Genomic DNA, 288,358 nt, shown 5'->3' on the forward strand with positions numbered 1-288,358 from the left:
GCTCCTCCTCACAGTTGTGTAGGAGCCTCACCTGCTTCCCTTTAGCCGACTGGTGCCAATTCAGGAGACTACTAGTCCCACAGTGCAACATGTCGGTGGTCCGGTGCTCAGGGAAGTCGCACGTTGTTTTTAGCCCTTCTGTGTCCCTATCTTCCTGCCACGAGCTCTACCCAATGCACTGATCATGTTCAAAAGTGTTTCAAACCGTTGTCTGGGTCCGCAGTGCAAGTGCAGCTTGAAGGCATTAGGTAAACGAGCGTGGCGGGTCACGGAAATAGTCCAATACCTTGGTTACTCTGAAATGATGCCTATGTATCCGTGGCCATCTTTTAGCGGAAGGGTCCTCTGTGCGCTCACAGGCAATGCGCTTTGAATGCATTCACTTCTCCTTCCCAGACGGTGAAAGAAAAACAAAGGACGCTGCGGGATTCAGAAAGGTAATTTTATGGATTTTGCATGACCGGTTTCAGCGTGTGCTTTCATCAGATGCGACTGTCCACAATGCGTGCTCCCCATCTCACGTTGTTAAAATAGGCTCCTCCTCACAGTTGTGTAGGAGCCTCACCTGCTTCCCTTTAGCCGACTGGTGCCAATTCAGGAGACTACTAGTCCCACAGTGCAACATGTCGGTGGTCCGGTGCTCAGGGAAGTCGCACGTTGTTTTTAGCCCTTCTGTGTCCCTATCTTCCTGCCACGAGCTCTACCCAATGCACTGATCATGTTCAAAAGTGTTTCAAACCGTTGTCTGGGTCCGCAGTGCAAGTGCAGCTTGAAGGCATTAGGTAAACGAGCGTGGCGGGTCACGGAAATAGTCCAATACCTTGGTTACTCTGAAATGATGCCTATGTATCCGTGGCCATCTTTTAGCGGAAGGGTCCTCTGTGCGCTCACAGGCAATGCGCTTTGAATGCATTCACTTCTCCTTCCCAGACGGTGAAAGAAAAACAAAGGACGCTGCGGGATTCAGAAAGGTAATTTTATGGATTTTGCATGACCGGTTTCAGCGTGTGCTTTCATCAGATGCGACTGTCCACAATGCGTGCTCCCCATCTCACGTTGTTAAAATAGGCTCCTCCTCACAGTTGTGTAGGAGCCTCACCTGCTTCCCTTTAGCCGACTGGTGCCAATTCAGGAGACTACTAGTCCCACAGTGCAACATGTCGGTGGTCCGGTGCTCAGGGAAGTCGCACGTTGTTTTTAGCCCTTCTGTGTCCCTATCTTCCTGCCACGAGCTCTACCCAATGCACTGATCATGTTCAAAAGTGTTTCAAACCGTTGTCTGGGTCCACAGTGCAAGTGCAGCTTGAAGGCATTAGGTAAACGAGCGTGGCGGGTCACGGAAATAGTCCAATACCTTGGTTACTCTGAAATGATGCCTATGTATCCGTGGCCATCTTTTAGCGGAAGGGTCCTCTGTGCGCTCACAGGCAATGCGCTTTGAATGCATTCACTTCTCCTTCCCAGACGGTGAAAGAAAAACAAAGGACGCTGCGGGATTCAGAAAGGTAATTTTATGGATTTTGCATGACCGGTTTCAGCATGTGCTTTCATCAGATGCGACTGTCCACAATGCGTGCTCCCCATCTCACGTTGTTAAAATAGGCTCCTCCTCACAGTTGTGTAGGAGCCTCATATATATAAGCTTCTATTATTAATATTATTATTTGATCGAAAACAAAGACAGTGCATCCCTAAATGACGTCTATGAGGACGAGCTGCCATTGAGTTCCTGGCACTGTTTTTGCCAGGGGTCACAAAGGCAGTGTTGGTGGTTGCAAGGAGCAAGCCAGGGGTCACAGCTGCGATCCCTGGCGACCTCCAAATGACCTCCATGGGGGCTTTAACTAGACTTCATCCTTTAGTCTATGGTTCGTGTGATTAACACTTTTTTCTACACTTCAGCATGTATTAAGGGACAATATATCTGCCACTTGAGCCACTGGCTGACTTAAATACGAGTTACAGCATACTGTCATTTCACAGAGAGCACATCCACACACACAGTAGTTCCCCTCAGTGCTAGGGAGTACTATGGTAATGTGTGTATTTTTTAAATGAAAACCCTTTTTTGCGTGAAGCAAATGATTTTTTTTAGATTGATGAGGGCCTGGCATATTTCTAAACAATAAAGTTATGCAAACACCATCACAAAACAAAACAAGATTTGCCAAATGGCTGGCGGACAACATTAAACCTGTTGGTTTTGCCAATGCTTGTTATTATTCCAGCCAAAGAGTTCCATCAACTCATGTGTTCAATTATCATTTGCAACACTTGATATTAAATATTTTAGTGTGAACATCTTCAATATACGTCCACTTAAAATATTCCTTGTGATTACTGTGATAATGATGGTGATAAGGGATTGACTAATTAATTTGACCGTCAATAAAATCTCATTTGTCCATATCAATTGTAGCAATGAGTGGTTTTCTCAGTGAATTGCAGGTAGCATGTTTTTGGTATTCGGTTTTGATGCTCAAGAACTCAAACCATTCCTCCGAATCAGTGCGTTTGACAAAAAAATATGAAATAAGCAGACAGGGCGATCAGTAACATAAAAACGTGTGCCCTTTGCAGCTGCAGGCGAGTCAGCAAAGAAAGGGCAGCTGTTTGGAAAGTTCCATAGCACTGTCTCACAGATAAACACAAAGTGCGTTCTGTGCCACCCCTTGGTTATGAAAGTACACTCTGTTCTTGGCTGTTTTCTCTCAAGAGCCACAGTGTGCAATGGCACATGAAGTTGAAACATAAGTTGGATACAAGCATGGCCAATGTTGCCTTTGTGTCCCCTCTGTTTATGAAGATCATTGGTACGGCCCAATACTGGTCCTGCAGAAAGAGCATAGCACAACTGTGACATCTCCTGCAAGAAAACAACGGCATTATTTATTCACCCTCACACAAGCTTCTGTCCGCTCAGGGGCAGACTGACCATGAAAGCAGAAAAAGATGAACCGAGCACTGCTGTCTTCAGTGTCAAAGGAAACCTATGAGAAATACAAAGAAAGTAAGGGACGTCCATAACGCTGACATCCCTGAATCCTCTCCGTTTTTCAAGAACGCCATCCCATTTTCCTCAAAGCAACAAGTTGTACAGTCGTATGACCCACGACCTTTGTTCACGGACGGCTTTAGCGCTGGTGGCGCCCTGTGCGACTATGTTTGTTGGCGCTCCCCAATACCACCTCTGCCACGGATTCCTGCACTACCATCATTTAATAGTGCCCTTCAAGTCTCCATAACCACTCTCTCTCAGATTAATGTATAGTTTTATAGCGCCACTCATACCAGTGTATGGTGGCAGGGCACTTTACATCACACACATTGCACAGCCGTGGCATAATAGACTTTGTGCCACCTGTGGCGGTCCCTGAGTTTTCAGTCCCCATGTAAGAGCAGTGGGGTGGGGGGTCAGTGCATATGGCCATGTCTGAACTGGGGTGGTGGAGTGAGCTAAAGAATGATGATGAATTAAACCCAGATCAGTTGATTGGGGGTGAGTGTTTGATTTGCTCAAACGCTCCGTCCATCATCCCCTTTGGTATCGCTTTGTTCGCCCTAATTTGGCAGGGTATGCCCAGACGTGGGTCCCTTGCTCACTTTGCCACTGGATTCAAGATAGCCTGGCTGATGAGGGTTATGAACCCGAAACCGGTCCCAGGATGCTTGTTTCCGGTCCAGGGAAGACATGGCTTGGCAGTTCGGGCTGCACTGCTTCCATGAGGCACAGGTTCCGACTGATTTGCATATGGTCCGTCTTTGAAAAACGGCGCCGGGCAACTCAAGAGGGAGACGTAGAAAAATTAGGTGCACTCCACAACGTGGATGATTCGGCATATCCGCCCAGCCACGACCATTTTCTCCGCCCGGTTTATATTCTGACCGAGTAATACCAAGATTTTGGGTATACGAATTCTGAATTAACTTGACGACTACGATTTTCACATAACACCCAGACCGGGTGATTTTCATTACGTTCGTGCTTTCTCTCGGAAGCCCTGAAGATTCGCAGTTTGTTCCCTGCGATGAAACACGTGTTGGCTTGTGCTATGGAACAATAAACAGAAGTGTCTACACCAACGAAATTTGATATCCATCTATATATCTCTAACCAAGATTTATTGACTCTCGAAGAGCTATTTGTGTTTGCAAATTGATGCTAATATCTTCAATTCTTTTCTAAAGCACTAAACGCACAGCGTGATTAAGGACTTTTGAATGTGTACATGTGCAGGGGCATAGTTGTTTCGTTTTCCGTTTGTGAAGATCAGCTTGCTGATCGTCCTGTTGGAGCGGTTCTGGGGGTAATACCGCTCGCCTCATTGCCTACACTCAGTAACAATTGAATCCATCATCTTGTGGTAACCCGGGAGATGCGCCTATGTAATCTGGAATATATAAATACCTCTTAGTTGCTTGTGTTGCATATGGTCATGTCTGAACTTGGGTGGTGGAGTGATCTAAAGAATGATGATGGATTAAACCCAGATCAGTTGACTGGGGGTGAGTATTTGATTTGCTCAAACGCTCCGTCCATCATCCCCTTTGGTATCGCTTTGTTCGCCCTAAGTTGGCAGGGTATGCCCAGACGTGGGTCCCTTGCTCACTTTGCCACTGGATTCAAGATGGCCTGGCTGATGAGGGTTATGAACCCGAAACTGGTCCCAGGATGCTTGTTTCCGGTCCAGGGAAGACATGGCTTGGCAGTTTGCGCTGGACTGTTCCAATGAGGCACAGGGTCAGACTGATTTGCATATGGCCATGTCTGAATTGGGGTGGTGGAGTGAGCTAAAGAATGATGATGGATTAAACCCAGATCAGTCGACTGGGGGTGAGTGTTTGATTGCTCAAATGCTCCGTCCATCATCCCCTTTGGTATCGCTTTGTTCGTCCTAAGTTGACAGGGTATGCCCAGACGTGAGTCCCTTGCTCACTTTGCCACTGGATTCAAGATAGCCTGGCTGATGATGGTTATGAACCCGAAACCTGTCCCAGGATGCTTGGTTCTGGTCCAGGGAAGACATGGCTTGGCAGTTCGGGCTGAACTGTTCCCAAGAGGCACAGGGTCAGACTGATTTGCATATGGCCAGGTCTGAACTGGGGTGGTGGAGTGAGCTAAAGAATGATGATTGATTAAACCCAGATCAGTTGAATGGGGGTGAGTGTTTGATTTGCTCAAACGCTCCGTCCATCATCCCCTTTGGTATCGCTTTGTTCGCCCTAAGTTGGCAGGGTATGCCCAGACGTGAGTCCCTTGCTCACTTTGCCACTGGATTCAAGATGGCCTGGCTGATGAGGGTTATGAACCCGAAACCGGTCCCAGGATGCTTGTTTCCGGTCCAGGGAAGACATGGCTTGGCAGTTCGGGCTGGACTGTTCCCATGAGGCACAGGGTCAGACTGATTTGCATATGGCCATGTCTGAACTGGGGTGGAGAAGTGAGCTAAAGAATGATGATGGATTAAACCCAGATCAGTTGACTGGGGTTGAGTGTTTGATTTGCTCTAACGCTCCGTCCATAATTTTCTTTGATATCGCTTTGGAGGCCAGCAACATGGCAGCAGTTGCTTTTAAAACCATAATATACTTATAAATATGGAACCCCCACCCCAAGTCAGTGCACGGTGCGCACTGGTCATACTGCCCTAGAGCCTGCCCTGCCTTTGTTTGTAACTTTGTTAAGCTGGCTATAATTTACAATGTAATGTTCAGCTTCTGATCCCACCGCAGCTTTAATTGACGTCCTTATGCATGAATTTTAGGATGCATGCGCTAATATATCATATTTTACTCCACAGATGCCAGCTGGTGCTGGGAGTGCTAACATTAGATGAAAGATGATTTTATGCAATTCGTACCAATAGTAAAAGCATGTATCCCTCAAAATGGCTACACCACGCCATTCACCCAGGGCACTGTTGAAGTTCCCTGGAGCTCGGTTTTATCTTCAATTACATTGAGTTTGTTTCTCAGCCCACCACAGTACATTATGATCTAGTACTCTGTGGGCTCTTGTTCCTAGTTAGATGACATCCAGTTTTATTTGCCTGACCAAGCACTACGAATCGGAAGAATGATGTAGGTCACACACACTCGATGCAGGCTTCGCATGAAAGACTATGTTCTGATAATATGATTAAAAAAGAGGCTTATCGCTCACACACAGTAGGTGGCCTGCTTCATCATAGAGGTCACTCCTTGCCACTAAAATGGTTGCTATGTGGGCTTATCCTGTGGTATTTTTGGTGAGTGTTTGTTGATTTATGGGTACTGTCTTTCTGATATCTTTTCTAATATTTAGAATGCAGAACTTTGTAGCAATAGACATGAGCAATGTACTTTCTCATAAAAGCTTAGAGATACCTTTCAATGATGAGTTTAAGGCTTGGAAATTCACAGATGGATTCAAAAAGGTACTGAGCGTGATCTTGTTCAGGGACTAATTGCAGCTATGAAGGAGCTGAAAATCATCAAAGCGAAAAATGAAGACTTGGAAAGCAGGTCCAGCCACATTAATATTAGGATACTCAGAGTACCTGAATCATCCATGGGCAACGATATGGAGGGCTTTATCGACAGACTTCTAGGCACTTTGTTTGGTCTGGAAATCTTTTCCGATGTTCTCATTGTTGAGTGGCCGCATCGTACCCTGGTAGCCAAGCCTAACCCTGGCCAAGAATGAGACCTATTATAGCATTATAGAGACAGGGACTGCGTACTGCTACTTAACAGGGAGTCCCTGGATTTACAATATGAAGGGACTAAACTATCCTTCTATGCTGACTGCACCTCAGCAGACCAGAAGACCCGACAATCATTCCTGGAGGTCAAGAGGATACTTAGATACAAAGCGATTAAATATTCCAGTAAGCCCCCTGTGACAGAGTTTAGGTTTCTGTCATCAGGACTCACTGTATAGCATTTTGTTTTCCTTTAAATGCCTGGCCTTTAGTTTTGGTACACCAAGTTGTCCCGATAGAGTGACATAACACACACTGTGTTTTTTCTGCAAAGCTGCTTCTAACTACTGATGCTATTTTATATACGCAGTGAGGATTAATAATTACATGTCTAATGTTAACTGTGGGCACGTCACCTCCTTATACGATATGTAGCGTATGGTATAATACTCATAGCTGTGATGATCGTTTAGCAGACACCTAAGCATGGAGCACTATTATTTCCCTCAATGTTTAGATATGCTTTGCTGCAGTTTTCTTTGTTCATTACTCATTGGGATGTTCGCTGACAATTGGGGATGGCATGGGTTTGGGTATGGGCGGTTTGTCCTATTTCTGCATTGTTCTTGTTATTTGTAGTTGACACCGCCACATTCACAAGTCTAAATGCACTTCTGCATTACTCCACTCCACTTGTGTCATATTAGGATATATCTTGTGAATGTATGACATTACAACGCATACATGTACATCGTGGTACATTACATCGCGGTTTTTACAACGCAAGTTGTTACAACGACTTGCGTTGGAGGGCGCTGGACTTAGGAGTAGTATAATTTACTATTCCAACACCAGTCTACAAACAGTAGGGAAGGTGTTGGATAGTAAATTATACTATTCCTTGTCCTAGAGTGCCATCCAGCGCAATTCGTTGTAACGACTTGCGTTGTGAAAACCGCAATGTAATAGCATCGCGAAGTAACCCCGCGTTATTAACGATGTTTCCCATATCTTGTACACCAGTTGTCCCTCCCACTAGCCTTACTGCCTATCATGGTTACTTTATAAACTTGGAATGTTCGAGTTTTATATAGCCAACGAAAAGCGTGTTAGGTGCTAGTGTATCTCGACACACAAAATTAGATGTTGCTCAAATTCAGGAAACCCATTGTTCTCCAATGACACGCTCAACATTTGCAAACACAAGGTTGGTGATGTTCTCACATTATGGGAAGCTTTTAAGGCCTACATTCGGGGTACATTTATCTCGAAGACCTCTGGGGGTCCTCAAATCAATTCATAATTTCTTCTCTCCCATCATGTCTTAACTTTGACAGCTAGAGAACACATAATCTGTCACTAAGCACACAGAGATATTAGCTCCGCTCCAGGTTACACTACAGAAATTCAGAGAAGATGCAAATTGTGAGGTCCTATACTTGGGATGTGGGGCTCAAGTGCAAGCCTTTGGGGAACATTAAAGACCGGGAAAACCCTGACCTGGATTACTGAGAGCAATAAAGGCCCAGATCAGATCACTAACATTACCTGTGAGAAAACTGAAACCTCGTCAAATCAGTCAATTTTATTAAACACTTTTTTGCACTTCTATTGGAATCTATAAAAGTGCAAAAAAAAAAGAAAAGTTAGAGGACAGACCGTCATCTGCAACTATTTAGACCAAGTACTGCTGGCCTGGCTAGATGGCGAGGACAGGGTGTTATTAAATTCCTCCTTAACCGTGAAGAAATCAAAAGGCTGTCATAAGTCTTACCAGTGGCTAGATCCCGAGCAGCAATGACCTCCCCATTGATTTCTATAAAGCATATCTAGATATCCTGGTTGCAAGGCTTTTAGACATGTAGGCTCCAGCTATTGAAGAGGGTAATCTACCACCTTCTGCCATGGACGCAACCATCACGATCCTCTTGAAAGCCAAACAAAGCTTTCACCCTTCGTTTTTTGTATAGACTTTTGTCGTTACTCAACATCGACAATAACATTTTCGCCAACATTCTTGTACAACGCTTACAACCCTTAATGCAATTTTAAGTGCTTCCAGATCAATTGAGGTTCATAAAACAACATTCCATTGTGTTTAATCTCTGCACCTTAATGGCTGAATTGCACAGAGGATACCTTCAGCTGCCATAAGTAGCGATGCTCCTCGACAATGAGAAAGCCTTTGAATGACTCGATTGGACTTTCATGTTTGAAACACTTTGTAGATTGGGTCTGGGAAATCTTATTCTATCCCTTACCAAACTATTATACACAGGGCCCAAAGCAAGAGTACCTGTTCATAAATTATACTCAATACCACTTGACTTTGGTAGAGGCACACATCAGGGCTGTCCCGTCTCTACCTTGATCTTTCCCCTCACCATTGAACCATTAGCCTGTTATATCAAGCAGTTGAACTTTCACTGTGATCTCTGCCTAGGAACCAGATCGTCAAGCATTTCCTCATATGCGGATGACATGATAATGTATGTTTAACGCCCTAAAGTTAATCTTTCCCTGATTATCTGAGATATAATCTGCTATGGAGGCTACTCAGGATTGAAGATAAACTGGCTAAATCTGAGGTGTTTCCATTCATGATTTTTCTTCCTCTCCCACTTTAGAATACCCTCTACAATAGAGCCCACATGGTATATGGTACTCAGGCATTTGGATCTCTCTGGGTTGCAATGATCTGATCTACAGTAACTTCTGAACAGCACCCATTACTTGAAATATTGGGCAACTTCCTAGACTACGTGAAAGCATGTAGGAGTGGAACAGGCAAATGCACATCTCTATCTTAGGATGGGTCTGTGCACAATCGCATATAGCCCGTCAGAATGTCAATGCCCTCGCTACAACAAGTCTGCTTGCAACTGGAACGTCCATACTAAATCGATCTGTTCTGACAATGGCTGGGGATCTTTTCGACAATGGTACTTTGATCTCACGGCACAAATTGTGCACCCATCTTGATGCGCCACTGCTTACTCCCTTTTGCTACCTGCGACTGTCGTCAGCTGCCAAGGCTGGAGTCTTTTCATTCCCTGATGAGCCCCAAGAGATGTCTCTTCTTAAAATATATATTAGCCCAGTGGATATGGGCCATCTCAGTGCCTACTTGTACTCTAGTTATCTCCCCCGTACATCAGGCACACTCTGAAATGGCAAAAGCAAATGAAAAGTCTCCTTGGGCTTCCTTATATTTGATAAGACATGGGCATGCATACTGCTGCGGACAGGTGCAAAATACCCCAAACAATTACAAACACAAAGTGCATCAATATTACTACACCTCCAAACGTATGGCGAAGTTTACTGGATCTAACGATTATAATATATAAGCTTGATTGCAGCTGATTTTCTGCATATGCCCTGGTCATGCCATGCCCTTACCCTTTCCTGACAGGAAGTCTTTCCAATCACAGCCGAGATCCTTGAGAACACTCTTGCCTGCATCACCCCAGACGACTTCGATGGGTAAAACCTCAGGATTACATGTAGGACGCTGTCCACTTGCCTCCACCCTCTTTGTACTTGTAAAAAGAAGAGGATGCAAAAATGAATTCCTACAGCTAAAAAATGGTTACAAGACACTGCATATTGTCAAGACATGGCTGAACACAATGCAGAGTTATCGCAACCCTCTGCCCGTCCAAGAGAATTCTGGGGCCCATATAGGTCTTACCTTCTCCGCAATTCAGTATCTGTACTACCCTCCCGCTGATTTACCGGCATCGCCTCATTAAGTTCTCCAAATGATATATTACAGGGTCTGTACTGCTAACAATCCAAACAGAAGGTAGTTGACATAGTTCTGGTCTCTCTGCTGTACTGTAACAGTTACGTTTGGGAAGGCAGTATATGGGCTATTGCAAAGAAAAACACCCTTTACCACGCAGTGCAATTACCACGCAGTCTTTGCCACGCATATGCCTTTACACCGCATGAACTTACCACAAATATTTGTTTACCATGAAATCCTTTACCATGCATGCCTTTACCACACACATTTGGTAAGTCTATTGGTAATTCTGTGATTCTGTGTAAGTATGGATAAGTGGTTTTAAATTGTTTTAATTAACACATTTTTAATGTGTGTATATCTACATATATATTATATGTGTGTGTATATATATATATATATATATATATATATATATATATATATATATATAATATTTAATGCAAATTAATTTAAACATGTCATAATGTAGATTTAGGAGTGGTAAGTGCGGGATAAGGGTTAATGGTTGAGGGAAGTGTATTAACACTCAGGTATTAACTGTGATACCTGTACATTACATTAGTAATTATTTAATTTATATTTTAATATTTTTAAAGTAATTATTGCAAATGAATAAAATAAAAAAATATAAAAGTAAAGTTTTAGAAGCAGGATGCAAGGGATATTGCGCTAAAGGTTGGGGAAGTATATTAATACTCAGGTATCAACTATTATATCTGAGTATTACATTTGTATTCCATTTAATAACTATTTCAATATTTATAAAAGAATATTTGCAAAGTAATTAAAAAATATCTTAATAACGTTTTAGGAGTGGGATCCAATTGATATAGAGGTAATGGGTGGGGAACTGTGTTAATACACAGGTATCAATTGTGATACCTGAGTATAAATTAGTAATTAATTTAATAAATATTTTATTCTTTTTAAAATAATGATGGCAAATTAATGTAAAAATATAAAAATTACGTTTTAGGTGCAGAATGTGAGGGCTATATATATTAATGCTCAGGTACTAACTGTGATACATGAGTATTACATTTAAAAATTATTGTAACATATTTACATATTTATATATATGTAATAAAAAGTTTAAATACAAATACAAGGTGATAAATCATTTTTAAAAGTAGTACAACAGAAAAATCTTTTTGTAAGAAAAAAAAAATTTTGTAATAATGTAATTACATATTTTTAACACACCAAGTTTATTTGTAATAAATGTATTATCATTTTTTATTATTTATTAAAATATTTTTAAAATATAATAAAATATAATTACAAAGTATATAAAACATGCTGTTTCTGGCTCTTACCATCGCCGAGAGGGACATAGCACAACTATGGAAGGCAACATCTCCCACGGACTTGGGTAAATGGAAGACCGAGTTCGACAGATGTATAGGGGCCGAGATAGCTGTTTCCCTTGCCATGGGTTGCCCTGCAAAACACTGGAAGATCTGGAACCGATGGGCGATATATCGAGGAATCGAACTTCCCCCTCTGCCAGGTATGGGCCTTTGAGTGGCGCCCCTTGATCTTTGTTACTCACTAATCTCTCCTTCACCTTGACCGGGAAGTGCAGCCCCGTTTGTATGTGAATATTGATGCCGCTATGCCCTATGTACTACTATGAAGATCGAGAACTGTCTGCATATTGTTTTTATTGTTTCACCTGCATGTTTGGCAGGTGTTGATTAATGGTAGAAATGTGATTATTTGTGCAAACATCGTCCTTTTTCTCCTACAGGTCATTGTGGGGCTTGCCCCTCCTCTCGAAGAATAACCCAATAAAATTTGTTGGTAAATAAATATATATATATATATAAAACCTAGCGTTAACCTCTTGAGCGCTCATGACGAGGTCAGCTCGTCATGAGCCACGGCGCTCCGGTGCTCATGACGAGCTGAGCTCGTCATGACCGCGCCCGTTAGATGGAACGCTCGCACGCTGGGCAGATTCCCCTGCTGTGCTGAGCGTTCCATTTAAACTGGCGCGGTCATGACGAGCTCAGCTAGCGCCGTGGCTCATGACGAGCATGTACGCGCCCCCCGTCCCCCCAGCACAGCGGGGGAATCCCGCCAGCGGCGAAGGGGTTATATAATGTATGTATATATATATATATATATATATAGTTAATTAAAGTGATCAGAGCATCAGAGCTTTCTGCCAGACATTCAATGCTGCCTATGAGGAAGAGATTCAGAAAAGGGGGTGGTGATGAACAGAGTGCCTGAATTAAGCAGACCACTCTTACCCAGTCCAAAGATTAGGGCTTGATCCATCACCGTTTTTTAGCTCACTGCACCATCCCAGCTCAGAACTTGGCTATATGCAAATTAGTCTGTTCCTGTCCCAGTGCATGATGGGAACAGGGCAAACCAAACTACCAAGCCAATTCTTGTACTGGGAAGGAAACAAGCTTCTGGGGACCGGTTTCTGCCATTTCAGGCGTCGTCGGCCCGGCTTGCTTGAATCCTGATGGTGCAATGAGCAAGGGACTCACATCTGAGTATACCCTTCCACGCTTATGGTGGACAAAATGATTCAGAAAAGGGGGTGGTGATGAACAGAGTGCCTGAATTAAGCAGACCACTCTTACCCAGTCCAAAGATTAGGGCTTGATCCATCACCGTTTTTTAGCTCACTGCACCATCCCAGCTCAGAACTTGGCTATATGCAAATTAGTCTGTTCCTGTCCCAGTGCATGATGGGAACAGGGCAAACCAAACTACCAAGCCAATTCTTGTACTGGGAAGGAAACAAGCTTCTGGGGACCGGTTTCTGCCATTTCAGGCGTCGTCGGCCCGGCTTGCTTGAATCCTGATGGTGCAATGAGCAAGGGACTCACATCTGAGTATACCCTTCCACGCTTATGGTGGACAAAATGATTCAGAAAAGGGGGTGGTGATGAACAGAGTGCCTGAATTAAGCAGACCACTCTTACCCAGTCCAAAGATTAGGGCTTGATCCATCACCGTTTTTTAGCTCACTGCACCATCCCAGCTCAGAACTTGGCTATATGCAAATTAGTCTGTTCCTGTCCCAGTGCATGATGGGAACAGGGCAAACCAAACTACCAAGCCAATTCTTGTACTGGGAAGGAAACAAGCTTCTGGGGACCGGTTTCTGCCATTTCAGGCGTCGTCGGCCCGGCTTGCTTGAATCCTGATGGTGCAATGAGCAAGGGACTCACATCTGAGTATACCCTTCCACGCTTATGGTGGACAAAATGATTCAGAAAAGGGGGTGGTGATGAACAGAGTGCCTGAATTAAGCAGACCACTCTTACCCAGTCCAAAGATTAGGGCTTGATCCATCACCGTTTTTTAGCTCACTGCACCATCCCAGCTCAGAACTTGGCTATATGCAAATTAGTCTGTTCCTGTCCCAGTGCATGATGGGAACAGGGCAAACCAAACTACCAAGCCAATTCTTGTACTGGGAAGGAAACAAGCTTCTGGGGACCGGTTTCTGCCATTTCAGACACTCTGTTCATCACCACCCCCTTTTCTGAATCGTTTTTGGCCACTATAGGTGTGGCAGGGTATACTCAGACATGAGTCCCTTTCTCACTGCTCCATCAGGATTCAAGCAAGCCGGGCCGAAGAGGCTGAAATGCCAGAAACCGGTCCCCGGTAGCTTGTCTCCTTTCTGGTGAAGAATTGGCTTGGTAGTTTGGTCTGCCCTGTTCCCATGATGCACTGGGCCAGGGACAGACTAATTTGCATATAGCCAGGTTCTGAGCTGGGATGGGGCAGTGAGATAAATAACGGTGATGGATCAAGCCCTGATCTTTGGACTGGGTAAGAGTGGTCTGCTTAATTCAGACACTCTGTTCATCACCACCCCCTTTTCTGAATCGTTTTTGGCCACTATAGGTGTGGCAGGGTATACTCAGACATGAGTCCCTTTCTCACTGCTCCATCAGGATTCAAGCAAGCCGGGCCGAAGAGGCTGAAATGCCAGAAACCGGTCCCCGGTAGCTTGTCTCCTTTCTGGTGAAGAATTGGCTTGGTAGTTTGGTCTGCCCTGTTCCCATGATGCACTGGGCCAGGGACAGACTAATTTGCATATAGCCAGGTTCTGAGCTGGGATGGGGCAGTGAGATAAATAACGGTGATGGATCAAGCCCTGATCTTTGGACTGGGTAAGAGTGGTCTGCTTAATTCAGACACTCTGTTCATCACCACCCCCTTTTCTGAATCGTTTTTGGCCACTATAGGTGTGGCAGGGTATACTCAGACATGAGTCCCTTTCTCACTGCTCCATCAGGATTCAAGCAAGCCGGGCCGAAGAGGCTGAAATGCCAGAAACCGGTCCCCGGTAGCTTGTCTCCTTTCTGGTGAAGAATTGGCTTGGTAGTTTGGTCTGCCCTGTTCCCATGATGCACTGGGCCAGGGACAGACTAATTTGCATATAGCCAGGTTCTGAGCTGGGATGGGGCAGTGAGATAAATAACGGTGATGGATCAAGCCCTGATCTTTGGACTGGGTAAGAGTGGTCTGCTTAATTCAGACACTCTGTTCATCACCACCCCCTTTTCTGAATCGTTTTTGGCCACTATAGGTGTGGCAGGGTATACTCAGACATGAGTCCCTTTCTCACTGCTCCATCAGGATTCAAGCAAGCCGGGCCGAAGAGGCTGAAATGCCAGACACCGGTCCCCGGTAGCTTGTCTCCTTTCTGGTGAAGAATTGGCTTGGTAGTTTGGTCTGCCCTGTTCCCATGATGCACTGGGCCAGGGACAGACTAATTTGCATATAGCCAGGTTCTGAGCTGGGATGGGGCAGTGAGATAAATAACGGTGATGGATCAAGCCCTGATCTTTGGACTGGGTAAGAGTGGTCTGCTTAATTCAGACACTCTGTTCATCACCACCCCCTTTTCTGAATCGTTTTTGGCCACTATAGGTGTGGCAGAGTATACTCAGACATGAGTCCCTTTCTCACTGCTCCATCAGGATTCAAGCAAGCCGGGCCGAAGAGGCTGAAATGCCAGAAACCGGTCCCCGGTAGCTTGTCTCCTTTCTGGTGAAGAATTGGCTTGGTAGTTTGGTCTGCCCTGTTCCCATGATGCACTGGGCCAGGGACAGACTAATTTGCATATAGCCAGGTTCTGAGCTGGGATGGGGCAGTGAGATAAATAACGGTGATGGATCAAGCCCTGATCTTTGGACTGGGTAAGAGTGGTCTGCTTAATTCAGACACTCTGTTCATCACCACCCCCTTTTCTGAATCGTTTTTGGCCACTATAGGTGTGGCAGGGTATACTCAGACATGAGTCCCTTTCTCACTGCTCCATCAGGATTCAAGCAAGCCGGGCCGAAGAGGCTGAAATGCCAGAAACCGGTCCCCGGTAGCTTGTCTCCTTTCTGGTGAAGAATTGGCTTGGTAGTTTGGTGTGCCCTGTTCCCATGATGCACTGGGCCAGGGACAGACTAATTTGCATATAGCCAGGTTCTGAGCTGGGATGGGGCAGTGAGATAAATAACGGTGATGGATCAAGCCCTGATCTTTGGACTGGGTAAGAGTGGTCTGCTTAATTCAGACACTCTGTTCATCACCACCCCCTTTTCTGAATCGTTTTTGGCCACTATAGGTGTGGCAGGGTATACTCAGACATGAGTCCCTTTCTCACTGCTCCATCAGGATTCAAGCAAGCCGGGCCGAAGACGCTGAAATGCCAGAAACCGGTCCCCGGTAGCTTGTCTCCTTTCTGGTGAAGAATTGGCTTGGTAGTTTGGTCTGCCCTGTTCCCATGATGCACTGGGCCAGGGACAGACTAATTTGCATATAGCCAGGTTCTGAGCTGGGATGGGGCAGTGAGATAAATAACGGTGATGGATCAAGCCCTGATCTTTGGACTGGGTAAGAGTGGTCTGCTTAATTCAGACACTCTGTTCATCACCACCCCCTTTTCTGAATCGTTTTTGGCCACTATAGGTGTGGCAGGGTATACTCAGACATGAGTCCCTTTCTCACTGCTCCATCAGGATTCAAGCAAGCCGGGCCGAAGAGGCTGAAATGCCAGAAACCGGTCCCCGGTAGCTTGTCTCCTTTCTGGTGAAGAATTGGCTTGGTAGTTTGGTCTGCCCTGTTCCCATGATGCACTGGGCCAGGGACAGACTAATTTGCATATAGCCAGGTTCTGAGCTGGGATGGGGCAGTGAGATAAATAACGGTGATGGATCAAGCCCTGATCTTTGGACTGGGTAAGAGTGGTCTGCTTAATTCAGACACTCTGTTCATCACCACCCCCTTTTCTGAATCGCCTATGAGGAAGAGGCGCAAGCCTCGAAACACGTCAGGCTAATGGATTTGTCACGTCGGAATGAAAATGCAAGTTTCCGTGAGAGAATAAGCCATCTGGTTCACAATTGCTGTTGTGTGCATCCCTAAGCTTTCGGGCATTTGTTGGAACACTATTTGATACGGCTGCCCTGCCGTGGAGGACAGCACCATCTCGGTGATTCAAAGAGAGGCTGCATGGTTGGAACTGCTCTTACCTGTTTTGTAGCACAACAATTGTGGTAAATTAAAACTTGCTTTTTATTCTAGGGCCTACTGGAGGGAAATTAATATGCTTTAAATATTGAATGTGGAAATAGAACTTACAAAAAGGACGATATTTGCTCTGACAGAGACTTCAAAGTCAAGAATGCAAGAAATGGACAAGCACATTCAGCGTGACCCACTGGGGGTCAAGCATGCAGTTAATTAAAGTGATCAGAGCTTTCTGCAAGACATTCAATGCTGCCTATGAGGAAGAGGCACAAGCCTCGAAACGCGTCAGGCTAATGGATTTGTCACGTCGGAATGAAAATGCAAGTTTCCGTGAGAGAATAAACCATCTGGTTTACAATTGTTGTTGTGTGCGTCCTTAAGCTTTCGGGCATTTGTTGGAACATATATATATATATATATATATATATATATATATAAATATAAGAGTGATCCCATTATTGGCCCTACTCTTCCCCGCAGGGCAACCCTCACGTATAGTCGAGCACCCTCCATGAGGGATCGCCTAATCAGTACAAACCCCGGAGTGATGGAAAAACCACTTGGTTACAAACCAACAGTGGATTTTTCAAGTGCAAGGTGTGTAAATCGTGTACACATGGTGTGAATACCAAAACTTACAGAGATGGGTTCAGTGACAGAGAACACAGAATAGATACTTTTTTAACCTGTAAAACAGAGTACGCCATCTATGTGCTCCAATGACCCTGTGCCCTTAGGTATGTAGGAAGTACAAAGTTGGCGGTGCATAAGCGCATCCTGCAGCACCTAAGTGCAATTACGAACCATGATAACACCTACCCGGTGGCCCGTCATTTTAAGGATGTACACCAAAGTAACAACAACGAGTTAACATTTTCTGTAATTGATGCGGTTACAGCGAGTAGACGTGGAGGGGACAGAGAAGCTATGCTTCGAAGACTAGAAACAAAGTATATCCTCCGTCTAGACTCTAAGTACCCGGGCGGGTTGAATGTCACTGAAGATTTGCACACTAGCCTTGGTTAGTCACTAATATTTACTAAAACTCGAGGTCAGATGGACACTGTAATTACCTGTACATATTTGAGAATGGTTTTCTAATGATTTTTTAATGATTTTTTTAATCATTTTTAGTCATTGTTTAAAAAATCTATGTACTATTTATTATCGTATAGTGTTTTAACACATTTTTTCATCATACCCCAAGGCATCTCAAACTTAACTCTGTGATTTTATGAGGGAAGTGGATTCTCATACATTGTATGACTTATATGAAATGTAGGCACTGACGCACTTTATCCTTCTATTTCCGATGTGGCACTTTTTTGAAAATACTGTTTTGTATGAAAATATTTGTCAATAGGCTAACAGTAGGTTGTTTTAAGAAGATCATGAGTGAGATTGGGCTCAGTCCACTCATCAAGCAAACCACGGATATGATCACTGCTGCTTACTCGTTATTATTTTAATTTCACTCAGTGGTGTTACACTTTATAAAACACATAGCACTTTTCTGCACCATTTTTGCACAGCTGCAAGAATTTGCAGCCCAAATTGGTACTGTATGACAGGACATGACACTGAGGGATTTATCCCGCAATTTTGAAACGGTCCAAACTGGTAAACATAATGATTCGATGTGACTGGAAAATGTATCCAACAATGTGTTCATTATAAAAGATCACAGTGAATGCCCAAGCTGATTATTGACAAACAGATTTGCGAAGTTTGCACATAGGCGATGAATTTGAATCTGCCAAATCATAAATATACTGGGATTATCCCAATATTTTGGTATTAGTTTTAAAGTGATATGACTTCGAGCAGGAGGTATTTGAATATCACTGATGCACTGTCTGGCGGTATCGCATTAAGTGATCCGGTTTATTTATAAACGGATTAAGTGTAAACTGCAAATGCGTGCATTACAAAAAAGTGTAAATGAGCATTAATGAAATGTATTATCATGCTATGGCAATGTGAATAGATTGCACAAATGAATATGGATAGTCACCTTACATTGGATATGTTTGTGAAGTTAGGCATGTATATTACTGTTGAATTCCGAATCTGTTTTCTATGTCTATGCAGACCTATCAGTATCACCTGCAAGGGAAGGGTCACTTCAAAATGGTGTGTTTTCGCTCTTCACGTTGTCATGTGAACAAGGCTCGTTTAGAGCCGAAACGTTATGGCGACTAGCACGCATTTGAATAAATAAAACTGCACTGGAGTTCAGGTCCGTGTCTGTGTTGTTTGGGGCAGGCGTTACCAGTGGGCTGCCTTGACGATATCACGGAATTCGAGAATATACATATATATATATATATATATATATATATATATATGCCAGCAATCTTCACCACTTCCACAGCACCTGCGGCGAAATGAAGAGACGGACCCAGGACTCAAGGCAAGGTAAGATTTATTTTCTATTTTCTATTTTCGACAGGCGACGCGTTTGGAGCATCCAGTGCTCTTGTTCACACACACACATATATATATATATATATATATAACTGCTCCGAACTTGCACCAATTCCGTGCACTCGCGTGCAGGTGCTTACAAGCAGGTGGCGCCCCCGCAATCATAACTGCTCCCAGCTTCGTGATCTTTTGGCACAAAGAAAAAGCACTCATGGTGGCGAGTCCTAAAGATTTGATTTAGGGGCTCATGGTGTCCAGACGCGTTTCGGCTAACGCCTTTCTCGATGGTAACATGGCGCCACCGAAACGGGCATTTTTTATGTTCATTGTAATTCATAAACATCGAGGAGAGACATAGTTGCCGTATACACGCCCGCCATCTTACAATGTGCAAATACATCGACATTTCAGCCTAGTTCACAAGTGTTTTAAATGAACTTGAACCAATTCCGGTTTAAAGGATAACATTGGCAAACTGGTAAACATATCGTAAGATGCACTGCTTGGTCCAATTTCCCATAAAGCCCATGTATGGGCAAAGGTTATTTTACACAAACGAGCCCGTACATGTATTGTATTATACTTTCATCCATAAAGTTATACAAATCCTTGCAAATAAAATGGGCAGCGCATGCCCAGAGGGGTCATCCTCCTAGGCTTATAAACAGCATCCCGTACGGCGAATTACTTCGCATAAAAAGGAATAACACAAGGGAAGTGGATTATTCCAAATATGCGGAGGAAAGCATCAAGAGGTTTCGTAGGAGAGGCTATGGTGAACAGACTTTGGAAGGAGCTTTGAAAAGAGTAAATTCTCTAGAGAGAAATAAGCTCTTTGAAACAGATATCAAAGAGACAAGTGATAAAGGTGGTTTTCGGATGATCACCACCTTTTCGAAGGATGCCAATAAACTTAGATCCATGTTCAGGAAACATTGGAGTCTTCTTCAAATGGACCCGGTTATCGGAATGGATATTCCGAAGAAACCCTTGTTAACCTTCAGAAAAGCTAGGTCCCTTAGGGACACACTTACCAGTAGTTTCTCTAAGAAAAATGTTCAAAGAGGTTTAGAGAAGGATCTGAAGGGATTCCATCCCTGTGGCAAGTGCAAGGCCTGTGTGGGGAGCAAGAAAGTTCTGAACTATCAAGTTCCAAGTATAAAAAGACCGAAAGAGATAAAGAAATTTGTCACTTGTACCACCCCATACACTGTGTATTGCCTAATGTGCCCATGTGGGCTGAAATACATTGGCAGTACGATACACCAAACTAAGATATGGGAATTGGAACATGCCAGGGCCATAAAGAATGAGGATCTAACTTATCCAGTGGCACGCCACTTCAAAGCACTACATTGGGGAGATAGAAATCTTTTTACCTTTTTCATTTTGAATCATGTACCAGTAAACCCCAGAGGGGCGGATAGATTATTGAGCCATAGGAGGTTAGAATCAAGGTATATTATTGACCTCCACACCAAGGCACCAGGAGGCCTGAATTTGCATGAAGAACTGGCTGTACATTTGGGGGATTGACTTAGTGCTGCGTTCGATGATTTTGGTTTACACTGGTGTTCCAGAAATGTGAATTAATTTTGAATCTGATAATGATTGCGTGAACTGTATATAGGGGAGATTTGGGTGAATATGAAAATATCATTTGGGGGTTTGATTATCTTGATATTATTTATGTAGAATCGAGTGGAGTTTTGACACGTAATTTGAGCATGTGCAGATGCATCTATAAGAGTGTTGTTAGCCCATCTGTGGGCTAAACAATGGTTATAAATAACTGGGTACGGAGACAGTGGAGAAATCGGGCGCTGCCCATTTTATGTGCAAGGATTTGTATAACTTTATGGATGAAAGTATAATACAATACATGTACGGGCTCGTTTGTGTAAAATAACCTTTGCCCATACATGGGCTTTATGGAAAATTGGAACAAGCAGTGCGCCTTACGATATGTGTACCAGTTTGCCAATGTTATCCTTTAAACCGGAATTGGTTCAAGTTCATTTACAACACTTGTGAACTAGGCTGAAATGTCGATGTATTTGCACATTGTAAGATGGCGGCCGTGTATACGGCAACTATGTCTCTCCTCGATGTTTATGAATTACAATGAACATAAAAAACGGCCGTTTCGGTGGCGCCATGTTACCATCGAGAAAGGCGTTAGCCGAAACGCGTCTGGACACCGTGAGCCCCTAAATAAAATCTTTGGGACTCGCCACCACGAGTGCTTTTTCTTTGTGCCAAAAGATCACGAAGCTGGGAGCAGTGATATATATATATATATATATATACATATATATATATTCACTGGAAAACCATAGGTTTCAGGGGCATTATAGTTAGTTGGACATTTCACTCGTACAAAACCATAGAGATTCCCCCGTTATAGTTAGTTCACCTAACTATAACTCGCGCGCCCGCAATGCACTGCTGATGACCTCACATATTACATGACTCATGACATGGTCAGTGACATCACTCATGACATCACTGACGACATCTCAAATGACATCACTGATGACATCACTGATGACATCACCCAGTGAATGTGTGTTTTTCTGAAAGTTAAATATGTTTTATATATGTATATCTCAAGGTCGATGGAAGAAAAAATGGGTATATAAGTGTCTAAATGGATGATTTTGTTTTTGTAAAATGGATTGCATAACTGAGTATCCCTAGATATATCCCTAGATTCCCACATCCTCCGGGTATAAACCTACTCACCTGGGTTTCCGTCCTCATCTACAGTACTCAATGCTCCATTCCTGCGCTTGGGAGCATGAGAATTCTCGTCAAAAGTGGCGCTTCTAGCTTTCTCTCGTGGAGTTCCAGGACCAGCATGGCCGATGTCCAGTGGAGCCGCTCTGTTCAGCTATAGGGGAGTCTGGCCCAGGTATCTCGCCACGGCCGACACCTACCCAGCCGGGCATCGGGCACAGCTCCCCTCTCAACTCCGCTGCTCAGCTTCCTCCTCGCCCGCCTTCTCTCTGATGTCCCTGGTGTCCAAGGTTTCGGCGGAATCCTTTCAAAGCTGCCGATGCCTCTCTGATCGCTCTGGATTGCTACAGAGGAGACGGACGGAGGTTCTCCCTTCCTGACTCTCCCCCTGCCTCTGGTCTCATTACTGCTGCCTTCCCCTACCGTACCTCACCTCCAGCTTGTCAACTGGGCCGATTTTGAGACTTACAGGAGGTAAGAACTATGGGCGCTGCACTACGTGGCGTTTTGAGTTACTCTCCCGTCCTTGCCGGAGAAGCACCCATGCTGGTTTCCAACTTTGCTGCCTCCTGTCATCTTGATCTGCAGCCCTGGCACCCATAACAGTTCCTCTCGAGACATATCGACAACGGTTTGGACACCGCTGCCGAGAACACTTGCTCATGGAATGCATGGCTGTGACTCGTAAATAGACTGCTGCACCCCTGACTTTCGGATCTTTTTCCCCTTCTAGTGCCTCTCCATGAAATCAGCGCTTATTTTTCTTTTTTCCTGGAATTAGCCTTTTTGGTTCTTGGACCCTTATGCTCCCTGCCATTTTGGGACTATTTTCCACTGCCTCTCCTACCCTCGACCTGCCATTTTAGTAATCCCTGTTTCCTGCTGGATGACTTTGAAATTGTCTCTTGTTCGCCACGGACCTACTCCTCGTTCTTTTGATTTTGTTAACATCTCTGGTGCCTTTTCCGTTTTCTTTTCCTCGCACTTCCCTGTCCTTATCTGTTTTTCCATCCCCTTTTCTTTCTGTGCTCCCCCTTTTTTCCTCGTCGGCCCCTTAGGCTGTTTCTTGCCTCCGTTTTTACCGTTATATCTCCTGCTGTTTTCTGCCTCATCACGCGTCCACTCATTGCCATCCTCAAGTTTTCTCATATTCCTAACTCGTGTTTTCTTTTGCTACTGTGTAACATTATGTAATTGTTCTGTGACCTGTGTAACTTGCTTCGTACTGATACTCTGTAAAGCACTCTGATACCTACGGGTCTGGCCAGCGCTATATAAAACTCAAGTAAATAAATAAATAAATACGTCTCTCACTTTGTTTATAAGTGGCTGCATGGTTTGGTGAGTAGCTACATGAGTGTCTATATGGGTTATTAGTTGGTTTTTTGAGTATCAGTATGAGTGTCTGAGTGTTTGTATGGTTCGGTGGGGGGTATTACTTAGTGCATAGTTGCATGAATGAGTGACTCACTGTTTGTATGTGTTGAAGACAGCATGAGTGCAGGACTGTAAGGGTGGATGAGTGTGTGTATGGGTGTGTTAGTGAGTGAATGACTGTCTCAATAGTTTATTTATGAGTAAGTACATATGTTTTAAACTAGTATATGTGAGTATTGGTGTATATGTTACAGTCAAGTGTGAAATCCCGGTATTGTATAGAATGCCTAGGTAATGTATAGAATGCCTGATGGTGTACGTTTTTTGTGAAAATGTTACATAGCTTTCCTAAGCATTCTATACAATTCCTAGGCATTATACAGAATGACCAGTACCATTTACGCAAAGTGTTAAAAGGGCACAAGATGAGAAGCCTTTATTAATTAATACGCATTTGAAACTGAAAGAACAAAACTACGAAATAAAGCACAGGATATTCTTACCGGAAAACAATGAAAGCAGAACTGAGATTGAAGTACTTGTTATACTAAGAAAGGCCGGAGTAACACGTGGAATTGTACTCACTTTTATTCTTCACACAAAAACACCTTATATTTTTGCACTTTGATCTTGTACATACATTTCACGACTTAAAGAAGAATGCGAACAGAATATTGTTACCGGTAAAACACAAAGCAGAACTGGCATGACCTACAGAATGCGAACAGAATATTCTTACCGGTAAAACACAAAGCAGAACTGGCATGACCTACTTGTTGCAGCACAAAAACACCTTCTATTTTGGCACTTTGATCTTGTACATACATTTCAAGACTTAAAGAAGAATTACGAACAGAATATTCTTACCGGTAAAACACAAAGCAGAACTGGCATGACCTACAGAATGCAAACAGAATATTCTTACCGGTAAAACACAAAGCAGAACTCACATGACCTACATGTTGCAGCACAAAAACACCTTCTATTTTGGCACTTTGATCTTGTACATACATTTCACGACTTAAAGAAGAATGCAAACAGAATATTGTTACTGGTAAAACACAAAGCAGAACTGGCATGACCTACTTGTTGCAGCACAAAAAAACCTTCTATTTTGTCACTTTGATCTTGTACATACATTTCACGACTGAAAGAAGAATGCGAACAGAATATTGTTACCGATGAAACACAAAGCAGAACTGGCATGACCTACTTGTTGCAGCAGGGAAGGCTAGAGTGACATTTTGAATTGCACTTAATTTTCTTTTTCACACAAAGGCACCTCATTTTTTGGCATTTCGTCTTGCACATACACCTGACGAATCCTTGGCCGCTTCCTGTGGACTGAGAAGTAGCTGCAGATCGGAGAGGTATTTCGTGGTCAGGAACGTCTTCAATTCTCATTAAGTTCTTTGGACATACGGTGAATTGTGATCTGGCGTAGAGTTGCTTCAAGATTCATTGAGCAGTTCCAAGTCGGTAAAAGCCATCTTCCGTCACGTTCATAACAACTGCCAAGAGATTGCGTGAGTCACCCCGCCCTTTGTCGACGTCGGGAATCGGAACTCGCACAGTGGCACCCAAAGGCACAGGAGGAATTTTTTTTTCAGAATCCCTTTTCATTTTTTTGGCCTGAATCACAAGGTTCGATTTCGATTCCATTTTACTTTGGATAGCTTTCTCAATATTGAAGCAAACATTGCACAAAATGCTAACCCCATAACATTCTACTTCGTCGCCGTCATTGTCTTTAGGAGAATGTCCACAGATGGCATGAACGTTTCAGCCACACTTTCAACATGTATGAGCACCGATGGTTTCTTTTAAGCAGACGCAACAGATAGCGGAAGAAGAAGGATTTTCAGTAACCACGAAAATGGAAGGCTCTTCGATAACCATGGCTTCATCACTGTTTTGGTTTCCTCCATCATGGATTGCATTCTCAGCTATGTCTTCTGCAGGGAGCTGTGCCTCTTTCTTCCTGCTGTTGTGTTGTTTGTACGCTCTCTATTATTTTTTCGAGCTCTTCCTCAGTTTCTATGTCTTGTAAAACGTCGTCAGGCAGGGACGACGTCGAGAGACCTACTCTAGCTTTGCAGCCGAACAGAGCTTCGTACGGTGACCTCTTAATCCCAGAATGAAAAGCTGTGTGTAATTTTTTTTTTAAAACAGATTTTATTTGTTAGAGGTCACATATAATGCATGGCTCCGGACCCCGGAGCTTCTGCACACAGCAATATATCAGCAGTATAATCCTAGACATTTTACATCTAAACAATCAACACCCCCTCCTCCCCCACCCTCCGTTTGCGCCGATGCTGTCACCTAGTTATATAGAATCTGTACATTGCATGCTAAATCCAACGAAACACTCCCTCCGTTCCACCATGAGCCACCTGTCAAATTGCCGGTGGGTCGGTCCGCTCAGGCGGCGGGTCCAGGTCCAAACCACGATAATCCGCCCATCTCTTCCATATCTTAAAGTGCTTACGGGGGCATCCCCTGGCTATGAATATAGGCTGCTCGAGACCCATACAGAAGTCCATCCCAGTTTTCCAAGCAAGCAGCGGCGGGGCCTGGGGCGCCTTCCACGTCTAAGCAATGTCTCTCTTTGCCAGCGTTAGACCGAGCACCAGCAGGTGGCGCTTATATCTATTGCCCCCTATCCCCTCCATCACGTGCAGCAGGGCTAATTTCGGCGTAAGCGGGAGCTCCCAGGCCAGAACCTCAGACAAACAGGTAAACACCCCACTCCAGAACCTTTGCAAAGCCGAACACCCCCATACTGTATGTAAAAGTGTACCCTCCTCAACTCTACAGCAGAGACAGTCGGGGGAACTAATCATGCCCACCCTCCAGAGGCGCTCTCGGGTGTAATATGTGCGGTGTAAGTATTTGAACTGGATCAGTCGCAAGCGCGTGGATATTACCGCTCCCCTCGGACTAGCCAAGGCTCGGCCCAATCCTCCTCCTCAATCAATCAATCAATCAATCAGAGCATTTGTATAGCGCACTACTCACCCGGAGGGTCTCAAGGCGCTGGGGGGTGGGGGGGGTCCGCTACTGCTCGAATAGCCAGGTCTTGAGCTGCTTCCTGAAGGCGAGGTGGTCCTGGGTCAGGCGGAGGAGGGTCAGAAGGGAGTTCCAAGTCTTGGCGGCCAGGTAGGAGAAGGACCTTCCTCCTGTGGTGGCTCTTCGGATGCGGGGGACGGCGGCGAGTCCCCCACGTCCCCACCCCATGCTGCCCTAAATCTGTGTAGGTCTGTGGAGCAGTGGTGCACCAGTGTCTGATAAATACGTGAGATTTTCTTGTCTGGGAGTTCACCCATGAACACTTTGGCCTCTATCGGACTAAATTCAGGGAGAGACCCCATGTCAGTTAGGTGTGGCATCAGCGCGTGCCTGAACTGCAGGTATTTAAAGAATTGGGAACGTGGCATCCCGTACTCATCTTGTAGGTTCTGAAAGGACTTCAGGGTACAGCCCATCATGACATCGCCCAACGAGGAAATCCCTATCGCGTCCCAACCTCCAAAACCCCGCAGGGCATTCAGACCGGGGAACCGACCATTTTACCACAGAGGAGTCTCCCGAGTCAGCACATTCCACCAACCCCGTCCTATTCAAAGCTCGCCTCCAGATATAAAAAACCACCTGTGTGGCGGACGAGAGGCATCTCCGACGCGGTGCAGAATACAGCAGGGCGTGAACGGACGCGGTACCCGTTAGATGGTGCTCTACCGCGTAGGCCGGGTCGCCCCGGTCCTCATACCACCAGTTGTTGAGTACCAACAAATGCGCAGCCTGATAATATGAAAGAATATCAGACGTAGCAAGCACTTCCGTGTAGGTAGATGGAAAACACGTACGCAAAGCCACCCGGAAAAGCTCTGTTCTTCATAAGTTGGACGAACCGCAATACCTCATTCCAGCAGCTAGTTTTTTCATCTTGCATCCAAGCACACAGCATATTTTCAATGTCCTGATTAGCTCTTTCGACGCTCCCCTGACTTTGTGAGTGGCGCGGCTTACCATGGACGATCTTCAAGGTGGGCCAATACTCCTTTAGGCTGCTTACCACATTGTTTTCAAATTCCCTGCAGTTATAAGACTGTAGAATCGTTGGAGCACCAAGCAACGTAAATATGTCGACGAGCTTGTAGGCTACTTCTTCCGCTCTCTTTGATTTCAGAGCCCTGAGAACTACAAACTTAGTGAGATGATCTTGGTACACCATTATAAACTTGTACTCTCTGTCAGGATGGGACTGAAAATTGATGAGATTGACCTGACAACAGGAGTTGAATTCAGAAAAAACCATTGGCTTGACCACAACACCTTTTTTAACACCTTTTTGCTTCTTCTGGCAAGGCTCACAAAGGTGAATGTACAACGCAATATCATGACGGGTAATGTTCTTATACTTGGGTAAAAGTTATTTCAACATCCTGTCCCGTACTCCATGACCAATAGCCAAATGGGCCTTATGGAGTACGTCAAATAACTCGGAGTCCGCGACGTAAAACTGAATAGCACTCGTACCTTCTGTAACAGGATAGATCAACTTAGTCGTATTCTCGACCTTCATTACGTCATAGTGTTTCAACAGCCAATAGTCCCATGGTTCCTTCTTATTGGTCGTCTTAGCCTTTTTCACATCGTCACTAACTTTTGGTACCTGGTTTCGGTTAGGAAAACATCGTTTTTAGCAGCATTGGCTCTTACTTGAAATAATTAATTGCAGAACCGTCGTTGCATGTCAGCATGTCAGCATGTCATGATTCCTGTCTTGGCACTACACTTCCTTCTGACATGGTGATACAAGAACCACGGGAAAGGATGACGGCAGAGCGTCTGTGGAACCTCAGCCGGATGCTGTACACAACCTCTGACCCTGCTTGCAGGCAGGTCGCTCCCCACACCACCGCACAGCTGCCACCTGCTCTTTGCCTGGTTACTTGTGCTGTCTCTGCCCCTCGCTTGCTGGCAACTTGTGCTGTCTCTGCCCCTCGCTTGCTGATAACCTGTGCTGTCTCTGCCCCTCGCTTGCTGATAACTTGTGCTGTCTCTGGGATTAGGTGTATTATATACTTTGCTGATAGACAATCCTGCAAAGTATACAATGCCTAGGCAATGTATAAAATATCAATCATTTCATACTTTGACGTTCGATTTTCAGACATTCTATACATTACCTAGCCATTCTATAGAATGCCGGATTTCACACATTGCCGGGCGGGAATAAAATGGCGGGATTAGGCGCATTATATACTTTGCCGGCAAAGTATACAATGCCTAGGCAATGTATAAAATATCAATCATTTCATACTTTGACGTTCGATTTTCAGGCATTTTCAGGCATTCTATACATTACCTAGGCCTTCTATAGAATGCGGGATTTCACACTTTGACTGTAACATATATATCACAAAGTTCAGCAGAATACGTGTGGGGTTATCGGCCATATGTTTATTATATGCAGACGCATTTTGGCCAAAAAAATCGCCTTCTCAATGCTTGAAATTCACATTAAGACACAAAGTTCTGGAGTTTAAATGTACGGGACTTTGTCCCCATAGGTGGATTCAAACCATCATCATAGTTGAAGAACTGCAATAGCTACATACTCATTTTGGCCACCATCTTGGTGTTGGTCTGTAGAAAGGGGCCGGCCCTTACCTCGGCAGGGCGGCGTGGCGTTCCCACATCCGTAGGTCACGAACCAAGCCATGGCGCTTCCCGGTCATCCCGGACTCCTACTCTCTCTCTCCCTCTGCAGGAACCCGTGACGGAGTGCCCAGGACCGGAAGCAGATCCCCGTGAACCCGGAAGTCCACCACAGGAAGACAGAAAAGACGGCGAACAGGAAGAGAAGACGTTCCGAGCAGCAGACCCGTGGCAGGAGGACGCAAGCGAAGAACCCGAGACCGAGAGCGGAGGAAAGGAGAAGACCCGTGGAGAGGACGAGGAGGACGACGTCTGGTACGAAGACTGGTGGAGTCCTCAGGAGGTGGCTGGAGAGCGGCCGTAACTCACCGGAGAGTTACGGCGGGCCACGTGAGTACAGAGTCTCCGTGTCCCCTCTGTTTTTAGTGTAAATAGCGATATAGTTAATGCACTTGAAAGTACACCGCCTCACTGTATATATATATATAGAAGCACCCCGTTAGTTGTAAAAAGACCCCCTTTTCGCCCGTCCTCACAGGATCACCCTTTATTCTCCTCCCCTTCTCTGATTCTCTCCCTCACAACCTTCCCCTCCGTCCTACCCTCACTGTATGTCTTCTGGTCACACACATCCCCGGTGTCGGTGGCAGAGCTCTGACCGTCCATAGCTCCGGGACTAACAGCCCTGTCCTCTCTCTCTTTTACATACCTACGAGGGACACCTGGACAACACCGGACCTGAGCACCCGCATCCTACCGGAAACTCCTACCGACGACACCCCTCCCTGAAGACTGCAACCCAACCGGCCGACCTTTCCTCCTGGCATCTCCTACCCTGTGTGTCCCAAACAATAAAACCTTGAAAACTTTGCACATTTCATCCGGCCTCCTCGCCTGTTATTCCGGTCCGCCCGAACCCCTTCCCCACATGGTCATAATGATCGTATATGTTGTACTATTCCTACTGACTCCAATCGTCACACATTTGTCTCTCCTCAATACTTAAGTCTCAAATAGAGTCTTCACGTCCATGGCTTGCCAAGCTTCTAGTCCCATTTGTAATGTTCTTACTCATTCAAAGTCCATTGACAGCGCTCATCTCTTTACCCCTCACCTGACAATGGATCGTGTTCCAAGATATATTCCGCAGGAGTCAGTCCATCTCTGTAATCCATGAACTTGTAGTTCATTGCCCAATGGTCGACTGAGCCATCCTCCAAGGACGGTTCTGACAGATTTTAAATAAATAAATAAGCACCATTTCTGTTGAACTCACGGCGGGTGCTACCAGAACTGTGATGGTAGGAATCACGAAATTATATTCAAGCTCCCTAAATTCAGCAGAGCACTCGCTGGGCTATCGTCCAGACCTTACAGTGGCTGGTATAGATGCCATTCCTATCATTAATATGACTTTTGCGCATGATGGCTTTAAGACACGGAAACTGACATCCACTTTTAAATAATGCTGCTAAAATAACACCTCTTTTTTCAAATATTTTATATAATCCTAATATGATCCTCGGATAGAATTTTATTCATGTCTCCTTTTTACAGATGTGAGAAATATTACAAATGGTTTTAAGAATATGTGCAATAAAAAAAATGTCATTTATTTTCATTCATTATTGCAGTCCTGCATCTTTTATTTATTTATTTATGTATTTATTTATTTAATCCATCCGATTATATATAGCGCAAACATTACCCGAAGGTGTCAGAGCGCTTTACAAAAGAACCAGTTGCATTACAAAAGGACTTTGGATTACATGCGTTTCATAAGAGTACAAACAGAAATAATTGCAAATGTACAAGTTGTAAAGTCACTCAAGGAAGAGATATAAACAGATAAACTCTACAATCACATAGGAATGGTAGTAAGTACAAAGGTCTACTACATATACTAGTGGTTGGAGTTATATATATACAAATTGAAAATTCAATCAGGATTACATTTTAACAGCGATTAGGCTTGGACAATTATATATTACATATTTACAGAGCAGGAATTTCTTGCCATCGTTCAGCCAGTTGTTCAGGTAGTGTGGCACTCAAGGGTGGTGGTCTTGGGTCTGGAGGGATCCCCGAGTTGGAGATGTCTATGATCTATGATGATGGTTTGAATCCACTTATGGGGATAAGGTCCCGTACCTTTGAACTCCAGAACACTGCGTATTAATGTGAAATGCAAGCATTGAGGAAGGTGAATTTTCGCTGAAACAAGTCTGCCTATAATAAACAAATGGCCAATAACCCTTTGAATGCTCTGTTGAACTTTGTGAGCTTGAATATAATTTTGTGATTTTTACCATAACTCTTGTGTTCGACAGCAATGGTGGAGTTGGAGCTGAACATATATGAGCAAATATATATATATGAAAGGACCAGCATCTGATGAAAGCGAAAGCTGAAACGCGTCATGCAAAAACCTTTCCATAAAGAATACTTGCTTTTAATCCGCTGTGCCCCCTGGTCTACTTTTGAAAGAAGGAAGCCTGTTTCTCGTATTTAGCGCGGAGCCATAACGCGCAAGGGTGGCCCCTCCTCAAGTGTCTCGGGTACAATGGCACTTACCCAGACTGCCCTGCTTCCCAGTGGTAACAGAGACTCTGCTTTCACGGAAAGTCCATGACCACATGGAGAGACATTGTTACTTTAGTGATGTCCCGGACCTGCAACCCACGATGACGGCAAGGCTGGAGGTGCGGATCCAAAAGCCTCGCTCTTGCCGAGAAATACACCGCAATCCTTAAACCTGACTACGCTTCAGGCCAGCCTCAACTAGAGAATTGCAAAGAATCTGGCTATGAGGATCGCTGACCGCAACACGGTGACACGAACCAACTGCATACTGGGAGTTGTAGTCTCCACATGTTGAACTACTCAAGCGACTCCTCCCTAATGAAGCTCAGGTGTGCCAATTTCTACTTTAGATGGGCCAATATACAAATACACTCAGGACTGCAGTGTCAGTGGCGACATGAAAGGACCAGCATCTGATGAAAGCGAAAGCTGAAACGCGTCATGCAAAAACCTTTCCATAAAGAATACTTGCTTTTAATCCGCCATGCCCCCTGGTCTACTTTTGAAAGAAGGAAGCCTGTTTCATATATATATATATATATATATATATATATATATATATATATATATATATATATATATATATATATATATATATATATATATATATATATATATATATATATATATGTAAATATTCAATCCAGTTGTGGTTCAGTTTTAAAACGCAGGCGCTCCCAGTGATGCACGGTGCTCCTTACTTAAAACGATAGAACCAGTCGTTGTAGAATGCAAACAGGTCCGGCTCTCAACCGGAAGGCAGGAAGGACACTCACTCAGGCAATGGTTTTGCTCATACCAACAGCTTTATTTTGCTTGTCTCGTCCTTAACCCAACACGTTTCGCCTTCAGCCGAAGGCTTGATCACGGGTATTGAGCTCTAACATGAGCCTTCTTTTATGTTTAGTGCAAAATTTGAAAAACACAATCATAAATGAATGCAGCTGCATTCTGGGTGATGTAGTTTTTCGTGTCTTTCGACATTACAACTAAGTAAGGTGATGTTAAAAACAGCGCTTTGCTTACATAGTGTGCAGAAAGGGAAATCTTTACAAAAATACGGATAAGTCATGTAATGGTTTACTGTCTCATGTTTTTAGATTTATAAATGTCTCTCTGGTGAGTTTTAGTTATATCACAGTCTTTTTTCTATCCCATTTGTGTGCATGAAAGCAGATGAGTCATATGTCAATTAGTCTGTTCTCTCTTATGTCAATCTTTTAATTTTTCCTTCTGACTGGTGCAAGGTATTTTTGAGGCTCTCCAGTGAGCTTGATATGTTCATTTATTGACTCTTGACACCCTATGTCATTGAAGGGTCTTTTCAATATTGGTCTCTATCTCTCGTGAATGAGTGTAAATGTTGGTCAGACGATTTAGAGATGAACATGTAATTCTTCTGTTTGATTCAGACCTCTTGGCTCGAGAGTTCTGAAGGCAATGATGTGCTTAGACTCTCTCTGTCTTAAAAATTTTCTGCGGTCGCCTCCTCTTTCGGATTCCGCTTGCTGGTCAATTGCACAGTATCTCAGGGTTTGCCAATTATTATCATGAAATCGATCCATATGTTTGGCAATGGCATTGGTCTGATCTCGATGAGTGGTGGCTCTTGTGTGTCTTAAGATTCTTTTCTTGGCCTCAAATATCGTGCTGCCGATGTATTTTTTGTTGCATGGGCATGTTATTATATAGACCACAAATGTGCTCTTGCAGGTCAGGTGTTGTTTTATCCGCCATGTTCTGTTTTCATTCATTGCAATTGTTTGTTTAGCAGTCACAATTTGGCACACTTTGCATTGTTTGCAAGGCCAAAATCCTTCTCGATGCAGCCATGTAATTTTGGTTTTCTCTCTATAATGACTGTGGACTAATTGGTCGCGCAGGTTTCTGGCTCGCCGATAAGTGATTGAAGGGTGGTCTCCAATGATTTTGACTAGTGTTTGATCCGCCTGAAGTATTCCCCAGTGCTTCCTGATCAATTTCGATAATTGTCCTTTTTCTGCACTGTGTGTTGTTATAAGTCGGATTGTTTGATCATTTTTGTTGTCCTTTTGTTTGTGTAGGATTTCTCTTCTGTCTGTTTCTTTTACTTTCTTCAAACAACTTTCCACTATCTTTCGTGGATATTTTCTTTTTTGGAATCTCTCTAGTGCCTTCATGCTGTGTTCTTGGAATTCAGGTTCAGTTGAACAATTTCTTTTTAATCTGAGAAATTCCCCATACGGGATGCTCCACCGTAATTTTTCATTAAGGAAACTCTGACTGTGTAATATTGAGTTGGTAGCTGTGTGTTTACGATGTAATTGGTTTCCAGATGGTTTTTCTCGATATAGATTTCAGTATCCAAGAACACAATTCCTTCCGTACTTATTTCATAAGTAAATTTGAGATTGGTGGAAGTGTTGTTCAATTTGGTAAAGTACTTTTCAAATTTATTTTGTGTGCCATCCCAGATTATAAACAGGTCATCGATGAACCTTAGCCATAACACTGTTTTTTCCTTCCACTCATAATGTTCCGTTTTCCAAGCTTCATTTTGTTCGTACCATCCCATTGTCAAGTTTGCGTAATTTCGGAAAAAGAAAAGCCCATGGCGCAGCCGCGTATTTGCTTGTAGATTTTTTTTTTGAATAAAAAAACATTGTTGTAAAGGCACAGATGGATCATTTGGTTCAACATTTTATTTTGCTCTCTGTACTTTATGTTCCTTTTGCCAAGATAGTATTTACACGCATTAATGCCAACCTGATGCTCAATGTTGGTATACAGGGATATGGCATCCATTGAGATGAGTTTGTAGGATGGTTTCCAGATGATGTTTTCTAGTTTTTTTAGGAGATCAGTCGTGTCTTTTATATAGGATGCAAGATCCTTTACTAGAGGTGCCAAGAATTGGTCTATGTAGTTCGAAATCCCCTCTAGTAGTGAGTTGTTGGCAGAAACAATTGGCCTTCCCGGGGGGTTTTCCTTGTTCTTATGTACCTTTGGGAGGCAGTAAAAGGTTGGGAACGTCGGAAATTTATTACTCATATACTTGTGTTCCTCCTTACTTATTAAACCAGCTTCCAGCCATTCTTGAAGGGCTATGGTGATTTCAGTTTGCAATTCTTGCGTTGGATCTTTGTTTAAAAGTTCATAACAGCTGATGTCACTTAATTGCCGTTCGGCCTCTTCTACAAAGTCACTTTTGTTGATAATGACTATGTTCCCGCCCTTATCTGCTGGCTTAATTTCTATATTCTTGTCTTCTGCCAAGTTTTTTATGATCTGTCTTTCTTTTTGAGTTAAATTGTTATTTGTTTTGGTCAGGTTCAGTTTATATAGGTCTTCAACTACTAGATCTTGGAATATGTCAATTTTATTCCCTGGTGGAAATATGGGATTGAATTTTGATTTTAATTTCAGGCCACTTTCATTGGCTCCCTCCGTTACACATGTTTCTTCCATTGCCAGTAGTTCTAGTTCTTCTTGTGATGATGTCATGGTGCCCATAGTCATAAGGGTGGTGAGTGCTCCTAAGTCCTCTGCATTGAGATCTATGTGGGCGGTTTTAGGTGATACTTGTTTCTGGGTGTTTTTCTCCGCATAGATTTTGGCAAATTTTAATTTTCGTGTGTATTTATACACATCTAACCAAAACTCACCAGAGAGACATTTATAAATCTAAAAACATGAGACAGTAAACCATTACATGACTTATCCGTATTTTTGTAAAGATTTCCCTTTCTGCACACTACGTAAGCAAAGAGCTGTTTTTAACATCACCTTACTTAGTTGTAATGTCGAAAGACACGAAAAACTACATCACCCAGAATGCAGCTGCATTCATTTATGATTGTTCATTTTAGAGCTCAATACCCGTGATCAAGCCTTCGGCTGAAGACGAATGGCGTTGGGTTAAGGACGAGACAAGCAAAATAAAGCTGTTGGTATGAGCAAAACCATTGCCTGAGTGAGTGTCCTTCCTGCCTTCCGGTTGAGAGCCGGACCTGTTTGCATATATATATATATATATATAAATAAATAAATATATATATATATATATATATATATATATATATATATATATATATATATATCCAACAACCAATTTCAATGAAAGTGCGCTCTCAGGAAGAAAAGTAGGCAAAACACAACAATCCTAGTCCAGGTTTATTCCACACAACGAGTTTCGGCGAGAACCTTGGTCACGTGTAGAAGTGCATAGAAAAACAGACACTGATAAAATTTTCACAACCCAGTAATGTATGGACATCAACATAGGACTGTGTTACACTTGGTCTACCTGACTGTGGCAGCCATCATGGAGTGGTAACAATATCAGCATGCAATGAATATAATGCGCCAAATGCTTCAGCCTAAATCACAAACAACATTGCAGTACTCAGGTTATGCGTATGTAAGTTAACACACTGTAGACACAGGGAAATACATTTAGCAGAACAAATAAAAACCCTAGTATCGTGCGTCACAGGCGTATGTGCAGAATTGTCCCGGTGAGTAATTCTGAGAAAAACAGGCAATACATATTAAGGGGCTCATTAGGATGGTGGACGGAAGTGCGACCGCCGTCCTGGAGTATGCGGAAAATGCCTTTTCCGTGTCCGCCTGCCGTGGACAGTCCGACCGCCATATTAGGATGGGAAACACTGTCAAAACTCCGTACGCGGCGGAAGAGAACGCACCGCCGCGGAAGTACACCCGACCCCGCGGGGAACGTAACCAATCCAGAGACACCGCCGTACGGAATGACGTCTCCGACCGTGTCCCAAATCACGATGGCGGCAAACACACATAAAACCGCTGCGGAAAAACAACCTGCCTGAACACGGCGGAATCCCCACAGCGAACAAACCACACATTGCTAAGATACCCACCACAAGCAGCTCGCCCACATGGACCCAGCGCTACAAGCTTTTCCGATACTCTTCGCGATCCTCCACCAGCAAGTCATGGACCATCATCGACGACGACGCAGGTACGCCAACTCACTTATTGCTGCCGGAAGGGGAGTACTTGCCAGGGCTGTGACGTTGGAAGGGGGAGTGGCATGTGATAGGAAATACATTGATGATCTCACAACAATATACACAATTGAAGTACACAACCAGGAATGACAACGACATACCACAAAACATGATTTATTAGCTTCATACTACATATTAGGCGCATAATATCAGTATATCCAAGAGCATGGGCATTGGGTACAACAGATCATGTACATCATTGGCATCACATGAGAGGGGATAAGTGCATCGACAGTCCATGGCAAGGCACAGGTCCATCAGAGGCATCACATGAGAGGGGCTAAGTGCATCAACAGTCCATTGCACAGAACAGGTCCATCAGAGGCAGCACATGAGAGGGGATAAGTGCATCAACAGTCCATGGCAAGGCACAGGTCCATCAGAGGCAGCACATGAGAGGAGCTAAGTGCATCAACAGTCCATTGCACAGAACAGGTCCATCAGAGGCAGCACATGAGAGGGGCTAAGTGCATCAACAGTCCATGGCAAGGCACAGGTCCATCAGAGGCAGCACATGAGAGGGGCTAAGTGCATCAACAGTCCATTGCACAGAACAGGTCCATCAGAGGCAGCACATGAGAGGGGCTAAGTGCATCAACAGTCCATGGCAAGGCACAGGTCCATCAGAGGCAGCACATGAGAGGGGCTAAGTGCATCAACAGTCCATTGCACAGAACAGGTCCATCAGAGGCAGCACATGAGAGGGCAGAATGCAGTATCAGAACAGCAACAGGGCATTGTGGACAAAACAGCAGGTACATCATTGGCAGAACGTGAGAGGGCAGAATGCAGTATCAGAACAGCAACAGGGCATTGTGGACAACACAGCAGGTACATCATTGGCAGCACGTGGGAGGGCAGAATGCAGTATCAGAACAGCAACAGGGCATTGTGGACAACACAGCAGGTACATCATTGGCAGCACGTGCGAGGGCAGAATGCAGTATCAGAACAGCAACAGGGCATTGTGGACAACACAGCAGGTACATCATTGGCAGCACGTGAGAGGGCAGAATGCAGTATCAGAACAGCAACAGGGCATTGTGGACAACACAGCAGGTACATCATTGGCAGCATGTGAGAGGGCAGAATGCAATATCAGAACAGCAACAGGGCATTGTGGACAACACAGCAGGTACATCACTAGCAACACCAGTACGTGGTCAAGCTACCCGTCCCAACGACAACAACAGTGCAAGGCTGGTTACAATGGACAATGTACACACCAAGTCAAATCACATGGGAGTGAAGTGAACAGCACCTCACATCACAGAATCAGGTGGACTGCTTGAACTACCTGCCTCGGACACACTGGCAGCACCAGAAACAGGAATGTGAGACACAGCCACAGATCTACTGACTGACACATGAGCCACAGACCCCGACACACTGCCAGCACCAGAAACTGGAGTGTGAGACACAGCCACAGCTCGAGTGACTGACACGTGAGCCACAGACCCTGACACACTGCCAGCACCAGAAACAGGAGTGTGAGACACAGCCACAGCTCGAGTGACTGACACGTGAGCCACAGACCCTGACACACTGCCAGCACCAGAAACAGGAATGTGAGACACAGCCACAGCTCGAGTGACTGACACGTGAGCCACAGACCCTGACACACTGCCAGCACCAGAAACAGGAATGTGAGACACAGCCACAGCTCAAGTGACTGACATGTGAGCCACAGACCCTGACACACTGCCAGCACCAGAAACAGGAATGTGAGACACAGCCACAGCTCAAGTGACTGACATGTGAGCCACAGACCCTGACACACTGCCAGCACCAGAAACAGGAATGTGAGACACAGCCACAGCTCGAGTGACTAACACGTGAGCCACAGACCCTGACACACTGCCAGCACCAGAAACAGGAGTGTGAGACACAGCCACAGATCTACTGACTGACACATGAGCCACAGACCCAGACACACTGCCAGCACCAGAAATAGGAGAGGGCACAACAGAGACAGTGCTACTACATGAAGCATGACAGCAAACAACAGACACAGTGCCACCATCTGACACATGAGAGTCAACTGCAGCTGCGCCACTGGGACAAGTGAAATGATGAGCCACAGGGCTGTATGGGCCAGGAGGCAGGGTGGCCCTGGGAGTTGGGGATAGCTGTACTTGAGCGACATTGGGGTGTTCAGGTGTCAATGGTGTATGTCTACGTTTCTTAGGGATATGTGAGTGCACCCTGGACATGACTGGACTGGTAAGTAGTGTGGCCTCATCTGTCAGCTTCTCGCCGGCAGTGCAAGGTGGCTGAGAGGGCGTGGCGCTCACATTATGATCCGGCGGCCAGGCTGGCTTATAGGACAGCGATTAAAACATACCATCGCGATATCCTCCTTGAGAAAAAGGGTTATTTTGCCAGGAGGATTGAGGCTGCCTCCAATTCCTGCAAGGAGATTTTTACCAGTGTGAGGGAGTTTACGACTCCTCGGTCTAATTCAACCCAGGCCGCGCCCACCGAGTCGTGGGTTTCTGCTCTTGCCAATTTCTTTACGGCTAAGATAAAGTTGATTCAGGACTCCTTCCCCTCAAGGATGGTTGAAGCGTGCCCCAGCTTCGTGGATAGGCTAGTTCCATTGGCTCCCTTGGAGTCCATCTTGGCCGATTTTCCGCCTATTTCAGCTGCGTCGTCATTGGCACTTATGGCTAATCTTAAATCTGGGTCGCCTCTTGACCCATGCCCTGCCAAATTCCTGGCGAACATGGCGGCGGTTGTAAATCCTTTGGTAAATCCACTCTTGAATCTCTCTTTGTGTGAGGGGGTGGTCCCGCAGGCTTGGAAGCAGGCGATGGTGATCCCCCTCCTCAAGAAGCCTGGCCTAGACCCTGAGGCGTTGGCCAACTATAGGCCTATTTCTCTCCTTCCTGCGCTGGCCAAAATTGTGGAGAAGCACATGCATACCGTGCTCTCTGGCTTTTTAGAAACCAACGATTTGCTCCATCCCACTCAATCTGGCTTCTGCCCCAATTTAAGCACCGAGACGGCGCTTTTGGAGGTGTCTGAAGCCATTAAGGAGGTACTGGATTCAGGAGGCAAAGCTATGCTTGTCATGCTTGATTTGTCGGCGGCCTTTGACATCGTCCCCCACGAGGGTCTCCTCGTCAGACTTCATGAGATCGGTCTGAGGGGGACGGTGTTCAGCTGGTTTAGATCATTCTTAGCGGGCCGTCGACAAACGGTCTGGGCCTCCCCAAGCTCTGCCGTGATGCCACCTTTGGGAGTCGGAGTCCCGCAGGGCTCTGTGCTGAGCCCGACTCTCTTTAACATCTTTATGACTCCATTGGCGGCACTGGCGGAGTCCCTGGGGGCCCATATCGTATCCTATGCCGACGATACCCAGCTCCTCTTTACGTGCGGGAAAGGAGAGGATTTTGACGGAGAGAGTATTCGTGAGTGCCTTGGGGCTGTTTTCAAATGGTTCCAGCTGAACAGCCTCAAATGCAACTCAGACAAGTCTGAGGTACTCTTCTTTGGCTGTACTTCTGATCCTGATTGGCAGGCATGGTGGCCGATTAATATGTTTCCTCCTGCACATTCCTCTCAGCAGGCAAAAAATCTGGGAATTAAGATCGACAATGGTCTGACGATGAGATCTCAGATCCTCGGTCTTACGGGAACATGTTTTGGCCTCCTCAAGATGCTCCGGAAATTTCTTCCTTTGCTTTCGGAAGAGCACAGGAGGATCACTGTGCAGGCCTTAATTGGCTCCAGATTGGACTATTCCAACGTCCTATATCTGGGCCTACCGGAGTATCTATTACAGCGCTTTCAGGTGGTGCAGAATTCGGCTGCTCGGGCTATTTTCGGCCTTCACAGGCGAGCCAGAGTGTCCAGCCTTTTGCAGTCGCTTTATTTGCTGCCTATCCTGAAGCGGATAGTCTTCAAGGCGTTGACACTGGCTCATAAGGCTCTTTATGCCTTGGGCGCGAAATATCTGCAACGGAGGCTTACCTTTTATCGCCCGGCCCGATCTCTGCGATCCGAATCTCTCTTCCTTGCGGTGGTCCCTCGAGTAAAAAGGGCCCGCGTAGGGGGTCGTTCCTTCAAGCTGAAGGCATCGCAGCTTTGGAATGCCTTGCCATTGACTTTACGCAGCATTTCTCATTTGCTGACCTTTAGGAAGGGCCTTAAAACTTGGCTCTTTGCCCTCTAGCATGTTCCCTCCTTTGTTCTTTTGTTTTTTTTTTCTTTTCTTTTTTTCCTACTGTGTTATGTTCTTACGCTTACGAGCTGCCAATAAAAAGCGCCGGGACACTCCATTGGAGTAGCCGTGCGCTATAGAAATTAAAAATAACATAACATAACATAACATAACATCACCCAGCGCAGGTGGATCATCTGCTGGTGGGGGTCTGCTCTCTGGGGACGTGCTGGACCCTGCTTGTCGTTTGCTGTGGGCCTGCCTTCTGCCCTCTAAATCATGTGTAATGGGGGATGCGACTACAGGGTACTCCTTCCTCTGCTTCTGACGGGCGTGGATGGGAGTAGAGGTATGGGGGGACTCCACTGTGGACACATCTTTACTACGTTCCTTCAACAACATCAGCCTCAGTGCAGCCAGGGGTGATGTATGCCTGTCCTTGATGGAGCTAGTGTCTATGGGAGAAGCACTGTCCCTTGGATGTGCCTTGGCCGTAGGAGGTGTCCTGTCCCTGGAAGTTCCCTGATCCCTGGGCGGTGCCCTGTCCCTGGGTGCAGACTTTTCCCTTGTAGTGTACCTGTCTCTAGAAGCAACCTTGTCCTTGGGAGTGTCCCTGCTCTTGGGAGTTGCCCCTTCCTTTGTAGTGTCCTTGTCCTTGGGAGTGTCCCTGCTCTTGGGAGTTGCCCCTTCCTTTGTAGTGTCCTTGTCCTTGGGAGTGTCCCTGCTCTTGGGAGTTGCCCCTACCTTTGTAGTGTCCTTGTCCTTGAGAGTGTTCCTGCTCTTGGGAGTTGCCCCTTCCTTTGTAGTGTCCTTGTCCTTGGGAGTGTCCCTGCTCTTTTGAGGTGGCCTTGCCTTTGTAGTGTTCTTGTCCCTGGGAGTGTCCCTGCTCTTAGGAGTTGAACCTTCCTTCGTGGTGTCCTTGGTAGTGTCCCTGGACTTGGGAGTTGCCCTACCCTTGGGACTACCTTTTGTGGGTGATGCCTGTGTAGCATGTGAAGCCATTTCCCCCAACACCCCTTGAGGATCCTGTTTGTCAACTCCAGTGTAGCTCACGTCGTCTTTGGTGCCAGATTTACCAGTCCTAGGGGATGGGGTCTGTGCTCTCCGTGCCCTGCCCTGCTGCCTGTGGCTGCTCCTAGTGCAATAACCTGTAAAAGAGTCCTGCTCTGAGAAGTCACTCCCCCCTGAGACATCAAGTGGTGTGGATGGGGGAACAGAAGTAGCACCCTGTCTTTGCGACTGTACAATGGCAGAAGACACAGTGTTTGCCAATGACTGAACTGTTCTGTGTAGACCAGCAACATCGCCATGCATACCCTCCATGAATGCCACCACCTGCCCCAACTTCCTATCGTGGTCTTGGAATGCATTGATCATGTTGGTCTGCCCTACACACAGCTGTCGCAGCAGATCTACAGCCTCTGCACAAAGTGCACTTTGTGTCACCGGGGCAGGGGCGGCGGTTCCTGCACCGAAGGTAACTCTGCTCCCCCTCCTCTGGCGAGCACGAGCAGTACATGTTGCAGTGGGTGGCAGTGTGGGCCCTGTGTGCTGTGTCCCGACTGAAGGTGTCGATTGCCCACTCCCTGTCTGTGCCAACAGTGAGGACTCACCAACACTTTCTGAGGATGAGGCGAAGGTGTTTCCACATGTGAGTCCTCAGGTACGGTCCTGTCCCCCTCTCCGGGGCTGACCTCTTCAGTCTCAGTCTGCGTGTGTGTGACCTCTGATCCGGAAGCATTGCCACCACTCATCTCCGTCGTCTGTGGGTCAGTGCCCCCTGCCACAGCTGAAATAGAGAGAAACGAGGTGTGAGTAAGTGCCACACTCACGTACTGAAGGACAACAGATCTAGAATTCCATTACATACATAGTACATGTAGCACACATCCTGCACACGTCCCACCCCTAGCAGTCATCCTCACATCAAGGAACCGGCGTTGGCTGTCAAACATGTACATCATACGAACATGGCAAGTGCCTGTAGATCTGCACACATGTCATGCCATGGGACCACAGACCTCAACGGCATGTCCTGGAACCCTCAACTACTGGTGGGCTGTCCACCTGGCGGACATGGATGCCAACCCTCACTCCGCTAATGGCACCAGCATGGTATTTCAGCTAAACATACGCACCACGGAAGTCACTACGGTGTCTGAGCACCAATACATGCATTGCAGGCCCAAGTAACATACACATACATTCTGCTTACCGCTAGTTTGCTGTGGATCCCCACTCAGCCGGGCGGACAGCTCAGGATGCGTCACAGCAATGATACGGTGCATGAGAGGGGTCATGGTGCGGCGGGCCAGACGTGTAGATCTTGGAATCATCCCCAGTGTCATCTCCGCCACATTCTTGCTAAGCCTGGATATGTCGTCCCAGCGCTTGTGGCAGTGTGTGTGTCGTCTATTGCACCCCCCCCCCACTGCCCGTACATCACGTGCTATGGTCCTCCACACGACCTTGCGAAGGTGCAGCTTGACCTACCATGATGGGAGACAAGAGGGTAACGTAAGTGGACACTATGACATGCACAAACATCGTAGTAACACGTTTCTACATGCAGCCATGCTCAGCACTACACATGTGATGGTCCCAGGGCACACCGCCGGGCATGCAGAAGACAGGAGCCACTTGTCATGCCCCGAGATCCACAAGACGCTGTCCCTTTAAGAGAAAGTCCTACAAAAGCTTACAGAGCCCTGGGAGCGACGCATTACGTTCTTGCGTCAAGCTCCCGTTGTTGCTGTTCCGTTTTGATTCCCGTGTTTGTGTGGCCTGGCACGGTCGGTCAACGGTGGATGATGCAATGTGACTGTAAGGGGGGTCATGAAGTGCCATTTTGATTTCCATGATCACAAGTATGTGTTGGCCTGCAGCTCCCCCGCGGAAGGCGTGCACCGCCATGGTGGCGCCACTGATTGAACATTGTTGCAAAAGATGCAACCGTCGCGGAAGTGCGCACTGGCGGTTGCAGTTGTGTGTCCATGACGCCACGTTCACAGGCAGCCCATGGGAAGTGGTACCGCGGGGCGCGTATGCGCCATCGACAATGGCGGAAGCCGTGCACCGCCATGTCGACGCCACTGATTGTATTTTTCCAAATGCAGCACCGTCGTGGTAGTCCGCACATGCGTAATGAGGGGTGTGACCGTGATGGCTAAACAGCATATGTCATGCACTATATCATGTGTGTTCACACTATGGACATTGATGTGCACACAATTTGCTACACATGTGCATGTCTACGTGTCGACCTCTTGTTTTTCCGTACACATCTACACACTACATCAAGGCTGTCTGGCCACATTCAGGATGTGTTGTGAGTGTGTGGTTTGTGCGTGCAAGTAACAATGGTGGGGGTACACATGCATTCAGTGTATGCGTATGTGTGTTGCCTCTTGTGTGACCATGCATGTAATGTGAGGATGCTCACCATTGTTGGAGTGGTGATTGGTGCATGAAGACATGGAGTGTGTGTAGCATTTTTGTATTGTGTGTGCACGTGCATGTGTGTCTGTGATGACGCTTGTCCACATTAGGGTCATTAGGCATGTCTTGTTGGCAGTTCTTCTGACGTGTGAGTATGTTACATTGTACATGTTGGCACACATCATGTTGTTAGTGGCTGCACATTGTTTGCATGCTACTCTGTATTGTAGGTAATTTCAGACATGTCACACATGATAATTGTCGGCGACATTTCTCATTTTGATTGTGTTGGCATACATGTGATAGAGTTGCACAGCTATGCGTTGTTGGTAAATTGACATCTACTACATCTACTCCCACACAGGAGGGCTCCAAATGTGCATCGCCCATACACTGTGCTGGAGGACATGGTTGACGAGGAGGTGATCAGGAAATTCCGGCTTGATTGACGTAGATTGCTGGAGCTTGTAGACCAATTGTCTCCTCATCTGCAGCCACGGAGAACATATCCTGGTTCCATTACACCCACAGCAAAGGTGATGGCGGCACTTCACTTCTTTGCAACTGGCACCTTCCAGTACACAGTTGGACATGCCGGGGGGATGTCACAGTCCATGTTCAGCATGGTACTGCGGGATGTTCTCAAAGCCATGATGATTTACAAGGATGATTACATCCATTTTCCACGGGTGGCAGAGTTGGCAGCAGTCAAAGCAGACTTCTATGCACTGGGCCAGATACCACACGTAGTGGGTTCCATTGATGGCACCCATATCGGTCTCATTCCACCCCGGCACGTGAGCCTGTATATCGCAATCGGAAACACTTTCATTCGCTCAACGTGCAGGTGGTGTGCCTGGCCGACAACATCATATCCCATGTGTGTGCCAGATTTCCAGGCTCCGCACATGACTCCCACATCATGCGGAGCATCATTGTCCCCCAACTGATGGCAAATCTGCGTCCAGAACGTGCGTGGCTTGTTGGTGAGTATGCTGTGGGGACAGTTGTGTAATCTGTGTGGCATGGGGTAACCACCAATCCTGGTAGTGATATCTGTGTCTGTCATCCCCCCACATAGGCGATTCTGCGTACGCAAACCGGCCCTGGCTGCTGAGTCCCATACGTAATCCAACTACAGCTGGTGAAATGCGATACAATGATGCCCATGGAAGGACACGTAGAGTGGTGGAACGTACTTTTGGACTGCTAAAGTCTAGGTTTTGATGCCTGGATAAAACCGGAGGAGCCCTGCCTTACTCACCAGGCAAAGTATGCAGGATCGTGATTGCCTGCTGCATGCTCCACAACCTGGCCTTGCGCAATGACATTGAACTGATCTTGGACCCTGAAGACCAACAAGTCCCTCGGCCTCCCATCCCACCCATGTCGACTGATGAGGATAGTGGTGAGGAAGAAGGTGTGGACCAGAGGCGTCAGCTAATTGATCGCTATTTTCCTTGAAGGTGAGTGACTACCTCTTGTGCAGGTTGACAATGCGTGATGTATGTTTGCTGCTGGTGTGTGGATGTGGTGTTTGGAAGCTGGCTGTTCTGGTATGTTATGTTTGCGTGTGTGTGTTGTATTTGTTGTGGACATGCAAGGCTCCATGATGTGTGTTCTCTCATCCACAGATTTGGTGGTGAGTGTGGTTTGTGGTATGTTGCAGTACAGTGTGTTGTGATGGGTGTGAATCAGTTTCCTGACGTGTGTTTGTTGTCTCTCATTTTCCCTAGGTCACTCCCACTGAGGCATAATTCTCACCGACATAGTTCCCTGCGCCTGGTGACGTCTGATTCTGATACATTCATGTGATTAAAACATGGAGACAACACATAATTGAGTGTGTAGGTGAAATTTATTTACAGGTTGTGAATTGATGCTGGTGGATATTTACAAGTAAGTGTTGGGTGGGGGAGTGTGAGTTGAAGGTCATGGTAGATGAAAAGACCGTGGTGACACCACATTGGGTGATGTCCAGCTAGTCCAGCAGACCGGTGCCAATACTTGGCGTTGTGGGACAGGATAGTTGGCGTGTGAATGGCAGGGTCAGGCAAGGTTAATGTCATTTGCGGCCCCTCTTTGGGCGGGTGGATGGTGCATCCCCGCTGCTCTCACCTACTTCCAGCCTCGGACGGCCCCTCCGTCTTGTAGCCGGAGCGGAGACAGCTGGGGGGGCTGGTTGGTCAGGGGCCACGTCCGTGTCCATGGGCTCAGGTGGCGGTGGCGGTGGTGTTGGCGACCGTGGCGGCTGGGCACTTGGCTGAGGGGGGGGGTTGGTGCGGGATAACCAGTCCCTCCACAGTGCTGTTACCTGGCCCATGATGTCCACTAGTTGCCCTATGCGCCTGTCAATTGACCGCAACTGATCTGTGTTCTCTACTGAGTCCTGGTGTGCACGATCAGCCTGTGCCTGCCTCCGGTCATAGGAGGCCTGGACTCTGGCTAGGGCTTCCAATGTTTCTGCAGCAGGATGGGGTGGGTGTCCTTCCACACCTCGCCGGTGAGAAGCACTCCTGTTGGTGAGATGTGCCCTCTGGTCTGTCCTTTCCCGTCCACTCTCCCTGCTTGGCTGGGATGTAGATGGCCCTGCGTCATGCGATGGGTCAGGCAGGGTGGCACAGGCAGGAGTGGTGGTACTGGTGGTGGTGGAGGTGGTGGTGGTGGCTGCACAGGTCACTATGGCAGGTGTTGTTGGGGTGACACAGGCCAAGGTTGTGGAGGCAGGGATGTCCTGTGAGCCTGATGTCCCTGGGAGTCGGCTTGGGCCAGCTTCGTCCTCCGCACCGGAGCTGACAGTGGGATCGTCCCCAGAGAGTCCGTGCTGTGAGTGGGGCGACTGTTGCAGGCGGTTGCTGGTTTCGCCAGTCAGGTTGCGATCACCTGAGGGACAATATTTTAATGATCAATGCAGTGGACATGACATGTTTTCATCTTTTCAACATTACATATCACTGACCTCTCTACACACCCCACCCACCTCCCAACACACCCCACCCACCTCCCAACACACCCCACCCACCTCCCAACACACCCCACCCACCTCCCAACACACCCCACCCACCTCCCAACACACCCCACCACCCTCCCTGTGGACATGGGGGCCTGTTGGGAGTTGTAGTGCTGGTCTCTCACACACCCCACCGACCTCCCAACACACCCCACCCACCTCCCAACACACCCCACCCACCTCCCAACACACCCCACCCACATCCCAACACACACCAGCACCCTCCCAACACACCTCACCCACCTCCCAACACACACCAGCACCCTCCCAACACACCCCACCCACCTCCCAACACACCCCACCACCCTCCCTGTGGACATGGGGGCCTGTTGGGAGTTGTAGTGCTGGTCTCTCACACACCCCACCCACCTCCCAACACAACCCACCCACCTCCCAACACACCCCACCCACCTCCCAACACACCTCACCCACCTCCCAACACACACCAGCACCCTCCCAACACACCCCACCCACCTCCCAACACACACCAGCACCCTCCCTGTGGACATGGGGGCCTGTTGGGAGTTGTAGGGCTGGTCTCTCACACACCCCACCCACCTCCCAACACACACCACCCATCTCCCAACACACCCCACCCACCTCCCAACACACCCCACCCACCTCCCAACACACCCCACCCACCTCCCTGTGGACATGGGGCCTGTTGGGAGTTGTAGTGCTGGTCTCTCACACACCCACCCACCTCCCAACACACCCCACCACCCTCCCTGTGGACATGGGGGCCTGTTGGGAGTCGTTCACATTTTGGTGAGTATGTGGTCCACATGCATGTTTGGGGCCTGGGGGATGTGTCCTCTCAGTTGTGTGAGGCAGACTATGTTGGTGTGATAGTGGTGCTTGGTTTGTACTTACCAGCCTCTTCTCCCTCGTCGATTCCTTCAAGGCTCTCTGGGTGCAGTATGCCCAGCACCTTTTCCTCTCCAATCTGCATAGGGTATGGGCTCCGGGGGTGTGCCACCGCCAGTGTGGTGTGCCCGCAGGTGATTTTTTGCACGGATGCCTTTGACCCTTGTTTTGAGGTCGTGCCACCGCCTCTGGATGTCGTGCTTGGTTTGTGGCACGGTCCCTGACGCATTCACCCAACTGACTATCCTGTCCCACATGTGTTTTTTGGTTGCCACGGTGGTCTGCTGGACTAGTGTGTCGAATAGGTGGGGTTCGACACAGATGATTTCATCTACCAGGACCTTCAACTCTGTGTCAGTGAATTTAGGATTTTTTTTGGTGCTATGGTGTGTGATGTGCAAGGTGTGGGTGGAGTGGGTTGAGATGTGCAGGTGTGTGGTGTGTAGGAATGATGTGGTGGGTGTTTGTGTGGTGAGTGTGTTTGTGTGCAGGTTGTATGTGTGGACTTTAGTGTCTGCTGTTAGTTGTATTGGGCCTCTTGCTTGCAGCTATGCTGTGGTGCAAAGGATTGTGGTAGTGGGTGGGAATCTTTTTATACTCGGTGTCGTGGTAGTGTCCCAATGGTTGTTGCCAGTCAGGTGCTAGGTGGGTGTGTTGACTTCAGTGGATTTTTAGGTGCTTGGGGGGGTGTCATTGTGGCTTGTGATTGGTGTGGGTGTTTCAGGTGGGTGGGTGTCCTGTGTAGTGTGTTTTGTATTTACTTCCGTCAGCCATTTGGAAATTGGTTTGACGGTAGGGATGGTGTTCGGGTTGTCCTTCCTCTGGGATGCTGGGTTTATCGTTGCATTGTTTCCGCAGCGGTCGTGGATGGAGGTGAGTTCCGTGGGACTGGCGGCGTTATCCTAATCGCGGGCACGGAGCCTCTGCAGGTATTGCGGTGGCTGTGCCTGTTCCCGCGGTCATTTTCTTCCGCGGCGGACGGTGTTTCTTAGGTTCCGTCCGCTTGCGGCGGTCTCAGGTGTACTCCGTCCGCCGCGGACGGGGTTTGATGTACTCCGTCCGCCGCGGACGGAGTTTCATTACATTATTATCCTAATCGCAATGGCGGTTTATCCGCGGAGCGGTCGGGAGTATCTTGGCCAATCAATGCCAACAGGACTGATTACCTAGATGTATGTCTGGAGATCAAAGAAGGCAAGGTTTGTACCTCTCTCTTTCAGTAAGCCACAGCAGGGAACAGTGTCTTGCATGCCCTCAGCAGCGACCCAGAGGCACTCAAATGGAGCATTCCCTATGGCGAACTGCTGAGGGCTAAAAGGAACTGCAACAACACTGAGGCATATACGGAGGAGCGCACAAACATCATTGAGAGGTTCTGTTCCGGAGGTTATCCCAGTTGGGTACTTAACAAAGCTAGAAAACGGGCAGATGGGGTGAAAAGAAGGAAAACACTACGTGAGACCAGTGAGGACACACAGAATTATGCTAATGACCCCACACGGATGATCCTTACATATAACTCTAAGTCACACAAGGTCAAGGGTATACTCACTAAACATTGGGACATCTTGAAAACGGACAGCGTCTTGGGTACCAGTGTAACAGAAAGACCCAACATTAAATATAGACGTAAAAGAAACATACGTGATTTGGTGGTTAGAAATGACATCACGCACTATCCAACCACCACACAACATGGCCTCATTGGATTTTATCCTTGCGGCCATTGTAAGGCGTGTTGACACAGCAATTACAGAGGGGTTCTAGAATACAAAGGTATTTCTAAAAATATCACTCAGTTCCTCACTTGTGGTACCAGTTTTGTCATCTACGCCATTGAATGTACATGTAGGTTGTGGTACATTGGCAGCACCATTTGCACAGTTAAAAAGAAGATCCTGGAACACCTTAGGGCCATTACCAACCATGACCCTAAATACCCTGTCGCACGTCACTTCGAGGAGAAGCATTTCTCCAATGTGTCCGATCTTAGTTTCCTGATTCTTGAACACATTCCCAGACATCCCAGGGGGGGTGATAGGATTCTCACCCTTAGACAGCGACAATCCCGATACATAATTGAGTTTCAAACTAAGTCCCTGGGGGGATTTAACATTGATGAGGAATTATCCATCTACCTGAGGGAGGGGTCATAGTCCTGCTCTCTGCCAGTGGACACTTTTGTTGCTTTACTGATGTACATATGAATAAATGTTGAATTGCTTCCATGTTCTCTTTCATGGTTTTGATGTGTGGCTAACATTATTAGTTGTTTAGTATGACCATGGTGGTCATAGAGACATATTATTCTTATGCCACAGAATGTTTTTAACAATTTTGTTTATGTTTCCCTACAGGAGAAAAGGAAGGGGCCCTCTCACACGTACTCACCAGCACGGGCAACCTACCTTTTTCCTCCAAGTTGAAATCACATCTGTCACTATTTGTTATATTTATCACCAGCAGTTCACTGGTAGGTGCACGATCCATTACAGTTTTTGTTTTCACCTCACCATCCTTGCGATGAGGGCACTCGCCAGTCATGATCTTTTGAATACCCCTAACAGACTCGGTTGCAATAGACATGTTTATCCATCAATATCTGGAGTAAGGACAATTCAGGCTCTATCTTAAGTATGTCCATGTCTCACCTGTACTAGGCTACACACTTTGTACGGCTGATTTTTTCCCTTTGCAACTTTCATAAAGCATGCCCTACTGCCCAGGGGTCAGCCTGGTCTATTTGACCTGGACTCCAACATTTAAGTGAGTTCCTTTTTACACAACACGCCCGGTTATTTTTCAAGAACATGCGCACTAGCGCTCACTTAATATCTGGGACCTCCATATACCATCCAGAGGTTGTTATAATATTAATTCAGAGTGTGATCATTTTGCCCAAACCCGAGACTATTTCAGCAAGCATGCACACTTGCGCTTGCACGCATTTGGATGGTATGCATTTATAGGGTACATCATACTTAATATGTATTGCCTGTTTTTTACAGAACTACTCGTCGGGACAATTCTGCACATACGCCTGTGACGCATGATACTAGGGTTTTTTATTTGTTCTGCTAAATGTATTTCCCTGTGTATACAGTGTGTTAACTTACATACGCATAACCTGAGTACCACAATGTTGTTTGTGATTTAGGCTGAAGCTGTGTATATGCATTTGACGCATTATATTCATTGCATGCTGATATTGTTACCACTCCCTGATGGCTGCCACAGTCAGGTAGACCAAGTGTAACATTGTCCTATGTTGATGTCGATACATTACTGGGTCGTAAAAACTTTATCAGTGTCTGTTTTTTTATGCACTTCTACACGTGATCAAGTCTCTCGCCGAAACGCGTTGTGTGGAATAAACCTGGACTAGGATTGTTGTGTTTTGCCTACTTTTCTTCCTGAGAGCGCATTTTCATTGAAATTCGTTGTTGGATAAAAAGTGCGGGCTTGCTGCGCAGGAGTGTGCGCCAACCTTCATGGGTCTCAATATCTCGGAAGGAGCTTTTCGCTAAATATAAATAAATATATATATATATATGTATATATATATATATTTATATATATATATGTATATCTCAGCAACCAAAGAGATCCCATAGCCATGGGAACGCGCTCCACAGTGTGTGCTCTGCCCAGGGGTCGGATCCTGACCCGGATAATTATTTAGAACAAAGGAGGCGGCACAGTCAGAGATCGATTTAAGCCTTATTTATTGCAAGACTTCACCCCACCAACGCGTTTCGGCCTAACTCGGCCTTGCTCACGGTTGGTTAGTCCCTCTACAGTGTTTGTATTTATACTGACCCATTTGTAGCCATTTATGAGGCATTATGGGAGATGTAGTTTTAGTGCAAGTAATTAAAAAAGAAAAGAAAGACTTTGCATCTTTTTTGCACTTAAATAATGATTATTGTTCGAAATCAAGGGTTTAGTACCCATTGTCTTTGTTAAATGTTCCACTTAGGAGTTGTTCTGGGTGTAGTACCCATTTTAGTTCTGAGGTTCTATTCCAGATGGACATGCAGATCCTCTCCAAAGTTCATCCCCTTCGGGTATTTGGTTCGGAGTCTAATTATCATACGAGACTCCATTTGTCGCAATCTTCTGACCACATCACCTCCTCTTTCCATTTTGTCTAGAACTTTCGCTCCAAAAAAATGCATTTGCCTCCAATCCCCGTTTTGGCATGTACTCATGTGCTTCGCAGTGGCATATTGCATGTTGGCATTTTTTACTGCTCGGATATGCTCTAAGATCCTTTTTTTTAGCATGCATGTGGTGCATCCCACATATCTCATTCCACATTTGCACTCGATTATGTAGATGACGTTTTTTGAGGTACATGAGATTTGTTGATCTATTCTCATTAGCTTGCCATCTGGTTCTTCGATTGTTTTCATGCTCTTTCCAATTTTGCAGGCTTTGCAAGTGTTGCATGGTTGAAATCCTTTTCGCTGCATTTCTAGCCAGTTTTCTCTCGGTTTTTCTTGGAAGTGGCTTTTGACCAATAGGTCTTTAAGTGAAATGTTTTTCTTGTATGTTATCTGCGGTGAGTTGCCAATGGTGTTGCCAATATCAGAATCATTTTTCAAGAGATGCCAGTATTTTCTCAATATTTTGGCAATATTGGAGCTTTCTTTGCTGTAAGTCATTATTAGTCTTGGAGGTGTGTGGGTTTCACTCTTTTTAGGTTGTTCCATCAAGGTTTGGGTGCGTGTTTTTTGATCAATTTTCTTTTTGCAATTGGTCAACACTCTTTCTTCGTAGCCTCTCGCTCTGAATCTGCATTTGCTTTCCTCAATGATTTTCTCCGCATCTTCAGCTACTGAGCAGTTCCTTTTTAGTCTTGTAAATTCGCCATATGGTATGCTTCGCAGCAGTGGTGTGGGATGGAAACTTGTCCCATGAAGCACACTGTTCGTGGCTGTCTTCTTGCGAAATAGAGTTGATTCCAACTTTTCATTGTGCACATATATTTTTGTGTCCAAGAAGTCTATTTCTTTGGTGCTTGTGTTGCATGTGAATTGCAGTCCGACATCATTGTTATTGAGTTTGTTGAAATATGACTGGAATTGCTCATTTGTGCCGTGCCATATAATGAACAGGTCATCGATATACCTGACCCATAACATTATTCTTTCCAGATCTTGGTGATTTTCTTCATTCCACGCTATGGTCTTCTCCCACCACCCCATAGTGATATTGGCGTAGTTTGGTGATAGAGAAATGCCCATAGCGGTGCCACAGGTTTGTCTGAATAGTTGCTTGTTGAAGAAAAAAACATTGTTTTTTAAGCATAGATCAATAATTGATGTTAGCATTTTCGAATGGTCCAGGTATATGATATTTCGTTGTTTGAAATAATATTCACAGGCTTGCATTCCAATGTCATGGCGGATTGAGGTGTAAAGTGAGACCACATCAATGGTTACCAGTAAGAATTCAGGGTTCCAGGTCACATTCATTAAAATTCTTAAAAAATCACCAGTATCTCTTATGTACGATGGAAGATTCTGCGCAATGGGAGCTAAGAATTTATCGACATAGTTGGAGATATTTTCGTATAATGATCCGCACGAAGAAACAATTGGCCTCCCTGGTGGTTGGTTTAAGGTCTTATGAATCTTCGGGAGAAAATATATGCACGGTGTTATAGGGTGGTCAATGGTTAAGTACTTTTTTTCTTCTTCATCTATTAGACCATTTTTGTGCCATGTTTCCAAATATTCATGCAATTCTTTTTTCATCCTTTCGTACGGATTAGTTGTCAATTTTTGATAGTTCTTTGCCTGGTTTAATTGTCTCATTGCCTCTTCTATGTAATCAGTTGTTTTCATCAGGACAATATTCCCCCCCTTGTCCGCGGGTTTTATGGTGATTTTAGTATTGTTCATTAATGTTTTGATTGCTGTGCGCTCACTTCTTGAGAGATTTTCCCGTGTCTTATTTTTGACTTTGATGAGATTGTCCAATTCTTTTACCACTGCTTCCGAAAATAAGTCTATCTTATTCCCAGGTGACAGTATTGGATAGTACCTCGATTTCCTCTTCAGTCCTGTTGCTGGTCTGACGTCAGTTGGGATGTTAAGCTCCTCTAACAATTCAGCATCCGTGATCGAGGTACCATCCAAGTCAAATAATGATTCAAAACTGTTTTTCATATCTGGGATATCTGCAATGGTATTGAAAGGAACTTCCTCATTAGTATCATGTACAGTGTCAATGGGCTCTGTTTCTTTGTTGGCATGCACTTTTGCTAGTTTTAATTTTCTTACATATTTATAGAAATCTATCCGAGTTTCCGCATAATCAAAATGTGCCTCGGGACAAAATGATAATCCTTTGTTTAAGACACACTTTTCAGTCTCTGTCAGTTGGTGGTCGGAAAGATTTACTATCAAATTGGCTTCGGATTGCGATTCCGCAGAGGATACTGGCGTTTTTCTTCGCTTTGCCCTGCGGGTTTTTCTGACGCTGATGTGGGGGTTGCTTGATTTTGTTGCCCCCTGCCTCTTCCTCTTTGTTTTTGGTTGGGGTATGGTCGTCTCCCCCTTCCTCTTGCTCTTCCTCCGCCTCTCGCAATGCTTTTTTCTAGATTGACCAATTCGACTTCCTCTAAAACTGACCAGTTTTTTGACTGGTAGGTATTGCGTGTTGATCCATCATCACTGATGCTGGATTCACTCGCGCTTGATGCTAGTTTTTGTATTGGATAGTTCTTTTTTAAATTATCATATTTTCTAGCAAAAGTCAATATTCTGCCATGAATGTAATCCTGTTCGTCCCTTTGGAATTTCCGCTCTTTGCGTTCCTCAATTTCATTTTCGTAAATGTCCAATCTTGTTTCCATTTCCTTGCGGAGTTTGGAGGCTTCGTCTTGATTTGTCTCATTCGAAATGCTGTCTTCCAGCTCTTTGATTTTTAAGGTGATCTCATCCACCTCAATACGTGCATGTTTCACAAGAATGCGCATCATATTTAGAGAGCACTGGGTGTTATTATCCATCCATTCTTCAATTAATTCTTTTTTTACCTCTGTATGCGTCGGCATTGTGAATATCCTGAGCCCTCGAGGAATGCGTTTGACTTCAAGGTATTTTTCCAAAGCTATTGCTTCCCAGCTTTTGTTGATCTCTTTCTTGTATAATTTTTCCAAAGCGTTTAGCTGCTGCTTAAGAGTATTGACAGGTGTTGAGGACGTTGTTGAGGTTACTGGAGTATCATCTGGTTTGCCCCCAGCCTTGAACATCGTGGTTACTTTTGTGGCTCGTTTCGCTATGCTATATCTATACTACTATTATAAAGGAAGAACTTTGAGGCTTTGAGGCGGGTAAACTCGGTAACCACAGCGCCAATCCACACACCCGATACATCGTTGGAATCCGCAGGGTGTGCAGATGGACATAGGCTATATAAATTTACAAAATACGTTATATTTAAAAAATTTACATTTAAAAAAAGTAGTCCCCTCGAAGTAGCGGCGGCCTCGACCTGCGTGCTGACGTCGTCCGGGAGCGCGAGGAGGAGCGGCGTCCAGGAACGCGAGGAGGAGCGGCGGACATGGCGCGGGGGAGGAGCACTGACGAGCGGCACACAGGCGGTGAGCAGCAGCAGACCGGCGGACCGGCGAGGAGCACTGAACTGAGGAGTGGCGGCTGAGCGGCGGACATGGCGCGGGGGAGGAGCACTGACGAGCGGCACACAGGCGGTGAGCAGCAGCGGACCGGCGAGGAGCACTGAACTGAGGAGCGGCGGCTGAGGTAAGGCTCCGGGGGACAATGTCAGGGCAGGCGGGGGTCGGGGCACGCGGGGGACGGGGAGTTACAACAAAAAGGCTCCGGGGGACAATGTCGGGGCAGGCAGGGGTCGGGACAGGCGGGGGACCCTCTGGCATAATTGTGCTCAAGCTCCCGACGGCCGCTCCATACTCTGGGAACTCATACTCTTATCCCTGCAACCTCTGCTCATCCTCGCCTCCCTTCAAACAGAGCGCCAGAGCCCCACTTACCCAGAAAGCTCCCCAGTGCCTCAGGCGCTGCCGCTGGCCACCACTGCAACACTGGGCTTCTGGCATAATTGTGTGAGGTAAGCCTCCGGAAGACAATGTCAGGGCAGGCGGGGGTCGGGGTAGCCGGGGGACGCGGCGGACGGGGGCCGGGCTGCTGGCCAATGTCGGGGCAGGCGGGGGTCGGGGAAGTCTGATTGCTCCCGGAAAAGGTCGGGACGGGCTGCTAGTATATATATATATATATATATGAATCAACGCTTCAAAAGCACGCCGCTTAACACAGCACCTTCCAGGAGAAACGGACACTTAACTCCGGTATGCAGGTTGCAGAAGAATATTTATTTAATTTTTAAGTGAATCAACAGTGCCACGATCCGCTATGTGTATATATATATATATATATATATATATATATATACACACATATATAAATATATATATATATACATATACACACACACATAAATATACACACACACATACAACAGCTTTTCCGTGATTATAGAAAATGTTCGATGAATTGAGGAAAGCCCTTGTAGTGCGCAACTGGAGCACTTTATTTCATGTTATGTTCTTTATTAACATGATCTCACTCAGCATTATGCAGCATTACCAAATAACATGGTGAAAAATGCTTTTGCAGTTCATCCGAAATCTATATTTTTTATTAAACCGCCAGAATGATTACTCTTACCATCCTTGACCAGAACCAGTGAGTTGTTTTTTTGCTAATATCAGGTTCTTACCGCCTCCTGCACGTTTTCTGAAGCCGCCCTTTCGCTTGCTTTTCGCGCTTCCCCGTCATTACGACGGAGACGTCCATGTGACTGCTTGTCATTGGCTGCTTCGAATGTCTCTGCTCGCGGTGATTGGTTGCTTAGGTACAGTTTAGCGCGGCTGGTTTGAAAGCTGCTCATTTGGCAGTATCTGCTGTGTGGAAGGAAGCTGTGTTTTTTTCCAGGTAAAAACCTAATGTCATATTTTTCAGCATGTGCGATAATGGCGGACTGTAAAGTTGCGAAATGTGTGGTGTGGTTTACGGAATTATATGCGCGCCAGTGGGCACCGTGCCAGCACTCGATCTGGGTCTTGGGGTTTCGGAGCCGCTAGTGCCGGGGTAAGACAGGTAGTAGGCCTTTTGCGGAGGTCGGGGAGAGCTGGATGCACCCGTTCTACTGACTCAAATAGCCAGTTGTGTGTTGTCGCTCCCTGTGGTGGTGTCTTCCCTTCCCTTATACTGTGTTCCTAGGCGCTTTCGAATGGCGCAGGAGATTTGGCTGCTACCTTGTGTCCCGGGCCACTCTTTGGAGATGGTTTATTCCTGCACTTTTTTAGCGTTATAAAAAAACAATCTCGCTCCCATTACCATATTAAGTCCATAGTAATCTAGATTATTCAAATACCGGTTCAATGAAGTTCAACTACACTTCCCATGATGCATTTGGTTGACAATAAAAGTGCAGTATTAGTGTGCTGTGTCTCGGATGACCTTCAGTTACGTGTGACATTAATTGGAGCATGCCCCTAACTTCCCAGGTCAATTTTAATATGTGGTCTGCACGCTATATTAGATTGAATCGACCCCACCCCGGAAGTGCTCGTTGAGTTTAGCCTCTCGCCCCCCTTAGTACAAGCTAGTCTCACAAAAGCCCACGAGGGCTCTAGATGGGTTCACATAATAAATGATCACGAGGTCGGTAGGGTGCACCAGCGGACGTTTCTCAGCCCTTGATTTTGTTTGCTGAGTAAGTGCACTTGTGAGTTAAATGTTCTATGCCCTGGAGTAACTTATGATATTAATGCAGGGATGTGGTTTTTATGATTTGTTATCGTCAAAGGGACGGAGTGCTCCAGAAATATAACTGTCCCATTAACAATAATCCACTTTTTCATTTGGTGTCGGTCAGGGAGTTGACACGTTATGGCAGTGTTGGCGTTATAGAAGATCTGATTATGCGTAGACTTTTATTTCGGGAATTGATTTCCTGCACGGTTCAGAATTTGCTGTGTGCTTTTTTTCTTTAACTTCATATTCCCATGAGGAATTGCACTCACTTCTATCATAGCTGGTGCTAGTAGGCAGGAATCAGTAAGTAGTATAGGACTTCCTGTGAGGGTTTGTACGCAATCAAACTTGCATATGGAAGGGTATTTAACTACTCCAAACCCTCTCCCCCCCCCTCTAGTAAAGGTTGGAAATGTACTACTGACAAAGGAGAAAAACCACCCTTTTTTCTTCATACATAAGTTGTGTGTAGGGAATATGAATTTGCGTTTGTTAATCAAAATTTCACATGCAGATAGGCATGCTTGTCTTTTTTTTTCTCCTGTGAACATTGAAATCGCAAACATTAGCCAGTAGTACGTTTTTCATACTTCTGCAAACGCATGTAAATTATAGTCTTCTTCAATCTGCAATGATGGAAGTAAAAAGTGTACTCGTGTGACTTTTTTTTTTTTTAATCTAGAAGTATGGCACGCATCAGACATGTTTTATATGAATGATACCTCAGATAAATAGCTTTTCAAGTTGCACACCAGTTTAGGAAATCTTTTCTAAAATTGCAAGTATTTTTGTATGTTTTATTTTTAAAGCAATTCCCAATCCTGCTTTCACGCTTCTGTCCATATTAGCAAAAAATCTGAATTCAAATTGTTGAATTTTTCAAGGCTTATACACATTTCCATACTGGAACTGGTGGCTATGACCGTCCTTCAGCTCACTGCATTGCCATGTAGCACTCGCTTTAATAGGAATGGTTTTATGCATTAATGTATCGTGTATATGTTTGAACAACTTGTCCATCCGAATACAGATCTAGCCTTAGTGACAAACTCCTGTTTCATAGATGCATAGTCTGATGCTGTAAACTGGCAGCCAAAGGGTTTGTGCAGCATTCTGTAAGCTTTTTTTGTCCAGTGGTCTAAAGAAAAATAAGCATTGACAAATGCATTGGGTATCCCTTGTCATTTAAAAAACAAAAACGTTTTTGCTTGGTGTGCAGTACAAGTAAAGAAACTCGATTAAAGTGTTATGACTAGTTTATTGAGAAAGCAATATGTTGTGGTACAATGAAGCGCTCCTGTGCCTTCAGGTGATGTTGATGCTTTATAAAACTGACCCCTGAATAAAATTATGAAAAGTAGGTTTGATTGTGGAGGTGATTTGGGCGGAGTGTAGGGGATCTATACAACAATAGTTGACCAGGGCGGAAGGGTAAACGGGCAACATACAAGAAATGCAGGCAGCCACACAATCTGCAGCAAAAATGTGCAGGCCAATATTAAGTTAGTGATGTATAACCAAATATGTCAATAAACCCTGCGTCCCCCGACAATGCAATGTGTTTAATCCGTGTTTTGCAGCATGACCAAAAGTTAGTGGTGTAGCGAAGCCTGCAATGGAGTGGTGTAGATTTGAGTGGCGTAGAATGGAGTCATGTCATGTCAAAGGTTCTTATATAGTGCCTTATCACCGCAAGGTCTCAAGGCGCTTGCTTTGGGAACCCGTCCTGGCGTTTCCCCTCTGAGATAATCCATACTGGGCATCCCCAAGGTATCCCTTGGGGAAGCCAGGCATCCCGGGCGTAGTGGAGATTAAGCAAACTATTGCCCAGAGTTGCAGAGTGTGAACCCGTGATTCGAGTAGGCACCGAAGCGAGCATTATCGAGTCCATGAACATTTGGGCTCAAGAACCTGCCGCGTTGGGAATTGAACCCTGGTCTGACCTCTGCTTCAGGGTCTGCCTCCTCTAACCAGTGAGCCACACTTCTCCACAGTGCAGTGTGATTTTTAGCTCCAGATGTCATGAATGTCTGTTCTTCGAAGTTGTGTGACCCAGTCAAAATGACCATTACAAGTTATCTATATGCATGTTTACAGGCACTTTTGGGTTTCACTAGTACGGTTACTGGCAATTGGAGAAGTGTTGAAACTACCACTCTCAAAGCTGTCCTTGTACGCCTTAGAATTTTACTGTATCCTGCACCCATGCATGACGATGAGAGGGTATCAAGGAGATGTACGTCTGGGCAATGTACGATTTGGTGCTTATACATACTCTGCTTGCGCAGCCTGTGCATTGTGTGCGCAGGGGTGGTAATCTTGTTTGCTTTCTAGTTTAAGCTCCTCTGTGGAAGCCTGTAGCGGATTTGTCTGTGATAGAGGACTCGTTGTGTTCTGTTGTAAGTTTGAAAGTGTGCAATCGTGTTGCCCACAGAATTTATGTGGTGTTTACGGATGCTTCCTTCCTCTGATGATCACCATTTTGCAATTGCTACCTTCCAGGCTGCCAGAGGGGGCCCTACCGGAGTTCTCCAGGACATGGCAATGTTTCGTTTGACCAGTAGGAGAGCTAGAGATGTGAACCTTATTTCGACTGTGTTGCTTGCAACGTTTAAGTATACCTAATGCACTGGCTTCCCATGTTGCAATGTCTGTGAGCCCCTTTACCTCGCGCAGTGTGGTGTGAATTACATTCCTGTAGGCGTGGAGTGTTGGGCAGCTCCAGAACATGTGGAGGAAAGTGGCGCTAGGCTCTTTGCACCTGGGGCAGGAGGATAAGCTGTTGGGGTAATATCGTTGAAGACTTTTTGGTGCCAGATATGCGCGATACAGGATCAAAAAACTTTTCTTTTTGAATTAGTAGTTTTGAGATACTTTTTTTAGGGTACTATAACGCTTGTTCCCATTCTTTGTCATGTAGGGGTCTCTGGATCTTAACATCCCATTTTTCCCGCAGAGAGGGGAGTGGCACTGCGTTCAGTTCTCAGATTGTTTTATACTATGTGTCGTCCTGGACCCATTTGCAGTGTAGCATGGAGGACTGGATGTGTTGCCGGTTCGTTGTTGATCATGTGCCAGGCTCGGTGACAATTTGCCACCTATACATGAGGAATTGACCTCTGTGAAGGCCAGTATCGGTTGTCAGTTCTGCCTTAAAGGCCCTGTACCGTAATACAACACAATCTACCATTGCAGGATGTGTGTTTCGGTGCAGAACAAAGTGAAGAGTTGACATGGGACACATTACTGTGTGCTATGCCTACAATCCACTGCCCTGGCATGGGTAACCCACCCCTGTACTCTCTACCAGTGGTGAGAGTACAGGTGCATGAGCCCTGTACCTCTACAGTGTCTGTCAGTTCTTAAACATTGTAAGTGCAGTAATGCCATAAATAGTATGTGGTCTGGGAGTTTGCCAATAGGAACTCCACAGCACCATAATGGCTTTACTAAAAACGGGGAAGTTTGGTATCAAACTACTCAGCCCACACTGATGCCAGTGTGGGATTTAATGGGAAATGCACTCAGAGGAGATTTTAGACATGCCCCCCAAAAAACAACCCAACTCTAGTGTCCTTGCTGAGTGGCTGCCCGCCAGCTGCCCCCACCAGACATGTTTCTGGACCGCTGGGTCGAGAGCGTCGCTCTTGGGGTCCTGAAACGAAGCACATCCTGGGAGGAGGTGCCAAGCCTCATCCCCTAGGATGGGGTGAGTCCACGAAGGGGAAGCTTCAAAGGCTTGTTGCCTTTGTGAGCTACCCCAGCCATTTGCTGCTCCGGCCGACCATAGTGAGGCGTATGCCCCCTCCCACTGGAGGGTGGTATAATAGGGGGTGTACCCACCCCAAGGAAGGGGCCCATTGGTCCTGAACTGTACATTCCTTTAACACCCCTAAATTTAGTATTATGGGGCAACCCTGAACCTTGCCTTCTCAGACAAGAAGAAACCAGAAGGACCAAGGAGCCGTGCTGGTAAATGGGAGACCAACTGACTTTGCCCCAAAACTACCGGCCTGTCCAGACCTCGACCTGCTACAGCAAAATTCCTGTCTCCAGCAACCCCCAAGAACCCAGAGGACCTGCCTTGCCATCCCAAACCAGACTACCTCCATGAGCACTGGATTTGCTCACCCACAGACTCTGGGTCTGCCGAAATCCGCCAGTCTGCATCCCACGGCCCGAGTGGCCCAACACCACAAGGTGGTCTCCCTGGCGATCCTGGCCTGGGATCTGGTGATCCCTGATCTGCCTCAAGTCTCTAACCAATGCCTGAAGACCCTTTCTGGAGGATTTCCCTTCCCCCCTGCCCGCGACCGGAGCTGGTAAGAGAAACCAGATGCCAAAAGATACCCCTGCACCTAACGTACCATGGCAGTGGGTGGCCCAACTGACAGTGTTCCAGCATCCCAAGACGTCCCAACCTACCTCTCCAACCAGTGATTGCGTCCAGAAGATCTTCGTCCCTGAGCCTGCAGCGTTTGCTGCAACCGGAGAATCCCTATTAAAATCAAGTCCACCTGATGCCAAAACGGCACCCTGCAACTGGCTGCCCCTGTGCTGCTCTTGGGGCACCTTGTGCGCTAAATCAGCTCCGCCTTTGCGCTGAGCTTAAAACCAGGAACTTTGCTCCCACAACCTTGTGGCCTGCTGATGAGCAGCCACCAACCGGATACTCTCTGTCCTCCATTGGATAACATTGGGACTCAGCGCTTGCCACCCGGCTGCCCTAGTGCAGCTGAGGTACCCACCAGGGCAGGGGTTCATCTGTATCTGCCCACTGGTCCTTAGACCAATACAATGGAGATTGGCACAGAAGATGGAATATCAAAGAACCAGTTTTAGTCACTCATGAGTGAGACTACATCAATACAACACCCTCGGGCACTGTATGAGGTAGTACAAGGAATACAGAAATGAAGGGTCTTTTATTTTTTTAACTTCAAAGTATTTTTATTAAGACATTTTTACACATACTATTAGCATCGCTTTCCCATCGCGGGGTAACATCACAACCTGGCTGTACATAACACTATACAGGTAAGTTGTCTACATGATCGTATGTCCCCATTTCCACTGTCCTACTATAGGAATGATAGTAAGTGGGAGGGGAGAAAAAGAGCATGAGAAAAGAGAGGAAAGTGCAACAAGGAGAGCTCGTGCATGTGGTTCTACCCTGGCCTGCGGGACAGTCATTTTTGGGCTACCACCCTTCTTTGGTTCTGTTCACGGGGGCTCGAAGTGACCCAAGTATTCATCCAGTGTTGTCCACATACCCCTGGTTGCTGGTCTCCAGGGTGAGTTACGCAATGCGCCCCTGTCTGTGCCTTTGAGGTGTTATCCCATTAAGCCACCCCTTGAATGTCGCCTTGTGTCTCCCATTTGGAGACCACCATTTTAACTGCCGAAGGTCAGCAGGAGGTCTAGCAGGTCCCAGTCCTGTTGTGACTCTAGGTAAGTAGTTATGAACGCCGTCGTAAGGGTGGAGAATTCTGGCTTTAGTGTGCATATCTCCTTCCAGAACTTTCTAACTTTAGGGCAGTGGAAGATGAGGTGTGCTAGGTCCCCTTTTTCGTTCTCGTAGTTCCAGCAGAAGTTTTCCCTGAGGCCTAGTGCTGCTAGTCGCGCCGGTGTCCAGTATGTTTTATGTAAAAGCAAGAACTTTTTTCTGGGCCTAAGCTGGGGTTATCTTGTTATTTCTGGGGGAGGCCCAGAGGATTTCTAGTTCATGCTCGTTCAGTGTGGTGCCCTGCTGGTTTGTCCAGTATTCTGCTGGTTTGTCATTGATTTTGGTGGATCTAGGGCATAGCAGTTTGTAAAGGTGCGAGACCTGGTGTCCTACTCTATTGATCCTTGTCATATATGGTATAATTGACTGGTTATGTTTGGCTAAGTTTGCCTTTGTTAGAGCTGTTCTTATTTTTAGGAAGCTATAGAGCTCGATGTCTGCCAGGTTGTGTTTATCTTTTAGCGTGCTGCATGTTGCAGGGTTACCCCCCTCTTCTAGATGGGCTGGAAATGAGATTCCCAACTTCTTCCAAGTCTCTATGGCTAGGGGCTTCCCTTTGTATTTGTTCTTGGTATTCGCCCACAAGGACACCCACTTCGAGTCTTTTATACTGTGTTCCATTTTATAATCTATTTTGAGCAGGGCCACTTTTGTGTTCTTGAATATTGAGTTAGAGCTGTCGGTGTATTTATTGGCTGTTAGTAGTACCATTGGATCTAGGTTGTCTAGGATGGCTCGCTCTATTTGTAGCCATACCGGCGTGTATTCCTTAGGGTGTGGTAGCCAGTACGCGCCCTGCTTTGCTATGAATGCAGTTTGATAGGCTCTGTAGTCTGTTAGGTTTAGCTCCCATGCCCCCCCCGCCCCCAGTTTCTTGTCTAGTCTTAGCTTTTTTAGACATATCCTAGCTCCTTTCTCTCTCCATAGGAATTTATTAATCATCTTGTCTAGTTTGCGGTGGCAATCATCCATAAGCATGAGTGGAAGCATGCTCAGTAGGTAGTTAATCATCGGTGTGATCATCATCTTGATTGTTTCTACTCTGCCCCACCATGTAATGAATTTGGGTGACCAGGACTCTAAAAGAGTCTTTGTCTTCCCTAATAGTCGATTCTCATTCTTGTCTAGTGTCGTTTTGAGGTAATTGCCAAAGTGAATCCCTAGGTACTTGATGAAACCAGTTTGCCAGCCCCCCCCCCCCCCCCGCCTTCATTCTGTGTGTACACGTCGAGGGGCTTGCATACAGACTTGTCTTTGTTGAGCTTATTTCCTGAGTGTTTTGAGTACTTTTCGATCGTTCCTATTAGTGCCACGATGGAGCTCTTTGGTGGTTCTGTCACGATGAGGATGTCATCCGCGTACGCAGCTAGCTTAACCTCCTCCTCGTTGGCCTTGATATCCCTGATTAGAGGTTCCATGACCAACAGGAAGAGCGATGGGGATAGGGGCAGCCCTGTCTTGTGCCACGCTGTAGGTCAAAAGGCCCTGAGACCGCCCCATTGATTATAATGCGCGCTTTGGGTTCCCCGTATAGTGCCATTACCTTCTTAGTGTATGCCTCCCCCAGATTGAATGTCAGCATGCATTCTTCCAAGAAGTCCCAGGATACCCTGTCAAACGCTTTCTCTGTGTCTGGTGTGATCGCCACCGCTGGCTCGACTGATTTAGAGGTGCGTTCCTATGTGGCATAGGAATCTAGTGTTGTCGTGCGACATACGGGTATTTAGGAAACCTACCTGTGAGTTAGATATCTGCTTTGGTGGTATGTTGCCTAATCTTATTGCGAGAATTTTCGCATATATCTTGCAGTCCGAATTAATTAGGGATATGGGCCTGTAATTCTTGGGAAGTAGAGGGCCTTTGTCCTCCTTCGGTATAACAATTATGTTTGCCTCTGACATTGAATGGGATACTAGTCCCTCATCCGCGCAGTGGTTGAATACCTTTTTCATGGTTGGCAACAGAGATGGTAGTAGTGCCTTGTAGAAGGAGCTGTGTACCCATCTGGGCCTTGCGCCTTGTTGTCTTTCAGGGATCAGATACAGAACGACTTGCTGCTGCTGTAACCTGGAATTCGTTATTGTTTTTACACTGTTGGAGGCTAGCTCCTTTTTAAACTGTTTTGTAAAATTTGCTCATAATCGTAATGATTGCTTTATAGATCGGATTTCTGCTTGAATATTTAGTGACCCCACGCTAGCCCATCTCTCGCATTGCTTGCACCATAATTGAAATTTGAAGCACATCTCACCATTTCGGTGATTCCCTCGCCGCCTCACGCCCGTCCGCCATCTTGGGTGTGGGGTAGAGACGCTGACACCACGTTTTGTGGGTTAGCAGGCTAGTCTTTGCCAGTGCCTTCAGCCACATACTATAAAAATCCACTAGTATGCAAGCGCGCAGCGATCGCGCGCAGCATTGCGCCGGAGGAAAGCCGGAGGAAAGCCCGTCTGTGCCCGTCCGGGCCTAGGGGCCACAAACTCTGTCCAAACCCGCACATACTCGCCTGACGTCCTCTGTGCGCTAAAGACAGACTCCATCGGACTAGATGAGGTCACGCTGGTCAACCTGCAAACTGAAGCCCTGGTGCAGACAACAGGTACTGGCTCTAGGACTCTCCCCACACTCACTTCCCGGCAGTCACATGGCTTAAAAATAGCGACACTTAACACACACTCTTTGCAAAAGCATCACTTAGAGGTCTTTTCTCTACTGCTTGATGGAGAAATTGATATTCTTGCCCTCTCAGACATGGCTTCGCTCAGCATCAACGCCGGACATCCTGGCTGCCCTACCTCCCGAGTATGACGCGATCTGGTGTAATCGCCCTAATGACTGTAAAGGGGGGGGGGGTGTGGCCTTTTTGTTCAAAAAATGTCTCTCAGTGGGGGCGTGGCTTGGACGCCGAGGAAGATGGCGGTGTAAGGCGTCTCTCCTCCCGTGACGAGTTCCCAAGCTAGAAATTGGAACGCTTTCCTCCGATCACATCTGCAATGTGAAGGCGGATTTGGGGATCGGAATACTCCTAATATGCGGTGAACCGACTTTCATGGCTGGAGCTGCCCCAGAACCGGAGAATCGTCGAGCGGGACTCTGGAGGCTCTCTGCCGAGTCTCCAGCGAAAGAGTGAGAGCGGGAAGCTGCGCGCGATCACCGAGGCGCTGTGGGTGACTGAGGCCAAACGGCGGACTTGAGACGCGGGGGTGCGGAGGTATGTGAGAAAATAGATCTGCAGACTCTGCCCTGGACCCAGCAACATTACGGACAAGTGAGTGCAGCCCGGCCCGCCATGTGGAGACCCTGTGTTTACTGCACCTTTACCAAGATGGCGGCCGCCATCCTCGCAAATACACAGGCCGAGTGTGACTAGCCCCTAATATCGATTTAACTAATGAGAGGCAACATTACAGCACCATTGGCAGTACTATTGTCTATTGAAAAGTCGGGGGCACACAATCTTGACCAGCAACGAGGGCCTAATAAATGTGCACCATCTGAATGAAGCACAGGTGTCTCTAATAGCGTGTATCCTCCCATGACGCCACGTGTTAGTCTGAGTGAACCTAGGTGGCACCCTACGACAACTCCTTGATCTTCACTGTGGCGCTTCATGACTGCTGTGTCCTATGTGTCCTGCGAGCTGGATAATCATATGCGAAGTACCCTTATATTCGTATGTTCTTGATGTTTGGCACTAGCTGGCACTGAAGTGAACGAGTGGCAATCTTCAGGGCGGGTCTCTCCGGAACATACCAGGCCTTAAACCTCACGCAACAATCCAATTTCCTTGTTTGTGGGAGCCTCTATGCCTAAACCAGTCTGCTGAACTAATCCTCCACCTTCTACCTACGTTAACGTGACTACGTCAGTCCTATAAAATATTGATCGACTCTGCTTTACACACTTGGAGCGGAAAAGCTCTCGAGGCACCACTCATGATGGATACCAAAGACCAGAGCTCCCTGAAAAGACTCAAATCAGACCACTCGAACCCGGGATCACCGAACAAGACGAAGAAAGTTACTACTGAAGCTCTTGATATGATCTTAAACAGGCTGGACGAGGTGAAAGATTTGGCTAAGACCACCAAGGAGGAAGTGGTGGCGATACGTCAAGATATTAGGGACACTAATGCTCGTCAAACGGAATCCAGGATTAGTCGCTTGGAGGATATCGAAGTCAAGAATTGTGCTGCTCTAAAACACCTACATATCTCCTCTGATCAAACCGCTCGACGACTGGCTGAATTGGAAGAGAGAAATGGGAGAGGAAACCTACGCATTTTTGGGATTCCGGAAGGATCCGAGGATTCAGAAGGGTCGTGCATCCAGTTCTTGGAGTCGTGGTTTGCTCCGGCCACTAATTTGACTTTCACTAACCCTCTAGAGTTTGACAGAGCACACAGGGTTCCTGGAAGAATTAATAAGACGCAAAAAGGTCCCAGGCCCATCGTCTGCAAGCCATTGCGATACCAGCATGTGGAGCAAATACTTGCCTTTGTTCGGAAGCACAATCATATCTTATGGAAAGACGCAAAGATCTATATCTCTCAAGATTATAGTAAAGAAACAGTAGAAGTAAGGAAGGCCTTCTTGGCCCTACGACCACAGCTGAAGTCGAGGGGTTATCAATTTGGTTTTGTGGGTCCGGCGAAATATAGAGTAACGGTACGAAGATCATCTCACATTTTCACGGATCCCATGAAACGAACGTGACATGGACACCAATAACCCAGACAATATGATGGCCTCGGCTTCAGGATATAAATGAACGTTCTGGAGTAGCTGTATACGACGGACCGTCACCACTCGTATGGACTCACAGACTTTATGACCCTAACATCTAACAAGTTGGGTCTTGCATTCGAGTCATCCTCCTGAAACGGGGAGTTGTATCGTGAGTTACATTATATTACAACGTGCTACCTACTATTCTGGTTAACGATGGCAAATTATTTTGCCCTTGATTCCTTGATATCGTTCTCTTCAACGAGCTAACTCTCTGCTTAAATCTGTGTTTAGTCTTTTTTCATAGATAGAATTGTGTGACATGGACACACCGGCAGGGTACTTCGGAGTTGGTCGGATCTCACAGCTGCCATGATGAGATTCTTTGACTAAGTGATTGCTCACTGGCAATTTATTGCTTTTGCTTAGGCTACTTATCATTACTGAATAGGCCCAGAGTCTACTAGCCCTTAAGGGCAATTGATGAAGGGTAGGAAGTTGTAATACCTTCCAATGGTCCGTGTTGTACTTTATATTGCTTTTACTTGCAGTTCTTTTGTATAAATCTAGTGGAGTATTCTGGATTATCTCTGGCTAACAAGAATGCACCTTGGAAGTACTTTTTTGGCTCCATGTTGGTTCCGCCACACCATTTTAATGTTTCACTGCTTCGTAAATGTTAATAGGTATTATGCATTGTGCATAGCTGTTCCAATGTTTATACAAGACTAGTTTAGACGGGAGGGTTACTGCGATTTTCCTCACGTCGCCATGCTTCTGTACTACAGTTGGGGAGGGCGGGGTGGGGGGATGTGGGGGAGAGGGGGGGATGTGTATTGTATGTTATGGTTTGCATTTTTTCTTTTGCTTTCTCTTCTCATTCCTCTTCTCTTTTCTTTGCTATTCCTTTCTCCTCTAGCCTATTCCTTTTCTCTTGACTGGACAAGTTGTATCATGCACGTGTTGTATCTGTATACCTACAATCAGACCATTCGTGTTCTATCTCTGGGCACCCGAGCGTCTGCTCATGGTTTTTGTCTGTCTTGCAACATAAGGGTCAAAGCAGGGTACTCCTCACATAAAGCGCCGCGTGGTACGTCACTTCTTAGGTCTCATAAAGCATTCATGATACATACACTAATATAAATGTCATATCCAACGCTCTCCACTCCGCTTGGGACGACCTCACTTGACCAACTGAAGATTCTGTCTATGAATGTTAAAGGTTTGCATCAACCTGTAAAAAAACAGAAGATATTAGACTATGTGCGCAGGCAGAAGGGGGACCTTGTTCTGTTGCAAGAGACCAAACTGGACGTTAAACAGTTCTATACTCTGCGCAACAAGTTTTATTCGGAGGTTGTGGGGTCAAGTGCAATTGGTAAAAAGAATGGGGTTCTGATACTATTATCAAAAAGATCCAAGGTAGAATTATTGTCTTCCTCATCAGACGAAAAGGGGCACTGGGTCACAGTAAAGCTTGCCAAGGACAACACGGAATTTTTTGTCACAAATATATACGCATCTAACACTAATGACTTGGAATTTTGGCAGGACTTAGTCAAGCAGATTGCAACGATACCTGATACGGCAGTACATATACTAGGGGGTGATTTTAATCTTCCATTTGACCCTGCCCTAGACAGAGATTCGAAGTGTGTGTTTAAACCGAACAAATCACATAATGCTTTCATCAAATTGTGTCAACGTTTCAATTTGATACGTGGAGAATACAAAACCCTACTGACAGGGACTACACATTTTACTCTTCTCCTCATGATTCGTACTCCCGCATTGACTACATTTTCATTACACAAAATGGCGTTGCAAGAATAGAGGATACATCAATTGAACCGAGAGTACTGTCAGACCACTCATGCATATCTCTATCCCTCAGCAACATTACACCGTCCCCTAAACAAACGTCATGGAGACTCAATGAGGAAATCTTACACAAAGAACAAAATAAAACTGACATCCAAACAGCTATTCGGTCATATTTGGAGATTAACAGGAGAGGGGACACCTCAGATCTAGTGCGATGGGAGGCTTTGAAAAGTACCCTAAGGGGGGTGTGCATCAAAATCCGTTCAGCAATGAACAGAGATTGCAATGCAAAATTGGAAGCGTTAGAAGCAGAGATAGCTAATCTGGAAAACAGACACCAAATGACAAGGGATCGGGAGACACTTAATACCATGAGTAACAAAAAATACGAATATAACAAGCTGGTGAGCGAAAGGGCGGGAGTGTGGCTAGACAGAAGGCGAAGATTTAAGCTCTGTGAATCTAATAAGGCTGGTAAAAGCCTGGCTGCATACCTGAAGTTCAAAGTGCAGAAAAATACTATTAATGTCATAAGGGACTCTGCGGGAGTAGGCCATTCGGACCCCCAAAAAATAACTGAGGTCTTTAAAGACTTTTATGAGGGCCTGTATGCTAAAAATGAATCGGTTGATGAGGGCAAAATTCAGGAGTATTTGCAGGAATGTGACCTGCCAATGCTAGGGCCGGAGGACCAACACAGCCTTAATGAACCGATTTCGGCTACTGAGGTGGAAAAAGCAATCAGGGGGCTGAAATGTGGGAAAGCACCAGGCCCTGATGGCTGTACGGCTAAATTTTACAAAAGCTTTGCCACAGATTTAGTCAAACCTCTTCCACGAGTTCACGGAGTCAGGTGAAGTGAGGGGCACATTGGCAGAGGCAACTATCGCAGTTCTACCAAAAGATGGCAAGGACCCGTCGCTACCAAAAAATTATAGGCCGATCTCCCTGATTAATTTAGATTGTATGTTACTAGCCATGATCTTATCAGCCTGTTTACAAAAAGTTCTTCCTGCCCTCATACACCCATCTCAATCGGGTTCCTTAAAACATAGACTGTCTAGCGATAACACCAGAGTATTAGCCCATGCCCTAGAAAAAGCAAAACTGCTGAATACCCCCACCGTAGCAGTCACACTAGACTCTGAAAAAGCCTTCGACAAGGTGGATTGGACCTTCCTTGAGGCAGTCTTACACAAATTTAATCTAGGGAAGACATTCACTAAACTTGTAATGGCTCTGTATGCCGGCCCTACTGCTAAGGTTAGAGCGGGTGGCTCCTTCTCTTCTTCTTTCTACTTGAAACAGGGAACAAGGCTAGGGTGCCCACTATCACCATCTCTGTTCTTGCTAGCTATAGAACCTTTTCTGTGTCATATTCGAACTAATGAAGCCATTGCTGGTGTTCCGTTTGACTGTACTGTAAAATTAACTGCATACGCCGACGATGTGCTGATTCTGACGGAGAAGGCTGACGAGGCTATCCCGGCCTTAATGGACACAATTGATGGGTTCTCTAAAGTTTCAGGGTACAAGCTGAATAAGGACAAAACAGAAGTCAAGCTACTAAACCACATCGGGGGTAAAGAAATACTGGGCTCATCTGGCCTCACCTGGCAGCCAAAAGCTTTTAAATATTTGGGCTTAGATTTTGAGAGACTTGATAACGACTCTGAAAGTGAATGAAGACTTAACGTTAAAGATATCTACGCTGTTAGATAGCTGGTCACCCAAATTTCTGTCCTGGTGGGGTAGGGTTGAGACTCGTAAAATGATGTGCACACCCCTAGTTAACTACCTGGCCTGCATGCTCCCAATGACTTTCTCGGACGAATTCATCAAAAAAGTGGACAGGTTGTTTGGAGAGTTCCTGTGGCGAGGGAAAAAAGCCAGGATATCACTAAAAAAGTTGCAATTGGCAAAAGAAAAGGGCGGCCTGGGCCTGCCCTCGTTCAGGAACTACCAGACGGCCTTCCTCTGTAAGCAGGGGGCCCTTTGGCTGGTTGACTCTACATCTTATACCCCAGTGTGGCTATCTATCGAGCGGTCGTTAATGGCACATGCACCCCTCTCAGCTCTCCTCAGCATGGATTTGACCCATGTACCCCACTTCAATTACATTCTACTAAATACTAGAAGAGCACTCTTCAGGCTTGACCAGTCCCATAAAACTGCTTCAGTGATTAAGAAATCTACCCTAATCTCGTTATGGTATAACCCTATGTTTCGGATAGAGGGAAAGACCCTTTATTGGGAGTTGTGGGCTACACGTGGTATCCATATGGTGAATGACCTCTATGAACATGGTAGGCCCCTACCCTTTTCAAAATTACAAAAGAGATTTAATTTGCCACCCATAGAATTCTACCAGTTCTTGAAACTGAAAGCCGCTATCTCTAAGCGTGCCCTCACCACAGACTTACCATGGTTGCTGACCCGTCTCCGACTATTGTACCATGCTGACCATTTTGTATCTAGAATATATAAACTGCTCCTCCCCCTGCCCAAGAAACCACATAAGTTAATGGAAAGCAAGTGGGAGTCGGAACCTAACTCGACAGGTATACCGATAGATTGGGAGGTAATACACGACACTGCATTAACAAATAAGATATCCCCGATTCTATGTCAAACAAAATACATGTTGCTGAACAGTGTTCTGGACCCCTCAGAAATTGTTTACATGTAAACTGAGGGATACGCCTAACTGTTGGAACTGCCAGGAAGCACCTGGAGACTTGGCACACATGCTTTTTGATTGTCCCCTATTAAGGTCATTTTGGGAAAAAATATTTGCATATATTCATCAGGTATTCGGAATCACACCTGTGCAGGAATTTGTATATGTCATCTTAGGCCCTTTAGAAACACAATTACCGGACATCCATGACAGACAATTGCTTGATATCATGTTGACACTGGCGTGTAAGGTCATTCTATATAAGTGGAAAAATTTTACTGAAGTCAAATTTAAAATGTGGCTGGAATGGCTTTCCTTCTTGAGAGGGGCGGACAACCCGGCGCTACAGTCGGCCACATGGAAGCCTTTGAACAACAAACTGTGGTCCTCCCTAGATGCGTCATCCTCACACTTTGAGCCCCCATGATGCACACTTCAACGGACTGCCTGTCTATATAGAATTTAGTATGTTTTACTGTGTATGCTTTGCTGTGTACTTACTGTCGCCTACACCGCGACCCAGGTTCCTGTAAACCGATTATAGCAGAAAATTGTGCTTGCGCGGAGATGTTAGGGATTAAAGTTTCACTTAAATCCTCATGTATTGTAATACTGGTAGTATATCGCCCACCGCAGAGCTCACCGGATTTCAATGATATCCTTTTTGAACTTCTGACGGATTTGGCTTCCAGATGTAAGTTCCTTCTGGTGGTAGGCAACTTTAATTTCCACTGGGACAAGGTACCCAGAGACCCTACTGAGACAGAGTTTGAAGCTAATCTCTCGGCGCTCAATTTACAACAGCTAGTGGTGGGTCCGACTCATGTGAAGGGCCACACATTGGACCTTGTCTGGTCCTCTTTGCCTAAGACAGAAATTACGGAGGTTAGTCCCTGCATTTGTTCGGACCACTTTATGATAAAGTGCTGGCTTCCGGGTGACCCCGTGCTGACTGCCCCAAATAATTCACGGAGGAAAGTTCGACCTTGGAATAAGGTTGAGGCCGACCCTTTAATTGCTCTCCTCCACCCCCCTTAAAATGAGTGGTACAAATTTGGACCATGATGCTAGGGTGCTAAAGACCTGGATGCTCGCTGCTCTGGATAAACTGGTCCCTGAGCAGATGGAGAGGACTAGATCCAAAGGGAAGGGAGCACCATGGTTTGATGCCTCTTTGAAAGAGAAGAAGCAAGCCCTTCGTAAGGCAGAGAGAAGGTGGAGACTCCATTACTGTCAAATAGAGGCTGCAACTTTCAAAACCCTACTCTCTAAATAGAAGGCCGACATCCTGGAGAGTCAGCTTTCTATGAGGGTAGAATTAGGGAGGCGATAAACATACAGCGAGAGACCTTTATGATATTAAGGGAACTCGCGCAACGAGAAGGGAAAATTTCTACGTGCGATCAACCAGATTGTGATTACTTCCAAACTTTTTTTCTTCGGAAGGTACAGGATATCATTACTGATATCAATACACGGCCAGTTACAACTATGCTGCCCAGTCAGATTGCTCAGGTGCTGTCTAGGACTTTGAACAGTTTCCCCCCCATCGACGACAAGTGTTTAGCGGAACTTGTTGGACAAATCAAGTCAGGCTCTAATATAGATCCATGGCCCCCAAAAATCTTTAAAATGGCCTTACCAGGCATCCAGCCCCAGGTGCTGAGTCTATTGAATAACTCACTGAAAGCAGGCTATCTTCCAAATCGGATGAAGGAAGCTAGGATCTCTCCACTTCTAAAGAAAGCAGGAACGGACACGAAAGCCTTAAACTATAGGCCTATCTCGCAGCTACCATTCCTGAGCAAGATCCTAGAAAAACACGTCCTGAGCATATTAGCCGATCATCTGGAGGAACACCATCTCCTTCATTCCAGGCAGGCTGAGTTTCGGCCCCAACATAGCACAGAATTAGTCATGGCCTCGGTCGCCGATGAGCTCAGTCAGGGCAGACAAACAGCCATGCGCCCTGATTCTATTAGACTTATCGGCGGTTTTTGATACGGTCAGCCACACCATCTTGCTGGACCGTATCGCGAAGCTGGGGATCACAGGCCAGGTACTTAAGTGGCTGGAATCCTTCCTGTCAGGACGAACTCAGAGTGCAGTTGGGAGACCAGCTGTCTGGGGTTAGTGCTGTGACTTGGGGGGGTGCCCCAGGGGTCGGCATTATCCCCCCTGCTTTTCAATATCTATTTACAACCGCTGGTGGAGGAGCTCATGCGCATGAACTGCGAAATCTTCAATTACGCAGCTGACACCCAGCTATTGGTCCAGCTGTAAGACACTAAAGAGGCCCAGGAATCAGTGAGGAACCTGCTCAGTTTCACGGTCAACTGGATGACTAACAATCTGTTGAAAGTGAATGCTGATAAAACTGAGGTGCTGGTGATCTGCAACTGAAAGAATCCCTGGAACGACCTGTATTGGCCCCCAGAGTTAGGAGCCACTCCCTCTCCTGGGTCAGTGGTAAAAAGCCTGGGGCTGAGGATCGATGCGGACCTCTCGATGGCTCCTCAAGTTTCCGCTGTGGTCGGATCTTGCATAGGGGTGTTGAGGCAATTACGAAAGCTAGTTCCCATCTTATCTGCCTCCACCCTGCAATCGATCGTGTCTGCCACAGTTATCTCGAGACTTGATTATGGCAACGCCTTATATCTCGGCCTGCCACAGAAGCTGTTAAGGAAGCTGCAGGTAGTACAGAACGACGCTGCAAGGCTGATCTACTCCCTGCCCAGAAACTCGCACGCAACTCCTCTGCTTCAGAAGTTGCATTGGCTTCCAGTGAAATTTCGAGTTCAGTTCAAGTGTCTCTGTGTGGCCCATAAGGCACTCTTTGGGAAAGCCCCAGAGTGCATTAAGCAACGTTTGAAGAGGTATGTTCCTGGGAGACCTCTGTGCTCAGGAAAAACTTCCAATTTGTTTCAACCCAGGTTCAAACTAAAAACCGGAGGAGGCAGGGCCCTATCTGTGCTTCTCCCGCAATTGTGGAATGAGCTTCCGGCCATTCTGAAGGAAGAATCACAGCTACTACCTTTAAGAAAAAACTGAAAACCCATCTATTCAGAAAGGCACTGATTCCAGTTTAGGCGGTGGAACAGCTGAGGGTTTCGGGGTACCAGTGTTATGTTCTTCGGTTAAGCGCTTAGAGACCGGCGGTGATAGGCGCTATATAAACAATCTATAACATAACATCTGACCGCCATCTCTATTTCCGCTGGGTTTATTTCCTGCCCTAACAATTGCGCTAACTCGTTTGTAATTCTAGGGAGGCCCAGTCTTGCTAAATACTTTGCACATCCTCCTCGATCTAGGGCCTGATCTTTTCTATAAAGGTCTTGGTAAAAATCTTGGACTGTTTGCAGGATTTGCTTGTGCTTTGTGTGTCCGTGATGGCTGAGACAGTGAACTGCCTTTGCTTATATTTTTGGTATGAGGCTAGTTGTTTCCCCGCTCTGTTTGCCTCACAGAGATTAATTGCCTTGTATTTATTCACCCACAGCCCTTTCGCTCAGTATTTTGTTGTATTAATATTTCTTCCTCGTGAGCTCTAGTAGTGTTGCTGTTCTGTGTGTCTCCTGCGTGTACCCTCTCTAGTCCTTTGATATCTAGCTCAAGCTGGGACAGATGTTGGTTTGCGTTTTTATTGATTTTGGCTTTGATGTTTATTATTGTCCACCTTACTGTCGCCTTCGGTGTGTCACATATAACCCTGGGGTCCCTGTCTTTGGCGTGGTCATGCATAAGTTAGTCTTTTATTGCCTCTTCTATTCTGCTTTTATTTTCTTGGTCTTTCAGGACATAACAATTGAACCTCCATCTACGGGGAATGTCTTCGTTGTGGCGTCCACTCAGCTTCAGGCTGATGCATGAGTGGTCTGAGACTAGTCTAGGTGCAATGTCTGTGTCTTCTATTAGGTGTGTATGTGGGCCTGTGATCAGTATGTAATCTATCCTGCTATATGAGTTGTGCGGGTTAGAGTAAAATGTGTAGTCGCTAGTGTTCGGATGCTGTAGTCTCCATGGGTCTTTGAGGCTGAATCTGGTGCACATGTTCTTTAACGTGTTATGAGCATTCGAGGGCTGGGAGTGGTTGCGTAACTGTCTGTCTAGAGTGTGGTCAAGCGGAATGTTGCAATCACCGGCAACCACCATGAGATCGTTTTGCGGGATGTCTTCTAGCTTTAGCGTTATGCCCTCCCAAAACCTGGGGTCGTCTGTGTTCGGCCGTATAAGTTTGCCACATGTATTCCCCCCCCCCCCTCTTTAGATGGGTTATCAGACTTCTCCCCTCATCATCGTGATGGTGTTTTTCTATTGTTAGGGTTGAGATCCTGAAGAACCAGGGGTCTTAGAAGTAGACCACCCAGCGGTGCAGGAAACACCCAAGTCCACAGCTTCCTCCAAGTACGTTAAAAATGGGATACCACACCACTGGGAGTGAAGAAACGCAGGTTTATTAATTTCACACAGGAATCTCTAGAGATGGAAAAGTGCCGTGACCCACTGGAGGTAGGGAATGGGAGACTGTTCAACTTGCAAGGAGCCGCCAGTATCCTTTATAGGACGTGGGCACTCCCTTCGCATAGAAGGAACGCAGAAAGTTCATGTAGCTTGAGGGGATTGAGATGCAGATTACCTGCCCTTTGTCACAGAGCTTGATGCTGGGATGAGGCAGTCTGTGCCTTAGGCACATCACCGGCCTCTTGCCTCGTAGTTCAAACAGGAATGGAACCCCCGGGCGTGGTCATCTGCCATCTCAACATTCCTGGAACATTTTAGCATGGGTGCGGGGAGAGGTCAGCTCGAGGTGCAGTTCAACATGTACGTGGTCAGTGAACCAGAGAGGAAATGGACGCTGTAGTCACAAAGGTGGTGGGGCACATGGCAACTTAGCAGATTCAGGTTTCACAGTCCCTCCTTTTGCCATGGGCAACACCTCTGTCAATATCGATCCGCATAAGCTCGTCTTCAGCGTGTTGATACAGTACTATCTTTTGTGCGTTGAAGCGTGGTAGGTTATGTACATCCGACAGACAGAACAGAGTGTGGGGCCCCAATGGATGCACAGACAGCAGAAGGGCTAGTAGAATCAGTAAGACTGTTATCATTTTCCAACCCCAGGAGACGAGTAGTTGCCAGAATCCATAGCGCCAAGACCAGGGAGTTCCAGTTTCTTGATGGATTTCGGAGGCAATTCGGTGAAACTTGTAGATAGCATCATATACTGACAGTGACGAATCAGGAATACACACACAACAGCTTGCGTCGCTGATGAGGCAGGCTCCTCCCTTTTCTGCTAAGATGACATCTAGCACCATACAATTTTGGAGGGCAACCATGCGGGTGGCATCAAGTTCTGCGGAGTAGTTGGTCAGTGTTCCTGCAGTCACATTATATGTTGCTTCAAGGGCTCTGGTTAATCTTCTGATCTGGAGGCTGTTGGACCTAGGACCTCAGTACGGCAACAGTCCTTTCATAGCATCATAGAACTGTTTACCTGTGGTGTCTGTCTGGTCCACATCTGGCAATTGTCTTTTCTGGCGGTGGTACATATTGTCTCTGGAAGCATGTGGTAGGAGGAAAGCAATGTAGCATGTACCACTCCAGTCAGCGGGTAACCACGTGTAAGCTTGGTTTCCACACACAAAATACAATCCTGTAGGAAGGCGGAGACATGGGGTGAAATTGTCATGAGTCATTGTAGTATTGGAGAGACAGACTCCTACTGGTATTTTTCCTCGACCTTGCAGACATAGTGTACCAGGGCATAGCGTGACAGAAATGGCAACTGTTTTAGCTCGAATGGTAATGAAAGTGTAACCCCATGTACCTCAAATAGGGGTGGACATGATGGTACGCATTGCTGCTCAGTCAGAGGCATTACAGATGGTATTGTTGTGGGCATGGAATGTCCAAAGAAAGGGCTGGAATGTGGTCAGATTGCCAGCGTCGTCACGTGAGGGAAAGACGTTTGTCTGGTTGTAAATCAGAAAGTATAAGCAGCCTAGGCAGGGAACACTAGGAACTGTACCGTGTGAGTTGCATGAGGTAGAAGTGCACAAACATAAGTCAGTTGCACCTGCAACTTGATTAAACTGGTGCAGCATTTGGATGAAAGTATTATTACTGAATTCAGAATGTCTGTTGAAGTGAGGATCAGGCCATGGAACATACAAATGTTTGGGGACTTCAAATTGTTGTGGGGTGTGAGGCAGGATAGTGTGATGGGCTGGAGCTGTTTCTTCAATAATCCAGAACACTACACTGAACAGAACAGCAACATAGTCGGGACAATCAGTACTATTGTCCGGGTACTGTAAACTCTCATTCTAGCTTTCTTCAGCGTGGAGTAGTATCACTGGTGCATGTGACCTCTGGATCCATACTGTTCCTGTGTTGACTGTTTTCCTCATCGAGGGGAACATTGGCAGACCTGGATGATGGCCCTTGTTGGTGATCATTGTTCAAGGTAGTGCGTAGTCTTTGGTACTAATGAATAGGACGGATCGTGACCTATACGGGTTTTGGGGAGATTGGACCCACATCATCGTAACTTCCAGCCATAATAGCTCTAAAAGTGTCCCGAGATACTGCAATGTCCCTAATAGCCGCCGATAGTTGTTGGTTGCTTCACTGACCAATATCTGCCCCGGTAACCCACTACTAGGGGTACCCAGGACCCTCAGCCAGGTTTTACTATTGCCCTGCAGAAATGGACCATGAAGTACTAACGGCCCTTGGAGCTGGACTTGTTCTTCAGCTTAGCCTTGGATCGGAGGTAGTATCCGTCTGTTCCTTTGTCACAAAGTTCTAGTTCAGAATCTGAGTCAGTCTATTCGTTTGTTGTGGGTCAGAACTTCTTTGTGTACTTTCAAGTTGTCTTCAGTTATGGGATCCACTTTTCTGCAGTGGGAGGCATGAGCCCAGGATTTCTTTCCCTCTACTCGCAAGGCCGTTCTGGTCACCAGCATCACCTGCAAGGGACCCTTTCAGCGAGACTGCAGAGACTGGGTGAGTGCAAAGTTCTTCACCGAAACGAAGTCTCCGGGTTTGATATCATGGTCAGGGCTCTCAGATATGTCTGTGATGGAGGCCCGGACCTGTTCATGGAGTAAAGACATTGTTTTAGTAAGTTCGTACAGATAATCAGTCAACACTTCCTGGGGAAGGTCTGTTGGGATTTCGGAGATGGGGCATTCCAATTATTCATAGGTCTACCAAAAACTGTCTAGTAGGGTGTAAGGTATGACTTAGAATGTGGGACTGATTGTATAGACAGTAGAGCTAGAGCATTTACCCAATTCAATCCTGTCTCAGTTGTTATTTTAGTTCATTTCTCCTTCAGGATTCCATTATAACGTTCCACTAATCCTGCTGTCTAGGGGTGAAATGCAGCGTGGCATTTTTGCTTAACTCCCAGTCCCTCTAAGATATGTTTGGCTGTCTGGCCGATGAAATGTGATACTCGATCACTTTGCCTCATTCTACAAAGGCCATACCGGGGGGAAGAATTCCTTCAGGAGTACTTTAGCTGTAGTAATGGCAGAATTATCCTTGGTGGGGTATGTTTTCACCCATTTACTGAATGCACAGATCTCCACCAAGACATACTTCTAGATGTTAACTCTGTTCATTTGGTTATAATCCATCTGGAGGACTTCGAAAGGGGCAGAGAGCAGTGCAAATCCTGCTGTCGGAACCTTTGTTCCCTTTCCCACTTTGTATCTTAAACAGGATAGACCGTGCTTGACAAATTGCTCGGCCAGGGGTCTAAATTTAGGATGGTCCCATACTTCCTTGAACATAGTATACATGGCTTGGACCCAATGTGTGCAGGTAAGTGTGTTATTGTGAGTAAGGGAATAACATATGCTGTTGGTAGTTTCCACCTAGGAGTATCCTGAGATCTCCAACATCCCTCCTAATCTAACATACCATCTGTTTTCCACTGTTCCTTTTCTTCTATGGCAGCGGATTCTTGTATGTCAATCAGTTGTCTGGCATCATGCCACTTCTCAGCTTGTGATTTTAGGACGTACATTGGTGCAGGTATTATTCCTAAGGCTGTGTTCCTGGCTGTGCTGTCGGCCAGATCGTGCCACTGTCCTGCTTCGTCAATAACTTTCTTGTGTGCCGCGCATTTGATCACCGCTAACCTAGCAGGGAGAGTGATGGCTTCCAAAAAGGCATTAACCAATTTACCATGTTGTATAGGTGTCCCAAAAGGAGTGAGAAACCCTCTTTCTTTCCACCGTAGTGCAAAATTGTGTACTACCCCGAAAGCATACTGACTGTCGGTACTGAGGATGCAAGCGCGCGTAAGTGCTGTTATCTCTGCTGCTCTGTCTGGCGCACTGCCACAGCAGCCGCTGTTACAGCGCGCAGACAGGTAGGCAAAGCTCGGGCAACTGGATCCAAAACAGCTGAAAAATAGGCACAGGGTCATTTGTGTGTGCCATCCATTTGACAGAGAAGTGAGAGGGCACAATCTGACCGTTCGTGTAAAAAGAGAAAAAATGGCTTTTGATAATCCTGTGTACCTAAGACTGGGACTGAACAGAGCCTGTCGTAGGGTCATGAATGCTTCCGCATGCTGTGATGTCCAGGGAATAGAATCACAAACATCTTTAGTCCTCAGGGAAAGAAGTGGCTTGATAATGAGTGAAACATTTGGGACCCACTGTCTACAGGAGGTGAGACCTATTCGTGCTCTCACGTCTCTTTGGGTGGTTGGAGTAGGGAAGTTCAAAATAGTCTGAATCCTGTCTGGTGTAAGAGTGCGTCCCTCCTTAGACAACAGGTGACCTAAGTAAGTCACCTGTTTTCTACAATACTGCAATTTGTCTTTGGATACCTTGTGGCCATGTTCAGCAAGGAATTTGAGGGTCAGTAATGCCTGTTGTGCCAATTGGGTAGTATCTGCTGCTAAACAAATGTCGTCTACATATTGAATAAGAGCTACTCCCTCTGGGAGATGGACCTGGTCAAGTTGTTTTTTCAATGCTTGGCTGTAAATGCTCCGACTTTCTGTATAGCCCTGTGCGGCGCGATAGAATCTATACGATCTGTGCATTAGGGTGAAGCCAAAAAGAAAACGTGAGCCTTCATGAATGGGCATGGAAAATAATGCGTTTTTCAAATCTATCACTGTAAAGGCTTTAGCTTTAGGTGGAATCATGGTGAGGATAGTAGTTATGTCTGAAACTACCGGAAATTGTGGTACTACTATCTTATTAATGGCCCGCAAGTCAATCACAAATCTGTACACCTTTTGGTGTGTAGACAGTTTTAATACCTGCAAAATGGGGCTGTTGCAGACGTTGGAAGGAACCTGTTCCACCACGCCAGCCTGAATGAGGTCTGTTACAATTTTTTGTAGTGCGAGCTCTCCCTCTTTAGATATTTTATACTGTGGTAATCTAGGCAAGTGTGCACCTTTCCTGGCAGTGATGTGAACTAGTGGCATCTGGATAGTACCACCATCAGTATCAGAAGTTGCCAATGAGGTGTTTGGGTTGGTAGCTAAATCTTCCTGAATGTCGGGAAGTTGGAGTAGCTGTAAAGACAGTTGGCACGGGGAAACATTGTCATACAGAATGACTCTTATCTGGGGAACATCTGATAGTGGCACGGTAATGTTTTAACAGATCCAATCCGATGAGATTCTCAGGACAATCTGGTGATAGCAAGAATGTTGCAGAAGTGCCCGCACCGTTGATAGAGAATGGCGTAGGTTTGGAAAGGGGGTTCACAGAGGGCTTACCATTGAACCCAGTCAATGTCATTAGTTTGCTGGATGGAGGAGCCCTCCGAATCAGTGGGGTGGTCAAGGTGCTGCGGGATGCTCCTGTATCAACAAAGAAACATCCTTTAGCGCCAGCCACCAATGCTGTAACATAGGGTCCCTGTTGATCTACAGGTACCCCCGCTGGTTCCTTCCCCCCCATCCTTGACTTCCCTAGGCTGACCAATATACTGGGCTCATCTCAATATCGTCTTCGGCATAATCCTAAAGGGTAGCCTGGCGTTCTGAATTATCAAACCTGTTGCCTCTATATTGATATTGGGGTCGGGAGGGGGTGTTGAACTGTCGCGGTTGCATTTTGCCTGTTGCAATGTTATCAGCTAATATCGGGCAATTCTTCCAATGTCCCGGTTTCTTGCAATAGGCACAAATATCAGTAGACTGGGGACCAGCTCGATATGATTGCTGGTTCTGTACTGGAGTGTTTGTGTCTTCGGGGTGAACTTGGCATTTTGCTGACTGACATTATTTGTCGCGAGGGCGATTACGGGTGTCTAACTGGCTAAGCAACACTTGTTCTTTTAATTTCTTCTTTTTAGTCTCCTTTTCTTCTTCTGCGTTTTTGTACTGTCCTCGTAATATTGTGCCATTGTTAATATAGTAGCGGGCTTGCCGCTGGCCAGCTACTTTCACTGGCCATAAGCCTGTTCCCCACTGCTGGTAAGAGCCCTTTAACAAAAGTCTGAATAAGCAAGTGGCGACCAGTTAGTCGCGACATCCTGACCACTGAAATCGGTATATGCCTTTCCTAGTCTAGTAAAATAATCAGAGACTGATTAATCAGTATTCTGTTTGCAAGCATTGAGAAGGGTCCAATCTACCTTTCTCTCTGGAGCGAGAGTTTTTAGTTTGGCTAACAGTCTTTTTGGCAGTGCTAATACAATTTCATGTGGCTTTTCACCAGGTTTCCTCTTTTTCCCTTGTTTCCAGGTCTTCCCATGTACCGGAGAAAGCTGCCTGATCGTTAACAAAGCGTAGCGGTTTCCAAAGCTCGGCTGGCAATATAAAGCCAAAAAATTGAGTCAATTAGGGTCAAGTTATAAGTGTTTAGTATCTGCTGGACACTCATAGAATCCCGTAGGATTCTTTCTGATGTCAGGTATATCTTTTCGTAACTGTAACATCTCGGCCTTTGTTCAAGGAGTATATACAAAGCTAAACATTAATCTGGAACAGGCATTCGGGTCATCTGGGTTATTCCGGACTGTTCCAGCACCCCGCGGAGGGACAAGGGGGCAGCCTCTTTGACTGGCATCTGAACAATACTCTGTCTGACTATTGGAATGCAGAGTATTTTTTATCATTGCTAGTAATGCATCTGTCATTTTCTGTAGATTCACCATTGTGCAAGCGCCTATATATTTTCCGGAAATACAGCGGTACTTCCACCCTTTGGTCTTCCTGTTTGGCCATAAGGTATTCAGCCATTCTTTCTATAAAAAAAATAGCTTTCTCGTCAAATGTACCGGACCTTCTGCTGCGGCATGGATGTCTGAAGTGGAGGCACAGTCGGTAATTAGTTTGTAAGCTATGCAATCTATTTTTTTTCTTTTCCTCGTTCCTGAGTCTAGGTGAATGTGACCTTTTTATACTCGCCTGGGTCGGAATTATAACTGCGATCTGATTATCTAACCTCCTTTCGGAGTCCCTTTTTGTCATATTTCTTCACAATTTTAGGAATAACTACAGGGGAAAGGGTTTCAGTCTCTGGGTCAGGTACCTCCACCTGAGCCGGTGGGGTTGGGGTGTCAGAAATGGGAGCGTTCTGGGCAGGTGCTGGCTGCATCAATTGCTGTCTCATGATAAGCGGGAGGTCTAAAAAGCAACATAGCATCTTCTTCGTCAATTTTTGGGGGCAGTAAGGGGTACTGTTGTGTTATGTCGGTGTTCCCTATCACACCCTTCTATATTTCTCTCTATTTTTTGCCCTCTAAGGGCTGCCATTTCCTGTTGAGCAGTTTTTCTGAGTGTCTTATTCTCTCTAGCTTGAGCTCTTCTCTTTCTTTAATTTCTTTCCGCCATAGACCAAAGGAATCAAACATACTCGTTCGCACCTTTCGTCTATGCAACTGCTCTTCCAAATATGCAAGTTTAGGTACCTCAAAAGAACTGAATTCTGGCCACTGTAACTAAGCATTATTTTTTTTGAGTATTTCCACCATAATTTAGTATAAATTATACCGGAAATAACATTTTATGTACAACTATTTATTACTGGTCCCCTTTGGAAGGGCTAGCTGACTTCTAACACATCCTTGCTGTTCGAGCAACAACAGAGTTTACAAAACTTACTAGTTCGCTGTACTTGAATAATATTTCTTTCTGAAACCATACAGTTCCCAATCAGGAACACATTACCTGTCCTGTCTTTCCCTAAACCAGTGGTTCCCAAACTTTTGACTCCTGAGGACCCCCATTGAGTCACCACTAGAATCCGGGGACCCCCAAGCAATCTGTATGAGTTAAATTTCAAATATTAAAACAGTAATTTAAAAAAAAACACGTGTGCACACAAATCAAATACTCAAAGTACTAAGGATTTTGGGGCCAGATGTACGACCATTTTATTTAGTGCCTCGCAATTGGCGACCCATTGCGAGTGCAAATTGCGAGTCACTAAATGAAATGTACAACAGTGTGTTTAACACTGTTTGGGATTCCCAATGGGGTCGCAAATTGCAAGGCTCATTAATATTAATGAGCCTCTCGCAATTTGCGAGCCCATTGGAATGCCAGACCTCCCAGGGATGGTGGCCTGCTGGGCTCAGCAGACCACCATGTCTGGAACTGCTTTTAAATAAAGCAGTTTAAAAAAAAATGCATCCCGTTTTCCATGCATTTAAAAAAAAAAAAAAAAAAACGTTTTCGTTTCATTTTTTAAGGGTAGGCAGTGGTCCCTGGGACCACTGCCTGCCCTTAAAATATAATTTTGCATGCATTTGCAAAGGAGAAGGGGTCCCCTGGGGACCCCTTCCCATCTGCGAACGCATTACTATCTACTTGAAGTGGGTGATAATTGCGAGTGTTTTGCAACCGTAATTGCAGTCGCAAAACATTTGTACATGGTTTTGAGACTCGCTATTTGGAAGGGAATGCCCCTTCCAAATAGCAAGTTGCAAAACCTATTCAGCAAGTCGCAAATAAATTGTGACTCGCCAAATAGGCTATGTACATGGCCCAATAGGTTTTTGCATGCGCAAACGGGTTTGCGAACACGTTTGCGCTTATAAAAACGGGTCGAACATCTGGCCCTTAGTATCTTATATTGAAGGAATACCCCCTTTGTCCCATGTATTTCCATTGTTTTATAGCATCTCTCATACCATTGTAGCATGTCAGAGCACTTTACATCACACACATATAGAGACAATGAATCATGCATGTAAATCAGTGTATAGAAAATGTTACATAAGGTAAAGGGGTCTACAAGGTGTAGTGTTCACATGTCATTCATACTGGTAGGCATTTTTAAGAGTGCTTGGTCTGGAAAAGCAGAAACTCAGGACTCGGAGCATAACACAGTGGCTAGCACGGACTTTAACATTAAAAATGTATTTCTTCCCAAATAAATCTTTTCACAGCATCAGGATAACGAATGACTGGTAAAAAACATAAGTTACTGACTGGTACCATGCAGTTTGCAAGCAGCTCTTTGATGACAGCTTTTAGGTCCCTCTGCTAGATTACGATTGTCACTTATAAGTGCACAGTAACGAATCTCTGTGACAAAAGCAGTAACCACGGACCTATGCACATAAAATCTGCTTTTTTTTAATGCATGTTACACGTTCTTTGCAGTAGGCACATTAACCCTATGTGATACATTAGTTAAGTCAAAGTTGCCACTGACAAAACTCTCCTCTCTCTCCAGCAGGTACATTAATCACTGGCATTATCTTGACACTTTTATTGTTGCTCCAACTCTGCTAATTATACAAGAAACATTGCTCTGCTTTTCAAACTGCTGCCTACCGACCCCCTGGGAGTGTGTCACGGACCCCTGGGGGTCCGCGGACCCCAGTTTGGGAAACACTGCCCTAAACCATCAATCAAAACAGAGAAACAGACCCATGCATGCGTAACTGAATCCGTATATAAGAATTATTTTGATGTTGCTTAAAGCGACCCTACCAGAATACCCGATGTGTTTCTCCCCTCCTGGGTGGTTCTCCTCCTTATTTTCCAGACTAGCTGGGCCAGAAAGATTCCAGTCAGGACTGGGGCCACTGTAGTCAAAGACACCGTCGAGGGAAGAAGATCCAGGCGACGTGGGCTGCGGAGATTCAAGTCTGCTTTCCTCAGGTGCACTCCTCAGTTACCGATCTTCCCCTCCTCTCCGGGTCATCAGGCTGAGACCACAGAGTCTCTGATGGAGCCCCGTGTTGATGCGCCAATTGAAGAACCAGGGGGTCTTAAAAGTAGACCACCCAGCGGTGCAGGAAACACCCAAGTCCACCGCTTTCTCCAAGTATGTTCAAAAATGGGAGACCACACCACTGGGTGTTAAACACAGGTTTATTAATCTTACACAGGGATCTCTAGAGCTAGAGAAGTGTCCGTGACCCACTGGAGGTAGGTAATGGGAGACTGTTCAACTTGCAAGGAGCACGCAGCATCCTTTATAGGATGTGAGCACTCCCTTCGCAGAGAAGGAACGTAGAAAGTCCATATAGCTTGCGGGGATGGAGATACAGATCACCTGTTCTTTGTCACGGAGCCTGATGCTGGAATGGGGCAGTCTAAGCCTTAGGCACATCACCTGCCTCTTGCTGGTTAGTTTGAACAGGAATGGAACCCCCGGGCGAGGTCAACTGCCATCTCAACATTCCTGGAACATTTTAGCATGGGTGCGGGGATAGGTCAGCTCGAGGTGCAGGTCGCATTGTACGTGGTCAGTGAAACAGAGAGGAAAAGAACGCTGTAGTCACAAAGATGGTGGGGCACATGGCAACTTAGCAGATTCAAGTTTCACATTCCTTGTTATTAGAATGATCACCCCTTGTTTCTTCCCCACTGACGGTGAGCAGGCTACTTAGGTTATCCATTTGGCTTTCATTCTATTTGAGTCTTCTAGGGATAGCTTTGTCTCCTGCAGTAGGATAATATCCCCATTGGTCTTAACTAGGTAGTCGAGTATCTTCTTTTGAATGGGTGGTTGAGACCTTTAACATTAAGGGAGACTATCTTTAAGTTAGCTGTCAGGGTGTGTCAGTTAGATTGTGCCATTGGTGCTGAGGTGTGAGCGCTGTGTTTCTCAGTTCTATACCCTCCTCTGCATGTCTGGTGCACGTGTTACTCCTGTTTGGGACCTCTAGGTATTTTGGTGGTACTCTGGTTATAGTGCTTACCCCTGTGCAGATATGTAGAGATAGTTGGATGTAGATAGTATAGAAAAAAGTGGAAAGTAGGAAATTTTAAACAAGATAAACACATCGTCCCCCCTCCCCCGCTTGACATATTCTTGTGTAGGATGTGCGATGACTAGATCGCCGAACCGTCTTCCCAGAATATGCTTTGTGGTATGGTGTTGTATCATTCATCTCATGAGTAGCCCTATATAGTTTTGGGTTATCTATTGTGCATCATGGTGTCCCCTTTATACATACAAGGTAAGAGTCTCTGCTTGTTAACCCCGTGTACCTCCCCTACATCCTCTTCCCCCTTTATCATTTGAAAGGATATGTAGTCAGACTTTGTTGGTGTTGACCCAGCTGTTTTTCTGTTCTGGACTGTCTGGGTGGTTGCTGTCTGAGTCTTGAGGTAGGAAGTCTTAGTTCCTTTGTGGTACAGTTTGAGGTAGTTGTGGTTGTTTGTTTTTCTGAGTCTTGTCACTTGCCTTCAAGTTGTTTCTGGGGTAGTTGTGGTTGTTTTCCTGAATCTCATCGCTTGCCTTAAAGTTGCACGTCAGTTGTGCACCGCGTCTAAGGTAGCTTGGGTACATCTGAGCTAGATTATGTCCTTCTAGCTGATTGGACTTTCATTTTCTGTCCTTGGTACAGTCTTGGTTTCTCAAGGGGCCTCTATATGCTTATTCTCCTGTCCGTTCCAGTGACTATCTTCTCTTGCTCGTTGTAGTTTGCAACGTTTCCATCTCTTGTTTTGTTGGGCCCTCCAGATATCTTGACAGGGTCTCGGGTCATCAGATGTGTTCTTCCTCTGTTGCTTATCTGTAATCACGTGGGGCCCGCGAATGAGAAGAGGATGTTTTTTCCTCATTTTGTCTCTTTGAGCCAGAAAACCCTTCCTGATATCCACTGTTTGTTTTGAGTAGTCTTGTGTTAGGATTATTTTCTGTCCATTCCATGCGGTGTTTTTTTTTTACTTGCTACTGTGAATATGGCTTCTGTGTGGTGCGATCTTAACGGTTTGCATATTATTGGGCGAGGCCCCACCCTTGTAGACATTTTGAATGCTGGTACTCTGTAGGCTTTGTCCAGTTCGAAAGGTTGGTCGAATTTGAGGTTCGTGATTTGGGGAATCATTTCCTCAATGAGGGCAAGGCAGGATCCCGTTTTGTCTTCGTCTACTTCCGGCACTCCTAGGATTCTTATGTTCACCCTTCTGTTGCGGTCCTCCAGCTCCGCTGTCTGCTTCTGCAGCACTGTTGTGGTCGTAGTGAGTGCCTTAAGTTGTTTGTTGGGTTTGGGGGATTTGTGGTTTGCAAGAGTTACTGTGGCGGTGGCTCCCACTTCTTTTCCCCACCTGTGATCTTAGGTAGTTACACCTCCTTCTCTTGGCGAGTTAGTTCGGAGTTCTTGGCGCTGAGTTTTTCCGCTGCCCCTCCCTTATCCCGATGTTCCCCTGGCCGTGCTTGAGCCCTCGCCCGTGCTTGACCTCGTTGTGAGTGAGAAGCAGGGGGCTGGGTGGCGGTTGCGTTTTGCAATGCACTCTTGTGGGAGTGAACTCTCTCACCATGTTGGTTCCTTGGGTGCTCTTGCTTTCCACTCGTTAGTGGTTTTTCTCTCTCGCTGCCATTTTTCTTCCTTCTATGGTGCAGTGGTGTAGGAGGGAGCCTCTCAGATCTTCTTTCTTAGGGCGATGTGTCCCATGAGATTGCACTCATTGCCTGTGGGGGACCTTCGGATGACTTTACTAGTTTCCCTTCTCTCAATTAGTTCGGTGCATGGTTGTGGAATTCGCTGTTTTCTTTCCCGGTTTGTTGGAGCGGCTGATTCAGGCAGCCATTCCCCTTGCCTTCCAACCCACGTCCCCTTGCCTTCCAACCCACGTCCCCTTGCCTTCCAACCCACGTCCCCTTGCCTTCCAACCCAGCTTGTTGCTGAGTAATCATGGAGACTCAGAATAGAAGGTACAAGTATACACAGGAGTAGCTATCGACTAACATGGGCAGACTAATCACTTGGTCAGAAAAGTGGGAGTGGAGACCGAACTGCTTACATCAGTTGAAATAGCCTGACCGTTACATTCTAAAACTAGTGCATTCTAGCAATTACAGGCCTTTCTGAGCTCATACATTGCTCTGGCTTAGAATAGGAGTTAACTAAAGCTGATGACTCAAGCACAGTAGAAAGGCAGGCAACCGTGAAGACGGCAGAATTACATGGCTTAACAAAATGATGCCACAACTAAAATGTCTTGAGCTTATGCGAACGGCAATTTCTGCGATTTCCCCAGACTACCCTTTTAGCATTAGATGAAGACATCGCTATGCAGTAGAAGAAACATGTAAGTTAGAACCTATATCAACTAACATTATTTCTCTTATTTCTTGGTCAGTTAATAGTCGGGCATTTACATTCTGAACATTTTTGTTTAGCTGGTATACATGAGGTACAAGTAGAAACACATAGGCAACATAGCATTGGGCCACATTGGATACAAAGGCAGCAGGAAAAAAGGTTTGCAACAAATGTACATAGGGCTGATAACTTCCAGCCCCAGACAGTAAACATTTTCCTTGGCCATCCAGTCAAGGTCCATGTTGCTGAATCCTGATGGATTTCAGTGGCTATTCCGTGCATTTTAGAAATCGCCTCCAACTGAAGGGGCGTGGTCAGGGATATACACGCAGCAACTGCTCCCAATGATGCGGCATGCTCCACCACGATCAGCCAGGATAACTCTGAGGACCATTTATTTATTTTTTAGCGCCACAATTCTCGCAATTTGTATCTTCTGTGAGATTTCCAAATGCCACGGCTGTCTGGTTACAGCCTCTACAACACGTGTCAAGTGCCTAATCTTTCTGCTGTTTAATGCTGTACCAACAAAGAAGACTCCAAATTAAAGTCAACGTACTGCTGCAGTTCAGTATCAGTTTGATCCACCTCATCATGATTTATTGTCCTCCTATATCTGTTCTTACAAATGTCATTATACAGGTTATAGTCTTTGTGGTAGGATGCAGGAGCCAAAAACACAGGTGGTAGCAAAAAGGACCCATAGCAGCTACCTGACCATCCAATAGGTAGGTGGTAATAACCTTCACTTCCACAAATAAAATGGCTGTTATGTGATGACCAAAAACTGCTATTGCTCATTCCAGTAACATTTAACACTATAGTAAAGTCACTTTTCCCCACAGAAATACTGTTCACTCACAGGTCTGCTCAAGCTCTAGTAACCGCTATAACAGGAGGTCCATTTCTTTTGGTTTATCGAGTATTAGAAAAAACAGTGTGCAGAGGAATTTCCTCGATGATACTCCACCATTTCTCTTACAGTATATTTAGCTTGTGGATCTCCTTCATCAGGGTAGCACACTTTGTTTAATTGGGCCTTCAGTCCACCTACATCAGCTTCAGTAATGTTAGCAACTTTAGAAGCCCATAGTAGTGTAAACCAGGCCCTACAAGAACCATTGTGTTAAAACGGCAGCGGAATGAAAGGCGTTCCTCCCTTTTTCTGATGAGCTGGCATCATTCAGCGCACCCAACAGTTGGTAATGTTCGTAGTGTTGTGGGTGTGATGCAACATTTGATTGAACGTATTGTTGAGATAAGACTGTAGGTGCTTCTGCTCATGATCAGGGAGAGTGTAGTAATGGGGCTCACTGGGGACAGGAGTAGTAGCAGTGAGTAGACTTCGAGCAGGAGCTACTCCCTTTATAACCCATGTTATCATAGCAATGATAACAATGGAAGTACGTCCAATAACAAATATAGTCTTTCGATCATAGACATTCTTTGCAATTGATCTCTTCTCCGCAGGCATGTTCATCTCTATGTTGAAAAACAAAATGGATGGTACCCAAAGTTCCTAGGCAGCCATTGGTTTCTTCACCGAGATTGAGAAGAGTATCACAAGTAGAGGTCCCCCCCCCCCCCCCCCCTTTGTAATTCAGGCTTTCACTAACCCAGGACAGTGGCTCAAACAATCTCTTTGAATGATAAAATGTTTCTTTTCTGGGGTTGCAGCTGATATCGAAATGTACCAGGGATCGTATGGTCTGGGAAGACTTACTCATGTTCTTCAGGTGATGCAGCTTGGCCTCTCTCTGTGTCCAGGATGTCATGGTGATCTTTATGCGCAGCAGGTTCCACCAAGGCGCACAGCACCCTCTTGCAGTGGGTGGAGTGGACCCAGTACTTCTGATTGGTCACTCGGACTGCAGTTCTAGTGGCCAGAAGTACTTGCTAGGGTTCCTGCCACTTCGGTTCCAATCTGCTTGACCTCTGAAACACCTTCATCTGGTCACCGGTTCACAGATCATGACCATAATCTTGCAACCTGTCAGGAAGAGACTCGCGAACCTGTTGATGAATAGAAAGCAAGCGGTCAGTCAACTGAGACAAGTAGTCGCTAATCAACACAAGGTACATCATGTATAGGGGGTGGTTTAGGAATCCCCCAATGATCATTGACCTCCGGAAAACCACCTCATGGTGTGAGGCCATATTGTGTATGTGGTATCTATCTAATGCAGTTGGTATTGCAAATCCTCTTGTTGAAGTTAGTGTTCCCTTTCCAGGAATATACTGGAGACAAATCAGACAAGACTGGACTATCTTTTTAGCTGTGCCGGCAATATCTGGATGGTCCCAAACCTGCATAAGTAGCTTTGCTATTGAGGGTACTCTACATGTGCCGGCCCATGTGAATCATGATGCAAGTAGGCTGTGGGCAATCTCCACTTGTTCATGTCGTTATTCCTCCAACAGCCCTCATTATCCAATGTTCCCTGCTTACACCATTGGTCTAATTCATCAGCAGAGGCAGATCGTTGCATGTCCACTACCTTTTTGCCTGGCCTCATGCCAACGTTCAGCTTGTGACTTAACCATGTACATAGATGTAGTGCTTCGTTGCATTGCAGTCTCACGAGTTGTATGATCCGCAAAGGCATTGCCTTTGTCTATTTTATTAGTCACTTTCTTGTGCGCTACACGTGACAATTCCTACTTTCTCAGGATATGTCAAGGCAGTAAGGAGATTATGTACTTATTCCCCATGCACTATTTGTGTCCCATGTGATGTAAGGAAGCCTCTTTCCTTCCAAAGCTGCCCAAAATCATGAGCCACTCCAAAAGCATATCGGCTGTTGGTGTGAACATTAACAAACCGATCAGAACTAAGCTCACATGCTCTTGTTGGTGCTATCAACTCAACTGCCTGAGCTGACTTCTGGGGGATGCGAACTGTCTCAACTACTGTCTGTAGTGTTATTGCATAGGAAGCAGATGTTGTGCCATCGGGCAATTTCAAACAAGACCCATCAACCCACAATTCCCCATCAACTCTAGAAAGGGGCGTATCTTGTAGGTCGACATAAGAACTCCTCTGATCTACTGGGACCTCAACCGGTTCCTTACCGCATCCTAGGCATTCCTATGCATAATCCGAATCCTTGGGGCCATCAGCCAATTAAAAAGATATTTGGTATTGGTTTAGTCTGTCAAAGGTGTTAAAAGAAGTTGGGTTAGTTTCAACTGCCTCAAATCTGGTATGATTATCCATGCCTCTACTATTTCCTATTTCCTGTGTTCCTGGGGTGGCCTCTCATACTACATTTACCCCGCTGATACTGCTGACCACGCAATAGGGGGCACTCAGAACGCCAATGTCCTGACAATACCCTCCTTGATCAGAAGACAAAGTTGTTTGAGGGAAAGGGGGTACACCAGGGCGATACGTCGCACGTTTTCCTCTCGCACTACCTCTAAATGATTGCCCATAGACTTGAGCCAACATGACTTTCATTTTTAAATCCTTAACCTTTTTATCCTCCTTGCCTTTTGCTTCCAATTCCTAACGCTAATAATACTGGGCCATAGTCTAAAGGGAGACGTAAGACTTAGCCCATGAACTCTCACTGGCCTTTAGGCGACTAGCTATTTCTGGCAACATGTTGGTGACAAATTAGTCAACGAACAGATGCTTACCCTTGTCATCTGTCAATGACTTCCCACTAATTCATGGAATGTCTCTTCAAATCGTGTAAAAAAATCAGAATCTGTCTCGTCTGCTTTCTGCTTACAAGATGCTAATGTTGTCCAATCTATTTTCTTAGGGGGTATAAAAGTTTTCAACTTAGAGTAGCTTTGGGAAGATCTAATATCAGCTGTTGTGGTTTCTGCGCCGTATCTCTATCAGCATCTATTTCCATAAATTTATGGTATACTGCTACTATTTACCAGTGGCTGTACTGTAATATATTTGGCAGCTTAAATAGCAAAAAAACGACAGACCTAGTATGAGTGCGCATCTATCCGTTAAATAGATACGGAAATGAACAGTTTTAAAACCTCTTATAACAAAAAACGCAACATAAATCTGGCTAAATACAGATAAAATGGCCAAAAAATAAATATGGATAAATACAGACGGAAATGGCCCAAAAATGAATACCATAAAACCAGGAGCCCTAATTATCATCTACCTTCCAAATTGATCTCCACATATCGGGGGGGGGGGGGGGAGGAGGTAAAATAAGTCCCAAAAAACTTGCCAATATAAGGCAGTGTCCTAGTGCAAGAACTGATAGCTCCTTCTACTTCATAAAAAGCGGCTGGATTTTTGTGCGGCTCAGGCAAAGCAGCTTTAAGAGCCATAATGTCTACTCTATTCCAAGGGGTATAGACCCAATTATAAATAAAATATCCCTTCGCGTTATCTGAAGTTTTATCGTCACTTGTTCCCGCTCCCTTTGGAGGGACATACAAAGGTGCAACTTCACTCATCGGTTTCACTGTAACAGGATTACTAGTGTCTGCATCTGTCCCTGTAACTCCTTCTTGTTGTGCCGGAGACTGAACTGTTTGTTCAGCTGCAGCTTTATCTGCTGCCTTTTTCTCTTCCTGTAAACTGAATGCCTCCATGCGCAATTTAACCACTCGCCTAATTAGATCGGACACCTGTGAAGAAAAAGGTGCCATCACTTAACTGTTTATACTCAGAATTTATATCAGAGGGCTTTAGAGCACCAGAATGTTTTCTAAAACTGAGTATTACCTCCCAAGTAAACGTCTCTAAAAAATATAACTGCTCTAAATCTAACCATTGCTGAATCATTGCTATTAGGTCTGGGGTGGAGCCAGTCCCACAAGCTGCTTTATGAGCAGCAGATCTAACGGTGGCCTTATGCTCAGTGGTTAAAGTAGAGCGAGCTGTCCGCCCAATTTGCTTATCGACATCTTTTTCATCTAAAGAAAAATGCTCATCAGAACCTTCATACTCAGGGGCGCTAGGGAATTTATACGCGGTGGAGGTCTATCTAACAAAATAGAATCATCTTGAGGTTTATTAATTCTGGGATAAATAGGGTACTGACCTGTTACCTCTAAATGACGCTCCCTATCTCCTTTCTCTTTTATTTCCTTCATCTCTTTATTTCTCAATTCTAATGGTTTCTGGTAAATTGTCTTGCGTTTTTCAGCTATAGCTTCTTCTCTACGCATTCTCTCATTCACTTCTTTATGCCACATTCGACACAATCAAACATATCTTGTCTGCTCTTTCTCTGAAGCAGACACTGCTCTACATACTGCATCTTTTTAAAAGCAAATGACCCATTTACTGGCCATAGTAGATCAGGATCGTAGATTTGTTCCACAGTGTACTATACATTTATGGAAGAAATACCGTATTTAATATACATAAACCTATTGGGTGTCCCCTCTAGGGAAGCCGGTTGACTACTTTCTAGATCTATATTGGTACCTCCAAGACAAACACATTCTACAAAGTGTGCTAGGAGCAGGCATGCCAAAAATATTATATTAAAATATATTATAATCAAATACTATTTATTTCAAGTCCATCAACAGAAAAGACATCTCCTCATTACCTGCCTTTGTTTATTGCAATCAACAAACAAAACCAGAATCTTGGCCAAGAAAATCCATAATCAAAACTGCGGCATCAGCGACCATACCAAACCAAAGTCTCCAACCTCCACATGCCAAGCTCTGGGCTGACCTAATGGTCACTGCAAACTTACGCCAAGAGATCTCAGTTGGGCACCGGCCACCACCCGGAGGGTCAGATCAGGAAAACTGACATCACGTTGGTCTGTAAAGACAAAGGGTCTCCTCATGCAGGGTACCTCCTCAGTAGATTCCCGTCTTCTGTCAAGACCGCTCCTTCGGATAGCCGCGTCTCCGATGAGCGCCACGAGTCGTGCACCAATTTGTGTAAATGATCCCTTTTATGGGCCCACCAGTGCAGGGGTTCACCTTTATCTGTCCACTGGTCCTTAAACCAACAAAATAGAGATTGGCACGGAAGCTGGAATATCAAATAAGTTTATTAATCACTCATGACTGGGACTAAATCAATACAGCACCCTCAGGTATGAGGTAGTACAAGGAATCAAGGGTTTTTTATACCCAGCTTGTTGCTGAGTAACCATGGAGACTCAAAATAGAAGGTACAGGTATACACAGGAGTAGCTATTGACTAACATGGGCAGACAGTGATCACTTGGTCAGCAAAGTGGGAGGGGAGACCGAACTGCTTACATCAGTTGACATAGTCAGACCGTTAAATTCTAAAACTGGTGCATTCTAGCAACTACAGGCCTTATTTGAGCTCCTACATTGCTCTGGCTTAGAATAGGAGTTAACTAAAGCTGATGACTCAAGCAAAATAGAAAGGCAGGCAACAGTGAAGACTGCAGAATCACAAGGCTTAACAAAATGGATGCCACAACTAAAATGGCTTCAGCTTATGCGAACGGCAATTTCCACAGAGGGTGCTTTGAGAGTGCATCCTCGACCCTGGGGGAACCCTGGTTCTAACACCAGAATACCAACTCCAAAGCCTAAGTGCTTACCTATAACACTGTTTTAACCGAAAAGCAGTCCTTTGGGAGAAAAGTTTTGTGTAGTTGGTTTGTATGAAACCGTAAAAAACTGCAAATATAAAAAACTGAATTACTTATTTTTTTGTCTGGGAAATGTCGTAGTGTCGTATCTAGGGATATCACACTGAGTAGAAAAAGTAATCTAAAAAGTAACGTACATAGTAATCTCAAAAGTAACTAAAGTAATTTTGACTGACTTACCTGTAAACAAACCAGTTGTATCCAACTGCATTTCAATTGTATTCAACTGTAATATACATGCAAAGTATTATTTCACTTACCTGCACCAGATCTGGCTTGGTTCTAGAAAAAAATGCAACTAATATTGTTATACAAACAAATTGGTCGGAGTTCTTGCTTGAGTGTGTACAATAAATGCTTAACACTACCCTCTGAAAGCCATAGAGCTCGCCCACACTACCAAAAAGAGTATGGTGCAATCACTTTTACCTCTGCCTACCTTTGGGGTTCTATTAGACTCTGCATACTTTGATATAGTATATACAGTCGGCTACCTACACCTAGGATCACACAATTTGAGACCAGTTCACGGGTCAAGAACATTAGTTAGGTCGAGTAAATTCTTCAAGTTACTGGACCTGCCTCGGTGCTTATCCCTTACGGACACCACATAGATCCTATATAAGATCATTTTGATTTTTATGGAGAAAAAAAATTCAGGCATTTGCCATCATTTTGGGATAAGGAGAGAGCATTGCTCGTTTTATCGGAGGCATTTATAGGTCTTTTATTCTGTGATTGTGCAGGAGGGGTCTGCCTGGCCCTCATCCTATAGTATAGGCATAATATTTAGTACATTTTTCCTGATTGTTTAGTCTGATTACTTCGTAATTCAGTTGTTTGTAGTGGCAGGTCTGTTGTGGCTGGAAACACATTCAGTTATGAAACCTGGCTTAGCATTGCTTCTCTGGGAGAGAATAGTACCCTGATTTACCACATCATCAGAGCTATACCAGGATGCAAATAAGTTCTCTTCCTTCAACCCTATGTGGTTTATATTGTTTGTGGCACCCCTCGAAAGAGGATTCTTGCTATACCCAATAATATGACAATTATACCATGCATAATCTGTACAGCCTGTTGGGCCATGCACTTTCCGAATTGGGCAGTATGCACCAGATCTGCTGCCCAGGATGAGTAGAAAGCCCACCTGCCACCAGTGCTTGTGCCTTTGGGGTAAAGAAAAAACAGTGGTGGGGGTGTTGTCCACTTGAATTGGCCACCCCACACTCCTAGGCAGATACGATACTTGTCTGAGGCAGAGGGGTGCAGTGTTAGACCCGGCCTCGTGGCGTGGTCCTCCCTGACCCTTCCTGTCCGAGCTGTACCCCACAACAGACCCCTGAGTCCCCCGGCCTAGCCAACCCTTCCCTCCATGGTACCCACGCCCGTCCCCGTGCCGCCCGTCCGTGCCTCCCTCTTCCCGACACGTAGGCCCTGTGTACCCACTTCCCGGCACCTAAGATGGCTGCCCGATCCAGCGCGGCCTAGGACGAGAGGCGCCACCCTGGCTGGAGGACAGCGCGCTTCCCTTGAGAGAGGTAGGAGCAGTTCTCTCTCACCTCCGACCTCCCCTTGAGAGATGAGTTTCGATTGCCCCTCCGGCCACCCTGAGGGCTGGCTCCACGCCTGCTGTGTGTCTGGGACTCCTCCCGAACCCGACATGAATGAATCAAAGTGCCGCGTGGCAGGAAACCCAACAAGCGGCCCCCAGGTGTCAAGACCCCCACATACCAGAGCTCCGGAGATCAAAGAGGAGCAGTCCTATAACTGGGGATGCTCTAGGACTATCCGACAGATTCGACTCTGGAACGACGAGAGCCCTGCTGACGTGGTCGCGGCTCGCCCAGCAGAGACTGACTTCTGTTGGAACCACCGGAGCCCTGCTGAGTGACTCGCGGCTCCCCTGCAACTTTGGAACACCTGAGTCCTGCTGAGTGACTCGCGGCTCCCCTGCAACTTTGGAACACTTGAGCCCTGCTGAGTGACTCGTGGCTCCCCTGAAGATCGTAAGACCTCCGACATCCTGCTTGAGCCCTGCTGAGTGACTCGCGGCTCCCTGACTCTCCTGGTCCGGCTGGACCCCAAAGATCGCATCGTATCCCCCGGCTCGAGGATTGAGAGCTGTGCGCCGGATACGCACCGATATTGACATTGAGCCATAAGACTGTCCCGCTACCCCTACCCTGACCGAGACTTTAGGGGCCCTTGCCCTGTGTTGTAAATACTTGCCTTACCGATCCTTTTTGAATAACGAGATAAAGGAACGTTCTCAAGAAACCCCGGTGTGGTATCTTTGTTGCGTGGTGCCTATAGTGTGTACGATCCTAGATTCGAGACTCTCCCACTGAGGAGTCTCCCGCCAGGGCTCGACTTTGTACTTAGGAAGGTGGGCCCCAGGATGATCAGGTACACTTCCTGCTCGCCCCTGAGGTCGCCGTCTAACATGTAGGATTTGCAGAAATCCCTCTGTGTGGCAGGAATATATATAAAAAATTTAGATGGGTTTTGCCCATCCTAACATCAGGTCACACCCGCACCCATAAAGCCTAAAGTCTTTCTGCTCCCCTGTGAACTAAAAAAATCTCAGGCCAATGGCAAACAAAGGGACATTTGATTCTTTTGAGTGCTTATAAATATCGGCCAGGAGAGGGTGGTTAACACCTAAGTTCGTCCCACTTGCAATGGTGAATGGCTGCCACTTTTGTGTTTCGGTAGGCTGCCATATGGGAAAACCTACCAGACACAGAAAATTCTGAAAACCAGACACCCGGGGAGTCCAGGTTGGTGTGCTTTGTGCTGATCCACAATCCCCTGCAAACCTCAAACTTTGCTTGAAATTATACTTATTCCTTAATTTCTGTGAGGAAAACATCTGGAATCTGCTGAGAGCCACAAAGTTCCTACCACCCAGCATTACCCCCTCCCCATAAAAGTGGTACCTCAATTGTGTTTGGGCCAAGGGACCGTGAGAAAAAACCCACCTAAAGTGATATGTTGAGATATCGTGGTAGCTGCAGGATTTGGGGTTGTGCTCAGCCTCCCTCCATAGAAAATAACAAACCAGACCTGTTTGAAAACTAGACCGTCCTAGCAGTTTTCTTAACCACAATGCACTGCAAACCTCAAACTGTCCTAAAATGATGCGTTTTTCCTTGCATATCTGTGAGGGAAATTTTCAGAATCTGCAGGAATCCACAACGTTCCAGCCACCAAGCATTACCCAATTGTGCTGAAATTCGCAGTGCTATTTGTGTTGCTGGGCCTAGTGCCTGTGACCTGAACGGATCAAACTAAGGTCAATGTGGAGAAGCGTGGCTCAGTGGTTAGAGGCGGCAGACCCGGAAGCTGAGATCGTCCGTGGACCAGGGTTCGATTCCCCGCCTCGGCGGGTCTCGGGCTCAAAAATTGCACGGACTCGACAATTCTCGCTCCGGTGCCTACTCGACTCACGGGGTCACACTCTGCGACTCTGGGCAATAGCTTGCTTAATCTCCACTACGGCCCCTCGCGGCGGGATGCCTGGCTTTCACCTTGTGGATACCCTGCCGGGGTATCTCACAGGGGAATACCAGGACGGGTTCCCTAAGCAAGCGCCTTGATACCTTCGGGTGATACGTGCGCTATACAAGTCGCAATACATATAAGTCGCAATACAATGTGAGTCCCCTCGCAAGGTCTCCCATTGACCTTAGTTTGATCCGTTCCTGTCGTGGGCCCTAATTTGGCTACCATTTTTGGAAGAGCCGCCTGTCCCCCCCCCCCCCCCCCCCCCCCCCCCATAACATGGGGTGTTCCTAAACCTGAATGTCCACAACCTACACCACTGTGTGGAGATTTTGCAGCAACAGTGGATTTATTTTGAGTTGCTGCCAGAAGTGGTAGTTATCATTTTTGTTTCCAGGCACCTGCCTACAAAACCCGTCCATGCCAAGTACTGGTAAAGTTCCTGGGCTCTGTCTTCTTGGCGCTCCACAGACCAAACTCCATTTTTTTTTTTCTGTTTTATTGTCATTGCTCGGGTACATCGTTTGTGTAGATACAGTTAACAGTTGCTTGTTGCCCCTTTCAGCCTTACTGTTTGCATGGCCAGCCTTTTCTTTCTTACCAGTTGTGATGTGGTGTTTGTCTCAGTACGACTAGAGTCTGGTCCTGCTAATCTTTCTATAGCTATTTGTTCTGCTACATGATTGACCTACATGTGCTGTCTGAGCACCATTTTCTTCGAAGACCAATTGATGCTGAGTATCTGATAGACTACTAGCCGCAGATTCCTTAACGTAGAATTATCCCCACGCGTGAGACTAAATCTGGAAAACTTTTCTGCCACAAGATCCCTGGGCGACGACACTACGTGACTGCCCTGACGTCAACCACATCCGTGACATCAGCGAGGATACATAAGTCCCGCCCTCAGGCCTTCTCTTCTTTTCCACGATTGGCGTTAGTGAAACAGTGTGTGAAGGCCTTCGGGCTTCAAGACGTGTACCTCCTTTGCATGTCCCATGTCGGCGACGGACCCTCACCCGATTTGTGGTGCCTAGGTGAGCACCACGATTCGGAGAGCTGCGACGCCTGCCAGCACCTTAATCATAAATCGCGGCAGGAGCGTCTAAGTTGCTGTTGGTGCGCTTGTCCAGGTCATCCCAGCGTCCGTCCCCTACCTCGGAGGCGAAGAACCACCGGTTTCGTCTGCGACAGTCTCTTGCCAGGGGCGTGGTCACAGGCTGGTAGGTCTTTCAGTTTGTCTGAGGCCTTGTCCTCCTTCCGTGTTGGGCGCCGGCTCCTGCTCCCCCTGGGACATGCACCCCTGCCGGTCTCCTTCCTACCCGCCGTTTCCCAGCACAGGGGCGACTATGGCCCAAATGACAGCCTATGCTGTGGGTCGTCGTCTAGTCTCTGCGCATTGGAATAATATACATTATACATTTGACATAGGACTAAAGGTCAGTATGTCTATATCGAGTATATTAAACTTAATTGTGTGTGCAAGCTAACTCAGAGGTCACTAGTAACTTTCTCGAGTAAACAAGGGAGGATTAGTTTCTGACAACCGCATCAACATGACAACTTTGTTTAAAAAGAATAAAACTTATCTTCAGAGTCGTGGAAACAATAGATAACTATTTCGCTCAGTCAATCGTGCATGCTTCGTTTCTACTGAGTTTGCACAGAAATAGAGAGACGGGTGTTTCAATAAAAGGGTTTATTGAACAGTCTTTCTCATGCAAGAGAGGTGAACTGCTACAATTGTTAGAATGCAAAGTATAATGCGTACAGCAATCTAAAATAATACTGTAATAGCATTTTCCGGTGCTATGACATATAAAAATAAATGCATAAATAACAGGCTAAAATTCTCAACTGGTGCGTCTAAAATACGCCTACCCCAGTGTACCTAACCTAGGTCTAGTACGAGGGAAGAAGTAGGTGCTGCCTTTAGCATAGGTTTACTTTTGCCAAGAATTGCCAAAGGTTTCTCTAGGTTCTAATCAGCTCCATACCTTGAAATGAGAGAGGTTGGTATCTCTTTCGATTTCCCAACACCTCGCAAAGGGAGTCAAACACTGCAGCTGTATTCTCGGAGGAGGATGACCGCTTCTGATCAGTGCGTCAGCTAAAGAATTGGCTTCCTTCAGCACTTGCTGTAGTGAGCTGCGTTGTGTAAGTAGGTAGTCTAATTGCACTCAACCACACCGTGCTTTGCCATAGCAAGTGAACGTATATTTATACCTTGAAGGTGTTTAGGAATGCCAGCTTTGACTTCAAGTCGGGCATATGAACGTCATGAATGAACCCCTAAGGAATAGATGTTCATGTATAATTGAGTTCTTATAAAAATCCATATTCAAGCAAGGGGAAGTCCCCAACGGCTTAAGAGCCTGGTTTTTCAAGAAATCTGTGACATAGATGAACGGATGGAAGTAGCCATGCCTGTATTTGGGCAACATGGGCTATGCCTAAATAAGGACTGGATTTCTATGCCTTTATAAGGGCAACACAAATTGTACCTACATAAGGGCATGAAACTGGAAATTCAATCTGAATCTAAAATTGAACACAACACCCACTCCACTTTCTTATGTACGACTTTTACTAAATACAAAGTTCTAAACATGATAACATCAAAAACATATCTAAATAATAAGTGTTCAAAACACACCCAAAATACATAAAAATGCATTGGTACTGGTTGTACACAAGAGCAATGGTGCTATGCGCATTCAAGCAAGGTTTCATTCAAAGCATAGTTGACATATGAAATGCTAACTGAATGTATAATGAAACTATGCATTTCTGAAATGGCTCGTAAATACAGAAAAAAAGGTGCCTGTTGGACTTGGCCTTTTCCCCCCAAAATTTTTCGCTTTTGACCCCCTTATCTAGATTGTCTCCCCCATGGGATTAAACCTGTATAGGCCATGAGTGGTGTGAGACACCTTGTTGAAAATGTAATTACCTGAAATAATGTGAGCACTTGTAAAATCCCCCATTTTAAAACTGCACCTGACTAAAATGTATTGTTTTTAAAATGGATGCCATGGTCTTGGGTTTTGCCACTGGACTGACATAGGTCAGCGGTCTAGATAATATTACCCAGCTACCCCTAGCTTTTGGAGGGAAAGCCTGGCACCCAGGGTGCTCACCCCCTCCCCTAGAACCAGTTTAGGCTAGATGTGCCAACATTCTAGAAGGTCCTGGCACTGCCTGGGAGGAGGGTATAAATAGGGAGAAGTGTCACCAGAGAGTCAGTCAGCGCTGGGACAAGGAGGAGAGGGGACCTGCTGTGAGGTGCTACCGCCACATGGGCCTGTGAGCTGGGCCCTGCACCCCTATAAACCCCCCCGCTGCTGTCCCATGGGCCCCTGACAAGGGAGGGCCCCTACCCAGGTCACTGATGCTGTTTGGACCGGGTACCCCGCCAGCGCTGCGTGAAGAAGCGCCCAGGAGGTGAGGAATGTGCCCCTGAGGAACTGCTGTGGGACTGTCTGCCCCTCTGAAGCACCCTGGGGAAGATTGTGCCCCCAAAGGAATTGTTGCTGGCTGAGGTGGTGCTGTGGAAGCGCTGGGCCCCTGGAACTGTTGTGGCCCCCTAGTGTTGAAAAGCCCGCCTGTCCAGCGCTGTGTGGTGAAGCGCTAAATTCCTGCCCCCTCAGCGTGGTCAAAGGAAGGAGCTGAGGTTGTGGGCAGAGGGAGGCGCCGTGCGTTATGAATAGCGCTGTTCTATGAGGAGACTGTGGCAGCCTGTGATTACCCTCGTTGGTGGAGGTGCGCTTTTGCAGAGGAGAATAATTAATTCAAAGGGAGCCTACCCCTTATCGCAGCCGGAGATCACCGTCGCAGCCCGGGTGCTGAGGAAACTGTGAGAGGACTTTATGACAAGAAAGGGAGCCTACCCCTCGTCCTGTCCTCGCGCTGTGTGGCAGCGCCGAAAATCACTGCCGCGGCCTCGGCGCTGCCTTGAGGAGATTCCCCCCCCCCTTGCTGGGGTGTGCAACGTTGCGGCAGCCCCCGATGCCAGGAGGGGGCCGCCGAAGTGCAGGGAGTGCCGCGCTAGGCCCTGAGGCCGTCAGGTTCCCCCATCACATGACGGGGGCTCGGCCGCGTCATCGGCCCGCCCCCGCCGTGCACTGATTGGCCTGCGCGGCCGTGACCTTTGAAGGCCGCGCAGGGATTGGCTATCGGCCGGGAAGGCCAGGAGAAGGGGAATCTAAGCCCCGGGTCCCAGTGAGGTAGGAGGGGGACCCGGGTGAAGCTCCGTTGCGGGGGCCCCCGTGCCAAGGAGGGAGCCCCGAGAGAAGCGACCGGAGCGGGAGGCCACCCCGCCGGTCTGTGCCCCACGAGAGGGGCCGGTGGAGAAGGCGGGGCCGGGGCACACTGTCGGTGCCGGCCCGCCAGCGCCAGAAGAGCGTCGCAGAGCCCTGGGTCCCCGTGAGGGAGGGGGACCCAGGTGAAGTGCTGGTGCGGGGCCCCCGTGGTCAATGGGGAGCCCCAAATTGGAGCGACCGGAGCGGGAGGCCACCCCGCCGGTCTGCGGCCCTGAGTGAGGGGCTGGTGAGAAAGGCGGGGCCGGGGCACATTTTCGGTGCCAGCCCCGCCCCCTCCAACGAAGCCGGCTGAAGGAGCAGAATGCCTGTGGGGCTCCCACGCGAACGAGGGAGCCCCGATTGCGCTGCAGGAGCCGTGTGACGTGGGAGGAAAGCCAGGCAGGCTTTCCCCACGGGTGCCCAGACACCGTGTTGAAGCCCCAGACCCCTGTGAGAGAAGGAGGCCCGGGTGAGGCGAGTGTGGCCGTCCAGAGGCCGTTTTGGAACCCCTGGGCCCCGGGTGACGCCACGGAAAGGGGGGCCTCGAGGCACATTGTCGGTGCCTGGCCCCCCCTGCAGAGGAGACCCCAAAGGACGCCCCGCAGAACCTACTGAGCCTGGTGAGTGGGGCCTATGCTTAACGGTGTGGGGGACAGAGAGGGCAACGGGGTACATTGCCGGTGCCCGCCCCGGGGACTGTGTTGCCTAATCAGGTGCCCAAATGTCAGGGGGCACCTGCGACTTGGGCTCCAGATTTATTGAACTGCCCCTCTAGACCACTCAGGAGCAAGCCGGTTGTCCTTATTGCATATTCTGGGGTAGAGAGTTTTATTCTCCCTTAGTGCAAATATAGGTCCCTGCTGTACGGGTTGCCCTGAGGTCCCCAGTTATTAAGGAACCCTGGGGAAGGAAATGTCTAAGGGAGTCCAGAAGTAAGGAGGGTTGACTGCTGTGTACACCCTGATGTTCATACCCCGAGGTTGTTGGTAGAGGGAGCCTAGCTATTCCCTTACAGGTGTTCCTGATCTATGAGGAGGGCTCCTACCTGATATCTATGCTGGGCGATGTATGTTCCGCCTAGGCTGGTCAATGGGTTGGCCTGATATTCCAGGCCCTTGTTATGTACCAGATTGATGGGCCAGATAGGCTGATTTATTGCAGGTGTTCCTGCCCATGTTATGCCGTGATGCCCTAATGTTTTCTTCCCTAACAGGGGTGGTTTGGTGTTCATGTGCATGATGTATTTCTATGCTAATGTAGAATTTTGCAATTACAGCCTTCCCTGTAGGATGAGAGTTTGAGTTGGCCCCGCCAGATTGGCCCCAGATCTAATGACATTTTTATTCCATCCTTTTTCCCTTACAGCATGGACTTCGGACTCAACCCTTTCTATCCCATGTAAATAATCCCCCTCTGAAGTACTTGGCTCTGGTGCCAGTTTGCGCCGTGTTATGATGACACTGTTGATGCATTTTTTGCCTTGCAGGTTGGAGATACTAAACTGCTTAATTTTCCAACTCAAACTGGTGTCCTGCCTCTTTTGTGGTGTGCCTGGTGTGTTGACTGAGGGTACTGCGTGAGTGCTTCACATGTCCTCGAAGTTTGGCCTGCCCGCTTGATGCCATGCTACCCCCATTGAGACTTGGGCAACCCCCATTTCCAACAGTGCCGAAACCATTTCATGTCAGATTACATAACTGTTTGTATGTGGACAAGGTCAAATATTGTCTCTGAAATTTTTCAGAGAATTCTTGTTCTCTATGAATAGTTCTACTTTAAGCAGATTACTTGTGCCAAAAACTAACAACCCTAATTTGGGAGAGAGAGGGAAAAAAAATGTAATCATAGGAAAAAGAATTCCAAAGCTAGAACTTTGTTTTGAAAAATGAAGGTCAAAGTCTCTCAGAACATTGTGTGGAAAAAATCAAAAGTAGGTGAGTGTTAGGGCTTGGAGAAAACAGGAAATCGTCTCTGTTGACAAAAAATTGTCTACCATTGTAGTTGAAAGTTGGATTACCTTGTTTAGAAGATTAACCGCACATAGATGTGAAGCATTGGTTGCATTAGCAATGTCCGTACTGTTGGTACTAGATGGTACCTGCGAGCCTGTTACCTCTTGTACCTCAGCAGTACCATTTGCATCTGTGAGATCTCAATGAATGCCGTCATCCGAATTGGTAGCTGCTGGGGACAACAGTGCATGGGCCGTTACTGGTTCAAGCAAAGTATCAACATCCGTTGGCATGACTGATTGGAGTGTCAGAGATGTGACTAACACGCATTATTCTCCGCATAGCAGGCAGTGTAGAACAGGTAAGATGCGCTCTTGCCAAATTGGTCTGAATGACAAACCATGTGGTATTTAATTCTCGTAGAGGAGGTAGTCCCAAATTTGGCTGATGCGCTCACGACACTTCATCTCTAGTAGAGTTGTCTCCATGGAGAACTGGTGTCGCTTGAGAATTGGCTTGCCATATCGCAGCAGTAGGAGCAAAAATAGGATCCCTGCAGTGAGACCCAAAATGAGACAGTCCGCCAAACAGAGTGCAGTAAGTTTGGAAATATTCCTAGGACAACTTCAAAAGGTGCGAACAGTCCAGAAAATACGGTCTTAAATATATGTACAATACCGCTCGTATCAGACATGTTTACGATACGACTTAACATTTCTGAGAAATGTATAGGGCAGTTTGTAGTTAAGAGGGCATGTATCTCGGCAGAAGTCCCTTGCGACTTGTAGATCATAAGTTTCTTTGGCCGAGGTCAGTGGCAGTTTTTTGCAAAAGAATGTTTTTCATACTGCTCAAAGTATCAATTTGTATAGAAGAGATTTTCAGTGAAGGCCATGAAGGCGACTCCCTGTCTGTCTTGGTGTTAGGAAACCATACTTGAATACAGCAAATGACCCTGGCTGACAGTTACTAGATATGTTACGCCTGGCAACATGCCACAGCAGCCGTGATCATTCAACATGAGGTAACTCCCATTCGAGAGTTGTTAAAAAAATTGGATAAATCACTGCAGCTGGTGAACCTTGCAGGTGGCAGGATAAATTGTTAGAGGAACCATCGTAGGCCCAGTGCAAGTTTATAGCCTGACAAAGGAGAGAACTGCTTAGTGTGTTTTCAGTTTTGTAGCGTGAATCTTTCTGGATTCACTATACTGTGCATTATTCCGCGGTCTGGTGGTTGGGTCCGAAATCTTAGTCTTTTCTTTCATTTTCTTATTTTTTTTTGTAGCCCATTTGGGCGTCTATGTCCGACCTTTTGGTGTACTTCCTGTGATGTCTGCACGCTTCCTGCGGAAGCTCCCACCTTTGGGCGCCATCTTCAGGTTCTTTTTTCCACCGTTGGGTCTCGATCGTCGCCGAGAGGCTCCAGCGTTTTGGAGGAAAGAAGACGCAGAAAAGTCTAATTTTGCACGGGAAAGACTGGAGAAGACAACGAGGAACACCATCCAGCCGGGATGACGACTAAGAAGGAGAACTTCGACGTCCAATGGAGAATGCGCACACAGGGAGCACCCTGAGCGCAAGAAATGGACAAGACACCTTTTAAATTCTGCCGTAACTGCTACCACAAATACGCGCAGAAGGACCAGCACCTGGTTTGTAACCTCTGCTTACCGGTCGACCACGAGAGCAAGGACTGCAACGCCTGCTCCGCCTTCACACTGAAGACTCTCCGGGTTAGAGAGAGACAGAGAAGAGCCAACTACAACATGAGAGGCAAGGGACAACCGCCGTCGCTTCGGGACCTGGGAGACTCGAGCGACTAGGAGGACAACATCGCTGAAGTAGACTACACGGTCTTAGAAACCGATAAGACTTCTAAAGAGGTAGGAGAGTCGACGACCCCTTAACCCCGACAGATCCTCTAAGGTCTGAGTCAGACTCGCAGACAGAGTCGAAGTCCTCGAAGGGAGCACTGGCGCCGACCATCTCGACGGCCGCAGCTGCACCCAAGGACAAACAGCCCAGCGGATCCTTCAAAAAGGACTCCCAGGTGGCAAAGACCGGCGAAAAGCCAAGGTCGTCGAAGCACGTCCCCGAAAAGGAACAATCGACTTTAAAGGAGAAGGACCCGAAGGTCATTTCGACAAGTATGTTAAAGAGATCAGCCGAACCGTTTGACGCCGAACAGGCCGCCGAACTGGTGAGAAAGAAGAGACTGCTCGAGGCCGACATGGATACCATCCTGCAAAGAGTTCGACTAAAAGATGAAGAGGTTCGCGTTTCTGTTGAAGCCAAAGACGGTGATCGTTGAAATAGAAGAGGAGGACGACTTCGATGCCGAAGGGCTGCCAAAGTCCTGAGACACAGGACCATCTAGAGGAAGTCCTCTACTACGAGGAGGAGGGTGACGATCAGCGGATGACCCTCGACTCTCCATCCTCGGGGACACAGGACCTGGAGTGGCAGGACCTTGACACCGAAGGCCCAGAAGAGCCCGTGGGCACGTATCCTTCGAGACCTTCACCGCCAGATGACATTGGGGTCTATAATATGGTCCTCAAGAACGCGGCAACAGCCTTTGGAGTCAAGCTAGATGAGGTAAAACCAAAGGCAGACTTCCTCTTGGAGACCCTGCTCCACACCCAAACGAGGAGCCAGTACCTCCCCATGCTTGAGTGTCATGGCCCAAGGGAAAGAGGCGTTCAAGGAACCGGCAACATGCAGGTCCATCACGCCTAGGGCGGAGAAGAAATATAAACACTCTAAGGATCCGCCCTACATCCGGGGATCAGTCACAGCGACTCCATTATTGCGGCGACCGCCAGGAAAAGGGCAAATGTGCCAACATCAGGCCCACCACCAGACCAAGAAAGCAGGCGGATGGACCTAACTGGGAGAAAGATAGAAAGAAATGCAGTGATGCACTGGCGCATGGCAAACTCAAACGCCCTGCTGAACAGGCTCCAGTAATAAATTCTGGACGAGATCGGACAGCTGATCAAGCACCTCCCAGACTAGTACCAACAAAGAGACTCTCACCTTGTGGAGGAGGGGAAGAAAGTGGCAAATTCATGCCTCAAAACAGCCTTGGATGGGGCTGATACGTCCAGCAGACTGATGTTGGGAATCACGGAGAGAAGGCAGGCCTTGGTCAGGATCTCAGGCTTCAAGCCAGAGGTACAGCAAAACATTGTAAGCACCCCGCTCAATGGGGGAGACACTGTTTGGGGCGCCAGTGGATGAAAAGCTCACCCAGCTCAAAAAGGAAAACTAAACTGCAAGGTCCATGGGGCCTTAATATTCAGGGGGATGAGAAGGGGTACCCCGACACGAAGACCGAACGGAAGAGGGGGCAACCAGCCAGGAACGTCACACCAGACATTCCAGCAGTCCCACCAGGACGACAGCCAAACGCAACCGGGACAGCAAAGACAAACTTGGCAGTACCAGCAAAGGGGGGAGGGTGAATAGACCTGGACAAACTAGAAGAGGGGGCCCAACAACCCACCTCAAAGTGACTGTCACGCAATACGTGCCCACCCACGCAACACCTCCAAGGGTGGAGCACAACAAAACCAACAGAGGGTTACACGGACCAAACATCAACTAATATGTAACACCAGTAGGAGGTAGGCTAAGATATTTCTTCTGGGAGTGGAAGAAGATAACCACAGACAAATGGATACTCAACATCATACAGTTCGGATACTGCATAGAACTGGGAAAGACACTGCCAAACAAGAAACCAAAAAAGAAGGCGCAGTCAGGAAAGGAACTAGAGCTACCTCAAAAGGAAGCAAAGGAACTTCTCCAAAAGGAGGCCATCAAACCAGTACCATACAGAGAGGAACAAGGGAGTGTACTCAACCTACTTCCTGGTACCAAAGGTGGACGAAACACTGAGACCCATCCTGGACCTAAGGTTCCTAAACAAGTACATAAAAACACAAGTTCAAGATGTCCCTTCAAGAGGTCATTCCTCAGATAAGGGGCGGAGACTTCATGGCCACCTTAGACCTCAAAGATACCTACCTGCACATCCCAATGAACAGGCAGCACAAACATCTTCTAAGATTTACCATCAACAAAAAACATTACCAGTTCACAGCCCTAGCCTTCGGACTAAAATCCGCACAATGAGTCTTCACCAAGTGCCTCGCAGCAGTGGCAGCGCACCTACGGAGGTAAGGGATCCATGTATACCCTTACCTCAACGGGTGGCTAATAAAGGCAAGTTCCCACCGGACGTGCAAAGAACACGCACAGCTCGTGACAAGTACACTGATAGACCTGGGATTCTCCATTCACTGGGGGAAATCCTCGATGGAACCAGAGCAAGTGAAGATCTTCCTGGGTGCACAAATCTACACACCATACAGAGCAAGATGTTACCCAGCGACAAGAACACTGGCCCTGCTGAAGGAGAGGCGCCTCTACCAGAAGGGGCGAGCTCTGATAGTGAGGACAGCGAGCAAAATCATGGGCATGATTGCGTCCTGCATACATCTGGTCCCAAATGTACGGCTCCACATGAGACCATTCCAGGAATGGCTACAACAACAATGGTCACAAGCTACAGGAAGTTGGGAAGATCTAGTGGTTGTAACGCACGCAGTGCAGGAGGAGATATCGTGGTGCAACAAGGAGAACATAACCGAAGCCTTTAACACCACCAACTCCAACGGTGGCCATCACCACAGACGCATCCCAGATGGGATGGGGAAGCGCACATGAACAAGCTCCGGTTGAGGGGTCTGTGGACTCCAGCGGATGCGGTCAAACACATCAACTACTTGGAACTAAAACGGTGTTCCTCGCCCTGAAGGCCTTCCAGGAAAAAAATGTACAACCAGAGTGTTGATCCAAAAAGACAACACTATGTTCTACATCAACCAGCAGGGAGGAACACAATCAGCCCCGCTATCAAACCTAGCACAGGAGATATGGAGATGGCCCTTCCCACTCAAAATAGACCTGCTAGTCCTACACCTACCAGCGAAAGACCACGTGGAAGCGGACCGGCTCAGCAGACAGACATCTGCATCCCACGAGTGGGAGCTCAATACACAGGAAACGCAAAGGCTATTCAGAAGGTGGGGAACACCGACAATAGATCAATTTGCAACACACCAGAATGCAAAATGCCAAAACTTTGCATTCAGGTTAATAGGCGAAAGATCCCTGGGGAATACCCTATGGATAAGCTGGTCGAAAACATTTGCTTACGCTTTTCCCCTGATACCCAGGGTACTCGAGTGCAGAACCAGCAACATGACACTGATACTGGTGGCACCACAGTGGGCAAGGCAGACCTGGTACTCACAAATAATGGAAATGGCACAGGGGCCACCCCACAAATTCGGAAAAAGAAAAGACCTACTTTCCATGCAGAACGGAGAAGTACTGCAACCAGAGCCTGAGAGCCTCAGCCTAGCTGCATGGCTCCCGAGGACATAGAGTTCGCACACCTGAGGCTACCAGAGCACACCCTGCAGGTGCTACGGGGGGCAAGGAGACCTACAACACGAAAGTGTTATGCCGCAAAATGGAACAGGTACATGAAATGGTGCAGTAGGAACAAACTGCACAAAAGGATGACACAGGAATCAACGGTGCTAAGATATCTCACACACCTATGTTACTATTTCAGGATGCTGTCTTTGAACATATCTTGGGTCTGGCCTATTGAATGTTAAACCCTGTGTTTTGTTCAGGAATCTAACTTGACAGTTTGTGTCTGTGGGCCAGATCAACCATTTAGTCCAATCTGGATCTGTTCTGCTGTGATGCAAAATAGAATGTACGTCAACCTCCCTCTCTGAAGTGTTAGCATTATCAGGTGTAGGTATGTTCATGTCTTTGATCTTGGCTAACCCAAGGCAAGACATCTGTTGGACAGTGTCATTCAAAAACATAATTTGCTCAGGGATGATGCAGGTTCTAAATAAAGCATCCATACCCTGTACCTGCCAATCTTTTGTACCCCAGACAGTTTTTGTCTCCATGTTGTCTTTCCAAAAGTCAAATCCTAGTTTAGACAGTTGGGCATAAAAGGCTGCAGAATAAATCTGTTTGGTATTTGTCAACATACTTTTCATTCCTGTTTATTTCACCTTTTTAAAGTAAAACGACACTGGATTGGATACATTGAACCCTGAAAAGTATGGAAATTTCATTGCAAATGTTTTTGAGCTACCCTTTGGTGGCGTAGGACAATGTTCCCATTGGTTATACATTAATACATTCTAGGATTTTCAGATTGGTGCAAGAAATGATTACCATAATGATTATTACAATACACTTGTTCATATTCTGATAACTTCCAAAGATTCATGATTAGTAAATACTGCAGACATTTCTAGGTCTGACATCATATTATTTACAGTCTCGAAGTCCCAATCATCAGAAAAGGTACTTGATGAAACAAAGTCACTTAATGAAACCTTGAATAAGTGTGGAATCTTCAACTGCTCCGACGGCCAAAAATGCCATTCGGTTTTGTCCCAAGCTATACCACCAGGTATAGGAACGGCTGTGTGATGTTCACTGATGGCTAGTCTCTTTGTTCATGATGGGATGATTTGTGTGGCTTGAGGAGTAAGTTGATCTTACTTGCTGTGTCCTTTTTAACATATCTTCCATTTATCAGCATTCCCAAAGTTATCACCAGAGTCAGCCAAAGTAGAAGAAAAAACACACCCAACACAATCCAAAGTTCAATCCATGGTGAAACCAGATGAGTCTTTTCAGGTGATATAAAAAAAAAGGTCTGTTGCTTGGTCTTTCAAAGTTCTTTTAGTTGGCGTTGTTTCAGGCTCGCTGGGCTCCTCAGAAAAATTATCCAAGGTAATGAAATAGCCACAGGCAGTTCTGTCAATTGTTGGGATTGCATCAGGATTCATTGAAATTGCTGGAACCTCAGGATCACTTGTTACATTTGTGTAGTCAGATGCTACTTCATTGTGTACAGGCGTTTCTTGACAAACTGTTATTTGGGGTTTCAAGAGGCACGAGTTCCATAGGTTTGTTGCTTAGTCCTTCATTTCGTACTGCAGATTCCTCAAAGGTGATTAGTCTCTCAGTTCGAACCTCTTGGATAGTAGCCAGAGCTGGGCGTCTGCAACATTGGCGGAGTCCACTTGGCCTACTGCTTATTATCGGCCACATGATGTGGTTTGACCAGGTCGATTGACACAACCTGTTCTCCCTTTTACGTAGCAATTCTGTTCTTGATTTGTGAATGGCTAGGACAGGTACTGGTTGTCTGTAAGAAGGCCCAAATTCCTTCTTGTCTGTGATCTTTTCTCTGACTAGATCACCAAGCTTTGGGATCCAGACAGGCCTTGCTGGGACGGTTAATTTTTCCTCAGTGGTGGTTGGCTTCAGGATCAAGTTACTTTGTTTCGTTATTTCTTTTAAGTCTTGTAAAACAGCCAAACTATCTTTGATACCAAAATCACTGTCTAACAGTCAAGGCCCACAACCAACATTCTAGTCCCAAAAAGGACCATATGGAGGGATACCCCCTAGAGAACTTCTTGGCAAGTTAAGATAAGTTGGACACTTATTAATAAATGTTTGACCCAACAGTCACCCGAACCTAATACCCTAGCTGTTATCGATTGCTTTATGTCCTGTTTTCTTCTCTCAACAACCGAATTTCCCTCAGGATGGAATTAACTAGAGTACCGCAATGCAACCTCAAAATTGGCCATGACCTCTTTGTAAGATCAAGAGCTAAACGCAGGACCCTGGTCAGAATGTAGGGTGCTGACTGCGTATGTGCCGATAAAGACTTGCATATCTTTTATAACAGTTCGAGTGTCAGCCGAGCGCTGAGCCACATCCAAATGAACACTATGCGAGTTTTGCACTGCAAAAGTTTTGCAACATGAGTTAAGGTGTCTGTAATCCAAAACTAGACGATATGAATTGTCTGGTTTGGAGACCGGAAACAAAGGGTTGTTCATTTGTGAGGTGCAAGTTTCAATCACCCCCTGGTATTCTAGTTGATCTAGCATTTCTTTTACCTGTTTTTTAGCTTCTTGCTTAATTGGGTACTGTCTTTGTGCAGTAGGTTGCGATTTTAACTGGATTTTGTGAGGAGGAGAGTCCTCATCCCATCCTACATGATTTTTATATAAAGCAGGAGCTTGAGCTACTGCCCACTTTCTAGCAAGTGTGTATTTTTTTATGAATTGGGATATGATTTGGGAAGGCAGGCATAATTATTTCTTCGCCATGAGGGCAGTCCCTGACAAACTCTGGTGGCCAGTCTTTTTCAGCTAGAAGGATGTCATAGCCCTTGGAGAGATTATCCCAAAATAGTCCCCTTATTTTTCTAGTCTTATCCCCTTCTATACGTAAAGTTATTTCATATATTTTGTGAGGTTTGCTAACTCTGGTGTCTGCAGTTTCCACTTGAAGATATTCATTCGTGTCCACTGTCTCTAGATGATTCATAAGGACTTTGCGAGCTATGCTCACTTCTGCTGCGCTGTCTAGCATTGTCTGAGCCCATTCTCCGTTTTTCAGTTGTGTCCTCAGAATTCTCGGCATTGTTAACTACTTTAATACTGGCTACCTTCTTTTTTGGAAATTGTAATTTCTTTTTTAGATGAGCAGGTTCCTTGTCTTTGGACTTGACGTGCTCTTCTCTTTGTTCTGATCGTCCTCTTCTTTCCGATTTCTGCGAGGAAGTCTGAAAAGATTGAGAGGGGCGGGTATCAATTTCTTGATCGATCAGGCTTCTTTATATTATCCCTATTTCTAAGGTTATATCTTTTCCCAGAGGGATCACTTTGGGGAGACCTGTGTCTTTGGTTCGGAGATCTTTCTCTCCGCCGAGGAGACCTTCCTCTGGACTGGAATTTCTTTTCTTTAGGATTGGATTGTTTGTTTCCATCCCAGCTCTTTTTTTGTGATGTTAAATTATTATTAAAAAATACTTTTTCAGGACTTTCAATCAGTTGTGGTTTTACTGGTATTCCACCTAAACTATCTCTACCTAGTTCCTCATAGGATTTTTCTATAATTCTGGCAATTTCAGCTGGTTGGTCTGCTAAATCTGTCTCTTTTAACCTTTGGCGGATCGCCACGTTTGCTGCTTCTCCCTTTATGTTGGCTAATAGTATTGCTGGCTAATAGTATTGCCGAGACCTGCTTGAAGTCTTTCAGTAGTTTCATACCAAGAGTTAAAGCGGGTTCTGGACCGTATTCATCTTGAATTTGTTTTAGCACATCTGGTATTACCGAGATGGATGGAACGCCATGCGTTTTTGTGTAAATGGAAGCAAAGACTGTACCCCAAGTGTCTCAGTCCTCCACGTGTGGTGCGATTCCCATTGGAAGACAGTCAGAATCCTGTGTTTTTCTAACGGGGTGGTGTCTGGAAACACCGCCTCTATTTGGGTGATTTTTTTGTGCTAACCAGAATGGTATTTGTTCCCGTTTAGCTGGTACTTTACCTAGGCAGGACTGTATGTTCTGTGGTGTAATTTTATTTGTGTTCCCCTGATGAGGGGTCAGCTGTGGAATTTTAATTGCTGGTTGGATTGTTGAAGTCCGCATCACATATTGGACTAATTGTCTATGTACTTTTATTAATTGTTTTAGTTGTACTAAAAGATCTACTGCAGACATTCTTTCGAAGTCTGGATGTGGTGTGTATCCGGCTAGGACCGGCCACGTTGCTCCTGGTCTACCTAACGGACCGAGCCTGGTGATGTGATTATTGTGTTTTAGGGCGCCATTAAACAAGAGCAGGTGCTCTTGGAATTTAAGTGGCACTTCCACCTCCTCGAAAGGAGTGTACTCATTAGGAGGTTCCTCTGTTTTGTAATAGTGGAAGTGCTTTGTTACAGCGTTTGCTGCTGGAAAGTGTATCCATGAATAGAATACCTCTGTCTGCCGATATTCGTGTGCCTCTATTACGAATATGACTGTGCCACCTCTAGGTGTCAGTCCATTTTCTATAAGTTTTAAAGTTATAGATTTTCTTATGTTGACCGGGATGAGTATTATATTCGGGTCTGTTTCTTGCATAGCATTATCAGCTGCTACGAGTTCAGCTGCTATTCTAGCTGCCTCTTTCTCCTTCACTGTCTGACATTGTACTGTCCAGAAGGTTATTCCGTTTGTTTGCAGATCAGGTTTCTTATGGAAACAAAGATTAGATGCACAATATTTTTGGAACAGTGTATCCTTCAACGTTGACTAAACCAAGAACCATACATAGGAGTTTCCTCCTGCGAGGTTTGGCGGATATGACCTTTCACCCACTCCAGACGTCTTTGGAGTATTATGGGAAAAAAGGGGTCTGAGTGAAATAGCACGACTGAGTTACTCTAATGTCTTGTGTTAGTTTTATCGCCTTTCCAAACGTTTGGGCGCCATGTAGTGTAGTTCCTATTATCCCAATAGGCTCTGCGCATTGGAATATTACCTTCAATAGTATAGGCCTAGACCAGACGTTAACTAGGTCTTCTATTGTCGATATTAGACTTAAAGTTTTGGGTTTGCCAGCTAGCTCAGAGTTCACTAGAAACTTTCTCGAATAGGCAAGGAGGAGTTGAACCTCCCTGGATAGACAAGAAGGGATTTAGTTTCTGACAACCATAGAACATGACAACTTTGCTCTCCCCTAATCAAGAGTGTATCTCTAGAGTCGTGTGAAAACAAAAGACAACTTATTTTACTCAGTCAGTACGTGCATTCTTAGTCTCACCAGATTGTAGAGAAAAGGAAGAGACGGGCGTGTTCAATAAAAGATGGTATTTATTGATCAGTCTCTTTTCTCGTACAAGAGAAATGGATCGATATTATCGCAATACTTATGGTTAAGTAAAGTGCATACAATAAAAGCAGAAGTATAAAATAATACTGTAGAAACATTTATATGGTTTCTAAGCCATATGGTTTAAAATGGATAAAATAGATACACATACATTTGACTAATCGTACTCAACTGGTGTTTCTAACTACGCCTACCCCAGTGTACCTGACCTTAGCCTAATACGTGGGCGGGAATAGAAAGTTACAGTTTAAGTTTGTTTTGCCAAGTGACTGACTCAAGAATTCTCTGCAAGGGGTTATTCAGTTCTGTACCTGGAATCTAGGATGAATGAGGGATGGTATCTCTCGTCTCTGGTCTCGATATTCCAGGCTGCCTGCGAGGACTACCCGGAAGCGCCGGAGCTGGATTTCTCGGCAGGAGAAAGCAGCGTCTCGTTCTCAGCGCGTCAGGAAGGCGGGGCTGCGCCAGCAGGGTCTGCTCTGGGCTTCGGCAAGTCTGGCTGCTCCGATCTCGTCACCACCGCGTGTGTTTGCTTAAGGCAATACCGGTAATATTTATACCTGTAAGGTGCCGAGATTGACGTAAGGATGGACATAGATACGTCAATAAGGATGTCATACGAGCTGGTCGTTAGCACATTCTTTTGCTGAAGTTCTCGGTGAAATCAAAACAATGGCCGCAGGGTTTTTCCCAGGTTGTCATAGGTTTGATTTGTTTTGACAACTCCGTATGCCTTATCAGGGGCTGGAGGAATATTGCTTGTCTAATTAGATGGCAAGCGTTATGACCTAATCAGATAACACGTTCCTGTGCCGTAGTGTGGCTTAATCAGATAACGGTTTCTGCATCATGGGATGGCTGCTAGTTAACTTGTTAACCAGAACAGGGTCAGGAATAGGGGGATCGATACAGAACCTATAGGAATACATCACAGAACCAAAGTCCACTGCGACCATGATGTATTTATAGTTACCATCCCTTTGTAAGGGACCACAGTGGTCCAGGTAAACGCAAGCTAATTGTTAATCTGAAATTAAGGGGCATCTGCGCAGGACGTTTCACAGTAGACTCATCTTCTGGCATATTTCACATCCCAAAACATAATTTCTGGTTTGTTTCCTCGTGCGTGGCCACCAGTATCTCCGTTTTAATAACACTGTGGCAAAAACACCTGCATGTGCAGAGGCGAGCCCTTCATGTGCTGCTAAGATTAGTCCTTATCTATGTTCCATGTTTGGAATGACTCTATCCCCCACTCCAGGGATTCGAGCAAACAGAAAATGTTTACATCAGTTATATAGGAGTATTTGAGAGGAAACCCCTTAGATAATAATTTACCACTGTCTTTGCTTGAAGCATTGACAGCTAGCATTATTTCGCCGTCTATTTTAGTTTTTGAACGAGTGATTGCAGCTACGGAAGCAGTTTGCACAGCTGCCTTCGCGGCTTCATCCGCCAAAGGATTCCCTTCAACTTGAACGCCATTACGTTGATGACTCAGCGTATGTATCACATGAGTGTTTTGTAGTCCTTGTCGTAACTGAACTACTTGTTCCCAAAGCATTTTATGCTCGATTGTGCCACCTTTTGCATCTTTGAAACCATTTTGAAGGCAATTCTGTAAATTTTCATTGTAGGATTGGACACAATAGAAAGAATCGCACATTATGAGTGCGGGGAATTCGCGATCCGTATTTTCAAGTGCCATGATAAATGCTGCTCGCTGAGCTGTACAATCTCCTAGAGATTGCGTTTTTGTGACCTTGGGTCTGAATTTGCCAACGACCTTTAACGATCGCGCACTCTGCACTATAGGCTTGCTTACCCCCCGTAGCGGGGAAAAGGTAAGCAGGTGAATCCACATTGACCCGGAATGATTCGGATCACTAAGTTGCATATGTTGACGCGTGTTTGCAAATGTTTTGTTGCTAACATGTCTGGAGTGAATGCAAAATTTCTGTGTCCAATTAACTGATTTAAAATCAGGTTTAATTAATTCGTAGAGATTTAACCCTTTCTGCATAATTTAGAATGTAAGTTTTTCCACAATTCAGGAATCCTAGAATTGACTTCGTTTTTCAGCGTTTTTCAGCGTTTTTGGATGTTGGAGCAGCGCACACTTATCCAAAAAGTTGGCCGCCAGGCTTAAAAACATTAACCCCTGCAATACATGTGGGTGCTAGTTGTGTCATGTAGGCTCAGACCTGCCATTTGCCCATTGGGCTCGCTCACACTTGGGTTTGGAGTTCCAGTACCATACATTACTACTATCAACCCCAATACAACACTAGTCACAATGAGTGATATAGAAGAGACCTATACAGAAGAGGATGAAGCTCCCTACCTCCCCATTGACTACCACTTTCGCACGGTGATGTAAGCCTCCATATTAAGGCGGTTACTCGCGTAGTGGCTCCCTTGAAGCAGAAACCTCTACAGTACGCTAGGCACTTCTTTAAATTACTCCCAGGGACAGAAACACCCTCTGGCCCTGTTCCTGCTACCTCCGGAAACACCTCTCCAGCCTCCTCTCACCCCAAGGTGCAAAAGTGGAATTATTCCTAGGCGTCGATATGGACGCTTATGACCATTTGAAGAGAGCCTTCATGGCCCAATCCTTGCAATAGACCCCCCCCCCCCCCCCCGCCCCCAACCCCCGTCTGAAACCTCTGGTTACAACCAGTCGGCAAAGTTCCCTTTACACGCCCATCCAGACACCACGGTTAAAGGGGCAGTCACAGACAGTGGCAACCATGGCTCCACTCAAGGAATTGTTCATATTTTCCCACAGCAGCACCTGGGAGCCTGTTGGGATTTGTTCACAACTGGGCGACTCTCACTTATAATTCTTACGTACAGAAAACCATGCAGGGGTTCTTTCAAGTTTATTAACTCTCGTTTCCAAAAGAAGCCCCCCCCCCCCCCCCCCTTCAATGGCCTTCTCCTAAGCAGGCGCCAAGTTGGTAGATGCAGAGGTAGTAGAATTATTCAACCAAGGTGCCACGGTGTAGGCATCTCATCCTTCAGTTTTTCTTGGCAACCTTTTTCTAGGTGGACAAAAGGGATGGCGGCCAATGGCCAGTTATCAACCTGGAGGAATGCCTCAAGTGGATGTTTTTCCACTACTTCAAGAATGAAGGGATCCACCTTCTGAGGGATCTTCAGCTCAAGGACTGGATGGTGTGTCTCTACCTCAAGGACACTTATGTGACTATCCAGATTTTTTTTTTCCTCCCCACAGCAGTTTCCTCCAGTTTCAATGGTGGTGCAGACTTTCGAGTTCACCACACTTCCCTTAGGTCGGTCTTCTCGCCCTGTGGTGTTTTACCAAGGTCATGCGCCCGGTGGTGGAATTTTTAAGGGCTCAGGGTGCTGGCATCAGTCCACTTACACGACCTTTGATGGACCAGTGACCCAGGACCCTCGACCCTCTGCAAGCATCTGCAGATGGCAGTCAATCTCCTGGAATCTTTATGATTCATCATCAACCAACAGAAGTCGTCCCTTACTCTCACTTATTCTCTGGTGTTTCTGGGCTTTGTAGTTACTTGGTGCGGGCCATTCACAGTCTTCTCTCCAGGAAAATGAACAAAATCGGGATCCGACACGAGTTGCGATACATGGTGGCAAAACCAGTTACTGCGCCATGGCAGATTGAGAGGCGGCTGGGACTCTAGTCTTTCTAGATTCAGACTATCTTTTCAGGGCCCCTTCATTATTGTGCTCTACAGCAGCTCAAGCCTTTTAATCTCCAGAGGAGGCTAACCTTTTCTCAGGTGGCTCCCTTATCCGAGGAAGCACCGGAGCAAATCCAGTGCTGGCTGGCCCACATGGATCTGTGGAACGAACAAGCGATATTTAGCTCGCTTCCGGACCTAGTCATCAAATCTGACACCTAGGGCAAGGGCTGGTTTGCACAATGTGGGGAACTCTCCACCACTGAGGAAGATGGTCATCTCGCAAACTATCTATGCACATCAACTGCCTAGAACATTTGGCAGGTTCCTACTTAGTCCGGTGGTGGAGCAAGCGAAATGCTGCGTCCTTCTCAAAATGGACAATGTAGCAACTGTGCGCTACATAAATCACCCAGGAGGTACGCACTCCTAAACCCTCTCGGACATGGCCATAAACTTCTGGGACAATTGTCTCGTCCATCAAGTCTCGGTGATGGCAGAACATCACCTGGGAACATCCAACTAATTGGCCGACTGGCACTCACGTCACTTGAAAGATGCAAGCCTCTGGAAGGTGCACTCTGTCTTAAAGGGCTTACAGGCAAAATGGACCACAATATTCCCCAGATACTTCTTTTGGTGTCTGGATCCAGAAGGGTAGCCACAGGTGCTTTTCTTCAGAACTAGAACTAGGCCTCTATGCCCCCCACCTCCCCATTTTGCCGTGATGATGCACCTATTGACCCAGATACGAAAACAGAGGCAGATATGGCGTTAGTGACGCTGATTTGGAGATGACAAGACTGGTATCCAGTTCTTCTGTAACTTTCTTGGGATTTTTCAATCCTTCTATCCCTGCTCCAGGATCCAGAGAGAATCACAACTGTCTGGTGCTGGAGGGTCAATATTTCTTATAGCATGGAGGACTACAGGATCATTTGCAAAGTCCTGGGCCTTTTTTAGCCATAATGCGTCCTTGTTCTCCAAGGCATGTCAACGGTACAGCCAAGCGGTATAAATCGGCATGTACTCTATTGTGGATTTGGTGTCGCCAATGACACAGGATCTGGTGGGTGGGAGTAGACATTGTCCAGATCTTGAATTTCCTTGCTTCCCAGGCCCATAGATCTATCAATACTTTCAGGTCTGCGATATCAGCAGGTCACACACCTGTGGGCGATAACCCGGTGGAGGGTGGAATTGCCCTTTAATGCGGAAGCTCTTGTGAGGCGTTAGACTATCCCTTCCGCCAGAGCCTCATTTTTTGGAACTATGGGACTTTAACAAGGTCCTGAACCTTTTCCTGTCAATGCAGTGCAATACCTAACCTTTGGAGGAAAGTGATATCTACTAAGCTGGTTCCTCTTTTATGTTTGGTTTTGTGAGAAAGGGGCTCCGATGTGAGAGCACCCGACGTTACTGGTAGAGTATTTACCCCAGACAGGGTTACTTTCCATATCTCCAGACGTATGAAATGCAATTCATGTGTGAATTCTTACACTTCCTTTCTTGAATCACATTTGCGTGGGGTACAGTGTATTAAGAGCTACAAGACCATGACAGCCGATATTCGCCAACATGGTGATAGGCAACTTCTGATTGCCCTTTGGAAGCCGTATACGGCTGTCTTCTTCCCTACAATCTCCAGAAGGGTTTGATGGGCTATGCAAGAGATTGGCATTGGCACAAAGATGTTTACTACTCATTCGGTTAGTGGTGCCATGACCTTGAAGGCATTCTCCGTGGCTTGCCTGAAGGATGTACTCCATGCAGCAGACTGGTTTTCGGATTCTACTTTTGAAAGATTTTAAGACCGTCCCTAGCATTGCTTCGCTGGTTGTGGGAAAGCTTTAAACCAGCATAATCCTCACCCCTGGTCCTAATATACAATGAAAAATGTCCCAGCTACTGTAATGGAAAATGTAAAGAATTTAAGGACTCAGAAGCGAGGATTAGCCCACCCGGCTTAATCTTGATCATACCTGCCTATTGATGAAATGATCATCATAAAGAGGTTGGTATGCTTAGACATTCCCTCGCAACCATCGTTCGGAACCACGGATTCAACATAGTCTCCTACGCCGACGACACCTAGCTGATCCTCTTCCCTCACCAACTAACACAGTTGCCAAGAACAACTTACACAATGGGATGAAGGCTGTCGCTACCTGGAAGACCGAAGTTCTCATCCTGGGCTTCACCCCCTCTTCCTCGGACAACTCCTGGTTGCCTGCAGATCGTGCCCTACACGACATGGGACCTGCTCATCTCAACCACCGCCTCATTCAATTAAACAAATTCCCAAGATTGGCTTGTCCCATTTAGACATTAGTACTTCATAAAGGGAACGCACAAATGCCACAGTGATGCATTGGGCCACTCAAGATGCACTGCCACAAAATGAAGTCTCCACATAGCTGCGTAGTTAGACCTACATGGGTTTTGGTGTGGGTTGGGGGGGAAGATTGGATGGTCCCTTTGGGTATCCATTTTCCTCCCCACCATCAAATAGCACAGTAAAATATTGCAGGCCAGCGGCAGTCAGACATTTAGACACGCCTCCACGGTGCTCCAGCATATTACCAAAGAAATATGGCCCTAAAACAAGCTTCTCCAACTAGCTCTTCTGTGTGCATCCCATGCCTTTGCAAGTGGAGCTTGTTGCCAAGTTAAATTAACACGTATGACTAAATTGTGTATTCCAAGACGAACGTGTTTATTATGAGAACTCAAACTGAAGCTTGGAGAAAAATAGCGGACTTTTCAAAGTATATTTAAAAGTGATGTTTAAGCGATAAATCAGGTGCAAACTTATTACTAATAGGATTACTTTTATACCAGGGACCCTACAGCTGTAGCTGGCATGTATTACCCACATATAGGCATTCCAAATTGAAAAAGCTTTTTTACATTACTGCTGGCAACCCTCCTGATGCGCTGAGGTGATCGCTGCTGGTAATCTTGGACAAGGTGCTTACCAATGTAATCTTGTCTGATGCGGTCACATTTACACAACACTAATTACGCTGGCAGATTGCAAGGATTGTTGATTCGTAGCTCTTAATACACAAAAGGTTGGAGTCCCTGCCCTAAAACAACTCCAGTCTCATAAGGAAACGCTGTGAATTCCATTTTTCCCCTTATAAGCTTCAATCCCTGATGGAGAAGGAGGAGATTTAACATATTTCATGTCACTTGAATTGTAATGATGAATCCTCTTTATTAGGTAAAGAGGACTTCCACTATCCTTTTAAAAATGATAATTTTAGAAAGATTCTTTATGCAATAGGGCAACCCATTCTTCCTCCAAAGTGGGCAGTATAATGAGCAAAAAGTGTTCCCGGAGAAATTATTTATACTTTAATCAATATATTGGTCAATAAAATGATCAACTGGAAAAAACTCACATATCCCATGAACTGCGAAATGTTGTAAGCACAGGTATTTATCAAATACAATGCATACATTAAAAAAATGCAGTACAAGATAAGCAAGCACAAAGGGCAATTCAGCAACACTGGAGCCTCCCACCCGATCACTACAACCTTCGCAATATACATCCAATCCTATGATCTGGGAAGCGCAAAGGTCTCTTAACTATTTAGATTTATACATCCACAGTCCCATGTAGTTGATGCTTTAGTTTCAAGTATTGAGATGGAATGGTACACCGTATGATGTAATTAATGATGTCAAACAGGACTAACCGTCATCGTTTCAGCCTCCGATGGCCAAAAAGTTCCATTAGACCTTCAGGACTTGGTGTTTTTGTGGTTTGTCAGTATTTGTAGGTTTTGTTCCTTGCTTACATTGAGTCACAAAGAAAGAAAACAATATACCGAACTATTGTGTGTAGCGCTTGCCCACAATATACTACAACATTTAAATGTGTAGCCGCAAAGACATGCGATCAATAATCCAAAAGGGATGTGTGCTCAGACAAACACCAACTGGCGGGAATCCAACCAAGAGAACTGAATCTATCATACACAGTAAAAGTGCCATAAAACTGCACTAACTGAAAAGGTAGGTGGTACGCAGAGATGCAATAGCAAGGATGAAGTTACCTTGCAAAAAAAAGGGGGGTCCGATTACTCGCACTTGGTTCAAACTCATCTTAAGCTGAGAAACACCTGGCAGCCCCAGAACAACCAATATCTTATCAAACACAGCTAATGTAAGCAGATGACTCAATCTGCAAAGGGAACGTTATTGGTTTAGTCAAACTGTTTATTACCACATCTTCAAACAGTCCGCATGTAGTACTGATTTATAAAGCCTCACTATTGCACCAGTCGAGGCGCCTATGTAACCACAGTTGGCGAGTTTGAGACTCCGCTGTTAGACGGCACACTAAGAGAGCACACACAATACACACCCCTTACGGGTCATGTGATTTACTCAAACAAGCGGTCCATCTTGGAATGGATCCAATACTATATAAAACAGGAGTTTAAAGTAAGTAGAAGTAAGCGTATTAAACAGCCTCCAATTTACAAAGTCATAGTAATACAAGCAAAAAACCCCTCAACCTTAGTCTTATAAAATAAAGGTGGGTGGCTAAAGCGTCATCATATGTGGTAGCCAAGACACTTATTGATCACAAGGTTTGCTACTATACGGGAGGACCGGCGTCAAAGGTCTCCAATGGTAACTGGAGATCCTGGTTGCAGAAAGGTAGAGTTTAATCCGTGTGCTGTGTAAAGGAGGACATTGGCGGGGTAAATAACGGCTCCTTGTGTCCCGTTTGATGGGCACTGTAACGGGGGAGACCTTGTGTGGTGGGCTAAATCCAGCTGCGGTGCAGTCATAGGACTCTTTCTGCAACCAGGATCTCCGGTTACCATTGGAGACCTTTGACGCCGGTCCTCCCGGCCACACGCCCGTGAGGATTCGTGCCCTCCCAGCACCGCAATTACTCACAACCCGGTCCTGAAGATGATCCTGATTAATAGGATTGAACCGTCGTCGAACCGTCGTCGACCCCTCCGCAACTGATGGCGCACTTCCTTATATGGCTCTACTGAAATTGCTCTCAATCTTTCATATCCAACATTGTAAATCATTGTTTAAAGCCACTACTTTCACTGTATATATTTATTCACATCTGCACCATGCGCAGTTTTAGCTGATTACACAATTGTCACTTGCTTCGCCACCTTTAGTGTCACACATCTCTAGCACCAAGTTGGGTTGTTTACGCATTTATTTGCCTAAAGTGCTGCTACAACTGTACCTCTTTAATTTTGATCACAATTATATGATGCTATGTGCACATTTCAAAATCATTTCAGAGTCTCCCGTTTTCTTTTCACGTAATGTTTTATACATACATGTCAAATAGTCCTTTAGAGTGATACCAGTTGAGATATTGTTACTTTGTCTTCATGTACCTACCCTAATCTCAACGTGGTTTATGGGTGATACTCCTGTGGCCAAATACAACAATTTAGGGAGGAAGCACAGACTGGTCCAGATTAGCAGGATCCCAGTCAGGCTTGTCAGTAAAACATGACACCAGCAACAAGTGGAGTGTCAATGAAAGCAGATCCTACTTTTCTACACTGGTGCATAAAAGTATTTCCAGGCAGAGTGAAAGTTTGTAACCAGGCAGTCCTTGGTGCAGGGAGGTTTCTCATTCCACATCTCCTAGAGTCAATTTTCCTTGTATCAAGAATGTACACTGCCATGATGGTGGACATGGTCCTCTGATGGGTGTCAACTTGGCAAAATTGTAATGCGACCGAGCTTACTCTTATTTTTACTGATTTGGCTCTTTTCTGGGTTAGGGGCACCATTATCAGTGAAGTTACCATTTTGGTTTTCACGCCAATTGTGAGCCACTAGGATTTTCAACTTGCTCGATGCCTGAAATGTTTATCATAGTTATCTGATTAATATGTTCACCAGTGACAACCTCCATGTTCTGGCTCGGTTACACTAGATTTTTTTCTTTTTTTTCAGGTTTATAGTCTACTGTAACCATGGATGACTATGCTAAGATAGAGAAAATTGGCGAGGGTAAGTAACTTGAGTATTAATGACTTATTTTACTTGAACAAAGTTACCATGTTTAATGGCGTTCCCTTCTGCAACTACATGCTTAATTACATATTTGGATTGCTTGTAGTAATGGCTCTTCAGTTAAGTTTACAGTTTAAATTCGTTCCATGAGACTTTAATGTACTTGGTCATGCGTTTCATATATCAAAACTGCATGCTAATTATCTTCCCAAACAACCATCCCCCGTTCCGATAGGTTTTTAATATCTAAAACTCTCAGCGATTTTGTAGCAAGAATTTCAAATCTGAAATGTAATGTTCTTAGTTGGATACGCTTCCTCTACTGCATTTTGTTGGCTTGTTCTGCAAGAACATCAAATATGACTGCCTGTCCTTCCTTGAAATGCATCTAGTGTTGCTGCATATTGGCTCTGTACGAAGCCATTGCCAGCATATTTCATGGAATGTAGCCTTTAAGCTTCTCGAATGTTATTTGAATGACAATTGATGTTTGTGCTAATGAGCCGACTGGTCTGCCTAAAAGATTTCAATGACTTTGCAAAAGTGGTTGTATTTTGACTTTCAACCAATTGATTTTTCTTTGAATTCAGGTAGTCCAGTAGAGAAATTGCAGCGTACATAGGATTTTAAAATGGCCCTCTTAATTCTATATTGCTCTATCTAAAGGTTTATTTAAGCAAATCTGTGTTGAAGATGATTTGCTTAGTATACAAAACAAATTGTATAGTGTGCTGCATTGCCCAAAAAAATATCACGTTGGTACCATAAGTGGTGTATCTGCTACTGCAGCACTTGTGAGATTTCCCAGTTTGTCACTTCAGTTGTCCACCTGCCGTTTGGGCCACTCCTTTCACAAACTGTATTTTGTCGACCAATGGCAAACGAGAATGCCTTTCCTGATCTGGTTCTGTGTATGGGTGGGATCTGTGAAAGTAGGAATCCGCCGGATCAGAGGGGTCTGGATGGTTGGTGGAAGGAGATGCATGTGTTAAGGTTTCTCCTAATTTGTCTAGTACCTTAAATGGGTTTGTGGAGTTAAAATGAGCGCATTTGTCGTCTGAGAACCATTGAAGCCCCCTCAAATGTGATGTGAGTTCTGTATAGGATGTTGAGGATTAGTCAGGCTGCCAAATTCTGAATGTCTTATAATCTAGTGAGTTGCGGGGTGATCCTGGCTTAAAGGGTGCTCTGTAGTTGACCGTGCTGATGACTAGACCATTACTGACCGTTATACCATTGCTTGGGAGACATTTGAAGATATTATTTTTCATAGAGTGTGAAAGCAGGATGCCATGACGAAATTTACTTGTGAGGTCATGTCCAATTTGCTTTCTATCCTTATTTCATGGTTCCTGGGGTGGGTGCTGAATGGGTGTCCAAGTTTGGCCCGCCAACAATTGGAGTCCCACTATGAGGTTTTCTTGCAGAAGATCATTATTTCTGTGTTAAGCTTGAGGCAGTTGTTGTTCATCCTGTTAGCAATTTGGGTATGGGTGCTTATCCAAGAAGCAGTATAAATTGCATGTTGTCCGCATAGGATAGGCTCTTTGTCATTTGGTTCTCAACAGCTAAGGGCTTATCCTCCTGAACGCAGAGTCTGGGATATTCAGGTTATGATACCGATGTTTCGGCTTCTAATCCTGTGTTTTCATGAGGCTGCTGGGCCTCCTGCAGCCTGCTTGTGACATGCCCGCTGGCATATTCAGGCTCTGCAGTGGGAATGGAAGTTTTAGTGAGCGCAGCATCAGAGTAATCGCTCCAGCATGGTCTACATCTTGGGGAAGCTGCAAAAGATCTGCATTGGTGTTGACGAACCGCAATTGGGATAGAGGTAGACTCCTTTTCCTGCGTCCCTGCTGGGCTGGGGTTGCCATCTGGGAGAGGTGCAAATCAGAGGACTCTGATCTCCGGTGGAATCCGGACTCAACAACCTGTTGGAGCTCTAAGCGATCCAGCTGGCATTGAATGAATGCATTTCTAACCTCCATCATGGGAAGGCTAGTCTATCTGTTCATGGACAACACCACTACCATTTGGTGCTGCCGGACGTGGTGGGGTTTTGCAACTTTTGTCAGGGGGCCCTAAGCCTATGGACCTGGCTGGAATGTCAGGGCAAACTCCTGTCGTCTATTTGAACTCCAGGGCGAATTAACTCAGCTAAAAATGCCTATCGGATCATGAATGGAGTCTCCACTCGGATTTCGAGCAAGGTCTCTTTAAGCAGTGGGAAGAGCTGTGGTTAGAGCTGTTCGCCAACCCTGAGAATGCACAATGTCTGCAGTTTTGTGCATTGGAGTTTCCAGGGTGGCTCTTGCTCAGCTGCTTTGTCTTGAGTGGAGCTCAGTCCTCCTGTACGCCTTTTCGGCAATACCAATTCTGCCCAGTGCTCTCAAAAAGATCAAGAAAGACCAGACCAAGACATTCTTGTGGCTCCAGACTGGGCTCGGACTGACCTGCTCAACAGCTTGGGATACTAGTTGGTCCTCCGATGAGGATGCCTCTTAGGGATGATCTTCTGTCGCAGCCACAAGGGAGGGTTCTCCACCTGAACTTGTCAATCCTCTGCCTTCATGCATGGAGATTCAGCTGTGACAGTTGAAAGCTTTCGACCTTCTGCCCAAAGTCTGTGATATTCTCTTGGCAGCTCCGTGTCTAGCTACCATGTTGATATACACCGGCTGAGATTTTGTGGCATTGTGTGCTGAAAGATTCAACCCTTATCTGCTGCCCTTTCCCAAGTTCTTTTGTTTATCGTTACTGTAGCCTAACAGGGCTCTGTATTGGGCACCTTGAAGGGCGCCTTATCTGCCATCTCTGCTGTTCTGCGGCTGCCAGATCAACCATCTCTCAAAGTCCTGTATTGTAAATCGGTTCATTAAAGGTCTGCAGCACAATGTTTCTCCCACCATCCGTTGTTAAACCTCAATGGGATCTCAACTTGGTTCTTACTTTCTTGATGTGCACTCCATTTGATCCACTTCATTCAATCAATCATGGTTTATAAAGCGCAGCTCCTTGCGTTGAGTTGTTCACCTATGACTGTGGAATATGCATTTGCTGCAATGAGACTCCTTTACACCACATTGACACTTAATATATATAGGCAGACAGACCTATATTTTTGTTATAAGATAATGCATGCAGCAGGTGTGTAGAAATATTCTAGTTCAAATGGCCATGATTGAAAGTAGATCTTTTTAATTTTTAATTTTTTTTTGCTTTATGCAGAAAGTTCTGCATGACACTTCTATGCCCTCTCCCTAGTCTAAGCTAAAATACTTTGGCCTTTCATTTTTCTTCTCATTTTAAATCCTAACTTCTTGCATTTCCCAGGTACCTATGGAGTGGTATATAAAGGTCGTCATAAGGCCACTGGCCAGGTTGTTGCCATGAAGAAAATTAGGTTGGAAAATGAAGAGGAAGGTGTTCCAAGTACAGCCATCCGAGAGATTTCTCTCTTAAAAGAATTACAACACCCTAATGTAGTTCGGTGAGTTATCTAGCCTGTGATTTTTTTTAAATGTTCAAAATTGTAGATTAAGAATAAAATTGATTTGATTTTTCACTTTAAACAAACTCATTGTAGATTTGATGTAGCCCATCTGTGCTTGTTTTCTCTGGATATAATAAAGGAGCTTTGGAACATCAATGCATAGTTTTGAATTGTGCCTATGCAAATGCCTCAACTATAAATCTGTATTTCCCTTGAACAATTCTTGTACATTTGATTTCTGGTGCTCCGGTCTTTGCAGTCTAATGCTTGAAGTATTAATTAGGTCTAATCCTGAAAGGAAGAATCCATGTCCACTTTTCCTCTTATGCCTGCAAATTCCAGGCTTATTGCTGGAAGATGTACACTGCACCTGCCGTCACTTTGTTTTGCACAACCTATATCCAACACCTGTGCGAGTGGCCTCGCTCACCTGAGTTTTGGTAAATATTGTCTGTTAAGCTTATACCTTTTGTGTATGGTTTACATATTTTCACTTGCACTAGTTCTTTTAGACCAAACTGACCTCTCTGCCCCGGTGACCCTGGACATTGGACATGAAGAAGGAAGGCACACTTTCCCATTTTGAAAGACTTACGGTGTCCTCTCTCATTGCCATATAAAGATGGGCTGGGAATTTGTATGTAGTCTTGAGATTGAAGGCACCCTCGGCAAGAATATTGGGTAGACACCTTTCCACAAGCCAAACTTGGGCTCTTGTTTTCTCTCACTGTACTTCTTAGGGTAACGCCCCCATGTTCCTGAATCTTTGTCTTATGATCCTGTCAATAAAGAACTGGACTGCCCTCTTCTGCTACTAGACTGCTGAAGTAGCCCCCTTAATGTCCAATTCACGCAGGGTCTACCTGGGTGAGTACTCTAGGAACACATTGTTCTGGAGTTACACATGTTTTGCAACCCAAGTGCACTTGGAGAAGAACGCAACAAACATTGTTGGGGACCTAAAATTGCAGAGGTTTTTCTGCTGCATCACTAACAAGCCTGCCTTGTGATCTTAGTGTATGTCTCTCTGTCCCAGTAACCTGCATGTTCAGAACGGAGTGTGGTTTTATAAGGTGAAGTTAACTGTTCTTATTTCAATACCATTTGTGTCTTCCGGCTTCCCTGGCTCTTACTGTGCTGAAGGTATCATCTTTTTAAGATGTGGTGGACATAAATTTAAAATCTATTGTAGGGGACAGATCCCCTGCATTAGTGATCCACTGCAACTTTTTAAAATGTTAATGTTTGGTCCTTTAAAGTTCTGCATTGTGCCATTTATGGCTATAACTTCTGACCCATTGCTTGGAGTTTTATATTTGGAAAACCCTATGGTGAAAAACCTACTAGACCCCTAATTGCCCATAGGCCAAGTGGACACCAGTATAGACTAACAAGATTACATTGTAATCCAACAAACCCCCAATTGTTACTTTTACCCCCTGTAAGTCCCTAGTAAATATACTCTTGGTACCTAGGGCCTGGGAGTTGGAGAGTCCCCTGGACCAGGCCACTGCCTTGCAGTTTGCATGCCCCTGTGAGGGAGAATACCAAGGCAGCATGACACAATGCCTGGGTGCCATGCCAACCAGCACTGCCTGTAGGCATGGGTCAGTTAACCCTTTGGCATGGTACACTATACCACAGTTGAGGGCATATTTGCATAAGCAGATATGCCCCTACAGTATTGGGGTCCATTTTCCTAATATTGTAATTGCCATGTAAGCCATAAAGAGTACATGGGGCTGGGAACTTTCCCACTCGAGGTTCACCTCGCCATGATGGCTTAACTGAACACAGGAGTGTTTGGTACCAAACTACTACTTAAAATAAATCTACACTGGAATTTATCATACCATGTACTTTGAGAGCACCTCTGAGGTACACCTTGAAAACCTACAAACCTGATGTGCCCTCTGACCAGTTGAAGGCTGCCAGCCACCACCAGGCACGTTTCTGGACCCCTTGGTAGTGAGAACCCATGCTCTCTAGGACCAGAAACGATGTGCATCCTGGACCGAGGGGGTCATGCCTCCTCCCCCGGGAAGGGCCTGTGCTCGGAGAGGGTAGCTTTAAAAGCCTGCCGCCTTTGTAAGGTGACCCCCCCCAGCCTCTCCTTTTAGCTGCAGATGCCAGCCCATTGTTGGCACCCCCACTTTCAGTGGGAAAATGAAAAAGAATAGGTGTGCCATCCTCTGCCAACTCCATCCTTAAGCAAACACAAGGAAATGATTGACGGAGCGCTGAGACTTTTCAGACACTCGCCCCCAGTCACAGATCGAGTGTGTTTCTGGTCCAGGGAACACCTGGCTTGGCAGTTAGGGCTGGACTGTTCCCATGAGGCACAGGTTCAAGACTGAATTGCATATGGCTGTGTCTGAACTGGGGTGATGAAGTGAGCTAAAGAACGATGATGGATTAAACACAGATCTGTGACTGGGGGTGAGTGTCTGAAAAGTTTTAGCTCTCCATCCATCAGCTCCTTGTGTTAACTCCACCCTTAAGGTCGGGGAGGTGATGTAAAGCACAACTTTTAGTCCCCTCCATTTTGAAGATTGGGAGATCCTCCAATCAGGGCTAGGTCAATGCCTCCCTCCCATAGGAGGGTGGCATAATAGAGGTTGTAATGGCCCCACCTGCTTCTCCCCCAGACCTAGAACTAAGAACTGCAACGACCTAAGAAAGCAGATGCTCTGCAGAGGAGACTGAATATGACGACTGCCTTTGCTCCAGCCCTACCGGCCTGTCTCCAGCTTCTGCGATCCTGTGACTGGTCTTGCTGCCAGCGATCTCTCAAATCCCTGGGAGGATTGCTGCCTTAGGAAAAGACTCCAATCTCCTGTGGAGAGTGGACCTGTCTAGAAGATCCCTACTCCAAAGGCTCCGGATCCAGGTATATTCAAGACTCCTGCCCACTCTGCACCTGACGCCCACAACGAGAGTCAAAGTGGCTCTCTGTGCAGTGAAGTCTCCCCAGCACCCCTGACCCCTAGTCCAGCATTGGATGAGCGCTCCTGACCTCCATGACGGCGCTTGCAGTGTGAATCTAGAGGCTCACTACGACTGCTGCCGGTAAGAAGACTCCATTGCAAGGCCCCCTGCCCCTGAAGCCTCTGAGCTGAACAGACTGCCCCTATGATACCCTACATTCCAACTTACCTCTGCTGCTGTTGGAATTCCTCGTGCAACCTCTGGTGCCACACCTGCAGCCTCTTTTTTCCATCGGAAGAAACCTCATTGGAAATCATTGCACGCCCAAGGTCATAGTTGCACTCTCCACCCTGTCACCTCTGTACCACTGTTTGTTTAATGCTACTCTTACCCCCCCCCCCCCATATCCCCCTTCCTTCTCCCTCTGCTGTGTTTGCCCTAACCTCCAAAAGCTTGGCCCTTGCACCAGATCAGCTTACCTGCAGGCAGTGTGGCTGCAGGCACTTCCTGTCTCCATTTGAAAGCATTAGGTCAAACTCTGATTTTTGACAGCTGCACCTGGCCGCCCTTGTGCTGCTGGTGTGGCAGTTTTTGTACTTGCCTGGCCCCTGGCTCTTGCTGACATTTGGCTCCGATGATTGGGATTGTAAATTTAATACTTAATAATTTAACCACACTATTGTTTTCCCCATTGGATAACATTGGACTGTTTTTGAAAAGTTTCAAAGTTTTTTTTCCCCTTCAAAGCGAAAAGTATTTTAATAAAACATGTACCTGCCTGATTACGAAATAAAATGCAGAGTATATTTATCTAAAATTGGCCTGGCTCTCCTTTCTTTTTTTTTTTGAAAACCTTTATTTGCATCAAGAAGATATACAGTCGTGGGCCCACAATCAAATTGGCCGGCTACAATTCAAAAAGCGATCAAAAGTCGTAATAATCAATACAAGACCAATCGGCAGACAAGCAAACATATTTAAAACATTGCGAAGAAAAGGACACGCAACTTTAACGGCCCAGTCTCAGGAACAATGAAGGTTCGTTTTATAATAGGGGGACAAAGCTCATGGCAGGTTCGTGTAGAATACGGGAAGCCCGATGTACTGGAATACACCCTCGCCAGAATGAAAAGATGGGGGGGGGGAGGAAGTGAAGACACAAGGTCATCGCAATACAAAATAAATGCAGAATATACGAAAAGCATATAAGTATTATCAACATCGCATGTCTCCCACCCCATGATACGCTAACAAACGCTAAGGGAGCGGATAAATTGGACTAAGTCAACCAACCCGCCATACGAGCATGGGGAAAAAGGAGGGGGGGTGGGGAAGGGGGGGGGGGAGAGAAGGGGAGGGGGAAGAGGGGGGAAAATATGGGGGACACTGAGGGAAGGAATCCAATAAGGATAAGAACGGGAAGAAGGGAGGAAAAAGGAATAGGAAAAAGAAAATAATAGGAGAAACACTGCGTGCAAGAGGCGCGCCACGCGACCCACGGCTAATAACACAGAAGAAAGTAAAAGGCTGGCGAAAAGAAGGGTATGAAGTCGCAACGGAAAACATCAGAACTGATAAAAGTGGCATAGCGACAGACTCCAACCCACTCATGCCAGAGAAGCGAGGACAGAGGCGGCACCCCTATAAAGGGATAGAAAAGGGCCATAGAACCAAGAAAATAAACTTCTGAAAGACCCCGCCCACCCGTCCCACCCCGCACCCCTGCAGAAGGCTACGGCCTACCCTCCCAACAGCGTGCCTGTCGCCCTAATCCGAAACCCGAAATATAGTAGAAAAAGAGAAGAATAAAAAGACAAAAAAGAAAGGAAGGAACATGAAACAAAATAATACGGGAGGGAGGAGCCAGAGGATACAAACACACTCGGCTGCGGCCCTTCCCCAACCATCAAATGAATAACTACCCGATCAACATTACATCTTCACATATATCAATAACCCGCAGGGGGGGGGGAGGGGGGAAAGAGGGGGAATTTCGTGGTGTAAAGTCTCACAATGTCGAGAGCACCTGAGATAATCAACGGACAGGCAAACCAGCAATCTATCAATGTTGTGCAACTCTCCCCCATCCCTTCCTAACCACGAAACCAACCCAGTAAAGGACAACTTGGTGCAGACCATCCAATACAGAACAATCATAATAGTGACTAGGATTACGGCAGTAACGCAGAGTCACCAAGCCAATGGGATACAAAAAGTCAAGAAAACAAGTCAATTGTAGCAGCAACAGGATAGGCAAAAATAAGCAGGTGTCCAGTCTCGCAATTCGACAGTGTAAAGGCACCCCTCCAGGATAAAGACATGAGTCTATCGAAGCGAAAGCAGGCAGCAGTCCGCCACAGTTCCCAACTACCCGGGAAGGAGCAGGTCTCCACGTCGTGTGCAAGTCATCGAAGTCCGGGTGATGAAAAATTGGAGGTTCAAAAGCCACCGGGCCATCAAGCGACCGAAGTGCAGCGGCATCGACCCCCGGCGCAGCCTGAGGGGGCAGAACAATGGAGGCAGCAGGCCGATAGAGGTGCATGAAGAAGCGTCGACCCAAAATGGCGGCGGGCCGGATGGAGTCGGTAGAAGCATCGGGAGCCAGGACAGCGTATAAGGACAGCAAGGCGTCCAGGACATCTCGGAGCGTGGGCTCACGAGCACACGCCCAGGCCCTTGTGCGATCCGGCCTGCAAAGTTCTGCGGTGCAAGGCGGAGCATCCCCCACGGTGCCGGTAGCCATCTTGTGAGTTTCGCCGCCCCGCACTCCACCGTGGGCCTCCAAACGGTTCCCAAATGTAGGACTTTACAAGACTCCGGAGGTTCCCAGCAACGGCCTCACTGGCACAGAAAGGGTAGACGCTCGACGGGGGGGGGGGGGGGGAAAGTCTTACACTCCTGTGTTAGGCCTAAGGCTGCTGGCCCACACTACCACCAATAGAGCACTTTGCGTTCTACATTGAGCCATGTACACTTCTAGGCATCACCTGGACTGTGCACAGTATTACTACCTATTGGCAATATCATATACAGAGCCAGCTTCCTACAATAAATGCCACACAATATAGTGATCTAAACTGATGTACTAAAGTGAAACCCTCCTGCACTTTAAAAGAATGCAAGAGACTAGACTAGTGACTTTTAAATGTCACTATAGGATGCACACATCCTGAACTCACATATTCAAAGGTGTCCTAGACTCTTGTAAGCTTTTACCGTGCAGGAGCGTTTCTCTTTCAAACATCAGTTTATATTACTATATTGAGAAGCGTTTATTAAGTTTTATTAAACGCCTTTCAATATAGTCATTTAACCTGATGCCCTGAAGTAAAACACCCCGCATTATGAAGAGGACACAAAGGGAACACTTTTTTTTAAATGAGTTCAGTTTGTGTGCTCTGCTGTGTCAGCCTGCGGTTTGTTTGCATTTAAAGTTGAAAATTAAAAAATCTGTATATAGGAACCACAGTTGGCAGGCCTCCATCCAACATGATATATATATATATATATATATATATATATATATATATATATATATATATATATATTATACACACAGACATATGCTACAGTCCTGGATGGGAGGCTTGAGAGAGCCATGCCTTCCCGCTTGGTCTTTGACGTCAGGCCACATGAATGATTCTGCGACCTCGAGTCATATGCCTACAATTCTTCACTGTCTGCAAACACCCTTTCCTAACATGTCAGGTGACTAGTTAGGAAATGCCTGCAGCCTGTGAAAGTGATTGACAGGATGTCACGGGAATACAAGGCTTATGCCCTAGATGCCGGGACTGCTAGTAAATGACGCTACTGGCGTGATGAATGGCAGGTCTCTTCAGAACCCCCCCCCCCCCAAAAAAAATGCAGCTCAGGGCTGGTACTATACCAGTCCTTAGCCTCCAAAAGGACGCAAGCTCGCTATAGAGCATATATCCCACTCGAGTGTCTGGCTTCCTGACTAAAGAGGCTTTTTAAGCAGCACTTCACAGGCTTAAAGCCCTTGTTTTATTATTTAAAAAAAAAAAAAACCTGTGGATCGCAATTGCCCCTTGCGATTAGCTTTTACATAATGTACAATATACATAATGTGAAAGTATGTGGGTGGGGCCCTCTAGTGGCAGCTGCTGCTGCTCATGTGATTGGGTCTACTCTCTAGAGAACAATTGCATTTTAACAATGTGCTTGGATGTTGCATCACATCCTTTCTTGTTGGTGGTGTGGCAAGCTTCCAGGAGGTGGCTATATCCCGCTTGGCCACAACCATGGCTGTATTGTAAAGTAATTTTTCGTTCCTGGACCCATCAAGTCCATCTGTAATCCCGAGAAGGGAGTGACGTGGATCCTGAGAAACCGCCCACCCCAGGACCTCTGCAGTTCATTTTCAATCTCACCCCAGAACTGACCAGGTCTGGGCATGGCCACACCATGTGGAAGAAGTCTGGGGGGGGAGAAATCCTGGTTTCGTCCGAAATGTGTACTTGATGGGCATGCTGCAGGTTTTATGAAATTGTGATGGGTGCAGGGAGTATCTGGACTGGAGGTCTTTAAAAGAGTGCAATAAAAAGGCCTATAGGTTTTAAGTATGGTTGCCTACAATTTTTGTATTTAACACACAATATTTTTAAACATGCTGCGCATTGCACTATTTAATAAAGCATTTTATAAATCATTACGCTCATGTTAGCAGTCAGAAGTCTTATAGTGGATGTTAACTATTTTTATCTGTTTGAGAGTAAGAAACTTCAGACAAGATGCTGCGAGCTTGGTTTTTTTGAAGCTCGTAAAAGCAGTACTCTCCTCCCCCCCTCCCCCCCCACACACACAAATGCTGCAGCTCCAGCTTTTGCCTTGCTGTACTGAAAAAATGAGACATTTAGTCTGCTAGTTCTGATTAATCTGTGGCAGGAACCATTTTGCTAACAGGATCTGCAACCTCTGTATGCTGGATAAACAATCCAGCAAACAAGACTTCATTGTTAATGTACTAGTGTATTACCATCAAAATTGTTCAGAGGTGGTGACACAAATTATGAAAGTGTGGGAGGAAATAACTATTTCTACATCAATAGACTCAAGCTTTAAGGATTGTAGCTGAAAGCAGGTCGAGACCTTTAAGAGACAAATGGATCTCTATTGTGCAGCTGTCATGTTGCAGTTGTTTTTGGATGCTAGTGCACTGGATTTTCCCAAGATGGGCACAGATCGCGTCTGGCAGACCAATGTGGGACACAATTGAGCATTTCAATACAGGGAGCGGTTTCTTGATAACTTATGGCTAGGTCTAATCACTCAAAGTACTTTAAGTCTCGAAAATGTGCACTACCTTTAAACCTATCATGCACCTAAACAGGTAAACTTCTACTTCTGACGTTGAGGAGGTTCACCAACGCATATATTGTTACTTAGCTATGTCAAGGAAGTTGGATACACTTACTCTAATATTTTTTTTTTCAGAACAAAAAACGTACTCAATTTTAATTTTAGAAGTACTGCAGTTGTCCCAGCTTAAACTATGATGTTAGGTCCTTCATTTTGCCTCCAGCGTCTTGACTTAAATGTTAGCTCAAGTAAAAAGGAACTTGTGCAGACTGTTATACATGGACCACTCTCTGGACTTGCTCACAGCCCTGTCACTATCCTATTGCTTGTCCTTACCAACAGTGCAGACTTGCCTTCTGTTCTGATCTCCAATGGTACCACCTTATGAAGTATCCTTCCTTGGGCTATAAAGGCCCTTCTGAGTGCAGAACATCTTCCGGATAGCATTGGGTGCTTTCTTTTGTCAAAATAGCAATTGCCTCTAATGTGACACTCGCTGCTATCAAACAGGGGTCTCTTTTGAGCTGTTCGCAATCTTTCAAAGATTTGAATAAAGTCATCTCCTCCACGCTGAAATAGTTTGTTCAAATGGCACAGTTGGTCTTTGTAAATTTACGTAAGCCTGCAGCATGGACTGAAAAAAAGGTTGGAACTGTTCTAAACAGACCCTCCATGATTTTGCGATTTGCCCAAAAACGTGCGAAATTGGCAGTTTTGTAAAAATGCTACTTTGTTTTTATTCAACAAACTACCAGTGAAACTTGGAAAATGTGAACCATGCCACAAATTCCTGGGGGTTTGGGCCGGGTATAGACATGCTAACCCTGGGACTAGGAGACCAACACAGGGGAAGCAGCCTGGAACTCGAAGACAGACCCTGTGGGATTAAAACAGAGCCTCTGAGGTTGGGATAGGAAGGCCCCGCATCTAGGACTCATGTGGCAGGGTAAATGGCACTGGGGCAGGAAGACGCGCACTCTGGAACAGAGAAATGGGAGAATGTAATTGGGACAGGATGGGAGTGGGACAATGAGCAAGGACACCTTCAATAACACTGGGCCAGTGAATCATGGATTCAGGGAAAGAGCCAAGCCCCCTGGTACTACCTGACGACACTCTAGTGGTACAAGTTCTAGACTCGCCAATATGAGAACAGGAAGTTTAGCACACTAACATTAGAAGTGGGCGGCATGGACGCACGCTGGGCGGAAGATGCTAACATGGAGACAGAGAAACACGTATACAAACCGAGGAGTAACTCTGGGACAGGGAAATGCTGACTCCATCATGAAGAGAGCAAGCGCTATAGACTCGCCACAGGAGGACTGAGTACCAACTACATATAGCCTGGGAGGCCTGGATCCCCACAAGATTCAGTCACCCACTACTTCCCCAGACATGGAGACTGAAGGGGAGGGGGGGGATGTTCTGATACACACAACAGTGGTTGGAAGGTGGCAACTGAGAGAACAGATGCACACAACGGGGGTTGGAAAGTGGCAATTGGGATTACAGATGCACACAACAGGGGTTGGAAGATGGAAACCAGGAGTACAAACACCCACGAGCGACTGGAAGGTGGCAACTGGTAGGACAGGTACACACAACATGTGTTGTAATGTGGCAACTGGTAGCACGAACTCACACCAAGGGGTTGGAGTGTGGAAATTGGAAGTACTGATGCACATAAGAGCTGGAAGATGGCAACTGGGAGTACAGGTTCACACAACAGCGTTTGGAAAGTGGCAACTAGGAGTACAGACACACAGCAGGGGTTTGAAGGTGGCAACTGGGAATACAGATGTTCACAACAGGGCTTGAAGGTGGCAACTGAGATTACAGATACACACAATAGGGGTTGAAAAGAGGAAACTGGGAGTACAGATACACACAGAGGTTGAAAGGGGGCACATTCCAGTCCATTATTGGACCTTGAGGGAAAGCAAAAACTAGGAGTTGGCTCTGTATAAGCTGACAGTAGAAGGCCCATAGAGACCTTGTAAACAGTACTTATGTGCTACATATAAAACCGTATAACATAAAGTCAAGTGAATTGACCATACTCAAGTTCTGACAGTGATCTCTGTGCATACTAAGTCACAAAGTGATCCCTGTGAATTTTTAAGTCACACTGTGTTTAACTTCTTTATCTCACAAAGTGGAGTTTTATCACCACAAATGTAGATTTTAGGTTAATAAACCTCTCACTCCAGTCTGAATCTGTTGCTCACTCTTAGATCAGCAAGCCCTAGGTCACTCTTAGATGTCTGCATTTACTGTCTAGTCCTAAAACTCCTAGTCAACCTTATGGCTGTTACTTCCCATTGACCAACATTACCTCAGAGGTTCACACACTTCTAGTATGTAAGCTTCTGTTCACCAGAAGGCCCCTTAGGTGCTGCATGTCCTAAGGCCTGTAGTGCTCTTGACATCAACTGGTCCCTAAACTAGCTACTTGCCAATAAGACCCCTAGGCCCTTTTTCGCTCTACGGTCCACTGCTTTGAGCCCTTGGTTTTAAATGCAGAAAGAAACCACTTTTTAGACAGTTAATTTTAAAGGTTTCTCTACCCATTAACGTATATTTAAAGGGATTTACCACCCTGTAAACCCCTATTTAATTTTATTAATTTACCTACCAGTCTGATGTAGATGAATAACTCCCAGACCAGGGAGAATCTGGCATTTTGGGGGACAATATTAGAAAGGATTTACCTGAGTAACTTAAAGCCTCTTAAAGAGGCAGTAGATGCCGCTTTGTCTAAAAGAAAGAGCCCCCTCTAAGGATAATTACCCTCTACCTCACTGCCTAAAAAAAAATGGAAAAAGTTGCTCATAAAAGCAAGTGCCTATCTAAAGCTCTTGAACCGGCTTATATTACTGGTAGCCCTCGGGCTACAATAGATTTAGGTGCTTGCTGCAGCACAAGAGAGAATGGCCACCTTAACGGGGCACAGAGCAAGGTGGCCCATGGCGCCACAATAAGATTGAGTGACCGTAATGGCACAATAGATGTTGAAAATACTGCGTCATCATCTCGAAATGATGTAGACTAATTTATCTTTGACCCACCGGATAAATTTGATCTCCTAGATGGATGACTATATTGACCAACCCTCTACTTCCCAGGGAATTAAAGACCCCTTTTGGGGAGAGATGTATAATCCCACAACTATTTAGCACCCACCCACTGCAGACTGGTGGCCACTAGAACAGGTCTCCCATTTTTTAAGTTTATGGGTTAAAAAAAAACCCTTGACAGGACACTTGTAACCTCCTTAGGAGTTAGTGCCCTAGACCCTCTACAGGGGACATGGTGTGTTAATCCGAATTTGGATCCCAAGATCATAAGTTTCCCCTTTCAAGTATGGTAAAGGCTGGGAAAAGGCATAGAGAAGGGCCTGAAACAATCTCGGGGCAAGCTCGTTGTATCTTAGGTCCCCTAACACCCATCCTGGACATGACTGAAGATGCGAGGGGTAAAAATATCCATGTGAACATGGACTTACTAAAAGATTAGGCGCATAGGCCCTTATGCATGTTAGGCAATGCCAACACAAACCTCATAATAGAGCGAGGGAAGGCCGTCTTGATAAGAATTGGTCAAAGTTGCCAGATCTTGCTTCCAAGGAAGATATTAATTATGCCAATGGTCTCCTTTTTGGTGAGAACTTTATTCAAACCATGGGCAGATACGCTTCAACCTTTCCTGCTTTCAATGAAGCGCAATATAACCTGCTTAGAGTCTTTGCCTCACGTCCACTTTTTGAAAGGGCTGACAGAAGGGGGCCACCTGCCAGCCATAGATCAGTCAGGTCCCAATTACATCAGCAAGAATATAGAAACCCCCATTCTTATGGGAGAGGCTTCAGACAAAATTCCAATTTCTACCCTCAAAGGGGCAGGAACCCAAGGAACCGCAGAGGAAGAGCAAGAACCTCCACTCAAGCTTATCAAGGTGAGCACCTCTTCTTCACCACACAAAGTGAGGGGCAGACTAAAGCTCTTTACCCAGAATTGGAAATTGATAAATCGCGACCCCTGGGTTTTAGAAGGAGTTATAGGCTTCAAAATAGATTTTTGTAAAACACCCCATCAGGTCAGGGAACTGATGGAATTACATTTAGAGGAAGAGAAGATGTCTCTTATACAGAGGTAACCCAAATGTTAAGCAAGGGTGCTCTAGCAATAATAGACCAACGGGACACCACACAAGGTTTCGTAAGTACAATATTTCTGGTAAAGCAAAAAGACCAGGGTTGGCGTCCAGTCATAAACCGGAGATACCTGAACAGATTTTTAACCTAAATGCGTTTCATGATGGAAGGTATTCACCTGTTGAGGGACATCCTACAGTCCGGAGATTGGCTAGTAAAACTAGACCCCAAAGACACCTACTTCACAATTTCCATGGGCCAGGACCGCAAAAAAGATCGGTTTCAGATGGAGGAGAATACTTTACTAATTCCTTTGCGTCCCTTTCGGGATGTCCTCTACCTGTGGTGTTTCATGTAAGTACTTTGTCCAATGGTCACTCATCTGATAGAGAGGGCTGTGAGGTTGATTTACCTAGAGGACATACTCCTCATGTTGAAGGACAAGCTAGAGGTACAGAATCATTTACTCATGACTACACACCTCCTAGAAAGCCTGGGTTTCCTAAACGCGGAAAAGTCCGGTCTGACTCTCACTCAAAAGATAGAATTTCTAGGTTTTCAGGTAGACTGTCCTATCCCACCTGATTCTACCCCACAAGAAAGTGGTGAAAATAAAGTAAGACGTGAAGTATGTATTATCCAAGGACGCAGTACTAATCAGACCTTGCACGGGTTTTGCGACTCCTTTCATCATCTATCCAGGCAATATCTCCCGGTCCCCTGCACTACAGATGTTTACAATAACTGAAGACCTTGGGTCTAAGGAAAGGTCTAGGGTATGAAGACTTGATTCCCCTTTCTCCAGATGCACGAGAGGATCTATCATGGTTGCTAAACAACCTCTGCATTAACTCATGAGCTTCAAGGAGCTTCTAAAGAACTCAAACACTCGAATCCACTTAGACAACTTCAAAGCCTTTTCCTATATAAACCGACTAGGAGGTGCGAGAGCCAAGGTACTCAAACTTAGCACGACAAATGTGGTATTTTTGTTGGGAACACAAAATTATCATAAGAGCGGAGTTTATTCTAGGGACCCAAAATGTAAGCGCAGACCAACTCTAGCTTTCTGTAGAATTACAGCGATTGGCAGTTACATCCAGAAGGCTTCGCTCTGATTAAGGACCTAGGGGGCCCAATTCAGATAGATCTCTTTGCGCGCAGATTGAACTTTCAGGGCCCAACCTATTTTAGCTGGAAGCCAGACCCCCGGGCTACAGCAATGGATGCTTTTCTTCAACCTGCGACAAGAACATAGCCTATGTCCCGCGACCCCGCCCCCCTTTCTCCTTAATCCAGAGTTCTCTGGAAGGTGAATAGAGCCGAGCACTGTCATTCTAGTGACTCCCTTTTGGGTTGCCCAGAGTGATGGAACTGGCAGTACACATTCCTAGTCTAGGTCCAGCATGCCTGGGCCTGCTTCAATACCAAGAGGGAGAAAACACCCTTTGGTTTTAGAGGGGGAAAAAGAACCTTGTCTGGAGGATTTCAGGGCACCAAATAAATATTCGGGCCTTTCATCAGAAGCTAAGAACGTATTGGAATAATCCTGGGCTCCAGGAGCCAGGAAAAGATGTAGGGGTGTGTGGGGAAAAAATGGGACAGTTGGTGTTTGGAGAGGAGTTTGGATCCTGTTGCGGTCCCTGCTCAACAAATAGCTAACTTTTTAGCAACCCTTTTCAACTCTGGTCCCCGTTATAGGACGCCATTTCATCTGGGCATGCTTTAGAGAACAATTTAGCAATAAAAATTAACTCATTAAACGAGTAATGAAAGGGGTTAGAATCAAAAGACCCCCTAAAGCACGTTCGCATTCATTGTGGGATGTTGATCTAATTTTCAAACTTTTCTTTTTTTGGCAACTTAACTCATTCTTATCTCTTAAACAGATTTTGTTTAAATTGGCAACTTTTTGCTTTTTTTTGCTTTTTTTTATGTCAATATTACATTTTCTAAGCATTCAGGCTCCTGCGAGTCCCAGGACCATAGGTTAAGAACCGCTGGTCTAGTGTGTCAATTGTGGAGCTGCCCCATGTTTACTCCTGTTGGGTGCAATTTTGGTACAGCGCTGTGTAGTTTACAGTAGATAAGAATACCCTTTGGAAAGTAATTTATCCACGTTTGTACAAGCGTTTCCCAAATTGCAAAGTCCATTGTTGCACTATTTGCTTGTTTTTTTAGCATAACTTTCAAGAACATTGATTCACTGCCAATTCTGTAACTTATCATTGTTGCAGGTTTCTTGCAACTTCTTCCAGAGCAATTTTGGTGTGCAAAGAGCAGATTTATTTGATCTTTAACTATACTTTATAATATCAATGTCGTTCGTGTTTAACATTTTTTTTGTCTACAGTCTTCAGGATGTACTCATGCAAGATTCAAGACTTTATCTTATTTTTGAGTTCCTTTCCATGGATTTGAAGAAATATTTGGATACTATCCCATCTGGCCAGTATATGGACGCAATGCTTGTCAAGGTAAATTGATCACTTGTTTATGTCCAGGCTTCATGAGTAACTCCAGTATTGTGCTATATTGCATTAGTTGTTACTTTAAAATCTTAAAACAATTGGGCTCTGTGTATTAATGCATCATTCTTTTAAATGTAACAGTTGGATTCTAGTTTATCCCTTCCCTTTGGAAGGGTGACCCTGGGGTACATTTAATATGCATGGCATGGCTGTCACACCTTCAGTGCTCTTTTTAAATCCGATTTTATACAGTGCCTGCGCCCAATGCCATGTCTGACAAAACTAACATAAGCAAACACTTTTCTCTTATCCCCTTAAGGAGTTTGAAGATAGTTTTGTGATGTTCAAAGGAGAAAGTTGTGGATTCTGCTCCAGCAAAGCGTATGTTATGAATTGGAGCATTTAGAACATTTCAAGTTCGAGAAGGGAAATTTGGGCCTTGGGTAGTAGAATCTTATATGCTGTGCTTTAAATTCTGTGGCTGCCTCTCAGAGGTGGAGAATTGAGGTGCAGAAATCAAACCACATCTTGAAGAGATTGTCCCCTATGGTTTGGAACCAGTTTGAAAGCCATGTAGTTTAACACCATTTTTATTACGCCCCCTTGTCTGACTACCCAGCCACCAAGTAAGCAAAAATCAAAATAGGGAGTGAAGAGGTAGTGCTTAAAAAGCACTGGGGTGGATGCAACCTCCTCCAGTCAATGGTATATTCAAACAACAAGATCCTGTGAGCCAAGATATGACGGGCATACACAGTATTTGTTAAAATACCCTTCACACACCAAATGGTCCCTTGGTGTCATGCTTCATCATCGGGGTCTTCCCGCCCCGCTGCGGGACGGGGCGTGCTACGACTAGCGACTACGTCGGAGCACTCGGATATTGTGAGTGCTATGTGAGGTGTATTGCTGAGTGTAAGTAGGGTCAAAAAGTGATAGGAAAAGTGAGGTTAAAAGAATACCTCAGCATTTGTTGACCCGGTTTTAACCCGAGCAAGAAGCTCCGATAGTTTTTGAGTCAATAGGGGGGAGGACATCAAGGATTTGAGGATTATTATAGATGTCATCTATAGGTTCCACATTATGTGGACTATGGATGCTCCTCTTTATATTGGAAACTTTGTCTATGAAGAACTCATTAAATGAATTACAGAGTTCTTTAGTGGGGACCTGGATGGGGCAGCTCTCACTGTTACATAGGTCGTTTACTATGTTAAAAATGTCCTTTGATTTTTTTTTTTGAGAATTTAGTATTTTGGTTGAGTAGTCAGCTTTACTTTTTAGAATAATTTTTAGATAGTTTCTACGGGCTGTGACAAACTCCTCCTTATCTTGCGAGGTATATTTAGCTCTTCCTTTCCTTCTGGCGTAAATCAAGTTTTCATTTCTTTAGGTCGGAGGTGAACCATTTATGAGCATCCCCACCACGTGTACGAGTGAATTTCACTAGGGGTGCATGAATGTCTGTGGCTGTTAGTAACCAGTCCGTAATTTTTCCTTCCATGCAGGTTTTAGGTAACGTAGACATCAAGGTGTCTGTAAGGGCGAGAGAGTTTATGGCTTTCCATTTTCTGGTAACACCTCCTGGCAGGGGTAGAGGTTTGATATAGCCCTTAATAGTAGTAGTAAATCGGATTAAATGATGGTCCGACCATATACAAGGTGTAATAACAGGGGGCGAGAGTAAAAGGTTGGAGGACCATATTTGGTCAAGGCTATGACCTTTTTCATGAGTGGCAGAGTGAATGTGTTGTGCCAGATTTAGATTAAGGAGTTCGGCCGCTTGGGGTCCACCTGCGTCGTTATCAAACCAATAGTTCAGATCTCCGACCAGGAGGGTTTTATAGAAGTTCATAGCAGGGGGGGGGGGGGTGCAATTGTTCTCCCAGAGAGATTGGGAAAGTGGCCATAACTTGAGGGGGACGGTAGACCAGTACCATTGCCAGGGCCCCACTGTCTGTATCAAGTTTGATAACTAAGTTCTCAGTCTCCGTCAGGACAAGGGTGAGGGGAAGAGCTACAAACTTATGCTTTTTATGGATGATGGCTGCCACCCGTTTTACCAGGGGGGCGGTTAGTAGCTAAGATGTAATAATCTGAAGGGAGTGCTGCAATGATATCAGGCAATGAGTCCTGGGTCAGCCAAGCTTCCGTGATCAACAATATATCAGGTTTTTCAGTGACAAGAAGTAAAAAAATATCAAGTTGGTGCTTTACCAAAGAGCGGGTATTCAGATATATACAGCGGAGATCCATTAAGGGTTTTGTGGGAAAATAGGGGGTAGTGGATGGGGTAGCACTAGGTTCCATAGATCGATGGGGTGATGAAGTCCGAGAGATGCCATTAATAGAGATGCGGCGAAAAGTATTGGGGGGTCAAGGAGGGGCATTGAGGGATAGAAGGTCTCATTAAAGTGAACTCGCTAGCAGAATAGAAAACATTTTGACCATATTCCATAACCCCTCGCCCCGACCGGCCGCAGACGGGCTTGCCTTTGGTGCGCCTGCGCTGCGCGTAGATGTCATAGTGCCTTTTATAGGTTTGTGTATTGTTAAGCACTAGAGCGCCACCCTGCCACTATGGCCGCTCTGAAGTGCTGTACTAGTGCACAAATTGCCTGCTCTACTGGTAAGGTTCAGAGCCCGGATTCTTAAAGTGTTTCTGGGTAGGCCCTCTCGATGCCTTGGTGAAACTAGATGTAGGTTATTCAGTTCAGCGCAGCACTTCGCATCTTTGATCCTAGTGGGCATATACCATGCGGAGCCCTGACGTTTCTGGACTGTGGTGCAAGGACTAATTGTTGGACTTGGCCCTTCTGGCAGGTACACCCCTGGACTTTTTGCTTTTTAATGGTGACCTGGTGATAGTGATATTTGGTTTCTGCGCACTTTACCACTGTGTCCCAGGGTAAAGTTTGTGTGTAGTAAGGTTGGCCTGCCCTCCCATAGGAATGCATGGGGAATGTATGTGTCCATGTTAGTTCCTGATGCGTGGGTTGTGCAGACTCTAGTTTGGTATGTGCGGACTTGTGTGATTAAATGCTGCGTGATGTGTGCGGCGTGAATGTGTCTAGTGTGGAAGTGCCACTTCTAGAAGTTGGCCTGTCTGAGTAAAATATGTGAATTGGCTGTCTGTCTGATGATTGGCTGGAGCAGGCTGGTGAGCCTGGCTCCATGAGTCATGATGGGTCTGCCCCAGTGGTAAATGGGAGATTTGCATGTTGAAGGCCGGGGAGGAGTGCGCCTGGAACCTGAATAGGGCTGGGCTTTCCCCACACAATGCATGCTGGCTCCGCCCCCTGTGGTGCGTCTAATGTCCCTAGCCTGGCCAGTGAATGGAAAGGGTGGCTGAGCACAACAAAGTGCTCCAAAACCAGTTGCATCTGGTTTTACCTTCACCCTACACCGAAGGACAAAGGAATCCTGGGTATAAGAAGGGGCTGTGACTCCATGTAAAGGGTTCTCTTCCTGATCCAAGCTGGGGGGGCCTGCTGCTGCTGCTTGGCGCCAGGAAGACTTCGCCTCTTTCTTTATCCAAAAAACCGATAACATAAAGAACGATCTCCTCATTGACGTAAGTCTTTACTCCAAACCCCATTGCACAGCACCCACTGAACCAAAAAACAATGCCACATGGTCATCCTTTGCCACCTATTTGGAAGAAGAAATTGGTAGACTGCTCAGCACTGTGAAACCAGCCAATCACCTCACGGACCCCCTTCCTGCTAACACTGTCAAAGACCTTACCCCGTCGCTCCTCCCACTCTGGACTAAAATTATTAACAGTTCACTTCAACAAGGGACCATCCCCGACGCCCTTAAAGTTGGACAAGTCACACCTCTACTAAAGAAACCTACAGCCGACCCCTCTGATCTAAATAATTACCGTCCCATTACCAATATTCCGACTCTAGCCAAACTGTTGGAAAAATGCGCACTAGTACAATTGACTAAACACATTAATCAGTTTGATCTACTTAACCCCCATCAATCAGGCTTCAGAGCAGATCACAGTACAGAAACTGCTATGACTCACATAATTGACGACGCCATTCAAATCCTAGATCAAAATGATACCTGCCTCCTCATCCTTCTTGATCTCTCGTCTGCATTCGACACCGTCAAACATGAGAATTTACTCGAACTATTAAACACAAGAATGGGTCTATCTGGAACTGTGCTCAAATGGTTCACGTCCTTTCTACACAACAGATCGCAGAAATTCAAGAGTAACAACCTGATGTCTTCGCCAATACCTGTATCGCTAGGCGTCCCACAAGGATCCTCCCTTTCCCCAACTTTGTTTAACCTAGTTATGGAGCCTCTCACCACCCTGCTATAGAAGCATCCAATGTTCACTTCCACATGTACGCCGATGACACCCAACTGTATCTCAAACTACAATCACCCAAAGACATTATGCTCTTGAATTCTACGATCAGTAGCACCCAATCCTGGCTGGCCGCTAATCATCTCAAACTCAATGCTCTTAAAACAGAGTTCCTCTTGATCTCCCCTCCCGCGAAGATCACTACTGCTTAAACACCTAACGGCACTCAATGTTCAGATCACCATCGTGGACTCAGCAAAATCATTAGGCATAACACTTGACACCAACCTCAACATGCAGGAACACATCAACAAAACAACTAAGGGTGCGAACTATCAGATCAATACCCTAAGGAAACTCCAACCCTTCCTTCCAGCCAAAGATTTCCAAACTGTCACAAGCACTAGTCATCCCTCGAATAGATTACGGCAGCATCGCCCTCTGCGGTCTCCCCCTAACTACTACGGCACCCATAAGAGCTTCTCTAAACGCAGCAGCGAGACTCATCACTGGATCAAAAAAACACTCACACATTACCCCTGACCTGAAAGCCCTGAACTGGCTGCCTTTTGAAGCCAGAATACACTTGAAAATTGCCTGCATGACGCACAAGGCTGTCCACCTGAGCTCACCCGGATACCTCGCTCAGAAGCTGACGATTTCTGGAGGCTCCAGAAACACTAGAGGCACAAACAATCTTTTGCTAAAGCCCCAGAAATTCCGGAAGGAAAAAACCTATAAACGCTCCTTCTCAGGAATGGCACCCAGGATCTGGAACTCACTCCCCCCTGAAACCAGGCTCATCTCCTCCACCATACTTTTTAAAAAAGTAAAGGCTATCCTCATGGCTAAATACACTTGAATTATCACTAGGGAAGATTTTTACAAACGCTGAACCATCCTGTTCTACTGATCTTTTGCATTTTTGTATGACTCGTGTTATTGACTTACCTGATTGTTTGCGCTACCACCTATTTTTATTTGTATCACCATTGATGTATCTATCTGACTACTCTACTGCATTTACCCTCCCCACCCGAATTGTTATTTACTCACATGCTGTACCCTTCGTATGTAAAGCGCTCTGATATCTGCAAAGATCTTGTTCGCGCTATATAAAACTTTCAAAATAAAAGGACCGCCACTGGGGATTGCCTCCCTGCCTAGGAGGACCCTGTGAGCTGGCCCCTGGGCCCTGCCCTGGACTCCCCCCCCCCCCCCCCCCCCCCCCCCCCCCCCCCCCCCACACCCCAACCACCTCCTGAAGGACTTTTGCTTTTCTTTGGGACTTTGTGGGCCTGCCAGGGAAGCGCTGGCCTCCCCTTTTGAAAATAGCGTGGGGCGCTGCTGGAGCGGTTATCCCTTCCTCGAGGGGTTCCCCGGCGTGGGGATCCCCCTGTTTTGCGAGTTTAGGCGGCGCGGGTGCCCACCCCCCTTATTTGCCACCCGTTTGTCCCATTTTTAGGTTGTTCCTTCACGGGAGCCCACTCCGTTCTATTGACCTATCTCGAGGGAGCCTACCCCTCGTTTTGTGACTCCCCGGTTGCAGCGCCTAAAAGGGGGGGGGGTGCTGTGCTGCCCGCGGCAACCTGGAAGTACCCTCCTCTGAACCGGAAGTCGACGGGAGCCCACCCCGTGCTCCGGTGTTGAGGAGGAAGTCGGCCGGCGAAGGAGAGGGGAAGCAGGGCTTCCGCATCGGCGGTCGAGCCCTGCGCGTGTCCCCCCACCGAGAACAGCCGGCCGCAGGACGAGAAAAGTCCAGAAGAGAACCGGTGAGTGTGCATCTGCGCGGGAGAGAGGGGGTGTCTGGGCACATTGCCGGTGCCCGCCGCCCTAGTGGTGTGAGCTGATCTTGGGGGCAGTGTCCCAAAAAAAAGGGTAGAGTGGCCCTGGTTGTCAGAGGGCCGCTCTCCTGTTGCCTGGCACCAGTATTTTGCGAGTCCCCCGAGTGGGACTCCAACGGCTGACGGCATCTTTTTCGAGCCCACGAGGGCTCCGGGGTCATTTTGGAGATCTCGAGTCCCCAGAGTGGGACTCCCACGACCCAGGCATATTTGTTTACGAGCCCTGAGAAGCTCCAGGGCATCATAGTTATTTCGAGTCACCCGGGAGGGACTCCTACATTGCAGGGGCATTTAGGGTGGTAGAGTGGCCCCGGCAGACAGAGGGCCGCTCCCCCCACACTGGGCATTCTTCTTTCAGAGCCCCGAGGCTCCCCGCCCGCATTGTTGTTTGAGCCCATGAGGCTCCATTGGGGGCATTTTATCTACAGAGCCTGCCAGGCTCCCTTGCCCTGACGTAGAATGGTGGTTTCTGCCTGACTTTGGCGCAAGCCTCCGCCAACTGGAAATACCATTTCTAACACTAATCACATCCTCCAGTGTTTTTCTGCCTCAGACTCGGACAGTCGTGTTGTGTCTTGCCGGAGAAGCGCCACATCAGCTCCCCCTCACCAATTTCAATTTCAAGTGGTTTACAGGACGATTGTATGGCCAAGGCTTTCTCAGAAACCAGGTACACTCCACCAGGCCGGAGAGTGCTATGCTGGACTCACATAGAGCTGACCGAGCTAGGCAAGGCTGCCGCCCACCAATACAGGCGACCGGGAAAGTGGGTGCAACAAGATGGGGAGAAATTGGACCTTGCTCAGCCCGTGCCGCTCCTACATAGTTTCCTCTGACTTACCGACGATTCCTCTTTACAGCTGCCATCTTGCTGCTGCCGGGCCTTGTATTTCCTTTGAACTCTGCGCATCTGGAGTAGCTCCTAGTCTTCATTGACCAGCTCTTTCCTTCCAACTTTAGTAAGCTGTAGATGCCTTGTGCTAAAATGGCACAAGGAAAAAGAAAGGCATTTGAATTATTCAGCCACATACACATACACATACACATACACATACACATACATATACATATACATATACAGATAGATATAGATGTACACACACATTCGTCACAATGCAAGGAAAGTGTGGGGGGCAGGAAAAGGTGAGCTATTTGACAGAAGAAAGGAACTGTTTCAAATGGGGTATGTTTTAGGTGAGCTTTACAGTTGTGGGATCGTGTTACTGTGGAGGCTGAGGCAGACTGGGTGTAAAATTGGGAACTGGAATGACACTTGGTCCAAAGTAGTCCAGTTTTCTCGGTCAAGTTGCCTGTTAATATTCAGAGCCTTTTCAGACACTATTTTACAACACTCATTGCACAATTCTGTTGTGACGGTGAACTACAATATTTACCGGCACTGCATTTTTAATTTGGCAGTCCTATCCAAACTACCCTCATTCATAAACTGATTTTGCCAGTGTTATACAATTTGTGTTCATGAGTTCAATCTGTTTGGTCTCTTATGAACTGAGCATGTGTTAAGTTTCTCATGAGTCTTTTGAATACTGCTAGTTGATTTAAGGTGTAGTAATGTTGGGTTAAAAATGTTTTTCCTTTCTGTCCCCAGAGTTACTTATACCAAATCTTTCAAGGGATAGTGTTTTGCCATACACGCAGAGTCCTACACAGAGACTTAAAACCACAAAATTTGTTAATAGACAACAAAGGAGTAATTAAATTAGCAGATTTTGGTTTAGCACGGGCCTTTGGAATACCGGTGCGAGTTTACACCCATGAGGTGAGTATTTATGCTGTTTATCCATGCTTATTCAAATTAAATGTGGTGGTTTTTTTTCTTCTATTGTTTTGGCCAAGGACCAGCTCGTTTGAGCGTTACACCTGTAGTTTGAAGGCTTTTTTGCGTTTTGCAATGCAATGGAGTATTGTGCAATGTCTGGCCATGCCTACAACAGTGTTTCTTAGCTTGTTTTGTACAATGCTATTTTGCCTTTTCTCCTCCTCCTTTGAATTGCATTTAGGGTGTTGGGCTGATATGGGGAAAGGGACTGCAAGATAAGATTCTTGACATCAGTGCATGCATGATTCTCATGTGCAGACTCTACTCATTGTTGCATCCTGATTGTAACTTTTCAGCTCCTGGTATTGCATTAAATTCTCTTTATAAACAAAAAGATATTTTGAAGTTGGGAGTGGGTGTTTAAATATTATACATTTTTTTTTAATAGCAAGAATCCTAAGCCCAATCTATTAATTTGGTAGTCCGTAACAAGCATACATTTTCCAATACTAATAAAGCTTTTTTTTCTTAAAGATGCTTCGTACATAACGCCGCACAGAGAACCTTAAGCTTTTTTCGCCATACTTCAGTAACCAGGTTCTTTTGACCTGCAATTCACGATTCTCAAAGGGGAAAAAAGCCACCATCATTGCAACTAATGCATGTTATTCAGTTCTTCAATATTCACACATCACTGGTTCTGAGAGAATAAAGTGATAAAGGTCAAGATTGCATGCCTGTAATTAGCTTACTGGACACACGACTAGAACGAATGGAGCCGCATACCTGCAGGTCCCATATAGGTTATGCCATTCCAATTGAAATATTTCAAACCCACATCCCTCTTTCCATTTCTGGAAAATACGGGTCTTCTTGACTCATCTGATGCTTCTGCAGCCAGCTTCGCTAATTTGCCAGAACTAGCTTTTACTAGAGCTTAATTGTGAACGTACGCAACCATTTTTATAATATAAGGACAGAAGACTGGGAAAGATCTGGTCACCTTGTCAGTTATTCTAGCTGCACAATTGCTTTTTTATGAATTTATAAACATGGAATTTAACAAAGGCAAGCATTTTACCACCCTGCTTTGAACCCCACCTTAACCTCATGCCTTTGCATTGCAGAGTTTCATTATCGCCTCCGCCACTTCATTTTCAGTAATTAGAGTACAGTTCTCAAACTTATTGTGCCAGCTTAGACTGACAACACTAAAGACAGATATCTGTTCATATGAAGACCACACGCAGCTACGAATCACCTTTGAAGAAAAGCATGAGGTTACCAAATCTGTCTCCCAGAAACAGCAACCTGGACGAGGAACACTGTTTGAAACTAAATGCTGGAAAATCTGAGATTTTGCTATTTGGTAGAGCACACATAGTCTGGGATAACACCTGGTGGCCTTCAGAACTAGCAGCTGCCCCAGAACCTAGGAGAGTGGCAGGAAATGTGGGCATACTCCTTGACAATGCACTGACCATGCAAGACAAAGTCAGAGCACTGCAGTAAGATTTTCGCCACACAAACTATTACGAAGACAGTTTGCTTGGATCCCTCTAAACAGCACAAAGTCCATCACCCAGACCTTATTTTCCAGTAGACTGGACTACGGGAATGCGTTATACATGGGTATGCCGGAGTACCTCTTTTCCCGACTTCAGGTGGTCCAAAATGCTGCTGCTAGACTGGTTCGCAATAAAAATATAGTTCGGCATCTGAAAGTCTGAGGGAACTGCATTAGTTACCCGTACGCCAAATAGCGAAGTTTAAATTTAAACTTCTATGCTAAGCACATAAATCACTACATAAAAGTGGTCCTCGCATCTTGCAAAATAAAGTAGAATTCTGTATACCCTTGCATAACCTGATATCATGTCATCAGGCCTTGGCGAAAATCAAACTAACCAAGAGGGCAGGGCAGGAGACTGTTCCTTCTCCAAACTGGCGGCCATTCACTGGAATGAACTCCCCTTTGATCTTCGTCTCCCATCACACTGTTTGCAATTGCCATTTCAGATTTACTCACTCCTAACGCCGTGATGTCCCTCGTGATGAATGTTACACTTAATACTTCTAGTGTGTTTTGAAATTTCGTTGGGTATATTCTCATATTAAAGTCTTTAGAAATCTGATATTTTTCTTAACTCGCTGTCTACCCAAGTACTGAGACCATGATTTGCTTGTTGAACTGTCTCTTGGATAGTGTGTGCTGAAAATTGCCTGATCTTTCTTCTCCCTCTTTGACTTCTGTTGACTGTTGGAAGCCAGGGACCCCTGTCTAAGTAGTATCGGTGATTTAAGCCCTTCATGCCCACTACATGGAACTATGCAAATTAAGAAATATTTTGCTTAGTTCACAAAAATAAAAGTCCGATTTTAATGGGAATTTTTAATTCAAGCTCTGCTTCCCTTTTTTCTTTTTTTGGGGAATGATTGATCATATTTTAGGTCCGTCTCTCTGGACCTAATCGCTGCATCTGCATGAGGATAGCAGCGATTAGACAGATAATTAGGGAGCCCTTACCTGTGAATTTCGCCCTGCCCCTCTTTGAATGAAAAGCAGGATAACCTGCAGGGCGCAGAACAAAGGTGGAATGATGGCGCCTTACACTGAAAACCCCTCAGCTCACCCAGGATGAGGGAAAGGGAGCACAGAGTGAATGAAAGGGGTACGAAAAGTCTAATAAAGTGAGAGGGGAGAGCGGATCAGGGGTGTAACAAAGGCCCCCCGCAGCCCGTGCGGGGAGGGGGCCCCAGGCTTACCCGTCCTTGAGGGGGCCCCCCTTAGCCCCTACTGATGTGCGGCCCCCTTCCGCACATCTTGGATTTTCCTCCAGTGTTTTTTAGAGATTGTAATGTCACCCTAGTAGGAAAATGTTCACCCTCATTGCAGACGTGCCCATTGCTTTGTATGTGCAGGCAGTGATTGAGAATAAAAAGTGCCAGTCTCAAGAAGGCTTTTATCTGAGCATCGTTCGGGCCAGCAGCCGTCTCAAAGGCTGCGCTGCCTGAAGAAATCCCAGGCTATGCTAAAGCAAATGGAGAATTGCATTTCCAAGGGATAACAGCCTTCACCTGTGGGCTGCTTCCTCTATTCCATATTCCAGGTTGCCTATTCAAAGTGGAATACTCTGCTAAAACGGTTTCCATTGATTTAAGGCGAAAATGAATGATTATGAGTAAAATAAAGTGCTGCAAAAATGCCGCTAAATTTCAATATTTGTGCCGCTAAATTTGCGAATCCATGCTGCTATATCCTGGGGGGTCTGATTAGGTGCTTAGAAGTAGAGTGACATTGAGGGCAAAAAACACTCCACTAACTGTCACTCGCTTAGTACAGACGAACGCCAAAGGTCCTCGTACATAATGAAGCATCGGGGTGCACCCTCTTTCTGTGTCCCATGGGCATTTTGGCTTTTGTTCTACAGAAGAGGCTGCAGACACTTACATAGCCCTTTATGTAGTGTGGATCACGTAGGAGAGATTCTCAGCGGGCATGCTTTCCTTTGTATTGGGCATGGCCACATTAAAATGTGGGAAAACCTTTTGTCTTGCGACTGCACTGTATTATTGACACGGGCGAAAGGGCAAACAAGCAGTTAGGAGGCTCACTGATTGTATACCCCCACCTGACAGGATGGTGACAGACCCCAACCACCTGCAGGGGAAACGTGCCACCTCCTTTAATAGCTGTTAGACGCTTTACTTTGTAAGCAGACTGGTGGTTTACAACTGTACCTACATCGGGGCACCACATGCTTTTACCAGCATAATCTGGTGTTCTCCCCCTGTGTGACATGACAGCACCCACTGAAGACTGCACCGTTGTGTAGTCTGGGACAGTGCACCTTCCCTGTAATTCTGAACTGGCCATTAAATACGGTACTATTTTGTGTGCCTATTTAATTCAGGTATACAAAGAATGTGGTACTACTTGTATACTAAGGTACATAATGAGATTACGTAGATTACACCTCTGCGTGCCTAATGCTGCCATTTGCATTTCAAGACAAGTGATTGGCCTAACGGCTAAGGCGCTCGACCTCCGACCTGGGGACCTGGGGAACTCGGTTCGAGTCTCTGTAACGACGCCAAAAACCCCCTGTGATTCTGGGCAAATCACTTAATCTCCCGGTGCCTAAAATGAAAGTGTGTCCTCATGTAACGTAACTGGTGCTATGTAAAGCGCTCTGATAACTGATTCGGTTCGGTTCTAGTTCGCGCTATATAAAACTCTGCAATAAAAAATATATCCCTCTTAATTTTCTTCTTCTTCAGTGTACAAGGGACCCATGTCCCCCACAAGGCCTACAGGGTTCAAACCATGCAGGCACAGTCACTCGTTGGTTTCTCTCCTACAGGTCTGACTCTGGTGTTTGCGCTCTGAGCACAATTCAGACATGACAACGCATCTGAAGATTATTCAGGGTAGTGAAGCAAAGTTGTATGTCCCCAAATACTGAAAGGTCACACACCCAGTGCAGCAAATCCTGTTCCTAGCAGAGAGCACAAACCTCTTCAGGTTGCCCATGCGACAGGCCGCCTTCCCCTTCAAAGTCCAATTTGCTACTCTTACCAAAGAGAAGTTGGGAGGATGTTAAGGTGCCAATGTCTTATTCGATTAGCAGAGGGAGACTATTCCACAACTGGCCATGTGCCAAAAATGTCACAGGTTATTGAGGAAAATAAGTAGGCCACGCTGTATTTTTGAAACTCTTGCAGCTTCCCTTGGGCCCCACGAACCCGAAGGGCACCCCAGTAGAACTCTTGCTAGTGGGTCGTCTCTCAGCGAGGTCTGTGCCCCGGAAGCCCACCACTGGTACTGCACTGACTTCCACTCTGACACCAAGACTTGCTCAGATTTCTTATTAATCAATGCCTGCGGTGGGGGTAGAGCCCCTGCCTACTGATGTCAGATTCTGAACTGAATACGTCTCGACCCCCGACTGGGGTCGCGCTAAGGCTTCACTCTAGAACATCCAGTTTCTTTACGTTTGAACTCAAACGCTTCCTGTAAAACAGACTTCCTCAGAGGCTTCCTTTTTTGCTCTGATTCTGACCAGTTTGCTACTACCCAATGATGACAATGTTCCCCCACATTATTATAACATCCGTGTATACATAGGACGTCTGTCTAGGGAAAACAATAGATTTGGCACTGAGCAATTTGCTACAATATGCACTAGTCAAGGTATCTGCCTCGGTGAGTTTAAATCCAGTGCTTCTCGGCTAATATGTTCTAGATTGGTTTGTTCCTGAAAGTGGCATTTTTATAAATCTAGGCAACCGGGTCTTGGGTATTTTGGAATGGATTGTGATCTCCCTGAGTAAGTTTTTAAAGTTTTGATTACTAATGAGTCTTGTTGCTGTCAAATTGGCAAAGAAGTGCTACCTGGATCTTTTATGACTGTGACCTCCACAGTCATGTGAGACTGCTACATATACTTTTTTTTCACACCATATTGACCTCTACACAACAGAACTCTGGAGATCTGGTTACCTGCAGCAAGTTCTTTAAAGAGGGATGTTCTTCAGGTTAATAACTGGTCTTCTACTAAAGATCTAGCTTGATTACCATTTCTGGAAACACTGAGTTAAAGTAACCCATTGTCTTAAAGTAAGCGTCACTCAAGCTAACATTTTTTTGAGACAGTTCTATTTTGGAGGTACTCCTGACATTGATTCGCTTAAAGTCCTAAATGTGCCCCAGAAATGTGGTCCTATGCTAAAAGAACAATCTGAATGTTATGCCAATCCATTTAGTTTTTTGGTAGACCAGTTAATTTCCTAGGAAATGTAGAAATCTATGGTCTACTTCCTTACTCCTTACCATTTCAATTTTTTTCTTTACTCTCCCAGAGCAACTGAATTTTATAGGTTACAACACTTGGTGGAATGGGCATACAAAGCTTTTACACCCTGTAACTTAGTTCTTGTAACATGAGGCAGGTTGTATGTGTAACAATGTTGGATAAGCGAGCCCCTCACAGCCTCGTAATGCATTGTAACAAATGACTATCTTTGCTATGAAATTGTATTTGTAATTGTATTTATTTGATTTGTAAGTGGTGTTTTATGGACATTCAGAACTGTGTGTTTTACGGTTAATTTCATATAAGTTTCTAACAAAAAACCTGAGTCTGAACTTCTGTTTTTATCTAGGTTGTGACTCTGTGGTACAGAGCTCCAGAAGTGCTGCTTGGGTCACTTCGGTACTCCACTCCTGTGGATGTATGGAGCATTGGAACAATATTTGCTGAAATGGCAACTAAGAAGCCACTTTTCCATGGAGACAGTGAAATTGATCAACTATTCCGAATATTCAGGTAGTATCTGCTCAGAAAATATAAGAATCGGGAAATGTAGAATTTATCTGTTTGATTGGATTTCGTTCAGTATAAATCTTTGTACTGAAGGGTTAATGAACATGTTTCCAGTCATTTGCCTTTTATGCACATTTTAACTGGTGGTTGCTAATCACTTAGTTTTCCCTTTTAACCCCTTGCGTGCTTGTGACGGAACCGTTCCGTCACAAGCCTCTGGTGGGCTGTGCTGGTGACGGAACGGTTCCGTCACGGCCCGCTATTCGCGCCTACGTGGCGTGAATTCTGCGCGGCGTGAATTCCGCGCCTGCTCTGAGGGTTCTATTGGGCGATCGGGGCTGTGACTGAACAGTTTTGTCACAAGCACAGCTCACCCGAGGCTCGTGACGGAGCGGTTCCGTCACGAGCTTTGGAGCGCCGCGCGGCCCCCCCCCCCCTTCGCACTGCGGCGGAATAGCCGCCGCAGCTAAGGGGTTAAAGGCTTCAGTTGTTACCTCTGCCAGGATGTGATTTTGTATGCTTTTTATAAGCAGTACATATTCTTAAAGTTGTTGGAAGGTCCGACCGGACTCACAAATAGTAGCACTCTGAAAGAGAGCAGCCATTAGACTTCCCAGTGACTACTGGTGCCCAATTTATCCCCTACTCAGACTTTCGCTGTGGGAGGTTGTAACCTGAACCAGGCGGATGTGGTGTAATAGCGGACTCTGACCTCCCTTTCCACTCAATGTTGCCAAATTACTTGACTGCTACATTTAACCCTGCTTTCTGATCTTAACGCCAAGGCAGGAAATATCGTGTTCGAGGCATGTGGGCTGCTAAATTCATATCTTTTGCATAGATCGCCGCCTAGTGTTGGGTCCGGATGATCGCACATTGTTGTCCTGGAAGAGTCTTCGAAGTATCCTGAGATAGGTGGCTCCTCCCCTGGACTACAGTGCGCATGGGCATCGACTCCATCCCCAGATTGTTTTTTTCCGCCATTGGGTTCGGATGTGGTCTCGACGTCTGTCGGAACCGAAAAAACGTACTTATTTAAGGCCAAAAGGCCTTTGTTACCTACGTCGGTATTGTTTGCGTACGGTCTCGATTCTCCCGTCTCTTCGAGTCGGAATCTGCGGAGTCAAGCTACTCTTCGGACATCGAGGCCCTCTCATCGCAGCAAGACCACGACTTTTTCAACATGGAGCGGAGTCCGTTTAAGTTCTGCCCCGTCTGTGGGTCTAAATACCCACATATCGACGTGCACCCGGTCTGTAACAAATGCCTCTCGCCGGACCATAACGAGGAGAACTGCATGGCCTGCTCCAAGTTCAGGTCCAAGAAGACGCTAAAGCTTCGGCGCGCGGTGCGCCTCGAGGCCCAGCGGACGGCCCCGGCACCTGACAACATCTTCGACCCTGAAGAGGAGGGCCTAAGCCATCATCTTCAAATCTCACCACCTGCGGCGGAGGTCGAGGCCGATCCCGAAGAAAACGAAGAGGACATGGGCTACGACTTTGAATACGTCGACGAGGTAGGAGACGACGAAGAAGTTTATGGGGCCGCGGAAGATAGCTCGGAGGGAGAGCTATGCCCCGACAGTTACACTGATCAGGCTCGGGTCACGGGATTGCCACTCGGCCTTACCCACGACCCTGCACCGCAATCCACGGCCCCGCCTTCGGGCTCGGCCACGGACATACCTGCGGGGGCTACGCAGCACGTATCGAAACCGAAACTGAAACCTTCGGAATCAACTTCACCTAAAATGGCCGATGCCAAATCGAAACCAAAGCCTACGGATTCGAACACACCTAAGATGGCGGATGTTCCATCGAAGGCACCGAAGCCTGCTGCCTCATCGGCTCCGTTGACCTCCGGGCCACCGAAGGCGAAGAAAACTGTCGACTCGACAGTGCCTAAGTCGTCGACAGGGGATGCGTCCTCAAAGAAGGTCGTCCGTCAAGTGTCGACCGGGGCGGCTCTGGCAAAGGGCACTGAGGTCGTCAAGAAACATTTGGTGCCGACCGGGGCACCGTTAAGCGGACGCACGGTCGAGGCGGAGTCTACAAAACCACTCGGATCAAAGAGCGGAGGCTCTACTCATAGGTCCAAAGACTCCGTAACTAAAGCGACTGCATCGACGTCTACGCCTGCAAAGGAGACGCAGAACATCGAGAGCGAAGGGCCGTCGGCAGCCGCCTCGTCGGCACCGGGTGCCTCGGTGAGGGGTGCATCACAAATCGCAGGTTCCCTACAACGTATTCGGGAGAAGGCTTCAGCGACCTCAGCTCACGCACCATCGGCTCAGAAGTCACTGGACATGCCTCCGAAGCCTGATACCAAGCTTCTATACATTCTGCCTCCTAAGGAGGCACCAAAAGCCTTTGCTCCAAGGTCGGCGCAGAAAACATTGGACACTTCAACAGCAGGTGGACAATTAGCTCGACAACAAGACTCCGAGGAGGAATCCGAGCGTTATATCGACGCCGACACGGGTAAATTAACCCTCTATAAGAGAAAAATCACTTCCCAGCCAGTGGATTCCTATGTCATTCCACTAAAGAAGAAAAGGCTTGCACAGGACATTCCTGCCCTGGTTGAACCTCTCCAGCCTCCGCCTAGGAGGAGTCCATCACCTTCCCCCGACCAATCAGGGGGAGAGGAAGGATAGCAAGATGACCAGTACAATTTTCCCATCAATGACCCTGATGCACAACAGGATTCATATGATGACACAGGTGACCAGGGAAGCCAACAAATGGGACAGGACCCACAGCCTTTTAGTGCACGTGCATCCCCAACAGAGGATTCTGCAGGTTTTCATGCACTGATTGAGCGGGCAGCTGCAAATCATGACGTGGACATGCATGCTGACCCGGTGGAGGAAGATTTTCTGTTTGACACTTTTTCTGTATCTGAAAAGACAGTTAAAACACTTCCTATGCTCAAAGGTGTCCTTAAACATGCTACGGAGATCTTTAAGGAGCCAACCAGGGCGAGAGTGGTCAACCCACGCATCGAGAAAAAATACAGGCCAGCACCTGCAGACCCAGCATATATTCGGGGACAGTTGCCTCTAGACTCTCTTGTGGTCGTAAATGCCCGCAAACGGGCAAACTCCCAGACGACGGGTGAAGCTCCTCCCCCAGACAAGGAGTCAAAAGTGCTTGAGGCAGGGGGCAAAAGAGTGGCTGCGCAGGCTGCCAATATCTGGCGTATAGCAAACACACAGGCGCTATTGGCACGTTATGATAGGGTGCATTACGACACCCTAGAACACCTCTTTCAACACCTACCTCCGCAGTTTCGAGAAGGTACCAAACTGCTCATAGAAGAGGGAAAACTCATCTCAAACACAGCAATAAAGTGTGCACTTGATGCCGCAGACACAGCAGCTAGGGCTATCAACACTAGCGTCATGCTGAGGCGACAAGCGTTGCTACGCATATCTGGCTTAAAACCAGACATTCAGACAACCATACTCAACCAGCCCGGCAATCCTGATAGCCTGTTTGGTCCTGATGTTGACACCACCCTAGAAAAGATTAAGAAGGACAACGAGACAGCTAAATCTATGGGGGCCCTTCAGTCACAACAATTCAGGGCGAACACTTTTCGTCGCTCAGGTGCACGCGGTGTTACCCGAGGACAGATGGGTCAACAAGCACAGTTCACTAAAGGTGGCGCTCAGTCCTCGTACCCCAAGCAGAATAGAGGGGGTTATCGAGGAAACAGCACCAAGGGACGAGGCAGAGGAAACACCAACTCCCGTTCCTCTGCCGCAAATAAACAGTGACTCTCTGTCACTGCCCCCCGACCATTCAACACCTGTCGGGGGGAGACTCCAGCAGTTCCTGACGGTCTGGACAAACAGCACCACAGACAGGTGGGTAAGACAAATTGTCCAGTACGGTTATTGTCTGGAGTTAACGTCCACTCCACCCAACATTCCACCAAGGCAACGTCCTATGTCCGCAGAGCACTTGCACTTATTGCAGCAGGAAGTGGTGGTGATGCTGCAAAAAGGCGCAATCGAGCTCGTGCCAGTGGAGGAGGAAGGCACGGGAGTCTATTCCCTGTACTTCCTTATTCCAAAGAAGGACGGATCCCTCAGGCCCATTCTAGACCTGCGCCCCCTCAACCTGTATATACTGTCAGAACATTTCCATATGCTTACACTGCAACAGATTCTTCCCTTGCTGAACCAAGGGGACTTCCTAGCAACCTTAGACCTCAAGGATGCTTATTTCCACATACCACTACACCCATCCCACAGAAAATATCTCGGGTTCACCATCCAAAACAGGCATTATCAGTTCAAAGTCCTACCCTTCGGAGTGACCACCGCCCCCAGAGTGTTTACCAAGTGTCTGGCGACAGTGGCGGCGCACCTCAGGAGGCAGAACATACATGTCTACCCCTACCTGGACGACTGGCTTGTTCAAGCAAAGTCGGAACAACAGTGCGCCGCAGGCATGTCGACCACCATTCACCTCCTTCACAGTCTGGGATTCTCGTTGAACTACCCAAAGTCGCACCTTCAACCAGCACTTGTGCGGCAGTTTCTGGGTGCGACGATCAATACCCTGACTGCTATGGCTCAGCCAAACAAGGTCAGGATAGACAGCATCCAGTCTCTAATCCGAAAGTTCAGACCACAACACTCGCTTCCAGCGAGAGTGTTCATGCAGTTGATAGGCATGATGGCCTCCTGCATCTTCATAGTCCCTCACGCAAGGTTGCATATGCGTCCGCTCCAAGAATGTTTAGCAAATCAGTGGACACAGGCTCGGGGACAACTGACAGACCTAGTGTTGGTTACCGGTCGGGCGTACAACTCTCTGCATTGGTGGAATCCACACAACCTTTGCAAGGGCCGACCGTTCCAGGAGCCGGTGCCACAGATTATCCTGACAACGGACGCATCTCTCCAGGGATGGGGAGCTCATGTGCTCCATTACACGGTGCAGGGACTATGGACGACGCAGCAACAGAAGATGCACATCAACTATCTGGAATTGATGGCAATCTTCATGGCGCTCAAGTCCTTCAATGTACATCTGCGCAACAAAGTCGTGTTGGTCCGGACGGACAACATGACAGCGATGTACTACATCCAGAAGCAGGGAGGCACCCACTCGCCACAGCGGTCTCATCTGGCTCAGAGCATGTGGAAGTGGGCCATTCAAAGGAACATTTTCCTCATGGCGGAGCACCTCCCGGGCAAGGACAATCAGATGGCGGATCTGCTCAGCAGATACAGCCATCAGATGCACGAGTGGGAGTTACATCCATCAGTACTCCGCCCGTACTTCCAGCAGTGGGGTCATCCAGAGATAGACCTGTTTGCCACAAGGGAAAACGCAAAATGCCAACACTTTGCCGCCAGGTTCCCTCACCCACAGTCGCAGGGGAATGCGATATGGATGAACTGGTCAGGCAGATTTGCGTACGCTTTTCCCCCAGCACCTCTCATACCGCTGGTGGCAAGAAAGCTAAGGCAACACTCGATGACACTCATCCTGGTTGCTCCAACATGGGCACGCCAACCATGGTACACCACGTTTCTAGAACTCTCCGTGGTACCGCATCAAAGGCTGCGCCTAACACCCAGGCTCTTGACGCAGAACCATGGCGACATTCAGCATCCAGATCCGCAACAGCTCAACCTGGCGATCTGGCTCCTGAAGTCCTAGAGTTTGGCTACCTTGACTTGCCTCCAGAATGCATGGAGATCATCAAAGAGGCAAGAAAGCCCACTACCAGAGCATGCTATGCTGCGAAATGGAAGCGTTTTGTCATTCACTGCACGGCCAATAACATAAACCCGCTAGATGCATCCATTCCTAACATCATTTGCTATCTGTTACATCTTTACAAGTGCAATCTGGCGTACGCTTCCATTCGGATACATCTATCCGCCATAGCGGCTTATCTTCAGAACAGGCAGCATCTCTCTGTTTTCAGGGTGCCTGCCATTAAAGCCTTCCTAGAAGGACTGAAACGGGTCATTCCTCCAAGAACACCGCCAGCTCCGGTGTGGAACCTCAATGTGGTCCTCACCAGGCTGATGGGCCCACCTTTTGAGCCACTGCACTCCTGTGAACTCCAGTTCCTAACATTGAAGGTGGCTTTTCTTATTGCTATTACGTCACTGAGACGTGTCAGTGAGCTGCAAGCGCTCACAATCCAGGAGCCATTCATACAAATTCATCCAAATAGGGTAGTACTACGCACTAACCCCAAATTCCTTCCAAAGGTGGTGTCCGTTTCATCTCAACCAAACTATTGACCTGCCCGCATTCTTCCAAAACCCACAAACAGTAGCGGAAAGAATGCTCCACACTTTGGATGTTCGGAGGGCGTTGATGTACTATATCGACAGAACACAACACTTTAGGAAAACAAAACTGCCTTCTCGCCACAGCACATAGGCAACCCGATTTCCAAAGCAGGAATAGCCAGGTGGATTGTTAAGTGCATTCAAATCTGTTATCAAAAAGCAAAACGTACTTTAACGATACCCCCAAGAGCGCACTCCACACGCAAATTGGGGGCTTCCATGGCTTTCCTGGGAAACATTTCTTTGGAAGACATTTGCAGAGCAGCCACATGGGTTACACCGCACACATTTACCAAACACTACTGTGTCGATGTGCATTCCAAGCAGCAAGCAGCTGTAGGACAGGCTGTTCTCAAGACACTTTTTCAGGTTTCTGCAGCTGGCACGGGCAACCGCCGTTAATGGAGGGACTGCTATGTATTCTATGCAAAAGATATGAATTTAGCAGCCCACATGCCTCGAACTGAATATGCTACTTACCAGTATGCATCTGTTCTTGGCATGTAGGGCTGCTAACATTCATATCGTCCACCCTCCTCCCCGGTGCCTGTAGCAGCTGCAGTTACGCTCTTGCATTCATTCATTAGCATGGACATCCTTTACACTATTTCACTCCATCTCTGCCACAATGGCTAAAAACAATCTGGGGATGGAGTCGATGCCCATGCGCACTGTAGTCCAGGGGAGGAGCCACCTATCTCAGGATACTTCGAAGACTCTTCCAGGACAACAATGTGCGATCATCCGGACCCAACACTAGGCGGCGATCTATGCAAAAGATATGAATGTTAGCAGCCCTACATGCCAAGAACAGATGCATACTGGTAAGTAGCATATTCAATCCACAACATTAGTGGAATCTAGCTAGAAGAGTGGTCTAACAGTTGCTGCAGAAAACACAACTGGATCAGCACTCATGAGTGCTCCTGCTAACCACTCTGGGGTTACACCAATGGTGTAAACATCGGTGGTTGTACAACTTTCAGAGTTGTGCAGTTAACACCCTGTACACATGGAGACATACCTGGGGAAACTTGTTCACATATTGTAACCTGGTTCTGTGTAGTGCAGGCTTTTCGAACAAGTAGCTTGTGAGCTCCTGGTACATCCCCCAACTACCTAAGTAGCTTTCCTGTGTTGAACGTAACCTACTAAATTAGAAGTTTTTGGTTTAGTGCATTAATGCTGGGATATGCATTAATCAAGAGGGAAATGCCTGCATTTTCCGAACGCGTAAGCTGATGTTTGTAAACAATAGGTTGGATTGCCAAAATGTATTTAAAGTCTGTTTTTGAATGATAAATCATGAAGAGCTGTGGAGAATTGATATTACCCTGGTGCCAGGAGTATTGAATCTGTCACTGCTAAACTAGCAGTGAATAAAACCTGTGATTCTGCTTAAAGCACCCTAAAAGAGCTTCATTGTTTGCCAATTGGGGATAGATGCACCTTGAAAGCCATGCGCATGGTCCGTAAAGCCTCAAATTAAATGGGACCAAGAATATTACAAGTGAAATGTTCATATTACAAGAGACATTTTCCTATTACCAGACTCTAAGATCTTTAGGATCATCTTCCGCAAATCTGGTATGTGTAACAAAATGTAAGTCTCAAAATGAGTGTAAAATCTTTTCAGGTTAAGGCACTTGACCTATTGAATAGGTTGCCAAATTTCTTGAGAGAATGTGGATCTGCTTAGTTTCAGTTGCCTTGATTCTCCTGTATGAGAGCTCTTTCCCAGAAGGTGCCTGGTGTACTGATTCAGTTTACAAATAATTAAATAAAATAATGACTGTAACCACGTGAAGCTATTGCAAATGGACAGTATTTTATGTTGCTATTGGTGAACCTGCCTGATGCCGTGAGTTGATCACTTTTTGTACTTTTGCATGGGATAGCCACTAGTGTAATCTTCTGATGTGGGCCCTGTTACAGGTCAATAAAAACATACAAATATGCTAATATTAGTGTGGTAAGTAGCACGTTACTGTAATAGTTGGTCCCCCTGACCTAGTGGGACTACCTGTGGCATTATAGGATGGTGGACTGGCCACAGTGAGGATGACCTGATTAATTGGGAAAGGTAGAGAGCCTTTTTCCAAGGGGCCATATGCATGGAATCACCAAAGCTTCAGTTACCTGCATGACCCATATACGGCCTCCAGACCCAGTCCTTCCTGATATATTTATCGCCTTACTCTTTCTATTGACTAGGGAGGGTCAACTATCTTCTAGTCACATTCTCATTTTGTGTCGTAGAAAATGAAAAAAGAGAAACCGGATTTTATACTAGTTTATCACTACTGTTTTCTGTAGAGCACAACTATGCCTTCTTGGAGCTAGAGTTGTCATCACATTACTTTATTCTCTGCCCACGCTCCCTAATGCCCACAAACTTACATTCTTATTGCTAGCAATCCTCTACCACAGGAAGGCCATATTCCACTCCCCACTTCCTCGTATTGCCTTTCTGTGGTAGAGAATTGCTAGTAATACGAATGTAGATTTGTGGTTAGTAGGAGGCCCCTGTGCAGAGGGCAGTTGCTCACTGCCTAATGCAACACCCTACCCCGGAGAGCTTGGTGGTCCAAGCAGCCACTTGCCTAACATTCTGGTGTATTGCCTACAACCCCTCCAGATAGGGAATCCAAGAGGCTGGACACCTTGGGCAAGAAAATGTTTTCTTGTACTGCCTTGCATGCTTTTTGGGCCATTACACCCATGCACTATGACAATGGTTCTTAACCTTTTGACTTTGTTGACCCCCACTTAATCATTGTTGAAACTTGGGGACCCCACTTAATCATTATGGGAATACAGTTACCCACACTGTAATTCCTGGAAAACTTGGACCCCAACCTAAGCATTTTAATTGATTTAAACCACAAAACAATGCACAAACAAGCATTTATTTCACAAACCTATTATGAAATTTGCTACGCAATCGTGAGCCCCCTGTGGCCCCCGTACCACATGCTAAGAACCACTGCGCTATGGAATGTTTCCCATGGTCCCAGAGGAGATCCAGGCCATACTCTCCCAAGCATCTTAGACTGTAGAGATGCAGTGAAATTCACAATATGATGTGGGCTGGACTTTACTCAGAGCGGTTTCTCTGCCAGTGACCTTATGCCGCCAAGCCAGGCCAAGGACGACTGGCTTATTTGTGGATGCAAAGCATCTCTTAGGGAAATGCCCTTTGATGGATCCTGTCTCTTTGGAGACCAGGCAGACTCAGTGGTGGAGCGCTTCAAGGATACACAGCTACATCCAGGTGCTTTGGGCTTTCCATAACCCTGCACCAACCCAAGTCCGCCTGTCTCTTTTGTGGCCAAGGAATCTTTTTCCAGCTGCTCCTCTACCCGCCCAGCCACCACAGTGCGCAAGCTTCCCAGCCTCTCCTTGCGAGAGGATGCTGTACTCGTATACCCTGTGGGTCTAGCAACCAAAGGTCAGTCCAGTCTACCCACCCATTTCCCTGGTAGCCACAGTCTCCAAACACCCTTGGTTTGCCCTCCTACCATTATAGGCACCTAGGAGGCAGAATATGCCATACCTGCCCCAATGGAGGTCGATACCATGAGACCACTGGGTTCTTGACGATTGTTCGCAGGTTCTACTTCCTCTTCGTGACTTCCACCTCCACCCACTTGCAACAGGCTGATGGATGACAATCTCTCCTTGCTCCGCCAGGAAGTGGCCAAAGGGTCCATAGAGAGGGTGCCAACTCCAGCAGTAGGTTGTGGTTGTTCCTGCTACTTTCTGGTGCCTAAAAGGGGCGAAAGCCTTCATCCTATCCTAGACCTGCTCCCTTTCCCTTCCTGAAAAAGGAGAAATTCAAAAGGCTTGCACTAAAGTCCTGCCTGCTCTGGACCCAGACAACTGGATGGTAGCTTTGGACTTGATGGACGCATACTTCCTGTTAGACCTGTCAGCCCTCTGGGTGGTCCCTCCTTCCCATTTATTTATTTTGTCCCCTTTTTGCCCCTCATAACCTTTCATTTTTATGTCCACTAGGAATTTTTGGCGTTGACCTGGGGGTTAGGTGCTCCTTGACCCCATGTTTCCTCACAGACCCAGAAATCCCTCCTTTTCTGAGGTAAAGCCTAGCTGCCTAAAATGGTGGCCAGTAACTGCCACAACTGCTCACGTCAGAAAATAGACCCATAGGTTAACATAGGGACACTCTAGAACCTTCCAGCTGGTTCTAGTAGCTGGAGGCTAGCCTATATATAGGTCAGGATCAAGGCAGCCATTTTGTGTAGTGACCTGTGGTTGCATGGGGTGGAACTGGTGAGAGAGGTGGCTCGAAGAGGAGGATAGCACACTACAAGGAGGCAGATCGACCTGAGGATTGGCTGATCTCCTGTAATGACCTGACCCCTCTTGTGTTGACCAAACCCTGCCAGGGCAGTCCACAAGTAATTTTTCATAGTTCCCCGTGTAACTCCTAATTCCCTTGGGGGCTCACGCTGTGGTGCTTTTGTGGAGCTGTGAAAACCTAAATCAGAGTGGCCTTCCAAAGTGACTGTGGAACTTAACTCTCCCTCTGTATGGCCTGAGGAGAATTAAAACAGCCCATCGGTCTGAGGACTCACCGTGAGTGGGACTCGTGGGGCCACCCGGCATCCCTGTGGTGCCGAGGCATCCTTTTCCGGCGGAGGGTGCGGCCCGTGTGTCGACGGAGGCGGGACCTGGTTGAGGCTCCGTGTTTCCTGAAGGAAATTTGACGCGGCGTCAGAGGAGGCGGGCAGCGCAGGAGAAGGGCTGGACGAAGGCGGAGACTTCCTAACGTGAGCAGACGGCAGGGAGGAGCTGCCGGGAGTGCCGCCGGACGCCGTGGAAACTAATGTGGTGGAAGCAGAGGAAGATAGTGGTGGCCGGGCAAACGAGATGGAGCGGCTGAGAGTATAGCCGTCCCTCAGCCCTGGACTGCAGTTCCGAGCAGCCGCGCTACAGCCCTGACTGAACTTCCTGAGAAATACAGTAAGCTGGAGGTTCTTGGCTGGAGGGAGGTGAGGAGCGAAGCTGGGACTACATCGGGTCATCCGTCCTGATTACGATCTTTTAACCAGGCTGCCGGATAGACCCTGTGAACAGAACAGAGTCACTTATATGACCCCGCAGAAACTGGCCTTTTGGGTTTTTCAGGGTTTCCCTGCTGGTGTTTTATTAAATTGCCCTAAACAAGAACCCTTAAGTCAAAGCTGTGACTGGGCTATTTAATTGTGGGCCCTAGTGGAGAAAGAAAGGGGACCTAGGAGTTCAGTGAGGTTCCAAAGCCAGTTGGTTAATTTGATTAAGCGAAATAGCAATCTGACTGTCCTCATTCAGAACCCTAGCTGCACGCACTGGGAGATAAGGGTGCTATTACGGAAACTGTTCCATCCTGATTATAAAGCTTTTGAGACTTTAGGGGTATGTGCAGCTCTGCCTTCCTGTAGAACCAAAATTTGACAAGTGCTGAAACTTTTACTACCGTATTTTCCGGCGTATAAGACGACCCGGCGTATAAGACGACCCCCTACTTTTCTTGATAAAATGTAGGTTTCGTGCTATACTCGCCGTATAAGACTACCCCCACTTCCAACGCAGTCCACGCAGTCCTGCATAGCCATTTCTTCAAAAAACTCACCGCAAGTGTCAATATTCATTCACTTGTTGACCAGGTGATGCAGTGACTGCCGGTCTGTTTCTGTTACAGGCACTTAGCAGCATTGAATGCCCATGTGAGTCAGGCGGTGGCTGTGAGAGGACACAAGAGGGAGTTGATGCCAATGCTAGTGAGTGAGTGCTGTGTAACTCAGCACCTGTGAGAAGCAGTCAGTGGCTGTAGGAGTCTGCCGGTTTGGTGAGTAGTATACAATACGCCCACAGCTCGAGAGCCAACTGCTGTGCAGGCAATCTGAGGCTGTGAGAACAATTTGCGGCCAATGTGAGGCAAGGGGTTGTCAGTGTATGTGAAAGCCACTAAGCACTTCTGGCACATGTGAACAGCACATTAGAAAGAACCAAGGGGCCCTGCCACACTGTATGGAGGCGGCGCAGTGAGAGAGGTTTTAGGCAGTTTAAACAGTTTTGTCCTTGTGAAGTCCTGCTGTACCAAAGTCTAGAACAGAGCGGGGATAGACCAGCACTAAGTCCTCTTCTTGCACACACGTCACTTTTTCCTCCTGTAAAGCACAATTTCCTATTGTGAAGCGGTCTGATACCTTCGGGTAAAGTCCGCGCTATATAAAAGCGCATGAATAAATACCCTAAAATTTGGCACCCGGCGTATAAGACGACCCCCGACTTTCCAGAACATTTTAAGGGGTCAAAAGGTCGTCTTATACGCCGGAAAATACGGTAAGTCTATGAAATGTTTACTTAAAAGAGAGAATAGATTGCACAGTTTCTTCCAATTGAACAAAGAGAAGGGGATATTGTTAATTACCCACGGAGTGTGGCATGAGTTAATAACTGTATGTGGAGATACTAAGAGTACTGATATTGAAAACTGTTGGGAACCATATAAGAGTCAATAGTCCTGTCACTTAAAAGTGAAAGAAAGGGGAATTCTGTACCAGCAAATGCAATGTAATGTGAAGTATTCTTTTTATTGATGCAACCAGACTGATGGTGGAGTTTCTGATGTGAATAGTGATTCAACTAGCAAATGAAATAAGCGAGAGTATACAGAATTCTTTTATAAAAGTGACCCGTATTTTTCTAAACTGGTGTAGTGTCCTTATTTTTGAGTGGATGGACGTTATGTTACTGAAGGGTGTGACGCAAACTTAACACATGTACCTTTGGGAAAAGCCTACCTACCTTGTGCCAAGCTACCCTATGTAGACTGGTAACCCCAGGTCCAACACTTCCACATTCCCATCCTGCCTCCCCACAGGTGTTTCATGCAGTTCATGGTAGGCCACAAGCCCTTTTAGTTTGGCGTGCTCCCTTTGAGCCTTACCAGTGCCCCTCAGGGGTTCACCAAATTTATGGCAGTTGTTGCAGCTCATCTGTGGAAATCAGGGGAGCCAGGCTTCCCATATCTGACTGGCTTTTGAAGGCAGCCTCCCAGGCTGTTATCTCCCATCTCCTGCATTTTCATCAGGTTTACTATCAACGTACCGAAGTCACACCTACCTCCATCTCGGACGCTCCCTTTCATCGGAACTGTTCTGGACATGGTGTGGTTTACAGCCTATCCTATAGAACGGTGAAGCCAGGATATTTAGGCTTTGATAACGATTTCCAGCCTCTAAGCTGGATTTCGGTGAGACTGGCCCTTTGGCTGCTGGGTCAAGTGTGCTCCTGCGTGTGATGCATGCCTGGTGGCGCTTGCAGGCTTGTACCTTGAACTGAAGTTCCAGTGGGCACAGCATCAGGAGAGTGCCTCCGCCATGATACATATCTCATTGGGAACTGGAAACTATCTACCGTGTTGGTTAATGAGCTGCGATTGGGTCTGGTGCTGACCCCCCCTCTCCAACCAGATCTGACAGTCGTGACAAACTCATAACTCCTTGTATAGGACTGTCATATGGCAGAGGTGAAGATCAGAAGTTCTGGTCTCCAGTGGAATCTGGACTCCATCAACCTAGTAGAGCTCCAGGCTGGCATTGAAGTCCTTTCTACCCTCCATCAAGGGAAGGCTAATGCAGGTGTTCAGACACCACCACCCCCATGTGGTACTGCAGAAACAGGGTGGGGTCATGGACCCTTTGTCAAGAGGCTGTCTCTCTCTACATGGTTTGAACATGCAGGCATATCCCTAGTTAAACACCTTGCGTGCCCCTTCAACACTAGGGCGGACAAACTCTGCCAAAGATGCCTAGCAGATCACGAGTGGCGTTTCCGGAAGTGGTGCAAGGTCTCTCGGCAGTTTGAAGGGCCTTGGTTCGATCTGTTTGCCACTGCCAAACGCTCAGTCCATGGTATTGCATGCTGGAGTTTCCAAGGCTGCTCTTGCTCAGACGTTTTGGCTCCAGTAGCGGTTGGGCCTCCTTTACACCTTTCCACTCATACTGCTTCTGCCCAGTGTTCTCAAAATCCGGAACAGCCAGGTCCAATTCATCCTTGTGGCTCCGGACTGGGCTCGGAAGGTTTGGTAGCCCGAGCCGTTGAGAGAGGCCATCTGTTATTCGATCAGGCTGCCCCTTTGGGAGAATCTTCTATCGCAGCAGCAGGTGAGAATTCTCCACCCAAACTTGTGCACGCGCTGCCTTCATACTTTAATAATGATCAGCGACAGTTGGCAGCGTTCCCCCTTCCATCCAAAATATGCAATGTTTTCTTGGCAGCCAGTTGTCCCTCGACCAAGACTGTATATGCCCGCCGTTGGAGCAAGTGTGGCATGGTGTGCAGAGAAACAGGTTGACCCTCTTTCTGCTCCCCTTTCAAGTCCTCATCTTTATCCTTTTTCTTGCCCAGCAGGGCTCTGCTTTGGGCACCTTAAAGAGCTATCTTTCTGCCATCTGAGCCTTTCTGCTGTTGCCAGATCGGCATTCCCTTTTCAAATCCACTGTTGTAAATAGTTTCTTGAAAGGTTTGCAACGCTGGTTTCGACCTTCAACTTTCATCATGACTCAGTGGGAGCTCAATGTAGTATTTATGTTTTTGATGTGCACTCCCTTTGGGCCACTGCACAACTGTCCTCTCAGGCTAATTACCACAAGGCTGCTTCCCTGTGGCCATAGCATCTGCCTGGAGGGTCTGTTGGCTTCAGGCTTAGTCATTCAAGCCTCCGTACCTAAACTTTTACCCAGACAAGCTGGGTCTTCGCACTAGAGCTTCCTTTCTGCGGAAAGTTGTCACTTCTCTTCATGTAGGCCAGTCCATCACTCGCCTCGCTCTAAGGAAGAGGAGCGACTTCGCCAACGACCCAAAAAGAGCGGCGTTCTGCCTTGACTGCACAAGACTTGCGGAGGATGACCAACTCTTCATGCGGTATTTGGGTGTGAAGAAATGAAGGACCGTGCAGAAACGGACAATGTCTGGATGGATCATGGTCTGCTTTAAGATCTGCTACGCATTGACCTAGGTTAAACCTCTCTGAGGATTTGCATGCTCATTCCACCAGAGTTCAGGTTGGTACCACAGTAGTAGCAAGCAGAGTTCCAGTCCTGGATTTCTGGCAGGCAGCAATGTGGCTTTCTCTACATACGTTCACAAAGCATTGTCTGGTCTGTTGGGATGCACACTTTGCTTGTTGTGCTCTGCAGGACTTTCTAGGGTGAAAGTTTTGCAGACCCACCTCTGGGGAGCTATTGCTTGGGTATCTAGTCCAAGGTAAATAATCTGCAGCTAGATGTCTTTCAGACAAACCGGTTACTGCTCTTTAACACATTTTCTGTTTGAGACTATCTAGCTGCAGCTGCTGATTCCTTACTGCCCCACTCATTCTCCCCGCTCTGCAAACTGATTTGTAGGGACAGGTCTGTCCCCATTTCAGGGCCCTAGTTTTCCACACCAGTAGTCCTTGTTTGTGGCTCTGCGCTCCTGTTGGGGAAGTCATGCGAAGAAACTATCAGAATGCTGAGGTGGTGACTATACAGGCACCGTGCACGTCACATTCCTGCATGACTGAAGGCACCACATGGAGCTGAATGACTCCACCTACCAGTGCACAGGGGATACTATTTGCGAAAAATTTCTGGATCCAATCTGGGCCAACTGTAGTTGTGCTGTACTAGAGCAAAGTGACAAGTTCAGGCTGACTAAGATGGAGCGCCCGCCTGCTGCTGGGGACCAGTTAGGCCTGCGGAACAAGAGTATGTTCAATCCTTGTTGGAGAGTCCCATGTCAAAGATGTCTTACAGTAGCTGGTCCCACAGGAGCTGCGAGGCTTACAACATGGAGTCTGGCGTTAAGGATGCAGCTACGAGGGGCTTGTGTTGCGGAGGTTTCAAATGAGGATGCGTCTGGCATCCACTCGTTGTGATGATGCGTCTACTTGTTGGTCATCGTGGGGCTCTGTGATGCGAATACCTGCATTGAACATGCTTTGCGCACTGCCTCCGGTGCAGAGTTCTGGGAGCGATGCATCTGTTTCACTGGGACCGCAGCTTGGCTAACAAAGCACCTTCAGTCCCATTTCCAAGGGGCCAGGACTGAGTTGCCAGCACTTTGAAGTGCAGGGCTGGCAGAGTCAAGGAGCGTGGTTCAATGTTGAAGCTTGTGCTGTCTCCGATTCTGATCAGGATGCCAGTTAACTAGCCCTTGCAGTTACTTTGTTCCTAGGTTCAAGATGCAGGTCCAGTGCTTCTCACCCAGGCAAGAAGGTGACACAGCAGAGCGGGAGTCCATCCTGCATCACAGTTGCCCTTCATAGTCTTCCACAGGTCTAGATGTGTACTGAAGACTTGGCGTTTGAGGTCCAATATTTATATCTGGTGCTCACTTTGATAGAGATGTTTCTAGAGACTTCCACGTTTCCAAGGTGTCTGGTATCCTTGTTCTCCCTTATCTAGCCCCAGCTTGTCTGGGGTGGGACACCAATTTCTAGTGACAAACGGGTGGCGGAATTAGTACAGTTTGATTTCACAGAATTGCATGAAAATCCTGCAAGTTTCCGCGACTGGGTTGAATTGGCATTTGGCACTATTGTCCTAATGCAAAATTCACACACGCGTACAAAACGCAGGATAGGATTCATTTTGCGCTAAAATAGCACAGCCAATCACCACTTGGCACCCTTACATACTCAGTTAATCAACAGGGAGGGATGAGGATTTAAAGTGTCCGTTTCTTTCCCCAAAGTAATCAATTTATAATCAACAAAATTGGACACTTGTTACACTGTTCGACTTTTGGTTCAGTGCAAATAAGGAAACCCTCAGAGAAGTCAATGTATGATTGGAAATTGCGGTATATTGTTTCATCCGCCCCACATTGACATTCACGCAGTTATCATAGGATTATTCCTATTAGTGTGTACTGCTAGCCTCATCCAGAGGCACCTCCAGTCTCGAGTGCAGTGTCCAGAGACAAAAGGACTTTCCCCAAAAAAGTGTGGTTAAAAAATGAAAATGAGCACCAGAATTTTTTTTATTATAGGGCAGACTTTCATTGGTTAAAAAAAAATTATGAATACTCAGTTATTGGCCGAGTTACTAGGCCATGTAGTATTACTGGGTTAGGGTTGTCGACATGTTTCAGCTCTATTGGGCCAGGCGGTCTGTAGAGCTTTCGTCAGGACTTACATAAAAATAGGACAAACAATATTTACATACACATAATGCTACTCACACGATTTGGACGAGCGCAGAAGTTCAGGTAATAATTTTATTAACACTGGGATTGCTCGTGAGGGGAGGGAATAGTGGGGGGCTATGAATACATATTCTTTATAGAGTGCAGGCGCTTGGTAATCTCATCTCTTATTACAAAGTTATTTCGCTGCTGGCTAAGGGGTCTCTCTCAACCTCGATTCGGGTGCCACGTTATATAATGTTCATTAAACCCAAGGAAATAAGCCCTTAGGTTCTATATCCTTAGTTACCCACAATTAGTAAGCTGTAAACTGTATAGCCGTGAGATCTTATTGCTTTTACAAAGCCTCTCATCACCGAGTTGGTGCTAGCGAGTTATTATCGAGGGCTGTTACACGCCCGTTCATATTAGACGGCAGGAAGGTAAAACCCACTATTGCGACGCAGTAATATTCTTACCTGTCGTGATTGAGAACTCTGCTTCCTGCGGGGGACGACTTCAAGTGCTGCAGAGCAAGGACCTCGGTCAGGGAGAGAGAAAATATACGGCTTACCCAAGAAGAAGAGTCAGGGAAATCTTTCCGCCATTACCCGCATGGAGACTGCACTCCAGCCTTGTGCTGACTCTGCCCCCGGAGTGCGGAAGTCGGGTTGTAGTCTCTTATTTAAAGGCGGTAGGGCGCCTCGAGTTTAAAGGCACAGTGGCAGCGTCAGTTATGCTCATGGCGTGATGCAAACCTCAACATTCGTAGGCGGTCACTGATTATAATTACACCATTGTGATGATTAGAGCACTGATACAGATGAAAGATAGTTAGTTGCATCTATTGATTAGTGCCAGTTGTGGGTGTACTCGAGAAATACAGGGGGTCAATAAATCATATCTCGTCGAGTGAGAGTGTTGGTAAATTACTTGGCAAAGTGGTGCCAAGCTATATTGTCATTTAAACCAATTTCAAAAGTTCGCAAACGGTCCACCCATCTTTGCTCCTTTTCGTACAGTACCTTTTCGGCATTGCCAGATTTGTTGGTCAGCATTTCAATGACTGTCCATTGCATTTCCTCATGTGTATGGTTCTTTTCCAGATAGTGGGAGCACAACTTGGTGGTATTCTTTTTCAACCTGATATTACTCTTGTGCTCTCCTATCCTGAGCTTGACTTTGCGGCAGGTCATCCCGATGTATTTTTTCTGACACGGGCACTGAATCATGTAAATAACATGAGATGAGTTGCAGTTAGTGAACTGCTTCTGAGTCCATACAAAATCATTCTTCATTTGTAGAGTTTTTGTGGCTATTGTCGTTTTGCAAGCAACACAAGTTCCGCACGGGAAGTGTCCTGACAGGGGAGTCATATTGAACCTGTTGGTTCAGGGTAGAGGAGCAGTAGACCTTGGACGGGTATGGACCAGGGTGTCCTTAAGATTTTTGGTCCTTCTATTGGCGAACCTTGGTCTGGGCCAATCGAACTGTCCAGTGTTCACTATATGCCAGTTCTTTTTGATTAACTTCTGGATCGCATATGTTGCTGGATTATAAGTAGTCACACACGTGGTTAGATCTTTTACTGGTTCTTTTCGATATGTTTGTAAGAGACACTCACGAGGTTGGTTGTCAGCTCTCTTTTTACATTTTCTGATGACTCTTTCGGTATAGTCCCTCTTTTTTAGTTTTTTGCTCAGGTCCATTGCTTGTTCTTGGTAATCACTGTTTCTGCTACAATTTCTTTTGAGGCGGAGAAATTGACTAAAAGGTAAATTGTCTCTTAGAGGCTTGGGGTGATGGCTCTTGTGGGACAACAGGCTGTTTTTTGCCGTCGGTTTCGTGAATGTTTTAGTCTGCAGGATACCACTTTCGTTGAATATGGTTAAATCCAAAAAATCAAGATTGTTGTTGCTGGAGGTATGTGTAAATTTTAACCATGGATCCAGGGTATTGAGCCATAACATAAATTCTGCCAGGTCTTGGTCGGTGTTCCAAATTAGGAAAATTTCATCGATGTATCTCTTCCAGTATATAATACTGGAAGAGAACATGTTGGTTTCATTGAAGACCAACTCGGTTTCGAATTGGCTGACATAGAGTCCTGCCACCGAAGGCGCGAAGGCGCTGCCCATAGAGGTACCATGGGTTTGGAGGTACAGGTGGTCGTTGTACCTGAAAAAATTTTCTTTAAGTGCCAGCTTGCAACATTCCAGTATAAAATGTCTTGGTGTATTATACTGCCATGTCTCTGAGTAAAGGACATCCTCTAACATCTAACCCTTACATACTCTCCAATGAATGCTGCCGAGTATGTAAGGGCGCCACTTCAGAGTGGTATACTAAGGTTTCTAAATATTAAAAACCACTGCATATCACTGCAGTGCATACTGCTCAGTGGCCTTACATACTCAATGGGCGCCTGGGTATATGTACTGTTGTGCAGTGATTTTTAAAAGGGCTTGAAGAGGGAGCAGTCTGTTTAAAAAAAAATATATATATCTATATTCGCCACCACCACCACCACCACTTGCTTGCTTCCTGCAGCAAAAAATGACGAGTAGACCCAAAATTTGCTGGTGCAAAATTTAAAGTGACTTTATTGTTCCCAGCGCGCCCGCTATGACGCGTTTCGCTTCCCTCTGAAGCTTAATCACATGACGTGTTACGCAAGATCAGGAAGGCTATTTAAAGTGCTAGTGCAAAGGACTAATTGCATTCAGTGTAAAGTGGAAAGGCATAAACATGAAAGAAATACTAACATCACGTGATCAACATTTGCAATACAATATTGTTATAATCTAAAAGACAACCAGCTATGGGCATATATAAATGATAAAAACCAAGGTTATTTGTCAATCAAACCTGATTGCAATTATCAATAAATACCTTAAAACGTATCAATAACAGCCCTACAATTTATAGCAGTGTAAATCTGTTACAAAAAGTATGTTCATCACGATTTATCCTTTTAGCTGTTGATGCTACCGTTTATGCCGTGTGTGTGTGTATATATATTTCTGTAGTAGGGGATCTGTGTATAGTCCTAATCTAGTGAATAGTCCCGCTCATGAGCGTGGACCCCGGAGCAATAAATAATAATCTCTTAAACTGTCTAAAAATGCAGACCTGCAAAGACACTTCAGAGAGAATTTAAAGACCTATAATGCAGCCTATATCCACAGGCTACACTGTCCAGTACTTCAACTAGACATTCCACATTCCACCACAACCAGCCCAGCTTGCCAAGTTTTCTTCACAGAGAAAAACTTCCCCTTTTACCAGTAAAGCCTCAGGAATGATAGAGAGGAAGTGGAGGACAGACAAGCCACATAGGCTGCTATTATGTGGCTCAAAAAGGCATACCGTGCCTTTAAGAGAACTTTCTAGAACTTTCTCAGTATCCCAGAATGCCCTGCAGGTCCCATTTACTTTCAGTTCTTTTTTCCAGCTCCTGCTAGCAGGACCCTGGAGCATTGAGCTCTCCCTTTTTGGGTTTATTATAGATTTTTTTTTTGCACTTTTAAAGTGTGTGTTTACACGACATTTTGGTGCCCTCTTCCTCTTCTAGTGTTCTGTGCAGCTCTTTTTTTAAAATAAAAAATGCCTGCATTATTTGATAAATGCCCGGAGTGCTCGAGGAAGAAGGCCAAGTCGAACCCACATTCTGTGTGTATCCTGTGCCTTCCTTATACTCATCTCCCTGAGAAGTGAGATTTGCCAGACCTTCTCCTCCAGGACCCTGATAGACAGAAAGATCAGGCTTCAAGGACTGGAAGAAAGAAGGTTGCAGTCAAGGTGGGTCTGGGCAGGCTGGATCTGTTTCCTCTGCCCATGCTGAGGCCTCTGGGGGGCTCCCCAGCGTCAAGAAGGCCAGAAAGCGTCCACGTTCTCAGTCGACGTCGAGACCATCGATGGCGTCTAGAGGCATGCCGGCGATCTGCTCCCATTCTCCCCAGGGCTCTGGGTCGAGGCGACTTCTACGTTCGGCGTCGAGGGGACTGACAAGACCGCCGTCGAGGTCGCCGCCGAAGACGTCATCATCGACGTCCTCATCGTCGACGTCGTGAGGACTCCAGACGGCGTCGGCGCTCGCCGTCTTGGCGACACCGCCGTTCACCCTCAACGTCGTCTCGGCGATCAGCGTAGAGAAGGAGGCGTTTGACATCGAGGCGCGCCATCGAGGCATAGGTCTTGGACGTCGAGACTACCTTCGTCGGCGTCAAGGAGGCGTTCTTCGACGCTGAAGGGGCGTTCAACGCCGAAGAGGAAAAGATCACCCTCCAGGAGGCGTTCTGGAGCCAGGAGTCCATCCAGGTCCTCAGGGGCACGACTGCGACGTCGGTCACAGACAGGGGGCGCTGCCTCTCGGTCTCCTACACCGAGGAAGAAGAGGAGGGAGTCACCGGGCTTGGTGTACTCTGTGGTGTACTCTCCTCCCAAGCCGAAGTCAGTTACTCCTCCTCCCAAGCCGAAGGAGCCGCCTCCGCGCACTCCTCCACCACCTCCTCCTCCTGTGCCTCCACATGCACCTCCACGGCCTCCAAGGTCGGTCTCGCTGACGCACTTCCCTATGCCGCCTAAGGGGGCACCTCGGCCAAGGTCTCCAGTCAGGCCATCACCGTAGGCACCCGCAAAACCGCAAGCACCTGCGGAACGTCCAAGGCCTAGGAAGCCCAGATCTCGCTCCGGACGGAGAGGGAGATCCAGGAGTCTCCGTCGTTCATAGATGAGATCAAGACGACACCATAGGAGGGGTCGTTCTCGGTACAGCACGGAGTCGTCCAGCGCATGGGATTATTCACCAACCCTGTCAGGATCCCCTCGGACGAGGGTGTCCCCTGTGGACGACGTGGTCTTTTCAGCAGGTCTTGTTGAGAGGTGCGAGCAAGCTGGGCATCCAACGGACAGTGCCCACGCCCACGACTTCCGTAATCTTTGAGACTCTCCTCAAGAAGCACCTATCGAGACCTCTGTTGCCTTTGGTTCCTGGGTTAGTGGAACCCGCTTTAGAGCTCTTCCTCACTCCGGTGGTGACGAAGGCAGCTCCCTCCAGGCTGCAAAAGAAGTATAAGGCGCCTGATTCGGACCTGGCTTTCTTCCGGATGGATCCAACTCCGGATTCCGTCATTGTGACGGCGGCAAGGAAACAACACGCCACCACCCCGTCCTCCAATGTGCCTCCGGACAAGGAGTCGCTGGTTAGACTCAGCGGCAGGAAGGTGTGCGGGACGGCCGCTACCTCTATGAAAGCTGCCAGTGCATCTGCGCTGTTGGGGCGCTATGACCGAGCGCTTTGGGAGTCCCTCCAACAGTTTGCCGACCTCCTCCCACGGGACAAGGAGGATTTTATGGAGATCCTGAATGAGGGGCTGCTGATGTCGAACCAGCTGATCAGTGCTGATGCAGACTCGTCGCTCCTGGCAGCCCACGGGTACTGCCATGGAGTTAATCCGAGGCGCCACGCTTGGCTCAGATTGACATCCCTGAAGCCCAGCAGAGAGTGGCCAAACTGCCCTTCTCGGGCGAGACTCTATTCGGTAAACACGCCGACGATGAGATGGCCCGCATGAAGGCGGAGGTCGAGACTCTGACGGCGGTGGGCTTGGAGAAGCCCAAGAACCAGAAGCACTACCGTCCGTACCAAAGACTGTACGGGGCGCAAGGCAGAGGGCAAGGTCAACAGTCTGGACAGCAGCATCCGTTCCAGAGGAAGCCCTTCCAGAAACGTCAAAGGGGCAGGGGTGGTCAGCAGTATGGCACCGCGACCAAAGTCTAGCCCCTGAGCGGTTACTTCCCAGTCATCCGTTACCCGCTCCGGTGGGGGGGGAGCGTTCAATATTGTCTGGCAGAGTGGAGAAAAATTACTGAGGACAAGTGTGTGCTGAATATTGTTTGCAATGGATAGTCTTCCGTTCATCAGCCAGCCTCCAGCAATTCCACCGTTTTTCTTGCAGTTTCAGCTGCATGAGCTCCAGTCGAAGGCAGATACCCTGTTGAGGAAAAGGGCGATAGAAGACGTCCCTCTGTCCCAAAGGGGAATAGGTCTGTACTCACGGTTCTTTCTAGTCCGCAAAAAGGACAAGAAAGAGTTCAGGCCTATTCTGGATTTGAGACAAGCAAACAAGTGAATTCGCAGAGAAAAGTTTCGCATGCTGTCCTTACACCAGATTTACCCTCAACTGCAAAGGGGAAATTGGCTGTGCGCGATAGACCTGCAAGATGCATACTTCCACGTGCCCATTGCACAGAAACACCGGAAGTTCCTGCGATTCCAAGTCGGCAACACTCACTATCAATACAGTGTTGCCGTTCGGGCTGAAGTCAGTGCCCAGGACCTTTTTCAAATGCATGGCAGTGGTAGCGGCACACCTGAGAAAGAACAAGGTGTTTGTCTACCCGTACCTGGACGATTGGTTGATCAAGGCATCCTCCTTAGCGCAAGCGCACTTCCAGAAGACATCCGTTCTCTTGAACAAGCTGGGGTTGCACATCAACATGTCCAAGTCTGTCCTGACTCCGGTCCAATGCCTACAGTACTTGGGGGCATCCATCAATACGCGGTCTGCAAGAGTGTCTCCTTCGGAGGAAAGACGTGTCTCGCTCCTTAGGAAGGCTCAGGATCTTATGACCGCTCCTTCTACGACCGCGAGGACGGTGTCTTCTCTACTGGGGTCGATGGCCTCCTGTATCTTCCACACGCGCGGCTACACATGAGACCGCTGCAGGAGTGTCTGGAGGATCAATGGGACCAGAGGAGAGGAAACTGGGACGACAAGATACGACTGTCTCTGCATGCTCTACAGTCTCTGAAATGGTGGGGTTCAGCGGAGAATCTCCTCAAGGGGGTTCCCTTCCACAAAGACATTCCCACTCAGACCATCGTGACGGATGCCTTTCTCCACGGCTGGGGAGCGCATTCCAGAAAGTTAGATACAAGGGACGTGGTCCCTGACAGAGTCCACGTATCATATCAATTTCCTGGAACTCAGAGCGGTTCACCTGGCACTGAAGGCCTTTCATCCGTCCTTCCAGACCATCTCTCTGCTTGTACAGACGGACAATACAACCACGATGTATTACCTCAACAAGCAGGGGGGCTCGATCGTGCACCCTGTCGCAGGAGGGGCAGGCGATCTGGCACTGGCTTCTTGCCAGAGAACTGACGATAACGGCTACTCATCTGCCAGGTGTTACCGAATGTTCAGGCGGACGCACTGAGCAGGCTGATCCAGAAAAACCACTAATGGGTCATAAACGACAAAGTACTCCTACGTCTTCGACAGGTGGGGCACTCCAGATGTGGATCTGTTCGCCACCCCCGAAAACAGCAAATGCCGGAACTTCGCATCCAGGTACTTCCAGCAGGGAAAGCTGAGGAATGCGCTATGGATCGACTGGTCGAACAGCTTTCTGTATGCTTTTCCACCCATTCCCCTGATTCCGGTGGTGCTCATCAAACTAGCCCAGTCCAGGGCGCGGATGATCTTGATTGCCCCGGAATGGCCCAGGCAGTGGTGGTTCACGGACCTGCTTCACCGGTCTCTCATTCCTCTTTCGGCTGCCGTACAGGCAGGACCTTCTCACGAAGTTCGGGGGCTGATGGTGCACCCCAACCTCTCGTCTTGGAGTTTGGCGGCATGGCTCCTGAGAGAGTGCAATATGGTCATTTGAATCTCCCCGCAGATTATATGGACATACTGAAGGAAGCCAAGAGACCCTCCACTAGGACCTCTTATGCGTACAAGTGGAAGAGATTTTGCATCTGGTGCAAGTCCAAGAACTATGATCCGACGACATGTAAGGAAGATGTCCTCCTTCCGTACCTTTTACATTTGGCGCAGGCTGGCCTTAACTGTCGTTCCATTAAGGTTCATCTCGCAGCGCTTACTGCCTACAGGAAATGCCCTTCACAGACCTTCTTTCAGATCCCTGTGATCAAAGACTTTTTGGAAGGCTTGAAGAAAGTGTTTCCTCCTGTCCGGCGTCCTTCGCCTTCATGGGAATTGAATGTGGTGCTGTCCAGATGGATGAAGGAACCTTTTGAACCTATTCATAAGGCTTCGCTGCAGCACCTGTCCTGGAAGGCGGCGTTTCTCGTGGCCATTACATCGGCCCGCAGGGTGAGTGAAATTCAGGCGTTGTTGCCAAGATCCTTGTACTGTATTTCATGCTGCTGAGGTTGTTATGCGTACTCACCCTAAATTTCTTCCTAAGGTTATTTCTGATTTCCATGTTAACCAGACCATAACTTTGCCTACTTTTTTTCAGAATCCTTCTTCTCCAGCGGAAAGGTCTCTACATTCCCTGGATGTCAGGAGGGTGTTGAAATTTTATCTGGATAAAACTAAAGATATTCGTAGGTCGGACAAATTGTTTATCAACTATGGGTCAGTCAGGACAGGTCTTGCTCCCTCTAAACCGTCCATTTCGAGGTGGATTATGTCCTGTATTCAATTGTTATCAAAAGGCTAATAAGACCTTAGGGGGTAAACCTAAGGCTCATTCCACCAGGGGCAAAGCTGCAACGAATGCTTTGCTACGTAATGTTCCCATTGCAGAAATCTGCAGGGCTGCCACGTGGAAGTCGGTCCATACCTTTGCTAAGCATTACTGTCTGGACTCTGATGCCAGGGCAGATGCTCAGGTTGGGCAGGCTTCGCTGCGAAATCTGTTCTCACAGTAGTGGTGTTGTACTCTGTATCTCCACCGCTGCTTTTGTGTGGGGATGGGCTTGCCATTCTATTCACTAGATTATGACTATACACAGAGATCCCCCTACTACAGAAGGAGTAGTTTCTGTCCTGTAACTACAGTTCTGTAGTAGGGGTATCTCTTGGTCATAAGCGCCCGCCCTCCTCCCCGGTGGAGACAGATGTTTTTGTCCGGAATGCTACATGTCTGGCGTTATACGCCTTCAAAAAGAACTGAAAGTAAATGGGACCTGCAGGGCATTCTGGGATACTGAGAAAGTTCTAGAAAGTTTTCTTAAAGGCACGGTATCCCTTTTTGAGCAACATAATAGCAGCCTATGGGGCTTGTATGTCCTCCCCTTCCTCTCTATCATTCCTGAGGCTTTACTGGTAAAAGGGGAAGTTTTTCTCTGTGAAGAAAACTTGGCGGGCTGGTTGTGGTTTTGGTGGAATGTGGAATGTCTACTGGACAGTGTAGCCTGTGGATATAGGCTGCATTATATGTCTTTAAATTCTCTCTTAAGTGTCTTTGCAGGTCTGCATTTTTAGACAGCTTAAGAGATTATTTTTGATTGCTCCGGGGTCCACGCTCATGAGCGGGACTATTCACTAGATTATGACTAACAGATACCCCTACTACAGAACTGGAGTTACAGGACAAACTACTCATGTATATATATATTTATTAATGAACACTGCAAATTAAATATTCACCTGTAGTGGTCTTAAACATATAGGGACTGCTCTCTCCTCTGGCCCGGTTTTTAAACCAATACGGTGCGTACCCCTTGGTGCCCTTACATACTCTTCAGTAATCACTGTAGTGCAATTTCAACGATTTGAACTGCAAAACGGTACACATAGACAAACCAGTATGTCAAATACTGAAATAACTCACTACCGATCAAATCTAGAAAAATATACATTTTAATAGATGGATTTGAGCTATTATAAATTTGTTTTTAAATTCTTAAAGACAAATGTGCTCAACTCTACAATATCACACTTTTGTGTGAATGCATGCTCTTTATTGCCGCCTCTTAATGTGAGCCCACACTGTCTATGCTATGTTCTGGTTGCTGTACTTGGGCTGCTCCAATGAATCAAGATTATGATTCCAACTACATTTTTAGCCTTGAGATTCTTTCACATTTACAGATGGAGTATAAGAAGCCAATTGTAAAAATGCAAACTATTACTTTTAATATTTAATTTTCTAAATGGTACCCTCCTACCCCCTTTTCGGTCTGCAGACCGCAGGTTAAGAACCATTGTCTAAACAATTCCTGGACTAAGCCGTGACTGCTATTGCTAGTCTGGAGAGCCAACTGTATTCATTTACTTGCTAGATTAGCATGTAGAATTTCATGCAGTTTCTCAGTGGAGGAAATGAGTTGTGCAAATCTATCATAAACCAAGTTTGTAATTGTGATGTTTTTGTCTTACCATGACTTTTTCTCTATCCAGAGCTTTAGGGACTCCAAATAACGAAATCTGGCCGGAAGTGGAATCTTTGCAAGATTATAAGAACACATTTCCTAAATGGAAAGCCGGAGGTTTGGCAAACCATGTTAAAAACATTAATCAAGATGGACTTGATTTGCTTGCAGTAAGTTCGGTTTGATATTGATTGTTGAATGGTCTCCTTGCCCATGGTAAACCTTACCAAGTGACAAGTAGTGGCTCTTGATGTACATTTTTGTCCAGACTAAAAGTGTCTTCTACTTTGATAGTCATTTCAGTACATTGTTGTCCTGAAATTACTGTAATATCTTATTTTCAAAGTTTTATTTTTTCTCTGTTGTAAGAATGTTCTTCTTGCTACCTTTCTTTAACAGCCAGTTCAGGCTTATTAGACGTATATTTGGAGTTTGTAGTCTATTCATGAGGCTTATTCGAATACTTTTTCATTCACTGCTTGCTATATCTGTTTTACCTTTTGTGATTGCTATAATGGTGCAATCTCTAACTTTAACTAGCATTCGGCTTTGGTTCAATGACAAATGTTCTTTGAGCTGCCCTCAAAACACTATGGGAATTCCTGGCAGTAGTGGGGCCCTTAAGATATGGCCAGTATTTGGTATGCAAGTTCAGCTTGAATACTAGCAACTTCACTATTGAGAATGTGGTCTTTACCCTTACCTGCTTCAGTAATTGCAACACCCAGGATGTTCTGTGCTATATGTTGCCTCTGTCAACTAATCCACATGGGACAGACTATCAACTGCAGAAAATCAGGATCCTGCAACACAGGAGCAGAATTAAATGTGGAACCTCTTGTCTCGCACGGCCAGAGGCATTAGCACGGCAGCGTTGATTTGAACTTGCAGGTGATGGATCAGATCTCACTTGGACCGAGTGGAGAAGGTAAAGCCAGCCTTCTCTCCCCAAAAACCTTTTTGGATGGGAAAATGTGAAACCATCACCAATGGTCTAAATACTCTTGAAGGTTGGATGCAGGCAGCCTTTGTATGATAAGCTTTGACAGTACTTAAATGTGTCAAATGTGGCAGACATCACTTAAATTTTAATGTATTCTGACACATGACATTGCGTATGTGATTGTATTCAGTCACCTGACTTCTAATATTTTGAATCCGAAGTAAAATTATAGACCAACCCAGAGCCCATTCACTCCTAGGTTGAACCACATCAGACAAAACATTATTTTCTGTACTCTGACATTTTTTTCATGAGCATGGGTTGTAGTAATATTTCCTTAATTTTTGCAAATATCCATTTCTAAAATCTTTCTTCAGAAAATCTTTTAAAAAAAATTTCGCCTTTTTAAATCTGGTTAATTTTTCACTATAAATAAGATTTCAAAACTAAATACCAATACTATTCATACATTGTTGATACACCTTTAATTCAGAGTCTGGAGCCACGCCCCTCTCTCATGCACGTTACATGCACCGTTGACCTATATTTAGCTGCATCCTCAACACCGCACTACCAGCCCTGGATTCACTCCGGCCGGTGCGCGTTCTTGAAAACAGTGAGCATGACACACTGGCAGGTTCTTTACTGCTGTGACTACTTTCCTCAGGCTCTTTTCCTTTTACCCTCAGTAATACAGATTCCCTCAGACGGCTTGTGTCAGGCATGTGTGTTTTGTCCTGGTTTTGCTAAGCTTTTGGATTCATTAGACCCATTTGTCCGGTACTCAATTTGTTCTTTTTTTTTTTGTATGTCTAGATGTGCGATTATCATTCACACTGCCCCTTGTTGCCAGAGATTAAAAGAGTGTGTGTTGTTTTTGAGTGCGCAACCTTTATTAAAGTGCCTGACCGCGGATGGCACTTTCAGTCACTGATGCGTAGAGCCACATACATGAATATAAGGCTATATTCCAATGCGGTTATTAAATATCCAACTAGACATTGATTGCTCTCTTTGAAACTCTCAATTATGTGATTATTTCTCAATTCCAAGATTTTCAATCAATAGCATACAGTCCACCAAGTTATCTAGAGAATCTACAGAATTCTTATGGTATGCCTCAACCACACATTCCTTCCTTTGTTTTCCCTTTGGCGAAGAGTGACTATACTACTGATTCTTTCAGATACTTTCTTGACCTGGCGTGCTCTGAACCTAATTAAGCTGCAACTCCCACCCCAAAACTCTCACCATATATAGCCAAGTTTCTTACCATTTTGGTAAGTTACTGCCACAATGTCAGGCTCATCTTTTTAAGGCGCTACACAGGAGAGTAATAATCATTCTCTTCACAGCTTGCTATTTTCCACAGCAAGCCTGATGATGTACCCACAGATGTAATACATCAAGTATTGTGGAATCGTTTTCACAATCCCTCCTACTTCTTACAATTTTAAGTTCTTACTATCTGGCGATCCTATTTCTTTTAGGACACCATACAGGAGAGTAATATCCACTATCTCTCATAGCTCGCGTCCTCCTTAGTAAGCCTGATGTGTACCAAGCAGTCTAGACACATCCAGGATTATAGGATTGTTGCCACAATCTCTTTGGTATGTCATAGGACCTCAATTCTTATATTTTATCATTTATGTAACATACTTTCTAAAACTGACATGATTCTTTCAGAGGAGGTACCGCCTACAATATTCCATCCTAATGTCCCATTTCTAATTAATTTTGAGTTGTCAAAACATTGACCACTTCTACTGTGGACTCTTTTAATGTTTTTTTTTAATTATGGATTTCGACACACATTGAGTGTTGTAGCTAACATCACATTGTCCCTATCGGTCGAATTTATATAATTGTGTATAGCACTTGCGCACTGTTTACTTTATTCACTTGCACCGTGCTGTCACTAAATAGAAGCACCGTGGTATGATATTGCTGAAATCGTAGTTCTTATTTGAGGACCGGATTTATATCCAAATGAAAATAAAATGCACAAAACTCATAACAAACCTTACTTGTAAGATAGTTTCCTAAACTATTGCCATGGTAGTAGAGGGCTACACTTTCCCCATAGGGACCATTTGTGTTTATGCTTAGGCTTTTGGGGGGGGGGGGGGGGGGGTGGAGTTTATAGTGTATTTGAGGTTTGTGCGTTGGACGCTTGATTTTACTTCACTGCTTTTTAAACCTTTTTGACCCTTTGTGATTGCTATAATGGTGTAATATCTAACTGACTTTAATTGGCATTCAACTTTGGTTTGAACACGAATGTTCTTTCAGGTTGGTCAACTAGGCCCATAACGCCTTCCTTCACACATGTGGTTTGAAGGTGGAAAGATTTTCTTAGGGATAAAGGGCCACTTGCACCTTGTTCACCTCCTCATGAACGCTTAGTGTTTTTGACTTGACAGATCTTAACCACCTGTCACTTAGTGCAGGACCAAATTTAACTGCCCAAAGTTAGAGAAAATAAAGTGCACACTTTTATGAACTGCGAGTAGATTATGCTGCGATAGATCTAGTCTGCTTATTTTCATCCAAACGTCCAATGTCTTGCCTTTGGCTTAAGATATCAAGAAAGGGGTTCTTCCAGGTAGTCCTTATTGAATGAAGTAGTTTTTATGCCTCTCATCCCCTTCTGAATTGCGGATTACAGATGTGCCCATGTCCTTAATTCTAACCGTGCATCCCAAGTAAGCTAGAATACATAGTCTTACATTAAATCAGTTCAATATCCAAAATCTACTGCCAGTAAGTCAGATTCTTGTACTATTGCAGTCACTTACTGACCAAATGGCTTATGAGACCCTGGTACGACTCTGAACGTATCTCAAAGCTCAAACACATCCTGAGCACTTGGCAAAGATAAATAACAACTCCCGTTGTCCCAAAGGTACAATTTCTTTTTTGTGCACACATGCCACTCCTAGATATACTGCTTAGCAGAACATACAAATGTGTTGCACCAAAGAACTACTAAAGCCTATCAAACTGTAGAATGGTCCATCTCATCTTTATTTTTTGTTCCAGTCAGTCTTGTTCAAATTCCAAACGTTACAGCCACAACCACAGCGTTTTGTTCACTGCTGTGAACTTCAGGGATGTAATACTAACTATATAGCTATATCCACACATATGTAACATACCTAAAATCCTTTAGTTCCCACCCATTCCCAAGTACACAATTGTACTAGTTAAAAGCATGTTAAATTCCTGCAATCCTAAAAAATAATGTCATTCCTTTCTTGTGTATCAATGTTTTAAAAATGTTAAATATATTTCCTAAACAAGACTTTAACATAAGAGGGTATGACACGAGAGCAAATTCCATGGTTCAGTTGAAGAAAAGTGGATAAATACAGAAAATTGTGCTACTTTTAAGTTACACTCTGAGTTCTTTCATGAATTATAGGGCAGCAGCTGAGCAGATGGACCGCATGGGAAATTAAAAAACAGGATGAAATGTCTTTAAATAACGAAATGTTAACATATATTTATGGTATAGTGCTAATATCTACCCGTGTATGTATTGTGTAAAATGTGGCAGCTTAAATAGCTAAAACACGACTGACCTCAACGTACGTGTGCGCTTCTGTCAGTTCAATAGATTTGGAAATGTAGTTTTACAACTTCATTTATACACAAACACAAAATAAATATGGATAAATACAGATAAAATGGGCAAAAAAATATATACCATAAAACCGGGAGCCCTATTTATAATGCAATCACAATTCATTCTGTCATTCTTGGTTCTTCAATGGATATCAGAGGTGCAAGTTATATTGTATAAGCCACTCACCCTTCGTACCTGTCTAAATATGTATATAAACCTGATTATTTAATTTGGTTATTTGGATTCACAATGTTAAACTCCTCATTTACCCAAATCAATCCAATTTGCTCATATCCCCTAAATGTAACAACATCAGTTTCATATAAAAAAAAGGCCTGTACAATTTCACGGGCGGTAGGAAAGGTAACTGGTGCCAATGAGCCAAATTTACCTGTAAATTGTATTTTTCCTTCAGTATGGGATCTTCCTGGCATAGATGAGAAACAAATGGATTAATGTTACTGCCTACTGGAGTGTATTTGTTTTACCTTTGCTTCTTGCCAGATGACTCCAGGCTAGAAGATAAACAATTGGTTAAATATGATGATCTAAAACTCGCATATTAAACTATGCATTAATCACTAATTTTATCTCTTGTTCTACAGAAAACCTTGATCTATGATCCTGCAAAGCGAATTGCAGCAAAAGAGGCCTTGAACCACCCGTACTTTGATGACCTGGACAAATCCAATCTTCCAGCCAATCAGATCAAGAACTAATTAAAATGCTCCCATGGAGAGAAGTTCCTGCTTTGTTTCGGGATTACACTTGTAACCTTTGGTGAATCACCACTTTTACTTTCTCATCAGTCCTGTCTGTCCTTTATATGTATTTGCTTGTATTTTTTGTGTAAAGCATTTAGATTGCTTTGTAAGGATACTTAAAATGTAAATAAATCTATCTAATATTTGTTGAGCATTTAAATGTGATGTAGCAAATCTCATGAGTTTCTTTAATTAAAATAAACTTAAATTTTATTTTGTGCAAGTTAATCTTTTAAAATTGTGCCTTTTGAGTCGAGCAGTTAAGTGGGCACTTATATGCCTATTTGATGAACTGAGTGCTCATGTTTTTCTTGCACAAGGCTGTGCTTGTAGTACGCATTGCCTCTCCCGGAATTGCCTGCATCAGGAGGTCATCTATGCTGAAAGCCATCATGGTGGCGTGTGTGAGCACAAGTGTAACAAATCCCTAGTGGTAAAGTTGTAGTGCGTGTTCTACAGCAGTTCCTGTGCATCTTTTTCATACTACTATTCTCTGAATGGGAAGCATGTCAATATTAATAGATGTAACTTTTGCAAAGTGCAGTTGAATGTGGAAGTGCAGTTGTCCTTTGGCTCAGGTTTTTGTTTTGCATATTGCACCTAGCTGATGCTATGCAATGCCCTGAGCCACTCCCCCATCTGTAACGCCAACCCCTGATGCTTGCAGGGACAGGAATGCAAATGAATGTTCCTCCTTTTCGGTTTGTATGTAAACTGTTCAGGATTTGCTTAAGTGGTGCATTGAGCTAGAAGTAGGTCCTCCTCATTAGACCTCACATTTACAATGATGTGTTTTACCAGAGTTCTGTAAATTTTCAACACCTTCATATGTTTGAGACTTTTACAGCGTGCACTGACATAGCTACTTGGCACTGGATAATACCAAAATAGTAATGCGGATTTAAACAATGGATTATTAATGAAAAACAGTGCCTTGAGCTGCTTTCTGAAAATTGCAAGTTAATTTTAAGATGGCGTATACCCCAGCAGGAATCTGCAGTTTCTGGCAGTTGCCTCTGAAAAGCCCTTGCCCCCTGAATGTATTTTGTCACCACTGGGTAGTTCTATTTAGGTCAGTTTTTCCATAGACAGAGCAGCTTTAGTTTGATGATACCTTTGGCGCAGTGTGACAAATCTTCACAAAACTGTAAAAAAAATTAAAAAAAACCTCCACCCCTTCCTTGAAAGTGTTGGGGTGATCTGTCAAGCGGGGCTTGAGTAACAAAGGGGAGGGGTGTACCAAAATCACATTTTCTCAGGCGTTTTCCATAGACCACTTTTTTTTTTTTGCTCTTCCACAAATTGCTGAAGGGAATTACACCAAATTTGGCAGGAACCTAGATCTTGGACCTGAAAGTGTGATATTTTGTGTAAATATGTTCAGAAGTATTTTTATGGCTGGGTTCAAGGGGGCTTACGAGAGTCCCTCAAACCCAATCTTTAAAAATAGCTTTCTCATTGGCCCATGAGGTCCCCCCTCCCCCTTCTGCTATCTTGTTCCTGAGGTGGCAAGCACTCCTACTGGTTGCCAGCAACATGAAGAAAAATGTTGCTGGCAGTCAAAGGACTTCCCAGTCCTGAAGTCATTTTTTTTTTTTTAATCCTACGGGGGCAGGGTGGAAGACCATACCCCACTTGCTAGGGCCGGGGGAAGGGGAGGCAAAATATGAAACCAATCTTAAATGACAGCCCAGTATTTTCTGTTGTAAATTAATAGGGTATGTTTTCATGCAAAATGTAAGTACATAACTGATTGAACACCCACCCCCGATAAAAGAAACCCCTGTGTAGTGGCACATTATCAGTCTGTTCACAAGTTCAGTGGTTTCTTCCCAGTACAGGACATCTCTACGAAAAATAATTAGGCTTTATTTCATCACAATATTTAGCCCCCAACATCATCCACTACCTGTACACAGATATATGAAACTTTGAAAAAAACTTCAGTTTACCCCATGTCACCCTTTGGTGAGAATAAGGCAATGAGCGCTTCTAGGAATTCTAACAAACTTGGCTCACTGAAGCCTCTACCCCGATTATGGACATACTAGTCCCCCCCCCCAACTATCACATCATTAGGCTAGACAGGTCTTCAGACAAGACGGGCGGGGGAATTGCATGCATTTTTAGAAGTAACCTCTCCGTTACTAAAGCCACCTCCCCCTCCCTCTCCTCCTGTGAACTCCTCTGCCTCGACATCACCAGCGAGGGCAAACAAGTTTGTGCTTTACATCTCATCTATCACCTGCCTGGTGACAATCTCATATTCACCCAACAACTCATGGACATGATCACTTCCAATGCCGGTCGGCAGACCACCCAAGTCAACCTCGGTGACTTCAATCTCCACTGGAATGATCAGAAAGACAAAGTGGTGAACAGTCTCAAAACTTTCCTTAATGCGCTTGACCTCACCCAAATATGCGATAGACCAACACACGACAAAGGCGCGATACATCATTGCCAAAGAGTATTCTACACAACTGGAGGCGATTCTACCCTGCGACTGGTCAGATCACCACATTATCACCTTCTTTATCAATGAAAAAGTTAAACCTAACCCGGCTCAACCAATCAAATCCAAAACATGGAAAAGAGACATGAAGAATCTCAACCCCTCTACTCTGCCTCTCCATATCGGCAATCTCCTCCTTCCCCCTTCAGGTGCCTCGGATGTTCAATCACTGACGGACCACTACCTTGAATCCATGAATACATTAGTCAATGAAGTCGCCCCACTGCAACTGAAGAGAGTCTCCACCAAAACTTCTAACCCCTGGTATGATGACAGACTCAATGACGACAGGCGTTCGATGCGAATGGCAGAGCGCACCTGGAGAGCGGACCCTTCAGCACTGCACCTCAAAAGGCTTAAAAACAAGAGAAATGCCTACTTCAGGAAAATAAAGCGCACAAAGTTGGACTTCTTCAGCCGCCAGTTGGACCAAGCAAAAAACAGGCCAAGAAAACTGTTCGAACTAATCAAGACCCAAACAAAGGCACAACCCTTACAATCAAATAGCACAACAAGTGACTCCCCACACTGTGAAGACTTCTCTGCTTTCTTTAAGCTAAAGACCGACAACATAAGAAATGACCTCATCATGGATGTAAGCCGATTCCCCAACCACACCAGAATGGCTAACACTCAACCCAAAAACATGGCATCTTGGCTGTACTTCGATACCTACTCGGAAGAAACAATACACAATCTGCTCTACACCTTGAAGCCCTCTAATCACCTCACAGACCCTCTACCCGCTAATGCTGTAAAAGACTTCATCCCTTTGCTCCTCCCTCTCTGGACCAAAATCAACTGCTCCCTTCAACAAGGTCTCATTCCAGACTCCCTCAAGGTGGGGCAAGTCACGCCTATACTCAAGAAACCTACAGCTGATCCGTCTGACCTAAACAATTACCGGCCCATCACCAATATCCCCACGCTGGCCAAACTGCTGGAGAAATGTGTCCAACTCCAACTAACAAGACACATTGACCAATTTGACCTCCTTAACTCTCATCAATCAGGCTTCCGAGCGAAACATAGCACGGAAACAGCTATAACACACATAATTGATGACGCCCTCCAAATTCTTGATCGCAATGAGTCCTGCCTCCTCATCCTTCTTGATCTCTCGTCAGCATTTGACACGGTCAAACATGAGAACTTGCTGGAGCTGCTAAGCACTAGAATGGGACTATCGGGAACGGTTCTCAAATGGTTTTCGTCCTTCCTCCACAACCGGTCTCAGAAGTTCAAGATCGACAATGTGCTATCTTCACCTGTGCCTGCAGATCTAGGGGTTCCACAAGGATCCTCCCTCTCCCCCACATTGTTCAACCTCGTCATGGAACCGCTCGCCACCTTGCTCCAAGCTTCTAATGTCCAATTTCATATGTACGCCGACGACACACAACTATACCTAAAGCTTCAATCCCCGGAAGATATCAAACTTCTGAATTCCACGCTTATTAACACTCAATCCTGGCTAGCCGACAATCACCTCCAACTAAATGCTCTGAAAACTGAGTTCCTTCTCATCTCACCCCCGGCGAAAATTTCAACCACCCAAACATGGCTCATCAACCTAACAGCACTCAATGTCCAACCCACCATCGTGGACTCAGCGAAATCCCTAGGCATCACACTGGATGCCAAGCTCAACATGCAGCAGCACGTCAGCAAAGCCACAAAATCAGCTAATTTCCAAATCAACACACTGAGGAAAATTAAACCCTTCCTCCCTGCTGAAGACTTACTAACTGCTGTACAAGCGTTAGTCATCCCTCGAATAGACTACGGAATTGTGGCCCTCAGCGGACTCCCTCTATCCACAACAGCACCCTTAAGAGCCTCCCTGAATGCTGCCGCAAGATTCATTACTGGCTCAAGAAAACATTTGCATATTTCCCCTGACTTAAAGTCCCTAAAATGGCTGCCTTTTGAAGCCAGAATACAACTAAAAATTGCAGTTATGACACACGCGGCAGTACACCACAATGCACCCAACTACCTCGCTCAAAAGTTGTCTATATCAGGAGGTTCGAGATCCAACAGAAGCTCAAAAAATCTACTCCTGAAACCCCGTAGATTCCGGAAAGAGAAAACTTACAAGCGCTCCTTCTCAGGAATGGCACCCAGGATCTGGAATGCGCTCCCTCCTGAAACCAGGCGTATCTCCTCCACTGCACTCTTCAAGAAAGAGGTGAAAACCATCCTTCTGGCCAAGATCTCCTGAACGTTATAGGTGTTGGATCAGAGAGACTGCATTGATTTGTGTCAATGCTTACCTTGTCCTTTGGCACTATACCTCTACTTGAGAGAGACACTACTACGCTACTCTCCTACTACCAACCAATATATGATACACGTTGGGTCACTGTTTCACCCGCCCGGTGCCCCCACTCAGTGCTCTCTCTATACTAAAACACTGTTATAAGCCTTCCACACACCCAAAGTGTACCTGAACACCTCTGTAGTGGGATCATTGACTTGTGCCGTCTTATATTTCTTGTTTACCTGACTGTATTTTGATATGTTTTATGTATGTTATTATTATCCTTTCATGTTAGTGACTATTACATTGCTCCCATTACCTCTGTTCATTCCTACTGCCCCTACCCCTTTCATTGTGAAGCGCTCTGATATCTGTAAGGATCTTGTTCGCGCTTTATAAAACTTTGAATAAATAAATACACATTGAGTCCGGTATCAATAGAAATTGGGATGGGTCGGATGGTGAATTCCCGTTGGAAATTTGCTTTTCAGGTCAGGAACAAGAGTTTAAAAGGAATTACAGTGAATTTGGCAAAGTTAGAAATGAACTCCAAAAATGCTGTGATTTGGTGGGAATCTGCTGAGCAGTTTTAGAATTCTGCATTCAAGACAGGGCTCAGGTTGGCTACGAAAGGGTTTAAGATCAGAAAAATAGATGTAACTGGATCAGGTGGTCTTCAACTGTTTCTGTAAAAATATGTCCAATTAAAATCATACAGAGAACTATTAGTCTGGTAATAGTGACCAGGTCAGGCAAGATTCTATTTGTGCCTATCCCATGAAAGATTACCAGCAGTAAGGATCTCAGTGCATCAGGCACTTGGTAGATCATTTAATGTGAACAGAAGCTTTTGCCCCATGACTCTGCAAGATGTGCTCAGCCTTTACCTTGTTTAACGTGGAGTACTACTTGCACACCACGCGTTAGTGATTTGTAAAAAGTGCACCACATACCTTTCAACATGCACAACCACTCTGTCTCTAGGGTTTATGCTATTCCCATTCTGTGCACCCACGTGCATATAAAACTCTAGGCTGTATATGACTGATATTGCCTGTGATCTCATTTGATATTTCAAGTTGTAGAATATGTGATGTCATAATGGGTGCCTAATATGGGCACAAATTATAGTTCAACTGTATGATGAATGTCAGTGTTTTTCAGTTTTTAAATATTCTGATCTCATTTCAACACAAATTGGAACACCACTATAAGCTTTTTCCCAACCCCCAGTGAATTTCAGGCGTTTAACATAAGCTAAGGACTTGCCTAACTAGACTATAGCATTACCTTTTTTTGTGAAAATCATATATAAAATCCTTCCAAAGTACCGTTATATGATCATGTCCTAAAGCCAAGAGCTGCATTGTGATGCAACAAAGTTACTGCAAAAAACGGCCATACTCAAACTGTCACACTTCACAGGCACCCCAAACATACCATTCAGCATCACCACACCAACATTCACACTGGCCGAGCAGCTAGGGAGAAGGCAACAGGATAAATACATACACGGTATACTACACCAGCCTATTCTATTTTCCTTGAGTTTCTGGTTTGCTTGTTAATGCACTGCGATGATCAATTCTTAGGTGGAACTGTTCTTTGACCCTATCCAGAGGTTTACTCTAGTGTGGTGGAAGTAAACAGTCTTCGGGATGTGGTAACATAGGGGGTTGTGACTCTGAATCGCTCCTCCTTTTTCATAAACCTCCAATGGCACAAACTGCCTGAAAAAATGCTTTGTCACCATGAATCATTGGATTAAGATCGAGACAGTGCAGAGGTACGGTGTGCTGGCAAAACACGTGCTGGATTGTGTTGCAATGAACTGGCTTTTTGCAGTCCATATTTTTCTAAATGCACTGCCTAAAGCAGAGTTAATTTGCACATGGTTGGTTATCCTCTGGGACAAAGGCTGACATTTCACTTGTACAAAACCAGAGGAATTCAGCAGTTATAGTTACCTCAGCCAACTATAATGCACGCCCCTACAATCCACTGCTTAGGACCTCTCATATTAAATATCTCATGACCTGGTGTTACATCAGATTACATCGTTCAGCATGTATACTAAGGCAACTCGCTGTGGAAGTGCCTGTATGGGTAAGTAAGGGTGTGCAAGTGGTGTATAGGAGAGTGACTTGGTGTATTAGAGACTGTATACATGAGCTAGTGTGTGTTGTACAGGTAAGTGAGTGGGGTGTGTCAGTGCATGATTGAATGAGTGGGTATGTGATTATCTGCATAGTTGACAGTTGGTGTTTCAGTGGTTGTAAATGGGGAGATGAGTGGTTAAATGGATGTTTGAGCATATAAATAAGTATCTGTATGGGTGCGTGACTGGGTACATGAGTGGCTGTCTCGGTGCATTAATGGGTATGTATGTGGATGCGAGTGGCTGTATACGTAATTGTATGGGTGAGTTGGCGGTTGTGAGATTGTATTGGTGTGTGTATGGATAGCTCATTTACTGTTAGTAGCTGCATGAGTGGGTCATTTTCTATGTCTCTAACTGGATCTGTGATTGGCTGTATTGGTAAGTGAGTAGGTGCATGAGTGGCTGTATATTTGAGTTGTTCAATTATTGGCTCTATGGGTGAGTTGATGTGTTACTGGCTGTATGGATGAGTGATGAGGTGTTCAAGTGTTTATATGGGTTCTGTGAATGAGACTGTTAGTGATTGTGTTGGAGTGGGTGTATGACATGTTGTATGGGGTGCAAGTGGTGTCGCGTAATCTCACTCATGCAAATTCCGCACATGCATGGTGTGTATTTTACCAACTTCCTACTTTTGGAAAACATACATAAAAAAATATTGATTTTCCTCACAGGTATGTGAGAACACCAGCGTTGGGTTAGAGATTGGCATAGGTCGCCCTAACATAGTGACAATTTCTGAGAACAAATTGGCAAGATAGAAGCCAGTTTTTCATCCTGAAGAATGCCACGGACTCATTAGAGCCAATGGCAGCACCATTTGATAACAATAGTGGTAATGGGGTAATAGTTCCCCGTAATCCCCACACTCCAGCTTTTAATACCAAGTAATACCCTACGATTAAATGTGATTTGGGGTAATTCATTGGTTTTAACTCCCTTTTTGCACTGGCCCCCACTTAAATGATTTGAAGTGCCTCGATGTCTTCATGTGTAGGCCCACTCTCTATCAAACTGGATTTTTAGTGAGCAAGAACTGCCTGACACCGGTGGTTTGGCGCTGACCGGGATGGCTGTGTGAGCGTGTGGCTCCGCGCCGAGTCCCGTAATTAATCCTGTTGTTGCTGCCTGCGGGACCTCTGGAGGCCAGAATTCGCCGTGTGAGGTGAATACTGCTCGGCGCAGAGAGTCTGGCTGCTGGCGGTGCCTCGGGGGCCGAGCGGAGACGGACATCCGTGACACGGAGGAGCCCGGCCATGCACAAAGGCAAGATGGCGGCGTGAGGATCTGGAGCGGACCGAGGACTGTGGGCGCTTGCGGCTGGTGTCCTGGTGGCCGCCGAGTGGAGCGTGGGGAGCGGAGAAGCGCTTGAGGACACCCTAGGGTCCGAGCGAGGGGCCGGAGGCGTTGTCCCCCTAGATTGCGGTTAGTGTGATTCCTCGCGCCCTCCCGCTTGCTGTCCTGGAGGCTGGCGCGGGACGGGCGGAACTGGAGCTGCGGCGCCTGTGGCGGGCGGAGGGCGCACACATAGAGCGCTGGCCTGAGACGCCTGGAGGGGGCCGCGCTGGCGGGCGGACCTGACTGCAGGGGGACAAGCTGGTGCTCCCGAACAGCGGACACTGAAGCCGCGGTAGCAGAAGGGCCGGAGCACACGCGGCTGGGGACCCGGACACTCGGGAGGCGATTCAACGCCTATGAGCTCCTGAGACCGGGAGGCACCCTGCCTTCAACTTAAGACCACAGGGGCCTCTTATATTGGCGGGATTCGCCCGCCTGGATTGCTGTGATTGAGAGGTGGCACACATCTGGAGCGAGGGCTGTGGTTGTTCTGTTGGCCTGTTGCAGTGCCCTGGTCGGGCGGCCGGCGTGAGTGGCCCCGGGGGGCTCCCGCCTCCTTGCCTGGAGGACCGTTGCTGCCCGGGAGGCTGGATTTGGAAGGTGGCCCTGGGCCCTATTGGTGGCATTGAACTATGTATTGCTGGTAATGGCCGCAGCCTGAAGGTGCGTTTTGGGGTCACAGCTGGCACAAGACGGACGCAGGAACTGACTTTGCCGTGGTGTGGGGAGCCCTGTTGTGTGTCACCGCTGTCTTCCCCGGGAAGGAGCAACTGGTGGTGTGACTGGAGGGGGAGTTGCGGTTGGCGGGGCCTTAACTGGTGGACTAGGGGGAGCATCCTCCGAGCGCAAGATGGCCGCTGCGGGCGGGGTTCTGGGCCCACCGCCAGGACAGGATGACGCGTCCACCTCGACTCAAACTGGAGGTGCCCAGGCCCCACAGGATGACACTACGCCGGAACAGAGGCTGAACTTGCGTCTCGACGCTATCCTGGCCGCGATTACCTCGACAAAGGAAACGCTGCACGAGGATATTGCGCAGGTTGCCACGGGGCTAGGCCTCCTGAGGGCTAACCACACCAAGCTCTCGGATCAGGTGAAGGAACATGAACAATTACTCCTGGACTTGAAGCCTGCTGTGGTAACGGCGGAACACAAACTAACGGATATTCTTAGTCGTTTGGCGACTCTGGAACGACGGGTGGAGGATGCGGAAAGTCGTAACAGAAGGAACAACGTGAGGGTGGTGGGCCTTCCGGAAAAGATCGAGAAAGATGACGCAGTGGCGTACATGGAGGACTGGTTTAAGACTGTAGTGGCGCCGGAAGGGCTTTCTCCTTTCTTCTCCTTGGAGAGCGCGCATAGGGTCCCGGCTAAGCCACCCCTGGAGGGCCGACCACCCCGACCGATGGTGGTAAAACTGCTGCACTATAAGGACCGCGACCTCTTGATACAGAGAGCACGTTCCCAGGGTCCCTTCCAAGTGGATAATAGCAAAGTCACTATCTTTCCGGACTATACGCAGGAGGTACAGAAACACAGGGCATCCTTTCTGTCAGTTAAAAAAGAGCTGAGGGAAGAGGGGATTCAGTATTCCTTGCTCTTCCCTGCCAAACTACGGATTATTCTCGATGGCAGGACACACTTCTTCCAAACTCCGGACGAGGCTTGGTCGTGGCTAGAACTGTACCGTCCTGGAACGGACCGCACGAATAAGAGCGGAAGGGAAAGACCAAAACCGATCCGGATCAGGAAGTCGCAGCGCATTCGCTCACGGAACAAACTCCAGCGGGCCATGCAAGATGCCCAGATGGCGGAGGACAGGAGGGGGGCTGTGGCTGCAACGGCAAGCATTACGGGATCGCAGCAGGAAAGACCGTCGGAGGGGTCGACCTCGGAGGAAGAGGGTGCGAAATCTGGAGGCGATGAGTCGGAAACGGGGAGTGCCGGGGGGTCCAGTGGTTACCCCACAGACTTCGGATGGAATGTTTAATGAGTGATGTTTAGATGACTCTGAAGCCCCGGGGTGCCGGCTGGGACTGACTCTCCAGACTTTTGGTTTGTGGACAGGTATGGGGCTGAGTAAGCAGCATGGGACTGGGGCGCGGGGTGGGAGCTCTGCCTGCCCTGGTTCGGTGCTCTATCACCCTCTTGTGGCCCTTAAGGCCTTCTGTGGTGGCGACCACAGACTAGTGTATATGTGTGGTTTTGATGGTTTGGAACGGGACTGAAGCTGGGTTATTAGGTCCTGTCCTGGGGAGTGGGGTTTGGGGTGTTTTGGGGGGGTTGGGAAGGGGGGGGGCAACTGCTGCAATGCGGGGAACAACTGGTTAATGGTGACACTGTGTAGAAATATCTATTATGGGGTCGTTACCTAATGTGAAATGTGTTGCGTGGAATGTCCGCGGACTTCAGACAATGGTGAAACGTCATAAGGTGCATGCATACCTGGTGAGGCGGGGAGTGCAGATAGCAATGCTTCAGGAGACTCACTTAATTAAGAAAGAATGTGGAGCCTTGCAGAGGAGGTGGCGGGGCCAAGTGTTTGGCACGACCTATTCTGCATTTGCCAGAGGGGCACTAATTTGGGTGAGAGCGGGGACTCCGTTCCAAGTCATGACACAGCGGGTGGACCCCGAGGGTAGGTATGTGGCGGTGGAGGGGCGGCTTTACGGTAGAGAGGTGGTCCTGTGCAGTGTGTATGCCCCCAATTCTGATCAGGCCCGTTTTTTTGACGGCTTAACGAGTTCGCTGGCTCACTTTTTGGCTGGCCCGGTCTTATTAGGGGGCGACTTTAACTCGATCACTGATGTGGTACTAGATAGGTCACATCCGCCGTTGGTCGACTCTCCAGTTCGCAGGCTGGCGGCTCATAGGAAGGATTGGCAGGAGAAATGGGGATTGCTTGATGTGTGGAGGGAGCAGCATCCGGAGATGAGGGACTACTCCTACTTCTCTACTGTGCACGAACTGCATGTTAGATTGGACGCAGTGCTGTGTAGTGGCACTTTGGCGGCGCTGGTGTCCAATACTGAGTACTTGGCTAGGACCATATCGGATCATAACCCCTTATTGGTGTCAGTGCAGTGGCAACGGGCTAGGTCGGCGGTCCCATCTTGGAGGCTGAGGCCTGAGACACTGGAAGATCTGGTGTTCAGTGACATGGTTCAACAGGGCATTGACCGCTACTTTGCGGAGAATGAGGGCTCTGCCACGTCACGATCGGTGGAGTGGGATGCGATGAAAGTGGTGGTGAGAGGTGTGTGCATGGGTAGATTCTCGAATGCACGGACGGCGGTCTTGAATGATTTGGCGGAAGTGGAGTTGCGAGGCCTGGAGCGACAGAGGCCTGACCGGCCAGATCTACAGGAGAGATTAGCGGAAGCGAGGGAGGTGGTGGCGACTGAGACTGAATGGCTGCGGTGCTATGACTATAAGTTGTACAACGTTAAGGTGCATGAGGAACGTGATGAAGTGGGTGCACTCCTAGCCAAACTTGCAGATCCAGAGCCTAGGGGGTGCCCGGTCATGAGTATCAGAACAGAGGGAGGGGAGGTGGTCTACTCGCAATCAGCTGTGCTGGCGCGCTTTCAGTCGTACTACACGGGATTGTATGAATGCCACCTGGAGGTGGAGAGGGATGAGATAGGCGACCACTTGGCCTTGCTCCCACTGCCAGTGCTGGATAGTGAGGATGCCAAGGAACTGGGAAGTCCGATCACACTAGCTGAGGTGAGAGTGGCTATTAAACAGATGGCTCGAAATAAAACCCCAGGGGTGGATGGTTTGCCGATTGAATTCTATGCCAAATTTGTTGATACCCTAGCGCCAAACTAGTGGTGGTGTATTCGGAGGCCAAGCAGCGAGGTTGCCTTCCTGAGTCAATGAGGGAGGCACTAGTGGTGCCACTGTTGAAGCCAGGCAAAGATGCGTTGAGTGTGACGTCTTACAGGCCATTATCGATGCTGACGGTGGACTACAAGATTCTGAGTCGCATACTGGCCACCAGGTTACTGCCGCACATGACAACACTGGTGCATAGGGACCAGGCGGGGTTTATCCCGACTAGGAATACCTCCATGAATATACGAAGGCTGGTCTGAATTTTGGATAGTGCCTGGTCTTCGGCTCTTGATTCCGTGGTATTGGCAGTTGATATCGAGAAAGCTTTCGATAGCCTTGAATGGAGGTATTTAGACGAGGTACTACTGAAATTTGGAGTTGGGGAGGGTTTCCGGAGTTGGACGAGGGTACTTTACAAGTCGGCTAGGGCGAGGGTGCGCCTGGGCCCGCTGATATCTTCGGCCTACCCTGTTTGCAGAGGGATGAGACAGGGCTGCTCATTGTCACCCCTGCTGTTCGCATTGGCGATGGAGCCGCTAGCGGTGCGGGCGAGGACAGGCGCCGTGTATGGAGGGATCGCGCAAGGGCCGGAATCGCATTATATATCCTTATACGCTGATGATTTGCTTCTGTACTTGGCGGACGCTGAGCGGTCTTTGGAGAGAGCGGTGGATATGCTGGATGGATACGGTCGGTTGTCAGGCCTTAAGGTGAATTGGACTAAGACCTGTATATTCCCACTGCGGGCGGGTACACACTGTCCCCTGTTAGCGAGGGAGGTGCTGTGGGAGCCCTCTGGCTTCACCTACCTCGGGGTGCGCATTTACCACGAGGCGGCTGACCTACTGGAGGGGAACGTAGGGCGATGCATACGTGCACTGAAGGGCAGCATGACATTCTGGACCTCGCTCCCCCTGTCGGATTGGGCCGAGTAGCGCTGCTAAAGATGGTGGCGCTTCCACTGCTGCTTTATTATTTTCGAACACTGCCGGTGTGGATTCCGCAGCGGGTCTTTAAGGAACTGAAGACGCTGGTGACTGGCTTCCTTTGGGGCCAGGGCTGGCGGAGGGTGGCGCTGGACACTCTGATTAGGCCTAAGACTGAAGGGGGAATGGCAGTCCCCGATTTTGAACTGTATTACTTAGCGGCACAACTGCAGATCCTAACACAGAATGTTGCCCGGGAATTCAGGGGTCCTGAGAGTGACCGTGGTGCTGGTATTCCAAAGTGCGTCCTTTCTTATATAGTTATGCAACAGAAACTGGATTTGAAGGAGCTTACGGTGGAGGAAAGGACACTTAGGTCGTGCTGGCAGAGGAGCGTGAAAAGAGCGAGGAAAGACCGGCCGTATGCGCCGGAGATACCTCTGGGGATGTTAACAGCGCTGCCGCATGGGGGTGACTGGTCTAGGCTTCTGGAATGGGAGGAGTTGGGGCTACAGATGGTGGGGGACCTGTACGTTGATGGAGCATTGGTTCCCTATCAGGTGCTCCAGGAGCAGTTTGGGTTGCCGGACGGTACCTTTCTATTGCACGCGGCAGTGGTGGCGGCGCTGCAAAAACATGGGGGGTAGGGCTCGTTGAGCCGGAGGTGACCTTGGCGTGTCAGTATGTGGTAATGGCCGCGGGCACTGTTAAGGCAGTGACGTGTCTCCACATGAGAATGTTGAACGAGGGGTTGACACCGTTGCTGGCTTTGAAATCGCGATGGGAGGATAGCATAGGCAAGCCCATTCCGGATACGGTTTGGAGTCAGATCCTGAGGCGGACGTGGAAGGGCACGAGGAACGCACTGTTTCAGCAGGTGCATTTTTTTATCCTACACAGGGCGTACCTGACCCCGGAGAGGTTAAAGCGGTACTTCCAGGTGCTTGACGCAGTGTGCCCGAGGTGCTTGGCTCCCGAGATTGACTTGGATCACCTGTTGTGGGGGTGTCCGAAACTGGGGACATATTGGCCGGACGTGGGGGTACTCTTGAATGCGGTGACAGATAGGGAGGTGGACTTTGATATGGCAGCATGTCTCCTGCTCTGGTTCCCGCATACTAAAAAAACGAAAATCACGAGTAAATTCATTGATTTAGGACTTATGTTGGCGCAGAGGGAGATAACCTGGCACTGGAAATCTAGAGAAGGCCCTTCAGTGAGGAGGTGGATGAATGAGCTGTTGAAATGGGCGGGCAGTGAAAGCATTATTAGAATGCGGCAGGCTACTAGACTTGGCAAGGAGAGCTGTCTGGACATGGCGAGAGCCTGGGAATTGGTGGGGCAAGCGTTGCGTGATTACATGGTGGGAGAGGATGAGGAGGAGTGATAGTCCATGCGGATTCCATGCACTCTTAGCGATTGCGAACGACTCCTGGTATGTGGCGAGCCCCTGAGATGGTACGGTTTTGGACGACCCGCATTTGCAGCAGTGGTAGTTGGGGGGGGGGGGGGGGTGGGGGGGAGGGGAAGGGGGTCTTGAGGGAGGTTGCTCGACATAGCGGCCTGGATGACTCTAGGCAGATAGTGTGTAGGTCAGACCAGGGTAACGGGGGGTTCCTGAGATGGTAGGCAGGCATTCTGGCTGTCACACTGGGGGACCTGGGAAAGGGAATCTGGAATGATATGGCTTGAGCTCTGTTGGACCGGGTATGAGCTGATGGCGGTCTTTCCTGGGGCATTTTGAGTTCGCTTGTTGATGCATGGGGGAGGGGGGGAGTTTTAGGGGGGTAAAAGCAGATACTAAAATGTGATGCTGGTCGGATCCTGAGAAAGGGGTACACAGAAATATCTTCCTGGGAAGGATAGTTTTGCAGCGCTGCCCAACCTCCGGGATGTGGGCTAAATGGCTGTGTATGATGTCTCTGTCGTCTTTCAGGCTATGATGCTGCAAGTGTAATGACTGGCCTCTGATGTGGTCTTGTTTCTAATTCTGCAATAAAAACACATTTACAAAAAAAACAAGCATTAGAAATGCAATCGGGCTCGGATTTATTTGAGTTTGAGCTAATGGCATTGTAAATGCCAATGTCTTTTTGCCATGTGTTATGGAGTGTCTGCATGTGGTGTGTAGTGGAAGTATGTTTGTTGAATTGTAATTTTACCAATGGTGGCATGCTGTGCTTTATATGAATATGTTTAAAAGTAAAGTGTACCATACTGCGATTGCTTGGTGGAAAAGTGCACTGCCGGCTGGAGGTGTGTGTGCCTGGTGGAAGGGTGCACTGACGGCTGGTGGGTGTGTGCTTGGTAAAAGCGTGCACAGATGGATGATGGTTGTTGGTGCATGGTGAAAACATTAATTGACGGCTGGGGGTGTGTTGTTGTGTGTGTTGTTTTCTGTGTGCTGGTGAGTGTGTGGTGGTGAGTCTGTGGGGGTGAGCCTGGAGAGTGAGTGTGGTGGTGAGTGTGTTGAGTGGTGACAAGTGTGTGGTGTTGAGAGACTGAGGTGTGTGGTTTGTGTGTGCGTTATGTGTGTGTGGTGTATGTGTGTGTGGTGTTTTCTGCACACTCACACACTGCCCCGTAACATTCACACACTGCTCACCCGCACACTCCCAATGTCACCCTGCATAGTCACACACTGTTTACCCTGCACACTCATTCTGCACACTCACACAATGTGCACCCTGACACACTGTCTCCGCAGTCACTCTGCACTCACTGTCACTCTGCACTCACTGTCACTCTGCACTCACTGTCACTCTGCACTCACTGTCACTCTGCACTCACTGTCACTCTGCACTCACTGTCACTCTGCACTCACTGTCACTCTGCACTCACTGTCACTCTGCACTCACTGTCACTCTGCACTCACTGTCACTCTGCACTCACTGTCACTCTGCACTCACTGTCACTCTGCACTCACTGTCACTCTGCACTCACTGTCACTCTGCACTCACTGTCACTCTGCACTCACTGTCACTCTGCACTCACTGTCACTCTGCACTCACTGTCACTCTGCACTCACTGTCACTCTGCACTCACTGTCACTCTGCACTCACTGTCACTCTGCACTCACCTGCACTCACTCTGCACTCACTCTGCACTCACTCTGCACTCACTCTGCACTCACTCTGCAGTCACTCTGCAGTCACTCTGCAGTCACTCTGCAGTCACTCTGCAGTCACTCTGCAGTCACTCTGCACTCTACAGTCACTCTGCTGTCACTGTCACTCTGCTGTCACTGTCACTCTGCTGTCACTGTCACTCTGCTGTCACTGTCACTCTGCACTCACTGTCACTCTGCACTCACTGTCACTCTGCTGTCACTGTCACTCTGCACTCACTGTCACTCTGCACTCACTGTCACTCTGCACTCACTGTCACTCTGCACTCACTGTCACTCTGCACTCACTGTCACTCTGCACTCACTGTCACTCTGCACTCACTGTCACTCTGCACTCACTGTCACTCTGCACCGCCACTCTGCACTCTGCACCGCCACTCTGCACTCTGCACCGCCACTCTGCACCGCCACTCTGCACCGCCACTCCGGCCTGGGGGGGGGTCCTCCTGGTATTCCGGGCCATAGCACCGTGTGAGGAGCCGGCAGGAGACGGACTCAGTGTCACGAGAGCCACAGCGCCGTGTGAGGAGCAGGCAGGAAACGGTCACAGAATTACGAAAGCCACAGCACCGTGTGAGGAGCCGGCAGGAGACAGACTCAGTGTCAGGGGAGCCACAGCGCCGTGTGAGGAGCAGGCAGGAAACAGACACAGAATCACGAGAGTCACTGCACCGTGTGAGGAGCCAGTGAGAGACAGACCACAGAGTCAGGAGAGCCACAGCACCGTGTGAGGAACCGGCAGGAGACAGACCACAGAGTCAGGAGAGCCACAGCACCGTGTGAGGAGCAGGCAGGAGACACAGTGTCACGAGAGCTACAGCACAGTGTGAGGAGCCAGTAGGAGGCAGACACAGAGTCACAGCACCGTGTGAGGAGCCAGTAGGAGACAGACACCGTGTCACGATAGCCACAGCACCGTGTGAGGAGCCGGCAGGAAACAGACAGTGTCAGGAGAGCCACAGCACTGTGTGAGGAGCAGGCAGGAGCCAGACACAGAGTCACGAGAGCCACAGCACCGTGTGAGGAGGAGCCGACAGGAGACAGACAGTGTCACAAGAGCCGGCACTCACACACCAGCTGCAGTTTCAGGCGTCCGATCATACTCCATACAGTCCACCACTATTATATTTATATATGTACAAAATTCTCTTTTCTAGATATTTCAACTTCACTATCGTCCACAAACAATGAACTACACAGTCACAACTAAATACATTGAATTAAGATGGTATTATATGCTGTGCACAGAAGCCGAAGGAAAAATCACAACGTCGGACAAATATTCTTTTAAACGAATCGAATCCCCACGCCGCTGTTGAGCGGCTCAGGACAGGGTTTCTCCAGAACGCGTTTGGTGCACTTCACGGGACGGATCTCTTACGAACTGTGTTCACCCGACCGTTTCCGCCATTCATGTCGCAGCCAAGTTCGTATTTCTTTTAATCTTTGCGAATGAAGAACAGCGAAGTGTCCATCTCCACGTATGGACTGTGACACCTCCAGACATATGTGTGTCTAGTGTATGAAACCCTTCTGTCGCCATCCAAGGAGTTAGTGAAAGTCTTGTTCTCGGCTCCAAACTCTTCCTCTGAAGTAATTGCCGGCGCTCCTCTCACGGCTACTTTCTGTTCTTAGAGAAAGGGTCCAAGTGTCCGCTAATGATGGCCGCAGCTCTTACAACTACTTTTCGTGTGTCTGTGGTCTGGAATGAGGTTTCTCGCGCACACAGCTCACGTGCCGCAGGACTGAGCAATAAAAAATGATGTCATATTTGACACTGTGTGATTCAGGCTTGGAGCCCGCTCGAGTGCCAGAGTCTCAGGAACACTTTCTCACATTCCCGAGTGCGCTTCGAGCGGGGGAAGCCGAAGAAATGGTGAAAAAAACAAAAGGCGCTTTATTCGAAATACACATAAACATCTTTATGAGGCGTGAACCTTGCAGTGCATTGTTGCGTACCTGTAAAAAATGTATTGTATTAAAAATATATATGTACGTTTAACTTTATTGCAACACATTCTTTTTAGCGCTCTGTACCGTGCTCTGTTGCTCCAAAGCGGTGTCAATAAATTGGTAATACATTTTCCGATCCCAAAAGGATGAAAGCGCAAGGATGTAGGCTTACGGCTAGAGCGGTCGCCCTCGAAGCTGGAGAACGGGGTTCGTGTCTCGGCAACGACGCTCAACATCCGTGATTCTGGACAAATCACTTAATCTCACCGTGCCTAACAAAACAAGGAAGCTGCGCGCTGAGCGCTGCAGAATTGTGAACGCGCCCGGCCATCTGGATTCACTAACGGAGGCACCCTGACAGCTCCTAATTATAATTTATGTACTTCTTTGCGCGAGCACGAACGAAATATGCCCAAAATGGCGGAACAAAACTACATTTACCCTATCACTTCAAGCCTATTAAAACGAAAACACAAGGAAGACGAATCACTGGCCAGATGACAGAAAACCCTAAGGAATGTGTGGAATTCCTCTCGCCAAGGCCCTAGGAGATACTTCTTTTTTTTTTCTTCATTAACATTAGGATCTCGAAACTCCTCCCCCACTTACAGTGGGGAGGAGTCCGAGCCCTAAAAAAACTGCCTGACACCTGGTGGTGTGTGAGGACAGTCCTTAACATTTTTTGAGATGCCTAGCACTTTATCTATATAGTGCTTGTAGGGATACGGTTACATAATGTAAGTGACCATTACTTCAGGGTAGCTTCTACAGTGTATATGGTGTATGGGGTGACAGTTTTTCTCTGAATGATGTCATGAGTGATGTCACTGACCATGTCATGAGTGATGTAATATGTGAGGTTATAAGCAGTGCATTGCTGGGTGAGTTATAGTTACCTCATGTAACTATCACTGCTGAATTTCTCCGTTTTAGTATTGAGTGAAATGTCAGCCTAACTATAACACCCCTTAACTAAAATGTTCTTGTAACTGCGTTTTTTCACTTAATTTGTAAAGTTTTTAACATTTTATTTCCTAACTATAGTGTTTTTGTAACCTTTGTTTTCTTCCGTGATTTTTCTAAGGTTTATAAGATTTTATTAATTCTCTTTAATAGTGTCCATTTTACATTTGTGCTTTTTTTTATATGTAAGCTTGTATAACTTTTGTACATTTTTCTATAATTGGATATTGAAAATTACTTCTGTAGTAGGGGTATCTCTGTTATAGTCATAATCTAGTGAATAGTCCCGCCCATGTGCGAGGACCCCGGCAATCAAAAATAATCTCTTAAATTGTCAGAAAATTGAAGAACTGCAAAGACACTTAAGAGAAAATTTAAAGACAAATAATGCAGCCTATATCCACAGGCTACACTGTCCAGTACTTCAACTTGAAATTCCACCAAAAATCCACAAACAGCAAAGCCTGTCCAGATTTCCCTTGCTTTTACTGCAAAAACCCCTCCGAAATGATAGAGAGGAAGACCTGGACAGACAAGCCCCATAGGCTGCCATTATGTGGCTTAAATAGGATACTGTGCCTTTAAGAGAACCTTCCAGAACTTTCTCTCAGTATCCCAGAATGCATAGCAGGTCCAACTTACTTTCAGTTCTTTTTTCCGGCTCCTGCTTACAGGACCCTGTGCATTGAGCTCTCCCTTTTTCAAGGGTTTATTGGAGTTTATCACACTTTTTGGATTTAAAAGTGTTCTCATTTGATTCTTGGTGTTTCCTTTTCACTTCTGTGTGTTTGTTCAGGCTTTTAGGGATCTAAAATGCCTGCTTTATTCGACAAGTGCCCAGCATGTGGAAGGAAGAAGGCCAAGACTGATCCACACGACGTCTGCATTCTTTGCCTCTCTGATGAGCATGTCCCTGAAGATTGTGACATCTGCCAGACCCTTTCTACAAGGACCCTGAGGGAAAGGCTGAAAATTAGGCTCCAAGGCCTGGAAGAGAGGCGACTGCAGGCTGCAGGTGGGTCTGGGCAGGCTGGGAAGGCTCCCTCTGTCCCTGCTGAGGCCTCTGGGGGGGCTCCCCAGAGGCAGGAAGACCAGCAAAAGGTCCCGGTCTCTGTCGACGTCGATAGCATCGACGACGACGTCGAGAGGGATGACGACGGTGTGTTCCCCTTCTCCCCGGGGCTCCGGGTCGAGACAGCGTGGAAGATCGGCGTCGAAAGGCCTGGCTAGGCCGCCGTCGAAGTCACCGCCGACGGTGGCGTCGACGTCGTCGTCGAGGCATCGCCGTCGACTAAGGCACCGGCGCTCGCCGTCGAAGCGACACCGCCGGTCGCCGTCTACCAGTTCGACGTCGAGGGGATCCTCGGTGTCGAGGACCGTGAGGAAACGGTCATCGAGGCGAAAGAGTCGACGCTCGCCGTCGAGGTCTGACCGCTCGTCGTCGAGGGGGCGACTATCGTCGTCGAGGAAGAAACACTCGACGTCGAGGAGACGGCGTTCGACGCCAGAGTCGAGGGATCGCCGTTCCACTCTGAAAAACGATGCTCGACGTCGAGCAGGAAGAGATCAGCGTCACCGAGGATCTCAACCTCCTCTAAGAGGCGCAGGAGGGATTCTGGCGCCAAAAGTCACGCTGGATCTGGTGAAGGACGTCGGAGGCGTCGCTCACGTTCTGGAGGGTCTGGATCACAGGCCCCTCCCTCGAAGAAGTCAACTGGCACGGTGTACTTGGTGGTATAAACACCGCCAAGGACTACGACCCCTCCTCCTCTACCGAAGGAGGCTCCTCCGGCTAATCCGCCGCTCCCCTACCTGCCTCCGCCTCCTCCTGCGGGGCAGCTTCCGCCGCCGGTCCCTCCTCATAGGCCACCGAGGTCGGTGTCGCTGCCTCTGCTTCCGACACCTCCTAAGGGTACACCTACTACAAAGCCCCGGGATAGGCCACGGAAGACGCCTCCACGGAAACCGGTGGAGCGCCCACGTGCTGGGAGGTCGCGCTCCCGCTCCAGGAGAAGGGAACGTTCGCGTCACAGGTCTTCCACACGATCTAGACTGCGCCACAGGAGACACAGATCTCGTTCACGGACCCGGTCGTCTGGGACCAGAGACTACTCCCCGACCTTGTCGGATTTGCCGGACACGAGGGTTTCACCGATCGACGATCTGGTGTCCTTCCAGGACGTGCTGCTGCGGGGTGCGGCGATATTGGGCATCACTTTGACGGTGCCCACTCCAAAGACATCGGTCATCTTCGAGACGCTCCATCAGAAGCATTTGTCTCTGCCGTTACTGTCACTGGTGCCGGGCCTGGAAGAACCGGCCCTGGATCTTTTCCTTACTCCAGCGGTGACTAAGGCGGCACCTTCCAGACTGCAGATGAAGTACCGGGCTCCGGACCCGGCCTTTCTAAGGCTGGAGCCCCCTCCAGACTCGGTGATTGTGACGGCGGCGCGCAAACAGCACGCCACCACGCCTTCCTCCACAGTTCCGCCAGATAAGGAATCTAGGTGGTTGGATTCATCTGGGAGAAGAGTTTGTGGGATCTCGGCGACCTCGATGAAGGCAGCTAGTGCCACTGCCTTGTTGGGTTGGTATGACAGAGCCCTCTGGGAATCCCTTCAACAATTCGTGGAGCTCCTTCCGCGGGACAAGCGGGAAGACTTTCAAGAGGTGCTAAACGAAGGAATGTTGGTGGCGAATCAGCGCTGCAGCCGACTCTTCTCTTCTGGCGGCGCATGGTTTCTGCCACGGAATAAACCAGCGACGACATGCATGGCTCCGCCTTACGTCTCTGAAACCGGACGCTCAGCAGAGGGTTGCCAATCTGCCATTCTCGGGCGAAACCCTGTTCGGGAAGCACGCTGATGATGAAATGGCTCGCATGAAGGCGGAAGCTGAAACGCTCACAGCGGTGTGTTTGGAGAAGCCCAAGGAGACCAAGAAGACGTACCGTCAGTTCCAACGCCGGTTCGGTGGTCAAGGCAGAGGGCGTGGCCAGGCCTCTGGACAACAACAACAGCAGCAGCAGCAGCAACAGCAGCAGCAGCAGCAACAGCAGCAGCAGTTCAGAAGACCATTCCAGAAACGCCAGAGGGGCAGAGGCGGCCATCAGTCGGCACCAGCGACTAAGGGCCAGGCCGGGTCTAGGCCCTGAGCACTTACTTCCCCTACAACTGTTACCCGCTCCGGTGGGGGGAAGCATTCAATCTTTTCTGGCAGAGTGGAGAAAAATTACTCAGGACAAGTGGGTGCTGAATACTGTTTGCAATGGATACAGTCTTCGGTTCACCAGCCCTCCTCCATCGATTCCTCCGGTCGGCTCGCAGTATCAACTGCGTGAGCTCCAGGCGGAGGCCGATATCCTGTTAAGGAAAAGGGCGATAGAAGACGTACCTCTGTCTCAAAGAGGAAGAGGTCTGTACTCCCGGTTCTTTCTGGTTCGAAAAAAGGACAAGAACGAGTTCAGGCCCATTCTGGATTTGCGACAAGCAAACAAGTGGATTCGCAGAGAAGTTTTGCATGCTGTCGTTGCATCAGATTTATCCTCTGCTGCAACGGGGAGACTGGCCGAGTGCCATAGACCTCCAGGATGCTTACTTCCATGTGCCCATTGCACACAAACACAGGAAGTTCCTGCGGTTCCAAGTCGGCGCCAATCACTATCAATACACAGTGCTGCCAATCGGTCTGAAGTCTGCACCGAGGACATTCTCAAAGTGCATGGCGGTGGTAGCCGCACACCTACGGAGGAACAAGATGTTTGTCTACCCATACCTGGACGACTGGTTGATCAAGGCCTCCTCCTTCACGGAAGCGCAAGCGCACTTCCAGAAGACGTGCGTTCTCTTGAACAAGCTGGGGTTGCACATCAACATGTCCAAGTCAGTTCCGACTCCAGTCCAGTGCATTCAGTACTTGGGAGCCTCCATCGATACGCTGTCAGCAAGCGTGTCTCCTTCGGAGGAGCGACGATTGTCACTGCTTCGGAAGGCTCGGGCTCTCGGGACCGCTCCATCCACGACAGTGAGGACGGTGTCTTCTCTACTGGGATCAATGGCCTCCTGTATCTTCCTGACGCCACATGCACGGCTGCACATGAGACCGTTGCAAGAGTGCTTGGAGGATCAGTGGGACCAGAGGAGAGTATCTTGGGACGACAAGATACGTCTATCTCTGCATGCTCTTCAGTCTCTGAAGTGGTGGTGTTCAGCGGAGAATCTCCTCAGAGGGGTTCCCTTCCACAAGGACATTCCCACTCAGGTTATCGTGACGGATGCTTCTCTCCAGGGCTGGGGAGCGCATTCCGGAGACCTACAGATTCAGGGGACGTGGTCCCCGACGGAGTCCACGTACCATATCAATTTTCTGGAACTCAGAGCTGTTCACTTGGCACTGAAGGCCTTTCACCCATCCTTCCAGACCGACTCTCTACTTGTGCAAACGGACAATACGACCACAATGTATTACCTCAACAAGCAGGGAGGATCGAGGTCACGCACCCTGTCACAGGAGGCGCAGGCGATCTGGCGCTGGCTTCTGGCTCGAGGACTGACGATAACGGCTACCCATCTGCCAGGTGTGCAGAATGTTCAGGCAGACGCACTGAGCAGACTGATTCAGGAAAACCACGAATGGGTCATAAACGACGAAGTGCTAGGAGAAGTCTTCGCAAGGTGGAGGACTCCAGACGTAGATCTGTTCGCCACCGCCGAAAACAGCAAATGCCGAGGCTTCGCCTCCAGGTACTACCAGCCGGGGACGCTGGGGAACGCGTTATGGATCGACTGGTCGAACAGCTTTCTGTACGCTTTTCCACCCATTCCCCTGATTCCGACTGTTCTCATCAAGCTGTCCCAGTCCAGGGCGCGGATGATACTGATTGCCCCGGAATGGCCCAGACAGTGGTGGTTCACGGACCTGCTTCACCGGTCTCTCCTTCCTCACATTCGGCTGCCGTGCAAGCCGGACCTTCTCACGAAGTTCGGGGGGCTGATGTTGCACCCCAATCTCTCGTCTTTGAGTTTGGCAGCATGGCTCCTGAGTTAGTGCAATATGGTCATATGAATCTCCCTGCAGATTGTATGGACATACTGAAGGAGTCTAAGAGACCTTCCACTAGGACTTCCTATGCGTACAAGTGGAAGAGATTTTGTATCTGGTGCAGGTCTAAGAACTATGATCCGACCAATTGTAAGGAAGATGTCATCCTTCCTTATCTTCTACAGTTGGCGCAATCTGGCCTTAATGTCCATTCTATTAAGGTTCATCTTGCGGCTTTGACTGCCTACAGGAAATGCCCTTCACAGACTTCCTTCTTCCAGATCCCTGTGATCAAAGATTTTTTGGAAGGCTTAAAGAAAGTGTTCCCTCCTGTCAGGCTTCCTTCGCCTTCATGGGAATTGAATGTGGTGCTGTCCAGGTTGATGAAGGAGCCTTTTGAAACTATTCATAAGGCTTCGTTGCAGCACCTGTCCTGGAAGGCGGCGTTCCTCGTGGCCATTACATCGGCCCGCAGGGTGAGTGAAATTCAGGCGTTGTGTTGCCAAGAACCTTATACTGTATTTCATGCTGCTAAGGTTGTTATGCGTACTCACCCTAAATTTCTTCCCAAGGTTATTTCTGATTTTCATGTCAACCAGACCATAACTTTGCCTACGTTTTTTCAGAATCCTTCATCTCCAGCGGAAAGGTCGCTACATTCCCTGGATGTTAGGAGGGTCTTGAAATTTTATCTGGATAAGACCAAAGATATTCGTAGGTCTGACCAATTGTTTATCAATTATGGATCTGTCAGGACGGGTCTTGCGACCTCTAAGCAGTCTATCTCTAGGTGGATTGTGTCCTGCATACAGTTATGTTACCAAAAAGCTAATAAGACCTTAGGAGGTAAGCCTAAGGCTCATTCCACCAGGGGCAATGCTGCCACGACAGCCTTGCTCCGTAATGTTCCGATTGCAGAAATCTGCAATGCGGCCACTTGGAAGTCGGTTCATACCTTTGCTAAGCATTACTGCCTGGACACTGATGCCAGGGCAGACGCTCAGGTTGGGCAGGCTTCGCTGCGAAATCTGTTCTCACAATAGTAGCCTTAATTCGCTTTTCTCCACCGCTGCTTTGGTGTGGGGATGGGCTTGCCATTCTATTCACTAGATTATGACTATACACAGAGATCCCCTACTACAGAAGGAGTTGTTTCTGTCTTGTAACTCCAGTTCTGTAGTAGGGGTATCTCTGTTATAGTCATAAGCGCCCTCCCTCCTCCCCGGTGGAGAGAGAAAAATATGTTCCTTATAGGAATGCGACAGGTCTGGCGTGTTACGCCTTCAAAAAGAACTGTAAGTAAGTTGGACCTGCTATGCATTCTGGGATACTGAGAGAAAGTTCTGGAAGGTTCTCTTAAAGGCACAGTATCCTATTTAAGCCACATAATGGCAGCCTATGGGGCTTGTCTGTCCAGGTCTTCCTCTCTGTCATTTCTGAGGGTTTTTTTTGCAGTAAAAGCAAGGGAAATCTGGACAGGCTTTGCTGTTTGTGGATTTTTGGTGGAATTTCTAGTTGAAGTACTGGACAGTGTAGCCTGTGGATATAGGCTGCATTATTTGTCTTTAAATTTTCTCTTAAGTGTCTTTGCAGTTCTTCAATTTTCTGACAATTTAAGAGATTATTTTTGATTGCCGGGGTCCTCGCACATGGGCGGGACTATTCACTAGATTATGACTATAACAGAGATACCCCTACTACAGAACTGGAGTTATAGGACAGAAACTACTCCTTCTGCATCGCGCACCACTTGTATTTTTCATCTATTTAAAAAGTACTTCAACCTTATTTCAAGATATTTTCGTTTTTTGCAATGTCAAAGTTGCTGCAGACTCGCCTCAAATACTGCGTTGTTTTTTTCAAATTGTAAAACACGTATAGACCTATTTTAACTAAAGTTTGAGTCTAGCTGTTTAGTAACATATTAGTTTAACTTTATTTTCACAACACATTTGTCAAAAACTAGTTTAAAAAACAACAAAAAACTTTCCGCATCTGTACTTGTGAATAGCACTTGACTACTAAATAAACACATTTCCTTGGTTTACAGTTTCCTTTATGAAAGAAAGTACACACCCATTTCTCTCTTCTTGAACTTTCCAGGTACTGGTTAGATGGTTATAGGAGCTGTCCCAAACTGATTTTGTTGGTTGGTAACTTTTTTTGGCTATTTCTACAAGAATAAAATTACATCAGAAGAACCAGAGGAAACTCTACAACTGGTTAAAGTTGTTGAAGACCAGGAGGACACAACTGACCATGAACCATCTTCTGACGAAGAACCACCAATGAAGAAACCAAGCCCAGCTTGGGATTGTTTTCACCATTTCATCTGGTGAATAAAGGACCACAACTAAATTGAGTTGCAGCATATGTGAGAAGACCTTATCTCTGGGCACAGCAACAAAAATTCATGTGGTACCATAGGCATGATGTACCACTTGAAAACCTAACACAAGAAGCAACTTAAAACTGCACAGTGATCGTCAGCCTCCAGCCCCTGCCCACAAAGTCCCAGCTAAAGTGGAGAGAAGTGCAGTGAAATGTCACCAGAACTAAAGTGTTTTGCTACCTTCTACATGGACTGTAACACCATAGTATTAGCTGGGGAGCAATCTATGGATGTAATTTTGCAGAATGTGAAAAACCTCATTTGTTAATTAAATCCTTTTTTGATTACAGCAGATCAACTACTGTGTGAAAATATAAACAAATACACACACACACACATATATATATATTTTGCTTATACATTAGGCAACCAAAACAAGATACAATGTTGAAGTGGTGAAGAGACTTCCTAGATACAACTTAAGGCTGCTGGTATTATAGTTTCTCCATTTAGTTTTTATCTGTATTAACAAAATGTAGTCCTGTAATGTTTTATTAATCCCTGTCCTGCAGGTAAAACGTCTTTAATTTCTAATAGCTGCTGTAAACAATACCCCTAATATGTCGAATAATGTCTCAAACACAATTCTCCCACATTTCAACACAATACCACATTTTGTTATCTTAAATTGTTCTTAGAACTTTGGAAATGGCAGATATGAGTTTGGTAACTTATGGTCATTTTGATTTGAATGTCCTTTGCACCATTGCACTCTAAATCCTCTGACATCTTATATATTGTGTAACGGTTATATTAACTCCTACATAAAATGCGAATTCTATAGTTGTGAAAGTTCTTTTTAAATGGAAATGTGCCCAGCTGCAAAGTTTGTAATTTCACTTTCTAATTTAGTACCATCAGCTCTTCATCGTTGTAGCAGGACTGACCTATTTTGCATACCTTTGTGGTAACAACGTAGACCTAAGTTCTTGAATTGAAGTTTGGGCAGGTCATATCTTGATGGGCATTTTTTGCTACATTTTCAAAGGCCACATCTTTACAATGTGGTAAAGTCCAGTAAAGGAATCTTTTCGAGTTTACTACAGTGCTAGAGGTGCAATTGCAATGTTCAGTTATGGTTCAATTTAGAAGTAAAACCGAATGTATTTATATTCACGTCCTCTTCCTCTAATAGTCCTAGCATTACCATCAAAAAATTCTTGAGCATCCTGCGGAACGTTTTGAGAAAACATAACTAACCCAATACACTGCTCTACATTTTAGACTGTTCTGCAGCTCTGTTGGTGGCAACTTGACTGTCTGGCTCCATACAGACTATAGCCTGAAATGGATGTATACTTTGGATAAGAATGAACTCATAAGCATTTAAACCTAGAAGTAGTTCTGGGATGGGAGCCAGTACTAACTTAATGATTGCTCTCGGTGACCTTTTGTTATCTTTTTATTTTTTGTAACAGTAGTTACATAAAACTTGGTGTGAGGACAAGTCAAAGCGTTCCTCTTTAATGAGTAAACAGCAAACTTTTGCCAGATGTCATTATTTTCGTTTACACTTTTTAACTAAAAGTCAACGGTTCATGTTTGAATCTTGTAGTGTCGACAGCATATACAAACACTATGGTTTTTCAGAACAGTTACATTTTGTAATCTCTTCTTCAAAGCTTTCAATTGGAATAACTGTGTCCTGTTCTGCGACTCTTCCTGTTATCAACTTCATTTTCAGTAGTCCTGTTCTGGACAAAAGAAACTAATCTGCACATCATCACAAAGCTCTTCTACCTCTGCTGCAACCCCATGTAAAAGTGCGCTTTCACTTCTAAACATAAAGCACGGGTTTTCACATAGTACAGCCTCCTTACTAAAGTTTGCATTGTTGAGAGGGGTACAGCCTACATCCTGAAGTGATGAAGTGATTTGTCTCACTTTGATAAATATGCTAGCGAGTGTTCCTCCACATTTTTATACTTTCTTACCTTGCAAGGATCCAATCCTTGTAAAGTACTTATTTTGTGTTTTAAACGTCACCTCGGAAAGATTTCTCATAGTTTTATTTTTATATGCATTATTTTGTAATCCTTGCAGGTGTCCACATGTATTTTAAATGACTTTGTCCCCTACCAGTAGCTTTTTTCTGCATTTTTTCCCCTTTTTTTGTCTCCGTTCTGCATAGATCCTGTAGTTCCTGTTGCTTTTTCCTGAGTTTTTAGCAGGCATTCGGTCTGTAGTTATTTATATATTCTCTAAGAAAAAATAGTATAGTTAAATTTTTATTCTAGCCAATGTACCAAATACTTTACTACTGACTTAAACATAATTAAGGCTATCTGTTATCCGTTTTTACAGCGACACACAGATCGAAAACATTCATTTTCTTGTCTGTATTTATTCTTTGATGCGGATAAAAACGAATATTGGTTACGCTTTGTGAGTAATTCTAAATACTGTCTGCCATGACTGCCAGGCCAATAGATGTGTGGATTGATAGATAAGGGGGTTAAAAAATAAAGGGATTTTAGTAAAGAGGATTTAACAGCAGTAGATATGCACAAGGTTGATAATGAAATTTGCATTTTTTCATATAAGTGCACTGATTTATCTTCTGCGGGTATTCACAGCACTGAAACCACGCAGACATTTAAGCTTGAGTGCATATTTATCAGTTAAATGTGGAAATATACTAATTTCAGCTTTTTCCACAAAACCCAAAATAAATATGATAAATACAGATAAAATTTGCAAAAAATAAATGTGGATCAAAGCTGGAAATGGCAAAAAATAAACACCATAAAAGCGGGAGCCCTAAACATAATGCAAAAGAAGCTGTTTATTTTGCTGATTTAAATCTACAGATGAACCTACCTATAAAACTACATACGCTTAAATACACATGCATGGATAGTGCGGACATGATTAAGTTCATGGATCGCACCTGACAGATTGGATGAGTGCATGAGTAGTGTTTGAGTGATGGGATGAGTACATGGCTGCTGCTCATGTGTTTTTGGTTGAGTGAACAGGAAGTGCCTGGGTGATTAGATAAGTACATTATTAGTGCCTGGATAATTGAAAGAGTGCATCAGAGGTGCCTGGTTGATTAGACAAGTGCATGACTAGTGCCAGAGTGATTGCATGAGACCTTTGTTAAAGCTTGTGTGTAAATGAATGAAAGCAAGTGTACTGCTGGGGTGATTGTAATAGTGCAAAAGTATTGCCTCTGTAGTTAAATGAGGACATAGGTACTACATGGATAAGTTCACTGCAATGGTGCTGCCAGTGTAATTGGATGAGTGCCTGAGTTGTGCCTCTGTATTTGGATGAGTGCATGGGTTGTAAGTGGGTGTTTGGATGACTGCATGGGTTCAGCCTGAGTGTTTGACTGCATAGGTACAGCCTTGGTATTGTATAAGTGAATGGTTAGTGTTTGGGTGATTGGATGAATGCATGGATAGTGCCTGCATAATTCATTGACTACTAAATGACTGCAAGAGTGCATGTGTAGTGCCTGGGTGATTGAATAAGTGTGTGGATAGTGCATGAGTCATTCGATGACTGCTTCGATGACTGCCTGCGTAATGGCTGGATGATTGAATACGTGCCCGAGTAGTGCCTGGCTGACTATAAAAGTTCCTTCATTGCTGTTAGATATCTAACCATTGTGACTATATCTGTGACTCATTGTTTAAGTCCTTCTGTCAGTATCAAACTACCTGTTTTTGTGTATCATTTTCTACTGAGCAATGTGATTAAAGTCTAGATATAGAATTGGATATGTGGCTCTCCAGTTAAATTTCTAAAACTGAAAACCACAATTCTCACAATTTCGAAGCACCAAACCATTTCTTAATGGCATGCCTACATTTCTCAAATATTTCTTACTTTTAAAAGATATAATCTGAAAGAGACTGTAGTTATAGATTCCTTACCTTCAGAATTACCCCTAGGTGCCAGACTGGATCTGGAGATTTTTCTTTAGTAGTACCCCTGCGTGTCGGTAGGTGGCGTTGATTGACCCTACGTCCGTCGTCTGTTTGCCGGGATGACGTTGCAGTGTCTATTTTGACGCCACCCCTGCGCGCTGATGTCACTTTTCTTTTTCCGTGCCAGCCTAGAGTAGATCCGGGGAGCTTGCCCCTTTAGTAACTTTTGTACTAAACTTTTTTGACTTTTTGTCTATGCTTTTTTCGAGACTTCGACTCCTGCTGCACGAGGAATGTCCTATCGTCGTACCGGATACAAGCCTTGTGGCTCCTATCACAAGCTAATGTCCGTCACAGATCCGCACCTCGTGTGCCTCTGATGTCTGGAGCGTGACCATGGCCCGAAGTTGTGCTCTGACTGTCGGTCCATGAACCCGAAGACTTGGTGGGATCGATCCTGAAAGCTTTTGGAGGCCCGGCAGTCAGGTCTGCGTCACTCAAGGTCTTGGTCGAGAGGACGCTTTGAGTCACCATCACCGTTCAGTCTTTGTACTCCTCGGGTAATTCGCTCTGTTCCCGTCTGTCGGCCAACGTGACGCGGGACCCGGAGCGTTGTTGCTCTCAGGTTTCTCTCTGGGACTGCTCCACGCTTCCCTCTGTTTCCCGGAGCGTCCCCAGCCTAGCTTTGAGCTTTTAACAAAGCTCATCATGGCATCTTTGGGCAGCCCAACTCCGCTGGTGTGCCTTTGGGCCCGTGGTCTCAGCTGGGGGACCTGGGCCTTTGATGCTGGCAGCTTCGCGCCAGTTCCAGTGGGCCCCTAAGGATCCAGATCGATGCAGGTTGACCTCCCAGTTCCAGTGATGCCGCGCCCGGCACCGGCTATGCGTCTGACCCCAGCCACACACCCTACTTGGACACAGTGCCGGACAGTCCTTTAATGTCTGTTTATTCCTGGTGTTCTTTCAGGCCTGAGTGGCATCCAGAGGAGGGTGAGGAGGACTGCAAGGGGGCCTGTGTACCCTTTGGCTGACCAGCTTGAGGAGCTGGAGTGGGGAGAGGAGCTGGGTGATGCCAGTGGTTTGAATACCTCCCCAGACCTTGGCATGACCCCCCCCCCCCCCTCCTGACCGTGGCTACGGAGGAAGATTCATATGCAGTGCTGTTTCATAGGGTGGCTGAATCCTTGGGCCTTGTGCTTCCTACGGTGGCAGTCAGGACTAACCTCCTGACGGAGGTGCTCCAACCAGCAGATGATTGCCAGACCCCACCGCCTGTCCCCTGATGACCCACTTTTCCTCTCCTAACACCCGACTCCCGAGCGCTTGGTGGTGCAAAGCCTCGTCCTCTAAGGACTCATTCCCTACTGCTCCCCCAGATAGGAATCCAAGAAGCTGGACCACCTTGGGCAGAATGTTATTTTCCACCAGCTTAGCGTTGCAGTCAGTGAACACCGCATGCCCCTTGGGCTGTTATACCATATGGTGTGAGACACGGTTGTGCAAGTGCTGTCAGAGTGCCCGGAGGAGGCCTGGGCCTTTCTCACCTGCGCAGTGACAGAGTAGGGACACAGCTAAATTCACCATTAGATGTAGGCTGGATACTGCTGACTCTGGGCTGAACGGTTTCCACGCCAGTAGACGTGAGGCGCTATGCCTGGTTGAGGATGTATTGTTTCTCTGGGGAATGTCTAATCCACCTAATTTCACATGCCCTTTGATGGCTGTTGCCTTTTTGGTGACAAGGTGGACTCTGCGCTCGAGCGCTTCCAGGATTTTAGGGCTATGGCCAGATCCCTGGGCCTTGCGGCAACCTCTTGCCCCATGCAGTCTGCTTTTAGCCCCTTTAGTGGCTACGAAAGGGGTGCCCTGCCATGTTTGACCCAGTCCAGATACCGGCCCCACACAAGCTACCCAGCCTCTGTGTGGATGTGGGACCCAGCGACGCTGGTCTGGGGCCATCTGGTGGGCCAGTCCACCCATAACCCCCTGCAGCAGCCTCCAAGCCCTCCTAGTTCGACCGTTCAGGGCATCCAGAGGCCAGTTGGCGGCAGGATTCGCCATCACCTCTCTCACTGGCAAACAATCACGTGGGCCAGGTAGGTTTTACAGATAGTCTGAAGGGGCTACTCCCTCCCCTTCAAGACTACCCCTCCCTCCATGCGTCCATCCTTCCATCGCATGTCAGAGGATCATGGCCCTTTTCCGCCAGGAAGTTGCAGCTGTCTTTGCCAAGGGAGCTATTGAAAGGGTCCCTGTGCCAGAGGTAGGTTGTGATTGTTATTCCCACTACTTTCTGGTACCCAAGAAGGACAAAAGCCTGCGTCCTATCTTAGACCTCAGGGCCCTCAACTACTACTTCATGAAGGAGAAGTTCAAGATGCTCACGTTTGCTCAGGTCCTGTCTGCCCTCGACCCCGGAGACTAGATGGTAGTGTTGGACTTGCAGGATGCATACTTCTTTATTCCTATCTTGCCAGCCCACAGGTGTTACCTAAGGTTCATGGTAGGCCACGAGCATTTTCTGTTCATAGTGCTCCCCTTTGGCCTTGCAAGCACCCATCGGGTGTTCACGAAGGTGATGGGGGTGGTCGCAGCTCATCTACAGATCAGGGGTTCTAGTCTTCCCTCTATCGCGATGACTGGCTGTTGAAGGCGGGATCTTGCTAGGATGTAGTCTCCCACCTCCAGACTATGGAGGACCTCCTGCACTTGCTGGGGTTCACCATCAGCGTGCCGAAGTCACACCTGACTCCCTCTCAGAAGCTCCTTTTCATCGAGCAGTTCTGGATACAGTGCAGTTTGGGGCTAATCTCCCGAGCAGTGAGTCCAAGATATTTGGGCTACGATACCGAAGTTTCAGCCTCCACCCTGGATTTCGGTGAGTGACCCTGCGCCTGCTGGGCCTCATGGCCTCCTGCATTCTGCTAGTGGATCATGCCAGATGGCATATGTGGGCTCTGCAGTGGGACCTGAAGTTCTAGTGTACACTGCACCAGGAGAATCTTTCCGAATACGTCAGATCTCGACGGAGACTGCAACACCTGAAGTGGTGGCTAACTAATCAAGCTTGGCTCAACCTGACATCACAGTGGTGACAGATGAATCAATCCTGGGACGGGGCAGCCATTTGGTAGAGGCCTAGATCGGAGGCGTCTGGTCTCTGGCAGAGTCCGTGCACCATATCCACCTACTGGAGCTCTGGTCGATTAGTTTGGCACTGAAGGCCTTCCTTCCCTCTCTCAAATGGAAGGTGGTGCAGGTGTTCACTGACACCACTGCCACGTGGTACAGCAACACGTGGGGTGAGGTTGGGTTGTGGACGCTATGTCAAGAGGCTCGTCATCCCTGCACATGGCTCAACACATGGCAGGTTCTCTGAATGCCGGGGTGGACAAAATCAGCTGACCGTGCCTGGTGGATCACAAATGGTGTCTTCAGTCGGAGGTGGTGTAAGGTCTCTTTCAGTGGTGGGGAGAGCCTTAGTTAGATCTGTTCGCCATTGAAGAGAAAGCGCAATATCAGCAATTCTGTGTGTTGGAATTTCCAAGGCGGCGCTCGTACAACAACGCTTTTCATTGCAAGTGGAACTGCGGCCTCCTGTATGTCTTTCTGCCCAGAGTGCTGAAGATCAAGTGCGACTGGGCCCAAGTCATTATTGTGGCTCCGGACTTGGCAGGAGGAGTCTGGAACCCAGAGCTCTTGAGCATGGCAATCTATCCTCCAATCAGACTGGATCTTCTGTCGCAGCAGCAGGGGTTGGTCCTACACCTGAATCTGTCCCACCTCCACCTCCTTGCATGGCGATTGAGTGGTGACAGTTGACAGCTTTTTACCTTCCTCCTGAAGTCTGTAATGTCATCTTGGCAGCCAGTCGTCCCTCCACTAAGACATATACGCCTGCAGATAGAACAAGTTTGTGGCATGGTGCACAGCAAATGCTGGGGAACCCCTTTCTGTCCTTTCGGAGGTTCTCTTGTGTATATACTTTGTTTGGCTCAGCAGGGCTCTGCCCTGGGCACTCTTAAAGGCTACCTTTTGACCAGATCTGCCTTTCTGCTCCTTCCTGATCACCCTTCTCTTTTCAAGTCCCCTACTGTAAACCGATTTCTAAAGGGCATTACTCACCTCTTCCCTCCTCCATTCATAATGCCCCAGTGGGACTTGAACCTGGTCTTAACCTATCTTGTGTACGCTCCCTTCGAGCCTCTTCACAACTGTCCTCTCAGTCTCTTCACTCTGAAGACTGCTTTCCTTGTTACCATTGCCTCTGCTCGCATGGTGAGTGAGCTCATGCTTTGTCTTCAAAACCTTCTTTTACTTGTCATCCGGACTAAGTAGTCCTTCGCACAAGGCCCTTTTTTCTCCCAAAGTGGTTACTACTTTCCAGATAGGACAGACCATCACTTTGCCCACCTTCTTCCCACCTCCGCACCTTTCCAAGGAGGAGGAGAGACTCCACCGTCTGGACGCAAAACGTGTGCTGTCTTTCTCGATAACACAAAAAGGATTCTGGATGGACAATCTCCTCTGTTGGATATATGTGTGTGAGAAGCTGGCCTGGCGCATGCTGTCCACTATTCTAGTGGGCACCTTGCACCAGTCCAAATGACCCTTATTGATGGTAGGTTTAAAGACAACCTATATAGAAAGCTTTCCTAGTGGTAGCTGTGGAGAGCAGCCTTCGGGCTGAGTCTTGGAGGAATGTAAAGCAGCTTATTTTACCAGTCTAATCTTGTGAATGACTAAATGAAAGGAGAACCACACCAGATGTGTGTGTGTATCTGTGTGTATATATATATATATATATATATATATATATATATATATATATATAATCTAAACACCTCCTTCTAGTCTCTTTATGAGGCCAGAGTCAAAAGTACATATAGTAATAAGTTTAGCCCTAGGGGCCTCACAAACCATATATTAAGTGTTATAAGAACCACGATAGACCTAGAGACAAGGCCTAGGGCCTGTGAACTGCTGGGGCAACTAGGAACCACCCACGGTAGTGACGCAGGAGACCTACGGGGGACGCGTGCAGTCTCTAAACACAGCCGCGAATCACCATTGACTTCTATGGAGAAAGTTGCGATTAGAATTTTAAAGATTAGGTCCACTTAGAAGTGGACATGGAGCAAACCCCTTGAGAACTAGATAGTTCGAGAGTCAAGACCCACGGGAGCACCGAAGTACTCATGTTACTTTACCCAGGGAAGCTGGGTACATAGGTGTCTTTTCGTGTCGGGTTTCGTCGTTGCTTTCTATGGCGAGCTGCGGAAAAGTGCTGCAGGTGACCAAGTGGAAAGTGTCCAGATGGGTCCAAGGTGGATCAGAGATCTGAAGAACCTGAAAGCAGAGAGGACAGAGTCTGGGTCACTTGCCAGTGACCAGGGAAGCAATAAGAGGATGCCCACCGATGTCTGGTGATTTCAGGTGCAGAAGGTCAAGCTGGACTCTTCAGCCACCAGGAGTTGGATTCAAGCTGTTCCACGTCGTATGTCAAGTGCTGCGGAGTCTGTCTGGATTGGACCCAACAAGCCTTGACAACAGCAACCCACGCAGAATGCAAACATTGGCTTCGGAGCAGACCAGCAAGGTCTGCGGGACTCACCCTTTGGAGGGGAGTCAGGACATGTCTGGAGCAAACAGGGAAGACCAAGAAACAAGAGTTACCTTCGTGGGGACCCACCAGTCGACGGACCAGGGATCGCAAAGGGGCCTCTAGCAAAAATGCTAGAAACTTGCCAACGGAGCACTCGTGGAGTGTAGACCCACAATCTTCATTGCATATGGTGCTCAGGGCTTTGATTACAAGTAGCCCAATGCACAACTTCGGGAAAGCTTGGGAAGTAGGTGCACTAGCAAATGTGCACGGTGTCCAGGAGTTCCGGTCCCACGTCTCTCGTGATGGCTGCCGCTCTCGGCTTTGCTGTGATATCGTGTCGGCCTCCGAGATGTCTGGAAGGCTGTGTTCTGAGTCGCAAATCATTCGGGATCCGGCGGGAGCCTTGGAAATGTAGCCCGGCAAGATGCTTCTTTGGTGTCTGTCTGAACAGGGGAGTCACTCCTTTAACCCAAGGGAGATTCTTCCGTCTTCTAGTCAGAATAGAATGTTGAAGTTCCAAGATATATGTTGCAGCGTTTCATCCAGGATAATCTAAAGTCCTAAGGACTGGGTTCCTATACTTATATTAAGTTTAGGGGTTTACTTACTCTAAGGTCCCACCTATGGGAGGACCTGGGGAGGGGCTGGTTACACCCTTTCCCCTTTGTCCAGTTTCGCCCCAGAGCAGGGGATGAGTGCCCCTGCAACCGGTTTGAACTTGGTTATGCACAGGGACACAAAGTGAGCCCGCAGCACTGTCTGAAAAGCTTTCACTGAATGCACCCGCCAGCCCCAGTACACTAAAACCTGTCTGGGGAGGTGGTTACACCTCCCTGTGATAGGAAACCTATTGTCTAGGCCTCCCCTGCTGGAGTTTCGTCCAGCAGCAGGAGGTCAGACTCGTGTCTGTGGCAACCGCATCAGTTTTGTAATGCTGGGGCTCTTTTAAATTCTTACTGGTCAGGTAAGTGTGTACATGTCTTCTCCCTCTAGAAGGGTGGAATTCTACCCCCACCGCCAGGACTGGCGGGGGGGGGGGGGAGGGGGTAGGATTCCAAAGTGTTTGACACCAAACATGACCGGTTTTGATGCAGCCATTCCAAAGTTAGCATTTACCGCAAGGTTATAATGCACCTAAGATATGGTTTGGCTGGATCACAGAACAGCCTCAGAATAGATTCTGAAAGCTGTGGAGGGGTCCTGCTCGTGCATGGGCACCCTCTCACACAAAACCAAGCACTCTGCCTTCAGGATTGTCAAGGCCTGCCATGGGAGTGACTTATAGGTTTATATGTGTCTGTATTTAAAGGTAGATATAGGTAGCCTATATCTTAGTAAGGGGTGCAAGCACCACTTTACCCAGGCTGCAGTAGCAGACCTGTGGTTCCATTTTGGAAGGCTTCCAATTGGTGGCATAATACATGCTTCAGCCCCTGGTAGGCCTCTTGGGCACCTATTCCCTTGGTACCGAAGTTACCATATACTAGGGACTCACAAGGGTAACCCAGTAACCAATCTGGAGTGTACCTAAAGTACATGCAATCAATTTAGAGAGGAAGCAGCTAGGCTGGTTAGCAGGGCCCCAGCCAGACTAAAGTCGACAAATCAGTGGAACACCAGCAAAAAGTGGGGGTAACCATAGTAAGCAGATCCTACAATGTGGGGCTCAGAAAAACCGGTCTGTGCCAAAACGCACAATCTCTTGAGGAGTTGTCCTATGCATTAAAATCTTCTACTCCTTGGCAAAGAATGAAGCCCCAGTGGGACTGTGTGCCTACTCCACCAGGGCAATGGCAGGTACTAATGCCTTGGGGTGTGGAGTCTCACTCATTGACATGTCGGGAGGCCACGTGGGCATCTCTGCACACGTTCTCCAAACATTATCGCCTGGACAGCCAAGTCTGGCTGGAGAGACTGCTACTTTGGCCATTCTGTTCTCCAGGACTTTCTGGTGTAAACGTGGTTCGCAGATCCATCTCTGGGTTTGGCATTGCTGGGGGATCTATTCTAAAGGTAAGGAATCTAACTACAGTCTTTCAAATTACCAAGTTACTTACCTATGTAGTTCTAAATTCCTTATCGCCCGCCCATCCTCCCTGTTCTGTGAACTGACTTCTAGGGATAGGGACGCCATTCAAGGGGCCTAGTTATGTGCACCAGTGGTCTGTCTTGCACGGCTCTGTGCCTCTGGTTTGAAAAGTCGTGTTTGCCGAGTGAGTCCTCTCCTGGACTCACTCGGCAAAATGGTGGCAAGGGTCATGCTGGAGAGACTCCAACTGTGGTGTGAGGAAAAAGAAATTATTTCAGATCTCCAGTTCGGTTTCAGAGCAGGTCTCGGAACAGTAGAGCAGGCACTTAATCTTAGTCTCATAATGGCCAAATACATGCATGCCAAGAAAACCACGGTATACATGGTCTATGTGGACTTGTCTGCCGCTTTCGATTGCGTCTCACACTCCAAATTATGGACAGTCTTAAGAAAAATGGAGATAGACCCTGCTCTGTTGGATCTTTTAAGAGAACTCTATTCTGGAGCCTCGGCAAGAGTTCGCTTTGGAAAAAATGGCGAGTTGACGGCGCCGTTCGGCGTGGAGCGAGGAGTTGGGCAGGGCTGCGTTCTGGCCCCCTTCCTCTTCTCGCTTTATACCAACGGCCTGGAAGAAGAGATGCTGAGGGGGGCCCAGGACCTCCCAAAACTGAAACAGAGATTGATCCCAGCACTCCTCTACGCGGATGACGCTGTCATCTTGGCCCGAACTCCCCGTGAACTTCAGCTCTCACTCAACAGATACACCTCTTTCATGAACTCCTTGGACCTCAAGGTGAACGTAAAAAAAACGTTTGTAATGATCACGGGGGGGGTGAAGAAAGGCACAAAAAATATCTTCCTTGACAAGCAACCTCTTGAGACCACCACACAATATCCATATCTGGGGGTGATGATAGACGACAAGCTATCATGGAAACCAGCGGTGGACACCAGATGCCATCTTTTTAAACGTTCGACAGCGGCCTTGCAGTCCTTCTCGCGAAAACTGGGAAGGAGACGTCCAGTAGAATTGCTGAGAATTTACAAAGCCAAGTGCCAGGCCATAGCTCTTTATGGAGCAGGACTCTGGGGTCACACAAATATTGAATCCCTGCAGAAAATCGAAAATGAATTCATAAGATTTCTCCTAGCGACCCCGAAAGGCACATCAATCTACGCCTCTCATATGGAACTGGGAATACCGCATCTTCAGGATCTTATCAAAATCCAGCCTTTACTCCTGTGGAGGCGCATCTGGGTTTCGGATGTGAACACATTATCTCAGTCGATAGTGGCCGATACAATGTCACTCGACCACTCCTCTAGACTGAAGTGGCTCTGTTACATCAAAAACTTTTTCACTGACCTTGGCCTTGAAAATTACTTTCTCCAACCCGAGTCGATTGTCTGCCTTCCAAAAAAGGAACTCACGGAACTTGCCCTGCGACACTTGGAAACACTAAGATTGTCAACTGACGCTGCTAAACCTTCAGTAATTCATGCAAATATAATCCAGCAAACTTTTGGCATACAACCCTACCTTACCCTACAGAGTAAAACTTACGAGAGGATGTTACTGACCAGATTCAGACTGAATCTTTTTTACAGACTGGTAGCTTTTCCCACAAATAAAACTTGGGAAAAAAACATGCCCCCCATGCCCCTGCGACGGGATTTCAATTCAATCGAATATCCACGCTTTCTTGTTCTGTAAGTTTTATCATCCCCACAGAAAACGTTGGATTCTCCCGATATGCAGGCGGTGGGGCCTCAGACAGTGCCGACCGGCTTTCTATCGACTGCAATCCCTAGAGTCTGAAGAAATTTGCTACCTAGTCCTAAATTTTTTAAAATGTATCATGAATCACAGAAAAAACCTTTAGCAACACGTAATGAAAAAACTTATAACTTTTAAAGCAAATATTTTTCTTTTTTATAAAAAAAATATATCCTTCTTCTTGTTATCAAATTTTAAACGTTATTAGAAATGTCTTCTTTTTATGTATATCATCGAATTTGCTGAATGTATCTTTTATGGTTTTCCCTGTGATTAACCGAATAAAGAAAGATTTATTATTTATAAAAGTCGTGTCAGAACTGACGTCAGCGCAGAGGGGTGCCTTCTAAATAGACACCGCAATGTCATCCCGGCGAACACGATGTAAATGACCGACGTGGATTCGACCGACGCCACCTACCGATGTGCAGGGGTACTGCTAAAGAAAAATCTCCTGATCCAGTCTGACGCCTACGTGTAATTCTAAAGGTAAGGAATCTATAACCACATATGTCTCTTACGGATACACCATTACTGAAGGTAAGTAACTTGTTCTTTAGCATTTCTCAAAGAAAAGTTACATGCCAAGTGAAGCTAGCACAAACTCATTCTGACACTATTAACCCTCCTCAATTTTCAAACAGCTTGTTTAAAGAAATGCACCACCCTCACCATATACATGACATTTTCAACAGCCTTTAAGAACATGACTAAGAATGTGACTAAAAGTACTAAAATCCCCCAGAATGCAAATACCACAGATGTATCTATTCTGCAAATAATGCTTAGACATTTAAAACATTCTTAGTTTTAAATACATTCTGCATTGTAACTTTCAAGGGAAACGGCCCTTACAACGCGGCAGTTTCCTTGCGTAACCATAACCACGCATGCATTACAACTCATGTGTGGTTACAACAAAAAGCCTTTACCACGCATACCTTTACTACGAAAAACATAGGAAAGGAATGTGTGCTGAAGTTTAAAAAAAAAGGGGCTACCCCCAAAAAAGAAAAACAACTTCACCCTTTTCTGAAGTATAAAGGGAAAGATGTGGAGGCAATCAGTGTTGTTCGAGGAAACAGACACTTCCGCTTAACGACGTGCAACGTCACCACAGAAGATAGAGAGGTAAGGAGGAATGAGGGGGTGGTGTCGCGGAGGGGTAAACTTAAAAGGTACATTTTTAGGGTGAAAATCCTTCAACATGAAAATGCCATTTACATGCATAATTTAACAACGAAAATCGTTGTAAAAGTATGCGTGTAAAAGGAATTTGGTGGTGATGGCATTTGCGTAGTAACGCATGCGTGGTAAAGGCATGCATTACAACGGAATGCGTTGCAAAGTCATACAACCAACTTTCAACAATACTGTTTTTCTATAAAGCACACAATGGAATAAAGGGGCACTAATTCATATGCCTCTTATTTCCCAAAACATGCAGTACTAACATCTTAAACACATGCTCTCTGCCATATACTGTTCATCTGATGTATTTTTTCATTTCACTTTGATACATTTTTTTTAATCAAACTCCCACTTACAACTTAATTTCTAATGTAAATGTTTTAAATAATTTAAAGGTTATGCGTATACCCTTGAATTGAGTTAGATTATATTGTTTTACCTTTTTGGATAGTTTGATACTGTTAGGATTTGTAAAACCTAAGTGCAAGAATGGTACACCACTCATACAAAGCAACTATAAAAGGGCAACCTCTTCAACTTATCACTCTATGATCATGAGAAAGGCAGCAAATGAAATCATGCCTTTCATTTTAGGTTACTCTGTGTCCATTTATGAATGGTTAGCATCAGTTAACCAGTTCTGTAGTAGGGGATGTCTGTGTATAGTCATAATCTAGTGAATAGTCCCGCCCATGTGCGTGGACCCCGGAGCAATCAAAAATAATCTCTTAAGTTGTCAAAACATGCAGAACTGCACAGACACTTAAGAGCGAATTTAAAGACAGATAATGCAGCCTATATCCACAGGCTATACTGTCCAGTACTTCAACTAGAAATTCCACCAAAATCCACAAACCGCACAGCCTGTCCAGATTTTTCTAAGAGAAAAACCTTGCCTTTAACAGCAAAACCCTCTGGAATGATAGAGAGGAAGAAGTGGACAGACAAGCCCCATAGGCTGCCATTATGTGGCTCGGAACAGGATTCTGTGCCTTTAAGAGAACTTTCCAGAAGCCTCACAGTATCCCAGAATGCACTGCAGGTCCCTTTTACTTTCAGTTCTTTTTTCCGGCTCCTGCAAGCAGGACCCTGGAGCATTGAGCTCTCCCTTTTCAAGGGTTTAATTGGTGATTTTTCACTTTTTTCAAGATTTTTGAGTGCTTATCTTGAAGTACTTTGGTGTTTCTTCCTTGTGTTTGTCTTGGTGCACTCTTTATTTGTTAATATGCCTGCATTATTTGACAAATGCCCAGAGTGCTCGAGGAAGAAGGCCAAGTCGGACCCACACGAGGTGTGCATCATCTGCCTTCCCTCATCTCATTTCCCAGAGGAGTGTGACATCTGCCAGGGCTTCTCTAGCAGAACCCTGAGAGATAGGATGAAGATCAAGCTCCAAGGCCTGGAAGACAGAAGACTGAAGGCGCAAGGTGGGTCTGGAGGGGCTTCCTCTGCCCATGCTGAGGCCTCTGGGGGGCTCCCCAGGGGCAGGAAGCCCAGTAAACGTCCCCGTTCTCCGTCGACGTCGATTGCACCGACTACGGTGTCGATAGGGATAACTACAGTATGTTCCCCGTCTCCCCAGGGCTCTGGTTTGAAGTGGCGTCGACGCTCGGCGTCAAGGGAACTGAATAGTCCGCCGTCGATCACGGTGGCGATTTTGTCGTCTCCGTCGTCGTCGAGTAATCGACGTCGAGAGGTGGCCCGGCGTAGGCGCTCGCCGTTGAGGCGACACCGCCGTTCGCCGTCGGCGAAGAGAAAGAGGTCGTCGTCGAGGATCCTCGACGTCGAAGTCACACAGACGTTCGGCGTCGAGGAGACGGTCGCCGTCGAAGCGAAGGTCGCTGTCGAGGTGGAGGTTGCTGTCGAGGCGGCGGCGAAGGTCGCTGTCGAGGCGGCGGCGAAGGTCGCTGTCGAGGCAGCAAAGGTCGCCGTCGAGGCGAAGGCGGTCGCCGTCGAGGCGCCGACGCTCCCCGTCGGGTCGAAGTTCTTCAACGCCAAAGAGGTGCAGAAGGAGTTCTGGCGCCAGGAGTCAGTTTTGCCGGCGGCAGGTGCCAATAGGTCGCCGTCGAGGTGGCGAAGGTTGCTGTCGAGGCGCCGACGCTCGCCGTCGGGTCGAAGTTCTTCGACGCCAAAGAGGCGCAGAAGGAGTTCTGGCGCCAGGAGTCAGTCTAGCCGGCGGCAGGTGCCGATAGGGGATTCTCCAACGCCCCAGCCTAGAAAAGAAGGCGAATCGCCGGGCTCGGTGTATTCTGAAGTGTACACGCCTTCCAGGCAGAAGTCGGTTACGCCCCCTCCTCCATTGCCCAGGGGACCACCTCCGCGGGCTCCCACCCCGCCTCCACTTCCCTCCTCAACCTCTACGTCTACCTCTGGATAAGGAGAGCCGATGGATCGACTCGGCAGGCAGAAAGGTCTGTGGGACGGCCTCTACTGCGATGAAGGCGGGCAGTGCTGCGGCTTTGCTAGGGCAATATGATCGTGCCCTATGGGAGTCCCTCCAGCAATTCGCAGAGTTCCTTCCCCGTGAGAAGAAAGAGGACTTTCAAGAGATCCTGAAGGAGGGGATGCTGGTGTCGAACCAGCTCATCAGCGCGGCTGCGGATATGTCTCTGCTGGCGGCACATGGGTATTGTCATGGTGTCAACCAGCGATGCCACACTTGGCTTCAACTTACATCGCTCAAGCCGGAAGCTCAGTAGCGGGTGGCCAATCTGCCTTTCTCGGGGGAAACCCTGTTTGGCAAGCATGTGGATGACGAAATGGCCCGCATGAAGGCGGAGGCCGAGACCCTAACGGCGGTCGGGTTGGAGAAGCCCAAGGAGAAGACCTACCGCCCATTCCAGAGACGGTTTGGGGCGCAGGGCAGAGGGCGTGGACAGACTTCGGGACAGCAGCAGCAGTTCCGGAAGCCCTTCCAGAAGTGCCAGAAGGGTAGAGGCAGCCAGCAGTCCACAGCAGCGAACAAAGGCCCAGCTGGGTCTCGACCCTGAGCGGTTACTTCCCCTACATCCGTTACACACTCCGGTGGGGGGGGAGCGTTCAATTTTTTCTGGCAGAGTGGAGAAAAATTACTCAGGACAAGTGGGTGCTGAATATTGTTTGCAATGGATACAGTCTTCGGTTCACCAGCCCGCCTCCATCAATTCCACCAGTCAGCTCGCAGTTTCAACTGCGCGAGCTCCAGGCGGAGGCTGATATCCTGTTAAAGAAAAGGGCGATAGAAGACGTACCTCTGTCTCAAAGAGGAAGAGGTCTGTACTCCCGGTTCTTTCTGGTTCGCAAGAAGGACAAGAACGAGTTCAGGCCCATTCTGGATTTGCGACAAGCAGATTCGCAGAGAGAAGTTTTGCATGCTGTTGTTGCATCAGATTTATCCTCAGCTGCAACAGGGAGACTGGCTATGTGCTATAGACCTACAGGATGTGTACTTCCATGTGCCCATTGCACACAAACACAGGAAGTTCCTGCGATTCCAAGTCGGCGCCAATCATTATCAGTACACAGTACTGCCATTTGGGCTGAAGTCTGCGCCCAGAACATTCTCGAAGTGAATGACCGTGGTAGCTGCACACCTAAGGAAGAACAAGGTGTTTGTCTACCCGTACCTGGACGATTGGTTGATCAAGGCCTCCTACTTTTCGGAACCTCAGGCGCACTTCCAGAAGACTTGCGTTCTCCTGAACAAGCTGGAGTTACACGTCAACATGTCCAAGTCTGTCCCGATGCCGGTCCAGTGCATACAGTACTTGGGAGCCTTCATCAATATGCTGTCAGCAAGCGTGTCTCCTTCGGAGGAGCGACGGTTATCACTCCTTCCGAAGGCTCAGGCTCTTATGACCGCTCCATCTACAACAGTGAGGACGGTGTCTTCTCTACTGGGGTCGATGGCCTCTTGTATCTTCCTCACGCCACACGCACGGCTGCACATGAGACCATTGCAGGAGTGCTTGGAGGAACAGTGGGATCAGAGGAAAGGATCTTGGGACGACAAGATACGACTGTGTCTGCATGCTCTTCAGTCTCTGAAGTGGTGGTGTTCAGCGGAGAATCTCCTCAGAGGGGTTCTCTTCCACAAGGACATTCCCACACAGATTATCGTGACGGATGCGTCTCTCCACGGCTGGGGGGCGCACTCCGGAGACTTACAGATACAAGGAACGTGGTCCCCGACGGAGTCCACGTATCACATCAATTTCCTGGAACTCGGAGCTGTTCACTTGGCACTGAAGGCCTTTCATCCGTCCTTCCAGACCAACTTTCTGCTTGTTCAGACGGACAATCCGACCACGATGTATTACCTCAACAAGCAAGGGGGCTCGAGATCACGCACTCTGTCACAGGAGGCGCAGGCGATCTGGCACTGGCTTCTAGCCAGAGTACTGACGATAACGGTTACCCATCTACCAGGTGTGCAGAATGTTCAGGCGGACTCACTGAGCAGACTGATTCAGGAAAACCACGAATGGGTCATAAACTACGAAGTACTAGGAGAAGTCTTCGCAAGGTGGGGGACTCCAGACGTAGATCTGTTAGCCACCGCCGAAAACAGCAAATGCCGAGGCTTCGCCTCCAGGTACTACCAGCAGGGAACGCTGGGAAATGCGCTATGGATCATCTGGTCGAACAGCTTTCTGTACGCTTTTCCACCCATTCCCCTGATTCCGGCGGTGCTCATCAAGCTGTCCCAGTCCAGGGCACGGATGATCCTGATTGCCCCGGAATGGCCCAGGCAGTGGTGGTTCACGGACCTGCTTCACCGGTCTCTCCTTCCTCACATATGGCTGCCGTGCAGGCCGGACCTTCTCACAAAGTTCGGGGGGCAGATGGTGCACCCCAACCTCTCGTCTTTTTGTTTGGCGGCATGGCTCCTGAGATACTGCAATATGGCCATTTGAATCTACCAGAAGATTGTATGGACATACTGAAGGAGGCTAAGCGACCTTCCACTAGGACTTCCTATGCTTACAAGTGGAAGAGATTTTGCATCTGGTGCAAGTCCAAGAACTTTGACCCGACGACGTGTAAGGAAGATGTTATCCTTCCGTATCTTCTACATTTGACGCAGTCTGGCCTTAATGTCCAGTCCATAAAGGTTCACTGACTGCCTACAGGAAATGCCCTTCACAGACTTCCTTCTTCCAGATCCCTGTGATCAAAGATTTTTTGGAAGGCTTGAAGAAAGTGTTCCCTCCTTTCCGGCTTCCTTCGCCTTCATGGGAATTGAACGTGGTGCTGTCCAGATTGATGAAGGAGCCTTTTGAACCTATTCATAAGGCCTCGTTGCAGCACCTGTCCTGGAAGGCGGCGTTCCTCGTGGCCATTACATCGGCCTGCAGGGTGAGTGAAATTCAGGCGTTGTGTTGCCAAGAACCTTATACTGTATTTCATGCTGCTAAGGTTGTTATGCGTACTCACCCTAAATTTCTTCCAAAGGTTATATCTGATTTCCATGTTAACCAGACCATAACTTTACCTACGTTTTTTCAGAATCCTTCATCTCCAGCGGAAAGGTCCCTACATCCTCTGGATGTTAGGAGGGTGTTGAAATTAGGATATTCGTAGGTCAGACCAATTGTTTATCAATTATGGATCAGTCAGGACTGGTCTTGCTACCACGAAACAGTCCATCTCGAGGTGGATTGTGTCCTGTATACAATTGTGTTACCAAAAGGCTGATAAGACCTTAGGGGGTAAACCTAAGGCTGATTCCACCAGGGGCAAAGCTGCCACGACTGCTTTGCTACGTAATGTTCCAATTGCAGAAATCTGCAAGGTGGCCACTTGGGAGTCGGTCCATACCTTTGCTAAGCATTACTGTCTGGACACTGATGCCAGGGCAGACGCTCAGGTTGGGCAGGCTTCGCTGCGAAATCTGTTCGCACAGTAGTGGTGTTATTTCTCTGTATCTCCACCGCCGCTTTGGTATTGGGACGGGCTTGCCATTCTATTCACTAGATTATGACTATACACAAGATCCCATACTACAGAAGGAGTAGTTTCTGTCCTGTAACTCCAGTTCTGGAGTAGGGGTATCTCTGTTATAGTCATAAGCGCCCTCCCTCCTCCCCGGTGGAGAGAGATATTCATGTAAGAAATGCTACAGGTCTGGCGTGTTACGCCTTCAAAAAGAACAAAGTAAAAGGGACCTGCAGTGCATTTTGGGATACTGTGAGGCTTCTGGAAAGTTCTCTTAAAGGCACAGTATCCTGTTCTGAGCCACATAATGGCTGCCTATGGGGCTTGTCTGTCCACTTCTTCCTCTCTATCATTCCAGAGGGTTTTGCTGTTAAAGGCAAGGTTTTTCTCTTAGAAAAATCTGGACGGGCTGTGCTGTTTGTGGATTTTGGTGGAATTTCTAGTTGAAGTACTGGACAGTGTAGCCTGTGGATATAGGCTGCATTATCTGTCTTTAAATTCTCTCTTAAGTGTCTGTGCAGTTTGCATGTTTTGACAATTTAAGAGATTATTTTTGATTGCTCCGGGGTCCACGCACATGGGCGGGACTATTCACTAGATTATGACTATAACAGAGATACCCCTACTATAGAACTGGAGTTACAGGACAGAAACTACTCCTTTCCTCTCGTTCAAAAAGAGACTCCTGTCTATTCGTGTTAGTGAAGTTTCTGCGTTCTTTGTGGAGTTATTGCAAAAAAAGGACATCCAAACCTATATTTAGCTTCAATTCTTTTAAATTTAAGTACTGCATAACCGTTTCTTACATAGTTCTCAGTTGGAAATCAAAGTTTATCATTATTTAAATTGTGGCAACTCATCAACTTTAAGAAAAGATCTCCCTTTAACACCTTCCCCCAATACATTCTTAGCTCAGTGTATCCAGCAACCCAGTAAGTCACAAGTTCACAGCACATTCTAGAAGGGCCGTGCTATTTCCAAATCAGATAGTGGGTGTGGTTTACTTCACAAATTCAAAAGCATATCGTTGTGTTTATAATTTTTTTTGAACAACTAATAATAGGACCTCTTGCTAATGCATCCAACATACTACTTAATTTTATTCACGTACATGCTGACGGCATCCAATCAAATATTTCTTTAAATGAAAACCTCTCATTTTAACTGATTTTTATTTGAAAAACTACCTCATTCAGCTCCGATCTTCCCCTGACTGCAATTCCCCCTTCACTTCAAAATGCTTAGTGTGGATTGTGTGCCACAGTTGTCTATTGGGCTAAAGAGGTTGCAAAAAACAGAGGTTTTGACAGGGACTTGGGTTTGCCAAATGTAGAGATTACTTGGTCTGGTCAGTGAGGGTTAAAGTTTCATTACTTGCTGGCTTTGGTTAAAACCATTGTGGATTGCTGAGCTCCTCACAATTGTGCACTGTGGTGGATATTACCTAGTCGCACTAGCTGGTGTAGGGTTGGAAATCCCAAAGAAGGATGACTTTGCAGAGCTGATGTCTCTCTTCCCCTCACACTGTTTTGGTGTACTCTGATATATGCCAAAGACAGAAACGGAAATGGTCTAATAAATTCTGTCCACAGATTGACAAATCCAGGATAGGTTAAAACAGTTTTTGCATTCCCCTGAGACCATAACATGGGCTCCATATAATAAAAAAGAACCTGTGTTTTAATGTGCATGGAATTTATAGAAATGGAGTGCACTTTACAAAGGCAACAGGGTATCGCTAAATAACCTGAAACTCTCCAACTAGTGTTGGGTAGCTGTCATATACACACAATCAACACAAAGGCTTTTGTCGGATCCACCAGAGTGCCTGAAATATTCATTTTTTTTATTTGTTATAAAAATGCTTTTTTATTTTATTTTTTGGGGGGGGGGGGGGAGAATCTTCGCGACGCCGCCAGTTTGTGAAATCTCAAAACAAAAGCAGACATTCAACTGCCATCAGCGCATGCAAAAAATAACAAACAAAATTCATTCTAAACATTGCACTACACATTGATATATACATTCTACTTTAAAAACCATGTTTAAACTTCTGTTTTTTGTACTTAGGTTTTAAAGATGGTTTTTAAACAAACTTTACCATTTTCGTGGTTATTCAGGGCATCACAATGGTAACGGTGAGGATTGTGTGTTTTTCTTAGTGTAAAACCTATGCACACACTACCGTATTGTATACACTAGGGCTTTTTTTTTACTGTATTGTATAAAGTCATGTTTTCTAGTGAGTTTCTATAAAAACTATCTCTAAAACCTGGTTTCTGTGTTTGTGGTGATGTTGGGGGTTGCGATTACGTCGGTAATCACGATGATTGCGCCTTTTTTTACAGACTGAAAACATATATGCACACATGGTATTTTTGGCCCTAGGGGTCTATTGCTGTATAGTCCCAACTTGCTTTTTCTACTGAGTCTCTCTAAAAACCATTTCTAAAACCTATTTTCTGTTTTCGCTGTGATGCTGGGGGTTGTGATGTCGTCGGTACCCGCGATCATTGTGAATACGTTGTGAAAAAGCAAAAGCAGGAATTCAATAGCCGTCATCAAATTAAAATGTTTTAACTATATCATTAATTCTTTCACACTAGATAGATCACTATCTAAACTATAAACATTTATCAGTCTCAATATCTCTATTACCGTGTGTATTAATGATTGACTGGGTTATGTGAGTGGTTGCATAGGTCTCCAAGTGGGTGTGTGACTGGCTGCATGAGCCCTTCGGTAGGTCTGTAAGTGGGTGATTAAGTCTGAGTGGGTGGCTGAGTCTTTGAGTGAGTGGGTGTATAAGTCTATTACTGGGTATGTGAGTGGTGGGGTGTCTGGGTTGATATGCTAATAGGTGCACAAGTGAGTGGCTTTGAGTGGGTCTCTATCAGTGGGTGTGTGAGTGGAAGCATAAGTGTTTTGGTGTGTCTGAGTTGGTATGAGAGTGTCACTGGTTGCATGAGTCTGAGTGGGTATGTCTATGTTTGTGAATAGGCACATGAGTCGCAATATTTATCTGAGTACACATTTGCGTCCCTGTGTGAGTGGGTATGTCAACAGATGTATGATTGTCTGAGAGGATATGCAAGTACATGAGTCTGTGACCAGCGAGAGTGATGTTTATATAGATATATTTTGTTTTTATTTCCATCAATATTTGCGAAGACCTACAGATAGTTGGTTCGTCCCCGAAATGGTACACATTCAACTTGTCACTAACACCCACACCCCCTTTTCTCAAACATGGGGTCAGAGTACCTCCAAACTAACCCCTTATGTTAGCTTTCCAGCCACTGAAACCGTTCCTAATCAATAAAATGATGGCTGCAACTTTCTGTTCATGTTGTATCCAGCCAATCTGAGCATTCCTGTTGGCGAGTGCATTCACAATTACTAGCGAAACCGTCGTAAAATATCCACGACCAGAGAGATCACTATAATTTTCAACTTGAATTTCTCAAAAAATACTGAACGTATTTGACCCAAATCACAAAAAGCACAATCTGCATAACATCTGCCTTTCTGCCAAATTTGGTATAATTCCGTCCAGCAGTTCACACATCAGGGTCGACAATGCGTTCCTATGAGAATTAACATTACAAAGGCACCTGTATTTTGCACTGCTATTTCTCAGTCTCACTGCACAGATATCACACACACACACACACACACACACACACACACACACACACACACACACACACACACACACACACACACACACACACACACACACACACACACACACACACACACACACACACACACACACACACACACACACACACACACACACACACACACACACACACACACACACACACACACACACACACACACACACACACACACACACACACACACACACACACACACACACACACACACACACACACACACACACACACACACACACACACACACACACACACACACACACACACACACACACACACACACACACACACACACACACACACACACACACACACACACACACACACACACACACACACACACACACACACACACACACACACACACACACACACACACACACACACACACACACACACACACACACACACACACACACACACACACACACACACACACACACACACACACACACACACACACACACACACACACACACACACACACACACACACACACACACACACACACACACACACACACACACACACACACACACACACACACACACACACACACACACACACACACACACACACACACACACACACACACACACACACACACACACACACACACACACACACACACACAAAATGACCCACAGAACCTACCTTGAAACTTATTTGGGAAAATTTCATGAAGATTGGTCAAACGACGCCAAATTATTAGGCATGCCAAAAATTATTTTTCTATGGAAACATGGTCCTAACTAGAACTACTTACTGATGACTGCCAATAGGTTATATACATACATATACACACACACACCTGATATATATATATAGGTTTGTGTACATATATGTGTTTGTATATATTTGTATGTATATGCATGCGCACCCACACCCGCCCAGGCTAATTAGTTCGGACCTAGTTTCCTTAGGAAATAGGTATTTTGGTTTGCTAATAACTTGTTGCAGTCTAACAAATCTTCTCTAAACTTTCCCTCAAAAAGTGTCATCAGTCTCAGCCTCTTCCTGGAACGTTTTGGGGTGATTGGTCAAACTGGGGATGAGGAGAAGGGGGGCCCAAAAATGTTTTAGCATGCAATTTTCTATAGGAAAACTGAACAGCAATACCACAAAAATGGCTGAACTGAATTACACCAAATTTGGCAGCAAGCTGGCTCTTGGTACTGAGTTTTTTGTGATTTATTGTAAATCTGTTCAGTAGTTTTTGAGAAATTAATATTCATATTACATCACTTATGAAATGTTCTATGACATCATTGATAACATCACTGCATCATCTGAAATTCCATCATTGATAACACTGCGTGGTGGGGGTATCAGTTATAGTTACTTTAGGGCACGAGTTATAGTTACTTGAAATAACAATAACGGGTTAATTTCAGATGTTATGTTGGTTTAAAATGGTATGTTTTAACTGATCTTTTCACCTAACTATAACGTACCTTTAGTCTGTTTCTGTGTATATATATATATATATATATATTTTTTTTAAACTGTTAAAGGAATGCTTTAGTTAGATGTTTGGAAGAAGCATGAGCTAACGCTAAAACACTTATATGTGACAGTTATAGTTTAGTGAACCGACTGTAACTTGCATACTATTGTGCACCGCTTATGACCTCACATCATCGTAATATATTGGGTTAGGTTTATGAAATATGCCTGAAGGATTTTTTTTTTTTGCATACCGTCCTTGTTTCTGTTAGGAACTTTTTAACTCCTTACTAAATGTTAGTTAGATCTACATTCACATGGTTCTCCTTGCCTAGGCAGAAGAATCTGTACAGTGCACATCGCCTTTAAAGGTACGAGGAAATGTGACGTGGACGCATGCCCTCACAGATTGGGTGGGCGTGGGGGTACTGGACAGGCAATTATTCTATCTGGCAGTTGCTGCCTGGTCCTCCTCTGTACACTGTTTCTCAAAATTGGAGTAAATCTTGTAAAACTAAAAATCCCCGAGTGGAATAATTTACCACCACCTTTCTGGAGTTTTTTCCCCCCTCTATCTTCGTGGTAACTAGACTAAATTCCATCTACCAAAGCCAGTCCGTCTCTTGGGGATCATTGTGTGCTTTGAATTCGTATAACCGCCTAACTTAACCCCTTCCACGCTCATGACGAGCTGAGCTCGTCATGAGTTGCGCCGCTCACATGCTCATGACGAGCTCAGCTCGTCCTGTAACGCGGCTTTTTAAAAAAAAAAAAACGCACAGCGCGAAAAAAGCCGCCGCACGCATGCCGTTAACAGCGCTCTCAAGTCGCAAATGCACAGCCAGCTAATACATCTCGTCGTGATGCAACAAGTTGCATGGTCCTGGAGTATAATTACACCTGTATAAACCTCATTCCATTTAAGTTTCATGTGGGACATATGTGTTTAACCCCTGGCAATTCATTGGAGGGTGCACACCTAGATCAGTCAGGAAAAGTCCTTGTGCGCATGTATAGTAAATAGACCCATTTAGTCTTGTATCTGAAATGTCAGGCTGTTTGTCCTGGCACTACCTGGAAAGGAATGGAACAAACCCTCTCGACAATACATTTTTTTATAACAGGCCAAGTCACTATTTTCATTGATTCTGTGTATTGATGTGTGTTACTTACTGTAAAGGTACTCTATCGACCTAGGTAGGACTTGGGAGCATATTTACAAGGGGATTGCGCCACAGGAACATCAATTTTAGCGATGTTCCTATGGCGCAATGCCCTGCTCCATATTTACAAAGTGGCATTAAGCCACATAATGTAGCTTGATGCCACTTTGTAAATATGGTGCCCTTTCATACAGTTTTCTGCGTGAAAGGGGCATGCAATGGGTGTTGCTGTGGATCTTCCACTGCAACAACCATTGCTTTTTGACGCTGCCACAGATTTACAGGGATATGTAAATCTGAGGCAGCGCCAAAAACATATGCCATGCAATAGCAGGCGTTCGATTGGCGCAATGAGGAGCAATCCTTTTATTTCTCCTCGTTTTTACTGTTTCTTTGTGTGCTGCATTCTGCAGAACACATTGAAAGAGCATAATGCCATTAATTATTTATCTGTAGGAAGGTGTCCCCTCCTGCACAAAAGCAATCGTTAAATAATTACTATTTGCTACTTATGTGTGTGCTACAAAATGCACGACACAGAAGTAACAAATAGCCCTTATTGATGTTTGCAACAAGGGACCCCTTCCTGCGCATAAACAATCATCCCTGCAATGCAGTCACCCTTGCACCATGGCGCAAGGGTGTCTGTGTTGGCGCTAACAGCTATTTTTAGTGCTCAGGAAAACATAGGGGTGCGCTGTAATGTTGTAAATATGGCGCATCCCTGCTTCTTGGAAATGGTGGAGCATAGTGCTGCAAATTTTGCTACAGCTTTGTGCTGCGCCATTTCCTTGTAAATATGCCTCTTTGTTTCACACATGTGCTTGCTCCAAACGTGTTGGTTCCTTTGTACAATGCTGACACACACCAACTTTTTTCCTTCAAGTAGCCCTAAGTAATATGACTGTCACTGTTAATAAAGAATGGAAATACTTGCATACGATGCAGCTGCGTTGTGTGCGTTCTTTCTTTTAACACTAGATGTCGCTATGGTGTAACATTTTGAAGAGTGTCACACCAGGCTACACTCGTTCTCCGAACTAAATGGATGGAAATCTAAGCGTAAATGAAACAAATATCTTATTTGAGTGGGCTGGTCAACGTTAGAGATATTAAATGGTTGTAGTCAGTATGACAGGGTGGACTCGTCTGCAAACATCGGAATTGTTGTGTTGCATGACACTTGCTTAATGCTTACCTCCCAATTATGCCTCTTCAGAAAACACATGCTTTAACTCACCGAAGGATTGATTGCTGCGAGGCAATTTAAGGACATCGGCTATAAGGCAGGTCATCGGAGCAGTAGAAAATGACCGAGAACAAAAGACGAGTTGTAACTGAAACACAGCAAATTCAAAGAACACCGAAGTACCAGGCATTAAAGTTCACTATACTTGGCACAAAATATTAGTTTTGAGGTAGTTCTTCCAAAAGGAATGGAGCCCGACTACTACACAAGAACTGATCGTGTGAGCCTCTCTCTTACTCTGAGTTGGGAAGGATTTTCAACAGCTGCAGTGGTCCCCATCAGCAGCCCAGAGTTTCCATGCTGGAAAAGACCGACGTAAAACATGATGCTGTTCAAGATAATGCGGCCCCCGGGGGAAGTGAAGGTAGCAGGCCATTCTTCCCCCGGGGTATTCACACAATGGCTGGAAGGACAAGGTGGGGGTGGGATCAGAGGAGGAAGGAAGGCAGGAGCAGGAGCTTGGAGGGTATATAAGGTGTCAGGAGAGGAAGATCCGGCCTCTTCCTGACACCTGAGCACCACCGGGGAGGGGGGGAGAATAAAAGTTTGTCCAGCCACCCACCCTACAGGTCTTAAGCAAAGGGCTTGTGGTGATTTTTGGGTCTGAGCGTGCCAGTTTAGGGCAGGTTGCAGAGACGTTACGGTACTTTGGAGGGGTGGTGAGCTCTGGGGGGGAGAACGGTACACGGGTGACTGATAGCTGGGCGCGGGAGGCAATGAAGGAAATTCAACAGAGGATGCTTGCTGAAGGTGAGAATGGGGAGAGGAAGGAGGTCACCGAGTGCAAAGGGGAAGAGTTGAATAGGTGAGATGGTTTTGAGAAGGATGAAAGGAGAACGAGTCCGGATGGGAAAAATATATTTATTGCATTTATATACTGTTTAATAAAGTCTAAATGGTTGCAACCTTGTCCTAATAAAATGGCCTTTTATGCTTCAAGTAACAGCGTGGTGTGTGGTTCTTGCGCAAATACAACGTATAACCTTTTGGACAGCGAGCAATCACTAAACATGTCCGTGTGTGAATCGTTCAAAATCCTATCACTTGACTGCGCTAGGTGCATGCTTATAGGATCCCAAGTGTGTGTCACAAACATTTTTGTATATCTTTAAGCCTGGATTTTCGGTTTCATTTAACCCGTTGGCTGCTGCCGTCGGCCAATGGCCGACGCGACCGCGCCTGTTTTTCAAAACGGCCGCCCTGCCGCAAAGAAGCGGCCAACGGGTTAAAATGCTTTGATTTCTTTGTTGTATTTGCATTCGCACGTATCTACTCTGTCCAATGCTTTGTGAAATAAATGTCTTTAAATACCAGATTTGTGGAAAGCATGTAGCCGTCCCTGTCCTGGGACAGAGGGGCGGTAGTAGTCTGGGTGTCGCAGAGGGAAGAGGCCGAACGGAAGGATGACTTTTTAGGAAGAGTGGTCACCTGCGATAGTTCGAGTCGGTGGTTGGACAGAGAGTAAACACGGACGCCGTCCGACGTTAGGTTAGAGCGGAGACGTCAGGCGTTAGTACAGGGAAAGAGAGTGGACATAGTGAAACTCGTTTTGGTGCCAGTCGAGTGAAAGAATTATGGAATCATTGTGCACCTTTTGCAATTTAAGACTGATTGTCAAGGTGTGCAAATTAAACCTCATTATACTTTTTGTGTGTGTTTGATAAGAGGGCACTGTTATTAATCCATTAAACTAATATACAACCTATAATACTCAAAACATCTTGTAAAGCGAAGCCCAGGACCTGCGTTTATCCGTTTTACAATTTCTTATGAGCCAAAATATAGCACAACTGATTTCTTCTGAAAATATAATCATAAAATGTCATGATATGTAAGCGGCAATTTTTATTCAGGGTGTTCCTAGTATTTTGCACTGAGCTGCTCCCTTGAGCTCCTCCCTTCGGGTAGCACTTAATGGCATTCAAAATTACTACTTTTCAACTATTCTTAAAAATACTTGTGGAATTTATAACTTTCCACAAAATATTTCACTACTGAGTTGGAATAGTAATTTTGCCCTTCCAATGTCCGCCATTGTTTGTTTCCAGTCCAGGGAGGACCTGGCTTGGCAGTTCGGACTGGACTGTTCCCTTGAGGTAGAGGGTCAAGACTGATTTGCATATGTATATGCAACAATGGTTCTGTTGGGTAGACAATATTTCTTTTGTTTGTCCTTATGACAAAAAGATTTTACACTGTTACCTCAAAATTACAAATATAAAATTATAAACTAAACAAACACACCATTTTTTGGATTTAATCCTATGTATTTTTCATTATTGTAGACCACATTGGTTATACAAATATCTCTATTATACATACATTTGGACGGCTGTCCTAAACACAACTTCCTAAGGCCAGAGCAGACACAAGCAGTGAACTTATACGTGATTAAAGTGCATTAAAGTGAAAACAAACAATAAGGGACATTCACTACAATTCAACAACTATATATATACATTACAAAGATTAAAAATCAGTCCAAAGATTACTGTACATTAGTTACAACCCTGTTATACTTTTCTATTTGAGGTTGGAACTAAGTGGGGACTGATAGATGTTAATACGTCGACGTTTCGACCCTGTTTCACGGTGCTTGTTTTTCGAAACCAGATCGGGTCTTCATCAGGACTACAATACAACTGGACAACCTGTCGCAATCAAAAACCTGCGTCTTTGTTTGACGAGGAAAGGAAAAATTGTCAGCCGACAAAGTTTCTAGCTTCGAAGTGATCACTTCTTACGAAGTCTTTCTCTTCATCACATCTTCTGCTATTTATGCGTCTGATTCTTCCACCAGCCGGTGGGGAATCTGGGAATTTAATCGTATGAGTGCCACTTATCGGTCACTTGTTTCAAGGTTGAGCACCTGTCTCTCTCTCCTTCGGCGTTTCAATCGAGAATACGCTATATGATTTGCATATGGCCAGGTCTGAACTGGGGTGGCATGGTGAGCAAAAGAATGATGGATTTAACCCAGATCTCTTGACTGGGGGTGAATGTTTTGATTTGTTCTGCATTCCGTTCATCATCTGTGTGTCTTCTGCTGCTCTGAGAGCGCAGTTTAGGGCAAGAAACATGAACGAGGGGCTGGATCTCATTCTTAAATATTCGGAGCTATTCACAAAGGCAAATTACATTTTTAAGTTACACATGTAAGTTTACTGTTTCTCTTTTGAGTAACTTTGCTACTTTTGGCCATCACAAAATCCGAGTGTGATGTTACTCAAAAGTGTAGACTTACACATCTCCACCCCCTTAAAACGGGGGTGAAGCCAAATTTACAAGTGTATGTTACTAGTGTCAATAAGAAACCGAGTAGGTCCATCACCACAACTGACCAACCACTGATTCTGCAACACCCTTCTATAGAAAATAATTGAGGTAGTGACTTAAAATAAAACTCGTTAGGAAATATGGTTAAATTATTTAAAATAGTTAAAATATAAGTAATATAATTTAATGTTTACTTTCAAAATAGAAAATATGTATTTAAATCTTTTTTTAAATTAAAAATAATGTAACAATTTTCATGAAAATATCAGTACATTACTTTTAAATAATATTATACATCACCTTTAATAGTTATGCACTGTAGGACTTGGCCCTTTCCCCAGAATTTTTTGTTTTTTTATTCCTTTAATTTAGGGTGCCCCCTATTGTAACAAAAGGGTATAGCCCTTGTGTAGTGAAGAAAGCCCTGTGTATGTCAAACTAATGTTAAGGTGCAGGTGCTTACTTCCCCGAACATGGCCGCCACTGACCCCTGCTACTGCAGCGTGGTCTTTGTGGGCGCATTCTAGTAGTCAGGAGCTGGCTAGAACCCTCAAACAATGTATCCATACTAGCCTGCCAGCCTGTCCATAGCCATAATGGTGGAACCTCCTAGAACCTTCTGGAACAGGTGAGGTGGCACCAACTGCCACTGCCAATTGTCAACTGGGACTAATTAAGGAAAGGGAGGGAAACTTTCCTGTCAGACTGAGGGAGCACAGACCTGGGGGTGAACCTACACAGGAGCTTTAGGCAGTGGGGCCTAGACAGGGACCTATGACACTGGTAGAGACAGAGCCTAGGTGCTGCCTATCAAGTGTTGAGGGATCCTGAATTTGCCCCCCTGACCTGGCCCGGCGGAAGGGGAACCCCAGGTCTGCTTGAAGGGAACTGGCGGAGGAGACTTGATATCAACCATCAACTTCAACATCCCCCCCCCCCTTCAAGGAACCCAGAGACTGCAATTTACAAGGGTGCAAGAAATATTAAGAGCCAAGAAGAAACCAAATCACCACAGGACTTTTGAGAAATCAACCAGGTATTGCTGCTGTAACACTCCCTGCGCTCCCTGACGCCACCTTGGACCCCTTTTTCTGGATTGCCACTGTTGTGTGAACTGTCCTGTGGAACCTGCTGATCTGACTCCAACTAATATAAACTGTCTGCTGGCTAAGCGCTCTTATTCCCTGGCGCAAGCACCCTGCACTACCTGTCCTGAGGAAAGTGCTCCACTGAAGTGAATGCTAAGCGCTATCTCTGCGTAGCGCTAGCCTCCTGAACTGCTAGCCTAACTGAATTGCCTGAGGCTTAAGCACTGTAACTGCCTGCAGAAGCGCTAGAACCCTGAAGCGCTATATCTGTCTGAATTGCTAACCTGCATCATCTGAACTGACTAATTTACTTCAGCGTGCTAAACTGGACAGAGCGCTGTGTCCCAGGAGCTATCCCTCCGATCACCTGTTGAAGAGCTGTGCCTCCTTGAGAAGCGCTTATGTCCTGCAGACTGTTGGGCCCTGAAGCGCTATACTCTTAAAGCGCCACAAAGCTCCTGGGCGCTATTCCTGCCTGAAGTGCTTTTGCCCTGATGAGCGCTGACTCTGCCTGAGACGGCTGATGTGCCTTCAAGCGCTGTCTCCCCCAGAGAAGCACTGCCATTCGTGACCTGCTGACTGAGCCCAGCGCCGTGAAACCCCTGGCGCTAGGCCCCTTTGAAGAGCGCTGTGATGCCCCTACAACTGACACCAGAAAGCCATTACCAGCGCTGTTACTGCGAAGTGTTGTGAACCTGAGAGCTCGGCTGCTGCCTGGGGACCCTTGAGGTACTGTGAAGCGCTGTACATCCAGCATCTGTCATTAACTTCAAGCGCTGCATCAGCGAGGTGCTGTGTGCCCAGGACCTGAATTTGCTGCCTGGCGCTGTGTCAGAAGGCTCCCTGAACTGGGGAATAGCCCCAATTGGCCCCTTCAAGTACTGGAACTGGGCCAGGCCCCCCCCAAAAGACACCGTGGGGGCCTCAGCTAATAAAAGTTAACCCCTGCCTGGGGTACAGTTGCATGCCAGTTAGTGTAGCCCTATGCATGTTTATGGCTGAGTAATGCAGCGTTTATTCTCTCATGAAATGTTGAGCCTTTTTATGGGGTACTTACCTAATGGAATGTTTTATACTCCTGCCCCAGTGTTCTAACTTCTACCTACCAACAGGGATACTCTTGAATACTGAAATGTTTTATACCTGCGTCAAGAACTGCAGAGCAAGCAGTTGGTTAATTGTGCCTGTCTAATGAAAGGTTTTGTTCCAACCTGAGAATTCCTGCTCATGTGCCATTGTCTAACTGGTTTTTAGGCACAGGGTTTAGATATAATTAATGGAAGGTTGATCCCTGCTTGAGGAGAATGTTATTCTGGGTAAATTAAATGTTTAGTCCTACATAAGGGGCTGTTATCTTTAAGCTGCAGGAGCTAGGAAAACCTTATTACAGGCCCTGCCGATTCGAGGAGCTTGCTGCGCAAAATTGCTAATGGGGCCTGGGTTCTAATGACCTGTTTATTCCTGATTAAGGAAATGGTTGCTTCTGCCAATTGAATGGTTTACCCTCATTCGAGGCACTGTTTATTCCTGCGTTTTTGGAAATGTTATTGCTGAGAAATGCAGTGTTTGTGCTCCTAATGAAATGCATAAGGAGTTAAGGCTGTAGTAACTTTGGAATTGCCTTAAGGAAATGCACATATTACAATAGGCCTATTTATTACTGCCTTATTTGAGGGAATGCTCTGCATAGGCCCAATTAAATGTGCAGGTCTGAGTCATGAAATGGTTGATCTATTATTAAATGTTTACTTCTGCTCAGAGAAAGGCTACCCTGATTGAAGGAAATGTTTGTTCTTACTTGATGAGATAGGTAATTCTGGCCTAATGAAATGTTTTACACTGGCTTCATAGGAAGTTCTACATCTGCTCAAGGAGAATGTTCTTTCTGGCCTACAGAAATGTATTGTAGCTTATAAAATGTGTAGCCCTAATCTAGGAAATGCTTATTCATACTAGGAGTGATTCCTAAAATGGTTATTCCTGATTAAGGAGTGGGTTATATCTGCACAAGGGGTTGTTTATTCTTAATGAAGTGTTTTCTCCCACTTAGTGCTGCATTTACTAAAAGCCTACAGTTACCTATTCACATGTTTACTGCTGTATAGCGGAACGTTATTTCTTTCCTGATTGGAACACTGAAATGTACCACTGAAATGTTGGTTCTTGTCAAATGAGCCGCTTACTCTTGGCTAAGTGCCTGGTTATTTTTCCTAAAATGGTTTAAGGAAATGTTCACCCTTGCTTGGTGAGAAGTGGGTAATATTCCTACAGATCTAACATGATGTAATGTCATTTAGTTGCCTTTTGTGATGTATTCCTTACAGGTTCTGACAAGAAGCAAGGACGGTCAGGCCTGTGGTTATCTACACTTGATATTATCTAATATTCAGTACTTATCTTATATTTAATATTTATTCACCTAGTATTTATTGCCAAGTGTTCAAATACATGTATTTGAAAGGAAAGCTAATAAGGTAATAATACTGTGAATTCTTAATTTCCCTGACTCTGCTCTATATAAAAGTTATCTAATTTTTATACAAACTAACTGGAGTGGTGTCACTCATTGCGTGCCCATTTTTACTGTCTCAGTGGTTGCGTGTGCTGTATAGTCGCTTTACACATAAGCTTTCGGATGCCTACCCGCTCGTGCCATGCTACCCTCGGGGAGCTGGTGACCCCAGTTCCAACATATTGGTGTCGAGCGGTGGGATCCAGGACCTGTGACCATGCAGCACCCTCCAGTGAGACAGGGTGCACAGCAATTAGGCTGCACATCTTTTGTGTGTGCAAACCTAAGTAATTGACCCCTCCAATGTCTAGCCTGTAGAGTGTATCAAGATCTGTTAGACCTACTCCTGTCACCCACGTCCTGGTATCTTTTCCCAGATTTATCTGAGTCCCCACCTGGCATAATGGAGTTTTGTCAGGGGATGGGGGTGCCTGTTGGGCAGAGAACCGGGAAGAAGGAACTCTGTACCGCTTTGAGGGCATGGGTAGGAGCCCACCCAGAGGGGAGAGGGGATGGGGAACAGGAGGGGCAGGTCACACCCAGGGAGGCGGGCACATCAGAAGACCGAGGCCTACTCAACATTGTTGTGTCTGACAATGTGCTACCGGGAAGATGTTCTGGGGCGGGGAGTAGAGTATCTGGGGGGTGTGCGTCATCGAAGATGCTAGAGCACGAGAGGGAGAGTGAGAGCCTTGCAATGGATGAAAGGAAGCTGGCGCACCAGCTTCAGCTAAAAGAGTTAGAGCTGTAAGCCTTGGAATTATGTGTGCCAGGTACTTCTAATGGTGGCAGCGTACCCGAGGTTCGGGGTTTAGACCAGTCACAGGGTGTAGAACCTGGACTGGGGTTTCAGGTTCAGGAGTTGCCTGACCTGGAGGGTGGGGTACCGGTAACTAAGGACCCTACCAGTGTGACTTCCAGGGGTACCTCTCCGGGTAGGAGGGTTCGGAACCCTGGGAGAGGGTGCGGAGGGAGGAAGGACTCTCCTCTGGCACCGGACCAGCCACAGGGTGCAGATCCCGGGTTGGGTGGCCAGGTTCAGGGGTTGCCTGACCTGGCGGGAGGGATCTCTGTAATCGGAGTCCCCCCCGGTTGTGACTCTCAGGGGTACCACTCCAGTTGGGAGGGTGCAGAACTCTGAGAGGGGGTGCAGGGGGAGGGAGGACTCGCCCCTGTCACCAGTTCAACCTAAGGGTTTAGACTCTAGGTTGAGGGAAGAGTGGTCCAAAGGTACCACGGGCCTGGGGCTATTGCCCCCCACTCTGAGAGAAAGCAAGGGCCAGAGACTTCTGGATTGTCTAGAGGTCAGTCCTGGCCGCATCCCACTAGGGAACACCAGTGGGGTGGTTTGATTGGTGAAGAACTGGCGGATGCCATTGAAGTAACGGGCCTGCGTCCACCTTTTTCCGCCCCAAGCAGGGAAGCCCATCAAGGTGATGATCGGTCTACCCTGGCTTTTGGCTGGGGGGTAGACGTGTAGGACTTGGCCCTTTCCCCAGAATTTTTCGTTTTTTATTCCTTTAATTTAGGGTGCCCCCTATTGTAACAAAATGGTATAGCCCTTGTGTAGTGAAGAAAGCCCTGTGTATGTCAAACTATTGTTAAGGTGCAGGTGCTTACTTCCCCTAACATGGCCGCCACTGACCCCTGCTACTGCAGCGTGGTCTTTGTGGGCGCATTCTAGTAGTCAGGAGCTGGCTAGAACCCTCAAACAATGTATCCATACTAGCCTGCCAGCCTGTCCATAGCCATAATGGTGGAACCTCCTAGAACCTCCTGAAACCTTCTGGAACAGGTGAGGTGGCACCAACTGCCACTGCCAACTGTCAACTGGGACTAAATAAGGAAAGGGAGGGAAACTTTCCTGTCAGACTGAGGGAGCACAGACCTGGGGGTGAACCTACGCAGGAGCTTTAGGCAGTGGGGCCTAGACAGGGACCTATGACACTGGTAGAGACAGAGCCTAGGTGCTGCCTATCAAGTGTTGAGGGATCCTGAATTTGCCCCCCTGACCTGGCCCGGCGGAAGGGGAACCCCAGGTCTGCTTGAAGGGAGCTGGCGGAGGAGACTTGATATCAACCATTAACTTCAACATCCCCCCCACCCTTCAAGGAACCCAGAGACTGCAATTTACAAGGGCGCAAGAAATATAAAGCGCCAAGAAGAAACCAAATCACCACAGGACTTTTAAGAAATCAACCAGGTATTGGCGCTGTAACACTCCCTGCGCTCCCTGACGCCACCTGGGATCCCTTTTCTCGATTGCCACTGTTGTGTGAACTGTCCTGTGGAACCTGCTGATCTGACTCCAACTAATATAAACTGTCTGCTGGCTAAGCGCTCTTATTCCCTGGCGCTAGCACCCTGCACTACCTGTCCTGAGGAAAGTGCTCCACTGAAGTGAATGCTAAGCGCTATCTCTGCGTAGCGCTAGCCTCCTGAACTGCTAGCCTAACTGAATTGCCTGAGGCTTAAGCACTGTAACTGCCTGCAGAAGCGCTAGAACCCTGAAGCGCTATATCTGTCTGAATTGCTAACCTGCATCATCTGAACTGACTAATTTACTTCAGCGTGCTAAACTGGACAGAGCGCTGTGTCCCAGGAGCTATCCCTCCGATCACCTGTTGAAGAGCTGTGCCTCCTTGAGAAGCGCTTATGTCCTGCAGGCTGTTGGGCCCTGAAGCGCTATACTCTTAAAGCGCCACGAAGCTCCTGGGCGCTATTCCTGCCTGAAGCGCTTTTGCCCTGATGAGCGCTGACTCTGCCTGAGACGGCTGTTGTGCCTTCAAGCGCTGTCGCCCCCAGAGAAGCACTGCCATTCGTGACCTGCTGACTGAGCCCAGCGCCGTGAAACCCCTGGCGCTAGGCCCCTTTGAAGAGCGCTGTGATGCCCCTACAACTGACACCAGAAAGCCATTACCAGCGCTGTTACTGCGAAGTGTTGTGAACCTGAGAGCTCGGCTGCTGCCTGGGGACCCTTGAGGTACTGTGAAGCGCTGTACATCCAGCATCTGTCATTAACTTCAAGCGCTGCATCAGCGAGGTGCTGTGTGCCCAGGATCTGAATTTGCTGCCTGGCGCTGTGTCAGAAGGCTCCCTGAACTGGGGAATAGCCCCATTGGCCCCTTCAAGTACTGGAACTGGGCCAGGGCCCCCCCAAAAGACACCGTGGGGGCCTCAGCTAATACAAGTTAACCCCTGCCTGGGGTACAGTTGCATGCCAGTTAGTGTAGCCCTATGCATGTTTATGGCTGAGTAATGCAGCGTTTATTCTCTCATGAAATGTTGAGCCTTTTATGGGGTACTTACCTAATGGAATGTTTTATACTCCTGCCCCAGTGTTCTAACTTCTACCTACCAACAGGGATACTCCTGAATACTGAAATGTTTTATCCCTGCGTCAAGAACTGCAGAGCAAGGAATTGGTTAATTGTGCCTGTCCAAGGAAAGGTTTTGTTCCAACCTGAGAATTCCTGCTCATGTGCCATTGTCTAACTGGTTCTTAGGCACAGGGTTTAGATATAATTAATGGAAGGTTGATCCCTGCTTGAGGAGAATGTTATTCTGCGTAAATTAAATGTTTAGTCCTACATAAGGGGCTGTTATCTTTAAGCTGCAGGAGCTAGGAAAACCTTATTACAGGCCCTGCCGATTCGAGGAGTTTGCTGCGCAAAATTGCTAATGGGGCCTGGGTTCTAATGACCTGTTTATTCCTGATTAAGGAAATGGTTGCTTCTGCCAATTGAATGGTTTACCCTCATTCGAGGCACTGTTTATTCCTGCGTTTTTGGAAATGTTATTGTTGAGAAATGCAGTGTTTGTGCTCCTAATGAAATGCATAAGGAGTTAAGGCTGTAGTAACTTTGGAATTGCCTTAAGGAAATGCACATATTACAATAGGCCTATTTATTACTGCCTTATTTGAGGGAATGCTCTGCATAGGCCCAATTAAATGTGCAGGTCTGAGTCATGAAATGGTTGATCTATTATTAAATGTTTACTTCTGCTCAGAGAAAGGCTACCCTGATTGAAGGAAATGTTTGTTCTTACTTGATGAGATAGGTAATTCTGGCCTAATGAAATGTTTTACACTGGCTTCATAGGAAGTTCTACATATGCTCAAGGAGAATGTTCTTTCTGGCCTACAGAAATGTATTGTAGCTTATAAAATGTGTAGCCCTAATCTAGGAAATGCTTATTCATACTAGGAGTGATTCCTAAAATGGTTATTCCTGATTAAGGAGTGGGTTATATCTGCACAAGGGGTTGTTTATTCTTAATAAAGTGTTTTCTCCCACTTAGTGCTGCATTTACTGAAAGCTTACAGTTACCTATTCACATGTTTACTGCTGTATAGCGGAACGTTATTTCTTTCCTGATTGGAACACTGAAATGTACCACTGAAATGTTGGTTCTTGTCAAATGAGCCGCTTACTCTTGGCTAAGTGCCTGGTTATTTTTCCTGAAATGGTTTAAGGAAATGTTCACCCTTGCTTGGTGAGAAGTGGGTAATATTCCTACAGATCTAACATGATGTAATGTCATTTAGTTGCCTTTTGTGATGTATTCCTTACAGGTGCTGACAAGAAGCAAGGACGGTCAGGCCTGTGGTTATCTACACTTGATATTATCTAATATTCAGTATTTATCTTATATTTAATATTTATTCACCTAGTATTTATTGCCAAGTGTTAAAATACATGTATTTGAAAGGAAAGCTAATAAGGTAATAATACTGTGAATTCTTGATTTCCCTGACTCTGCTCTATATAAAAGTTATCTAATTTTTATACAAACTAACTGGAGTGGTGTCACTCATTGCGTGCCCATTTTTACTGTCTCAGTGGTGCGTGTGCTGTATGGTTGCTTTACACATAAGCTTTCGGATGCCTACCCGCTCGTGCCATGCTACCCTCGGGGAGCTGGTGACCCCAGTTCCAACATGCACAATGAAAACTATTGTTTTATGGGAGGCAAGATGGTGACCGCGGACATGTAAGACGGCGTTCCTTGCTGCTCCCGTTAAGCGATTCCAGTAGCACCGTGGATACAATGTTGCAACCTTGGAATCGAGAGAGCTAAGCAATATAATGTAGCTTGGTGCTGTCTCCTTACCTGCAGTGAAAAGCCCTGGCGCTTTATTTTTTCTCTCAGTAGTCTCGAGATCTTGGCATTTTGAAGGCACGTTTTTTTTTTCTACAACGAACGCCGCCGAACTCTGCCGGACTTCAGCTTTGGGATTCTCGGCGTCCATTTTTCGGATCATCGATCAGCGAAAGGGTGTGTTAGTTTCTGGCGGCGGTGGTGTGAACGGCGTTAGAGGGAAAGACGGCATTTGAGGAGGTGGACATGGGACACAAGAAAGGCTTCTGCTGAAAAGCCAAGGAAAGCAATTAAATTGCGGAGCGGAGCAACGAGCAGTATGCCACCGAAAGGCGGACGTGGGAGATCCCGTGCTCCGGATAATTCGGCTCCTCCTCAAGAATCAGGTGGTGCAGCTGCTGTCTTGACGGAAGAGAACAGGAGTATCGGAGCAGGCAGGGGTGCTGGCAATTCAGAGGTGAGCAAAGTGGTTGTTCAAAAACGTCCTGTAACTACAGAGCAGGGAAAAGTTGTAGATGACGCTGAAGACGGGAGCGCAGTACAAGGGGCAAAGAAAATACCAGCTATCTTTTCTGCTACTAAAGGGAGACGACGTGGGAAACAGCAACAGCCCCCCCTGCCCTTACGTCCACCATCAGCTGATGAAGGGTCGGCTACACATCAGCAAGGGGCCATACTCCACTCCCTCTACCTGTTGTCCAAAACACGAGTGCAAGTCAAAATGTTCAGGTAACTGCACAGATCTCAATTTCAGCAGCAATTGAGGCAAATACCTGTATGGAGGAGATAACCGTCTCAGGGCTTTTGGCACAAGCAACGTGTAGTCAAGATCCCAGTGTAATGTCCCTGACTAATATAGAAGGGACAGGAGGTAGTCTAATAAATATTACCGGGACACAGTCGCATGATGCTGACTCCGGGGATTATTATTCATTATCTGAGCAATCTAAGTCATCATGCGAATATTTAGTGCGTCAGTATGTTGCCCAAATGAGTGTCAATGAAGGTAGCGATCATAGTAGTCTGTTACTGGAAGATTTAGCTGATCAGACTGATCAAACTGATCAAATCGGCACTGTTCGTAAGAAGCTGGATTTGACGCTTATGGAAGGCGGATCAAATGTAGACGGTTCGGGTCAGACATTAGCATCTTTTGGCGCAAGCAACTTGTAGTCAAGATACCAGTGTAATGTACCTGACTAATATTGAAGGGACAGGAGGTAGTCTAATAAATATTACCGGGACACAGTCGCATGATGCTGACTCCGGGGATTATTATTCATTATCTGAGCAATCTATGTCATCATGCGAAGATTTAGTGCGTCAGTATGCTGCCCAAATGAGTGTCAATGAAGGTAGCGATCATAGTAGTCTGTTACTGGAAGATTTAGCTGATCAGACTGATCAAACCGATCAAATCGACACTGTTCGTAAGAAGCTGGATTTGACGCTTATGGAAGGCGGATCAAATGTAGACGGTTCGGGTCAGACATTAACATCTATGATCCCTGAAGAAGATATTTCTCTCTCCCTAATTTCAGGCCATAATGTCTTTTGGCACTGAAACGAGGGAGGAGAATCAGAGAACACAGAATATTTGTAGGAAATGTCAGAATTCAGTGCGCAGAATGTCGAAATCTCATGCGGACTTTGTTGCACGATTCAATGAGGCTGAAACTCGGATCTCTACTTCAGAGGATGATTTACTTCAACAAAAAACAGTGACCGCCTCTTTGCAGGCTGTCAGGGATGATACAGCTTGGAAGTTGGCAGATATCGAGAATCGTGCAAGACTGAACAATCTGCGCATTTTACAGATTCCAGAAGGGAAAGAGGGGCAAGATCCTCGTCGCTTCATTGTGGAACTATTTAAAAAGGCTTTCCCGGAGCTCTCTAAATGGGACTGGGACCGTGAGGTTGAAAGAGCACACCGCTTCCCCTTCACTAGACGTATTCTCCCTAATGCAGATCCCTCAAAAGAAAAACCTAGGGCTTTTCTTATATAATTTAATAGCTTCTTGGCAAGAGAAGAGGTTTTTCAGCTTGCTCGCCCCTATAGGAAAAGGTCTGGGGGTGATTTTGAATTCTTTGTTCAACCTGATTTTTGTAGATTTACCGTGGAATTGAGATGGCAGCTACGTGAATTAATTGCACAATTCCAAGGCAAGGGTGCGCAGTATTTTTTGCTGAACCCAGCAAAATTGAAAGTAATCTACAAAGAACGTACACATTTTTTTACTACTGAGGGGTCTGCTAAAAATTTTCTACAATCTATTTAGCAAAGGGAGAAGGGAAATAGGTGTGTTTTCTGGTTGCAACAGAGCATCGTGTGTTCAATATTGGTATGGGTGTGCATTGGTATATAGATTTGTTCTTGGGTTGTTTTCTACTTTCGGTTTCTCTGTATTGTATGCCAATGTACACTCATAAAAAGTTAGAATCGTGGGCTCGGCAAGGGGGTACACGCTAGTCTCCATCTACAGGACTATCAGTCTAAAAGCCTTGTTTGATGGGGGGGGAGGGGAGGGTTCGGTCATAGAGGGTTGGTGGGATGGGGTGGTGGGTCACTAGGGTGGGGGAAGAAAGGGGTAAAAGCCACAGTTAATCAAGAAATGAATAAAATGAAAAGCTGGCAACTGCAAATGTATTATTTTGGTTTTGATGTCCTTCAATATTTGGAGACCGCCTTTACAGTAATTTTGTTTAATCAATTAACATGGTAGCTAACGGGGTAAAAATTTGTACGTGGAATGTCTCTGGTCTAAACAGCTGGAGTGAAATGAATCGTGTGACAGCCGAACTTCGTAATACTCAGCCTGATGTGGTCTGTCTCCAGGAGACGCACATACCCTGGACACAAAGGGCACTCTTAGAAACTTCGGGCTACTCATTAATAGTCGCTTTACATCAATCTTCTATGATTAGAGGGGTAGCAATTTTAGTCAAAGAGAATCTTGTCACTACAACACGATGTTTAGCTGACGAATGTGGAAGGTGGGCCATTGCGGAAAGCTTTTTTGGGCGGGCTAGATTTACAATTTGTGCGGTATATGGATCCAATTTGGATGAAGCTCCTATTCTGGAAAAGTTAAATTTGGAATTAGCATCATGGGGTGCACCACTTATATTATGCGGTGATATGAATATTAATCTAACGAATTTAGATTTGCAAGGTGGTCCACGTAGATATCAAGGGCGGAAACCTCGTGTTTTTAAAGCTCTTTTTGATCTCATTAATGACCATGCTTTGACGGATCTTTGGAGTTACTTAAACCCGGTAAATCCAGGGTTTACTTATTATTCGTACCCCCACAAGAAATTTGCTCATTTAGATTATTTTTTTTGTCTTCTTTGTTGAAAAATGAGGCTATAATTCAAATTTTACCGAGGATTACCTCTGACCATTCTCCGATTTTAATGACATGAAACGTTGCAATTCAAAGCCCACCTATAAGGCCTTTTTCATTTGATCGTAAACTTTGTGCAAATGAGTGCTTTAAGGAACAGTTGTCCCGTTGAACTAGTGCATTTTTTACCAACAATAGAAATTCAACCCATTGTGCTATTGTATGGGACTCATTTAAAGCAAGTTTTAGGGGGGGAAGTGTTAAGTTTTGTCTATGGGCAAAATCGAACGAAAAAGGTCGAAATGCCGAGTTGTATGCAAAGCTTAAGGAGGCTGAGGAAAAATTAATTCACGGTGTTAGATCAGGGGCAAATAATATAGAGGAGTGTGAAGAAGTTACTCAACAGGTGAGGGCTAAAATTCAAGGGATTTGGAATACCGAAAACGCATGTAAATATTTAGTTAATAAAAAACGAATGCATGAGTATGGGGAATCGGTGGGCCGCTGTCTGGCATGGAAGCATACGCAGGAAAGAAGCGATGGGCAGGATTAAAGTTTTGAAAGATAGAGACGGGTACCGTGTCAAGAACCTAAAGGGATCTTATCAATTTTTCATAGATTTTATTCTGATTTATATACTGGACAAGGGCAAGAGTATAGTTATTTTTTCAACTTAATCGAAGGGATTTTGAAACATCTTGGTCCTAATGATATATCATTATTGGAAGAGCCTATCTCTATGGAATAGCTAGAGATCGTGGTTAAAAGCCTAGCTTTAGGAAAAGCTGCTGGGCCAGACAGATTACCCGCGGAGATTTACAAGCTCTTTTTTGGCGTGATTAAAATTGATATGCTAGATACTTTTAGGGCTGCACAAGCGGGACGGGCACCGAAGTCATGGGCCGAAGCTACTATAGTTGTATTTAATAAAAAAGGTAAAGATCCAGAGATAGCAGGCTCATATAGGCCACTATCATTACTGAACTGTGATAGTAAAATCTGTTCAAAAACACTGGCCACTCGCATCTCTAGAGTCATTAGTTCTTTAGTCTCGCGAACGCAACACAGTTTCATACCTGGCCATAGTACCACCTCGCATATCAATAAGGTAGTGACATTATTTGACATCGCACAGGGTGAGAAACGTGAGCTGGGTCTAATCTTACTAGACGCAGAAAAAGCATTTGACCGTGTAGAATGGGCATACCTTTGGGAATTAATGCGGCTCTCAGGTTTTGGTCAACACTTTCTCACAGCGATGCAGGTGCCATATACTTCGCCAATGGCTAAACTTTCCACGATGGAACTAATATCTGAAACAGTCAACATCACCAGGGGCACCAGACAAGGGTGCCCCTGTTCACCATTATTATTTGCACTTTATATTAATCCGTTTATTGAATTACTGGCCAATAATGTTCTGATGAAACCATTTTTTGTGCATAATATCCCATATTCAGTATTCGCTTATGCGGATGATATTGTTGTTGCTTCTTCAGATCCCCATTTAGCATTACAAGAGATAGAACGAGTGGCTATAATCTTTGGTCAAGCTTCAGGATATAAATTAAATGCAACCAAAACACAAATATTAATTTCAGAGACCGTCACAATGAATGACGTTCGAGTGGAAAAGGAAGTGACATATTTAGGTATAAAAATTCGATCATCTACACAGGAAATATTGTATGCTAATTGGAGCTCTTTGGTGGGTACTATCTCGAATTCATTAGACAAATTGTCACGATTACATCTCACACTTATTGGAAGGGTGAATGTAATCAAAATGAATGTTTTAGCTAAGGTGTTGTATTTATTTAGAGCAGTTCCTTTCGAATTTACTGCATTCCAGCTCCAACAACTACAGTCCATTTGTTCAAAAATGTATCTGGGCCCCGGGGAAACCAAGAAGGGCCATGCGATTCCTAACTTTGCCGATTGAACGGGGGGGATTAGTTATGCCTGATTTTTCTCTTTATTTCTACACATGTTTTATGTTGAGGATGCGGATAATGTTGACTGGAGAAGAAATATGTAACGAGGCAGAAGCTCCTTCAATTTTTCAAATGTTGTTAGGATCAGAGGCGAGAATCTTTATTTAAAGAAATAGACGGAAGCTACTTGAAACGGACCAGGTTTAAGGTTTTAATATCCGCGTTTAATGTGTGGAAAAAAGTCAAAACATTATGTCAACTGGGGAAAATATCTTGGTATACCCCAACTAATGCTATAAAACTCTTACCTCCAATTTTTTGGGATGTACTGGCTATAAGGTGGCGTATACAAGGGATTGTGCAATTAGAGGATTTTATAGGGACAGATGGTGTATTAATGTCCTATGTTGATTTGTCTCGATTGTTTAATTTACCGAAACAACAATTCTTTAAATATTTGCAAATTCGCGATTTTATGATGCGACAAAAGATTGTATTTACCTCTAACTTAGTTATAAACGCCACACAACGACAGGCAAACATTGGGGAGGTGTATCCGTTACTGTTGGCATATAGAAAAGATCACTTACAGAAAAAAGCGGATAAATGGTCTGAAGTTTTGGGGGGTGAGAATGTACCGTTAGAGTTTATTATTACATTGTCAAAGGAATCGCTATTATCTGCCAATCTGCGTGTACAATGCTACAAAACTTTTTTTAATTTATACTATATCCCGGCATATATGGCTAAGTGGAAAACTGGACATGATGGGAAATGTTTCCGATGTAGTGCTGACAATGTGGATATGCTACATATTTTTTTATAGTTGTGGACATTTTTGAATCTTTATAGCTAACCTCGAAAAATTCCTTAGTGATATTATTGGTAAACCGATTGTTATAACTTATTCAATTATGCTGCTGGGGTCGGATTCGCAATTTAGGAGGGGTGGTCCTTGCGTTAAACATCGACATTTAATATTTATTGCCATGATTGTAGCAAGGTTATGTATTGCGGCTGATTGGCTACAATCGGAAGCTCCATCCTTTTTTCAATGGAGGAGCAGAATGTATAATTTATTTAATCTTGAGTTCAGTTTATATGCGGTTAAAGGGGTCAGGAAACGCAAGATTGGCATTGATATATGGGGGCCTTTTGCTGACTATATGGATGTACAAGTTTGAAGGGAAAATGCAATGGAAATATGTATTTTTGTTATGATTCTACTGTGGAATAATAAATAAAATAAAAAAATGAAAACAAAAAAAATAAACTATTGTTTTACTTTATGTGGGAATGCATTTTTTTATTTAAACATCAGCAAATATTTGTGTTTAATTTAATATAGTTAAATTAAAGATTTATTTAAAAATGGCTAGTAGCACGTCAACATTTTTTCTTTTGTTCTACACTAAAAATAAGTATATAAAATTAATTTACCAGAACATTTTACTTTATTTTCAAATTCAAAAAAGTTACTAACATATTTTATGATGTAGGAAAGGCTTTGAGTTTAATATCTCCTGTGCCAGCAAACATTTTGCAGTACTTCGCTGTCATCTTATATGCATAATGCTAGAACTTTAGCTGCTCATTAGAACTCGGAGGTAAATCTACATTTGAATACTAGGAAATCAGTTGACAGGGGATATATTGACTCCACGAGGGGGGAGGTCACACAAGGCTGCATCTTGGACCCCTCCCCTTTTCTATTATATATTAATGGAATTTCTATCACCTAATTAATTTAGGAAGCGATGTGCCTAAAATGGGATCCCATGACATTCCAATCCTACTGTATGCAGAAAATGCAGTTCATATGGCCCTACGTCAAATGGCCTTCAGACTCTAGTGACAGTTTTTTTAGCGTTCATTGGGGGTTTAGACCTAAAAGTGAATTAATCTAAATCCTATATAATGATGGGTGGCCCGCTGCTACAAAAAGAAAGCAGTTTAATAAGGGTGGACATTACTTGGATAAGGTTAGGGATTTCAGTTATTTGGGGGGAAATTTTAGTTTGTCCTGTTCTCGGAAATCTCTTCTGCAAACCCAACAAATGAGTAGGAACATTGAAGGAATTTTTTGTTTTGCTCAAAAACTAAAACAAAAAACAGTAGTGGAGCTTCTAACATTGTAAAAATCATAACGTATTTTTAGTGATTTGTATGGTGCAGGTTTGTTGGGTCTCTGTAAAGCCGAGCCGTTACAACATATCAAACGTTTTTACTCACAGGCTTTGGCTGTGCCCAAAAACATGCCAATTTTATTTTTCAGGAAGAATTAGGCCTGCAATATCTAGAGGATTTGAGTGGAGTGGTACTACTTCTTCTGTGGATCACATGTTGGTTGACGCCGGAAGCAGGTCTGGCAAGATCATGTTTCCTTGATTGTTTGAACTTACACAATGTTGGAAAGTTACCATGGCTGAGCTATGTTAAAAAATATGTTGTATATTCTAGGCCTAGAAGAAATGTTTTCTGATCCAAAAAAACTTGGCACAGATGCAAAATCAAGAGTGAAACAATGTTTTTGCGAAGTTAAGATGGCTGAGAGATTACAAAAAATATTTACAAAAAGGGGGTGGTGATGGACAGAGTATCTGAGTTAATCAGAACACTCCTACCCAGTCAACAGATCAGGGCTTGATCCATCACCGTTTTTTAGCTCACTGCACCATCCCAGTTCAGAACCTGGCTATATGCAAATTAGTCTGTCCCTGGCCCAGTGCATCATGGGAACAGGGCAGACCAAACTACCAAGCCAATTCTTCACTGGAAAGGAAACAAGCTTCCGGGGACCGGTTTCTGGCATTACAGCCGTCTTCGGCCCGGCTTGCTTGAATCCTGATGGTGCAATGAGCAAGGGACTCATGTCTGAGCATACCCTTCCACACTCATGGTGGCCAAAATAATTACAAAAAGGGGGTGGTGATGGACAGAGTATCTGAGTTAATCAGAACACTCCTACCCAGTCAACAGATCAGGGCTTGATCCATCACCGTTTTTTAGCTCACTGCACCATCCCAGTTCAGAACCTGGCTATATGCAAATTAGTCTGTCCCTGGCCCAGTGCATCATGGGAACAGGGCAGACCAAACTACCAAGCCATTTCTTCACTGGAAAGGAAACAAGCTACCGGGGACCGGTTTCTGGCATTACAGCCGTCTTCGGCCCGGCTTGCTTGAATCCTGATGGTGCAATGAGCAAGGGACTCATGTCTGAGCATACCCTTCCACACTCATGGTGGCCAAAATAATTACAAAAAGGGGGTGGTGATGGACAGAGTATCTGAGTTAATCAGAACACTCCTACCCAGTCAACAGATCAGGGCTTGATCCATCACCGTTTTTTAGCTCACTGCACCATCCCAGTTCAGAACCTGGCTATATGCAAATTAGTCTGTCCCTGGCCCAGTGCATCATGGGAACAGGGCAGACCAAACTACCAAGCCAATTCTTCACTGGAAAGGAAACAAGCTTCCGGGGACCGGTTTCTGGCATTACAGCCGTCTTCGGCCCGGCTTGCTTGAATCCTGATGGTGCAATGAGCAAGGGACTCATGTCTGAGCATACCCTTCCACACTCATGGTGGCCAAAATAATTACAAAAAGGGGGTGGTGATGGACAGAGTATCTGAGTTAATCAGAACACTCCTACCCAGTCAACAGATCAGGGCTTGATCCATCACCGTTTTTTAGCTCACTGCACCATCCCAGTTCAGAACCTGGCTATATGCAAATTAGTCTGTCCCTGGCCCAGTGCATCATGGGAACAGGGCAGACCAAACTACCAAGCCAATTCTTCACTGGAAAGGAAACAAGCTTCCGGGGACCGGTTTCTGGCATTACAGCCGTCTTCGGCCCAGCTTGCTTAAATCCTGATGGTGCAATGAGCAAGGGACTCATGTCTGAGCATACCCTTCCACACTCATGGTGGCCAAAATAATTACAAAAAGGGGGTGGTGATGGACAGAGTATCTGAGTTAATCAGAACACTCCTACCCAGTCAACAGATCAGGGCTTGATCCATCACCGTTTTTTAGCTCACTGCACCATCCCAGTTCAGAACCTGGCTATATGCAAATTAGTCTGTCCCTGGCCCAGTGCATCATGGGAACAGGGCAGACCAAACTACCAAGCCAATTCTTCACTGGAAAGGAAACAAGCTTCCGGGGACCGGTTTCTGGCATTAAGGCCGCCTTCGGCCCGGCTTGCTTGAATCCTGATGGTGCAATGAGCAAGGGACTCATGTCTGAGCATACCCTTGAACACTCATGGTGGCCAAAATAATTACAAAAAGGGGGTGGTGATGGACAGAGTATCTGAGTTAATCAGAACACTCCTACCCAGTCAACAGATCAGGGCTTGATCCATCACCGTTTTTTAGCTCACTGCACCATCCCAGTTCAGAACCTGGCTATATGCAAATTAGTCTGTCCCTGGCCCAGTGCATCATGGGAACAGGGCAGACCAAACTACCAAGCCAATTCTTCACTGGAAAGGAAACAAGCTTCCGGGGACCGGTTTCTGGCATTACAGCCGTCTTCGGCCCGGCTTGCTTGAATCCTGATGGTGCAATGAGCAAGGGACTCATGTCTGAGCATACCCTTCCACACTCATGGTGGCCAAAATAATTACAAAAAGGGGGTGGTGATGGACAGAGTATCTGAGTTAATCAGAACACTCCTACCCAGTCAACAGATCAGGGCTTGATCCATCACCGTTTTTTAGCTCACTGCACCATCCCAGTTCAGAACCTGGCTATATGCAAATTAGTCTGTCCCTGGCCCAGTGCATCATGGGAACAGGGCAGACCAAACTACCAAGCCAATTCTTCACTGGAAAGGGAACAAGCTTCCGGGGACCGGTTTCTGGCATTAATTATTAAATTATTTTGTCCACCCTAAGCGTGGAAGGGTATACTCAGATGTGAGTCCCTTGCTCATTGCACCATCAGGATTCAAGCAAGCCGGGCCGAAGACGCCTGAAATGGCAGAAACCGGTCCCCGGAAGATTGTTTCCTTCCCAGTGTAAGAATTGGCTTTTGTAGTCTGGTCTGCCCTGTTCCCATGATGCACTGGGCCAGGGACAGACTAATTTGCATACAGCCAGGTTCTGAAACTGGGATGGTGCAATGAGCTAAAAAACGGTGTTGGATCTAGCCCTGATCTCTTGACTGGGTGAGAGTACTCTGCTTAATTCAGAGACTCTGTCCATCACCACCCCTTGTTGTAAATTATTTTGTCCACCCTAAGCGTGGAAGGGTATACTCAGATGTGAGTCCCTTGCTCATTGCACCATCAGGATTCAAGCAAGCCGGGCCGAAGACGCCTGAAATGGCAGAAACCGGTCCCCGGAAGCTTGTTTCCTTCCCAGTGTAAGAACTGGCTTTTGTAGTCTGGTCTGCCCTGTTCCCATGATGCACTGGGCCAGGGACAGACTAATTTGCATACAGCCAGGTTCTGAAACTGGGATGGTGCAATGAGCTAAAAAACGGTGTTGGATCTAGCCCTGATCTCTTGACTGGGTGAGAGTACTCTGCTTAATTCAGAGACTCTGTCCATCACCACCCCTTGTTGTAAATTATTTTGTCCACACTAAGCGTGGAAGGGTATACTCAGATGTGAGTCCCTTGCTCATTGCACCATCAGGATTCAAGCAAGCCGGGCCGAAGACGCCTGAAATGGCAGAAACCGGTCCCCGGAAGCTTGTTTCCTTCCCAGTGTAAGAATTGGCTTTTGTAGTCTGGTCTGCCCTGTTCCCATGATGCACTGGGCCAGGGACAGACTAATTTGCATACAGCCAGGTTCTGAAACTGGGATGGTGCAATGAGCTAAAAAACGGTGTTGGATCTAGCCCTGATCTCTTGACTGGGTGAGAGTACTCTGCTTAATTCAGAGACTCTGTCCATCACCACCCCTTGTTGTAAATTATTTTGTCCACCCTAAGCGTGGAAGGGTATACTCAGATGTGAGTCCCTTGCTCATTGCACCATCAGGATTCAAGCAAGCCGGGCCGAAGACGCCTGAAATGGCAGAAACCGGTCCCCGGAAGCTTGTTTCCTTCCCAGTGTAAGAATTGGCTTTTGTAGTCTGGTCTGCCCTGTTCCCATGATGCACTGGGCCAGGGACAGACTAATTTGCATACAGCCAGGTTATGAAACTGGGATGGTGCAATGAGCTAAAAAACGGTGTTGGATCTAGCCCTGATCTCTTGACTGGGTGAGAGTACTCTGCTTAATTCAGAGACTCTGTCTATCACCACCCCTTGTTGTAAATTATTTTGTCCACCCTAAGCGTGGAAGGGTATACTCAGATGTGAGTCCCTTGCTCATTGCACCATCAGGATTCAAGCAAGCCGGGCCGAAGACGCCTGAAATGGCAGAAACCGGTCCCCGGAAGCTTGTTTCCTTCCCAGTGTAAGAATTGGCTTTTGTAGTCTGGTCTGCCCTGTTCCCATGATGCACTGGGCCAGGGACAGACTAATTTGCATACAGCCAGGTTCTGAAACTGGGATGGTGCAATGAGCTAAAAAACGGTGTTGGATCTAGCCCTGATCTCTTGACTGGGTGAGAGTACTCTGCTTAATTCAGAGACTCTGTCCATCACCACCCCTTGTTGTAAATTATTTTGTCCACCCTAAGCGTGGAAGGGTATACTCAGATGTGAGTCCCTTGCTCATTGCACCATCAGGATTCAAGCAAGCCGGGCCGAAGACGCCTGAAATGGCAGAAACCGGTCCCCGGAAGCTTGTTTCCTTCCCAGTGTAAGAATTGGCTTTTGTAGTCTGGTCTGCCCTGTTCCCATGATGAACTGGGCCAGGGACAGACTAATTTGCATACAGCCAGGTTCTGAAACTGGGATGGTGCAATGAGCTAAAAAAAGGTGTTGGATCTAGCCCTGATCTCTTGACTGGGTGAGAGTACTCTGCTTAATTCAGAGACTCTGTCCATCACCACCCCTTGTTGTAAATTATTTTGTCCACCCTTAGCGTGGAAGGGTATACTCAGATGTGAGTCCCTTGCTCATTGCACCATCAGGATTCAACGAAGCCGGGCCGAAGACGCCTGAAATGGCAGAAACCGGTCCCCGGAAGCTTGTTTCCTTCCCAGTGTAAGAATTGGCTTTTGTAGTCTGGTCTGCCCTGTTCCCATGATGCACTGGGCCAGGGACAGACTAATTTGCATACAGCCAGGTTCTGAAACTGGGATGGTGCAATGAGCTAAAAAACGGTGTTGGATCTAGCCCTGATCTCTTGACTGGGTGAGAGTACTCTGCTTAATTCAGAGACTCTGTCTATCACCACCCCTTGTTGTAAATTATTTTGTCCACCCTAAGCGTGGAAGGGTATACTCAGATGTGAGTCCCTTGCTCATTGCACCATCAGGATTCAAGCAAGCCGGGCCGAAGACGCCTGAAATGGCAGAAACCGGTCCCCGGAAGCTTGTTTCCTTCCCAGTGTAAGAATTGGCTTTTGTAGTCTGGTCTGCCCTGTTCCCATGATGCACTGGGCCAGGGACAGACTAATTTGCATACAGCCAGGTTCTGAAACTGGGATGGTGCAATGAGCTAAAAAACGGTGTAGGATCTAGCCCTGATCTCTTGACTGGGTGAGAGTACTCTGCTTAATTCAGAGACTCTGTCCATCACCACCCCTTGTTGTAAATTATTGAGAGATTAGAAAAGGCACAAAAAATGAAGTCCATGGAAGCTTATATACAAGTTGTAACTTAATTTTACTGAATCCTATTTATTATGGTTTGAGAACCCAGCATATTGTTGTCTTCTTACGTATTTTAGGTTGACCAGAACAATGCTCATGGTCTCTAGATTTACCATCCTGTCAATGTGATAAAGTAAGGTCTCAGAACACTTGTCTTCATATTGTTTTGCATTTTACATTCTTATCCAAGGTCGGTTTACCTTGTACCAGTGTTAAGTAGGGCAAATGTTACACAATATTGAGTAGCCCTAGAGTTTTTGGAATAGCTCGCCATGAAAGACGTTTGTTATACAGCTTTACATTTTATAAAGAAAGCCACGAGTATTAGGAAAAGGTATGAATTATTATCTTGATACAATTTTTACATGTATTCCATGTTTTATAGGCAATGTTTGTTTTCATGATCGGTAATTGATTATCTGATATACATGTTTTATTCAACTTATAACCCTCATATGTAGAATTATTTTATGCTTTTATGGCGCGCTGTCGAATAAAGACATTTTGACTGACTGACAGCTGACAAGGTGCTGCTGTTGAAAGTATAATGCTGAAAGTATGTTCCACTCTGCATGCCAGTCTTTTTTTCTAACATGGGATGGGGAATATATTTGAGAATTTATAAATCATGTGTCCTCACTAACTTTCTGGAGCACTAACCATAATTTCTATGACAAAATACACCAATTTGTGTTCATTTACTGTGGTTTCCTCTGTAGGGAATGATTCTACAGCTTGTAATGCCACAAAAATGGCATTCAGGTAGACCTCACATTTATCATGAATAGCAAACGTTAGTGCTTTAGTTGTTCATTAAAACCTCATGGTGAAGCCCCAATAGAACACTGGAGAATCATCTAGCAGGCTGCTATTAGCCGTACATGTTTTACTAAGCATCTCAGACTTTTTCTCACATGACTGAGGAAGATATATGTAAATTTACAGAAAACGTGTCTTCATGTTACCTTCTGAAACATAATTTCCATTAAAAAAAATCGAGAGCAAAAATAGCTTTTCTTTCTAACATCAGTCATTAAGTTTCAGTAGAAGGTCAGCATTTTTCACAAGCTAAAATCACATTAGAACTTACCACAGTTCCTAAATTTAGTATGACCCCACCAATGAATTATTTATAGTGTGACCAAAATCTATTATCCGTTTACTTACCTTTTTTAGACCATTGAAGCCAGACATTCGATACTATGCATTTCAATGCTCCTTGTAACCTTTCACCTAAATGATCCCAGGAAAAAAATATGATCTAACAAACAGTTGTCATATTCCCCCCAATTTTCTTAGGGCCTATTTTACAATAGCAGTATTATCTGAAGGGGAGAGCACTCCCAGGTAACTATCAAATGAGTGAACTATGAGCCTCTGATTCTCCTTGGGCCTGTGACACCAACCTGTCAATAACTACCTGTGACTGTCCTTCCCTTGGGCAATATTGCTTAACTGCAAATCAGACAGCTGTACACTACCATAATTCAACATTTCGATTGGCTATTAGCCAGTTGATATCTACTCCAGAGACTCATAGCTAGACCCTGAGACAACCCTCATTACAGTATCAACCTGCATATCACTCCACCATCTTCCCCTCATAACTACCTTAGAAGATCGCAGAGTTCTAATAAAGAAATTGCTAATTTTACTCACAGAATGTACCTGCACTGTGAGGCATGCTTCTGAAGAAAACCGCTCCAGAATAATTTACTTTCATATGCTGAAGGATCCACACATACATGAAAATAGTTTCCATCCTGGAAAAAAGTACTTCAACATCTTGTCCATATGCTTGCTTTAAATAATTAAAATGTTCCAGTCTGTAAATTGTGTAGTTCCATACCATTATTTAGTGTATTTTAAATAGTTGTTTTATTATTTTGTCTGATTTAAAATGTTACTAATTTTAAAATGTTTGCTAAAATTACCTTTGAATGTAGTAATTTATAAAGTGTACATAGAGGTATTTATTGTAGACAACACACTTTTAAAAAAAATGTGTTTTCATTTCCTCATACTTAACTTGCAATACAAATAATGTTGAAACCATTGTACTTCCATGCAGGGAGATGCAACTACTTGCAAAGGCAAATAATAGAAGTAAAAAGAAACATACAATGTGTAAACAACAACTCATTCAGAGTGTCTCGCTATCCATATGAGCAACATTTTATTCATTTTAAATGTGATGTCTGTCTATAGTTGCTGCACCTTTAAAAAAAATCCACTCCCAATCTTTAAAATAGAAGATTTAAAAAAAAAAGAAATTTCTATACAAATGGTACTATTGTAAAATGGATACGCTATGTAACAACAGAGGATGGATAATATGATTAAAAAAACAATGTCGAAAGGGTATTTTCGGAGTCAGGTGGGAGTTGCTCCCATTTACCATTTTTAGCCCTTTAAAAATATGCTATGCCATAAATGACTGACAACCCTTATTTTCTCTCATGTCGTTTTGCAACAAGTAGTTTGGTATCTGCATTAACTCCGCAGTGCTCATTTCAGTCAATCTGCTCTATGGGAAAGTCTTTAAATTCAATAGCTCCTATGCCAGCCACATGGCGTCCGATGTGTCTTCAATATAGGAAGTTAGCATTCTAGTTGTTCATTAGAAAACTTTTGTGAATTTGCAGTAGAACACTGGGAATCGACTGCCAACTTACTGCTGTTGTTGAAAGTACACATTTTATCCATCCTGTTAGGCTTTTTCTGCACGTGGAAGAGGAAGGTATTTGTGAGTTACAAAAAATGTTTCCTCATAATAGCTTCTGGACCTCCGGAACCATAAGCTTCCTGAAAAAATCATGACCGAAAACTGTTTTCCCTCAAAGATGGTTTGTCATTTTCCAGCAAGAGAATTTGCTTTTTTCACAGGGTGAAATCACTCCGGGGCTCATAGTAATTTACCATCAACGCATTATTTATATTGTAACTAAAATATGTTATCAACCGTTTTTGGTTCTTCTTTTTGTGACTCAAAAGTAGGCATTCATTGCTATGCATTTCAATAGAGCATAAATGGTGGAGTTTAGCACACAACAAACCCAACAGTTCTGCTTCTTGTTACCTTCCATCTAAAAAGTGCCAGGAAAAACTCTCCAACTAACAAACTGCTTTGTGAATTTCGAAATGTGTAAGGTACTAGGGTAGGAGTACAATAGTAGTATTATCCAAGGGTGGAGAGACGGGCACTACCAGGCAGGTATTGAGCTTTGGGCCCTCTGACTACACTCTGTGAGTGCCCTCCTTCTTGGATTATATTGCTTAACTAATGCTGGAGGCGCTTAGGTATATAATTCCATAACATATTAACCATTTCAGGTTTTATTTATAATCCCTGGCAACCCAGGTTGGAAGAGCATTACCAGAAAGCAGACAGTTTTTAACTGTATGCTTCATACTAGAAGATGAGCTAAAGCTTTGCTGCAAATGGGTTCTGCCCATTTAACCCCCATGGATTTTTTTATTTGCTTTTGATTAATTTTTCGGCTTTTACTGTGAACGAGTCTGACTATTTGAGTCTCATTCGTCGACTAGTATAGGTGGGCGTATTGTAGTTACAATGTTCAGGACCCACTAGTGGTGTAATGTGATATGTGGGAATCATCAAGGGTATTTCCATATACCTCCTTGTACTCATTTGTAATTTAAGTGTAGGATTCTGTAGTGTGTGTTTAAAAAAAGTACTTTTCCTTTTCATATGAAAAGGCAGTGAAAGGACTGGAACCACCTCCTCTCAGTAGGCATGTGACTGCATTGCCTTGCTATCCTGACAGAGTCAAGTGCTACTATGGGGTACTTGACTCGCAGTAAAGAGAAACTTGTGGATTTATTACTTGTAAAGGATTCCTTTGCAACTAATAACTCTGGGGCATATTAGCAACAACCTCGTTAAAATTATCGCCGTTTTAACGGCAGGAAACTGCCGCTAAAACGGCGTTAATGGGCTTGCTAATATGTGTTATAGAATTCCAATAGAAGCCCAGGTTAGATGTGCAGGACGTCTAACCTGGGTTTCTATTGGATTTCTATAACCCATATTAGCAAGCCCATTATCACCGTTTTAGCGGCAGTTTCCTGCCTCTAAAATGCCGATAATTTTAACAAGGTTCTTGCTAATATGCCCCTCAATTTCTTAGAGGCTTCAAAATACAGTGGCACACTCTTTAATACATCTCCAGTTAAATAATTTTCTTTAATGAACAAGCTTCAATGCTTCTGGATTTATTAAGGACCTGGAAATGGGTGCCTTGCCTCGTCTGATGGGAACCATAGTTCCCCATATAGAGGTTCTAGTCGAGGATTCAAGACCGGAAATATGTCACAAAGAAAACAAGCGTTGATAAAGAGAATATCTCTGGCCCTGAACAAGTATGCTTTTGTTTTGCAAAAACATGCATTATGCAAGAAAATTGGCTAACATGAAAAATATAAAAAAAAGGGGCCCAACTGGCCGGACACTCCAGCAATGTCTACTTGGGATTATGCAAAATGCTTTGACTCACAGTGCAGGACAGAAGCTGGCAGAAGTAGGATGACAGTACTCCTTTGCTACAGGTATGTTATGGTGGGCAGAGGCAAAATGTACAGGGCACTTGGACAGACCCATGGATGAAAAGGGCCGATTGAAAGCCCATGTATGTATGTATTTATTTTTATTTTTGTGTGGAAACACTGGCAACTTTTCTTAGCTGTCAATATGTCTTACCTAAAAACAGTTAGTTGATTGTAAAGATTCTTAATTAATGATTCATTCGGACAGCTTCATAATCTTGTTTAATCTAACTTTCATTTCCTAAAACGTGTTTTCTTTAAATGTATATTCTGTTTGCAAGCTGGCCACTTGAGTGTTCTTGGCATTCATAAACTATTTCTTATTAGTATACTAGATTTAATTTCTTCCAGAGACTTTTACCAGTCTTTCCCTTTACAGTTAGTTTTAACTCATTGAGAGTGTGGCATGTTCTGTTTTATCTGCATTTGCTTATGTTAATCTTCTGATATACTTTCCATGTGTCTACGGGCCAATGATGGCAAGAGAACAAAAGTACAGGCCTTTAATATAAAATTAAAACATTTCTATTTCCTTCAGTCCCCCAGGTTGAATTGCTTTTACATGAACTGCATTGTTGGAAAATACTTCCCTGGGAAATCGCCATCTGGAATTGAATTGAGAATAAATTAGTTTGGCCTTGTTTATAGATTTTTTTTGGTGGTGTAAAATCTGGCTTGAATTAAATGTTCGGTTCTTATGTTTCAGATAAGGCCTACAAATTTCAACCATTAGCTTTGTTTTCTTCTATGTTGGCATTATATATCCCTCTGTTCAACTGTGTACATACCTTCCGTATGTGTTATGGAAACATGGCAATATAACAAGCCACTTTAAATCATGCCACCCTTGATGGCACATATGCTTGCTGATACACTAGAAGTGTGAGAGAGACAATGTCAAATATAATAAATAAACCGGTACAACTATTTTTTTTAACAGTGCAAGGGCTTTATTACCATACTACCATAGTAAAGTACAAATCACGTATGAAGGCACTGATTACTACCTCACGGTTGTATGACATCACAACGCATGCTTTTACCACGCATGCCATTACAACGCAGTTTTTACAACGCAAGTCGTTACAACGACTTGCGTTGGGGGGCGCTGGATAGTGGAATAGCTTAATTTTCTATTCCAACTCCAGTCCCCGTGGATAGTAGGGAAGGTGTTGGATAGAAAATTAAGCTATTCCCTATCCTACAGCGCCCTCCAGCGCAAGTCGTTGTAATGACTTGCGTTGTAATGGTTGCGTTGTAATGGTAGTGCGGGGTAAAAGTTGCGTTGTAAAGGATGTTCCCCCTACCTCACTGATGCCATTCTAGAATCACTTAAAAAAACAGCTGCTACACTCACATTGCAATAATCAACACTGTTACTGTTATTACCTAGTTATTGTGATTTCGTCCTTCTGCAGTAATCTAAGCCCCAACGTTTGGTTATTGTTAACCACCATTGGTTAAAATAACTGCAAATTATTTTGCAGATACACTGCAGTGGCAATATGCTATTACCATTGTTGAGGGAGGGGAGTGGCATTAAACCCTGTCGAAACATTGCCCTCCCCCACATTGATTAATGGTGAAGGTGTCGATATCTTTGTATCTCAGTCTTCAGGTGCAATCGTTAAATTACCCCTGCCACTCATTTGGACCTTTGTTTGTCGACAAGGAGAACTCCAATATCAAGCACCATAAAAAGTGAAGTCCGTTTGGGGTTCCAGAATAATGAAATACGAGAATTGGTGTGAGTTCAAGAGTTTTATTAACAATTCTATTACATTTAATTTGTTTTATTCAGTAAATATTAGTCTTTAGTCACTATGATTACACATTCAAATAATCCATTGATGATATTTCAAGACAAGGTAAAATACCAAATTAGTAAGGATTACAAATAATATAGAGATAATACAACAAGCGTGTTCCATAAAGAAATTTCCATGATCCAAATTAAGGATTGGAATGGAAATTTAAGTTGGAGTAAGTGTCAGTTCAGAACCCAATAAAAAGTTCTGATGAGAGAGTAAGATGCATTAGCATGAAACGTTCATATTTAAGTAAAGACATGTCAAGCTGGAAAGTATTCTCAGCTATAACTCAGCAGACATCTGCTGAAAAGGAGAAAGGGAATCTCTTATGAAGAGAGGCAACACTATAGATCTCAATAAATGAGTCTGAAATGCTCTGGTGTGCTAGAAGGCAGAGTGTGTGAATGCCAGCCTACTCTAGGGACACATGCTAATATGAATTTACTAATGTTCAAACTGAAACAAATGACACATGCCCCATTCTCAGCATCCAATAGGATAAAAAAAAACAGGAGCAGGTGAATTCCCTAGTTTCACACATCTTCACAATAGACCACAGAGACAAGTCCTTGAAAAGATACCTCATCCACATCTTGTGGTTCAGATAGTTCTTCCTGTGAATCATATTTCCTGCCATCTCTTCTTCCGTTGAGAACCTCACTATCAGTTGTCTAATACATAACAAATGCCTATTCACTAACTAACAGAAGGCTTCTGGAAAGTTATAGCATCTAGAGTGGGAGAGAAAAACATCTTGTGCAAAACAACAGTTCAACGTGAAAAATAGGCCTTTCAGTGCTAATCGATAAATCACCCTTAATATGGCAAAAGTAGTAGGCTAACTTAGATCAGTACAATGTTATTTAACTTGTATACTTGTAACGCCTAGATAGGACTACCCACTACAAAAATTTGCATTTATTAAATGAGTATTATTTTGCATAGAATTTTGCACTTTGCAGTTAAATGCATTTATGTTTACAAAAGGAGAACGTTCACTCCAGCAACCTCCCTACTCTGATGGCTAGAATAGTCATCATAATGTAATCAAAAATAAATCTCTACGGTGCACCTCCCTTCCTTGCTGAGCCATCTACCTTACTTTGTGAAGTTTCCGCTTACTTCAGCTTCTTGTATGCCTTAGTCTTTCTTTCTTCCATTTAATATGTCCATTTTCTTTTGTCTTTCCCTTTCTACATTTTTCTTCCTGGTTGGATAACACTTCCCTTATACAGAGCACATAGGCATATCATGCATATGCCCATAATTAGTATAGGTGTTAATATGACCCATAAGAATTTGTTCCCAATAGTTTATCGCAGAAGCTTCTTTGCTGAAGGATTCCAACACACTAGTAGGCTCTAACATATATAAATCTATTTTAAAGTTAGAAATGTTCTTTGTATATTCTTCTATCAACTTACTCTCATCTGATATGTATAAACAACAGTGTTGAGCCTTAAATATTTTACAGACTCTGATCTTGCAAAACCATTGATCTATGAGCTACTAACTCAGTGTTAACTGCTAAAAAAGTGGCAGATGTACTAGTAGCCAGCTTATCTACTACTTGCGCACAAACTAAATAGACTTGAGCAAGAACTGCTTTTCCAGTTAATATGTGAACAGGCCCTCCCAAAACTTCAAATGTATGTTCACAGCTACATAACTAAAAACGTATTTTTCTAAACCGATTTCTCCCTTTATAAACAAATAATTTTCCTTTCTGTCGTCTAGCTAACTTTAATTTTGGATATATCATGTTCTTTTTGTATTCATCTTTTTCTTTCTTCCAAACATTTTTTTACGTCATCTTCATTATTTGCCTTAAGAAACACATAAGCTCTCATTTCCTCTAATACTAGGATCCATTTATTTTCTAATGATCTCTTAAACATGTTATATTTCGTTTGTATGCCTTAACAGTGGAGGACTAACGAAATATCAAGATACTTCCATATCTTTAGATTGTGGATGAGGGCTCAGCCCTTTCTGCAGAGGAACTTTAGAAAAGATCATATAATTATTGGAAAAATAATACTCAAAACATTCATGTCTGAAAAAACGAAGTAATATACTACATATAACTGCATATTAAAGCAAAATAATATGGTAGGTTACCTCCTCAGCAGCTGAGGAAGGTATGTGTCCACAAACATAACAATCTTTAGCATCTAAAGCTTCTGTGTATCCTTGAACTAATCTAGAATAAACATTGGATGTAAAATCTCAATTTGAAGCATCAACGAATGAAGCTTTTACTTGTCTCTAATCTAGTGTATGTGTAGTAGATGTAGGTGATGGTGTAGACCTAAGAGTTTCTATCTCTGTGGTGAAACTTAAACCAACTATAAGAATTATAAATGCAAACATAACAACTATTAGTGTGACAGCAATTACTATTCTACACTTATCCTTGGTAAGTAAACATGTTTGTCTACAGAAAAAACTTTAGTAGACTATCGCAGCAGGCAGATTTAATTTTATGCTTTGGCTTCTACTTGTGCAAATTGAGCAAAACTCTTGATGGTTATTTTACAATTATTTAATTCAGTTTTAATGCAATAGTTTTGGAGAGGCATCCCTACCCTGTCTTCTAAATGTGTTACCCCCACTCTACTACTTCAACCTTGGCTCAGGGGAATTCTTATTATTTGTCTTTGTTAGAAAATAATTGTTATGATCATTTATCACAGTTCTATTTAGATACAGTTCAATATTTCAAGAATCAGATTTTAATGACTTTAATCAGCTAGATATCAATTGTCAAATCAAATTATTGCATTCTCATAGTTTGAATCAAATGCTGTCTTAGTGTGGGATATCACAGAGGTGCAAGTGATTCTGATCTCAATTCATTAGGATCTGTTGCATTAGGTACGTTCTCTATGTAGTAGGTCCACTTGGGTGCTGAATTCCTAATACAAGGTATTCTCGCTCTCTTGGAGCTCCTTGGTTCCTTTTGATCTTCCTCTGTGTCTCATATACCACTAGAATCTGTTTCTTTGATGATGGGCTGTGGTAAGCGTTCAACCGACACACTAGATTTCAATTGTCTCCTACTACTTGACCATTTGGAGAAGTGTGGCTCACTGGTTAGAGTGGCAGACCCTGATGCAGGGGTCTGGCCCGGGACCAGGGTTCAATTCCCGTCGCGGCAGGGTCTTGGGCTCAATGTCCTTGGACCCGATAATTCTCGCCTCGGTGCCTACTCTAATCATGGGTCCCACTCTGCAACTCTGGGCAATAGCTTGCTTAATCTCCACACCGGCCCAAACAACGCTAGGATGCCTGGCTTCACCTTGGGGTGCCCAGGAGTGGGCACCTCACAGGAACAGTCCAGGACGGGTTCCTCAGCGGTATTCGTACAGCGCTTAGAGACCTCTGGGTGATAGGCGCCTTACAAATGCAAATTAACATAACATAACATAACATTCGAATTTCAATTGTAGTCTTTCCTTCCTCACATTTGTTCAATCAAGAGAACCATTTGTTTGGTCTGGTGGCAACTCAATGGCTTCCTTACTTTCAGTTCTTAGGCCATCATCTTCAGGGGATACTTCCACACCGCTTTGTGAGATTTCAGGAACTTGGAGAGATGAGGAATTCGGATGAATGTCACCCTCCCTCTGGCCCTTCAGGTTGTATGGACTCAAAAGGCTTCTGACTTGGCTCAAATGTCACCGCTTCATTAAGCGGACACCTCACTCCCTGGGTGTGAGAGGCATGCACCCAATTAGGTATGTCCGCACACATTTCACAGCAGGATTGGAGATTGGAACCTGGTAGTGTCCCTTCCACCGTGGCTCCAGGGAGGATTTTCAAACTTTTTGACAAGAACCCAGTCACCAGGGTTAAGGTTGTAACACTGCTCCTGGCTTGGAGTGGCAGTGTCAGCTCCAACCTTGTCAGAAGCAGCATTAGTCGAGTATCATGTCATCTGTGATACTTACAAGAACATGTGCAGACACAGCAGGCAGTTGCATAGCATGTCCCATGAGTATTTTGTGTGGCGATAATCGTGTTCTATCAGAACTGCTTTGGAGACTATTCAGTACCAATGGCAAAACATTTGGCTATTTCAGAGAAGTAGATGCACAAAAGATAGCCAAAATTGATTGCGGCTTCCCATTTAGCTATTCAACTATACCTGATGCTTCTGGACGATCGCTACAATGCAACCTCTGTTCCACTTGAAGTGGCACATACAGCATACTAAGGACGGCATTGTTAAAGTGGGTCCCTTAGTCTGACTTCAGAGAAATTGGAAATCCGAACCTCGGTATGAGTTCATGTAACAGCAGTTTGTCTACAGTGAGTAATTTTTCTGTCTTCAGTAGACTTTCACCCATCAGGAGAAAATGCACACTATAACCAGGATACAGCTCAGCCCATTACAAGCAGACATTTTGAAATAATCCAACTGCATCCTGTTAAAGGGTCCTTCTAATCTTCCTATATGGCTCAATGTTACAGGGGTTCTTCCCCCTACATTCATCTGTGGATAGGTCACGCATCTATGGCATAATTCCCTAGCAAAAACTCTGAATCGGGGATTAAACCAGTTCTGCATGAATCATCTTACAATTGTATCCCCTCTGGGGGTGAGGAGGGACATGAAAATGTTGTGTCAGGGGGTACAACGAGCTATCTGACAACACAGGTCTTCCATCAGCTGAAACCCAAATGTCATTGGCATTTCTAACAAATCCTGCTCTGACCCAACCTTGCTGTTCTGCCTCCGAAATGACTTTCTGCAATCTCTTGATTTCTTCCTATGTATCAGCTACTGACAAGCATTGAAAAGGTGGTGCCCTCATCAGATTCATTTGTATATTCTCTGTTTAATACACGTCTCAATCACACAATACTGAGCAATTTTGCCGCCATCTCGGTTTGTAACAGTGACATAATGAATGAATGAATTGCTTTTGTAAAGTGCGCAATACCCAAGGATGTCTTAGCGCTGTGCTGACCAAATAAGCAATGGCAGAGCAGTAACCAGGGCGGTGAAACATCCAGCATTAAGGGAGGGACGGTGGGAACAGCCAGGTCTTCCTCTGCTTTCTAAACAGCTGCAAATGTTGTTGGGAGCGGAGGGACAGAGGGAGGGCATTCCATAACCTTCCCCCTTGAACTCTCAGCGTTCTACTGCCCCATTTTACATGCTTGAATCTTGGGATCTGAACCTTGTGTTCTGTGCTGGACCTCAGTGTTCTACTGGGAGAGTACCAGGTAAATAGTTCCTGAAAGCAAAGGGGGCCCGTACCATGTAGTGCTTTATGTACCAGGCACAAGGCTTGGACCGAGATTCTCCTCTCCACAGGGAGCCAGTGCAGACCATGTAGAAGATGTGCCACAGGTTTGAATCTTGGAATGTTCAAGAGCGTTCTTGCCACCGCATTTTGAAGCGACTGCAGTTTTTTTATCGAGTATTTGGGAATGCCTAGATAAAGTGTGTTACAATAACCCAGCTTCGACCCCAATAGGGCCAACATTACGGTCTTCTGCAGATCAGTTGGATTGAACTGAAGTATTTTTCCCAGAACCCGTAGTAAATAATAGCCCCCAGATGTCACTGCATTGATCTGGGCAGGGAAGCATAGATTTGCATCAAAAATAACTCCTAAGATTTTTAACCTTCAAAACTGGCTTCGGTAGATCCCCCAACTCCTGGGGCCACCACGACGCATACCAGAGGGAGGTTACATTCCCAAAAAGCAGTACTTCCGTCTTCCCAGAATTCAGCTTTAAGCAGTTTTCCTCCATCCAGCCAGCCACAGCGGACATGCAGCTGCGGAAATTGTGAGCGTCCTTCTCAGCCTGCGATGTTACTGACACCACAATCCGAGCGTTGTCCGCATAGGAAGGTCCGGGCAAACCAAAACTCACGATAAGCTGAATCAGGGGAGTAACATAAACATTAAAAAGCGTAGAACTGAGTGCTTATCCCTGTGGGACCCCACAAGGGGGAAGAAAGGGCTAGATTTGGCACACCCAGCCTTAACCCATTGTTGCCTGTTTTCTAAAAAGGAGGCCAGCAGCGACAGTGCAGTACTCCTAATGCCTAGCGTGTGGAGGCGCCTCCCATGGAGCTCATTTCCCCTCCTGTGAGTTGCACATTTAACTACTGCGATTTCTTGTGGTAATTGTAATAATTCCAAACCGGATGTCTGACACAGTCATGCATGCTTTTGCAATGCATGCCATTACAACACGGGCAATACAACGAGCGTGTTACCACACGTTCCATTACCACACAAGCCGTTAAAGCAATTTGCCTTAGGGAAGCACTGGACTTTGGAGTTGGAATAGTAATATATACTATTCCAATCTATGTAACAGTAGGGAAGGTGTCAAATTTGAAATCCAACAACGTATTCCCTAATGCAAGTCGTTGTAACGGCTTGTGTGGTAATGGAACGTGTGGTAACAACACGCTCGTTGCATTGCCCACATTGTAATGGTACTGTGTAGTTCTGGCTGCGCGGGTCACCCGACCAATAATTTCGCCACTTCTGGCTTCGGGCCCATATATTTCAAATCACCAGATACATTGATCGGATGACGTCACAATCTACTACCAATAATTGTGGGATTCCTTTCGATTATTTCTAATGTACCCGACTTACCATCCACCGTTACGGGTACCTATGACCACAATGGATCAGGGAGCTAGCTGTAAAAGGAAAGGCAGCAAATAATATATACTTCAATAAATGACTTTACTTTCATAAAATGACCACGGACAACTAGAAGTTTTATAAAGTTTTATCTAAAGTTCAATCAGTGTGAAAATCCAACTTACATTGAGCAGATAGTCAGTAAGCAAAAACATTTGGATTCAAGAGAAATGCGACTGGGAACCTGCTAAGCTAGTAAACTAATCATACAAGAGTGGACATAGGTGATGAAGAATTAACTAGGGCAAGTATCATTTATGCTAGGGAAATGGGAAAACTTTAGAAATTCTAAACAGTTCGGTTAACGTGGAAAATAGGACACGCTAAAACTTCAGAAAATCTCTTCATTTAGTTTAGTGAGAAAAATTTATAGAACACATCAAACAAGTTATAAACTTCAAATAGGAAAAATGATTTGTAAAAGGAAGGGTAACATAGGAACATGCTATGAAAATAAATGCATACGTTTCATGAGATGCAATGAGTTGCGGAAAAGCATGGAAAAACTTTATCATATGCAAAGATATGTCTTTATTGAAGCAAAGACAGAAAATAGAAAGGTGCAGTTTCAAGAGATTCAGAGCGATATTTACCTAGACTGGTGTGAAAAACCAAACCCTGGCCACGGGTCAGTTAAGGACAGGAAACCCTCAAGGAAGGATACCCCTCAATGGACAGCAGGTGCAGAATGGACACCCAGGACAGGACAGGAAACCCTCAGATTAGGATCAGGACAGGACCACCAGGACACGACCAGCACCCGCAGTTTGGAAGCAACGCCTGCACTCCACCCTCTCTGCAGCTATCAGTCAGGACCCCGATTGGGTCAGCGCACTCCCAGCAAAGTGCTCCGCCAGCACCTTTAAGGTTTAGTAAAACCTTAGTCTATGGTCAATTTCGGACAGAGTGCTCCGCAGCGCTCTGCATCAAGTCACCTATTGAGTGCGTTGGGTCAGTGACAGGTCAGCTATTCAGACAAGTCGGACAATTTCCCTAGGTGAACCCAGGGTAGATATACTGTTTTGGGACAGGGTACCACCCCCCAAATGTTGCAAAGTGTCAGAATCCCCAATTTTGATTGGTCCTAAGGTAGGATTTGGTTAACACACCAATCAGAACAGACTATTACAAGCCCTACTTAGCATCCTAGGGTGCCGCCTAGCAAGATTGGGGTTCCCACGAGAAGTCGCAGAGAATACAATGGAAAGAATACAATTTGATACAATAGAATACAATCATGATGCTCTTGCTGGGTGAAGGTGCACGTTCCCATGCTGGCTCTGGCATCAACCTTCTTTGGCTTGGTTTCAATGTCACCGCACCATCGAGTGATTCTGCGCAGAAATACCCTCCAAGATGGACTCCCCAGCCCCATCACCCCTCAGTGTCGAGGATACATGAAAAGTAAGCGAAAACAAATTAATACATAGAAATAAATGAATGTATTACATGTTATAGGTTCGTACTCTAGTTTCATCATTATAAAAATATACTATGCATTAGTGAATAAGTGCAACGAATAACATCACAGGAGCAGCAGCACAAAGCTTCAGCACGTTATTGCTATTACGCATGCGCACCTTTTCCCTCTCAAATTCTGACTGCGTCATGTCAGCTGACTATACCTTACGCATGCGCAGAAACGGAAAGCCAAGTAGCGGCCATTTTTAAGGACACGGATTAATCGTATTAGTAGAACACATAGGCAAGCGTCTCTATGATACCCACGCACATTAAAATACATAAAATTAGTAAAACAAACAATTTGTTACGGGATTATAATAGATTTTCGAGGTTTTTGACTCGAGCAAGTCGCGATGCGAAATCTTGCTCTATCAATCCCCTCTTTGATGATATTTACTATCATCACAAAAAATGGAACCAGATGCCAACTTTCTTTCACACTTTGTACATTTCTATCTCTTCCAACAAGCGATTCAGCTTCTCTTTCTCAGTTTTGGTAGGGTGAGAATTTTTCACCTTTTTATAAATCTGATTATTCATTTCTTCCAATTCAAGTTCATCTGCACTCCGTTTCACTCCTCTTGCATTCACCTGATACTTCTTAGTATGCTTTCGACATTTGCAACAGACGAATATGAAAAATAGGATAAGACCTATAATTCCGATTGGCATCAGTACTTTGAACAATAAGCTTCTACCTAAGTTAGCAAACAAGTAACCTACATTTGAGAGACCATCAACTAGTCTCCTCCAGGCACTGTCAACCTCGAGTGGTTTGAGTTCCTTTTCCAAAATAGTAATGTTTTTCACATATCTTTTGAGCTGCACGCTTTTGTCCGGAATGTAAGTGCAACAATGTTGCGCCTTCAACATCCGGCAGACTCTGCCCTCTTTTGCTAATAAGGTGTCAAGAGCAAGTCTGTCCTGTAAAACAATTGATCTGATCGCAACCATTTCGGTATTGACCAGCAGAAATCCATGAGCTGTATCAGTAGACAGCACATCCACTACTGTGGACAATTTGCAAATTCTGTGAGTGTTCAGAACCACTCCCACTCCAGGTATCAGTGCACTAAAAATACTACCCATTATTTCACCTACGCTTTCTCTTTTACTACGCACTAAGCCATTAGTGTTTTCATTGCTTCCAGCAATTTCATTCACATGGTATATTTTCGGGAAAACAATGCCAAAGTAGCAGCTTCCATACCAGTGATCCGGCAATTTGAAATAAGCCTTGTCTCCACATATATAATAAATTCCAGGAAACACAGGCTCTGGCCCATTTTTGAAACCCCAACCTCCAATTACCTTGTAATTGTGCTCACATTGACTGGAACCAATGAAAATGTTATTATAATAATCAGTCTTCTCGCGGTGAAGACAGAGTTTCCCTTTCTTTTCGAAATCCAGCAACAGAGCAGGTCCCGCCCCGCCAGTTGAGGTGCTTTCCATGTTCTCAGCCCATTTAGGTGTTTTCTGCCTTTTGTCATTAGCCTTTCTTTGGAAACTCTCCCTTCTCTTCTCTGCCATGTTTAAAAATATTTTATCTTGTTCATGCAATGAACAGGTCAAGTTGTCTCTATGTGCTTCAGCTATGTCTATATTGCCTATAGTCAAAAAG

At 45.9% G+C, this 288,358-nt stretch overlaps 1 protein-coding gene across 1 annotated transcript; it reads left to right on the forward strand.

Annotated features, from left to right (window-relative positions):
- The first annotated feature begins 57,132 nt into the window (after positions 1-57,132).
- Positions 57,133-192,985, forward strand: CDK1 (cyclin dependent kinase 1). The gene is made up of 8 exons (XM_078642683.1): positions 57,133-57,228; positions 127,084-127,140; positions 130,477-130,633; positions 145,396-145,519; positions 153,297-153,467; positions 159,633-159,796; positions 187,463-187,604; positions 192,614-192,985. The coding sequence occupies exons 2-8, from the start codon at positions 127,104-127,106 to the stop codon at positions 192,725-192,727; spliced, it is 909 nt and encodes a 302-aa protein (XP_078498809.1). The 5' UTR covers positions 57,133-57,228; positions 127,084-127,103; the 3' UTR covers positions 192,728-192,985.
- The last annotated feature ends 95,373 nt before the right edge of the window (positions 192,986-288,358 follow it).

The sequence above is a fragment of the Lissotriton helveticus genome, chromosome 5_1 (assembly GCF_964261635.1).
Source record: "Lissotriton helveticus chromosome 5_1, aLisHel1.1, whole genome shotgun sequence".
NCBI classification, from domain to species: Eukaryota; Metazoa; Chordata; class Amphibia; order Caudata; family Salamandridae; genus Lissotriton; species Lissotriton helveticus.

Coding starts and splice junctions, on each gene's coding strand:
- CDK1 (XM_078642683.1), top strand. CDS start 127,104: ATGGATGACTATGCTAAGATAGAGAAAATTGGCGAGG. Junction 159,797..187,462: donor CAACTATTCCGAATATTCAG/GTAGTATCTGCT, acceptor TTCTCTATCCAG/AGCTTTAGGGACTCCAAATA. Junction 187,605..192,613: donor ATGGACTTGATTTGCTTGCA/GTAAGTTCGGTT, acceptor CTTGTTCTACAG/AAAACCTTGATCTATGATCC.